This window comes from Heteronotia binoei, chromosome 14, assembly GCF_032191835.1.
Source record: "Heteronotia binoei isolate CCM8104 ecotype False Entrance Well chromosome 14, APGP_CSIRO_Hbin_v1, whole genome shotgun sequence".
In the NCBI taxonomy this organism is placed as follows: Eukaryota; Metazoa; Chordata; class Lepidosauria; order Squamata; family Gekkonidae; genus Heteronotia; species Heteronotia binoei.
This window is the reverse complement of record NC_083236.1, coordinates 52,198,011-52,486,368: the sequence shown is the minus strand read 5'-3', so window position 1 is coordinate 52,486,368 and position 288,358 is coordinate 52,198,011. Positions and strand designations below refer to the sequence as shown.

General features: G+C 45.2%; 5 protein-coding genes and 1 pseudogene across 7 annotated transcripts in view; 4 read left to right on the top strand and 2 right to left on the bottom strand.

Moving 5' to 3' along the window:
* The first annotated feature begins 62,221 nt into the window (after positions 1-62,221).
* Positions 62,222-110,926, top strand: MYLK3 (myosin light chain kinase 3). 2 transcript variants are annotated; one of them, XM_060253599.1, is made up of 13 exons: positions 62,222-62,311; positions 82,678-82,768; positions 85,651-86,020; positions 91,348-91,892; positions 95,734-95,839; positions 97,428-97,521; positions 99,290-99,399; positions 99,888-100,029; positions 101,494-101,564; positions 103,505-103,633; positions 105,258-105,410; positions 107,632-107,764; positions 110,220-110,926. In XM_060253599.1, the coding sequence occupies exons 1-13, from the start codon at positions 62,270-62,272 to the stop codon at positions 110,289-110,291; spliced, it is 2,058 nt and encodes a 685-aa protein (XP_060109582.1). In that variant the 5' UTR covers positions 62,222-62,269; the 3' UTR covers positions 110,292-110,926. The 2 variants fall into 2 exon arrangements, with proteins under 2 accessions (XP_060109582.1, XP_060109581.1); XM_060253598.1 differs by lacking the exon at positions 62,222-62,311 and adding an exon at positions 78,369-78,946.
* Positions 110,927-110,933: 7 nt separating this feature from the next.
* ORC6 (origin recognition complex subunit 6) lies at positions 110,934-125,242 on the bottom strand. 2 transcript variants are annotated; one of them, XM_060253601.1, is made up of 7 exons: positions 124,935-125,242; positions 121,938-122,067; positions 119,463-119,626; positions 117,841-117,930; positions 114,929-115,041; positions 112,872-112,946; positions 110,934-111,779 (listed from the first exon to the last, which is right to left on the bottom strand). In XM_060253601.1, exons 1-7 carry the CDS (start codon positions 124,997-124,999, stop codon positions 111,613-111,615), a joined length of 804 nt encoding a protein of 267 aa, XP_060109584.1. In that variant the 5' UTR covers positions 125,000-125,242; the 3' UTR covers positions 110,934-111,612. The 2 variants fall into 2 exon arrangements, with proteins under 2 accessions (XP_060109584.1, XP_060109583.1); XM_060253600.1 differs by having other exon boundaries at positions 114,929-115,044; positions 124,935-125,206.
* A 131-nt stretch (positions 125,243-125,373) lies between these two features.
* VPS35 (VPS35 retromer complex component) lies at positions 125,374-168,164 on the top strand. The gene is made up of 17 exons (XM_060253908.1): positions 125,374-125,478; positions 132,799-132,897; positions 135,398-135,494; positions 138,767-138,890; positions 141,394-141,576; positions 143,287-143,500; positions 145,033-145,116; positions 146,158-146,267; positions 150,745-150,841; positions 153,858-154,006; positions 155,036-155,243; positions 156,333-156,488; positions 160,433-160,555; positions 162,015-162,194; positions 163,374-163,613; positions 165,566-165,709; positions 167,984-168,164. Exons 1-17 carry the CDS (start codon positions 125,476-125,478, stop codon positions 168,161-168,163), a joined length of 2,391 nt encoding a protein of 796 aa, XP_060109891.1. The 5' UTR covers positions 125,374-125,475; the 3' UTR covers position 168,164.
* An 8,528-nt stretch (positions 168,165-176,692) lies between these two features.
* Positions 176,693-192,643, bottom strand: LOC132582308 (histamine H3 receptor-like). Its single transcript, XM_060253844.1, has 3 exons — positions 192,367-192,643; positions 185,715-185,881; positions 176,693-177,577 (listed from the first exon to the last, which is right to left on the bottom strand). The coding sequence occupies exons 1-3, from the start codon at positions 192,641-192,643 to the stop codon at positions 176,693-176,695; spliced, it is 1,329 nt and encodes a 442-aa protein (XP_060109827.1).
* Positions 192,644-252,509: 59,866 nt separating this feature from the next.
* LOC132582520 (ras-related protein Rab-33A-like) lies at positions 252,510-253,793 on the top strand (annotated as a pseudogene).
* Positions 253,794-271,385: 17,592 nt separating this feature from the next.
* SHCBP1 (SHC binding and spindle associated 1) overlaps positions 271,386-288,358 on the top strand; it is a 39,671-nt gene continuing 22,698 nt past the window's right edge. The window contains exons 1-6 of the mRNA XM_060253842.1: positions 271,386-271,518; positions 272,663-272,845; positions 278,714-278,829; positions 281,689-281,897; positions 283,409-283,501; positions 286,406-286,639. Coding sequence (XP_060109825.1) covers positions 271,386-271,518; positions 272,663-272,845; positions 278,714-278,829; positions 281,689-281,897; positions 283,409-283,501; positions 286,406-286,639 — 968 coding nt within the window. The remainder of the gene's footprint in view (positions 271,519-272,662; positions 272,846-278,713; positions 278,830-281,688; positions 281,898-283,408; positions 283,502-286,405; positions 286,640-288,358) is intronic.

Here is a 288,358-nt window from a genome sequence, read left to right as displayed (position 1 = left end):
ACATAAGTGTGTCCTGAACTCTAACCCTAACCCTAACCTTTACCATATGGACCCATTCATTCTAATGAATCTCATAGGCTATAATGGAGAATGGAAAAACATCCAAAATTTTTTTCAATCAATAGTGTACCATTCAGTGTGATATTAAAAATACATTTTTCCAACCCTAAACCAGACCCCAATTTTAAACCGAACATAAGTGTGTCCTGAACTCTAACCCTAACCCTAACCCTTACCATATGGGCCCATTCATTCTAATGAATCTCATAGGCTATAATGGAGAATGGAAAAACATGTAAAATTTTTTCCATCAATAGTGTACCATTCAGTGTGATATTAAAAATACATTTTATCCAACCCTAAACCAGACCCCAATTTTAAACCGAACATAAGTGTGTCCTGAACTCTAACCCTAACCCTAACCCTTACCATATGGGCCCATTCATTCTAATGAATCTCATAGGCTATAATGGAGAAAGGAAAAACATCCAAAATTTTTCTCCATCAATAGTGTACCATTCAGTGTGATATTAAAAATACATCTTACCCAACCCTAAACCCAACCCCAATATTCACCCAAGCATAAGTGTGTCCTGAACACTAACCCTAACCCTAACCCTTACCATATGGGCCCATTCATTCTAATGAATCTCATAGGCTATAATGGAGAATGGAAAAACATCCAAAAATTTTCCCCATCAAGAGTGTACCATTCAGTGTGATATTAAAAATACATCTTACCCAACCCTAAACCCAACCCCAATTTTAAACGAACATAAGTGTGTCCTGAACTCTAACCCTAACCCTAACCCTTACCATATGGGCCCATTCATTCTAATGAATCTCATAGGCTATAATGGAGAATGGAAAAACATCCAAAATTTTTCCCCATCAAGAGTGTACCATTCAGTGTGATATTAAAAATACATCTTACCCAACCCTAAACCCAACCCCAAACATAAGTGTGTCCTGAACTCTAACCCTAACTCTAACCCTTACCATATGGGCCCATTCATTCTAATGAATCTCATAGGCTATAATGGAGAATGGAAAAACATCCAAAATTTTTCCCCATCAAGAGTGTACCATTCAGTGTGATATTAAAAATACATCTTACCCAACCCTAAACCCAACCCCAATATTCACCCAAACATAAGTGTGTCCTGAACTCTAACCCTAACCCTAACCCTTACCATATGGGCCCATTCATTCTAATGAATCTCATAGGCTATAATGGAGAATGGAAAAACATCCAAAATTTTTCTCCATCAATAGTGTACCATTCAGTGTGATATTAAAAATACATATTATCCAACCCTAAACCAGACCCCAATTTTAAACCGAACATAAGTGTGTCCTGAACTCTAACACTAACCCTAACCCTTACCATATGGGCCCATTCATTCTAATGAATCTCATAGGCTATAATGGAGAATGGAAAAACATCCAAAATTTTTCCCCATCAAGAGTGTACCATTCAGTGTGATATTAAAAATACATCTTACCCAACCCTAAACCCAACCGCAATATTCACCCAAACATAAGTGTGTCCTGAACTCTAACCCTAACCCTAACCCTTACCATATGGGCCCATTCATTCTAATGAATCTCATAGGCTATAATGGAGAATGGAAAAACATCCAAAATTTTTCCCCATCAAGAGTGTACCATTCAGTGTGATATTAAAACTACATCTTACCCAACCCTAAACCAAACTCCAATATTCACCCAAACATAAGTGTGTCCTGAACTCTAACCCTAACCCTAACCTTTACCATATGGACCCATTCATTCTAATGAATCTCATAGGCTATAATGGAGAATGGAAAAACATCCAAAAATTTTTTCCATCAATAGTGTACCATTCAGTGTGATATTAAAAATACATTTTATCCAACCCTAAACCAGACCCCAATTTTAAACCGAACATAAGTGTGTCCTGAACTCTAACCCTAACCCTAACCCTTACCATATGGGCCCATTCATTCTAATGAATCTCATAGGCTATAATGGAGAAAGGAAAAACATCCAAAATTTTTCTCCATCAATAGTGTACCATTCAGTGTGGTATTAAAAATACATCTTACCCAACCCTAAACCCAACCCCAATATTCACCCAAGCATAAGTGTGTCCTGAACACTAACCCTAACCCTAACTCTTACCATATGGGCCCATTCATTCTAATGAATCTCATAGGCTATAATGGAGAATGGAAAAACATCCAAAATTTTTCCCCATCAAGAGTGTACCATTCAGTGTGATATTAAAAATACATCTTACCCAACCCTAAACCCAACCCCAATATTCACCCAAACATAAGTGTGTCCTGAACTCTAACCCTAACCCTAACCCTTACCATATGGGCCCATTCATTCTAATGAATCTCATAGGCTATAATGGAGAATGGAAAAACATCCAAAATTTTTCCCCATCAAGAGTGTACCATTCAGTGTGATATTAAAAATACATCTTACCCAACCCTAAACCCAACCGCGATATTCACCCAAACATAAGTGTGTCCTGAACTCTAACCCTAACCCTAACGCTTACCATATGGGCCCATTCATTCTAATGAATCTCATAGGCTATAATGGAGAATGGAAAAACATCCAAAATTTTTCTCCATCAATAGTGTACCATTCAGTGTGATATTAAAAATACATCTTATCCAACCCTAAACCAGACCCCAATTTTAAACCGAAGATAAGTGTGTCCTGAACTCTAACCCTAACCCTAACCCTTACCATATGGGCCCATTCATTCTAATGAATCTCATAGGCTATAATGGAGAATGGAAAAACATCCAAAATTTTCCCCCATCAAGAGTGTACCATTCAGTGTGATATTGAAAATACATCTTACCCAACCCTAAACCAAACTCCAATATTCACCCAAACATAAGTGTGTCCTGAACTCTAACCCTAACCCTAACCTTTACCATATGGACCCATTCATTCTAATGAATCTCATAGGCTATAATGGAGAATGGAAAAACATCCAAAAATTTTTTCAATCAATAGTGTACCATTCAGTGTGATATTAAAAATACATTTTTCCAACCCTAAACCAGACCCCAATTTTAAACCGAACATAAGTGTGTCCTGAACTCTAACCCTAACCCTAACCCTTACCATATGGGCCCATTCATTCTAATGAATCTCATAGGCTATAACTGATAATGGAAAAACATCCAAAATTTTTCCCCATCAAGAGTGTACCATTCAGTGTGATATTAAAAATACATCTTACCCAACACTAAACCAAACCCCAATATTCACCCAAACATAAGTGTGTCCTGAACTCTAACCCTAACCCTAACCTTTACCATATGGGCCCATTCATTCTAATGAATCTCATAGGCTATAATGGAGAATGGAAAAACATCCAAAAATTTTCCCCATCAAGAGTGTACCATTCAGTGTGATATTAAAAATACATCTTACCCAACCCTAAACCCAACACCAATATTCACCCAAGCATAAGTGTGTCCTGAACACAACCCTAACCCTAACCCTTACCATATGGGCCCATTCATTCTAATGAATCTCATAGGCTATAATGGAGAATGGAAAGACATCCAAAATTTTTCCCCATCAAGAGTGTAGCATTCAGTGTGATATTAAAAATATATCTTACCCAACCCTAAACCCAACCCCAATATTCACCCAAACATAAGTGTGTCCTGAACTCTAACCCTAACCCTAACCCTAACCCTTACCATATGGGCCCATTCATTCTAATGAATCTCATAGGCTATAATGGAGAATGGAAAAACATCCAAAATTTTTCCCCATCAAGAGTGTACCATTCAGTGTGATATTAAAATATATATCTTACCCAACCCTAAACCCAACCCCAATATTCACCCAAACATAAGTGTGTCCTGAACTCTAACCCTAACCCTAACCCTTACCATATGGGCCCATTCATTCTAATGAATCTCATAGGCTATAATGGAGAATGGAAAAACATCCAAAATTTTCCCCCATCAAGAGTGTACCATTCAGTGTGATATTAAAAATACATCTTACCCAACCCTAAACCCAACCCCAATATTCACCCAAACATAAGTGTGTCCTGAACTCTAACCCTAACCCTAACCTTTACCATATGGACCCATTCATTCTAATGAATCTCATAGGCTATAATGGAGAATGGAAAAACATCCAAAATTTTTTTCCATCAATAGTGTACCATTCAGTGTGATATTAAAAATACATTTTTCCAACCCTAAACCAGACCCCAATTTTAAACCGAACATAAGTGTGTCCTGAACGCTAACCCTAACCCTAACCCTTACCATATGGGCCCATTCATTCTAATGAATCTCATAGGCTATAACGGAGAATGGAAAAACATCCAAAATTTTTCCCCATCAAGAGTGTACCATTCAGTGTGATATTAAAAATACATCTTACCCAACACTAAACCAAACCCCAATATTCACCCGAACATAAGTGTGTCCTGAACTCTAACCCTAACCCTAACCTTTACCATATGGGCCCATTCATTCTAATGAATCTCATAGGCTATAATGGAGAATGGAAAAACATCCAAAAATTTTCCCCATCAAGAGTGTACCATTCAGTGTGATATTAAAAATACATCTTACCCAACCCTAAACCCAACCCCAATATTCACCCAAGCATAAGTGTGTCCTGAACACAACCCTAACCCTAACCCTTACCATATGGGCCCATTCATTCTAATGAATCTCATAGGCTATAATGGAGAATGGAAAGACATCCAAAATTTTTCCCCATCAAGAGTGTACCATTCAGTGTGATATTAAAAATACATCTTATCCAACCCTAAACCAGACCCCAATTTTAAACCGAAGATAAGTGTGTCCTGAACTCTAACCCTAACCCTAACCCTTACCATATGGGCCCATTCATTCTAATGAATCTCATAGGCTATAATGGAGAATGGAAAAACATCCAAAAATTTTTTCCATCAATAGTGTACCATTCAGTGTGATATTAAAAATACATTTTATCCAACCCTAAACCAGACCCCAATTTTAAACCGAACATAAGTGTGTCCTGAACTCTAACCCTAACCCTAACCCTTACCATATGGGCCCATTCATTCTAATGAATCTCATAGGCTATAATGGAGAATGGAAAAACATCCAAAATTTTCCCCCATCAAGAGTGTACCATTCAGTGTGATATTGAAAATACATCTTACCCAACCCTAAACCAAACTCCAATATTCACCCAAACATAAGTGTGTCCTGAACTCTAACCCTAACCCTAACCTTTACCATATGGACCCATTCATTCTAATGAATCTCATAGGCTATAATGGAGAATGGAAAAACATCCAAAAATTTTTTCAATCAATAGTGTACCATTCAGTGTGATATTAAAAATACATTTTTCCAACCCTAAACCAGACCCCAATTTTAAACCGAACATAAGTGTGTCCTGAACTCTAACCCTAACCCTAACCCTTACCATATGGGCCCATTCATTCTAATGAATCTCATAGGCTATAACTGATAATGGAAAAACATCCAAAATTTTTCCCCATCAAGAGTGTACCATTCAGTGTGATATTAAAAATACATCTTACCCAACACTAAACCAAACCCCAATATTCACCCAAACATAAGTGTGTCCTGAACTCTAACCCTAACCCTAACCTTTACCATATGGGCCCATTCATTCTAATGAATCTCATAGGCTATAATGGAGAATGGAAAAACATCCAAAAATTTTCCCCATCAAGAGTGTACCATTCAGTGTGATATTAAAAATACATCTTACCCAACCCTAAACCCAACACCAATATTCACCCAAGCATAAGTGTGTCCTGAACACAACCCTAACCCTAACCCTTACCATATGGGCCCATTCATTCTAATGAATCTCATAGGCTATAATGGAGAATGGAAAGACATCCAAAATTTTTCCCCATCAAGAGTGTAGCATTCAGTGTGATATTAAAAATATATCTTACCCAACCCTAAACCCAACCCCAATATTCACCCAAACATAAGTGTGTCCTGAACTCTAACCCTAACCCTAACCCTAACCCTTACCATATGGGCCCATTCATTCTAATGAATCTCATAGGCTATAATGGAGAATGGAAAAACATCCAAAATTTTTCCCCATCAAGAGTGTACCATTCAGTGTGATATTAAAATATATATCTTACCCAACCCTAAACCCAACCCCAATATTCACCCAAACATAAGTGTGTCCTGAACTCTAACCCTAACCCTAACCCTTACCATATGGGCCCATTCATTCTAATGAATCTCATAGGCTATAATGGAGAATGGAAAAACATCCAAAATTTTCCCCCATCAAGAGTGTACCATTCAGTGTGATATTAAAAATACATCTTACCCAACCCTAAACCCAACCCCAATATTCACCCAAACATAAGTGTGTCCTGAACTCTAACCCTAACCCTAACCTTTACCATATGGACCCATTCATTCTAATGAATCTCATAGGCTATAATGGAGAATGGAAAAACATCCAAAATTTTTTTCCATCAATAGTGTACCATTCAGTGTGATATTAAAAATACATTTTTCCAACCCTAAACCAGACCCCAATTTTAAACCGAACATAAGTGTGTCCTGAACGCTAACCCTAACCCTAACCCTTACCATATGGGCCCATTCATTCTAATGAATCTCATAGGCTATAACGGAGAATGGAAAAACATCCAAAATTTTTCCCCATCAAGAGTGTACCATTCAGTGTGATATTAAAAATACATCTTACCCAACACTAAACCAAACCCCAATATTCACCCGAACATAAGTGTGTCCTGAACTCTAACCCTAACCCTAACCTTTACCATATGGGCCCATTCTTTCTAATGAATCTCATAGGCTATAATGGAGAATGGAAAAACATCCAAAAATTTTCCCCATCAAGAGTGTACCATTCAGTGTGATATTAAAAATACATCTTACCCAACCCTAAACCCAACCCCAATAATCACCCAAGCTAAGTGTGTCCTGAACACAACCCTAACCCTAACCCTTACCATATGGGGCCCCATTCATTCTAATGAATCTCATAGGCTATAATGGAGAATGGAAAGACATCCAAAATTTTTCCCCATCAAGAGTGTACCATTCAGTGTGATATTAAAAATACATCTTATCCAACCCTAAACCAGACCCCAATTTTAAACCGAAGATAAGTGTGTCCTGAACTCTAACCCTAACCCTAACCCTTACCATATGGGCCCATTCATTCTAATGAATCTCATAGGCTATAATGGAGAATGGAAAAACATCCAAAAATTTTTTCCATCAATAGTGTACTTTTATCCAACCCTAAACCAGACCCCAATTTTAAACCGAACATAAGTGTGTCCTGAACTCTAACCCTAACCCTAACCCTTACCATATGGGCCCATTCATTCTAATGAATCTCATAGGCTATAATGGAGAAAGGAAAAACATCCAAAATTTTTCTCCATCAATAGTGTACCATTCAGTGTGATATTAAAAATACATCTTACCCAACCCTAAACCCAACCCCAATATTCACCCAAGCATAAGTGTGTCCTGAACACTAACCCTAACCCTAACTCTTACCATATGGGCCCATTCATTCTAATGAATCTCATAGGCTATAATGGAGAATGGAAAAACATCCAAAATTTTTCCCCATCAAGAGTGTACCAATTCAGTGTGATATTAAAAATACATCTTACCCAACCCTAAACCCAACCCCAATATTCACCCCAAACATAAGTGTGTCCTGAACTCTAACCCTAACCCTAACCCTAACCCTTACCATATGGGCCCATTCATTCTAATGAATCTCATAGGCTATAATGGAGAATGGAAAAACATCCAAAATTTTTCCCCATCAAGAGTGTACCATTCAGTGTGATATTAAAAAATACATCTTACCCAACCCCTAAACCCAACCGCGATATTCACACCAAACATAAGTGTGTCCTGAACTCTAACCCTAACCCTAACGCTTACCATATGGGCCCATTCATTCTAATGAATCTCATAGGCTATAATGGAGAATGGAAAAACATCCAAAATTTTTCCTCCATCAATAGTGTACCATTCAGTGTGATATTAAAAATACATCTTATCCAACCCTAAACCAGACCCCCAATTTTAAACCGAAGATAAGTGTGTCCTGAACTCTAACCCTAACCCTAACCCTTACCATATGGGCCCATTCATTCTAATGAATCTCATAGGCTATAATGGAGAATGGAAAAACATCCAAAATTTTTCCCCCATCAAGAGTGTACCATTCAGTGTGATATTTAAAATACATCTTACCCAACCCTAAACCAAACTCCAATATTCACCCAAACATAAGTGTGTCCTGAACTCTAACCCTAACCCTAACCTTTACCATATGGACCCATTCATTCTAATGAATCTCATAGGCTATAATGGAGAATGGAAAAACATCCAAAAATTTTTTCAATCAATAGTGTACCATTCAGTGTGATATTAAAAATACATTTTTCCAACCCTAAACCAGACCCCAATTTTAAAACCGAACATAAGTGTGTCCTGAACTCTAACCCTAACCCTAACCCTTACCATAATGGGCCCATTCATTCTAATGAATCTCATAGGCTATAACTGATAATGGAAAAACATCCAAAATTTTTCCCCATCAAGAGTGTACCATTCAGTGTGATATTAAAAATACATCTTACCCAACACTAAACCAAACCCCAATATTCACCCAAACATAAGTGTGTCCTGAACTCTAACCCTAACCCTAACCTTTACCATATGGGCCCATTCATTCTAATGAATCTCATAGGCTATAATGGAGAATGGAAAAACATCCAAAAATTTTCCCCATCAAGAGTGTACCATTCAGTGTGATATTAAAAATACATCTTACCCAACCCTAAACCCAACACCAATATTCACCCAAGCATAAGTGTGTCCTGAACACAACCCTAACCCTAACCCTTACCATATGGGCCCATTCATTCTAATGAATCTCATAGGCTATAATGGAGAATGGAAAAGACATCCAAAATTTTTCCCCATCAAGAGTGTACCATTCAGTGTGATATTAAAAATATATCTTACCCAACCCTAAACCCAACCCCAATATTCACCCAAACATAAGTGTGTCCCTGAACTCTAACCCTAACCCTAACCCTAACCCTTACCATATGGGCCCATTCATTCTAATGAATCTCATAGGCTATAATGGAGAATGGAAAAACATCCAAAATTTTTCCCCATCAAGAGTGTACCATTCAGTGTGATATTAAAATATATATCTTACCCAACCCTAAACCCAACCCCAATATTCACCCAAACATAAGTGTGTCCTGAACTCTAACCCTAACCCTAACCCTTACCATATGGGCCCATTCATTCTAATGAATCTCATAGGCTATAATGGAGAATGGAAAAACATCCAAAATTTTCCCCCCATCAAGAGTGTACCATTCAGTGTGATATTAAAAATACATCTTACCCAACCCTAAACCCAACCCCAATATTCACCCAAACATAAGTGTGTCCTGAACTCTAACCCTAACCCTAACCTTTACCATATGGACCCATTCATTCTAATGAATCTCATAGGCTATAATGGAGAATGGAAAAAACATCCAAAATTTTTTTTCCATCAATAGTGTACCATTCAGTGTGATATTAAAAATACATTTTTCCAACCCTAAACCAGACCCCAATTTTAAACCGAACATAAGTGTGTCCTGAACGCTAACCCTAACCCTAACCCTTACCATATGGGCCCATTCATTCTAATGAATCTCATAGGCTATAACGGAGAATGGAAAAACATCCAAAATTTTTCCCCATCAAGAGTGTACCATTCAGTGTGATATTAAAAATACATCTTACCCAACACTAAACCAAACCCCAATATTCACCCGAACATAAGTGTGTCCTGAACTCTAACCCTAACCCTAACCTTTACCATATGGGCCCATTCATTCTAATGAATCTCATAGGCTATAATGGAGAATGGAAAAACATCCAAAAATTTTCCCCATCAAGAGTGTACCATTCAGTGTGATATTAAAAATACATCTTACCCAACCCTAAACCCAACCCCAATATTCACCCAAGCATAAGTGTGTCCTGAACACAACCCTAACCCTAACCCTTACCATATGGGCCCATTCATTCTAATGAATCTCATAGGCTATAATGGAGAATGGAAAGACATCCAAAATTTTTCCCCATCAAGAGTGTACCATTCAGTGCGATATTAAAAATATATCTTACCCAACCCTAAACCCAACCCCAATATTCACCCAAACATAAGTGTGTCCTGAACTCTAACCCTAACCCTAACCCTAACCCTTACCATATGGGCCCATTCATTCTAATGAATCTCATAGGCTATAATGGAGAATGGAAAAACATCCAAAATTTTTCCCCATCAAGAGTGTACCATTCAGTGTGATATTAAAAATACATCTTACCCAACCCTAAACCCAACCGCAATATTCACCCAAACATAAGTGTGTCCTGAACTCTAACCCTAACCCTAACGCTTACCATATGGGCCCATTCACTCTAATGAATCTCATAGGCTATAATGGAGAATGGAAAAACATCCAAAATTTTTCTCCATCAATAGTGTACCATTCAGTGTGATATTAAAAATACATCTTATCCAACCCTAAACCAGACCCCCAATTTTAAACCGAAGATAAGTGTGTCCTGAACTCTAACCCTAACCCTAACCCTTACCATATGGGCCCCATTCATTCTAATGAATCTCATAGGCTATAATGGAGAGTGGAAAAAACATCCAAAATTTTCCCCCATCAAGAGTGTACCATTCAGTGTGATATTTAAAATACATCTTACCCAACCCTAAACCAAACTCCAATATTCACCCAAACATAAGTGTGTCCTGAACTCTAACCCTAACCCTAACCTTTACCATATGGACCCATTCATTCTAATGAATCTCATAGGCTATAATGGAGAATGGAAAAACATCCAAAAATTTTTTCCATCAATAGTGTACCATTCAGTGTGATATTAAAAATACATTTTTCCAACCCTAAACCAGACCCCAATTTTAAACCGAACATAAGTGTGTCCTGAACTCTAACCCTAACCCTAACCCTTACCATATGGGCCCATTCATTCTAATGAATCTCATAGGCTATAACGGAGAATGGAAAAACATCCAAAATTTTTCCCCATCAAGAGTGTACCATTCAGTGTGATATTAAAAATACATCTTACCCAACCCTAAACCCAACCCCAATATTCACCCAAACATAAGTGTGTCCTGAACTCTAACCCTAACCCTAACCCTTACCATATGGGCCCATTCATTCTAATGAATCTCATAGGCTATAATGGAGAATGGAAAAACATCCAAAATTTTTCTCCATCAATAGTGTACCATTCAGTGTGATATTAAAAATACATATTATCCAACCCTAAACCAGACCCCAATTTTAAACCGAACATAAGTGTGTCCTGAACTCTAACACTAACCCTAACCCTTACCATATGGGCCCATTCATTCTAATGAATCTCATAGGCTATAATGGAGAATGGAAAAACATCCAAAATTTTTCCCCATCAAGAGTGTACCATTCAGTGTGATATTAAAAATACATCTTACCCAACCCTAAACCCAACCGCAATATTCACCCAAACATAAGTGTGTCCAGAACTCTAACCCTAACCCTAACCCTTACCATATGGGCCCATTCATTCTAATGAATCTCATAGGCTATAATGGAGAATGGAAAAACATCCAAAATTTTTCCCCATCAAGAGTGTACCATTCAGTGTGATATTAAAACTACATCTTACCCAACACTAAACCAAACTCCAATATTCACCCAAACATAAGTGTGTCCTGAACTCTAACCCTAACCCTAACCTTTACCATATGGACCCATTCATTCTAATGAATCTCATAGGCTATAATGGAGAATGGAAAAACATGTAAAATTTTTTCCATCAATAGTGTACCATTCAGTGTGATATTAAAAATACATTTTATCCAACCCTAAACCAGACCCCAATTTTAAACCGAACATAAGTGTGTCCTGAACTCTAACCCTAACCCTAACCCTTACCATATGGGCCCATTCATTCTAATGAATCTCATAGGCTATAATGGAGAAAGGAAAAACATCCAAAATTTTTCTCCATCAATAGTGTACCATTCAGTGTGATATTAAAAATACATCTTACCCAACCCTAAACCCAACCCCAATATTCACCCAAGCATAAGTGTGTCCTGAACACTAACCCTAACCCTAACCCTTACCATATGGGCCCATTCATTCTAATGAATCTCATAGGCTATTATGGAGAATGGAAAAACATCCAAAAATTTTCCCCATCAAGAGTGTACCATTCAGTGTGATATTAAAAATACATCTTACCCAACCCTAAACCCAACCCCAATTTTAAACGAACATAAGTGTGTCCTGAACTCTAACCCTAACCCTAACCCTTACCATATGGGCCCATTCATTCTAATGAATCTCATAGGCTATAATGGAGAATGGAAAAACATCCAAAATTTTTCCCCATCAAGAGTGTACCATTCAGTGTGATATTAAAAATACATCTTACCCAACCCTAAACCCAACCCCAAACATAAGTGTGTCCTGAACTCTAACCCTAACTCTAACCCTTACCATATGGGCCCATTCATTCTAATGAATCTCATAGGCTATAGTGGAGAATGGAAAAACATCCAAAATTTTTCCCCATCAAGAGTGTACCATTCAGTGTGATATTAAAAATACATCTTACCCAACCCTAAACCCAACCCCAATATTCACCCAAACATAAGTGTGTCCTGAACTCTAACCCTAACCCTAACCCTTACCATATGGGCCCATTCATTCTAATGAATCTCATAGGCTATAATGGAGAATGGAAAAACATCCAAAATTTTTCTCCATCAATAGTGTACCATTCAGTGTGATATTAAAAATACATATTATCCAACCCTAAACCAGACCCCAATTTTAAACCGAACATAAGTGTGTCCTGAACTCTAACACTAACCCTAACCCTTACCATATGGGCCCATTCATTCTAATGAATCTCATAGGCTATAATGGAGAATGGAAAAACATCCAAAAATTTTCCCCATCAAGAGTGTACCATTCAGTGTGATATTAAAAATACATCTTACCCAACCCTAAACCCAACCGCAATATTCACCCAAACATAAGTGTGTCCTGAACTCTAACCCTAACCCTAACCCTTACCATATGGGCCCATTCATTCTAATGAATCTCATAGGCTATAATGGAGAATGGAAAAACATCCAAAATTTTTCCCCATCAAGAGTGTACCATTCAGTGTGATATTAAAACTACATCTTACCCAACCCTAAACCAAACTCCAATATTCACCCAAACATAAGTGTGTCCTGAACTCTAACCCTAACCCTAACCTTTACCATATGGACCCATTCATTCTAATGAATCTCATAGGCTATAATGGAGAATGGAAAAACATCCAAAAATTTTTTCCATCAATAGTGTACCATTCAGTGTGATATTAAAAATACATTTTATCCAACCCTAAACCAGACCCCAATTTTAAACCGAACATAAGTGTGTCCTGAACTCTAACCCTAACCCTAACCCTTACCATATGGGCCCATTCATTCTAATGAATCTCATAGGCTATAATGGAGAAAGGAAAAACATCCAAAATTTTTCTCCATCAATAGTGTACCATTCAGTGTGATATTAAAAATACATCTTACCCAACCCTAAACCCAACCCCAATATTCACCCAAGCATAAGTGTGTCCTGAACACTAACCCTAACCCTAACCCTTACCATATGGGCCCATTCATTCTAATGAATCTCATAGGCTATAATGGAGAATGGAAAAACATCCAAAATTTTTCCCCATCAAGAGTGTACCATTCAGTGTGATATTAAAAATACATCTTACCCAACCCTAAACCCAACCCCAATATTCACCCAAACATAAGTGTGTCCTGAACTCTAACCCTAACCCTAACCCTTACCATATGGGCCCATTCATTCTAATGAATCTCATAGGCTATAATGGAGAATGGAAAAACATCCAAAATTTTTCCCCATCAAGAGTGTACCATTCAGTGTGATATTAAAAATACATCTTACCCAACCCTAAACCCAACCGCGATATTCACCCAAACATAAGTGTGCCCTGAACTCTAACCCTAACCCTAACGCTTACCATATGGGCCCATTCATTCTAATGAATCTCATAGGCTATAATGGAGAATGGAAAAACATCCAAAATTTTTCTCCATCAATAGTGTACCATTCAGTGTGATATTAAAAATACATCTTATCCAACCCTAAACCAGACCCCAATTTTAAACCGAAGATAAGTGTGTCCTGAACTCTAACCCTAACCCTAACCCTTACCATATGGGCCCATTCATTCTAATGAATCTCATAGGCTATAATGGAGAATGGAAAAACATCCAAAATTTTCCCCCATCAAGAGTGTACCATTCAGTGTGATATTTAAAATACATCTTACCCAACCCTAAACCAAACTCCAATATTCACCCAAACATAAGTGTGTCCTGAACTCTAACCCTAACCCTAACCTTTACCATATGGACCCATTCATTCTAATGAATCTCATAGGCTATAATGGAGAATGGAAAAACATCCAAAATTTTTTTCAATCAATAGTGTACCATTCAGTGTGATATTAAAAATACATTTTTCCAACCCTAAACCAGACCCCAATTTTAAACCGAACATAAGTGTGTCCTGAACTCTAACCCTAACCCTAACCCTTACCATATGGGCCCATTCATTCTAATGAATCTCATAGGCTATAACTGATAATGGAAAAACATCCAAAATTTTTCCCCATCAAGAGTGTACCATTCAGTGTGATATTAAAAATACATCTTACCCAACACTAAACCAAACCCCAATATTCACCCAAACATAAGTGTGTCCTGAACTCTAACCCTAACCCTAACCTTTACCATATGGGCCCATTCATTCTAATGAATCTCATAGGCTATAATGGAGAATGGAAAAACATCCAAAAATTTTCCCCATCAAGAGTGTACCATTCAGTGTGATATTAAAAATACATCTTACCCAACCCTAAACCCAACACCAATATTCACCCAAGCATAAGTGTGTCCTGAACACAACCCTAACCCTAACCCTTACCATATGGGCCCATTCATTCTAATGAATCTCATAGGCTATAATGGAGAAAGGAAAGACATCCAAAATTTTTCCCCATCAAGAGTGTACCATTCAGTGTGATATTAAAAATATATCTTACCCAACCCTAAACCCAACCCCAATATTCACCCAAACATAAGTGTGTCCTGAACTCTAACCCTAACCCTAACCCTAACCCTTACCATATGGGCCCATTCATTCTAATGAATCTCATAGGCTATAATGGAGAATGGAAAAACATCCAAAATTTTTCCCCATCAAGAGTGTACCATTCAGTGTGATATTAAAATATATATCTTACCCAACCCTAAACCCAACCCCAATTTTAAACCGAACATAAGTGTGTCCTGAACTCTAACCCTAACCCTAACCCTTACCATATGGGCCCATTCATTCTAATGAATCTCATAGGCTATAATGGAGAATGGAAAAACATCCAAAATTTTCCCCCATCAAGAGTGTACCATTCAGTGTGATATTAAAAATACATCTTACCCAACCCTAAACCCAACCCCAATATTCACCCAAACATAAGTGTGTCCTGAACTCTAACCCTAACCCTAACCTTTACCATATGGACCCATTCATTCTAATGAATCTCATAGGCTATAATGGAGAATGGAAAAACATCCAAATTTTTTTTCCATCAATAGTGTACCATTCAGTGTGATATTAAAAATACATTTTTCCAACCCTAAACCAGACCCCAATTTTCAACCGAACATAAGTGTGTCCTGAACGCTAACCCTAACCCTAACCCTTACCATATGGGCCCATTCATTCTAATGAATCTCATAGGCTATAACGGAGAATGGAAAAACATCCAAAATTTTTCCCCATCAAGAGTGTACCATTCAGTGTGATATTAAAAATACATCTTACCCAACACTAAACCAAACCCCAATATTCACCCGAACATAAGTGTGTCCTGAACTCTAACCCTAACCCTAACCTTTACCATATGGGCCCATTCATTCTAATGAATCTCATAGGCTATAATGGAGAATGGAAAAACATCCAAAAATTTTCCCCATCAAGAGTGTACCATTCAGTGTGATATTAAAAATACATCTTACCCAACCCTAAACCCAACCCCAATATTCACCCAAGCATAAGTGTGTCCTGAACACAACCCTAACCCTAACCCTTACCATATGGGCCCATTCATTCTAATGAATCTCATAGGCTATAATGGAGAATGGAAAGACATCCAAAATTTTTCCCCATCAAGAGTGTACCATTCAGTGCGATATTAAAAATATATCTTACCCAACCCTAAACCCAACCCCAATATTCACCCAAACATAAGTGTGTCCTGAACTCTAACCCTAACCCTAACCCTAACCCTTACCATATGGGCCCATTCATTCTAATGAATCTCATAGGCTATAATGGAGAATGGAAAAACATCCAAAATTTTTCCCCATCAAGAGTGTACCATTCAGTGTGATATTAAAATATATATCTTACCCAACCCTAAACCCAACCCCAATTTTAAACCGAACATAAGTGTGTCCTGAACTCTAACCCTAACCCTAACCCTTACCATATGGGCCAATTGATTCTAATGAATCTCATAGGCTATAATGGAGAATGGAAAAACATCCAAAATTTTCCCCCATCAAGAGTGTACCATTCAGTGTGATATTAAAAATACATCTTACCCAACCCTAAACCCAACCCCAATATTCACCCAAACATAAGTGTGTCCTGAACTCTAACCCTAACCCTAACCCTTACCATATGGGCCCATTCATTCTAATGAATCTCATAGGCTATAATGGAGAATGGAAAAACATCCAAAATTTTTCCCCATCAAGAGTGTACCATTCAGTGTGATATTAAAAATACATCTTACCCAACCCTAAACCCAACCCCAATATTCACCCAAACATAAGTGTGTCCTGAACTCTAACCCTAAACCTAACCCTTACCATATGGGCCCATTCATTCTAATGAATCTCATAGGCTATAATGGAGAATGGAAAAACATCCAAAATTTTTCCCCATCAAGAGTGTACCATTCAGTGTGATATTAAAAATACATCTTACCCAACCCTAAACCCAACCCCAATATTCACCCAAACATAAGTGTGTCCTGAACTCTAACCCTAAACCTTACCATATGGGCCCATTCATTCTAATGAATCTCATAGGCTATAATGGAGAATGGAAAAACATCCAAAATTTTTCCCCATCAAGAGTGTACCATTCAGTGTGATATTAAAAATACATCTTACCCAACCCTAAACCCACCTCCAATATTCACCCAAACATAAGTGTGTCCTGAACTCTAACCCTAACCCTAACCCTTACCATATGGGCCCATTCATTCTAATGAATCTCATAGGCTATAATGGAGAATGGAAAAACATCCAAAATTTTTCCCCATCAAGAGTGTACCATTCAGTGTGATATTAAAAATACATCTTACCCAACCCTAAACCCAACCCCAATATTCACCCAAACATAAGTGTGTCCTGAACTCTAACCCTAACCCTAACCCTTACCATATGGGCCCATTCATTCTAATGAATCTCATAGGCTATAACGGAGAATGGGAAAACATCCAAAATTTTTCCCCATCAAGAGTGTACCATTCAGTGTGATATTAAAAATACATCTTACCCAACCCTAAACCCAACCCCAATATTCACCCAAACATAAGTGTGTCCTGAACTCTAACCCTAACCCTAAACCTTACCATATGGGCCCATTCATTCTAATGAATCTCATAGGCTATAATGGAGAATGGAAAAACATCCAAAATTTTTCCCCATCAAGAGTGTACCATTCAGTGTGATATTAAAAATACATCTTATCCAACCCTAAACCAGACCCCAATTTTAAACCGAAGATAAGTGTGTCCTGAACTCTAACCCTAACCCTAACCCTTACCATATGGGCCCATTCATTCTAATGAATCTCATAGGCTATAATGGAGAATGGAAAAACATCCAAAATTTTTCCCCATCAAGAGTGTACCATTCAGTGTGATATTAAAAATACATCTTACCCAACCCTAAACCCAACCCCAATATTCACCCAAACATAAGTGTGTCCTGAACTCTAACCCTAACCCTAACCCTTACCATATGGGCCCATTCATTCGAATGAATCTCATAGGCTATAATGGAGAATGGAAAAACATCCAAAATTTTTCCCCATCAAGAGTGTACCATTCAGTGTGATATTAAAAATACATCTTACCCAACCCTAAACCCACCTCCAATATTCACCCAAACATAAGTGTGTCCTGGACTCTAACCCTAACCCTAACCCTTACCATATGGGCCCATTCATTCTAATGAATCTCATAGGCTATAATGGAGAATGGAAAAACATCCAAAATTTTTCCCCATCAAGAGTGTACCATTCAGTGTGATATTAAAAATACATCTTACCCAACCCTAAACCCAACCCCAATATTCACCCAAACATAAGTGTGTCCTGAACTCTAACCCTAACCCTAACCCTTACCATATGGGCCCATTCATTCTAATGAATCTCATAGGCTATAATGGAGAATGGAAAAACATCCAAAATTTTTCCCCATCAAGAGTGTACCATTCAGTGTGATATTAAAAATACATCTTACCCAACCCTAAACCCAACCCCAATATTCACCCAAACATAAGTGTGTCCTGAACTCTAACCCTAACCCTAAACCTTACCATATGGGCCCATTCATTCTAATGAATCTCATAGGCTATAATGGAGAATGGAAAAACATCCAAAATTTTTCCCCATCAAGAGTGTACCATTCAGTGTGATATTAAAAATACATCTTACCCAACCCTAAACCCAACCGCAATATTCACCCAAACATAAGTGTGTCCTGAACTCTAACCCTAACCCTAACGCTTACCATATGGGCCCATTCATTCTAATGAATCTCATAGGCTATAATGGAGAATGGAAAAACATCCAAAATTTTTCTCCATCAATAGTGTACCATTCAGTGTGATATTAAAAATACATCTTATCCAACCCTAAACCAGACCCCAATTTTAAACCGAAGATAAGTGTGTCCTGAACTCTAACCCTAACCCTAACCCTTACCATATGGGCCCATTCATTCTAATGAATCTCATAGGCTATAATGGAGAGTGGAAAAACATCCAAAATTTTCCCCCATCAAGAGTGTACCATTCAGTGTGATATTTAAAATACATCTTACCCAACCCTAAACCAAACTCCAATATTCACCCAAACATAAGTGTGTCCTGAACTCTAACCCTAACCCTAACCTTTACCATATGGACCCATTCATTCTAATGAATCTCATAGGCTATAATGGAGAATGGAAAAACATCCAAAAATTTTTTCCATCAATAGTGTACCATTCAGTGTGATATTAAAAATACATTTTTCCAACCCTAAACCAGACCCCAATTTTAAACCGAACATAAGTGTGTCCTGAACTCTAACCCTAACCCTAACCCTTACCATATGGGCCCATTCATTCTAATGAATCTCATAGGCTATAACGGAGAATGGAAAAACATCCAAAATTTTTCCCCATCAAGAGTGTACCATTCAGTGTGATATTAAAAATACATCTTACCCAACACTAAACCAAACCCCAATATTCACCCAAACATAAGTGTGTCCTGAACTCTAACCCTAACCCTAACCTTTACCATATGGGCCCATTCATTCTAATGAATCTCATAGGCTATAATGGAGAATGGAAAAACATCCAAAAATTTTCCCCATCAAGAGTGTACCATTCAGTGTGATATTAAAAATACATCTTACCCAACCCTAAACCCAACCCCAATATTCACCCAAGCATAAGTGTGTCCTGAACACAACCCTAACCCTAACCCTTACCATATGGGCCCATTCATTCTAATGAATCTCATAGGCTATAATGGAGAATGGAAAGACATCCAAAATTTTTCCCCATCAAGAGTGTACCATTCAGTGCGATATTAAAAATATATCTTACCCAACCCTAAACCCAACCCCAATATTCACCCAAACATAAGTGTGTCCTGAACTCTAACCCTAACCCTAACCCTAACCCTTACCATATGGGCCCATTCATTCTAATGAATCTCATAGGCTATAATGGAGAATGGAAAAACATCCAAAATTTTTCCCCATCAAGAGTGTACCATTCAGTGTGATATTAAAATATATATCTTACCCAACCCTAAACCCAACCCCAATTTTAAACCGAACATAAGTGTGTCCTGAACTCTAACCCTAACCCTAACCCTTACCATACGGGCCCATTGATTCTAATGAATCTCATAGGCTATAATGGAGAATGGAAAAACATCCAAAATTTTCCCCCATCAAGAGTGTACCATTCAGTGTGATATTAAAAATACATCTTACCCAACCCTAAACCCAACCCCAATATTCACCCAAACATAAGTGTGTCCTGAACTCTAACCCTAACCCTAACCTTTACCATATGGGCCCATTCATTCTAATGAATCTCATAGGCTATAATGGAGAATGGAAAAACATCCAAAAATTTTCTCCATCAATAGTGTACCATTCAGTGTGATATTAAATATACATCTTATTCAACCCTAAACCAGACCCCAATTTTAAACCGAACATAAGTGTGTCCTGAACTCTAACCCTAACCCTAACCCTTACCATATGGGCCCATTCATTCTAATGAATCTCATAGGCTATAATGGAGAATGGAAAAACATCCAAAAATTTTCCCCATTAAGAGTGTACCATTCAGTGTGATATTAAAAATACATCTTACCCAACCCTAAACCCAAACCCAATATTCACCCAAACGTAAGTGAGTCCTGAACTCTAACCCTAACCCTAACCCTTACCATATGGGCCCATTCATTCTAATGAATCTCATAGGCTATAATGGAGAATGGAAAAACATCCAAAATTTTTCCCCATCAAGAGTGTACCATTCAGTGTGATATTAAAAATATATCTTACCCAACCCTAAACCCAACCCCAATATTCACCCAAACATAAGTGTGTCCTGAACTCTAACCCTAACCCTAACCCTTACCATATGGGCCCATTCATTCTAATGAATCTCATAGGCTATAATGGAGAATGGAAAAACATCCAAAATTTTTCTCCATCAATAGTGTACCATTCAGTGTGATATTAAAAATACATCTTATCCAACCCTAAACCAGACCCCAATTTTAAACCGAACATAAGTGTGTCCTGAACTCTAACACTAACCCTAACCCTTACCATATGGGCCCATTCATTCTAATGAATCTCATAGGCTATAACGGAGAATGGAAAAACATCCAAAATTTTTCCCCATCAAGAGTGTACCATTCAGTGTGATATTAAAAATACATCTTACCCAACACTAAACCAAACCCCAATATTCACCCAAACATAAGTGTGTCCTGAACTCTAACCCTAACCCTAACCTTTACCATATGGGCCCATTCATTCTAATGAATCTCATAGGCTATAATGGAGAATGGAAAAACATCCAAAATAATTCTCCATCAATAGTGTACCATTCAGTGTGATATTAAAAATACATCTTATCCAACCCTAAACCAGACCCCAATTTTAAACCGAACATAAGTGTGTCCTGAACTCTAACCCTAACCCTAACCCTTACCATATGGGCCCATTCATTCTAATGAATCTCATAGGCTATAATGGAGAATGGAAAAACATCCAAAAATTTTCCCCATCAAGAGTGTACCATTCAGTGTGATATTAAAAATACATCTTACCCAACCCTAAACCCAACCCCAATATTCACCCAAGCATAAGTGTGTCCTGAACACAACCCTAACCCTAACCCTTACCATATGGGCCCATTCATTCTAATGAATCTCATAGGCTATAATGGAGAATGGAAAGACATCCAAAATTTTTCCCCATCAAGAGTGTACCATTCAGTGTGATATTAAAAATATATCTTACCCAACCCTAAACCCAACCCCAATATTCACCCAAACATAAGTGTGTCCTGAACTCTAACCCTAACCCTAACCCTAACCCTTACCATATGGGCCCATTCATTCTAATGAATCTCATAGGCTATAATGGAGAATGGAAAAACATCCAAAATTTTTCCCCATCAAGAGTGTACCATTCAGTGTGATATTAAAATATATATCTTACCCAACCCTAAACCCAACCCCAATTTTAAACCGAACATAAGTGTGTCCTGAACTCTAACCCTAACCCTAACCCTTACCATATGGGCCCATTCATTCTAATGAATCTCATAGGCTATAATGGAGAATGGAAAAACATCCAAAATTTTCCCCCATCAAGAGTGTACCATTCAGTGTGATATTAAAAATACATCTTACCCAACCCTAAACCCAACCCCAATATTCACCCAAACATAAGTGTGTCCTGAACTCTAACCCTAACCCTAACCTTTACCATATGGGCCCATTCATTCTAATGAATCTCATAGGCTATAATGGAGAATGGAAAAACATCCAAAAATTTTCTCCATCAATAGTGTACCATTCAGTGTGATATTAAAAATACATCTTATCCAACCCTAAACCAGACCCCAATTTTAAACCGAACATAAGTGTGTCCTGAACTCTAACCCTAACCCTAACCCTTACCATATGGGCCCATTCATTCTAATGAATCTCATAGGCTATAACGGAGAATGGAAAAACATCCAAAATTTTAACCCATCAAGAGTGTACCATTCAGTGTGATATTAAAAATACATCTTACCCAACACTAAACCAAACCCCAATATTCACCCAAACATAAGTGTGTCCTGAACTCTAACCCTAACCCTAACCTTTACCATATGGGCCCATTCATTCTAATGAATCTCATAGGCTATAATGGAGAATGGAAAAACATCCAAAATTTTCCCCCATCAAGAGTGTACCATTCAGTGTGATATTAAAAATACATCTTACCCAACCCTAAACCCAACCCCAATATTCACCCAAACATAAGTGTGTCCTGAACTCTAACCCTAACCCTAACCTTTACCATATGGGCCCATTCATTCTAATGAATCTCATAGGCTATAATGGAGAATGGAAAAACATCCAAAAATTTTCTCCATCAATAGTGTACCATTCAGTGTGATATTAAAAATACATCTTATCCAACCCTAAACCAGACCCCAATTTTAAACCGAACATAAGTGTGTCCTGAACTCTAACCCTAACCCTAACCCTTACCATATGGGCCCATTCATTCTAATGAATCTCATAGGCTATAACGGAGAATGGAAAAACATCCAAAATTTTAACCCATCAAGAGTGTACCATTCAGTGTGATATTAAAAATACATCTTACCCAACACTAAACCAAACCCCAATATTCACCCAAACATAAGTGTGTCCTGAACTCTAACCCTAACCCTAACCTTTACCATATGGGCCCATTCATTCTAATGAATCTCATAGGCTATAATGGAGAATGGAAAAACATCCAAAATTTTCCCCCATCAAGAGTGTACCATTCAGTGTGATATTAAAAATACATCTTACCCAACCCTAAACCCAACCCCAATATTCACCCAAACATAAGTGTGTCCTGAACTCTAACCCTAACCCTAACCTTTACCATATGGGCCCATTCATTCTAATGAATCTCATAGGCTATAATGGAGAATGGAAAAACATCCAAAAATTTTCTCCATCAATAGTGTACCATTCAGTGTGATATTAAAAATACATCTTATCCAACCCTAAACCAGACCCCAATTTTAAACCGAACATAAGTGTGTCCTGAACTCTAACCCTAACCCTAACCCTTACCATATGGGCCCATTCATTCTAATGAATCTCATAGGCTATAACGGAGAATGGAAAAACATCCAAAATTTTTCCCCATCAAGAGTGTACCATTCAGTGTGATATTAAAAATACATCTTACCCAACACTAAACCAAACCCCAATATTCACCCAAACATAAGTGTGTCCTGAACTCTAACCCTAACCCTAACCTTTACCATATGGGCCCATTCATTCTAATGAATCTCATAGGCTATAATGGAGAATGGAAAAACATCCAAAATTATTCTCCTTCAATAGTGTACCATTCAGTGTGATATTAAAAATACATCTTATCCAACCCTAAACCAGACCCCAATTTTAAACCGAACATAAGTGTGTCCTGAACTCTAACCCTAACCCTAACCCTTACCATATGGGCCCATTCATTCTAATGAATCTCATAGGCTATAATGGAGAATGGAAAAACATCCAAAAATTTTCCCCATCAAGAGTGTACCATTCAGTGTGATATTAAAAATACATCTTACCCAACCCTAAACCCAACCCCAATTTTAAACCGAACATAAGTGTGTCCTGAACTCTAACCCTAACCCTAACCCTTACCATATGGGCCCATTCATTCTAATGAATCTCATAGGCTATAATGGAGAATGGAAAAACATCCAAAATTTTCCCCCATCAAGAGTGTACCATTCAGTGTGATATTAAAAATACATCTTACCCAACCCTAAACCCAACCCCAATATTCACCCAAACATAAGTGTGTCCTGAACTCTAACCCTAACCCTAACCTTTACCATATGGGCCCGTTCATTCTAATGAATCTCACAGGCTATAATGGAGAATGGAAAAACATCCAAAAATTTTCTCCATCAATATTGTACCATTCAGTGTGATATTAAAAATACATCTTATCCAACCCTAAACCAGACCCCAATTTTAAACCGAACATAAGTGTGTCCTGAACTCTAACCCTAACCCTTACCATATGGGCCCATTCATTCTAATGAATCTCATAGGCTATAATGGAGAATGGAAAAACATCCAAAATTTTTCCCCATTAAGAGTGTACCATTCAGTGTGATATTAAAAATACATCTTACCCAACCCTAAACCCAGACCCAATATTCACCCAAACATAAGTGTGTCCTGAACTCTAACCCTAACCCTAACCCTTACCATATGGGCCAATTCATTCTAATGAATCTCATAGGCTATAATGGAGAATGGAAAAACATCCAAAATTTTTCCCCATCAAGAGTGTACCATTCAGTGTGATATTAAAAATATATCTTACCCAACTCTAAACCCAACCCCAATATTCACCCAAACATAAGTGTGTCCTGAACTCTAACCCTAACCCTAACCCTTACCATATGGGCCCATTCATTCTAATGAATCTCATAGGCTATAATGGAGAATGGAAAAACATCCAAAATTTTTCTCCATCAATAGTGTACCATTCAGTTTGATATTAAAAATACATCTTATCCAACCCTAAACCAGACCCCAATTTTAAACCGAACATAAGTGTGTCCTGAACTCTAACACTAACCCTAACCCTTACCATATGGGCCCATTCATTCTAATGAATCTCATAGGCTATAACGGAGAATGGAAAAACATCCAAAATTTTTCCCCATCAAGAGTGTACCATTCAGTGTGATATTAAAAATACATCTTACCCAACACTAAACCAAACCCCAATATTCACCCAAACATAAGTGTGTCCTGAACTCTAACCCTAACCCTAACCTTTACCATATGGGCCCATTCATTCTAATGAATCTCATAGGCTATAATGGAGAATGGAAAAACATCCAAAATTTTTCCCCATCAAGAGTGTACAATTCAGTGTGATATTAAAAATACATCTTACCCAACCCTAAACACAACCCCAATATTCACCCAAGCATAAGTGTGTCCTGAACACAACCCTAACCCTAACCCTTACCATATGGGCCCATTCATTCTAATGAATCTCATAGGCTATAATGGAGAATGGAAAAACATCCAAAATTTTTCCCCATCAAGAGCGTACCATTCAGTGTGAAATTAAAAATATATCTTACCCAACCCTAAACCCAACCCCAATATTCACCCAAACATAAGTGTGTCCTGAACTCTAACCCTAACCCTAACCCTTACCATATGGGCCCATTCATTCTAATGAATCTCATAGGCTATAATGGAGAATGGAAAAACATCCAAAATTATCCTCCATCAATAGTGTACCATTCAGTGTGATATTAAAAATACATCTTATCCAACCCTAAACCAGACCCCAATTTTAAACCGAACATAAGTGTGTCCTGAACTCTAACACTAACCCTAACCCTTACCATATGGGCCCATTCATTCTAATGAATCTCATAGGCTATAATGGAGAATGGAAAAACATCCAAAATTTTTCCCCATCAAGAGTGTACCATTCAGTGTGATATTAAAAATACATCTTTCCCAACCCTAAACCCAAACCCAATATTCACCCAAACATAAGTGTGTCCTGAACTCTAACCCTAACCCTAACCCTTACCATATGGGCCCATTCATTCTAATGAATCTCATAGGCTATAATGGAGAATGGAAAAACATCCAAAAATTTTCCCCATCAAGAGTGTACCATTCAGTGTGATATTAAAAATATATCTTACCCAAACCTAAACCCAACCCCAATATTCACCCAAACATAAGTGTGTCCTGAACTCTAACCCTAACCCTAACCCTTACCATATGGGCCCATTCATTCTAATGAATCTCATAGGCTATAATGGAGAATGGAAAAACATCCAAAATTTTCCCCCATCAAGAGTGTACCATTCAGTGTCATATTAAAAATACATCTTACCCAACCCTAAACCCAACCCCAATATTCACCCAAACATAAGTGTGTCCTGAACTCTAACCCTAACCCTAACCTTTACCATATCGGCCCATTCATTCTAATGAATCTCATAGGCTATAATGCAGAATGGAAAAACATCCAAAAATTTTCTCCATCAATAGTGTACCATTCAGTGTGATATTAAAAATACATCTTATCCAACCCTAAACCAGACCCCAATTTTAAACCGAACATAAGTGTGTCCTGAACTCTAACCCTAACCCTAACCCTTACCATATGGGCCCATTCATTCTAATGAATCTCATAGGCTATAATGGAGAATGGAAAAACATCCAAAATTTTTCCCCATCAAGAGTGTACCATTCAGTGTGATATTAAAAATACATCTTACCCAACCCTAAACCCAAACCCAATATTCACCCAAACATAAGTGTGTCCTGAACTCTAACCCTAACCCTAACCCATACCATATGGGCCCATTCATTCTTAAGAATCTCATAGGCTATAATGGAGAATGGAAAAACATCCAAAATTTTTCCCCATCAAGAGTGTACCATTCACTGTGATATTAAAAATATATCTTACCCAACCCTAAACCCAACCCCAATATTCACCCAAACATAAGTGTGTCCTGAACTCTAACCCTAACCCTAACCCTTACCATATGGGCCCATTCATTCTAATGAATCTCATAGGCTATAATGGAGAATGGAAAAACATCCAAAAATTTTCCCCATCAAGAGTGTACCATTCAGTGTGATATTAAAAATACATCTTACCCAACCCTAAACCCAACCCCAATATTCACCCAAGCATAAGTGTGTCCTGAACACAACCCTAACCCTAACCCTTACCATATGGGCCCATTCATTCTAATGAATCTCATAGGCTATAATGGAGAATGGAAAAACATCCAAAATTTTTCCCCATCAAGAGTGTACCATTCAGTGTGATATTAAAAATATATCTTACCCAACCCTAAACCCAACCCCAATATTCACCCAAACATAAGTGTGTCCTGAACTCTAACCCTAACCCTAACCCTAACCCTTACCATATGGGCCCATTCATTCTAATGAATCTCATAGGCTATAATGGAGAATGGAAAAACATCCAAAATTTTTCCCCATCAAGAGTGTACCATTCAGTGTTATATTAAAATATATATCTTACCCAACCCTAAACCCAACCCCAATTTTAAACCGAACATAAGTGTGTCCTGAACTCTAACCCTAACCCTAACCCTTACCATATGGGCCCATTCATTCTAATGAATCTCATAGGCTATAATGGAGAATGGAAAAACATCCAAAATTTTCCCCCATCATGAGTGTACCATTCAGTGTGATATTAAAAATACATCTTACTCAACCCTAAACCCAACCCCAATATTCACCCAAACATAAGTGTGTCCTGAACTCTAACCCTAACCCTAACCTTTACCATATGGGCCCATTCATTCTAATGAATCTCATAGGCTATAATGGAGAATGGAAAAACATCCAAAATTTTTCCCCATCAAGAGTGTACCATTCAGTGTTATATTAAAATATATATCTTACCCAACCCTAAACCCAACCCCAATTTTAAACCGAACATAAGTGTGTCCTGAACTCTAACCCTAACCCTAACCCTTACCATATGGGCCCATTCATTCTAATGAATCTCATAGGCTATAATGGAGAATGGAAAAACATCCAAAATTTTCCCCCATCATGAGTGTACCATTCAGTGTGATATTAAAAATACATCTTACCCAACCCTAAACCCAACCCCAATATTCACCCAAACATAAGTGTGTCCTGAACTCTAACCCTAACCCTAACCTTTACCATATGGGCCCATTCATTCTAATGAATCTCATAGGCTATAATGGAGAATGGAAAAACATCCAAAATTTTTCCCCATCAAGAGTGTACCATTCAGTGTGATATTAAAAATACATCTTACCCAACCCTAAACCCAAACCCAATATTCACCCAAACATAAGTGTGTCCTGAACTCTAACCCTAACCCTAACCCATACCATATGGGCCCATTCATTCTAATGAATCTCATAGGCTATAATGGAGAATGGAAAAACATCCAAAATTTTTCCCCATCAAGAGTGTACCATTCAGTGTGATATTAAAAATATATCTTACCCAACCCTAAACCCAACCCCAATATTCACCCAAACATAAGTGTGTCCTGAACTCTAACCCTAACCCTAACCCTTACCATATGGGCCCATTCATTCTAATGAATCTCATAGGCTATAATGGAGAATGGAAAAACATCCAAAATTATCCTCCATCAATAGTGTACCATTCAGTGTGATATTAAAAATACATCTTATCCAACCCTAAACCAGACCCCAATTTTAAACCGAACATAAGTGTGTCCTGAACTCTAACACTAACCCTAACCCTTACCATATGGGTCCATTCATTCTAATGAATCTCATAGGCTATAATGGAGAATGGAAAAACATCCAAAATTTTTCCCCATCAAGAGTGTACCATTCAGTGTGATATTAAAAATACATCTTTCCCAACCCTAAACCCAAACCCAATATTCACCCAAACATAAGTGTGTCCTGAACTCTAACCCTAACCCTAACCCTTACCATATGGGCCCATTCATTCTAATGAATCTCATAGGCTATAATGGAGAATGGAAAAACATCCAAAAATTTTCCCCATCAAGAGTGTACCATTCAGTGTGATATTAAAAATATATCTTACCCAAACCTAAACCCAACCCCAATATTCACCCAAACATAAGTGTGTCCTGAACTCTAACCCTAACCCTAACCCTTACCATATGGGCCCATTCATTCTAATGAATCTCATAGGCTATAATGGAGAATGGAAAAACATCCAAAATTTTCCCCCATCAAGAGTGTACCATTCAGTGTCATATTAAAAATACATCTTACCCAACCCTAAACCCAACCCCAATATTCACCCAAACACAAGTGTGTCCTGAACTCTAACCCTAACCCTAACCTTTACCATATGGGCCCATTCATTCTAATGAATCTCATAGGCTATAATGGAGAATGGAAAAACATCCAAAAATTTTCTCCATCAATAGTGTACCATTCAGTGTGATATTAAAAATACATCTTATCCAACCCTAAACCAGACCCCAATTTTAAACCGAACATAAGTGTGTCCTGAACTCTAACCCTAACCCTAACCCTTACCATATGGGCCCATTCATTCTAATGAATCTCATAGGCTATAATGGAGAATGGAAAAACATCCAAAATTTTTCCCCATCAAGAGTGTACCATTCAGTGTGATATTAAAAATACATCTTACCCAACCCTAAACCCAAACCCAATATTCACCCAAACATAAGTGTGTCCTGAACTCTAACCCTAACCCTAACCCATACCATATGGGCCCATTCATTCTAATGAATCTCATAGGCTATAATGGAGAATGGAAAAACATCCAAAATTTTTCCCCATCAAGAGTGTACCATTCAGTGTGATATTAAAAATATATCTTACCCAACCCTAAACCCAACCCCAATATTCACCCAAACATAAGTGTGTCCTGAACTCTAACCCTAACCCTAACCCTTACCATATGGGCCCATTCATTCTAATGAATCTCATAGGCTATAATGGAGAATGGAAAAACATCCAAAAATTTTCCCCATCAAGAGTGTACCATTCAGTGTGATATTAAAAATACATCTTACCCAACCCTAAACCCAACCCCAATATTCACCCAAGCATAAGTGTGTCCTGAACACAACCCTAACCCTAACCCTTACCATATGGGCCCATTCATTCTAATGAATCTCATAGGCTATAATGGAGAATGGAAAAACATCCAAAATTTTTCCCCATCAAGAGTGTACCATTCAGTGTGATATTAAAAATATATCTTACCCAACCCTAAACCCAACCCCAATATTCACCCAAACATAAGTGTGTCCTGAACTCTAACCCTAACCCTAACCCTTACCATATGGGCCCATTCATTCTAATGAATCTCATAGACTATAATGGAGAATGGAAAAACATCCAAAATTTTTCCCCATCAAGAGTGTACCATTCAGTGTTATATTAAAATATATATCTTACCCAACCCTAAACCCAACCCCAATTTTAAACCGAACATAAGTGTGTCCTGAACTCTAACCCTAACCCTAACCCTTACCATATGGGCCCATTCATTCTAATGAATCTCATAGGCTATAATGGAGAATGGAAAAACATCCAAAATTTTCCCCCATCATGAGTGTACCATTCAGTGTGATATTAAAAATACATCTTACCCAACCCTAAACCCAACCCCAATATTCACCCAAACATAAGTGTGTCCTGAACTCTAACCCTAACCCTAACCTTTACCATATGGGCCCATTCATTCTAATGAATCTCATAGGCTATAATGGAGAATGGAAAAACATCCAAAATTTTTCCCCATCAAGAGTGTACCATTCAGTGTTATATTAAAATATATATCTTACCCAACCCTAAACCCAACCCCAATTTTAAACCGAACATAAGTGTGTCCTGAACTCTAACCTTAACCCTAACCCTTACCATATGGGCCCATTCATTCTAATGAATCTCATAGGCTATAATGGAGAATGGAAAAACATCCAAAATTTTCCCCCATCATGAGTGTACCATTCAGTGTGATATTAAAAATACATCTTACCCAACCCTAAACCCAACCCCAATATTCACCCAAACATAAGTGTGTCCTGAACTCTAACCCTAACCCTAACCTTTACCATATGGGCCCATTCATTCTAATGAATCTCATAGGCTATAATGGAGAATGGAAAAACATCCAAAATTTTTCCCCATCAAGAGTGTACCATTCAGTGTGATATTAAAAATACATCTTACCCAACCCTAAACCCAAACCCAATATTCACCCAAACATAAGTGTGTCCTGAACTCTAACCCTAACCCTAACCCATACCATATGGGCCCATTCATTCTAATGAATCTCATAGGCTATAATGGAGAATGGAAAAACATCCAAAATTTTTCCCCATCAAGAGTGTACCATTCAGTGTGATATTAAAAATATATCTTACCCAACCCTAAACCCAACCCCAATATTCACCCAAACATAAGTGTGTCCTGAACTCTAACCCTAACCCTAACCCTTACCATATGGGCCCATTCATTCTAATGAATCTCATAGGCTATAATGGAGAATGGAAAAACATCCAAAAATTTTCCCCATCAAGAGTGTACCATTCAGTGTGATATTAAAAATACATCTTACCCAACCCTAAACCCAACCCCAATATTCACCCAAGCATAAGTGTGTCCTGAACACAACCCTAACCCTAACCCTTACCATATGGGCCCATTCATTCTAATGAATCTCATAGGCTATAATGGAGAATGGAAAAACATCCAAAATTTTTCCCCATCAAGAGTGTACCATTCAGTGTGATATTAAAAATATATCTTACCCAACCCTAAACCCAACCCCAATATTCACCCAAACATAAGTGTGTCCTGAACTCTAACCCTAACCCTAACCCTAACCCTAACCCTTACCATATGGGCCCATTCATTCTAATGAATCTCATAGGCTATAATGGAGAATGGAAAAACATCCAAAATTTTTCCCCATCAAGAGTGTACCATTCAGTGTTATATTAAAATATATATCTTACCCAACCCTAAACCCAACCCCAATTTTAAACCGAACATAAGTGTGTCCTGAACTCTAACCCTAACCCTAACCCTTACCATATGGGCCCATTCATTCTAATGAATCTCATAGGCTATAATGGAGAATGGAAAAACATCCAAAATTTTCCCCCATCATGAGTGTACCATTCAGTGTGATATTAAAAATACATCTTACCCAACCCTAAACCCAACCCCAATATTCACCCAAACATAAGTGTGTCCTGAACTCTAACCCTAACCCTAACCTTTACCATATGGGCCCATTCATTCTAATGAATCTCATAGGCTATAATGGAGAATGGAAAAACATCCAAAATTTTTCCCCATCAAGAGTGTACCATTCAGTGTTATATTAAAATATATATCTTACCCAACCCTAAACCCAACCCCAATTTTAAACCGAACATAAGTGTGTCCTGAACTCTAACCCTAACCCTAACCCTTACCATATGGGCCCATTCATTCTAATGAATCTCATAGGCTATAATGGAGAATGGAAAAACATCCAAAATTTTTCCCCATCAAGAGTGTACCATTCAGTGTTATATTAAAATATATATCTTACCCAACCCTAAACCCAACCCCAATTTTAAACCGAACATAAGTGTGTCCTGAACTCTAACCTTAACCCTAACCCTTACCATATGGGCCCATTCATTCTAATGAATCTCATAGGCTATAATGGAGAATGGAAAAACATCCAAAATTTTCCCCCATCATGAGTGTACCATTCAGTGTGATATTAAAAATACATCTTACCCAACCCTAAACCCAACCCCAATATTCACCCAAACATAAGTGTGTCCTGAACTCTAACCCTAACCCTAACCTTTACCATATGGGCCCATTCATTCTAATGAATCTCATAGGCTATAATGGAGAATGGAAAAACATCCAAAATTTTTCCCCATCAAGAGTGTACCATTCAGTGTGATATTAAAAATACATCTTACCCAACCCTAAACCCAAACCCAATATTCACCCAAACATAAGTGTGTCCTGAACTCTAACCCTAACCCTAACCCATACCATATGGGCCCATTCATTCTAATGAATCTCATAGGCTATAATGGAGAATGGAAAAACATCCAAAATTTTTCCCCATCAAGAGTGTACCATTCAGTGTGATATTAAAAATACATCTTACCCAACCCTAAACCCAAACCCAATATTCACCCAAACATAAGTGTGTCCTGAACTCTAACCCTAACCCTAACCCATACCATATGGGCCCATTCATTCTAATGAATCTCATAGGCTATAATGGAGAATGGAAAAACATCCAAAATTTTTCCCCATCAAGAGTGTACCATTCAGTGTGATATTAAAAATATATCTTACCCAACCCTAAACCCAACCCCAATATTCACCCAAACATAAGTGTGTCCTGAACTCTAACCCTAACCCTAACCCTTACCATATGGGCCCATTCATTCTAATGAATCTCATAGGCTATAATGGAGAATGGAAAAACATCCAAAATTATCCTCCATCAATAGTGTACCATTCAGTGTGATATTAAAAATACATCTTATCCAACCCTAAACCAGACCCCAATTTTAAACCGAACATAAGTGTGTCCTGAACTCTAACACTAACCCTAACCCTTACCATATGGGTCCATTCATTCTAATGAATCTCATAGGCTATAATGGAGAATGGAAAAACATCCAAAATTTTTCCCCATCAAGAGTGTACCATTCAGTGTGATATTAAAAATACATCTTTCCCAACCCTAAACCCAAACCCAATATTCACCCAAACATAAGTGTGTCCTGAACTCTAACCCTAACCCTAACCCTTACCATATGGGCCCATTCATTCTAATGAATCTCATAGGCTATAATGGAGAATGGAAAAACATCCAAAAATTTTCCCCATCAAGAGTGTACCATTCAGTGTGATATTAAAAATATATCTTACCCAAACCTAAACCCAACCCCAATATTCACCCAAACATAAGTGTGTCCTGAACTCTAACCCTAACCCTAACCCTTACCATATGGGCCCATTCATTCTAATGAATCTCATAGGCTATAATGGAGAATGGAAAAACATCCAAAATTTTCCCCCATCAAGAGTGTACCATTCAGTGTCATATTAAAAATACATCTTACCCAACCCTAAACCCAACCCCAATATTCACCCAAACACAAGTGTGTCCTGAACTCTAACCCTAACCCTAACCTTTACCATATGGGCCCATTCATTCTAATGAATCTCATAGGCTATAATGGAGAATGGAAAAACATCCAAAAATTTTCTCCATCAATAGTGTACCATTCAGTGTGATATTAAAAATACATCTTATCCAACCCTAAACCAGACCCCAATTTTAAACCGAACATAAGTGTGTCCTGAACTCTAACCCTAACCCTAACCCTTACCATATGGGCCCATTCATTCTAATGAATCTCATAGGCTATAATGGAGAATGGAAAAACATCCAAAATTTTTCCCCATCAAGAGTGTACCATTCAGTGTGATATTAAAAATACATCTTACCCAACCCTAAACCCAAACCCAATATTCACCCAAACATAAGTGTGTCCTGAACTCTAACCCTAACCCTAACCCATACCATATGGGCCCATTCATTCTAATGAATCTCATAGGCTATAATGGAGAATGGAAAAACATCCAAAATTTTTCCCCATCAAGAGTGTACCATTCAGTGTGATATTAAAAATATATCTTACCCAACCCTAAACCCAACCCCAATATTCACCCAAACATAAGTGTGTCCTGAACTCTAACCCTAACCCTAACCCTTACCATATGGGCCCATTCATTCTAATGAATCTCATAGGCTATAATGGAGAATGGAAAAACATCCAAAAATTTTCCCCATCAAGAGTGTACCATTCAGTGTGATATTAAAAATACATCTTACCCAACCCTAAACCCAACCCCAATATTCACCCAAGCATAAGTGTGTCCTGAACACAACCCTAACCCTAACCCTTACCATATGGGCCCATTCATTCTAATGAATCTCATAGGCTATAATGGAGAATGGAAAAACATCCAAAATTTTTCCCCATCAAGAGTGTACCATTCAGTGTGATATTAAAAATATATCTTACCCAACCCTAAACCCAACCCCAATATTCACCCAAACATAAGTGTGTCCTGAACTCTAACCCTAACCCTAACCCTTACCATATGGGCCCATTCATTCTAATGAATCTCATAGACTATAATGGAGAATGGAAAAACATCCAAAATTTTTCCCCATCAAGAGTGTACCATTCAGTGTTATATTAAAATATATATCTTACCCAACCCTAAACCCAACCCCAATTTTAAACCGAACATAAGTGTGTCCTGAACTCTAACCCTAACCCTAACCCTTACCATATGGGCCCATTCATTCTAATGAATCTCATAGGCTATAATGGAGAATGGAAAAACATCCAAAATTTTCCCCCATCATGAGTGTACCATTCAGTGTGATATTAAAAATACATCTTACCCAACCCTAAACCCAACCCCAATATTCACCCAAACATAAGTGTGTCCTGAACTCTAACCCTAACCCTAACCTTTACCATATGGGCCCATTCATTCTAATGAATCTCATAGGCTATAATGGAGAATGGAAAAACATCCAAAATTTTTCCCCATCAAGAGTGTACCATTCAGTGTTATATTAAAATATATATCTTACCCAACCCTAAACCCAACCCCAATTTTAAACCGAACATAAGTGTGTCCTGAACTCTAACCTTAACCCTAACCCTTACCATATGGGCCCATTCATTCTAATGAATCTCATAGGCTATAATGGAGAATGGAAAAACATCCAAAATTTTCCCCCATCATGAGTGTACCATTCAGTGTGATATTAAAAATACATCTTACCCAACCCTAAACCCAACCCCAATATTCACCCAAACATAAGTGTGTCCTGAACTCTAACCCTAACCCTAACCTTTACCATATGGGCCCATTCATTCTAATGAATCTCATAGGCTATAATGGAGAATGGAAAAACATCCAAAATTTTTCCCCATCAAGAGTGTACCATTCAGTGTGATATTAAAAATACATCTTACCCAACCCTAAACCCAAACCCAATATTCACCCAAACATAAGTGTGTCCTGAACTCTAACCCTAACCCTAACCCATACCATATGGGCCCATTCATTCTAATGAATCTCATAGGCTATAATGGAGAATGGAAAAACATCCAAAATTTTTCCCCATCAAGAGTGTACCATTCAGTGTGATATTAAAAATATATCTTACCCAACCCTAAACCCAACCCCAATATTCACCCAAACATAAGTGTGTCCTGAACTCTAACCCTAACCCTAACCCTTACCATATGGGCCCATTCATTCTAATGAATCTCATAGGCTATAATGGAGAATGGAAAAACATCCAAAAATTTTCCCCATCAAGAGTGTACCATTCAGTGTGATATTAAAAATACATCTTACCCAACCCTAAACCCAACCCCAATATTCACCCAAGCATAAGTGTGTCCTGAACACAACCCTAACCCTAACCCTTACCATATGGGCCCATTCATTCTAATGAATCTCATAGGCTATAATGGAGAATGGAAAAACATCCAAAATTTTTCCCCATCAAGAGTGTACCATTCAGTGTGATATTAAAAATATATCTTACCCAACCCTAAACCCAACCCCAATATTCACCCAAACATAAGTGTGTCCTGAACTCTAACCCTAACCCTAACCCTAACCCTAACCCTTACCATATGGGCCCATTCATTCTAATGAATCTCATAGGCTATAATGGAGAATGGAAAAACATCCAAAATTTTTCCCCATCAAGAGTGTACCATTCAGTGTTATATTAAAATATATATCTTACCCAACCCTAAACCCAACCCCAATTTTAAACCGAACATAAGTGTGTCCTGAACTCTAACCCTAACCCTAACCCTTACCATATGGGCCCATTCATTCTAATGAATCTCATAGGCTATAATGGAGAATGGAAAAACATCCAAAATTTTCCCCCATCATGAGTGTACCATTCAGTGTGATATTAAAAATACATCTTACCCAACCCTAAACCCAACCCCAATATTCACCCAAACATAAGTGTGTCCTGAACTCTAACCCTAACCCTAACCTTTACCATATGGGCCCATTCATTCTAATGAATCTCATAGGCTATAATGGAGAATGGAAAAACATCCAAAATTTTTCCCCATCAAGAGTGTACCATTCAGTGTTATATTAAAATATATATCTTACCCAACCCTAAACCCAACCCCAATTTTAAACCGAACATAAGTGTGTCCTGAACTCTAACCCTAACCCTAACCCTTACCATATGGGCCCATTCATTCTAATGAATCTCATAGGCTATAATGGAGAATGGAAAAACATCCAAAATTTTTCCCCATCAAGAGTGTACCATTCAGTGTTATATTAAAATATATATCTTACCCAACCCTAAACCCAACCCCAATTTTAAACCGAACATAAGTGTGTCCTGAACTCTAACCTTAACCCTAACCCTTACCATATGGGCCCATTCATTCTAATGAATCTCATAGGCTATAATGGAGAATGGAAAAACATCCAAAATTTTCCCCCATCATGAGTGTACCATTCAGTGTGATATTAAAAATACATCTTACCCAACCCTAAACCCAACCCCAATATTCACCCAAACATAAGTGTGTCCTGAACTCTAACCCTAACCCTAACCTTTACCATATGGGCCCATTCATTCTAATGAATCTCATAGGCTATAATGGAGAATGGAAAAACATCCAAAATTTTTCCCCATCAAGAGTGTACCATTCAGTGTGATATTAAAAATACATCTTACCCAACCCTAAACCCAAACCCAATATTCACCCAAACATAAGTGTGTCCTGAACTCTAACCCTAACCCTAACCCATACCATATGGGCCCATTCATTCTAATGAATCTCATAGGCTATAATGGAGAATGGAAAAACATCCAAAATTTTTCCCCATCAAGAGTGTACCATTCAGTGTGATATTAAAAATATATCTTACCCAACCCTAAACCCAACCCCAATATTCACCCAAACATAAGTGTGTCCTGAACTCTAACCCTAACCCTAACCCTTACCATATGGGCCCATTCATTCTAATGAATCTCATAGGCTATAATGGAGAATGGAAAAACATCCAAAAATTTTCCCCATCAAGAGTGTACCATTCAGTGTGATATTAAAAATACATCTTACCCAACCCTAAACCCAACCCCAATATTCACCCAAGCATAAGTGTGTCCTGAACACAACCCTAACCCTAACCCTTACCATATGGGCCCATTCATTCTAATGAATCTCATAGGCTATAATGGAGAATGGAAAAACATCCAAAATTTTTCCCCATCAAGAGTGTACCATTCAGTGTGATATTAAAAATATATCTTACCCAACCCTAAACCCAACCCCAATATTCACCCAAACATAAGTGTGTCCTGAACTCTAACCCTAACCCTAACCCTAACCCTAACCCTTACCATATGGGCCCATTCATTCTAATGAATCTCATAGGCTATAATGGAGAATGGAAAAACATCCAAAATTTTTCCCCATCAAGAGTGTACCATTCAGTGTTATATTAAAATATATATCTTACCCAACCCTAAACCCAACCCCAATTTTAAACCGAACATAAGTGTGTCCTGAACTCTAACCCTAACCCTAACCCTTACCATATGGGCCCATTCATTCTAATGAATCTCATAGGCTATAATGGAGAATGGAAAAACATCCAAAATTTTCCCCCATCATGAGTGTACCATTCAGTGTGATATTAAAAATACATCTTACCCAACCCTAAACCCAACCCCAATATTCACCCAAACATAAGTGTGTCCTGAACTCTAACCCTAACCCTAACCTTTACCATATGGGCCCATTCATTCTAATGAATCTCATAGGCTATAATGGAGAATGGAAAAACATCCAAAATTTTTCCCCATCAAGAGTGTACCATTCAGTGTTATATTAAAATATATATCTTACCCAACCCTAAACCCAACCCCAATTTTAAACCGAACATAAGTGTGTCCTGAACTCTAACCCTAACCCTAACCCTTACCATATGGGCCCATTCATTCTAATGAATCTCATAGGCTATAATGGAGAATGGAAAAACATCCAAAATTTTCCCCCATCATGAGTGTACCATTCAGTGTGATATTAAAAATACATCTTACCCAACCCTAAACCCAACCCCAATATTCACCCAAACATAAGTGTGTCCTGAACTCTAACCCTAACCCTAACCTTTACCATATGGGCCCATTCATTCTAATGAAACTCATAGGCTATAATGGAGAATGGAAAAACATCCAAAATTTTTCCCCATCAAGAGTGTACCATTCAGTGTGATATTAAAAATACATCTTACCCAACCCTAAACCCAAACCCAATATTCACCCAAACATAAGTGTGTCCTGAACTCTAACCCTAACCCTAACCCATACCATATGGGCCCATTCATTCTAATGAATCTCATAGGCTATAATGGAGAATGGAAAAACATCCAAAATTTTTCCCCATCAAGAGTGTACCATTCAGTGTGATATTAAAAATATATCTTACCCAACCCTAAACCCAACCCCAATATTCACCCAAACATAAGTGTGTCCTGAACTCTAACCCTAACCCTAACCCTTACCATATGGGCCCATTCATTCTAATGAATCTCATAGGCTATAATGGAGAATGGAAAAACATCCAAAAATTTTCCCCATCAAGAGTGTACCATTCAGTGTGATATTAAAAATACATCTTACCCAACCCTAAACCCAACCCCAATATTCACCCAAGCATAAGTGTGTCCTGAACACAACCCTAACCCTAACCTTTACCATATGGGCCCATTCATTCTAATGAATCTCATAGGCTATAATGGAGAATGGAAAAACATCCAAAATTTTTCCCCATCAAGAGTGTACCATTCAGTGTGATATTAAAAATATATCTTACCCAACCCTAAACCCAACCCCAATATTCACCCAAACATAAGTGTGTCCTGAACTCTAACCCTAACCCTAACCCTAACCCTTACCATATGGGCCCATTCATTCTAATGAATCTCATAGGCTATAATGGAGAATGGAAAAACATCCAAAATTTTTCCCCATCAAGAGTGTACCATTCAGTGTTATATTAAAATATATATCTTACCCAACCCTAAACCCAACCCCAATTTTAAACCGAACATAAGTGTGTCCTGAACTCTAACCCTAACCCTTACCATATGGGCCCATTCATTCTAATGAATCTCATAGGCTATAATGGAGAATGGAAAAACATCCAAAATTTTCCCCCATCATGAGTGTACCATTCAGTGTGATATTAAAAATACATCTTACCCAACCCTAAACCCAACCCCAATATTCACCCAAACATAAGTGTGTCCTGAACTCTAACCCTAACCCTAACCTTTACCATATGGGCCCATTCATTCTAATGAATCTCATAGGCTATAATGGAGAATGGAAAAACATCCAAAATTTTTCCCCATCAAGAGTGTACCATTCAGTGTTATATTAAAATATATATCTTACCCAACCCTAAACCCAACCCCAATTTTAAACCGAACATAAGTGTGTCCTGAACTCTAACCCTAACCCTAACCCTTACCATATGGGCCCATTCATTCTAATGAATCTCATAGGCTATAATGGAGAATGGAAAAACATCCAAAATTTTCCCCCATCATGAGTGTACCATTCAGTGTGATATTAAAAATACATCTTACCCAACCCTAAACCCAACCCCAATATTCACCCAAACATAAGTGTGTCCTGAACTCTAACCCTAACCCTAACCTTTACCATATGGGCCCATTCATTCTAATGAATCTCATAGGCTATAATGGAGAATGGAAAAACATCCAAAAATTTTCCCCATCAATAGTGTACCATTCAGTGTGATATTAAAAATACATCTTATCCAACCCTAAACCAGACCCCAATTTTAAACCGAACATAAGTGTGTCCTGAGCTCTAACCCTAACCCTAACCCTTACCATATGGGCCCATTCATTCTAATGAATCTCATAGGCTATAATGGAGAATGGAAAAACATCCAAAATTTTTCCCCATCAAGAGTGTACCATTCAGTGTGATATTAAAAATACATCTTACCCAACCCTAAACCCAAACCCAATATTCACCCAAACATAAGTGTGTCCTGAACTCTAACCCTAACCCTAACCCTTACCATATGGGTCCATTCATTCTAATGAATCTCATAGGCTATAATGGAGAATGGAAAAACATCCAAAATTTTTCCCCATCAAGAGTGTACCATTCAGTGTGATATTAAAAATATATCTTACCCAACCCTAAACCCAACCCCAATATTCACCCAAACATAAGTGTGTCCTGAACTCTAACCCTAACCCTAACCCTTACCATATGGGCCCATTCATTCTAATGAATCTCATAGGCTATAATGGAGAATGGAAAAACATCCAAAAATTTTCTCCATCAATAGTGTACCATTCAGTGTGATATTAAAAATACATCTTATCCAACCCTAAACCAGACCCCAATTTTAAACCGAACATAAGTGTGTCCTGAACTCTAACACTAACCCTAACCCTTACCATATGGGCCCATTCATTCTAATGAATCTCATAGGCTATAACGGAGACTGGGAAAACATCCAAAATTTTTCCCCATCAAGAGTGTACCATTCAGTGTGATATTAAAAATACATCTTACCCAACAATAAACCAAACCCCAATATTCACCCAAACATAAGTGTGTCCTGAACTCTAACCCTAACCCTAACCTTTACCATATGGGCCCATTCATTCTAATGAATCTCATAGGCTATAATGGAGAATGGAAAAACATCCAAAATTTTTCCCCATCAAGAGTGTACCATTCAGTGTGATATTAAAAATACATCTTACCCAACCCTAAACCCAACCCCAATATTCACCCAAGCATAAGTGTGTCCTGAACACAACCCTAACCCTAACCCTTACCATATGGGCCCATTCATTCTAATGAATCTCATAGGCTATAATGGAGAATGGAAAAACATCCAAAATTTTTCCCCATCAAGAGTGTACCATTCAGTGTGATATTAAAAATATATCTTACCCAACCCTAAACCCAACCCCAATATTCACCCAAACATAAGTGTGTCCTGAACTCTAACCCTAACCCTAACCCTTACCATATGGGCCCATTCATTCTAATGAATCTCATAGGCTATAACGGAGAATGGAAAAACATCCAAAATTTTTCCCCATCAAGAGTGTACCATTCAGTGTGATATTAAAAATACATCTTACCCAACACTAAACCAAACCCCAATATTCACCCAAACATAAGTGTGTCCTGAACTCTAACCCTAACCCTAACCTTTACCATATGGGCCCATTCATTCTAATGAATCTCATAGGCTATAATGGAGAATGGAAAAACATCCAAAATTTTTCTCCATCAATAGTGTACCATTCAGTGTGATATTAAAAATACATCTTATCCAACCCTAAACCAGACCCCAATTTTAAACCGAACATAAGTGTGTCCTGAGCTCTAACCCTAACCCTAACCCTTACCATATGGGCCCATTCATTCTAATGAATCTCATAGGCTATAATGGAGAAAGGAAAAACATCCAAAAATTTTCCCCATCAATAGTGTACCATTCAGTGTGATATTAAAAATACATCTTATCCAACCCTAAACCAGACCCCAATTTTAAACCGAACATAAGTGTGTCCTGAGCTCTAACCCTAACCCTAACCCTTACCATATGGGCCCATTCATTCTAATGAATCTCATAGGCTATAATGGAGAATGGAAAAACATCCAAAATTTTTCCCCATCAAGAGTGTACCATTCAGTGTGATATTAAAAATATATCTTACCCAACCCTAAACCCAACCCCAATATTCACCCAAACATAAGTGTGTCCTGAACTCTAACCCTAACCCTAACCCTTACCATATGGGCCCATTCATTCTAATGAATCTCATAGGCTATAATGGAGAATGGAAAAACATCCAAAATTTTCCCCCATCATGAGTGTACCATTCAGTGTGATATTAAAAATACATCTTACCCAACCCTAAACCCAACCCCAATATTCACCCAAACATAAGTGTGTCCTGAACTCTAACCCTAACCCTAACCTTTACCATATGGGCCCATTCATTCTAATGAAACTCATAGGCTATAATGGAGAATGGAAAAACATCCAAAATTTTTCCCCATCAAGAGTGTACCATTCAGTGTGATATTAAAAATACATCTTACCCAACCCTAAACCCAAACCCAATATTCACCCAAACATAAGTGTGTCCTGAACTCTAACCCTAACCCTAACCCATACCATATGGGCCCATTCATTCTAATGAATCTCATAGGCTATAATGGAGAATGGAAAAACATCCAAAATTTTTCCCCATCAAGAGTGTACCATTCAGTGTGATATTAAAAATATATCTTACCCAACCCTAAACCCAACCCCAATATTCACCCAAACATAAGTGTGTCCTGAACTCTAACCCTAACCCTAACCCTTACCATATGGGCCCATTCATTCTAATGAATCTCATAGGCTATAATGGAGAATGGAAAAACATCCAAAAATTTTCCCCATCAAGAGTGTACCATTCAGTGTGATATTAAAAATACATCTTACCCAACCCTAAACCCAACCCCAATATTCACCCAAGCATAAGTGTGTCCTGAACACAACCCTAACCCTAACCTTTACCATATGGGCCCATTCATTCTAATGAATCTCATAGGCTATAATGGAGAATGGAAAAACATCCAAAATTTTTCCCCATCAAGAGTGTACCATTCAGTGTGATATTAAAAATATATCTTACCCAACCCTAAACCCAACCCCAATATTCACCCAAACATAAGTGTGTCCTGAACTCTAACCCTAACCCTAACCCTAACCCTTACCATATGGGCCCATTCATTCTAATGAATCTCATAGGCTATAATGGAGAATGGAAAAACATCCAAAATTTTTCCCCATCAAGAGTGTACCATTCAGTGTTATATTAAAATATATATCTTACCCAACCCTAAACCCAACCCCAATTTTAAACCGAACATAAGTGTGTCCTGAACTCTAACCCTAACCCTTACCATATGGGCCCATTCATTCTAATGAATCTCATAGGCTATAATGGAGAATGGAAAAACATCCAAAATTTTCCCCCATCATGAGTGTACCATTCAGTGTGATATTAAAAATACATCTTACCCAACCCTAAACCCAACCCCAATATTCACCCAAACATAAGTGTGTCCTGAACTCTAACCCTAACCCTAACCTTTACCATATGGGCCCATTCATTCTAATGAATCTCATAGGCTATAATGGAGAATGGAAAAACATCCAAAATTTTTCCCCATCAAGAGTGTACCATTCAGTGTTATATTAAAATATATATCTTACCCAACCCTAAACCCAACCCCAATTTTAAACCGAACATAAGTGTGTCCTGAACTCTAACCCTAACCCTAACCCTTACCATATGGGCCCATTCATTCTAATGAGTCTCATAGGCTATAATGGAGAATGGAAAAACATCCAAAATTTTCCCCCATCATGAGTGTACCATTCAGTGTGATATTAAAAATACATCTTACCCAACCCTAAACCCAACCCCAATATTCACCCAAACATAAGTGTGTCCTGAACTCTAACCCTAACCCTAACCTTTACCATATGGGCCCATTCATTCTAATGAATCTCATAGGCTATAATGGAGAATGGAAAAACATCCAAAAATTCTCCCCATCAATAGTGTACCATTCAGTGTGATATTAAAAATACATCTTATCCAACCCTAAACCAGACCCCAATTTTAAACCGAACATAAGTGTGTCCTGAGCTCTAACCCTAACCCTAACCCTTACCATATGGGCCCATTCATTCTAATGAATCTCATAGGCTATAATGGAGAATGGAAAAACATCCAAAATTTTTCCCCATCAAGAGTGTACCATTCAGTGTGATATTAAAAATACATCTTACCCAACCCTAAACCCAAACCCAATATTCACCCAAACATAAGTGTGTCCTGAACTCTAACCCTAACCCTAACCCTTACCATATGGGTCCATTCATTCTAATGAATCTCATAGGCTATAATGGAGAATGGAAAAACATCCAAAATTTTTCCCCATCAAGAGTGTACCATTCAGTGTGATATTAAAAATATATCTTACCCAACCCTAAACCCAACCCCAATATTCACCCAAACATAAGTGTGTCCTGAACTCTAACCCTAACCCTAACCCTTACCATATGGGCCCATTCATTCTAATGAATCTCATAGGCTATAATGGAGAATGGAAAAACATCCAAAAATTTTCTCCATCAATAGTGTACCATTCAGTGTGATATTAAAAATACATCTTATCCAACCCTAAACCAGACCCCAATTTTAAACCGAACATAAGTGTGTCCTGAACTCTAACACTAACCCTAACCCTTACCATATGGGCCCATTCATTCTAATGAATCTCATAGGCTATAACGGAGACTGGGAAAACATCCAAAATTTTTCCCCATCAAGAGTGTACCATTCAGTGTGATATTAAAAATACATCTTACCCAACAATAAACCAAACCCCAATATTCACCCAAACATAAGTGTGTCCTGAACTCTAACCCTAACCCTAACCTTTACCATATGGGCCCATTCATTCTAATGAATCTCATAGGCTATAATGGAGAATGGAAAAACATCCAAAATTTTTCCCCATCAAGAGTGTACCATTCAGTGTGATATTAAAAATACATCTTACCCAACCCTAAACCCAACCCCAATATTCACCCAAGCATAAGTGTGTCCTGAACACAACCCTAACCCTAACCCTTACCATATGGGCCCATTCATTCTAATGAATCTCATAGGCTATAATGGAGAATGGAAAAACATCCAAAATTTTTCCCCATCAAGAGTGTACCATTCAGTGTGATATTAAAAATATATCTTACCCAACCCTAAACCCAACCCCAATATTCACCCAAACATAAGTGTGTCCTGAACTCTAACCCTAACCCTAACCCTTACCATATGGGCCCATTCATTCTAATGAATCTCATAGGCTATAACGGAGAATGGAAAAACATCCAAAATTTTTCCCCATCAAGAGTGTACCATTCAGTGTGATATTAAAAATACATCTTACCCAACACTAAACCAAACCCCAATATTCACCCAAACATAAGTGTGTCCTGAACTCTAACCCTAACCCTAACCTTTACCATATGGGCCCATTCATTCTAATGAATCTCATAGGCTATAATGGAGAATGGAAAAACATCCAAAATTTTTCTCCATCAATAGTGTACCATTCAGTGTGATATTAAAAAAACATCTTATCCAACCCTAAACCAGACCCCAATTTTAAACCGAACATAAGTGTGTCCTGAGCTCTAACCCTAACCCTAACCCTTACCATATGGGCCCATTCATTCTAATGAATCTCATAGGCTATAATGGAGAATGGAAAAACATCCAAAAATTTTCCCCATCAAGAGTGTACCATTCAGTGTGATATTAAAAATACATCTTACCCAACCCTAAACCAGACCCCAATTTTAAACCGAACATATGTGTGTCCTGAACTCTAACCCTAACCCTAACCCTTACCATATGGGCCCATTCATTCTAATGAATCTCATAGGCTATAATGGAGAATGGAAAAACATCCAAAATTTTTCGCCATCAAGAGTGTACCATTCAGAGTGTACCAGACCCCAATTTTAAACCGAACATATGTGTTTCCTGAACTCTAACCCTAACCCTAACCCTTACCATATGGGCCCATTCATTCTAATGAATCTCATAGGCTATAATGAAGAATGGAAAAACATCCAAAAAATTTTTCCCATCAAGAGTGTACCATTCAGTGTGATATTAAAAATACATCTTATCCAACCCTAAACCCAACCCCAATATTCACCCCAAAAATTGTGTCCTGAACTCTAACCCTAACCCTAACCCTTACCATAGGGGCCCATTCATTCTAATGAATCACATAGGCTATAATGGAGAATGGAAAAACATCCAAAAATTTCTCCCATCAAGAGTATACCATTCAGTGTCACCACTGCTGTTAGCTAAGATAAAAGAATACGGAGAACTAGCAGGATTATACATAAATAAGGAGAAATCGAAATTCCTCTGTAAAAACATGCAACCAAATAAAACAAACGAACTACAAAAGGTGACAGGTTGTGAAGTCACAACCAAAGTTAGGTACCTTGGAATAGAGATAACAATGAAGAACATTGATTTATACAAAAACAATTATGAAAAACTGTGGTGTAAGATGGACAAAGATTTGATGAAATGGAATAAACTCAACTTGTCCTTACTGGGCAGGATAGCTGCAATCAAAATGAATATTTTGCCAAGGATAATGTATTTGTTTCAAACCATCCCGATTGTAAAAGAAGCAAAACAATTCAACAAATGGCAAAGGAAAATCTCTGATTTCATTTGGGCCGGAAAGAAACCAAGGATAAAGATGAAGATCTTAACGGATGCCAAAGAGAGAGGAGGTTTTCAACTTCCCGATCTAAGACTATACCACGATGCAGTTTGTTTGACATGGATAAAAGATTGGATAATGCTGTTAGATAAAAAACCTTTGTGGTTAGAAGCTCACGGAAATAGATTCGGCTGGCATGCATACATGTACTATGGGAAGAATAAAATGGATGGTTTTTTCTCTCACCACTATGTCAGAAATACATTACTAAATACTTGGATAAAATACAAGAAATACGGGGACGAGAGAAAACCATTATGGATAGTGCCAGCAGAAGTAATAAAAATAACAGCTGATTCTGAAGAAAAAAGAGAAATGTCATATAACCAACTGCTTAAGATTCAAGGAGACAAAATTGAATTAAAAACCTCAGAAGAGCTAAATAACAATTATGATTGGTTTCAAATGCAACAAATTAAAAGTTTGATGGAAAATGACATAAAATCAGAGGGGATTAGACGAGAACAAACAGAACTGGAAAGAGTCCTGTTAGGTGACAATGAAAAATTGATATCAAAAGTATAAGAGTATACCATTCAGTGGGATATTAAAAATACATCTTACCCAACCCTAAACCCAACCCCAATATTAACCCAAACATAAGTGTGTCCTGAACTCTAACCCTAACCCTAACCATATGGGCCAATTAATTGCAGTAAATCTCATAGGCTATAATGAGAATGGAAAAACATCCAAAATTTTTCGCCATTAATAGTGTACCATTCAGTGTGATATTAAAAATACATCTTACCCAACCCTAAACCAGACCCCAATTTTAAACCGAACATATGTGTGTCCTAAACTCTAACCCTAACCCTAACCCTTACCATATCGGCCCATTCATTCTAATGAATCTCATAGGCTATAATGTAGAATGGAAAAACATCCAAAACATTTTCCCATCAAGAGTATACCATTCAGTGTCATGTTAAAAATACATCTTACCCAACCCTAAATCCATCCCCAATATTAACCCAAACATAAGTGTGTCCTGAACTCTAACCCTAACCCTAACCATATCGGCCAATTAATTGCAATAAATCTCTTAGGCTATAATGGAGAATGGAAAAACATCCAAAATTTTTCGCCATCAATAGTGTACCATTCAGTGTGATATTAAAAATACATCTTACCCAACCCTAAACCCAACCCCAATTTTAAACCGAACATAAGTGTGTCCTGAACTCTAACCCTAATCCTAACCCTTACCATATGGGCCCATTCATTCTAATGAATCTCATAGGCTATAATGGAGAATGGAAAAACATCCAAAATTTTTCCCCATCAAGAGTGTACCATTCAGTGCGATATTAAAATATATATCTTACCCAACACTAAACCAAACCCCAATATTCACCCAAACATAAGTGTGTCCTGAACTCTAACCCTAACCCTAACCTTTACCATATGGGCCCATTCATTCTAATGAATCTCATAGGCTATAATGGAGAATGGAAAAACATCCAAAATTTTTCTCCATCAATAGTGTACCATTCAGTGTGATATTAAAAAAACATCTTATCCAACCCTAAACCAGACCCCAATTTTAAACCGAACATAAGTGTGTCCTGAGCTCTAACCCTAACCCTAACCCTTACCATATGGGCCCATTCATTCTAATGAATCTCATAGGCTATAATGGAGAATGGAAAAACATCCAAAAATTTTCCCCATCAAGAGTGTACCATTCAGTGTGATATTAAAAATACATCTTACCCAACCCTAAACCAGACCCCAATTTTAAACCGAACATATGTGTGTCCTGAACTCTAACCCTAACCCTAACCCTTACCATATGGGCCCATTCATTCTAATGAATCTCATAGGCTATAATGGAGAATGGAAAAACATCCAAAATTTTTCGCCATCAAGAGTGTACCATTCAGAGTGTACCAGACCCCAATTTTAAACCGAACATATGTGTTTCCTGAACTCTAACCCTAACCCTAACCCTTACCATATGGGCCCATTCATTCTAATGAATCTCATAGGCTATAATGAAGAATGGAAAAACATCCAAAAAATTTTTCCCATCAAGAGTGTACCATTCAGTGTGATATTAAAAATACATCTTATCCAACCCTAAACCCAACCCCAATATTCACCCCAAAAATTGTGTCCTGAACTCTAACCCTAACCCTAACCCTTACCATAGGGGCCCATTCATTCTAATGAATCACATAGGCTATAATGGAGAATGGAAAAACATCCAAAAATTTCTCCCATCAAGAGTATACCATTCAGTGTCACCACTGCTGTTAGCTAAGATAAAAGAATACGGAGAACTAGCAGGATTATACATAAATAAGGAGAAATCGAAATTCCTCTGTAAAAACATGCAACCAAATAAAACAAACGAACTACAAAAGGTGACAGGTTGTGAAGTCACAACCAAAGTTAGGTACCTTGGAATAGAGATAACAATGAAGAACATTGATTTATACAAAAACAATTATGAAAAACTGTGGTGTAAGATGGACAAAGATTTGATGAAATGGAATAAACTCAACTTGTCCTTACTGGGCAGGATAGCTGCAATCAAAATGAATATTTTGCCAAGGATAATGTATTTGTTTCAAACCATCCCGATTGTAAAAGAAGCAAAACAATTCAACAAATGGCAAAGGAAAATCTCTGATTTCATTTGGGCCGGAAAGAAACCAAGGATAAAGATGAAGATCTTAACGGATGCCAAAGAGAGAGGAGGTTTTCAACTTCCCGATCTAAGACTATACCACGATGCAGTTTGTTTGACATGGATAAAAGATTGGATAATGCTGTTAGATAAAAAACCTTTGTGGTTAGAAGCTCACGGAAATAGATTCGGCTGGCATGCATACATGTACTATGGGAAGAATAAAATGGATGGTTTTTTCTCTCACCACTATGTCAGAAATACATTACTAAATACTTGGATAAAATACAAGAAATACGGGGACGAGAGAAAACCATTATGGATAGTGCCAGCAGAAGTAATAAAAATAACAGCTGATTCTGAAGAAAAAAGAGAAATGTCATATAACCAACTGCTTAAGATTCAAGGAGACAAAATTGAATTAAAAACCTCAGAAGAGCTAAATAACAATTATGATTGGTTTCAAATGCAACAAATTAAAAGTTTGATGGAAAATGACATAAAATCAGAGGGGATTAGACGAGAACAAACAGAACTGGAAAGAGTCCTGTTAGGTGACAATGAAAAATTGATATCAAAAGTATAAGAGTATACCATTCAGTGGGATATTAAAAATACATCTTACCCAACCCTAAACCCAACCCCAATATTAACCCAAACATAAGTGTGTCCTGAACTCTAACCCTAACCCTAACCATATGGGCCAATTAATTGCAGTAAATCTCATAGGCTATAATGAGAATGGAAAAACATCCAAAATTTTTCGCCATTAATAGTGTACCATTCAGTGTGATATTAAAAATACATCTTACCCAACCCTAAACCAGACCCCAATTTTAAACCGAACATATGTGTGTCCTAAACTCTAACCCTAACCCTAACCCTTACCATATCGGCCCATTCATTCTAATGAATCTCATAGGCTATAATGTAGAATGGAAAAACATCCAAAACATTTTCCCATCAAGAGTATACCATTCAGTGTCATGTTAAAAATACATCTTACCCAACCCTAAATCCATCCCCAATATTAACCCAAACATAAGTGTGTCCTGAACTCTAACCCTAACCCTAACCATATCGGCCAATTAATTGCAATAAATCTCTTAGGCTATAATGGAGAATGGAAAAACATCCAAAATTTTTCGCCATCAATAGTGTACCATTCAGTGTGATATTAAAAATACATCTTACCCAACCCTAAACCCAACCCCAATTTTAAACCGAACATAAGTGTGTCCTGAACTCTAACCCTAATCCTAACCCTTACCATATGGGCCCATTCATTCTAATGAATCTCATAGGCTATAATGGAGAATGGAAAAACATCCAAAATTTTCCCCCATCAAGAGTGTACCATTCAGTGCGATATTAAAATATATATCTTACCCAACCCTAAACCCAACCCCAATTTTAAACCGAACATAAGTGTGTCCTGAACTCTAACTCTAACTCTAACCCTTACCATATGGGCCCATTCATTCTAATGAATCTCATAGGCTATAATGGAGAATGGAAAAACATCCAAAATCTTCCCCCATCAAGAGTGTACCATTCAGTGTGATATTAAAAATACATCTTACCCAACCCTAAACCCAACCCCAATATTCACCCAAACATAAGTGTGTCCTGAACTCTAACCCTAACCCTAACCTTTACCATATGGGCCCATTCATTCTAATGAATCTCATAGGCTATAATGGAGAATGGAAAAACATCCAAAAATTTTCTCCATCAATAGTGTACCATTCAGTGTGATATTAAAAATACATCTTATCCAACCCTAAACCAGACCCCAATTTTAAACCGAACATAAGTGTGTCCTGAACTCTAACCCTAACCATAACCCTTACCATATGGGGCCATTCATTCTAATGAATCTCATAGGCTATAATGGAGAATGGAAAAACATCCAAAATTTTTCCCCATCAAGAGTGTACCATTCAGTGTGATATTAAAAATACATCTTACCCAACCCTAAACCCAAACCCAATATTCACCCAAACATAAGTGTGTCCTGAACTCTAACCCTAACCCTAACCCTTACCATATGGGCCCATTCATTCTAATGAATCTCATAGGCTATAATGGAGAATGGAAAAACATCAAAATTTTTCCCCATCAAGAGTGTACCATTCAGTGTGATATTAAAAATATATCTTACCCAACCCTAAACCCAACCCCAATATTCACCCAAACATAAGTGTGTCCTGAACTCTAACCCTAACCCTAACCCTTACCATATGGGCCCATTCATTCTAATGAATCTCATAGGCTATAATGGAGAATGGAAAAACATCCAAAATTTTTCTCCATCAATAGTGTACCATTCAGTGTGATATTAAAAATACATCTTACCCCACCCTAAACCAGACCCCAATTTTAAACCGAACATAAGTGTGTCCTGAACTCTAACCCTAACCCTAACCCTTACCATATGGGCCCATTCATTCTAATGAATCTCATAGGCTATAATGGAGAATGGAAAAACATCCAAAATTTTTCCCCGTCAAGAGTTTACCATTCAGTGTGATATTAAAAATACATCTTACCCAACCCTAAACCCAACCCCAATATTCACCCAAACATAAGTGTGTCCTGAACTCTAACCCTAACCCTAACCCTTACCATATGGGCCCATTAATTGCAGTAAATCTCATAGGCTATAATGAAGAATGGAAAAACATCCAAAATTTTTTCCCATCAAGAGTATACCATTCAGTGGGATATTAAAAATACATCTTACCCAACCCTAAACCCAACCCCAATATTAACCCAAACATAAGTGTGTCCTGAACTCTAACCCTAACCCTTACCATATGGGCCCATTAATTGCAGTATATCTCATAGGCTATAATGGAGAATGGAAAAACATCCAAAATTTTTCGCCATCAATAGTGTACCATTCAGTGTGATATTAAAAATACATCTTACCCAACCCTAAACCAGACCCCAATTTTAAACCGAACATTATAGCCTATGAGAATCATTATAGTGAATGGTCTCATATGGTAAGGGTTAGGGTTAGGGTTAGAGTTCAGGACACACTTATGTTTGGGTGAATATTGGGCTTGGGTTTAGGGTTGGGTAAAATTTATTTTTAATATCACACTGAATGGTATACTCTTGATGGGAAAAATTTTTGGATAGTTAAGGGCACACATATGTTTGGTTTAAAATTGGGGTCTACTTTTGGGTTGGGTATGATGTATTTTTAATATCACACTGAATGGTACACTATTGATGGCGAAAAATTTTGGATGTTTTTCCATTATAGCCTTTCAGATTCATTACAGTGAATGGTCCCATAGGGTTAGGGTTAGGGTTAGCGTTCAGGACACACTTATGTTCGTGTGAATATTGGGGTTTGGTTTAGGTTTGGGTAAGATGTATTTTTAATATAGCCAATGAGATTCATTATAGTGAATGGTCCCATAGGGTTAGGGTTAGGGTTAGGGTTAGGGTTCAGGACACACTTATGTTCGGGTGAATATTGTGCTTGGGTTTAGGGTTGGGTAAGATTTTTTTTTTAATATAACACTGAATGGTATACTCTTGATGGGAAAATTTTTTGGATGTTTTTCCATTCTCCATTTTAGCCAATTAGATTCATTAGAATGAATGGCCCCATAGGGTAAGGGTTAGGGTTAGGGTTAGAGTTCAGGACACACATATGTTCAGTTTAAAATTGGGGTCTGGTTTAGGGTTGGGTAAGATGTATTTTTAATATCACACTGAATGGTGCACTATTGATGGCGAAAAATTTTGGATGTTTTTCCATTCTCCATTATAGCCTATGAGATTCATTCGAATGAATGGGCTCATAAGGTAAGGGTTAGGGTTAGGGTTAGAGTTCAGTACACACTTATGTTTGGGTGAATATTGGGGTTGGGTTTAGGGTTGGGTAAGAAGTATTTTTAATATCACACTGAATGGTATACTCTTGATGGGAAAATTTTTTGGATGTTTTTCCATTCTCCATTATAGCCTATGAGATTCATTAGAATGAATGGGCCCATATTGTAAGGGTTAGGGTTAGGGTTAGAGTTCAGGACACACTTATGTTTGGGTGAATATTGGGGTTGGGTTTAAGGTTGGGTAGGATGTATTTTTAATATCACACTGAATGGTACAGTCTTGATGGGGAAAAATTTTGGATGTTTTTCCTTTCTCCATTATAGCCGTGGAGTTTCATTCGAATGAATGGGCCCATATGGTAAGGGTTAGGGTTAGAGTTCAGGACACACATATGTTCGATTTAAAATTGGGGTCTGGTTTAGGGTTGGATAAGATGTATTTTTAATATCACACTGAATGGTGCACTATTGATGGCGAAAAATTTTGGATGTTTTTCCATTCTCCATTATAGCCTATGAGATTCATTATAGTGAATGGTCCCATAGGGTAAGTGTTAGGGTTAGGGTTAGAGTTCAGGACACACATATGTTCAGTTTAAAATTGGGGTCTGGTTTAGGGTTGGGTAAGATGTATTTTTAATATCACACTGAATGGTGCACTATTGATGGCGAAAAATTGTGGATGTTTTTCCATTATTGCCTTTGAGATTCATTACAGTGAATGGTCCCATAGGGTTAGGGTTAGGGTTTGAGTTCAGGACACACTTATGTTTGGGTTAATATTGGGGTTGGGTTTAGGGTTGGGTAAGATGTATTTTTAACATCACACTGAATGGTATACTCTTGATGGGAAAATGTTTTGGATGTTTTTCCATTCTCCATTATAGCCTATGAGATTCATTAGAATGAATGGGCCCATATGGTAAGGGTTAGGGTTAGGGTTAGAGTTCAGGACACACATATGTTCGGTTTAAAATTGGGGTCTGGTTTAGGGTGGGGTAAGATGTATTTTTAATATCACACTGAATGGTACACTATTGATATTAAAAATACATCTTACCCAACCCTAAACGGGGGGAATTCCTTAGAGCAGAGGTGGAAAGAAAGCATTTTCACTTTATCAGCTATAACACTTAGCGAGAAAGAAAATGGATTTAAGCATCTCACTGGGACCGCAGAGCTGTGGAAATGCGCGGATGGTCTTTGAAATGACTTCCAGCAAAGGGAAGTGACTTCCTGGCTGGGCAAGTCCCCGGAGGAACGAAGTAATTGCCTTTTTGTTCTCCTACCGGTGGGGCTTGTAATGTGATAGGAATGCCAACTGGCATTTCCTCTTTGGGTCCGTTGAACTCTTTCAAAAAAACCCGTTTTCTCATTACCCGGCACTCCGAATTGTGCCTTTTTGTCTCTAGATCCCAGATCGAACTATAAATAGATCAGCGGCTTAACCTAGTTGGAGAGGAATTCTTTTTATACGAAGACCAGTTAGAGGACATGCTTATATCCATGGGTCGTTTTTGTAGAAAAATAGGTGGTGGAGCTCATCCAGGGATTGTTATGCAGCTGCACCTACTATTCAATGGGCAAGGTAGATAGGTCGGGAGGAGGAGGGGGAGGCCATCAGAAAGGTTCAGGAGCTGCACTCCTGTGAGCTCCTGCTGAATTCAAGGCCTGCTTATATCCTCATCAATCTACATTACAAGTAGTTCAGGTTAGATGATGGACTGGCAGTGGGAAGACTTGAGTTCAAATGTCCCCCTTCCCTCTGCAGCTACGGAGCTCACTGGCTGACTTTGGGCCAGCCACTTACCTCTCAGCCTAACCTACCTTGCAGGGCTGATGTGAGGCTCAAGTGGATTTTAATAATCCCACTCTATGGAACAGCTTCCTAAGGAGGCAAAGCATTCGAAAGCCAGTTCGGTATCGTGGTTAAGAGCAGCAGACTCTCATCTGGAAACCCGAGTTTGATTCCCCACTCCTCCACATGAAGCCAGGTGGGTGACCTTGGGCCGGTCCCGATTCTCTCAGAGCTCTCTCAGCCTCACCTACTTCACAGGGTGTCTGTTGTGGGGAGAGGAAGGGAAGAGGATTGTAAGCTGCTCTGAGACTCCACACGAAGGGTGGGGTTTAAATCCAATCTCCTCCTCTTCCTCCTCCTTCATGGACACTATGAAGTTGCTTGATTCACCAGAGTTTTGGTGGAGGGCAGGCATGCGCATTCTCTTGCATTTTATTAAGTCGGGGGTGGGGTGGGTGGGAAGTTAGGGTGGGATTGGTTGGGGGTTTTTTTGCATTCTCTTTTTTAAATTAAACTTTTTAAAATGATATACAAGTGCAGTCAAATATTCACAAAATCTTAACCCTTTAATCCCCCCTCCCCCCCAGACAAAAACCTATAACAACACATCTATACCAGGAGTCCCTAGCCCCTGGTCCCTGGACCGGTACTGGTCCGCGGCCTGTTAGCAACTGGGCCGTGAGTTATATAATTATTTCATTATATATTACAGTGTAGCAATAATAATAATAATAATAATAATAATACACTGGATTTATATCCTGCCCTCCACTCTGAATCTCAGAGTGGTTCACCATCTCTTTTATCTTCCTCCCCCACAACAAACACCCTGTGGGGCAGATGGGGCTGAGAGAGCTCATACAGAAGCTACCATTTCAAGGACAGCTCTGCGAAAGCTATGGCTAACCCAAGGCCATTTCAGCACCTGCAAGTGGAAGAGTGGGGAATCAAACCTGGTTCGCCCAGATAAGACTCCACACACTTAACCACCACACCAAAATAAAGTGCACAATTGTATCATCCCAAAACCATCAACCCCGCCCCTCCAGTCTGTGGAAAAAAATGTCTTCCACAAAAACCTGAATCTCTGCCTTGTGGCTACCAACTCTGACTGATCTAGATAGTTTGTGCAGACTTCTCTGAAAACCACTCCGTGGCACGGTTCAGATGGAACAATAAACCAGAGATTACTGTTAGCTGCGCAGGCCTAGAGAAATTCTTTACTCCTGTCAACTTGAATCCCACCTAAAATTCCTGCAGCTGCAATGATTTCCCTCTGCAGAGGCACAACTTCCCCTCCTGCTTTGCATTGCCAACTCCCAGTTGGGAAATTCCTAGAGATTTGGGAGTAAAGCCCGGAAAGGGAGGGGTTTGGGTAGGGGACAGACCTCAGTGGGGTTTCATGCCATGAGTCCATCTTCTAGTTCTGAAGCTGCCAATTTCTCTGGGAGAAACTGATCTCTGCGGTAGATCAGTTGTAATTCCGGGAAATCTCCAGCCCTGCCTCCTCAGATAGCAACCGTACCCCTGCTACAGCCCTAAATTCACCTGGAAGGCCAGGGGACACTTAAGAATACCTGGGAGGGGGGAGTGGTTTCAAGTGAATATCATACCCATGAACACCCATGAACAGTGCTGGATTAAACCCTGCAGAGGCCCCTGGGCAAAGTCTTGGGGGCCCCCTTGCAAAATATCTCTGTCTGAGTGTCCACCCCACCACCCATGGCCCCTGCTGCAGCCTGCAAGCATCTTCTTAAAAGCCCCTATTACTAAGCTGTGGAGGAGAGGCAGAGAGATCCAAACTTGGCGACAACTCCAGCAGCTGCATCAGACAAGTTGGGCAAAAAGTGGCTCAGTTTCTGGCTGTGCATGCAGTCAGGGAGGGCTGCAAGCAGGGGGAAAACTGTGTGTGTGGGGGAGCTGGCCTGGTGCCCCTAAAAGTGTGGGGGCCCGTAGGCCAGTGCCTACTTGGTCTAATTGTTAATCCAGCCCTGCCCATGAAGCTGCTTTGTATTGAATTAGACCAGGGGTGGCCAACGGTAGCTCTCCGGATGTTTTTTGCCTACAACTCCCATCAGCCCCAGCCGCTGGCCATGCTGGCTGGGGCTGATGGGAGCTGTAGGCAAAAAACATCTGGAGAGCTACCGTTGGCCACCCCTGAATTAGACTATTGGTCCCTCAATGGAATTAAAAGATGCCTGCTCCTTGGGAGGAAAGCTATGGCAAACCTACGCAGCATAATAAAAAGTAGAGGCATCACACTGCTAACAAAAGTCCATATAGTCAAAGCAATGGTATTCCCAGTAGTAACGTATGACTGTGAGAGTTGAACCATAAGGAAGGCCGAGTGCAGAAGAATAGATTCTTTTGAGCTGTGGTGCTGGAAAAGAATCTTGAGAGTCCCTTGGAGTGCAAGATGATCCAATCAGTCAGTCCTAAGGGAAATCAACCCATACTGTTGCCTGGATGGTCAGACGCTGAAGCTGAAGCTCAAATACTTTGGCCACCAAAGGAGAAGGGAGCACTCACTGGAGAAGACCCTGATGCTGGGGAAGATGGGTGGTAAAAGAAGGAAATGGCAAAGGATAAAATGGTTAGACTGTATTATCAATGCAACAAACATGAATTTGAGCTAACTTAGGATGGTAGAGGACAGAAGGGCCTGGTGTGATGTGGTCCATGGGGTGGTGAAGAGTCGGGCTTGACTGTGCAACTGAACAACAACATTGATCCCTCAAAGTCAGTATTGTCTGCTCAGACTGGTGAACATATGCTCTGTTCTTTCAGATATGGGAGGGGAAACTGTCCTAAAGACCCCTTCCAGATACTCCTTGCAGACACAGCAGGTAGCAGGGGGAAAAAAAATCAATTTCTGGTGTAAAAATTATCCGGCCAAGGAGGGAATTGTCCTGCCTTTCGGTGGTTCGTTGCCCTCTTTCTCTTGAAACCGAACCAGCCTGTCTGGGTATGATGTCACCTTTCTGGCACAAAAGCCTGAGGAAGGTTTAAACACGGACACTTATTTTGGCCCTGGCAGACTTCCTCCTTGTGAGTAAGACAAGCAGGAGATAAAAGTAACTATCAATTAGCGATGGGGAGGGTGTGGGAGGGAGGGGAACCATGACCTTTCGGTTTAATCCACAGCAAGGGAAGCCCCTCTAGAAATATGTTTGCGCTGACGCAGAGAGATCAGAGAATCACCACTGACTTAGAGGATGCTGGTTGTGCAGGAGATGGGGACAGATCCCTAGGTAATTGTGTATTCTGCTTTCTCCCTTCAGATTGCAACCCTGCCCTGGCCTTTTCCTGTTTGCATCAAGGATTTTTACATGCTTCTGTTTTCCTTCCAGGGCTGCAGTTGCTGCCTCATTTTCTGTCTGTTGGTGGCAGGCCAAGGAATTGCTATATATGCTGGTTTCCAGATCGACATTGGCACGCGGATGGAATGAATGGGTAGGTACCAGTGGAATGAGCTGGGGTTTCATGGGTGTCTGTGGGACTTTCTTCAGGGAACGCCTTGCAGAAGTTGCAGACATTTTGTGGCAGCTTTTGAGGAACCAAGAATGCGGTTAGCGGTGCAACCCCCTAAGCAGGGCTGTATCTTTTAGAGCCACTGAATTAAATCTTTTTAGGAGGGTGGAATGGATTGCACCATAAATTATTTTTAGCAGAGATGGGGAAAGAGAGCACTAGGAAAGAATCCTACCTTGTTATATTCTGCCCCCCCTCCCCTTTTGCATCAAATGAAAGGGGAGACCACAGGTCATCAATGACAGAGACGACGAGCAAAATTAATTTGGGATAGGTGTTGATGAAAAGAGCAAACAACTGTTAAAGACGTAAGCATTTTAAACACTGGAAGCGGGGCTGGCCCTAGACTGCCTGGCAGCCTAGGCAAGGCTTAACTTCTGGTGCCCCCCAATAACATCACCAAGTGACATGGGGGGCACCCAATTCAGCACACCCAGAAGGCCAGCGCCCTACGCAATCACCTAGTTTCCCTAGTGGCAGAGCTGGCCTTCACTGGAAGTCATCAAGATGCTGGGTTCATTTAGCCAAGTAGATGATGGTCGATCCATTCTGAGAAGTTGAACTAAAGGGTACTTGTTGGCCATTGTTTTTTTTGAAAGCTGGCACACACTGAAAGCTGGATACACATAATCTGAACTGTCAGAGGGGGAAGAGGAGAGGGGGAGAGAGAGAGGGAGGGAGGGAGGAAGGGTATGGAATACTAACTGGGGCTCAGAGCGGCTCACAATCTCCTCTACCTTCCTCCCCCACAACAGACACCCTGTGAGGTAGATTAAGATATTGGATTTATATCCCGCCCTCCACTCCGAAGAGTCTCAGAGCGGCTCACAATCTACCTTCCTCCCCTACAACAGACACCCTGTGAGGTAGATTAAGATATTGGATTTATATCCCACCCTCCACTCCAAAGAGTCTCAGAGCGGCTCACAATCTCCTCTCCCTTCCTCCCCCACAACAGACACCCTGTGAGGTAGATTAAGATATTGGATTTATATCCCGCCCTCCACTCCGAAGAGTCTCAGAACGGCTCACAATCTCCTTTCCCTTCCTCCCCTACAACAGACACCCTGTGAGGTAGATTAAGATATTGGATTTATATCCCGCCCTCCACTCCGAAGAGTCTCAGAGCGGCTCACAATCTCCTCTACCTTCCTCCCCCACAACAGACACCCTGTGAGGTGGGTGGGGCTGAGAGGGCTCTCACAGCAGCTGCCCTTTCAAGGACAACCTCTGCCAGAGCTCTGGCTGACCCAAGGCCATGCTAGTAGGTGCAAGTGGAGGAGTGGGGAATCAAACCCGGTTCTCCCAGATAAGAGTCTGCACACTTAACCACTACACCAAACTGGCTCTCCTTGCCACTGCTTGCCTCTGCACAACAACCCTGGACTTCCTTGGTGGTCTCCCATCCAAGTACTAACTGGGGCCAACCCTGCTTAGCTTCCAAGGTTTAATGAGATCAGGTCAGGGCTCCCTGTAAACTGGTGAGGCTTTATTCTTTACCCACACAGCTCTTTCCCAATCTCCAACATCCCTCCCTCTCCTCTTTGCCCAGCAAACCTGGCAAGCCCAGCAAACCTGGGGCCCAACCAGTGTTTCCTTTAAGCTGAGTTAGTGTGAGCTAGCTCACAGTTTTTTAGCCTCTGGCTCACCCAGGAAGGATGTCCCCAGAACAAACTAATTTAGGCAGTAGCTCGCAACTTTAAGGCCAGTAGCTCTAGAAGTAGAACTTGTGCTCGCAAGACTACACAGCTTGGAGCATTGGACCCAACACAATATAGCAGGGGTGGCCAACGATAGCTCTCCAGATTTTTTTTTTGCCTACAGCTCCCATCAGCCCCAGTCATTGGCCATGCTGGCTGGGGCTGATGGGAGTTGTAGGCAAAAAACATCAGGAGAGCTACCGTTGGCCACCCCTGCAATACAGGAATGACAACAGATGCTGTACACCAGAAAGGAGAAATCACACACGTTCTTGAAATGCTCCTCCCACCCTACTTACATGGTTCTGGGGTGGAGGGGGGAGTGAAGGGTTAGATGGGCAGGGACTTACCTACCCTGCTGGTATTTAATCCATATTCTGGCTACTGGGCCGGACCAATTGTTTCCTCATGGAAGCAAAACTCCTGCCACCGTTTCTTTTCTGGGCTCAATAACTGAGCTACCGAGAGAGAGGTGGACAACCAAGGAGGTCTCTCTCGAGACTTCCAGACATTTCAGCAGGTTCAATTTGCAAGGCAGCCTTTATCTGCCATTCAGGAAGTGAGCTGCAGGGATACAGATAGAAGCCGGGGAGGTGGAGAGATAAGCAAGTGCCTGGGACGTGGGGGTCTCATTGCAGATAAGGTGGCATGCCTATTCTGGCAGGATCCATGAGGCTGTGGTCTGGAATTCAATCCACCGCGTCTGCAGGAGGCCCCGGCGGCGTGCCCAGCTAGGGGAAGGGCTTGAGGAGAAAACATGGGGACATTGTATCAAGGTTCAACTCTGCACAGGTCACTCCGTTTGAGCATGGGAGGATCCTGTGTCTCCGACTACGTCAAGAAATTTGCGGTAAGGGGGATCCAGTTTCTTTTTTCAAGGCTTCAGTATTGAAATTTGTACTAATAATATTTGGGCTCAAACGTCAGAGGTGCAATCGGAGCTGGATGAGACCTGTGTGAGTGTGTCCAGAGCAGTGGCCCCTCTAAGCTGAGTTAGTGTGAGCAAGCTTACTGTTTTGTAGCCTCCGGCTCACACATTTTTGTCTTCGCTCAGGGCAAATGGCCCCAGAGCAAACTAATGTATGCAGTAGCTCACCACTTTAATGCCAGTAGCTCACAAAGAAGAATTTTTGCTCATAAGACTCCCCAGCTCAGAGGGAGTATTGGGCCGGAGTAGGTTCTTGTTTGCGTGATGTTTAGGGTTTTTTTTGCAGGGGGGGAACTTTTTTTTTTTTTTTTAAAAATAGATATTTCCATTACACAGTTAGACAGATTAAAATATATAGGCAACAGCTACAGCATTATCCAAATAAAAGTATTAACAATTAAAAATTGGAAACTTTAAAAACTATGAGCAAAATCTAGAACATAGTATAGGTAACCCATCACTTTTAATAAAATTGCATAAGTTCAAAATATTTATGATTTCTAAAGGAGCTTGTTTCCTGTGTGGTTCGGTCTAATTTCTCTATTACGGGTGACCATTTGGGGGGGGGGGTGGGATCTAAATACGCAACTTTACTGTTGCCTCCTGTCAGTGTCCTTTTGATAGACTGGTTCCTATTGTTAGAGTAGGGTTGCCAATCCCCTGGTGGGGGCAGGGGATCCCCCAGTTTGGAGGCCCTCCCCCCGCTTCAGGGTCGTCAGAAAGTGGGGGGAGGGGAGGGAAATGTCTGCTGGGAACTCTGTTATTCCCTAGGGAGATTTATTCCCATAGAAAATCATGGAGAATTGATCCGCGGGTATCTGGGGCTCTGGGGGGGCTGTTTTTTAGAGTAGAGGCACCAAATTTTCAGTATAGCATCTAGTGCCTCTCCTCAAAATACCCCCCAAGTTTCAAAACTATTGGACCAGGGGGTCCAATTCTATGAGCCCCAAAAGAAGGTGACCCTATCCTTCATTATTTCCCATGGAAGGAAGGAATTGAAAAGGTGTGCCGTCCCTTTAAATGCGATGGCCAGAACTCCCTTTGGAGTTCAATGATGCTTGTCACAGCCTTGATCTTGTCTCCACCCCTAATGTCTCCTGGCTCCACCCCCAAAGTCTCCTGGCTCCACCCCCAAAGTCCCCAGATATTTCTTGAATTGGACTTGGCAAACCTATGTTGGAGTGCTTTAATATCACCTCCACATGGGTGCCATTGGTGCACTTTGACTGCTTGTTGACCCAGTGCTATCTATGGACACCGCCGCTTAGCATCTATATACCATTTTTAGCGTCTGAAGCACTGATATGTTATCGTAATCCTTATAACTGCCCTGCAAGGAGGCCAGCCTGAGATGGTGAAGCTAAGAGGGAGATTGGCTTCCCTAAAGCAGAAGTGATTCGAACCTGGGACCCCTTCCTACCATGCTTGTCCTTGTTAAGCTGTAGTGGCTCCCAGCTACGGCTGTGATATCCCTGTCTCCAATGCCTCCCTACGTGGATGTGATCTCATGGACTGCATGATCCAATGCATTCCTGACTGTACATTGAGATCTATGGATGCCGTTTTTTAGTCCCAGCCTGCAGTCCTAAGCTCTGCTCATGACCTGAGTTCGATCCCTGGTGGAAGCTAGGGTTTTCAGGTAGCCGGCTCGAGGTTGACTCAGCCTTCCATCCTTCCGAGGTCGATAAAAGGAGTACCCAGCTTGCTGGGGGGAAAGTGTAGATGACTGGGGAAGGCAATGGCAAACCACCCCGTAAAAAGTCTGCTGTGAAAATGTTGTGAAAGCAACGTCACCCCAGAGTCAGAAATGACTGGTGCTTGCATAGGGGACCTTTCCTTTCCCCCACAGCAGAGGGGGGGGCGCTTTTGGTGATGAACATCCTTTAGATCAGGATGCCAAACTGGCTCGGGAGCCACATGTGGCTCTTTCACACATATTGTGTGGCTCTCGAGGCCCCCATTACCCTGGAGAAGGCAATTTTCTTTTTAAATCACTTCTCCAAGCCAAGCCAGCAGGCAGCTTGGAGAATGCATTTAAATAATAATAATAATAATAATAACTTTTATTTCTATCCCGCCCTCCCCGCCTAGGCGGCTCAGGGCGGCTAACAACAACTTACACATTAACATAAATAATAAAACTTTAAATTTAACAATTAAAATTAAACATAAAAACCAGTCAGTTAAATTAAAATACATGATTTTCATTAGACTAAATATATATGAGTATATCTGGCAGCGATAGAGCTGTTATGGCGCTGGTTCTGCCAGTTTAGGCAGTTCTGCCAGTTCTGCCAGTAAAGTTGCTTTCTTTCCACCTCTCCCCATCTATTTACAGCTCTTAAACACCTGACGTTCACGCCTTGCGGCTCTCAAACATCTGACATTTATTCTATATGGCTCTTACATTAAGCAAGTTTGGCCACCCTTGCTTTAGATGTCCAGACTCCTTCCCTGGCTTTATTTGACAAGTGCCTGGCAATTTTTTCTTAACCTGGGGGAGCCATTCCAAAATTTGGTTTGGTTGAGGTGGTGGACACTACACCATCTGGCCTCCCTGCGCTAAACAACCCCACTTTCTGCCCAAAGGACTATTATTAACTTCAGGGGTGGAATTCTAGCAGGATCTCCTTTGCCTGTTAGGCCCACACCCCTGATGTAGCCAATCCTCCAAGAGCTTACAAGGGTCTTGGGGTGTGGCCAAATATGCAAAGGAGCTCCTGCTAGAATTCCACCCCTGAAACATTATGCAGAAGTGACTCCATCTGGTCTGCCTTTTCCAGCTGTGGGGCCTCATGTGGGATAATAGTTTGTCGCCATCTTGCTCATTTTCATTGGTAATTTAAACTTATACTTTAATTGATGCTTTAATTTTCCATTGTTATACGGCTCGTGATGTCTTTGATTGTTTTATGCTACTTGCTGTTACCCGCTTTGAGTCCATTTGTGGGGAGGGAGGGCTAGAAATCGAAGATAGAAAAAAATAAAATATGATCCTCCACCTGCAGTCTGGGGGGTGGGTCATCTGTTTGGCTCCCTCATCCTTCTACCACTTCATTTCCTTACATGCAGGGCATTTTTTGTAGAAAACCCCCCAGCAGGAACTCATATGCATATTAGGCCACACCCCCTGACCCCAAGCCAGCCGGAACCTGTGCGTTCCTGATCAAACAAAGGCCCTGCTTACATGCATGAACCAACCCGAGAGCTGGTATAACCTGGTTAAGTCACCTGTCGGAGAATAATTGCATGGTTTACTCGATGGGGACTAGGCGGCTGACCTCCGGGGGGGGGGCATAGAGTTCTCCAGGAATGGAAGCTGATCATCAGCCAATCGGAAACTAAATGACATTAGCACCAAAACTGTTTTAATTGTTTATGCTGTTGATCTGACAAATTGTTTAAATGCTTAATTGACTGAATTGTATTGTTACTATGATCTATTGTGTTATTGTTGTGAGCCACCCTGCGCCTGCTTCGGCGGAGAGGACAGCGTGTAAATCTAATAAATCAAATCACCAGACTACTGAGATTGGTTCACCTGGAGAAAATGGACTGCTTTGGAGAGTGGACTCTGTGGGATTATACCTGGTTAAGATCCCTCAGTTCCCCAAGATCTCCAGGAATTTCCCAACCAACAACTGACAACCCTAGATGAGGTGGTTGTTCTAGCAAAGGGATGTGTTTGTGCGTGAAGGGCTTTGGTCACTCCAAAAGGGCTACAGAAATGCAACTTCTTATTATGGCTCAGTCTTGCATAAACTTTTGACTTATCCCGTCAAGTTTTTCCTGCAGCCCAGCAAATAGGGTTGCTAACCTCCATCTGCGAGCTGGAGATCTCTCAGGATTACAACTGACTGCCTAGATGGTTTATTTATTTGTTTATTCCACATTTCTGGAGAAAACGGCTGCTTTGGAAGGTGGTCTGCGGGGCATTATACCCAGGCCTCATTTTGGGCTGGAGCTCATCGGAGCAGAGCTCTGGAACCTCTACATTTTTATTGTGCTTTTTTTTTCTCCCCCCTCCCCCCCAAAAAATACTTGCTTCTGGGTTCCATTATTCAAACCCCCTGTGAGAATTTTGCTGAACTCTATGCTGGGTTCAGGTAGCCGGCTCAAGGTTGACTCAGCCTTCCATCCTTCTAAGCTGAGGTCCGTAAAATGAGTACCCAGTTTGCTGAGGGTAAAGTGTAGATGACTGGGGAAGGCAATGGCAAACCACCCCGTAAAAAGTCTGCTGTGAAAATGTCGTGATGCAATTTCACCCCAGAGTCAGAAACGACTGGTGCTTGCACAGGGGATTACCTTTACCTTTAAAATTTGACAGATTTCCTAAAATTTTCCCCCACACAAAATGGGAAATAACCAAAGCATAGAAACCAGACAAATGGAGATCTTCATCATGCTACTGTGGCCGCAGAGGAGAAAGTAATTTAACAAGTATGATGGGAGTAAGGTTTGATTATGACAATTATAATTCAAGAAACATTTTAAGGTAGATGCTGAGCTGATATAATTTAGTACACCTTCTGGTGATGTCAGGGGGTTTGTGGCATATGCAAATGAGTTCCGGCATCTCTTTTTCTATGAAATGACCCCTGATTATACCCTACCGAGGTCCCTCCTCTCCCTAAGCCCCACCCCCCAGGCCCCACCCCCAAATCTCCAGGTAGTTCCGAATCCGGAGTTGGGAAGCCTACCAGCTAGCCATTATTTATGGAGTGCTCAGACTCGCCTTCCACTGGCTGTTTTTCCAAGCCGATAAATTATTCTCGTATGTGTGAATGACGTCAAATGAAAATGTCACGGAGATCTAGAATGGCAGATGAGCATGCCGGAGATTATTATTGTGGGAGACCAAGTGTCAAAGGGACACTGACTTGGCAAGATTGTTTGGGGGGCTGCTCCCAGTGTTGAGGGTTGTGTGTCTGGAACTGGGCACGGCTGTGTGCAACACGTTCCGGTTGGTACTCAGGCGAACAATCAAGAGGTATGAAAGGGATACAGGGACGGAGAGATGTGGAATGCACAGGCCGGATTAACCCTGCAGCATTCCAGGGCAGCTGCCTCGGGGCGGGCGGGGGGTGGGGTGGGCTGGAATCACCGCTTTGCTTTCCCCTGTAGGCGCTGCTCGTTCAGCTTTGGCAATTGGGAAATTCCGTCCAGCTTTTGCAACCATTGCTCTTCAAACATTTAAATATTTTTTTGCATAATTTATTTGGCAGTGATTGGCATTTCTAGGCATGGGGAGGGGCAAGGAAAAGTTGTAACTGGATGCAGCTGGCTCAAGCCTGTTGGTGCAGAAAACTGGGAACAGCGCTGGCTTACCTATCTCTGCAGTTTTAAAAACTTGATGTCAAAACAAAAGCTTAGGTGATTTTTTTGTTAGGAGGCAGACTTTGGTGTCTAGTACAAATGTTATGCTTTTTTGCTGCTGCATGTTCAAAATTACATCATATGTGCATATCTGGGGCTGGAATTTAAGGATGCCAGGCTCCAGGTATGACCTGGGGATCCCCCAGAATTACAGTTCATCTCCAGATTACAGAGATCAGTTCCCCTGGAGAAAAAGGATTCTTTGGAGGGTGGATATTGGCTTTTCACCCCCAACTGAGGTCCCTGTTCTCCTCAGGCTCCATCCTCATATCCAGGGCTTTTTTGGTAGGAAAAGCCCAGCAGGAACTCATTTGCATATTAGGCCAAACCCCTTGACACCACCATTGTTTCACACAGGGCTTTTTTGTTGTTGTAGAAAAGGCCCAGCATATGAGGCCACACCTCCTGACACCAGTTTGGTGTAGTGGTTAAGTGTGCAGACTCTTATCTGGAAGAACCGGGTTTGATTCCCCACTTCTCCACTTGCACCTGCTGGAATTTATTTATTTATTCTATGACTTATATCCCGCCCTTCCCATAAAATGGCTCAGGGCTGCTCACAACAAATGAATGGCCTTGGGTCAGCCATATCTCTGGCAGAGGTTGTCCTTGAAAGGGAAGCTGCTGTGGGAGCCCTCTCAGCCCCACCCACTGCACAGGGTGTCTGTTGTGGGGGGAGGAGATATAGGAGATTGTAAGCCGCTCTGAGATTCGGAGTGGAGGGTGGGATATAAATCCAATATTATCACCATCATAATCAAGTCAGCTGGAACTGCGTTCCTGTGCATTCCTGCTCAAAAAAAGCCCTGTTCATATCTCCAGGAGTTTCCCTACCTGGAGCTGGCCACCCAACCCGCCCATCCCCTTCCTGTGGCCAGGGGGGACTTGACCCTAGACTGGATCCAGATTCAATTTCCCGTCAACAGAAGTGCCTTTCACCAGCAGAAAAGAACTTCCTGTTTCCCCTCCTCCTTGCTGCAGCCCATTGATGTCCCCAAAATGCTCCTGCTGGGTGACACAAGGGACCCCCAGGAAAGGCATGAGAGGCAAATCAGGGGTCTGTAGCAGGAAAGGGGAATGGATGGAACTTACCGTTAGCAGAAAACTTAGGCTGAATCCAGCCTCTTACAACCAGGGAATTGCTGGATTTTCATAACTGCTATATGAACTTGTATACTGACCTGGATAGCCCAGGCTAGCCCGGTCTCGTCAAATCTCAGAAGCTAAGAAGGGTCAGTCCAGGCTAGTATTTCTAGAATCATAGAATCACAGAGCTGGAAGGGTGGAAGCTGGGTTCAGATAGCCAGCTCAAGGTTGACTCAGCCTTCCATCCTTCTGAGGTTGGTAAAATTACCCAGCTTGCTGGGGGGAAAGTGTAGTTGACTGGGGAAGGCAATGGCAAACCACCCCATAACAAAAAGTGTGCTGTGAAAACGTCCTAATGCGACGTCACCCCAGAGTTGGGAACGACTGGTGCTTGCACAGGGGACTACCCGGGGTCATCTGGTCCAACCCCCAGCATAGGCTTCCCAATCCCCAGGTCCCAGCGGGGGATCCCCCGGTTTTACAGCCTTCCCCCCTCCCCCAGCCAGCTGGCTGGTGGGGGAAGCCCCACCCCCACAGCCATTATGCACCTCCAGGAACGATTCCCATAGGGAATGATGGGGAATTGATCTGTGGGTATTGGGGGCTCTGGGGGGGCTGTTTTTTGAGGTAGAGGCGCCAAATTTTCAGTATAGCATCTAGTGCCTCTCCCCAAAATACCTCCCAAGTTTCAAAAAGTTTGGACCCGGGGGTCCAATTCTATGAGCCCCCTTATCCTTCCTTATTTTCTATGGAAGGAAGGCATTTTAAAAGGTGTGCTGTCTCTTTAAATGTGATGGCCAGAACTCCCTTGGAGTTCAATTATGCTTGTCACACCCTTGCTCCTGGCCCCACCCCCATGTCTCCTGGCCCCACCCCCAAAGTCTCCTGGCCCCACCCCCAAAGTCCCCAGATATTTCTTGAGTTGGACTTGGCAACCCTACCCCAGCACAATGCAGGAAAACCACAAGTACTGTCCCCTGCCCTCCTTCTCATGATCTGCCTAAGTTCATATTTGGATGGGAGACCCCCAAGGAATACCAGGGTTGGGATGTAGAGGCAGGCAGTGGCCAACCACCTCTGAATGTCTCTTGCCTTGAAAACCCTACAGGGTGGCCAAGGTCCGCTGCAACTTGATGGCACTTTCCACCACCGTGCATAAGCTTGTGGTAGAAGTAGAGTGTTCACTATTCAGTAGGCTTAGCTGTGCTCCTTTTACTCCTGTGGTTTTTCCATTATGGATCTTCTCAGCCTTGAGCTCTTCTCGAATGTGCCACCTGTGCATTTTAGCCGTGTCTTTGTTCAATTAGGGTTTCCAACTTTGGGTTGGGGAATACCTGGAGATTTGGGGGTGGAGCCTGGGGAAGGCGGGGTTTGGGGAGGGGAGGGACCTCAACAGGGTATGATGCCACAGACTCCACCCTGCAAAGCAGCCATTTTCTCCAGGGGAACTGATCGTGGTCATCTGGAGATCGGTTGGAATAGCGGGAGATCGCCTGGTGCCACTGGAGGTTGGCAACCGCACGCAATGCAGAGCCTCCAAGTCAATCCACGCACCATTTGCTGCTGTTTTGCTGCTGGGTATATGATAAAAGTCTGAGCTCTGGCCTGGGTAGCCCAGGCAAGCCCGATCTTGTCAGATCTCGGAAGCTAAGCAGAGATAACTCTGACAAGTACTTGGACGGGAGACCTCCTTGGCATACCAGCAGTCAGGAGGCAGGGGCAGGTTTTATTCAGCCACCTCCCTGAATATCCTCCAGGCCCCTAATAGGGGTCAGACACTAGAGGTTGCCATGGCTTCCAGGTGCACATGCACACACCCACACACACTCACATTCACATACAAATACAAGAATACAAAAAAAAAAAAGATGGTAAGTCTGTACAGGCTGCTTATAGGTCTATGTAGGACTTTTTATAGGGTTGCTAAGTCCCCTGTACCATAGAGTTTTCCCTCCCAAATAGCTAGAGCATCCAGGAAAACCATAGAGAAATGCCTAAAGTGGCTGCCGTGTGACATTGCCTCTGTGATGACATCACTTCTGGGTGACATGGCTACATCAGGGGTGTGTGGCCTAATATGCAAAGGAGCTCCTGCTAGAATTCTACCCATGCCAGTGTGACCAATAGCATTTTGAGACCTTTCCTCCACAGATCTATCTGCAGACCTGCTCACTGACTCCTTAATTGGAAAATGGACACTGTCTTCGGCCTCCGATGATTGGTGATGCAGGGAAAGGTTCCGGCAGGTTGGGGACATCCCAGGTGGGAGAATCCCCACCCGGACCAGGGGCTTGGAAGCCTTATTTTTGTAGCAGGAACTCCTTTGCATATTAGACCACACACCTTTGATGTAGCCAATCCTCTTGGAGCTTACAGGACTTCTATTACAGGGCCTACTATAAGCCCTTGGAGGATTGGCTGCATCAGGGGTGTGTGCTCTAATATACAAAGAAGTTCCTGCTACAAAAAAGCCCTGGGTCTACATTTAGGAACAGCATAGTAGTGTCCGCACTAGGCAGTCCAGGGCATTACCTGTTTTGAAGGTAATGTGTAGTCCTCTCCCCACACTTAGCGAGCATGTCCAAAACAGTTTGGGCAGTTACCCTCCCACAGACTAGAATAGATAACTGGCCCTTTGTGGCCCGGGGAATCCTTTGGGAAAAAAATTAGTCCAGTGATTCCCTGCTCAGCCAAGAAGGATTGGAAGGTTGTTTGTGGAACAGATGCGTCACCCTTGGAACAAGCAATCATCGGAGGCTGATAATAAAGTGGAAGGAAGACAGTGTCCATTTTCCAATTAAGGAGTCAGTGAGCAGGTCCGCAGATAGATCTGTGGAGGAAAGGTCTCTGAAATGCTATCGGTCACGCTGGCATAGGTGGAATTCTAGCAGGAGCTGCTTTGCATATTAGGCCATTCACCCCTGATGTAGCCAATCCTCCAAAAGCTTTCAAAAAGGTGTCTGGTAAGCTCTTGGAGGGTTGGCTACATCAGGGGTGTGCAGCCTGATAGGCAAAGGAGCTCCTGCTAGAATTCCACCCCTGCCACTGTCTAATTGGAACTTCCATGTTTAGGGGCAGTGTATCTCTGAATGCCAGAGGCTTCCCTAGGCTTCCCAAATCTCCCGCTCTGGCGGGAGACTTCTGGTTTCACAGCCTCACCTCCCGCTTTTCAAAACTCTGGAAGCGGGGGTGGGGGGTGGAGGGGTGGGAGAACATACCTTTAGGCTTCATGTTGTAGAGCTCCTGAGCCGTTTGCAAAATGTCTGCCCCTTTAAGGCTGGGCAGGAAGCTGGAAGCAGGAAGGGCTTTTGAGAACGGCCCCTCCCTTTCTTTGCTTTCGTTTTCACAGGAAGTAGAGTTGTCCGGAGGAAGATCTGGTAAGTGTGTGTGTGTGTGAGAGAGGGAGGGGGCAGGGGATTCCCTAGTTTGGAGGCCCTCCCCCCCTTTAGAAAGCGTGGGGGGGGAGGGAAATGTCTACTAGGCACTCTATTATTCCCTATGGAGAACGATTCCCATAGGGAATAATAGGAAATTGATCTGTGGGTATTGGGGGCTCTGGGGGGCTATTTTTTGAGGTAGAGGCACCAAATTTTTAGTATAGCATCTAGTGCCTCTCCCCAAAATACCCCCCAAGTTTCAAAACGATTGGACCAGAGGGTCCAATTCTATGAGCCCCAAAATATGGTGCCCCTATCCTTAATTATTTCCTGTGGAAGAAAGGCATTTTAAAAGGTGTGCTGTCTCTTTAAATGTGATGGCAAGAACTCCCTTGGAGTTCAATTATGCTTGTCACATCCTTGTTCTTGGCTCCACCCCCAATGTCTCCTGGCTCCACCCCCAAAGTCCCCAGATTTTTCTTTAATTGGACTTGGCAACCCTACTTCCGACTGGCCTTTAGGACAAGAAAGAAGACAAAGATAGCAAGACAAAGTGTAGATCCCTGTAAAATTTACTCCTGTGGCTCCGAATAAGGATTTAAGTCATTATAAAATGCTGAGAAAGTTGTACCGAAACCGCCTGTTACCAGAAGTGATTTGTGGAAGTGACTTCCCTGTTGAATGGATATTATCAGTTCTTACGGATTGTTTGATGGCTTGGAAAAGTTCGCTGTGGGAGCAGGAAAGAGTGGATGCTAAAAGCTCCAACACGGAGAATGAGAGAGGAGGGACTGTCACTCTTTTCACTTTTTTCAAGAAGAGGAAGTGAGGATTTCTCATGGGACTGTGTTCAATTATTGTTAGGGTTGCCAATCCCCAGGTGGGGGCAGGGATCCCCCGGTTTGGAGGCCCTCCCCCCACTTCAGGGTCATCAGAAGCAGGGGTGGGGGGAAGGAAATGTCTGCTGGGCACTCCATTATTCCCTATGGGGACCAATTCCCATTGGGTATAATGGAGAATTGATCCACAGGTACCTGGGGGGGAGGCTGTATTTTGAGGTAGAGGCACCAAATTTTCCGCATATCATCCAACGCCTCTCCCCAAAATACCCTCCAAGTTCCAAGGATTGCTCCAGAGGGTCCAATTCTATGAGCCCCCAAAGAAAACGCCCCTATCCTTCATTATTTCTAATTGAGGGAAAGCATTTAAAAGGTGTGTGGTCCCTTTAAATGTGATGGCCAGAACTCCCTTTGGAGTCAATTATGCTTATCAAAACCTTGCTCCTGCCCCCCCCCCCCAATTGGCAACCCTAATTATTGTATGGATGTGAATAATGGTCAAATAAATATTGTTACTCTATGTTATAGGTTACGAAGTGTGTAAAAGGTTTGTGTAATATTTGGGAACTCATTGTGCTCCTATATTTCAGCGGTTGTATTTCTTAGTCTCAATTGATGCTGAAACCCTATTTTGCATTGGTAAAATAGGGTTTCAGGTGGGGCCTGGAGATCTCTTGCTATTACAACTGATCTCCAGATGGCATCAGTTGCCTGGAAGAAAACGGTTGCTTTGGAGGGTGGGTGGGTTGTATGGCATTGTACCCGGATGAGCACCTCCCAGACCCATAGCCATGAGGGGGCCTGCAGGGGCATAGCCCCCGACTTCAGACTTGGTCCCCCTGAATTGGGCCCCCCCCCACTGGCTTGAGGGCTGCAGGGGTCCTTCCCTGGCTCCCCAGCCTCCTCCTCCCTCCCTCCTGCACCATTTCAATGCCCAGGAAGGGGTGGTGGAGCAGCCACGGCTTCCTGGGCTATTTAAAGCCCTCCCCTTCTGCCACTGCCACCGTCTCCTCCCCCCTTCCTTCCTGGATCGTGTGGAAAGGAAGGGGGAGGAGACGCCAGGGCCGGTGCGTGGGAGTAGGCAAAGTAGGCAGTCGCCTAGGGGCCACCTGGCCTAGGGGGCACCGCTGGACACCCCCTCCTCGACACATGACTCTGGCTCCTGGCCACTGTAGCCTTGTCCTCTCCCATCACCAAGCAGCCCTCAGCAAAGCAAAGCCACCTCCTCTCCCTGATGTGCGTCTTGGCCTTCCACCTCATCCTATTCCACCACCCTCCTTCCTGGCGTGGCCGGGAAGCACTTCTTCTCACAATTTTTTAAATAACTTATCACTTTTAAGGATCAGTAAATTAAAAATGTGAAAAGTTTCAAGTTTGGCACTCTTCATTTCCCCTATATTTTTTAATAATGGGGGGGGGGGGGCGTGCTAGTGGGTGATTCGCCTAGGGTGCCAGAAAGCCTAGCGCCGGCCCTGACAGCGGCAGTGGCTGTGGCCGATCTTTCAGCAGCTTGTCCTTCCCGCTGCTGCCCCCTCACCCCGCACTGATAGCAATCATGCTGGTGGGCTGGCATACGAGCTGCGAGCCTCTGGAGCCCTTTTACCCGCTGATCAGCTGATCGACGGGGGGGGGGGGGTAAATAGCCTGGGAAGCCACGGCCACTCCACCACCCCTTCCCGAGCATTGAAATGGGGAGGGAGGGAGAAGGAGACTGGGTCGCGCAGCCCTCAAGCCAGCTGTAGTGGTGGTGGTGGTGGGGAGCTTGAATGCCCTCTCAAAAATCCCAAGGCCCCCCGACTCCCCAAATCCTGCTTACGGCCCTGGCCCCTCCCTTCCCTAAACATTGCCCTCCCCGGGCTCTGCTCTCAAAACCTCCAAGTATTTCACCACCCAGAGCTAGCAACTTTAATACTGAGATCAGACCCTAGGGTTGTCAATCCCCAGGTGGGGGCAGGGGATCCACCATTTTGGAGGCCCTCCCCCCGCTTCAGGGTCATCAGAAAGCGGGGGGAGGGGAGGGAAATGTCTGCTGGGAATTCTGTTATTCCCTATGGAGACTTATTCCCAGAGGAAATAATGGAGAATTGATCTGCAGGTATCTGGGGCTCTGGGGGGGCTGGAATTTGAGGTAGAGGCACCAAATTTTCAGTTTCGCATTCAGTGCCTGTCCCCAAAATATCCCCCAAGTTTCAAAACGATTGGACCAAGGGGTCCAGTTCTATGCACCCCAAATGAAGGTGCCCCTATTCTTCATTATTTCCTACGGAAGGAGGGCATTTAACAGGTGTGCAGTTTCTTTAAATTACGGTATATGGCCAGGACTCCCTTTGGAGTTCAATTACGTTTGTGACACCCTTGCTCCTGGCTACACCCCCAAAGTCTCCTGGCTGCTCCCCCAAAGTCTCCTGGCTCCAACCCCAAAGTCCCCAGATATTTCTTGAATTGGACTTGGCAACCCTATCAGACCCATCCACACACACCCGCAGCTGCATTTTAGGTTCCAGTAGGGCTTTTTTTGTGCAGGAATGTACAGGAACGCCCTTCCAGCTGGCTTGGTGTCAGGGGGTTTGGCCTAATATGCAAATAAGTCCATAGTGACATCAGGGGGCGTGGCCTAATATGCAAATGAGTTCCTGCTGGGCTTTTTCTACCAAAAAAGCCCTCGGTTTCAGTTGCTGGAGTTCACAGAAATTTAGCTTCATATGTGGCCACATTAGTTTTTCTGCAGACCAGATTGGTGCATTTTCCAAGCTGCAATGTGAGAGGTTATTTTTTTTGCCGGAGGGGGGTGGGCAGCTATAACTCAGCCTTTGGAAAGGCAAGAACATACTTTCCATTTAGAATACACTGCCTCTTGTATCTGTCACACGTTGTCATTTGGAGATGGCCAGCTCACAGCGTGTTGTGATGTTTTTTTCAACAAAGGTGTTGAAGGGTTTTTGAACATGTCTGCCTTGTGGAGTTCAGCTTGCCAAAAAACAAATGTCAAATAAAAAAGAGCTGCTGAAGATTTTTTTTTTAAAAAAACCACAATGTAGAGACAGTTCTCTGCTTTAAGGTACTTAAATTTTTATAACAGGGACTCAGAAGAGGGACAGAAGGGGTACAGAAAATAGAAAGATAAGTAGAAAGGAGGGGTAGAGTTAATCTGAGCAGGACTTCAGCATAATTTTTCTCTGCATCAGGACTTTTGTTGCTCTTGATCATAAACCAAATTTTTAGTGGGGCAGGTGGGAACTCAGGTACTAAAGGAAAACGTATAATTTGGACTCTTAAAAACTGGGTCTCACTTTTGATAGAAGCTTTTTAAAAAGTTTATCCCAGATTAATGTTATTGGTTTCAATATCTATTTTATGGGGTGAGAGCTTTTCTGTATCATCTTTCAGCACACACTTTCCAGGTAGGGTTGGTTGCCAACCACCAGGTAGTAGCTGGAGATCTCCTGCTATTACAACTGATCTCCAGGTGAGAGAGATCAATTCGCTTGGAGAAAAGGACCATTTCGGAAGTTGGACTCTGTGGCATTATACCCCACTGAAGTCCCTTTCCTCCGTAAACCCCACCATCCTCAGGTTTCCTCCCCAAAATTGCTAGCCATTCCTCAACCCGGAACTGACATGCCTATTTCCAGGCGGTTCTCAGTTTCAAATACTAAAAGAGAACAAACTGCACATACTCCCACCCCCCCCACAGATGCAACTTTTGGGGTTGTTCTCTAAAGAGATGGAGGCATAGATTCTTAGAAATGGGTTTCTAGCCTTTCACTCAGAGTATACTTGGAAGAAGTGCTCCATTCAAACACATCCCGTACTGTGATTCTAAATACATGTGGTCATGATCCAGATACTGTCTGCTAGTGAGGAGAAGTTCTGTTGGGAGCAAAAAAACCCTAAAAAAGCTTCTCTGTTTCCAAATACAGGGACCTCTGTCTCTGTGGTTAGCTATCTGCACTGAAGTAAATTAAATAATATTTTAACTGAGTCAGCTGGTTCTAGTTAAGTCCTAACTGAAACTGACAGACACAATTAATTGTAACTCTTCAATTGACCTCTTTTTATGATGGATCGGTTCCTCAGCATTTCTAGGGAAATGTTCTTTCTGTGTAAGTCTGCCCTGAAGGATACTGCTCCCAAAGTCACCTCCACAAATGATTTCCCTCCTGTAACGTTTGGAAGCTACTGATTCACCTGTTTGGAAATGTGGATAATTCCCAATATTGAGCCCCCCCCACCCCCGACGTTGTGATTTAAGTACCTCAAAACATGACAGAGGGCTGTGTGATTTGTTGGAGGCCATTTCTGGTTGCCATCTTGTGGTTAAAAAAAATGCATGTGTTATAGTCTTTTATGAGATCCTCTAAATGGGGGGAAAGGGAGAAATGTCTTCCTTCATATTTCATACATGGTACAGAACCAGTGTCTTTTTGAATAATCTCCTGGGAAGTACTGAAGACACGTTACCTGCTTGGTTCATGTGAACAAAGGTTCAATTCCCACCCACCCCAGTAAATATCATTAGCCCTGATGCCCTTCAGAAATAACTGGTGGGAGAACCCCAGTGTCTGAACAGCAAATCCTTTTTTGAAGAGGGCAAGATTAATTATTTTGCTGTTAATTGTGGAAACAATTTTGATATGTCATCTTGTGGAGTTGTTTTTAAAAAAACAATGGGGACTCTCTTGGCACCGAAGAAGAATTTCGTTTGAGTTGTTTCAGTTGACAAAGGCATGCTGGTGCTAGATATGTACATCGTATCACTGTCATTATGCTCTATTTTTAAATCCCAACCGCCGGCCAACCTGGAGCACAACAAGTGAGTGTCTGTGTGTGAGGGGAGAAAAAATTGTGTATGCATTTGTGTGTGACAACAGCAGTCTCCTTTCAGGCCTCCTTATGTTCTATCAAACTGAATTTTTATTCGTTTCCCAAGGAACAGTTGGTAGCATTTTATGTGGTGGTCATTTTTGGTCATCGCTACTGAGTAGAAAACATGATCAATACGCTACATTTTCCCTCTTCCCTGCAGCCTTTGCCAATTCTTAAGATGCTTGGTTTTCATCAGCCTCTTAAGAAAAGAATTTTAAATGGTTCTGTGACGTCAAGGAGGACGGTGGGGAAAGGGGTGAAAAAAAACCCCTCTTCAAACCCACTGCTAAGTCACCACTGCCATTATAAGCACACTGTAAGAAAACAAGATAATACATAACCACTAAACCACATACTGGCATTCCACAGAGTGGCTAATCAACGACACCCTCCCAGAATGTTCTAGAGTTGTCTTTTCATTCCAAAGGGACTCAGGGAGATGGACTTTTCAGAGAGCTGTCCTGCCATGTAACAGGGACATCACATCATCTTTCCTGCGCAAAATGTCTGAAGGCAATTTGGTGTCAGAAGAAGATTTTGTAGTTAGGCCTCAGGCTGCGGGAGGAAAGGGTTTAAGCACGATGGACAAAAAACTGAACCTTCTGAATGAAAAAGTCGACAAATTGTTACATTTCCAAGAAGACGTGACGGGAAAACTGCAGAGGGTCGATCGAGGGCTTGACAACTTGGGGAAAGGTCTTCATAAGCTCACTGCGTCACGAGCATGTGCCGATCCGATCGGTGGGGCAGAACAGGGTGTGAAAATTGAGGATGGAGCTCCATTGATGGATACCCAAAATATGTGCTCCGAGGTTTTAAAACTGATGAAAGCAGTGCATCAAGATGATGTAAAGTACAGGGAGAGGCTCGAAAAGGTGGAGAGGTTGGTGGACTCGGTGGACAAAGTTGTGAAATATTTGGCAGAATTGCTAAAGAATTCTAAAGTGATAGATTTCATTCTGAAGGGTGGTGTTCCTTGGAAGAAAGGGACCCTGGTTGAAATCCTAGAGGAGGTTAGTGGCTTATTATTTTATTGATTATTTATTTTATTTACTTCGTTAGTAAACTCCCTTTCTCCCTCAGTGGACACCCAAAGTGGCTTACATTGTTCTCCTGTCCTCTATTGTATCCTTACAACAACCCTGTGAGGTAGGGCAGGCTGAGACTGTGTGACTGGCTCCAGGTCACGAAGCAAGTTTCCATGGCAGAATTAGAGATTCGAACCTGGGTCTCCCAGACACTACATGACACTGGCTGTTGTTTGTTTTGCCATAACAGTAAATTCCTCCATTTTATCTTTCCGGTCTTCAAGATTTGGGCAAGCCTCAGCTTTCCTTTTTGGTTGCAAATACTATTCATGCCGCTTTTAATGTATATCGGAACAATTCATGTATTGCTGTTTCAATATGTGAGGGGGAAATTCCCAATAACATAATCTCTAGTTGCATGGCAAATTTTATATTCAACATTTTATGAATTTCAGCATGTATTTCTTCCCGGTATTTACCGGTATTTTTACAAGATCAACACATATGATAGAAAGTACCTTCAATCATCATCATCATTAGTTTATTTATATTCCGCCCATTTTCCCGTAGGGGCTCAGGGCAGAGTACATCAATGAATCACAATAAATTAGAATAAAATCAGTTACAATAGCCAGTTAGTAGTACAGCAAGATGGTCCAACAAAATAATGTAGTGGTGTGGTAGCACAGTGTGATATCACAGGAGAGGCCAACTGATCTAACAAACAGATGCCCGCCGCCTCATCCAAAAGCCTGGTGGAACAGCTCCATTTTACAGGCTCTACGGAAGGCTAACAAGCCAGGTAGGGCCCGGATCTCCATAGGGAGCTGATTCCACCAGGTTGGGGCCAGGACCGAAAAGGTCCTGGCCCTGGTAGAGGCAAGACAGGCATCTCTTGTTTTACATTTCCAACAGTTTCCAAAATAATTGCTATCTATTCTCTCTCTATCTTTCAGCAAAAAAGAACCTTGTATGAGTAAGAAATGTGCTTATTTAAATGTGATGCTTTAACCCACATTGCAGACAAACTCTCCATAATGCTGAACTCATCAAAATCCAATATTAATTGCTCTACTACTGAATTGTTACATTGTGTTGTGTCTAGGGATGCCAACTCCAATTGGGATATTCCTGGAGATTGGAGGGGGTGCCTAGATGGGAGGGGAGGGACCACAGTAGAGTATAATGCCATGGAGTCCACCCTCCAAAGCAGCCATTTTGCTCCAGGGGACCTGATTGTGTGTGGTCTGGAGACCAGCTGTAATTCTGGGAAACCTCCAGGCCCTACCTGAAACCCTAGTTTGGTCTCTGGTTTTGCACGAGAGTGTGGAACAATGGCTTTACGGCTCATTGCCGCAGCACTTTTGGGACGTCAAGTACTCTGAAATATACTGTGAAGTTCAGAGTCAACCACCTGAAGTTACTATGCTACCATTCTCAACACAGTAGATCAGGAGTGGCCAACCGTTGCTCTCCAGATGTTTTTTGCCTACAACTCCCATCAGCCCCAGCCATTGGCCATGCTGGCTGGGGCTGATGGGAGTTGTAGGCAAAAACATCTGGAGAGCTACCGTTGGCCACCCCTGCAGTAGATCATTCCCGTCTACAATGTAGAAGAAAACTGTGGTATATGAACAGGTTGCACGACTACTGAATAACACGGGCTGGAGTCAGCGGTTGTCTTCTGTTGGCAGTAAAGTTGCCAACCTCCAGGTGGTATTGGGAGAATCCAGGAATTACAACAGATCTCCAGATCACTGAGGTCACTTCATCTGGAGGACAATGGCTGCTATGGAGGGAGGGTTCTATGGCAATATTCCTCACTGATCCTTCCCCTCCCCAAACCTTGCCTTTCCTTAGGATCCACCCCAGCTCTCCAGGATTTTCCTAGCCCATAGTTGGCAACCCTAGAAAGGGTCCATACTTTTTGAAGACTCTTTGTGTTTAACTTAGGGTTACCAGGTCTGGGTTGGAAAATACCTGGAGACTTTGGGGGTGGATCCAGGAGAGGGCAGGGTTTAGGGGAGGGGCCTCAGCATGGTACAATGCCACAGAGTCCACCCTCCAAAGCAGCCATTTTCTCCAGGGGAGCTGATCTCTGCCGGCTGGAGATCAGTTGTGAAAGGGGGGAGATCTCCAGGCCCCACCTGGAGGCTGGCAACCCTAGTTGAAATATAGGAACCATCAGGGCTTGTTTTTGTATCAGAAACTCCTTTGCATATTCAGCCACGCACCCCTGATGTAGCCGATCCTCCAAGAGCTTACAGGGCTCTTAGTTCAGGGCCTACTGTAAGCTCCAGGAGGACTTGCTATATTGAGAGGGTGTGACCGAATATGCAAAGGAGCTCCTCTGCAAAAAAAAAGCCCTGGGAACCACCCTTCTGCCAATAGCAGATCCAGTGAAAATGTTTAGGCAGTTCTCTCTTTTCCCCTCCCACTTCCCCCTCCTATTTCATTGTTGACTGGATATACTATACTGCAATTTTATTGCACTGCTTATTGCCTAGCAGTATTGTCCAACTTTATTACAATATTATGTGCATTATGCTGTTTTTTACTGCATTATCCCTCTAATTACAGTTCCTCCAAATGCAGACAATAAGTTGAGTCAAGAAATTAACCCACCAATACCCATTTTACGTTTTGGTTTTGTTTTGTTTTTCTGAATGGCGATCTCTGAAACAGGTCCAAATATTGCCTGCTTGCTTTTAAAGGAAATAAACAGGACATTTTGACAAACTGAGGTAAAAGGGTTTAGAAGAGCCTTCACTCTGGCAAGGTGCTCTGCCTTCCTTTCTGCTTAGGGTGCCACGTTCAATTGAAGAAATATCTGGGAATTCTGGGGGTGGAGCCAGGAGACATTTGGGGGGTAGAGCCAGGAGCAAGGTTGTGACAAGCATAATTGAACTCCAAAGGGAGTTCTGGTCAACACAATTAAAGGGACTGCACACCATTGGAAATAATGAAGGATGGGGTATCTTCTTTTGGGGCTCATAGAATTGGACCCCCCCCCCCCCCGACCAATCCTTTTGAAAATTGGAGGGTGCTTTGAGGAGAGGCATTGGATACTATGCTAAAAAATTGGTGCTTCTACCTAAAAAAAACAGCCCCCAAGCCCCAGATAACTGCTGATCAATTCTCCATTATACCCTATGGGAATAATCTACATAGGGAATAATGAAGTGCCCAGCAGACATCCCCCCCCACTTTCTGATGACCCTGAAGTGGGGGATCCCCTGCCCCCAGCTGGGGATTGGCAAACCTATTTCTGCTGTACTTGAAGAGAAATATAAGAATATTCCTTTCACAGAAAGGCTCTGTTCCTGCCCATTAAGGGAGGCTGAGACTACAGAGCGCACGTTTTTCATGTTATAAGACGGCATATAAGGCAACCATCAACCCGCTGATTGGAAAAAGTTTGGGCCTTCCAGAAGAAGCTAAACTTGAGTCTCTTCTATCTGATAGATACCCCAAGATTACCTACCAAGGAGCCAGTTTCTGCATGGCGATACTCAGGTTACAGAAATTGCATGGTAGTTAAATAGTAAGCGGTTAGGGTACCTAGATATTAGGCAGAATTTTAAACTTCTAAATGTTTTTTTAAAAGCTTGGAACCTTGTATATTTGTATTTTCCTTCCTTACGACTCGTCTAGGAACCGCTATCATGATAAACAGACTAACGGAGCTGAATTTTCCTTTTGATTCTGTTTCTTAGACGAAAGATAAAGCAGAGGAGAAAGCTTCTAAAGGAAAGCATGTTCCCCTCAAGAAAGGAATCCAAGCCGAAGGCAAAAATTCCTCAGAAGGTACAGTTTAGCGTTCTGACATTTAAGGGCACATTTGGGAAGGCAGATATAGCTTGATTAATGCTGAGGTCTGGTTCCAGAACAGGGTGTACTTCTTACAGAGGGGAGGGCGGGAACCCCTTTCACCTTTGAGAAAGAAGAGACTGGTTGCAACTGGCAAAAGGAAACGAAAGAATTGTCAAGTAATTCCTTTGGTCAATGCCCGCTGGGGGCAGGGGTTCTCCTGATTTTTGGGCCCCCAACCTGCTGGCACAGGATTGGCTGGCAGGGAGTCCCACCCCCGAAGAGCTCCGTTGGTTCCCAACATGCCTGACATGATGATGTCGCTCAGAAGCAACGTTATCGCACGGGGTGCTCTAGCATTTTGGTTAAAAACTCTATGATGCCATAGAGTTTTTAAAACTGAAATACTAGAGCGTTCCCGTGTGATGAGCTTGACACAATTACATCATTTCTGTGTGACATCATCGCACCGCACGCATGAGGGAAGTCCTCCCCCCCGCTGGCAGCCAGGTGAGACCTGGCAACCCGGGTACAGGAACAAAACTGCAGCCAAGACACCACATAGGGTTGCTGGGTTGGGAAGTTCCTGGAGAGCTGAGGGGGGTGGAGCCTGGAGAGGGGAGGGACCTCAGCAGAGTCCACCCTCCAAAGCAGCCATTTTCTCCATGGGAACTGATCTCGGTTGTCTGGACATCAATAGTAATAGCAGATCTCTGGGAAGAACCTGGAGGCTGGCAACCCTAGACTGAAAAATGAAAAAAAGGGAGGACTTAACCCAAAACAGAACTGAACCTGAAGGTTATGGAGATCTGAATGTATAGCTCAATAATTCCGTTAGTCAAATTTATCTTGAGACGCAGATAAGGGTATTCCTTATAAGGAAAGAGAATGCTGCTGCCTTTTTAAGGAACCTGATTCTGTACAACATATTCTTTTCCACTGCTCTCATTACTCCTCTCTGTGCCACTACTGGATTCATCCTCTTCTCCCCTTTTCAAGACCTTTGACCAACAATACCTTAGCCTTTTTGTTATCTGACAAGCCCCCCAAAATCACTGCATTAGTGATTGAGTTTGTGTATGGAAGTTAAGTACTAGAGAATACAATATAGAGATCCAGGCCTCAGATTTAACAGGAGCTCACAGGAGTGGCGCAGAGTGTTAAAGCTGCGGTACTGCAGTCTTAAGCTCTGCTAATGACGTGAATTCGATCCCCGGCGGAAGCTGGGTTTTCAGGCAGCTGGCTCCAGGTTGACTCAGCCTTTCATCCTTCCGAGGTCGGTCAAATGAGTACCAAGCTTGCTGGGGGGAACGTGTGGATGACTGGGGAAGGCAATGGCAAAACCACCCTGTAAAAAGTCCGCCATGAAAACGTGAAAGCAACGTCACCCTGGAGTCGGAAACGACTGTTGCTTGCACAGGGGACCTTTCCTTTCCTTTCCACAGGAGTGCAGCTCCTGAACCTTTCTGATGGTTCCCCTTCTTCCTCCCCACCTATCTTGTCCATTGAATAGTAGATGCAGCTGCATAACAATCCCTGGATTAGGAGAGCAGGCGGGCAGCCAGCCACCAGGGGCTTTGCCACACCCCCAGCAGCCCTCATTAACCCCTGGAGAACACCGCACCACCCTTTCTCCACTTCTTATGTGATTTGGGGCAGCAGGTGGCTTGCTGGCCTTTTGACTGGGGGGCGGTGACCAAGGAGAGCCCCAGGTGAGCGAAGCCTGCTTGGGCTGGCTGGATCTCTAGCCAGTCCAAACAGGCCTCACTTGCCTGGGCTCTCCTTTCTTGCATCGGGTTGCTTTTGGTTGGGGGGGGGGCTGCATATGCTAATGAGTTATGCTAATGAGCTCCACCACCTGTTTTTTGTACAAAATGACCCCTGCCTACCTGCTCTGCCTTTTTAACTTCAGTGGGTTCTGGTCGGTTGCGGCGACCCTCTTTACATGTTTAGGTGTCTAGTTCTTGGGATTGTTTATCCCTGTTTTATTGTACTATTATGCTATTAAAGGTTCGTTCGATTGATTAGTCAAATTTCAAACATTAAATATTGACAGATATTGACCTTGCTGATAGCCTTAATTAAGAATTAAATTGTACAGTGACAACCAAAAATGACCATTATTTGACCCTGAGCAGAGCGCATTCTATTCTCAAGGTGCAGGTACAGAGAAGGCCCTTTCTCTCATGGTCTCTAGAGTCTGGAGTTCTAGTTAAGAGGAGAAGAGTGACCAACTAGGGTTGCCAACCTTCAGGCTATGAAGATCAGTTCCCCTTGGAGAAAATGGCAACCTTGAAGGATGAACTCTAGGGCACTGTACCCCACTGAGGCCCCTCCCCTCCCCACAATCCTGCCCTCCCCATATTCCACCCCCAGATCTCCAGGAATTTCCCAACCTGTTGCTGGCAATGCTAGACCACTAGAGACAGGGCTTTCTCTGAGAGCCTGGTTGGTGTAGTGGTTAAGTGTGTGGACTCTTATCTGAGAGAACTGGGTTTGATTCCCCACTTCTCCATTTGCAGCTTCTGGAATGGCTTTGAATCAGCATTAGCTCTTGCAAGAGTTGTCCTTGAAAGGGCAGCTGCTGAGAGAGCCCTCTCAGCCCCACCCACCTCACAGGGTGTCTGTTGTGGGGGGAGAAGATATAGGAGATTGTAAGCTGCTCTCTGAGTCTCTGATTTAGAGAGAAGGGTGGGGTATAAATCTGCCGTCTTCTTCTTCTTCTTAATTATGCATTGGTACAAATTCATCTCTGGCCCCAGACAACAGGAAGAAATAATGCAGGGCAGCGTATAACAAAATACTTTCACAATTTGTGCATCTTCTGGCTACTGGGCATGCTAACATTCTTCCTGTTCCTCATAACATTCTCACCTCAGACAGCAAAAGCAATAAAAAGTCAGATGAACCTGGTGGAGTGTGTGAAAAGGTGAACTCGGCTGGTGACTCTGGTCCATGTGGGAAAGAAAGGATGGCTCAGTTTGAAACTACAGACGCTTTGGGTTGCCAGCAACAAAAAGATCCGTGCGTTGGTGCCCTGGTCCAAAATGACGGTCTTTGTTGCATCATTGGAAGCAATCCACTGGGATCGGAGAACAGAGATAAAGCTCTAGGCCTGGAAAAACCTCCAACAAAGACTGTCAGTCCAAAGCCCAAGGAGAGGGGAAAAGAGACTTCTCAAAACATTTCTCCAACTTGTGAAGCTGTGCCTTCCGCTTCCAAGCCCAGCGGTGAAGTTATACGGACAAGGTATTGGCATGTCTTTTTTGGTTTTCAAAGCTGGGAAGGAAGGCGTGAGGTCTTTTGAGGGGGGTGGAGGCAGCAATCTGTCATTTGGCAGGGTTTGGGATGAGCAGAAAAGCAGCGCTCAAAGATTTTTGTGTTTGGATGCTGGATTGAAGAAACAGCAGGAACCAAGTAGGAGTCCAGTGGCACCTTTAAGACCAACAAAGTCTTATTCAGAATGTAAGCTTTCGTATGCATGCATACTTCTTCAGATGAGGGGATAGGGTATAGTGGACTGAAATACATGTTGCAGAATAAAATTACCTTAAGGGTACAGTGGGCTGAAATACATGTAGTTCGTGGGTTAAGAGATAAGCATGCGTACGAAAGCTTACATTCTGAATAAAACTTTGCTGGTCTTAAAGGTGATACTTGGCTCCTACTTTGTTCTATTGCTTCAGACCAACACGGCTGCCCACTTGGATCTATCCTACCAGCAGGAACCAAATTTGGCTGGACTAGTTTTGATTTCGCATACGTCCAGCAGAGGGAGCAAAAGCCCGTAGGAATACGATTCTGCTGAATTGGATGATTTGGTTTTCCAAACATGTTGGGGACCTTCATTGACAGGCGTGGGAACCAAGATTGGATCCAGACTGCTCCATCCAGTAGGTGCGGCTGTCTGTTCTGATTCCTTCTCTGACTGCTTCGGTTCAAGAGGCCCATGACAGACTTATTGTCTCCTTATCCAAAGTCAGTAGTTTGCAGGTTTGTGCTGTGAGAAATATGAGATATGTGGGTCCTTTGGACTCTTATCTGAGTCCAAAGGACCCACATTTCCAAAGATGATGAAGAAGATATTGGATTTATATCCTGCCCTCCACTCTGAAGAGTCTCAGGGTGGCTCACAATCTACTTTACCTTCCTCCCCCACAACAGACACCCTGTGAGGTGGATGGGGCTGAGAGGGCTCTCACAGCAACTGCCCTTTTCAGGACAACCTCTGCCAGAGCTATGGCTGACCCAAGGCCATTCCAGCAGGTGCAAGTGGAGGAGTGGGGAATCAAACCCGGTTCTCCCAGATAAGAGTCCGCGCACTTAACCACCACACCATACTGGCTCTCCAAAGGAGGTTCACTGTTGCCTCCCTGCTTGATCAGTTGCATGGCTCCTTCATTCCATAGAGGGAAGTAGGGGCATGCTGATATCAGCCCAGTTCCCATATCAAAGATTATTGCCCTTGTGTCTTCTCAAGGTATGGTTGAAGTCCAAAACAAAATAAGGTCTTGGCTACAATAAATGTCAGGAAAACATCATTTAACAGTTAGCTTCAAATCAAGTCGCACCTTAGAAGCCAACAAGAGTTGCCAGCTTCGGGTTGAAGATACCTGGAGATTTTGGGGGTGGAGCCTGATGAGGGCGGGGTTTGGCGGGACCTCAGCGTGGTACCATGCCATAGAGCCCTCCTTCTAAAGTGGCCATTTTCCCCAGATGAGCTGGTCTCTGTCATCTGGAGGTCAGTTGTAACAGCACAGGGGTGACCAAACTGTGGCTTGGGAGCCACATGTGGCTCTTTCACACATATTGTGCGGCTCCTGGAGGTTGAGGTTTACTCTTGAGCAGTGTTCCCTCTGAGCTGAGTTAAAGCTGAGTTACTGGAGAGCCAGTATGGTGTAGTGGTTAAGTGCGCGGACTCTTATCTGGGAGAACCGGGTTTGATTCCCCACTCCTCCACTTGCAGCTGCCGGAATGGCCTTGGGTCAGCCATAGCTCTGGCAGAGGTTGTCCTTGAAAGGGCAGCTGCTGTGAGAGCCCTCTCCAGCCCCACCCACCTCTGTTGTTTGGGAGGAAGGTAAAGGAGATTGTGAGCTGCTCTGAGACTCTTTGGAGTGGAGGGCGGGGTATAAATCCAATATCTTCTTAATCTTCATCTTCAATGTGAGCTCGCTCACAGTTTTTAAGCCTCTGGCTTACCCATTTTTGTATTTGTTCTGGGGCCATATTTCCTGAGCAAATTTATGCAGTCACTCACAACTTTAAAGTCAGTAGCTCACAAAGTAGAATTTTTGCTCACAAGACTCCACAGCTTAGAGGGAGCATTGCTCTTGAGTAAGTGTGCATAGTGTTGGGAACTCAGTCAGCCTCTGAGTGCTGACCCACCGGCTATTTCCACTATGTGTGAAGTGTGGAAAGAGGGGGAAATAGGCAGGCTTGCAAGCTCTTCTCTTCCACCACAGAGGTCACCCAGAGACCTAGTACAGGGAAAGAGAGTGCAAGAGCCAAGGGAGAAAAGTGAGCATATAAGGTGTGTGGTGCAGAGTGGTAAAGCTGCAGTACTGCCGTCGGAGCACTCTGCTCACGACCTGAGTTCGATCCCAGCAGAAGCTGGGCTCAGGTAGCTGGCTCCAGGTTGACTCAGCCTTCCATCCTTCTGAGGTCGGTAAAATGAGTACCCAGGTTGCTGGAGGGAAAGCATAGATGACTGGGGAAGGCGATGGCAAACCACCCCGTAAAAAAAGTCTGCCGTGAAAACGTTGTGAAAACGACGTCACCCCAGAGTCGAAAACAACTGGTGCTTGCACAGGGGCCTACCTTTACCTTTTTTAGTATTTGTTCATGTCTTGTGGCTCTCAGACACCTGACGTTTATTCTTTGTGGCTCTGACATTAAGCAAGTTTGGCCACCCGTGTAATAGCGGGAGATCTCCAGCCACCACCTGGGGGTTGGCAACCCCCAATAAGCTTCCATGAGTCAACGCTCTCTCTGTTAGACTGAAATGCTTACTGGAGTCTAAGGTGCCCTGGCCTGTTTTACTGTTGACCAGCGCAGTTAACCTCTGAAACCATCTTCATCATTTAAATGTCTCAAGAACAGTGGCTTGTCTTATGCGGGCGAGGCTGAGGATAGTCGCATGCTGCCTCTCCGATACACGGTGGTTTAATTGAAGACTGCCGCTTTTATGAGAAACCGTCACTTGTCACGATGTGCGAACAATGAAGTGTGAGATTGGATTCTGAGAGCCACTGTGGTGTGGGGCTTAGAGCACTGGACTAGTGTAGGGGTGGACAAACTGTGGCTTGGGAGCCACATGTGGTTCTTGCACACATATCTGCAGCCCTCGACGCCCCCACTGCCCAATTGGCTGATTTGGAGAAGGCATTCCTCTATTTAATTCACTTCTCCAAGCCAAGTCATCTGGAGGCTTGGAGAATGCATTTTAAGTTAACATTCCTTTCCATCCCTCCTTCCTCTCCATCTTCCTTCCTTCCTCCCTCTCCATCTTCCTTCCTTCCTTCCTTCCTTCCTTCCTTCCTTCCTTCCTTCCTTCCTTCCTTCCTTCCTTCCTTCCTTCCTTCCTCTCCATCTTCCTTCCTTCCTTCCTCTCCATCTTCCTTCCTTCCTTCCTTCCTTCCTTCCTTCCTTCCTTCCTTCCTTCCTTCCTTCCTTCCTTCCTTCCTCCCTCCCTCCCTTCCTTCCTCTCCATCTTCCTTCCTTCCTTCCTCCCTCCCTCCCTTCCTTCCTCCCTCTCCATCTTCCTTCCTTCCTTCCTCCCTCTCCATCTTCCTTCCTTCCTTCCTCCCTCCCTTCCTTCCTCTCCATCTTCCTTCCTTCCTTCCTTCCTTCCTTCCTTCCTTCCTTCCTTCCTTCCTTCCTTCCTTCCTTCCTCCCTCCCTCCCTCCCTCCGACATTCATGTCTTGTGACTCTCAAAAATCTGACGTTTGTTTTATGTGGCTCTTACACTAAGCAGGTTTGGCCACCATCTGGGAGATCCAGGTTTGAAACCCCACTCTGCTAGGGAAGCTTGCTGGGGTGACCCTGGGCTTGTCACACCCTCTCAGCCAAGCATGGTGTTTTTGAGGATAATAAGCAAGTGAGGTGTGCAATGATGTAAGCTGCATTGGGGATAAAGATGGGCTACATAAGAAACGAGTAAATATTACTGGGGAAGGCAATGGCAAACCACCCCATAAAAAGTCTGCCGTGAAAACGTCATGATGCGACATCACCCCAGAGTCGGAAACGACTGGTGCTTGCACGAGGGACTACTTTTACCTTTACAGCTTTCCCTCCTGTGAAAGGAGCATCTGCTGGCGGAATGGATTGATGAGATCCAACACAATAGCTGGCTTGCTTCTCTTTGAACCAAAGCTGGATTCCTCACTGGTAGTAGTATTTTACTGGTGGGAATTGCCTCTTTGCAATTTAAACTCGTGCTGAACTGCTTCTAAATCCCACCCCTGCATTGCTGTAATTAATAGGAGACCAGTAAACACCAGATATCTCCCTTGAGAGCTGGTTTGGTGTAGTGGTTAAGTGTGCGGACTCTTATCTGGGAGAACCGGGTTTGATTCCCCACTCCTCCACTTGCACCTGCTAGCATGGCCTTGGATCAGCCATAGCCCTGGCAGAGGTTGTCCTTGAAAGGGCAGCTGCTGTGAGAGCCCTCTCCAGCCCCACCCACCTCACAGGGTGTCTGTTGTGGGGGAGAAAGGTAAAGGAGATTGTGAGCCGCTCTGAGACTCTTCGGAGTGGAGGGCGGGATATAAATCCAATATCTTCTTCTTGTATAATGAAAACAATGTACTAATATCTCCAGCACAAAAAACAGTAGTATTACTTATGAGAAAAATTCAAAATGTTGTCACACACACACACACACACACTGTTGCCAATAAATACAATATCCAGAATAACATAAACCAAACCACCAAGTCCCATTACAGCTCCAGGCTTCCAAGGAATATGAATAACTTAAGCCTTTACTCGGAGGCTCTCGATGCTTCTACCTTGTTGTTTGTTTACTTTTATACTCTTAGGTTATTCATATGTGCATCTCTTGACAAAGATGCTAATGGAAATGGGAAACATAACAATCAAAATTCCATCGAGAACATATTTTATGCACAGTTGGAGAATATATTTATATCACCTTTGAGTGCTGTACAAGTCTTTACATATTCCTTGGAAGCCTGAAACTGTCATGGAACTTGGCATGTTTGATTTATGTTATTCTGGATATTGTATTTCTTGGCAACGATTTGTGTGTTACAACATTTTGAATTTTTCTCATACGTAACACTAGTGTTTTGTGTTGGAGATATTAGTACATTGTTTTCATTATACAAGGGAGATAGCTGATGTTTTCTGGTGGTTTAGTCTTTCTCCCCGTCCCTGTTTTTTCATTGCAATTAATAGGCATGCTGCACAACTGGAAAGGGTGCAAAGCAGGGTGTGTGTTGTGTGTGTGTGTGTGAAACATCTGGATGCTGCTGCAGTGCTCCAGATTCCTGGGGGAACATTTGGACTTCAGCCTGGTGACTTGGAGCTGAGATGTATGTTTGCTTTGCAGGATTTCCATCAACATGCAGATGAGCAATACTCAAGAGAAGCCTCTGAAGAGCCAAGAAGGAAATGTCGGAGGAGGCCAGGCTGGTAAAAGCGCCAGTGTACCCCTTCCTCAGTCTCCCTCTCCGGCAAACGAAGGAGCCAAGCGTTGCCCAGACTCTTGTAAAGGGAAGCAGGCGGCTAAGAGCAGCAGGACCGACCCCCCTCCAGGCGGCAAAGGGGTCAAGCTTTCCGGTAAGCAAGGTGAGCAGACGCACAAGCTGACAGATCGAAAGCCACTCACAAAGGCCGAAGAGAAAGGAGAGCTAACAGGCAAGACGGTGAGCTCCGTTGCAAAGGATTCTGGGAAGGATCCAGGGGCCACAACAAAGAGACCCAAAGAAGCATCGGCGATGAGGAAAGACTCTATAAAAGATGGCAAACTGGGGATTCTAGAATCTGGGGGCACACCTCCAGCCAGCCAGGAAAGCGGATCTGGTCCGCATGTGGGGAAACCATCCGAAAACGCTGTTTTGGTAGGAGCTGGCAAAAAGGAAGAAGTGATCATTGGTAAGTAACTGGCAAGAATATGTATTTGCATAGCTATTGCTCATTTGAAATTGGTTTCGTTGACAGTGTTTTCTCCCCACTCCCCTCCACACACACGCCTAGGGTTGCCAAGTCCCCTGCAAGCCCCGGCGGGGGACTTGCAATGATGTCATCCAGAAGTGACATCATCGCACCGGCAACGTTGCACACGGCCACTCTGGGCGTTTCCGGGAAAACTCTATGGTTTTCCCGGACGCTCTAGCCATTTGGGAGGGGGAAACTCTATGGTACCTATTGCACCATAGAGTTTTCCCCTCCCAAATGGCTAGAGCGTCCAGAAAAACCATAACGTTTTCCCGGAAACACCTAGAATGACATAATTGCGCTGGCGATGTAGGGGGAGGTTCCCCCTGCCGGCCCAATGTGGAACTCCCACCCAGACCGGGGGCTTGGCAGACCTACACACACCAGAAAACCCTAGGGACTAGTTACTAAGTGGTAGCTCTGTTTTTGGACTGTACCAGCTCAGGCTGCAGCTGGCGGGCATATGTGACTGAACATCTTCTCTAAAAGAAAAAATGCCTTGCAGTTAGAAAGCTAGCATGTCAGGGAAAGGGCTAGACCAGGAGTGGCCAAGCTTGCTTAATGTAAGAGCCACACAGAATAAATGCCAGATGTCTGAGAGCCTCAGGACATGAATGTCAGATGTTTGAGAGCTGCAAGGAAGGAAGGACGGAAGGAAGGAAGCCAAATAGATGGGGGAGAGAGAGGTGGAAAGGCCACCAGCTGGAGAAGTGATTTAAAGAGAGCTTTGAGAGTCACACAATATGTGTGAAAGAGCCACGTGGCTCCCGAGCCACAGTTTGGCCACCCCTGGGCTAGACTCATGCCCTTCTCCCTAGCTTTCCACATGTGGGGCTTTTGGGCACATAAAGGCCTACTCCTTTATCGGAACAAATCCCTCCTTCCTGCTTTAGCCAATGGCAAGTGATTTGCTAGCTGACAATGAAATTAATTTCAGTTAAGCAGGTGGGGGGCACCTTTACCTGGGATCTAAAATCCTTTTTAAGGCATGTTTTCAGATGCTAAGTTTCTGTTTGTCTCATAGGGTCAGGGTGGCTCAGTAGCAGAGCATATACTTTGCATGCAGGAGGTCCCGGGCCTGGTTTCCAGGTGAAAAAGATCAGGTAGCAAGCGAAGTGAAAGACTTATCCTTGTGACCCTAAAGAGCTGCTGCCAGCTTGAATAGAGAGTGCTGACTTTGATGGGCCCAGAGTCTGAGTCAACACAGAGCGGTTTCATCGGTGTTTAAGAGGAACCCTGGTGAACATGAGTGCAGCTAATGCATCTATGCTGAGAAACTGCACATTTGTTAAGAACATAAGAGAGGCCATGTTGGATCAGGCCAATGGCCCATCCAGTCTGATACTCTTTGGGTGCCATCACACTGGGAAATTGAGGCGACAGTATCTCACGGTGAAAAAACCCGATTCAGGTCTGTTTTAGTGGGATCGGTTGAAGCAGCAGGATCCTGGTTGTGCATTCACACTGCTAGAGTGGCTCACGTACTACTGCTGCGGAAAGGGATTTTTTTTTTTTAAAGTTCCTCGTGTGTGCGCTCACACAGAGAAGTGCACAAGCGCACCTCAGAGAGGGGTTAGGGGAAAAAAAATCCTGGTGGTGCTGGAAATGGCTTGGCGCCATCACACAGCTCTTCTGCTCATGAGTCGTGCCGGGGCATTCAGACAGCAGCTGATTACGCAACCTACATCCGAATCAACAGGAAGCTACCTGGAAGATCCAGGTGGCTTTTTAATGCATCTGGGGATGGGGTGGGAACGGGTGCGGCTCGGAGGGTAGATGTGCCTGTGTGATCATGCGCTTTTGATCTGAATGGGCTAGGTCGGGCCAAATCTCAAGCCTTTGTCACACAGTGGCCAAAAAGCCAGGTGCCATCAGGAGGTCCACCAGTGGGGCCAGGACACTAGAAGCCCTCTTATGAAGAAAGGTTGAAGGAGCTGGGCATGTTTAGCCTGGAGAAGAGGTGGCTGAGAGGTGATATGATCACCATCTTCAAGTACTTGAAGGGCTGTCCTAGAGAGAATGGTGTGGAATTGTTTTCTGTGGCTCCGGAAGGTAGGACCAGAACCAATGAGTTGAAATTAAATCAAAAGAGTTTCCGGCTCAGCATTAGAAAGAACTTCCTGACCGTTAGAGTGGTTCCTCAGGAGGTGGTGGGCTCTCCTTCCTTGGAGGTTTTTAAACAGAGGCTAGATAGCCATCTGACAGCAATGAAGATCCTGTGAATTTGGGGGGAGGTGTTTGTGAGTTTCCTGCATTGTGTAGAGGGTTGGAATAGATGTCCCTAGAGGTCCCTTCCAACTCTATGATTCTATGGTTGCCTCCCTCCCCCACCCCCCAAGTACCAAGAATACAGAGCATCATTTCTGGGACCTTCTGTATGCCAAGCATGTGCCTCCCTCTCTTGTACTTCATCTTTCAAGGTCAATGTTCTCTATTCTGACTGGCAGCTGCTCTCCAAGGTCTCAGAATTAGGAATGCCAGCCTCCAGGTGGGACCTGGGGTTCCCCTGGAATGACAGCTCATCTCCAGACCACAGAGATCAGCTCCCCTGGAGAAAATGGATGCTTTGGAGGGCGGACTCTGTGGCATTGAACCCCACCGAGGTCCCTGTCTTCCCTAGACTCAATCCCAAAATCTCCAGGAGTTTCCCAACCTGGATTTGGTAGCCCTAGCCCTCATCACCCACCACTGGCTGGGGGGGGGGGGGGTAGGACTTGGCAACCAGTGTTCTCTCTAAGCTGCAGAGTCTTGTGAGCAAAAATTCTACTTTGTGGTGAGCAGTAACGTGGTGAGCTACTGCATTAATTATTGTGCTCTGGGGTCATCCTTCCTGAGCTAAGACAAAAATGGGTGATCCGGAGGCTAAAAATCGGTGAGCTAGCTCACGCTAACTCAGCTAAGAGGGAATATTGCTGGCAACCCTATCCCATATCAGTGTCTCAGGCTGTGATCCCACCTGCTAAATAATGCCCTCTCAATCCACTTTCAATGCACTTTCCAATTGGATTTTATGGTATGAATGGGCAAAATCCATTTGGGAAGTGCACTGAAAGTGGCTTGAAAGTGCATTATTCAGTTTGTGCGATCGCAGCCTCACACATTTTTTTTTTAAAACCAGAAAGGCCAGGGATTGAACCTGGGACCTTCAAAATGCAAAGCAAATGCTCTTTCCTCTGAGCCACAGTGCTCTGAAGGGTATAGGTCCAAAGTATGAAGGATCATGTCTCACAAGGGTGAAATTATAGACAGTGAGATTATAGATGGTGCTTGGTCGTCATCTGGATCTTGGAAAGATTGTCTCCTTTGGATAATTTTCAAAATTTACTTTCTTCTGCATTCCCCGTGGGTGGGGGTGGAGGTGGGACTCCTGAATATGCAGAGACCCCGACCTTTTCAGCTGCTTTCCCAGTTTTGCTGTTTTCCTGCAGGGCAGGATTTTGGATTCAAGAACTTCACTGCTCTCCTGGTTCCAGGTGACTAATTGGTTTAATACTGTGAAAGGAGCGTTCCAAAGCGCTTTTAAACTGCTCAGCGGCGTTATGATGATGATTATTACATTTGCATGCATTTGCGGAGAGGCAGGCCTCTCTGGGTTTCCTTTCCTTAGGGAAATTGTGTAGCCACCGGAAAAGCCTGCGTCTCCTCCTGTGTTTGTATTTAGTTAATGTGTTTAGCTGCATCCCCCCTGCAACGGGTGGGCGAAACGGAGCAAACCACACGTGGGCGGGCTCTTTGTTGCCCCAGCAAATGAACGAAACGGCTGTTTCTTCTTTTCCAGACGACAGCCCTCCGCCCCCTGCCCCGTTTGAGCATCGCATCGTTAGCGTCAAGCAAGCCGAGGTGTCTGCAGGCTATATGATTTGCCATCATGAAGTCTTGGGAGGGTAAGTCTGGCTGCGATGGTTTCATAAAATGATTTCCTGCATCCAAAATATTTAAAAGAAAGCACAGCTTGTTTTTGAACATTCCCTTCAAGTATCTGCAAGCATGGGGATCATAGTGGTTTTGCTAGGGTTGCCAGGTCCGACAACAGAACCACCTGGGGACTTTGGGGGTGGAGCCAGGAGCACGGTTGTGACAAGCACAATTGAACTCCGAAGGGAGTTCTGGCCATCACATTTAAAGGGACCGTACACCTTTTAAATGCCTTCCCTCCATTTACAAATAATGGCGGATAGAGGCACCTTCTTATCTTTTTATAGGTATATATTGGTATTAACATGACACCTTAAGTGCAACTGAAATGACGTAATAGGATCCTAAGAGTCCAAGTAAGCATGAACCAGTTGTCTCCCATATTTTGAAACTAGTCCAGTTTATTCAAAAGAGTAAGGCGATTATTTTATCTTGTGGAGGACTAGCTTTAGAAAAAATTTAACGTTAGAATAAAGATCCATGTGGGTTCTGTTGCTAAGATGAGTGGAGGCACAGAGTCAAGAATATCATCTCCTGCTCTTAGCATTCTAATTCGTTTTATGTATAATGTTTCTATTCCGCATTCCCAACGATAAGTTTTGGTAGGCCAAAACAAGGATTCTGCCTTTAATATCTACAAGGATTTCTGCATTGTCTTTAGCCTCTGAGCTGTATCCGTAAGTCCCTATCTGACGCTGGTACCCTCCACAGATTTATACAGTCTTTGCCCCCAGTTTTCAACTCCCAAAATAGCAATTCTCTTTAAAAAGTCAGATTTAAATATAAGAAAACCAAATACAAACTTGTCTAAACTCTGTAACCTAGCTAGACGGCAGAGGCAACATTCCAGAATCTGGAACATTTCATGTGGAAACAGAATGAACCTGAAGCTGATTCCCAGTTCTGCAAAATGGGTACTGGGAATCAACTTCAGCCTTGTAGAAATGGAGAGCCGCCTCCTTGTTGGCTTTTATGTTATTTAGAAAATGACAAGTTCATCCACCCCCCAGATATCTGCACGGCTGTAGCTTTGGTTAATGCAGGGGTGGAATTCTAGCAGGAGCTCCTTTGCATATTAGGCCACACACCCCTGATGTAGCCAATCCTCCAAAAGCTTACAAGGTTCTTTTTTGTAAGCTCTTGGAGGATTGGCTAAATAATGAGGGTGTGGCCTAATATGCAAAGGAGCTCCTGCTGGAATTCCACTCTTGGGTTAATGTGTTGCCGAAGGACAGCAGGGGAGGAGTGTAGTTACGGTCTCAACGAGGACAAGCATTAGGGTGTCTTTCCATTGTAAAATGGGGAAGGAACAAGCAGGAGGGTAATATTTTAACATAATCATTGAACAACTGGCTGGAAAGATCAAGATTAATCCTCCCTAAGCTGGGAGAAAGAGGAGCTCCCATCCTCCTGACCTCCCGTTTCTGTTCGCTTTGTACCAGGTTATTTTTAATCGACGATAAGAATAGTTCCCCTCCAGAGGCGCCTGCAGAGCGCTCTCCCCCTAAGCCGTTTTCCCTTTGGGCTTCATTATGCGTCTTCTCCATCCATCAACAGGGGGCGTTTTGGTGAAGTTCACAAATGCACCGAAAAGTCAACCGGGCTCTGTCTGGCGGCCAAGATCATCAAAGTCAAAGCAGCAAAAGAAAGGGTAAGGAGCTGCCCTCGAACCAAATAAAGGAAGGTGCGGGTTGCTTTCAGAGTATTGTGAAAATAGCACAATGGTACTTTCCAGGGCTTTTTTTGTAGCAGGAACTCCTTTGTGTAAGAGGCCACCAGGGCCGGCCCTAGGCTATCTGGCACCCTAGGCAAAGCTAACTTCTGGCGCCCCCCTCCCCGCACTGATAACCAGTTTGCAAAAATTAGCGGTAGCGGTAGGGCCAGCTCTGTAGGCCACACTCCTTTTATGTAGCCAATCCTCCTGGAGCTTACAGTAGGCCCTGTACTAAGAGCCCTGTAAGTTCTTGGAGGATTGGCTACATATGAGGGGTGTGGCCTAATAGGCAAAGGCGTTCCTGCTACAAAAAAAGCCCTGGTCATTTCTGTGCAGAACTATACAGTGGTTTGGATCCAGTGGTTTGGATTTTGGGGAGGAATGGTGGCTCAGTGGTAGAGCATCTGCTTGGTAAGCAGAAGGTCCCAGGTTCAATCCCCAGCATCTCCAACTAAAAAGGGTCCAGGCAAATAGGTGTGAAAAACCTCAGCTTGAGAGCCACTGCCAATCTGAGTAGACAATACTGACTTTGCTGGACCAAGGGTCTGATTCAGTATAAGGCAGCTTCATATGTTCAGACTCAATTGGCAGTTTCTGCATATTCCTCCTTCCTGCTGCAAACCCCCTCAAACTACCCTCCGGAGCAGCTTTTCCTGCAGATCAGTGGGCCAGAGTGGAAAGCTGGAGCCAGGAAAACTCTGATCTGCCCTTGAAAAATATAGCTGGATCCCAGCCCAGTATTTAGAAACAACATAAGCTCTCTATGGTCAGACTGAAAAGCAAATGCTCATCTTTACCCTGATGGGTGAAATCTCGCCAGGCTGCAAGCAAGCTTGTGGCTCTGCTGAGCCATGGTCAGGGGTGGAATTCTAGCAGGAGCTCCTTTGCATATTAGGCCACACACCTCTCATGTAGCCAATCCTTCAAGAGCTTACAAGGCTCTTTTTTGTAAGCTCTTGGAGGATTGGCTACATCAGGAAGGGTGTGGCCTAATATGCAAAGGTGCTCCTGCTAGAATTCCACCCCTGAAACTGCCTCCTCCCATATTCTCTGGTCATCTTTGGAGGCCCTGTTTTGGTTGCTCCCACCAAATCTCCAGTAGGGTTTCCAAGTAGGACTTGGGGATCCCCTCAGAATTGCAGCTCATCCTCAGATTACAGAGATCAGTTCCCTTGGGGAAAGTCATGGAGGGTGGATTTTATGGCATTGTGCCCCGCTGAGATCTCTGCCCCCCCCCCCAAAGATTCATCCCCCAAATGCCTAGGAGTTTCCCAACCTGGATCTGGCAACTGCAATGCTTAGTCCTCAGCAGAGCATTATTTGGTTTGCTTTTGGTTGATGTCAAAGTTTTATATAGAGCTCCCTGAGTATATAGAGGGAACTGGATAAATGTATGGAGCAGAGCTCCATCAGTGGCTATTAACCACAGGCTATTAACCATAGAATAAATGTCAGATGTTTGAGAGGGAACCTGGGTTTTTTGGCCACTGTGGGACAGTGTTGGACTGGATGGGCCACTGGCCTAATCCAACATGGCTTCTCTTATGTAAAGCTGTACCTGGTCTGTATGTTGCCAGGGTTTGATATATTTGTGTGGTAATAGGGGCAGCTGCTTTCATTATTGCATATAGTGGCAACAGGGATAAGGAGAAAGCCTGCCTGTTGTTCCTAGATCTAACAATATTCTCGATTTCTTCCATTTCAGGAAGAAGTGAAAAACGAAATCAACATAATGAACCAGCTCAATCACGTCAACTTGATCCAGCTTTACGATGCTTTCGAGGGCAAGAACAACCTCACCTTAATCATGGAATAGTGAGTTCTAAATGCCCCCTGGGGTGCTCTAACCACTAGGTCATGTTGTATTACTGTTATTTTCATTTATGTGTTGTTTGGGTATATTTCCAAGAGATGTGGAAAGGCGGAAGGTGCCGTCAAGTCGCAGCAGACTTATGGCGACTCCGTAGGGTTATCAAGGCAAGAGATGGTGATAGTGTAGTGGTTAAGTGCACGGGCTCCTATCTGATTCCCCACTTCTCCACTTGCAGCTGCTGGAATGGCCTTGGGTCAGCCATAGCTGCTGCTTCTTCATTGCCTACCTTTGTGTAGCAACTTCCTTGGTGGCCTCCCATCCATGCACTAACCAGGCCCAATCCTACTTAGCTTCCTGGTTCTGTCAAGATCAGGCTAGCCTGGGCTATCCAGGTCAAGGTTTCCAAGAAATACAAAGTGGGAAAAGAAGAAATCAGCTGAGCTCTTGTGAAAACGCTTATTCCCCTGCCTGCTTTCTGTCGCTGTGTTAGCGTTGATGGCGGTGAACTCTTCGACCGGATCACAGACGAAAACTACCACTTAACCGAACTGGATGCGATCCTGTTTACCAAGCAAATATGCGAAGGAATCCACTACCTCCATCAACAGTACATTCTTCATCTTGACCTCAAGGTGATGGGTGTTTTTAGCTTCTTGCTCAGATATCGAAATCTGTCATGGTTCAACTCACCAGCAGCTCCTGATGCAATCTATAGGGAAAAGGCTGGAGAGTTTGGTGGGGGCTGGAGGGCTCAGCTCCTAATCGGACCTTTCGCAGATAACATTCTTCCTGTTATTAAAAATAAAATCCCTACCCCATCCAATGAAACTGCAGGTAGCCAGAGTGAAAGTAATTCACGTTTCTTACTTATCTGGACAGGGCTGGCCATACCACTAGGCAAACTAGATGATTGCCTAGGGTGCTGGTCTTCTGGGGGAGCCATGGGTGCCCCCATGTGACTCAGTGACATCACCAGGGCTTTTTTTTAGCAGGAATGCACAGGAACGCAGTTCTGGCTGGTTTGGCATCATGGGGTGTGGTCTGATATGCAAATGAGTTCTTGCTGGGCTTTTTCTACAAATAAAGCCCCGCGTGAAACAATGGTGATGTCAGGGGGGTATTGCCTAATATGCAAATGAGTTCATTTGCATATTAAGATATTACCAATGGAGGAGGGTGTGCCAGAAGTTAGCCTTGCCCAGGGGGCCATACAGCCTAGGGCTGCCCCTGGATCTGGATATACATATCAAGTTAAGAAACAAATAAGCACCATTTCCTTTTTTAGGTTTGGGACGTGGCTTTTCTTTTACAGAAAGAGAAGGACTGCAGAGAGGAGGGGGAAAAGAGGAGAAAGGCAGGCTCTGAATGCAGTAGCACATTAGAGACCAACATTATTTCCAGGATATAAGCTGTTGATGTTCCCTCTAAGCTGTGGAGTCTTGGGAGCAAAAATTCTACTATGCGAGGTACTGGCATTCAAGTTGTGAGCTATTGCAGGGGTGGCCAACAGTAGCTCTCTAGATGTTTTTTGCCTACAACTCCCATCAGCCCCAGCCATTGGCCATGCTGGCTGGGGCTGAGGGAGTTGTAGGCTCTGGGGTCATTTTTCCTGAGCAAAGGAAAAAATGTGTGAGCCCAGAGGTGAAAAAACTGTGAGCTAGCTCACATTAACTCAGCTTTGTCAGTATCTAACAAAGGGACTTTGACAAACACCTAGAAATTCTTGTTGGTCTTTAAGGTGCTGTTGGGCTCAAATCCTGCTCGTCTGCTGGAGAACCAGGGATGGAATTCTAGCAGGAGCTGCTTTGCATATTAGGCCACATCCCTCTGATGCAGCCAATCCTCCAAGAGCTTACAAGGCTCTTTTTTGTAAGCTCTTGGAGGATTGGCTACACCAGGGGAGAGCGGCCTAATAGGCAAAAGAGCTCCTGCTAGAATTTCACTCCTGGCTGAAACTATTTTTGGAGAAAAGCAACATCTGTTAATCTGTCAAATATTAGTGATCTGTAGCAGGGCAGGGATTATAACAGGTTCCCGGTCTGGAGAAGATGAAGGAAAAGGTTCTCCATCATTTCACTATGTTCCTTTCTTTGCAGCCTGAGAATATCCTCTGTGTGAATCGCACTGGGAACCAGATTAAAATAATTGATTTTGGACTAGCAAGAAGGTAAAACTCTTCAGTTTTTGGCTGCTCTCTGCTACATTTTTTTCCATCACAGGTTCTGCAGGCTTGTATAGAAACTGACAAATCCAGTGCAGAGTCACAGATGAATCATACAGCTGTGCTACGTGGCTGGCATTCAGGGGTGGAATTCTAGCAGGAGCTCCAGGGTGGTGTGGTAGTTGGAGACCGAAGGTTGGATCCCGTGCAAAATTTCCACTTGTGCCTCAGCTCTTGTGCAAGTGGAAAGGCAAGGAAAAGATGCCGTTGCTGCTTGTGTCAAGTTAGCCTTGCATCCCCACTTGTGTTTCTGCTTGTGCAAGATCTTGTGCAACCAAATTCTGGGCACTATAACAGAAAAGTAACAAAGCACTAGGTGTTGTGGAAGATCTTGAGCCAGCAGAACTGTGTGGAGTTTGTTAATGTATCCTGGCATTGCTGGTGGCAGAAGAAAAACAAAGGAGGGAAAGAAACTTAACCCAAAAACTGGAGTAAGAAACCTAAAAGGTTCATATGCAATTAAAGGGCCAAACGTTAAAAACAAAGTGTAAAAAAATCATAAATCAACAAGCATGTATTTATTGTTGAAAGCTAAAACCATTTAAGGGCCCATTATAAGCCTCTATCCTATGTAAAATCATAAAACCTCAATGGGAACCCACTCAACTTGACCTGATGCGTTTCGACCTAAATTGGTCTTCTTCAGAGGTCAGAAAGGTAAGTACACATATTGGCTCAGAACTGAATAAAACAATAGAACAATGCTGGACCACAAGGAAATTTAATGAATTGAAAAAGGCTTAGAGATATTCTTGAGGCCTCTTGTTCTATAGCCTTGTCTTAATCAAGAGCATACCTATAGTATTCAGTGTTTTTTTGTATGCCATGTGGTCCAGAATTGATCAAGTAAAGTCAGAGCCTATGTGCCAAGAGTTGTGTGGCATATAGACTCTGACTTTATGTATGTTGATTTATGATTTTTTTACATTTTGTTTTTAATGTTTGGCCCTTTAATTGCATATTAACCTTTTAGGTTTCTTATTGCTGGTGGCAGGCCAAAGAGGTGATCTGGGTTCAAATGGAACCACGAAGTTTGTTGGATGACTTTTAAGCCAGTCAACCTCTGTCAGCCTAACCTACCTCACAGTGTTGTTGTGAAGATACAACGGGGAGTGTTCTGTGTGCTGTTCTCAGCTGGAAGAAGAACAAGGAGATAAATAGATGCAGTGCGATAGATTTGATCCTGATAGCTTTTCTGCTAGCGAAAAAAGTTGGAGGCGGCCAGCTAAAAAGCTGTGCTAGTGATTCAGGGATAAAATCTATGTGGGGTCGGGGCTGCAGATGTCTAAGGAAGCATGCATGCACACAAAAGCTCATATCTTGAAAAAAATGTTGTTGGTCTTAAGGGAATCAAACTTTGTTATAGAAATGAGTCATAATTCTAGAACAGGGGTGGCCAAACTTGCTAAATGTAGGAGCCACATAGAATAAATGTCAGATGTCTGAGAGCCGGAAGGAAGGAAAACAGAGGGGGGAGGGGGAGGAAGAGAGAGGTGAAAAGAAAGCAAGTTTAATTTTAAATGCATTCTTCAAGTCACCGGCTGGCTTGCCTGGAGAAGTAATTTAAAGAGACAAATGCCTTCTCCAAGCAGGCCGATGGGGCAGTGGGGGCTTCAAGAGCCATACAATGTGTGTGAAAGAGCCATATTTGGCTCCCAAGCAGCAGTTTGGCCACTCATGTTCTAGAAGATCTCTGGGCCCTGCACGCTGTTTCCCCTCTCCTCCCTCAAAGATCAAAAATTTACTTAAACGGCATCACCTACGTGGGTTTCACTTTTCCTTTTGGCGCAGAATTCTGAGGATTTTTGAAAAGCCTTGGGCATAGCCAATGTTCCCTTCAGGAGGAATACTCTACTGAGGTCACCTTTCCCTCATTTCTGCTCCAGGTACAAGCCCCGTGAGAAGCTGAAAGTTAATTTTGGCACCCCGGAATTCTTGGCTCCTGAAGTGGTGAACTACGATTTCGTGTCCTTCCCCACTGACATGTGGAGCGTGGGCGTCATTGCTTACATGCTGTGAGTAAACTTTCCCTGAGAGCAAGGGCGCCGTCATGACAACAGAGCCTCTGTAAGATAATACTTCATACAGCCAGGCTGCTGGAAATTACTCCAGAATCACATCTGGACTGCTGGGGAGCAAATAATCGGGGGTGGGGGTGGGGAGGGAATGATGGGTTTACATGTTATAAGAAAGCTACATTTATCACCACGTTCTCATCTGCAAGCTAGCAACCCCATGCATAAAGAAAAGTAGCCTGTCAGTAAAAGTCTGGCATTTCCAGGGATTTTTTTATAGCAGGAAATCCTTTGCATATTAGGCCACACACCCTTGATGTAGTCAATCCTCCTGGAGCTTACAGTAGGCCCTGTACTAAGAGCCCTGTAGGCTCTTGGAGGATTGGTTACATCAGTGGTGTGTGGCCTAATATGCAAAAGAGTTCCTGCTACAAAAAAAGCCCTGGGCATTTCTATGTGGCTGGGGGGCATTTGGGGTTCCTGCCCAAAGGAGGGGGGATTAACAATGCAGGTGGAGTTTAGATAGCTGTCATTTTCTGAAGACCCCTCCTTTATAAAACCAGAAACATTCTTGTGCTTAAAAACAAGTTCTCATTGGTTAAAAACAAAGTTGCAAGGACACATTTTTAAAATTCCACTTATATCCCACCCTCTCCGGCACGCACACTCGGGGCCACTCATAAGAAAATCAGCAGTATAACATTTAAAACGATAAAGTGATAATCAAATTAGAACCCCCCCATAACTGAACCACAAGATAGCAGAACTAATCCTCAAAGTTCCCAGGAGCTATGGCGTGTATGGCTGGTGGAAGAGGTATTTGGGGATTAGTTGAGAAGCACCGTTAGTAAGATGCAGGGCTTTTTTTTGTAGCAGGAACTCCTTTGGATATTAGGCCATACCCCCCTGATGTAGCTAATTCTCCTGGAGCTTGCAGTAGGCCCTGTAAGCTCTTGGGGGATGGGCTACATCAGGGGTGTGTGGCTTAATATGCAAAGGAGTTCTTGCTACAAAAAAAGCCCTGCAGGGCAGACAGACAGAAAGGTTTATTGTATACAGACAAAGGCCATCACAATAAAAGATTAAAAACATGATGATAAAAATAGCCTTAACAAAACTAAAGCAACATGTAAAAGAATTCAGTATAAAATACCAGAGCAAATTAAGATTAAATTACAGAAATAGATGGGAGTAGGGGTGGAATTCTAGGAGCTCCTTTGCATATTAGGCCACACTCCTGAAGTAGCCAATCCTCCAACAGCTTACAAAAAAGAGCCTGGTAAGCTCTTGGAGGATTGGCTACATTGGGGATGTGGCCTAATATGCAAAGGAGCTACTGCTAGAATTCCACCCTTGGATGTGAGGGCAATCGGGCTACAACATCTGTCAACCCCACTGATCGCCAGGGTTGATTCGGCTGATCCAGCTGGCTAGGCAGGTGTGCCCTCCCTCCCTCATTACTTCATGTGCGTTTGGTGGAAGAGGACAGCCATCCCAGATAGGATGCACTGTTCTTCGGTCAAGGGTATACAATAGCTGTGCTCCCTTCCTAGAACCTCCAAACAAGCTCAAGGTCCATTTGTAGGAGAATGTTGGGTACAGGTTCTTCTTTGTACGGTTTCAGGCTCAGTGGCTTATCGCCTTTCCTCGGTGAAACGGACACAGAGACGATGAATTACATTGTGAACTGTAGCTGGGATTTTGATGCAGAAGCGTTTGAGCAGGTGTCAGAAGACGCAAAGGACTTTGTGTCGAGACTCCTGGTGAAGGAAAAGAGGTACGGAGCGTCTTCTTCAAAATGATGTTCAAAACAGGTGTTCCTTGCCCCCTCCCCTGTGAGATACTATCAGTGGCCCCTTCTATAAAGTCCTGGTTGAATTATTTAAGCCTTGTGCTGTCTTTTCTAACCATATTTTGCTCTGTTGCCATGCTATTTTTTTTAAGCAAAGTGCATTGCAGCAGTTTTGCAGCACTTTGAACCAGCAGGATATGCATTGCTTTCAGGCGGAGCCAGTTGCTCTTTTTCAGGGCTTTTTTTGAGCAGGAACGCACAGGGACACAGTTCCAGCTGGCTTGGCCAGGGCTCCAGTTCTAAAAAAAGTCTCTGGCAGAGGGAAGGCACTAGGCAGCCACACACTCCCAGACCATGCGCTCTGTCCTCTCTGCTGCCTCCAGCCTCCAACGGGCTTGCAAAGAAAGTGAGAGATGTGGAACCGCCTACGAGTGCCCCCTCCTGGGAGAAGCTGAGTCTGCTCCACCACGTGGCTCTCTCTCTCTCCAGCTGTGTTGGTGGGAAGAAACAAGGTCCTTCATTGGGCTGTGTGAGAACACGCATCCATGAGATACAGCTGATGGCGCTGTACTGTTCTGTGTCAATATGCAGAAAGTAACCTACTGAATGGGTGATGCCACTTCTGGTGAATTCAGGGGGTGTGGCCTAATATGCAAATGAACTGCTGGGCTTTTTCTACCAAAGGTAAACAGAGTCCTGCTCTTCCCATGACACAATGGACTCCCAGGTAGGTTCCATGAAATCGGAATGCATTTCTTGGGGCAAAGGTGATAATAGTCCCTCACGGGGCTTTTTTTGTAGCAGGAATTCCTTTGCATATTAGGCTACACTCCGCTGATGTAGCCAGTCCTCCTCGAGCTTACAGTAAGCCCTGTAAGCTCTTGGAGGACTGGCTACATCAGGGGTGTGTGGCCTAATATGCAAAGGAGTTCCTACTACAAAAAAACCCCTGGTCCTTCAACTTTTAAAGGTTGGACTAGAGTTTTAGCGTCCTTCCTAGATCCCACCTGACATAAGGGTAAGATCTTGCTTTCGAGATCTTTCTGTCCAGGGATTCCCAACCTTGTCATATTTCTCCCTTGCAATGTGCTTACATATGCACAGACCCCAAGTGATTTCTCTGTGCATTCTTCAAGCCTGGCTCCTGACTCCGCAAATGGACTCTACTAGAAGTCTGCTGCGTCTGAAGTGATATGAAAGCAGTTTGGGAGTTCCCCGGTGTGTTACAACAGACACCAACGCTCCGAGTTTTGGAGTCTTGTGAGCTACAATTCTACTTTGTGAGCAATTGACATTAAAGTTGTCAGCTACTGGGGCCATTTTTCCTGAGCGAAGACAAAAATGTATGAGCTGGAGGCCAAAAACCAGTGAGCTAACTCACACTAACTCAACGTAGAGGGAACACTGCTGGTCAGATGTGTGAATCAAGTCATGGTGTACGGCAGGTGGCAGGAAAATCCAGTTCCTCGAGCAGGTAGCCCCAAAACCATCTCTTCCCATCTGTCTTTACGGGTGTTTTTACATGCAATTTGATCCAGAGTTTTAGAGTCTTCAAATCGCCTGCCACTGTTCCGCTTTAATTATTTTCCCTTTTACATTTAAGCATTTCAGTTGGGGTGTGTGTGTGTGTCTGATCAGAGGCCAGCTGGAATACCAGTGCTTAGTTAAATGTATATGACTGCTTGGAAATTGTGTCAACACTGCAAAAACAATACAAATTTAAATTACTAGATGAGGCAAGCAATGATATGTAAAAATTTGAAGTGCTGTCAGTTCTCATGCAAATTACTGCACCTTGTGGTGGCTTTTGGAGTCTTTTAAAATGCATGAAAACTTCTGCAAGTTTGAAACGCCTGTAGAGAAAAGACCAGATCAAAACTAGTGTGGAGAAAAGCATTGCAGCAGCAGCTCTGAAACTCATCTCACTGAAACAAATGTAGATGCTTTGGGCAGCAACGATGCAAAACAGTGAGAACGTTAGGTAATGTAAAAGGTGAGTTTCCAATGTGGTGATAGAGAGTCACAAACTCAGTGTAAAAAACACCCAGAATCTCATCGGCATTTCATTGGGTTCCAAAACAAGCAGATCGGTTAGCAGAAAATGACTGCTATTTCTTTCCAAAGACTCAACCCAGTGCAAAGAAGCAGCAATGATTGTGTTCCAGGCTGCACATTCACCAATCCTCTCCCTTCCTCGTCTTCACAGTGGCAGGATAAGCGCAGCAAATTGCCTGAAACATGAATGGCTGACGGACCTTTCAGGCAAAGCCCAGAAATCCAAGGTCCGCTTGAAGTCTCAGCTGCTGCTGCAGAGTTATATGACTCACAAAAAATGGAAGGTAAAGCTGACATTGGCTTCTTGATTTTAGTACATTCCGGCTTGGGGAATTCCTGGAGTTTTGGGGTGAGGGGAGGGCAGTAGGACTAATAGCTTCCAGGTTCGGGGCTAAAGATCCCCTGGGATTAGAACTGATCTCCGGAGTATTTTGATCAGGGGTGTCAAACAAGCAGCCCGGGGGCTGAATCAGGCCCCTGGAGGGCTCCTACAGCCCCCTGAGAAACTGGCTGTTGTTTGCTTCCTTCTCCCTCTCTCTTGCTTCCTTCTGTATCTCAGCTTGCTTTGCCAGGCTTGCTCAATTGCACAGGCACTACAGAGCAAAGCCTCTATTTTCTCCATTGGTTGAGGCTCCTCCCTTGGGGAGGAAGTGGGGGTTGGGAGAGCTTGCTTTGCCAGGCTCTCTCAATCGCACAGCAGAGCTACTCTAAGCCATGTGCAGCCTGGGAGCTGAGAGCCTGCCTTCTGTGCAAACTGGTCTTCTCCCAGGTCACTGCTATTATTTCTTGGGGTTTCAGCTGCCCTAGAGTAACCCCAGGAAGGAGTGTTGGCAAACCAAGGAATTTACTCTATAAAGAAAGAAATGTCACGATTTCCCGTGGGAGGACTGAAGTACCACTTGTCACGGTCAGAGTAACAAAGGCCAAACAGCTGCTGTTTTGTCTCTTGATCATGTCAACACCCTGAATCCTCAAAAGGTTGTAGCGGACCATAGGGCAGCTCCACTTAAGCGGATGACACACTGGGTCTTGGACAGAGTTCCTGGCCAGCACAAGATGTGATTATAAAGCCTCCTCCAGGGCTGAAAGATGGGATCCAACTGTACAAATAAAGAAAGCTAGATTCCTTCACACAAAGGGAATCTGCATGGCTCAGAATAGCCCAAGTCCACTTCCCTGAGTGGAGCTGCAGATTGTTTTTTGCTTGTGGAACTGCAAAAGCCTTTTCTCCTTGTGATTTGGCAGGAATCAGCTAATGCTTTGCTTATTTAGATAGTTATACCTCAGATCTAGAGACCCAGCATGAGGTTATGGTTAAGAACGATAAGACTTTAATCTGGAAAACCAGGTTCGATTCTGCAGTCCTCCACATGAAGCCAGCTGGGTGATCTGGTCAGTCACAGCTTTTTCGGTGCTCTCTCAGCCCCAAAGAAACAACTCTAGCTCACCACCTAGTGGTGCATGACTCTAAAGAACTAGAACAGGATGCCAGACAATCTTAGGATCTGCCGGTTATACTACATACAATGCCATGCAATTATTATTATTAATTACCCCATGAGTTCTTCCCAATGGAGATTCAAAGCAGCTTATTCTTTTCTCCTTTGTTTCATCCACACATAAACCCTGTGAGGTAGATGAGGCAGGGTGCGTGTGACTGTCCCAAGGTCACCCAGCAAGCAGCAGCGGCAGGGTGAGCTCTCTCAGCTCCTAGTCCGATGCTCTCACCACTGCACCCTACTAGCTCTGAGGTGGAGCCAGCGCCAGCTCCTCAGGGATCAATTTTGTTTGTTGTCAAGTTGCATCCAACTTATGGCCGCCCTATGGAGTTTTCAAGGCAACAGATGTTCAGAAGTGGTTTGCCATGGCCTGCTTCTACCAGGGATTGATAGGGATAGCATCATTTCCCAAAGATTCCAAAATTAAAGCCTGTAAGACCGTAAGAGAAGCCATGTTGGATCCAGCCAATGGCCCATCCAGTTCAACACTGTGTCACAGTGGCCAAAACCCAAGGGCCACTAGGTCAACCAAGCAGATCCAGAACTTCTGAAGCCCTTCCACTGTTGCTTCCCCCCACCCCACCGGCACTAAGATTACAGAGCATCACTACCCCATAGTATTCCACCTATACTGGGGTGGCCAAATTAAGAGCTATGTAGACGTTTGAGAGCCACAATAGATGAACATCAGACGTTTGAGTGCTGGAAGGAAGGCAAGTAGATGGGGGGAGGGAGAAGTGGAATGGGCCAAAAGATTCTCAGCTGGTTCCCCCCAGAGCTAGAGCCTTTTCGGTAGCAGCCCCTGCCTTGTGGAACGCTCTCCCCAAAAATAACAGGGCCCTGCGGGACTTCCCACAATTCGGCAGGCCTGTAATACAGACTAATACTGACGCCGTATTGGATTTCAGGAGTGTAACTGTAAATGTATTATATATGTATGAAATGATTTTTAATGATGTTACTGTATGCTATTTTAACATTATGGATTTTAACTGTCATTAGCTGCCCTGAGCCCGATAGGGGAGGGCGGGATATAAATATAATAAATAAAGCACTTCACACGCAGGATCCCCCCCGCCAGCCAGTTCTGTGCTGGTGGGTTGGGGGCCCCAAAACTGGGGGAACCCATGCCACCAGCGGGAGACTGGGAACTCTAGCAGAGCCTGACCTTGGAGTCAACCACTATTTATGCCACTCTAGCTCACAATAGCAACACCCCACCGTCTCTCTTCTTTTGCAGAAGCATTTCTACGTGGTTGCTGCCGCCAATCGACTACGGAGGTTCCCAAGCCAGTCCGATAACCCCTCGTAACCTGCATCGGGAGAATCATAGAGTTGGAAGGGACCTCCAGGGTCATCTAGTCCAATCCCAATAACCAATAGAAGACCAATAGACTTGATCGATTTTAGCAGAAGGTCCCATTCTTCTCCACTTGGCAATAAGTCCTTTTTTCCCTCCATCTCATTAGCCACAAGCATGCTCAAATTGCCTTCAGACCTAACAGGATAGAATGGGACTTTGCCTCGCTTGAAGGGAATCGGCTCCACTTGGCAAACTATCACAGGAAAAGATACTTGGAGTATGCCAAATATACCGTTTCTCTAATTATACATTTAGCACACGGTGGGAAGGTATCCTTGAAAAATGGAAGACAATTCCTGTTGTGATTTTGGTAGGATGCTGTCAAATATTCACCACATAGGATACAGATCTGCTCTTCCAGGCACCCTTTTGTTGCCAGGTACTACTGATTTGTCCCTGCTTTTATCTGCTCACGCTGACCCCAATACACTGCGGCAGGGCCCCCCCGCTCTATTGAGCTTGTAGTACTGTAATTCCAGTTGCACAAAGCTTTTTTTTTTTTAAACTATTTGGGAAGTGTTAACATTGTGGACTAGCAGCATGAAAGCAGAATTAAACACTGACCCCTGATATTTGCAAAAAAACTTGGAATGAAAATGTACATTTTTTTTAATTATTGTTTCTCTAGAAGAGGCAACTGTACTGCTAAGACAAAGCTAAAAACACACCCGGAAGATTTAAGACGATGCACCATGTTTAAAATGCAGTCCATTGTTGTTCAAAGGCTAAAAGCGTATGCTTGAAAATTCTCTAGCATCCAGTGTCACTCTCCATTTAGACCTCTGAAGTCTTTGGAGAGCTAGACAGAATGCTTACTTGGTGACCGGTTCTTGCATTCACGTTCGAAGCAAAATACAATACCAAGTTCTGATTCTAAGTCTTTGCTTCTGCACCAGCATAGTTAGAACCGTGACACAGCACTTGCTTTCTTTAGCAGAGATGGGTAAAGTTAATTTAATAGCACCACATCCTAAATCTGGCAATGTACCGTACTGTGGGCTGAATACTGAGCATTGGGTCCCATGGGAAGTGGTTCACTTAAAACAGAAACTTGAGGTACTTTGAGAAGTGTCTGTGAGGGTTTCAGCAATAAAATACGGTGGTTTGCAGTTCTAGTCTTCATAACAGACTAAGAGCTATGCATCTTCCCTGACGAGACAATATCTGAAATCCTAGTGGTGTGGGGACAGCACCCGTCTGAGGAAGCTTATAAGAAACCAATGGCTTAACAAGTCTTTAAAAATAGGCAACATAAAAATGTATCCAGCGTTTAAACCCCAGAAGCTGGCTGCGTTCTGACGCACTCAGATCCAACGTCTTCCTGTTGCGATTTAGCGGCATTTTCCAGGATCCTCCGTTTCCATTCTTCATAATCGTCCTCCGCTGCAGCTGTGCTTTTTGGACGCTTGCAAGGCATCCTGACTTCGGCTCCGACAGCTGTTATGGAAAATAAAAAATGCTGAAAAGATGCTCTTACGCAGGTGCAGTCTTAAGAGCAAACCACCGTGATCTAGCTGCCATGACCAACCGAGAACATCCTTCACCTGCTTGGACATTCTGTCCTGTCCGTAGGGTGGAAGAGCTCAGCTCATGCAATTTGGGTGCTGTGTGGGTCTCTGCTATTGGAGGAGGTTGGTTTGGTGTGTTGTAAAGATTACTGACTGGGATGAGCAGAGAAAGCTTAGCTGCATACTGATGGAGAAGGTGGGTTTTAATTTATGCCTTGGGCCTAATGAGGCTTCGGCTGGGAATTTTCAGCCCTTGGGGTAAATCAGAGGACCCAGCAGAGCTTAGAGCAGGGGTGTCAAACTCATTTCTTCCTTCCCCAGGGGACTGGAGCAGGGGAGAAGAGCCTCAGCCAATAGAAGGAAGAGAGCCTTGGCTTAGTAGCTTTGCTGTACGATTGAGAGAGCCTAGAAAAACAAGCTCTTCCTTCTCCCCCCTTCCTCCCCAAGCCTCAGCCAATGGAGAAAATAGAGGTTTTGCTCCATAGCTCCTGTGCAATTGAGCAAGCCTTGCAAAGCAAGCAGTTACGCAGAAGGAAGCAAGATACAGGGAGAAGGAAGCAGATGACAGCCAGTTGCTCGGAGGCCTTATAGGAGCCCTCCAGGGGCCTGATTCGGCCCTTGGACTGCATGTTTGACACCCCTGGCTTAGAGCTTCTTTCTTGGCAGCCTGGCTCCCAGGATAGCCTGCCTTACCATGTGAAGAAGAAACGACTGGATTTATACCCTGCCTTTTGCAAGCCAAAGGCGCCTCAGAGCGGTTTACAATCTTTCCCTTCCCCTCCCCATGCCAGGGTTCTGTCAGACAGAACCCTGTGAGGTGGGTGGGGCTGAGAGAGCTCTGACAGAAACTGCTCTTGAGCAGAACAGCCTTGAGAGAACTTGTGGCTGACCCAAGGTCACATCAGCAGGTGTATGTGGAAGAGAGGGGAATCAAACCCAGTTCTCCCAGATAAGAGTCTGTGCACTGAACCACGACACCAAAGTGTAACACAAGCAGACAAGTCAAGCCGTGGACACTTACCGCCTTCTTTTTCAAGGTGTTCCTGCAAAGTCTTCTGGGGTTTTGTTTCCTCAGCTGCCAGCTGAACGTCTTCTCCTTCAGAGAGAAAGGGGGCAAACTCCTTACTGGGTTTTATGATTACCAAACTTCCAAACAACAGCTCACTCTGCAGCAACCCTGTTTGAAAGGTCTTGTGCCAATTGTTACGAACAGTTTAATTAGAGAGTCATACGGTTAAAATTTAAAAAGCCGTGTCTCGTCTTGATGGATCTTTATGGCATATTGAAGAAATGAAGCAACCTCTTGTTATATGCCAGGAAAAACATCATTCAAAACATACTGGACCTTACTATGATCAGATAATCCCATCTTATTTTCAAGAATAGGGTCAAGATACTTAAAATCAGGGCTTTTTTTGTAGCAGGAACTCCTTTGTATATTAGGGTACACCCCCCTGATGTAGCCAATCCTCCTGGAGCTTACAGGAGGCCCTGTAGTAAAAGCCCTGTAAGCTTTTGGAGGATCGGCTACATCAGGGGGTGTGTGGCCTAATATGCAAAGGAGTTCCTGCTACAAAAAAAGCTCTGCTTAAAATGAATGTTAACATAAAAAGGGCAACAAAAGAGGATGCGTGGGATAAAGCTATAAAGATCAGAACTATAATGCACTTGCAACCAATATTAAACAGTTAAAAGCCATGCCCTTTTTTCTCCACCTTGGAGAAATGCTGGTCCATCCAAGAAGGCAATATGGAGATAAAGGGTCACTAGTGGGCTTTGGCATATGGCAGCTTCAGATGTAGCATTTGAAAACAGCCTCTAAACAATCCCACTGGCTTTCAGGGCAGCTGCCTCACCCTCCGTGTACACTACCGCCAAGGTAAAGTCTTCTCCTCCAGTTGCAGCTGCCGGAATGGCCTTGGGTTGGCCATAGCTCTCGCAGAGTTGTCCTTGAAAGGGCAGCTGCTGTAAGAGCTCTCTCAGCCCCACCTACCTCACAGGGTTTCTGTTGTGTGTGTGTGTGTGGGGGAAGATAAAGGAGATTGTGAGCCACTCTGAGATTAAGAGTATAGGGCGGGATATAAATCCAATATCTTCTTCTTCTCCTCCTATGAAAGCCCTCCCCCCATTTGTGATCACTTTCAGGATTAGGCGTTTACTTGGAAATAAGGCTTCGGTTCGATTTTTACTTGGGTACTTTGTTATATGTTTAGTCAATGAGTTGATTTTTAAGTGTTTCTGATGAATTGGGCAGCAACTGCTTTTAATACAAATCATTTAAATCTAACTGCTTAAAAATATCTGTGGTGGCAGACACATTCTTGAAACACACAATCCTCCTTCCATCTCACTTTGGAGGAAATATTTCTTCTGACAACGTGTCAATCTGTCATCTAACCCCTCCAAAATACACCGATTTCCCTTGAAACACTCATGGAAATCTATGCAGATGTAACTCCTATTACGATTATTTGCCTACGATTTACTGCATCGAACAACGGCCCTGCTTATAAGATTTCACCCCCTCTGAAGCTACATGTTGTTGCTACACACAGCCAGGCCTCGGATTCAGCAGCAGCTTACAGAGGCACAGCTCCTGAACCTTTCTGAGGGTTCCCCCTCCTCCTCCCCACCTACCTTGTCCACTGAATAGTAGGTGCAGCTGCATAACAATCCCTGGATTAGGAGAGAGGGCAGCCACCCAGCCACCAGGAGCTTTGCCACACCCCAGCAGCCCTCATTAACCCCTGGAGAGGCCCACGCTACCATTTCTCCACTTCCTATGTGATTTTGGGCAGTGCATGGCTTGCTGCCCTTTTGACCGGGGGGGGGGGGGGGGCGGCCCAGGAGAGCCCCAGGTGAGCGAGGCCTGCTTGGGCTGGCTGGATCTCTAGCCAGCCCAAGCAGGCCTTACTCACCCGGGGCTCTCCTTTTTTGCATTGGGTTGCTTTTGGCTGGGTGGTGGTGATGGGGTGGCATATGCTAATGAGTTTTGCTAATGAGCTCCACCACCCGTTTTTCTACAAAATGACCCCTGCACAAAGCAGAAAGTGGGGCTGGGACGCATGAAATACATACGGCTGATTTGCTGGCTGATCTTCTCCAGTTGGCTGCAAAGGCGGTCGAATATGGCTTTCTTCACCCCAGACATGGCCACCATTTTGTTCTTATCCACCTTCAGCTTCAAGCATCTGCTGACAAAAAACAAGGTGGTTATTTTTTTAAAGGGGAAGGACAGTGGCTCAGTGGTAGAGCATCTGCTTGGGAAGCAGAAGGTCCCAGGTTCAATCCCTGGCATCTCCAAAAAAGGGTCCAGGCAAATAGGTGTGAAAAACCTCAGCTTGAGACCCTGGAGAGCCGCTGCCAGTCTGAGAAGACAATACTGACTTTGATGGACCAAAGGTCTGATTCAGTATAAGGCAGCTTCATATGTTCAAGGGTACAATTCTCTTAGACCATTTTAGCCACATGTGCTACAGAACTGGAGATGGCAGCATGCTTGTAGCACCCATGCTTTGTACATGGAACATCCCAGGTTCAATCTCCAGCATCTCCACTTAAAAAAAGGGATCCCAGGAGTTAGGAAAGACCTATTGCTAATTTGGTGTAGTGGTCAGGTGAGAGCTAGTTTGGTATGGTGGTTAAGTGCGCGGACTCTTTTCTGGGAGAACCGGGTTTGATTCCCCACTCCTCCACTTGCAGCTGCTGGAATGGCCTTGAGTCAGTCACAGCTCTTGCAGAGCTGTCCTTGAAAGGGCAGCTTCTTTGAGAGCTCTCTCAGCCCCACCTACTTCACAGGGTGTCTATTGTGGGGGAGGAAGGTAAAGGAGATTGTGAGCCGCTCTGAGATTCAGAATGAAGGGCGGAGTATAAATTCAATATCTTCTGCTGCTGCTTGCAGACCTGCAACTGCTGCCAGGGCGGACAACCACAGCTAGATGCGCGCAAAGGTGGCAGCTGCAGGTGTGCCTGAATGCCTGTCCTCGTGAGAGAGAAAAAGCAACAATGGATCCCGATTGTCAAGCACCAGGAAACTGGGCTGGGATTCAATGGCAGCAGCTCCATTTTCATTTTTAAAAAATATACCCGATCAGAACTGGAGTAATATTCGAGTCCGGTAGCACCTTAAAAAACAAGATTTCCAGGATATACGCTTTTGAAATTCTAAGCTCCCAAGAGCTTTGACTCTTGAAAGCTTATACAAGAGACAAGATACAACCAAAACACAAATGATCTAAAGATATGATGTACAATGAGAATGAAGAAACAAATGGCAAATATGGTAATTCTGCGGTGGTAAGCCAGTAAACAAAAATGACTACAGCTTAGTACTCTGGAAAATTTAATAGTTTTTAGGGTGCTATTAGACTTGAATCTTGTTGCTGGTGACCAGCCTGGCTACCCACCTGAAAGTAAGACCAGAACTTGTTTCTACACCTAGCTTAAGCAGTGTAAAACTTGGCAACCGGGCAGGGCTTTTTTTTGTAGCGTGAACTCCTTTGCATTTTAGGCCATGCCCCCTGGTGTAGCTTGTTAAATCTTTGTATCATAAACACAAGACAGAACACCATAAAGAATACATGGGAAAACCAAGGAAGATGGGAAAGCTCGCCCTGAAGATCCTTTCTGGGGTGCAAAGAAGCATCGGAAACTTTCCTTTCCTTCTGTCTCCAGTTTCGGGAAAAGACTCCCCCATGTGGTGAGACTGAAACTCTCAAACAGTGTTACAAGAGAGGGGGTGGTTTGGTGGGGGAGCTTTTGAGGTTCTAAGGTCGATGAAAAAACAGTGCAGAATTGAGACTCAGCGCCAGTCTGGGACAACGGTCAGTGTTGGACTATAACCGGAGAGACCCAGGTTCAAATCCCTGCTCAGCCTCTGGGTATTTTTGGATGAATTGCTCTGATTATAACTGACTGGATAGGGCCTTACAGGAAGACCTTATGAAATTTGGTAACAGGGATACAGACAGAGACAGGATTCTATGTAACTGCAGCTAGAATAATTTTTGCTAAACACTGGAAAAAGAGAGAAGTACCAACTATAGAAGAATTGACACAGAAAATACTAAAACGGCTGAAAAGGACACGTTGACAGACATTTGAAATGATAAACCTAAGCAAGAAGTGTTGGAGAGATGGACTCCTTTCTATGACTGGATAAAGAAGTAATGAAAATGGGACTTTTCCATAGGGTTTTAAGATGCTGAAATGTTATTCTTATACCTAGTTTTGAAGTCTACCAGCTATGGGTTTAAAGAGAGTGAAGACTTTTATTGTATCAAGTACAAGGTGGAGCTCATCTAGGGATTGATATGCAGCTGCACATACTATTCAATGTGCGGACTCTTATCTGGGAGAACTTGGTTTGATTCCCCACTCCTCCACTTGCACCTGCTGGAATGGCCTAGAGTCAGCCACAGCTCTGGCAGAGGTTGTCCTTGAAAGGGCAGCTGCTGTGAGAGTCCTCTCAGCTCCACCCACCTCACAGGGTGTTTGTTGTGGGAGAGGGAGATAAAGGAGAGCCGCTCTGAGACTCTGAGATTTGGAGTGGAGGGCGAGATATAAATCCAATATCTTCTTCAACAGACAAGGAGGTGGAACTCTCAGAAAGGTTCAGGAGCTGTGCTCCTGTGAGCTCCCACTGAATCTGAAACCTGCTAGGAGGGATGGAAATGCAGGAAGCACATCCTGGTCTTATGGTAGCAAGACAGAGAAGAAGAAAAGCGTTAGCCAGAAGAAAGGAAGATTAATGGAAAGGACTGATCTACACATCACAAGGACAGCAGCAAAGCACCAGAAAGGAAAAGATGTACAGGTCCTGACTTATCTATTCCATCGACTCTCTACAGTTCCCCTCCGAAGTCAGTGGCTAAGAGACAGCTCAAAGTCCTTCACTTTCAACAGATCCCATAACCAGCCTGTTCAACACAAATGAGTACAAAGAGAAACCCCTGGTGTCAATTCCAATAGGGACAGGTGGTCAACTTTACCTGCAAGCCGTTAACAGCGCGGCTGTTGTGAATAAGGGCTTGGACAAGTCGAGATCAGTTTGCTGAGATCCAGGCAGACTGCATTCATACCTGAAACGAGAAACCTGCATTCTGAGACTGCACCATTTGGACGTGTCTTCAGCAGACTAAACTAAATACACTTGGAAACCAAAGCTTTCTTGCTGACCCAGATTTTAGCTGAAGATCACAAAAGCTAAGCTTAGTATCATACATCTTGAATTCTGAGCTCTCTTGATAGACAACGATTCACTTCTCTGCACACAGCCAAACAGGCAAGAGAACATATAGAACCTGCCACAGCATCTCACTTAGTCTGTTATTCAGCCAAACTAGGGATCCATTTTTTAAACGAGACTAGTGCAATGCATGGCTTTTAGCCCTCCATCCATTTCAATGAATTCAGTTTTTAATCTTTGTAAATAGGCAGAAAACACTATTCCAAGTTGTTGTTCCATATGATTTCCCAGTGCGATTTTCTATCACGTATCCATCTGACAAAGTGTGCTGCGACTGACTCACAAAAACCCATATCGAAATCAATGTTGTCAGTCTTGGAAATGCCGGTGGACTTATTTATTTCAGTGAAAACCTCACTTCCATCTACAGCTGCATCCCTTCCTTTAAAGAAGACAGCGGTAGAAAAGCCCAAGAATCCAGTAGCACTTTAAAGATTAACAGAATTTGTGGCAGGAGAGCAGTTTTCATAAGTCACTGGGCATGAGCTTTCGTGAGCAACTCAGGAAAACTCCTCTGCTGCCACAAATTTTGTTACATCTTTATTGTTCTACCGAACTCTTGCTCTTTTTTACCGCTACAGACAGACTAACACACCTACCTGTCTTGATTTAAGGAAGACAGGAGGAATAGAGATTCCAAGGCAGAGAGCAAGATTCTTGCATAGGCTTCAGTCCTAGAATCTTTCCACCAGAAGTTAAAACACTATCCCTACTTCCACTGAGCAAATGGGGAGAACATAATCCCAAAGTTTGCAACTTCTGCAATGCCGCTCCCTTACGACTCCCTTATGACAGCATAGATCATACGCTAGTACTTCATATCTGATTGCTCTCATCAATGGTGGAATTCTAGCAGGAGCTCCTTTGCATATTAAGTCGGAAAATGCCTTTTGGGGATACAAAGTCATACTCAGATTGAATTCAAATAATCAAGTGTTTCTTTGATGAGCTGAGAATGGTCACTCAGTGCATGAGTACCAGGGGTGGAATTCTAGCAGGAGCTCCTTTGCATATTACCCCTTGTAAGCTCTTAGAGGACTGGCTGCGTCAGGGGTGTGTGGCCTAATATGCAAAGGAGCTCCAGCTAGAATTCCACCCCTGGTATTTGTGCACTGAGTGACCATTCTCAGCTCATCAAAGAAACACTTGATTATTTGAATTCAATCTGAGTATGACTTTGTATCCCCAAAAGGCATTTTCTGACTTCTCCATTGTCTTGACTCTTCATAAAGTTCAATTTAAGCAATGCATTAAAAAAACAAAGAAACAAACCAGTGATCCAACACCTCCTACCCGAATTTAAGAAGGATACATGGCTCTTAACAGCAAAGTCTATTCAACACAACTTTCTTCAACGTCTCTTACCTCTGCAATATTTTGGAGGCCACGTTCACGGCCTCCGTGCAGCCAAACTGAACAGCCAAGTCTCGGATGCCAACAGTGGAGTGCACGCCGAGCAAGCTTTCGAACGATCTCAAGAGGCTCTGGTAGGCAGCCTTGTTCAAACCAGAGAGTTTCACCACGTAGCTCTTCAGACAAAAGGAAAGCAAAGAAATGAATGCTTAGGTTGCTTCTAGGGTTGCGAATGGCAGCTAGCTTGGTCAACTAGGGTGAATCGTAATCTCCTCCAGGTGATCAGATGATTAAATTTAACAAAAGGTGGTTTATTTCTCCCCATCTGGGGCCCCTTGACAATACTTCCTCTAAGCCAGGGGTTGCCAAACTGAGGCTTGTGACTCTTTCACACATACTGTGTGGCTCTCAAAGTTCCCACTGCCAGCTTGGGGAAGGTATTTATCTCTTTAAATCACTTCTTCAAGCCAGTCAGCGGCTTGGAGAATCAATTTAAAGCTGCTTTCTTTTCACTTCTCCCTCCCTCCCTCTATTTTCCTTCTTTCAGACTCTCAAACATCTGACAATCATGTCTTGCGGCTCTCAAACAGCTAATGCTCATTCCATGTGGCTCTTACGTTAAACAAGTTTGGTCACCCCTGCTCTAAACATTGGAGTCTTGTGAGCAAAAATTCTACTTTGTGAACTACTGGCTTTAAAGTTGTAAGCTACTGAATAGATTAGTTTGCTCTGGGGCCATTCTTCCAAAGCAAAGACAAAAACGTGTGAGCCAGAGGCTAAAAAATTGCGAGCTAGCTCACACTTAACTCAGCTTAGAGAGAACACTGGCTGAGATTACGGTATTCCTACGAGCCAAGCAGTTTAATAACTATTTTGTGTAGGCTATCGATCCGCATGAGAGCGGTTTTCTCCCAAGTCAATGATTTATTGCAGGCTGGTTCTTTACAGCAGTATGCCATTCCTGAAACCAGGTTTGGCAATTTTTTGCTTTAGAGCAGGGGTGTCAAACTCATTTGTCAGATTGATACATGAGGGTCGGGCTGACATAAATGAGACATTGTTGGGCTGGGCCCCTTCGAGCTGGGCCATGCGTGTACCTATTTAAGATTAGATAGCAGAGAGATAAACTTTATAAAGGACACAAACACAATTAAAGATTTTTTTTTAAAAAAAAACATGCTTAAAACAGCACTCATTGGTCTTAAAGGTGCTCTCTTTGTATTTTTCCCATGGGATCCAGGGAACTGGGCAAAGGAATCTCTGGCTCTTTCCTTCCTTCCCCAGGGGACCAAGAGGGGGAGGAGCCTCAGCCAATAGAAAGAAGAGAGGCTTGGCTCAGTAGCTCTGCTGTGTGATTGAGAGAGCTTGGCAAAGTTCTGCCTTCCTCCTTTCCTCAAGGGAGGAGCTTCAGCCAATAGAGAAAATAAAGGTTTTGCTCTGAGGCTCCTGTGTGATTGAGGAAGCCTTGCAAAGCAAGCTGTGATGCAGAAGGAAGCGAGAGAAAGAGAGAGAAGGAAACAGATGACAGCCAGTTGCTCAGGGGCCTGATAGGAGCCCTCTGGGGGTCTAATTCAGCCCACAGGCTGCATGTTTGACACCCCTGCTTTAGAGTGAGTAAGCAGGACGCATCAGTTCCATAGCTCACTTATACGCATTCAGCATATAAACGTGGTTGCCACCAAGACAGTCTCATCAATTCTTCCACTATCCAAGCCGTAGTGATTCTTTTCATGCTAAGAGCAACATAAGAACATAAAAGAAACCATGCTGGATCAGGCCAATGACCCATCCAATCCAACACTCTGTGTCAGACAGTGGCCAAAAAAACCAAGTGCCACCTGGAGGTCTACCAGTGGGGCTAGAAGCCCTCCCACTGTGCCCCCCAAGCACCAAGAATACAGAGCATCACTGCCCCAGACAGAGTTCCAACAATACGTTGTGGCTAACAGTCACTGATGGACCACTGCTCCATATGCTTATCCAATCCCCTCTTGAAGCTGGTTATGCTTGTAGCTGCCACCACCTCCTATGGCAGTGAATTCCATGTGTTAATCACCCTTTGGGTAAAGAAGACTTCCTTTTATCTGTTCTAACCCGACTGCTCAGCAATTTCATTGAATGTCCACAAGTTGTCGTATTGTGAGAAAGGGGTTAAAGTACTTTTCTCTACCTTCTCCATCCCATGCATAATCTTGTAAACCTCTATCATGTCACCCCTCAGTCGATGTTTCTCCAAGCTAAAGAGCCCTAAATGTTTTAACCTTCCTTCGTAGGGAAAGTGAATACACAGAATACACCCATTCACTTGAGAAAACAGTCTGCTTCGTGTTAAAGGGCTCCTAGTGTCTACAGAGAAGGCGAGGAAACAAACACAGTTCTGGGAAAGGTGCCTGGTTTAGCAACTGCCTCAAAGGCTTCTGTTTCCACACAGAAGCAGATTAAATTGGAGCTAAGAAAGGATAAGGATCATTTAAAGGAAAAGCTTACTTTGTCCACAGGGTGTTTCATGAAGCTCGTTGCTAAATCTAGGCAGATCACAGCGTTGCTTGTGGCTGTCATCTGGACCAGCAAGGTGGCGCATTTCACTTGAGAGAGCCGCAGGTATTCCTCAGCTTTCCTGCCAGTGCCCAAAAGAGAAGAGGTTATCAGTCAGCACCAGTTGCTTCCCTGGATAGATAAGAAAATCAAACTTACAATCTGTTGGCTGGTGCATTATGTGCCTTGGGGATCAGTGTCAAAATAGGAGAAAACGAAAAACAAAACCCCACAAAGCTTTCATGGAAATTCCTTGGCTAGTTGATGAGAAGTAATTCGTACTAAAAAAAAGATTATGCTACAAGCCTGCATTTATCCTCTCACGAATATGTAAAATAAAAAACTCTCACAAAAAGTTACGCTGGTCACCGGCTGTGACAACAAATCTCTCTCTCTCAAAGGGAGTTCTGTAGCCAGACCCTTTGAGCATTTTGTTGTTGTTGCTGTCAGGACACAGTCGATTTCTGGGACCCTGTGGTGTTTCCAGACAAGAAGAAGAAGAATTGCAGATTTATACCCCACCCTTCTCTCTGAATGAGAGACTCAGAGTGGCTCACAATCTCCTTTATCTTTTTCTCCCGCAACAGAAGCCCTATGAGGTGGGTGGGGCTCAGAAGGCTCTCACAGCAGCTGCCCTTTCAAGGACAACCTCTGCAAGAGCTATGGCTGACCCAAGACCATTCTAGCAGCTGCAAGCGGAGGAGTGGGGAATCAAACCTGGTTCTCCAGGGAAGAGTCCATGAACTTAACCATTACACCAGATTGGTCACTGCTTGCCTCTGCCTCACGACCCTGGTATTCCTTGGTGGTCTCCCACCCAAATACCAACCAAGGCCAACGCTGCTTAGCTTCCCAGATCTGATGACACTGGGCTAGCATGGACTATCCAGGTCAGGGCCTTTGACCGCTAGTAATGCTAATTATCTGCAAGGTTTCCCCATCCCCCATGTATGGGGGAATACCTGTAGCAAAAAGGATCTTTGTGTGTGTGGGGTGGGGTGGGGTGGCCTGCATTTTGAAAGCTCCCAATGCCTTTGATCCATGCTAAGCAACTGACAGCACAATCCTGTGCAGAATCACTCAAATTACATACAACTGAAATTAAAGGAATAGTTGAAATCAACAGTTTTAGACGGGTGCAGAGACATAAAGATTCCAGAAATGTTGAAACCCGGGTGGGGGGGGGGGGGAGCTTTTCTCCCCCCTGGAAGAAAGCCAACCCCCCTCCCCAGAACATTTGGGAGAAACTGAAATACAGGCAATGAGGGCTTTCTTATGAAGCCTAAACTTATTTTGATTTTTTTAACAGCACAAATGCCTCATGTGTACAACTGTGTTAGCATATATAATACTACTTGGAAATAGTTATATTGAATTAAACTTGCGAATGCCTTAAATAAAATCACAAACCCGTATGCTACTCATCTTTATCACATGTATCTTATTTTTGGTTATATATCAGGTAGGCAAAAATAAATACATTGAAAAGGATTGCACACCTTTAAAATGCCTTTCCTCCAATGGAAATAATGAAGGCCAGGGGCACTTTCTTTGGGGGCTCACAGAATTGGGCTCCCTGGTCCAATCTTTTTGATACTTGGAGGGTGTTTTGGGAAGATGCTATGCTGCAAATTTCAGGCCTCCACCTCAAAAAACAGCCCCCCCCCCCGAGCCCCAGATCAATTCTCAATGACACCCTATGGGAATCGGACTCCATAGGAAACTATGGAGTGCCCAGCAGACTTTACCCTCCCCTCCCCCCTGCTTTCTGATGACCCTGAAGTGGGGGGGGGGGGCTCCAAACCTGGGGTCCCCTGCTCCCACCTGGGGATTGTGAAACCAGAGAGCTCATGGGTATGAGTAAGGTATATAACTTTAAACACTCTGTGAAAGCTTTAACTAATGCATATATTGAAAACAAAGTTTTAAACCAGAGTATTTTTCACATATTAATTTAGAATTATTTTACAGTCCATTTAACAATATACAGTATTTTCTCTTCATTTGTGGGACTTCCTGAAGTCCAATGCAGGGGTGACTGCAGTTCCCAAAACTGGTGTGGCTGCAACTGGACTGCTACTTCCACCCACACTTCTATTTATCCTTGGTTTCTCTTGAAAGGGCCCTTTCAAGAGAAGCCAAGGACAAATAGAAGCGTGGAGCCATGCTTGATCCTGTGAAGGTAGACAGAGCAGTGCCAAACGGAAATTGTATCTCTTGGTGAGCTGCCTGAAAAAGGATTCACTCTGAAAGTGGACGGAAACAGTCCAGTTGCAGCCACTCCAGTTTCGGGAACTGCAAGCACCCCTGCATTGGGCTTCAGGAAGTCCTACAAACAAAGCAAAAAACCCCACTGTATATTATTAAATGGACCGTAAAACAATTCTAAATCAATATGTAAAAAATATTGTGGTTTAAAGCTCTGTGTTCAATCATAGAAGCATAGAGTTGGAAGGGACTTCCAGGGTCATCTAGTCTAACCCCCTGCACAATGCAGGAAACTCACAAACATCTCCCCCTAAATTCACTGGATCCTCATTGCTGTCAGTTGGCCATCTAGCCTCTGTTTAAAAACCTCCAAGGAAGGAGAGCCCACCACCTCCTAAGGAAGCCTGTTCCACTGAGGAACCGCTCTAACGGTCAGGAAGTTCTTCCTAATGTTGAGCCGGAAACTCTTTTGATTTAATTTCAACCCACTGGTTCTGGTCCTACCTTCCGGGGTCACAGAAAACAATTCCACAGCATCCTCTATAGGACAGCCCGTCAAGTACTTGAAGATGGTGACCATATCACCATCTAATATATGCATTAGTTAAACCTCTCACGGAGCGTTCTAAGTTATAGACCCAACTGGGGATTGGCAACCTCACTTCGAGCCCACCCGCAAGACTTGGTATGTATCGATTCTTATTTTTTTCAATGCAGCCTAACGATGGCTTCGCTGCCTACCTGAGAACTCCGGGCGTGGCGACGCCCATGCGGGCCGCCAAGCGCTGCAGCACCGCGCGCTCCATGCCGAGCTTCCCCAGGGCGGCTTCAAAGACTGCAAAAACAGCCGCTTCCCGCGCACCGCATCGAACGTTGCGAACGCTCACTGGTTCCAACCCGGCCGTCAGCCCCGCCTTCTTCGAACGCTGCTTCCTTTAGCCGCGCCCCTTTTTCGAACGCTCAGACTCTTTCCCCCCGTTCTAGAACACAGGAAGGAAAGGGAGGGGCCGGCTGCGTCAGCTGGGGGAGGAGGAGGAAAGAGAGGAAGCAGCCAGTCCTTTCTTCCTCTTCTATTGGCCCAATGGAGGGTCCGTCTCTGCCGTACGGAGCCAATCGAGGCTCAAAACGGCGGCCGGCCAATGAGCGAGGAGGAGGGAGAAAGGAGGAGGCGGGCGTTCGAGGGGGGGTGTCACATGATAGTGGGGGGAGGGCTGAGAAGGCGTCCGTCAAAGGAAGAGGCAGTGGGGATTGCTGCAGGTAGTGCAGGGCGCGACGGGCCATCATGGTGAGTGGGAGCCGGCAGGCGGAGTCTTGGGGGTGCCTTTTTGGGATTGGGGGGGTGGGTGGGGAGAGAATCTTATCCTTCAAGGAAGAATTACGGTAACCTCTGCTGGAACCCTAGTGAGGGGAGGCTCTTGGCCTTGCTGCTGTTGGTGAGAGGACGGGAGGAGAGGAAGAGGTCGCCCCAGGTGTGGCTCCCTTGCTAGCCAAGCGCCCTGAGGGTGAATCCCAGAAAGGAAAGTCCCTTAGGAACATAAGAGAAGCCATGTTGGATCAGGCCAATGGCCCATCCAGTCCCAACACTCTGTGTCACACAGTGGCCAACTCCCCGCCATGCCATTAGTGGGCCAGGACACTAGAAGCCCTCCCACTGTGCCCCCCCCAACACCAAGAATACAGAGCATCACTGCCCCAGACAGAGAGTTCCAACGATAAGCGGTGGCTAATAGCCAGTGACGGACCTCCACTCCAGATGCTTATCCAGTCTCCTCTTGAAGCTGTCTATGCTTGCAGCTGCCAGCACCTCCTGTGGCAGTGAATTCCATGTGTTAATCACCCTTTGGGTGAAGAAGTGCTTCCTTTTATCAGTTCTAACCCGACTGTTCAACAATTTCATTGAATGTCCAGGAGTTCTCGTATTGTGAGAAAGGGAGAAAAGTACTTCTTTCTCTGCCTTCTCTGTCCCATACATAATCTTGTAAACCTCTATCATGTCACCCCTCAGTCGACGTTTCTCCAAGCTAAAGAGCCCCAAGCTCTTAAGACGGATAAAAGGAAGACGGATAAAAGGAAGTACTTCTTCACCCAAAGGGTGATTAACATGTGGAATTCACTGCCACAGGAGGTGGTGGCGGCCACAAGTATAGCCACCTTCAAGAGGGGTTTAGATAAAAATATGGAGCACAGGTCCATCAGTGGCTATTAGCCACAGTGTATGTGTGTATATAACATTTTTTGCCACTGTGTGACACAGAGTGTTGGACTTGATGGGCCGTTGGCCTGATCCAACATGGCTTCTCTTATGTTCTTATGTTCTTAAGCGTTTTAACCTTTCTTCATAGGGAAAGTGTTCCAGCCCTTTAATCATTCTAGTTGCCCTTTTTTGCACTTTTTCCAACGCTATAATATCTTTTTTGAGGTGCGGTGACCAGCATTATACACAGTATTCCAAATGAGGCTGCACCATCGATTTATACAGGGGCATTATGATGGTGGAAGATAGGAGGGCCTGCCGTGACTTTGTCCATGGGGTCGCAAAGAGTCGGACTCGAGTGTGTGACTGAACGACAAAAAATTATAATACTGGTTGATTTGTTTTCAATTCCCTTCCTAATAATTCCCAGCATGGCGTTGGCCTTTTTCATTGCAATCACACACTGTCTCGACATTTTCAGTGAGTTATCTACCATGATAACGTGATACAATAACTTGATACTACCTCAAGTTATCAACTTGTGGGGCTTGTTTGTGAGTGAAGGCATGTGGGATCCAGGCTGCCATCTGTGCTTCTTCCTTCCTTGGAGGTTTTAAACAGAGGCTAGATGGCCATCTGACAGCAATGAAGATCCTGTGAGTTTAGAACAGGGGTCCTCAACCTTTTTAAATTGGGGGCCAGTTCACTGTCCCTCAGACTGTTGGAGGGCCGAACTGCCGTTACTGTACAAGGCCGCGGGCCGTCAGTTCTCCGTCTTCTGCATCTCTCTCCCTTCCCCACACCACACACCCCGGCCTGGGAACTCACCTCACCTCGGTATCGCCTCACACTCTGTCTCTGCCGCCTCAGCCCAGTGCCAGAAGTGTGCGTTGCTAACGCAAGTTTAGGTCGAACGTCACTTCCGGTCTGATTTTGCCATAACCCGGCGGGCCGCATAAACGTCCTCAGCGGGCCGCATCTGGCCCGCGGGCCGTAGGTTGAGGACCCCTGGTTTAGAAGGAGGTGTTTGTGAGTTTCCTGCATTGTGCAGGCAGTTGGACTAGATGATCCTGGAGGTCCCAACTCTATGATTCTTCATTGAATGCGACGTGGGGTTCCCTGATGAAGGACTGAGTGTGTAAGGTCTCATTGATGATTATTTATTCCATTTGTGGCCTGCCTTTCTCCCTGATGTGGATCCAAAATGGCTTACATTTCTTTTATCCTCACAGCCCTGTGAGGTAGGTTGGACTGAGAGTGATGACCCTAGGGGTCACTCAGTGAGCTTCTGGAATAGGAGTGGGGATTCGAACCCAGATCTCCAGATGCTAGTTTGATACTCCTAACCAATGTTCCGTCTAAGCTGCAGAGTCTTGTGAGCAAAAATCCTACTTTGAGAGCTACTGGCATTAAAGTTGTGAGCTGCTGCATAAATTAGTTTGCTCTGGGGCCATTTTACCTGAGCTAAGACAAAAATGTGTGAGCTGGAGGCTAAAAATCTGTGAGCTAGCTCACGCTAACTCTGCTCAGAGGGACCACTGCTCTTAATCACTGCATTGCACTGGCTGTCTCTTGTGTGGTGGTGTAGGGGGTAAGGTTCCAGAAGCTGTAGTCAAGCAATATGGTTCTTTTATTGAGACTGAACAGTATGTTGCAATAATATACAAGCTTTTGAGCTCACTCAGAATGCTGGGCTGGGTGGTGAAGTGTTCTGGGATAACTCAAAAGCCTTTGTGTGTGGTATTTTAGAATGTTCCTTCATTCAGTAGTTCATGCTCACAGAGCAGTGGGTCATAAACAGGCATATTCAGCAATGTTTTGACTGGTTTTAAGGGGGTATGTTGCTAGGATGTTTGGAATTTTTTCCAGGGACCTAACCGGTTTTATACATTTGTTGTTGAAAGACCACTATCTTTGGGCATACAGGCAATATAATAAATCGCAATGGTGGGATTTATTCGTGAGAAGATATGCAGAACTCATGCTGTCAGACTGCATTCCTGTGCATTGTGCTTACAGTGCATTCAGTCTTGATGTACATTGTGTGGCTTTTTTCAGGGTGAATGGGTATAGGTTGTTAAGTCCGGCAGAAATTAGGCTGAAACTTCTGCAAGTTTTTGTTTTAATCTGGGTCTGTCATAAATGATTGACTTGCAATTGTTACTGAAGGGGGCCCTTCATTCAAAAAAAAAGGAAGAGAGGATCTAAATTAGCCAGTCATTTCACAGAGTTCAGAAAGCCCTTCTAAGTGTGCATTTGTATATTCCCAATACCTTGTGATGTATTTTTTTTTGAGAGAGATTTGTTTGGTAAAAACTACATGGGAAACCCATATTGGCTGCACACCATAATAGCTCAATAACAGAATATTTACATATGTACAGGCTTTATCCTGCCTTTTTACCCAGAGGGCAGACAAAGCATCTTACATCATTAAGTTCTCCTCCATTTTATCCCACAACAGCCCTGTGAGGTAGGTTATCTTGAGAGCCTGTGACTGGTGCAAGGTCACCCAGCAAGTTTCCATAGCAGAGTGGAAGAGTTGTTTGGTGTAGTGGTTAAGTGCACGAACTCTTATTTGGGAGAACTGGGTTTGATTCCTCACTCCTCCACTTGCACCTGCTGGAATGGCCTTGGGTCAGCCATAGCTTTTGTAGGAGTTGTCCTTGAAAGTGCAGCTGCTGTAGGAGCTCTCTTAGCCCCACCTATCTCACAGGGTGTCTGTTGTGGAGGGCGGGGGGAGAAAGGTAAAGGAGATTGTGACCACTCTGTGATTCAGAGTATACAGCAGGATATAAATCCAATATCATCATCTTCTTACATGGGTCTCCCAGTTTGACTCTCTGATCACTACACCACATTGGTTCTGTCCCGTTAACACAAAATTGGGGTGTCTTCTATGTTTTATGCATGTAAAGCCAGTTCCTAATATTGGATCACCTTCTGGTGTGACCAGGAAGTGGAGTTTGGAATCTACCTTGGGGAGAGCCTTTATCCCCCGAAGTCAGTAGGGAGGGTCAGACTTCACATCTTCTTGAATGGTGTTCCAGAGTACATGTGCGAGCTTTCTCCTGTGTGACTGGCTGTTTACTCCTATTCACATTGCCTGGGAGGGCATCACTGTGGAGAGAGTGATACTGATTCAGTTCCCTGACCTGTCCCTTGCTAATCAGGATCCTGTAGAGATGGCCGTACACACTCTGTTCACGTACATTCAAAGCGTTGGAATGACCAGTGTTTTGCTAATAAGTAATATTGAGGATACAAGAGCCCCGTGGCGCAGAGTGGTAAGCGGCAATACTGCAGTCCAAGCTCTGCTGACGACTTGAGTTCGGTCCCGGAGGAAGTTGGGTTCAGGTAGGCGGCTCAAGGTTGACTCGGCCTTCCATCCTTCCGAGATCAGTAAAATGAGTACCCCACTTGCTGGGGGGAAAGAAGAAGAAGACTGCAAATTTATACCCTGCCCTTCTCTCTGAATCAGAGACTCAGAGCAGCTTACAATCTCCTATATCTTCTCCCCAACAACAGGCACCCTCTGAGGTGAGTGAGGCTGAGAGAGCTCTCCCAGAAGCTGCCCTTTCAAGGACAACTCTGCCAGAGCTATGGCTGACCCAAGGCCATTCCAGCAGGTGCAAGTGGAGGAGTGAGGAATCAAACCCGGTTCTCCCAGATAAGAGTCAGCACACTTAACCACTACACCAAACTGGAAAGTGTAGATGAGTGGGGAAGGCAAAGGCAAACCATCCCGTAAAAAAGTCTGCTGAGAAAACATCGTGATGTGACATCACCCCATGGGTCAGTAACAACTCCGTGCCTGCCCAGGGGACTAGCTTTAACTTTTTAAAACCTTTTAATATGGAGGATAGAGGCCATGGATATTTTGGCTGGGATTACACAGAATTGCATTTTCTGGAATCCTAAGAATTTACCATGCTGGATTTGGTTAAGGGCAGTGTGCTCACCGAAATATATGTAGTCAGCCTCTCTCTCTCTCACCCCCCCCCCCCATTGTTTGTTCCCAGTATCTGAACAGTCGCTCTGAATGTGACTGTTATATTCTGGAATTTCTTGCCTGGGAGACACAGTCAGGTTAGTCAGGTTTGATTTCCTGTTTCAAGGTACAATATTCCAAGTCTGCTCAGAAATGGTGCAGTCTGAGCATGTGACTGTTGTTCTGGTTTAGTGTTTTAAGTACGTCTGGTGCGATTCTTTGTAGTCTCTTCTTGCAAGAAAGCTTGAGGAGTATTTGCCTGTGTGTCAAATCCCGCTGTTAACATTCTGCATCTCTCGCTGGTAAACTGTTTCCACCACAGTAGTCAAATTTGTGGGATGCAAAACTTGAAAACACATTCAGTTGTAATTCAGGTGTATGGTGAAGTTGTTGCTGGAGCATGCCCAGTTTTCACTGCTTCTAACTTAGAGGCTGCTTCTGTGAGCGCCAGTTGGCTCTTGGCAGCTTTTCCATCTGATCTCACTCGCTTTCCCCTGGCCTCCTGCTTCTGATCAACATGGCTTTTATCAGGTCTCACAGTCCCCGGCATCGCCCTTTTGGTGGTCAGAAACAGCACTGTCAAAGCAACAACATCAATCTTAGAAATCAGACAAAAAACCTTAAAAATTAGGACTTTTTGGTATAGCACACGGAGTCAATTATCTTATTTTATACCACATTTTTCAACGAAATGTTTGAAAAAGTATAATGAAGGATCCTACACTGCTGGATATACTGTCCATTAGTATATCCTTTTTGGGAAAGTATAATAAAAACAATCCAAAACATTACAGGCTATGTAATTGAGATCTCCCCAGAATCATTGTTGTTAAATATATTTGCATCCAATTCGACTCCCAATATAGTGAAAAACTATAGCAATGTTACTTTATGCGCCAAAAGTCACAATTGCACTGCTATGGAAGGATAAAAGAAAACCTACAACAGACCTCTGGTACAAAAAGCTATGGAACCTATACACAATGAGCAAGATAACAGCAAATATAAAATGTTTAACTAAAATTTGAATTCTACACGCTTTGAAGCAATCTGGTTTCCGATATTAGAATATTTCTCGGGGTGAAATTCCAAATTTAGTTAATAAATGGTACTTGTATTGAAGATAATCTAGTTAATTTAAAACGGGCAATTTATCATGACAAGCTATGCCATACAAGGTTAATAGTGAAATTTATGTTATTGTTATTTATTTTCAATTGTACTTATTGTGTTTTTCTGTATCATACTTTTTAATCAATAAACTTTATTAAAAAATTTTTTTAAAAACCAGCCCCTTCCTCTCTTTGTGGAAAAGCTAGTAGAATCCAATATTCTCCAGCTTTAACTCTTGAGGAGAGGGGATTGATGCCTGGCATTTTAATGGTGGTGGAGGAAATTGGTGTGAGGCATTGTGAAGCAATCTGTTGCCACTGGGGAAGGCTTTGACTCAGGAGCAGAGCATCCGCTTGGTGTACAGAAGGTCCCGGGTTCAAACTTCAGGCAAACGAGTCCAGGAGTAGCGTGGTGAAAGGCCTCTACCCGAAACCCTGAAGAGCTGCTGGTAGTCAGGGTAGACAGTACTGGACTTGATAGACCAGGAGTGGTCAAACTTGCTTAATGTAAGAGCCACGTAGAATAAACATCAGATGTTTGAGAGCCACAAAGACGTGTATGTCAGATGTTTGAGAGCCGCAAGACAGGAAAAAAGGAAAGGTAGAAAGAAAGCAAATAGATGGGGGAGGCAGAGGTGGAAAGAAAGCAACTTTAAATGCATTCTCCAAACCGCCAGCTGGCTTGGCAAAGTGATTTAAAGAGAGAAATGCCTTCTCCCAGCTGGCCAGCCGGGTGGTGGAGGCTTTGAGAGCCACTCAATATGTGTGAAAGAGCCACATGTGGCTCTTAAACCTCAGTTTGGCCATCCGTGTGATAACCAAGAGCTGACTCAGGGCTCTTTTTGTAGCAGGAGCTCCTTTGCATATTAGGCCGCACCCTCATGATGTAGCCAATCCTCCAGGAGCTTACAGTAGGCCCTGTAATAAGAGCCTTGTAAGCTCTTGAAGGATTGGCTACATCGGGGGGTGTTGCCTAATATGCAAAGGAGCTCCTGCTACAAAAAGAGCCCTGGACTCAGTACAAAGCAGCTCCACATGTTCATTTTGGAACCGTTTTTATGGCAGACCTCACAACTGAGAAGGATCACTAGCCTTGGCTTATACTGGCTAGGACGGGAAGTATGTTAGAAGAAAGCTTAAAAATCCTTTCCAGGTATCATTTGACAGCCTCTGGAATAAATCCTGGGTGCTGCTGTTGGTTTATGCCTGTATAACTTTGGCTGTGCTGTTGGATTCCTCTCTCGGAGAGGGTAAATGTGGGGTTCTGTGGGCAAGGTCAGCTTTCCTTATTTTCCCTTCTTTCTGCAGCCGACCACACAGCAGTCCCCGCAAGATGAGCAGGAGAAACTTCTGGATGAAGCCATCCAGGCCGTCAAAGTCCAGTCTTTCCAAATGAAACGATGCTTGGTAAGAATTCTGGGGTGGTGTTTTTTGTCTTCCATGTTTCCAGAACCTTTCTGGCCCCCCGGGATGCACCTTGCCAGTTCGTGTGGGTCTTGTTTGAACCTGGACTTCATTGTGCTACTGGCGCTCTTAAGAGTAGGAGCCAGGAAGGCTTTCATTCTGTCGTGCTGGCTTCGTTTTGAGACGTTTCTAACCCACATTTTTTCATGATCAACGTGGCTTTTCTACAGAGGTACTAGGATTGCACTGTGCAAAGTAGTTCACAAAGTGGCTTGGGTAATAAATTAGGGGTTACCGATGGTTGTGAGTAGGATTCTGCTGTGTAAGTTTTAGCGTCATTTAATGTGCCACATTAATGCCTGGGTTTGGTTCTGGTTTCAGATTTCTGGTTGGTTCTAAATTTCTGAAATTCAAATCCTAATTTATTGGATGACCCATCCTGTCAATTGGATTAGAAAAGCGTAAGAGTTCAGGAGCACATTAAAGGCTAACAAAATTTGTGATAAGATAAGAACTTTTGTTTGGCGTAGTGGTTAAGTGTGCGGACTCTTATCTGGGAGAACTGGGTTTGATTCCCCAATCGCCTGCTGGAATGGCCTTGGGTCGGCCATAGCTCTCGCAGGAGTTCCTTGAAAGGGCAGCTGCTGTGAGAGCCCTCTCAGCCCCACTCACCTCACAGGGTGTCTGTTGTGGGGGGAGAAGATATAGGAGATTGAAAGCCGCTCTTGAGTCTGATTCAGGGAGAAGGGCGGGGTATAAATCTGCAGTCGTCGTCGTCTTCTTTGTGAGTTACTTCTCACTTTTTCAGATACAGAAGAAGAGTTGGATTTATACTCCTCCCTTTTCTTGGATTCTCAAAGCAGCTTGCAATTTCCTTCCCTTCCTCTCCCCACAACAGACACCATGTGGGGTAGGTGGGGCCGAGAGAGCTCTGAGCAAACTGTCACCCAGGTCACCCAGCTGGCTTTTATGTGGAGGAGGAGTGGGGAGTCAAACCTGGTTCTCCAGATTAGAGTCCACCGGTCTTAACTGCTGCACCAAACTGGCTCTCCCTTCTTCTCCTTCAGATAGAGCTATTTGTCTTCACCTGTCAGTTGTATTGAATTGGTCTGCATAACTTGCCGCCAGTGTTCCCTCTAAGCTGAGTTAGTGTGAGCTAGCCTTTAGCTCACACATTTTTGTCTCAGCTCAGGAAAGATGGCCCCAGAGCAAACTAACGTATGCAGTCGCTCACAGCTTTAATGCCAGTAGCTCACAAAGTAGAATTTTTGCTCACAAGCCTCTGCAGCTTAGAGGGAACATTGCTTACCGTGTGTCCCGGTGAAAAAGGGGGAGTACAAATAATGTAAACAAACCAGTAGAAATACTAAAATACAGGGGGGGGGGGGGGAAATAAAACAGCATTCCAAGCTTCAGTTCTTGCTCAACCTTACAATGGCCTGATGACAGATAAGTTTTTTTGTCCTCCTGAAACTGAACAATGAAGAATGCTCTAGGGCAGGGGTGTTGAACTCATTTGAGGGATGGATTGGCATAATGAGGGCCGGATCTGACATAAATGAGACCTTGTCAGGCCTGGTCATGTGTGTCATAAAAGGTAATACCATGTAAGGGAGATATAAACTTTATAAAAGACAAAAAACACAATTTTAAGATTTTTTTAAAACTTAAAATATGCTTAAAGGATTAGCTCTCTTGCAATGTTTTGTTTAACCGTTTCTGAGAACTGACACCTCATGCTCCGAATTATTGCATGGAAATCTGGAGACGGGGTCTTTGCTACAGCCATCTTGAGTGTGCTGTTCAGGTGTGTGTGTGTAAGCTGCAAGCCTACTTTTGATTACAGAAATCTCATGGTCAATGCTTTGAGCCTAAGACCCAGGGGAAAACATGAAATGGCTGGGCATTGTGAGCTTTTGTATATGAGTCGCTTCATGTGCTGGTCAGCCAATAGAGAAAACAGAGGCTTTGCTCTGTAGCTCCTGTGCGACAGAGCAAGCCTGGCAAAGCAAGCTGTGATGCAGAAGGAAGCAAATGACAGTGAGACGCTCATGGGCCTGACAGGAGCCTTCTGGGGGTATGATCCTGCTCTCAAGCTCCATGTTTGACACCCCTGCACTAGGGCTACATACATCTTTGACTATGTAGAATATTTGGCTATTAGGAACACTTAAATGTTGAAGTACTTAGTGGTCAAAAGATAATTTTTGACTGGGTTACCAACCCTGGTTTTATGTCTTGTGTTAAGCTGTGTGTGTTTTACTGCTGTAAGTTGCCCCTAAGCACCTCTTTGAAATAGTGGCTTGGACACTTTATTAAATTAAATGGCATGGCACGCTAGAAGGGTTGACAAAGAGGTCATTTGGAAAAAAATGAAGCAGAACCTCCCAAGAGAACGCTCCATAGCGTCTGCTTGAAAGCTGCCAACAGAATGGTGTCTGCCGGGCAGTGGTTGCAGAAATGAAAGCACAGGTGATCTTTTATTCTTTGGTGTCATTTGCAGGATAAAAGCAAGTTAATGGATGCTCTGAAACACGCCTCCAATATGCTGGGTGAGTTACGGACCTCCTTGCTGTCTCCAAAGAGCTATTACGAACTCTGTATCCTCTGGATGCTGGTGGGTACGTGCGGGGGAGTGGGGGGGGGTTGGGCAGAGGAGTGAAGTTTAATATATTTGTTTTAAACTATTTTCCTGCCACCTCTTCATCTGATCAGAGTCCAGAAGGCGGCGAACATAAAAGCCTCAAGACATTTCAGCTATTAAAAATTCAGCTAAGATGATAAAATAATTCAGTTAAAAGCATACAAGCCAACGCTAGGAGGAGGGCCAGTTACTGTTATTGGGGAGTATGCCAGTTTAAACAAGCCCTCCCCTGTTGGTGAAAGACATAGATAGAGGGAGCCAGGCCAATCTCCTTAGGGAGGGAGTTCCAGAGTTTTGGTGCTACCACTGAAAAGGCCCTTTCTCATCTGCTATCCATTTAGCTTTTGATGGTGGATGCAACTGAAGCAGGGCTTCTGTAGAAGGCCCCAGGGTACAGGTAGAGTAATAGGGGAGAAGGTGATCTTTAAGGTGTGTTGGACCCACCTTGACCTGGATAGCCCAGGTAAGCCCAATCTCATTAGATCTCAGAAGCTAAGCAAGTACTTGGATGGGATGGACCAAGGAATACCACAGATGGGAGCCAGTCTGCGAACTGCGAATTCTCTGTGTGAGGAGGTAGGAATGAGGGGCATGCCTGAGCCCAACCCCCAGCTGGAGACATGCACATGTTTGTTCAACTGCTGCTCAGTGGGATGAATGGGTAGACCCAGGAAGCTGTCCCTGGCCTTAACTGGGGTTGAGATGCAGGGGTGGGTGGCTTGAATCTGTTTCTGCAGAATGGCAGGCGGAAGGAACTTTTTTTAGAGGTTTCCTTACAACTTGAGAAAAGGAACCCCAAGGGCCTCCTGCCCAAGTGGGTCTTGCAGGGTCCCATTTTATCTTCCATAGCTCTTGAGTTTCAAAACAACATCCTGGCTGAATAACTATTAGCACTGATGGTGAGAGTTTGACGTGACTCCTACAGATTATTTCTAGTAGCAATGCTGCCAGCCAGTGACTCAGCATGCCTGTTTTCAGATAGATCCAGGGCTTTTTTTGTAGCAGGAACTCCCTTGCATATGAGGCCACACACTCTTGATGTAGCCAATCCTCCTGGAGCTTACAGTAGGCCCTGTACTGAGAGCCCTGTCAGCTCTTGGAGGATTGGCTACATCAGGGGTGCGTGGCCTAATATGCAAAGGAGTTCCTGCTACAAAAAAAGCCCTGGTAGAGCCAAAAATGTTCAGGGCCTAGCCCCTCCCCCCATCTGGTGAGACAGCTGCACGGGGTCCATCTAGGGGTTGGATCCAAATCATGGCATTAGATCAGAAGGTCCTTCCATTCCAACCTATGGTATATTACTTATGCTTTGTTTGCAAGCCTTGTAGTGTAATAAAACTCTTCAACTCATAAGGCAGTTTTTTTTAAAAAGGTTGTTTCTATTTGGTTGGGTCCAAAGTTTGGTTTCCCCTAACAGAAGGGACATTTATCAACAGAACAGGACTTTACTGCCTTTCTCATTCTGATCTGCTGAACTGGTCAAAATGCAGTTTTGGGGACAGCAGGGCTGCGTTAGGCGGTTGATTGTCCTAAAACCACTACCAAAAAGTCACAGATACTCCAGGAGGAGGCCATCTTCCATCAAGCTGAGTTAGTGTGAGCTACCTTACAGCTTTTTAGCCTCTGGCTCACACATTTTGATCTTGGCTCAGGAAAGGTGGCCCCCAAACAAACTAATTTATGCAGTGGCTCACAGCTTTCATGCCAGTAGCTCACAAAGTAGAATTTTTGCTCACAAGACTTCACAGCTTAGAGAGAATGTTGGTGGTAGCCAGTGTTCCCTGTAAGCTGAGTTAGCTTGAGCTAGCTCACAGTTTTTTTTATTTATTTGTTTATTTTTCGTATTTATATCCCACCCTCTCCGCCGAAGCAGGGAGTCTCCAGCTCACACATTTTCTGCCTTAGCTCAGGAAGGATGTCCCCAGAGCACACTCATTGATGCAGTAGCTCACAACTTTAATTCCAGTAGCTCACAAAGTAGAATTTTTGCTCACAAGACTCTGCAGCCTAGAGGGAACATTGGTGGTAGCTACAAGCATAGACAGCTCCAAGAGGGGACTGGATAAACTTATGGAGCAGAAGCCCATCAATGGCTATTAGCCACTGCAAGAATAGAAAGACAGCCAGTATAGTGGTCACTATCAGCCTACTATCTGGGAAGCCTGGGTTCAAAACTGCAGTCTGCACAGGAAAAGTGCTGGACACACACTCTCAGCCTAATCCACCTTGCTGTGGATTGTGGTTATTCCTCATCTAAACTGTGCCCATTGCTTTCCTTTTGAGAAAGGCTGGATCAGGGCATGAATACAGTGAAAAGCAGGAGGGAACCCAGTTGCACCCAGGAGAGCCCTGACAAAACCAGCTTAACAACAGAGAGAAAGAGAGAGACAGAGAATATAGCAAGGCAAAAAGCTCATACCTTGAATAAAACTATCTTAGAGGTATTTTTTGCATTTCTTCAGTGGGATTGAACCAGTTGAGCCAAGCAGCCCCTGCTCTTCCCCTCTTCTTCCTCTTCCCCAAGGGAGGAAAAGCCTCAGTCAATGTGAATTTGTGAATTTAGGGGGAGGTGTTTGTGAGTTTCCTGCATTGTGCAGGGGATTGGGCTAGATGACCCTGGAGGTTCCTTCCAGCTCTGATTCTAATGGAGGGGTTTGGCTCTGTAGCTCTGCTGTTTGATTAAGAGAGCCAGGCTGTATCAGTCGCAAAGCAGAGCTACAAAGCCAAGCCTGTTCATTGACCGAGGCTTCTCTTCCATCCTCCTCCCCTTGGGGAAAAGCCTCGGAGGGGAAAGAAGGAAAGAGCAAGAGGCTGCTTGGCTTGGGAGAAACACAAAAACAGTGACCAAAGGAAGCAGGAGAGGGAGAAGGAAGTAGACTAGTGCCATTTGCTGGCGGGCCTGATTGGAGCCCTCTGGGGGCCGTATAGGCTCGCAGGCCTCACGTTTGACACACCTGGCCGTAGACAATACTGAACTTCATTCTTTTTGCCCTTACCTCTCAGCAGTCTCAATTACAATCAGTCCTGTTATCCCTTTGCCCATAGACCAGATCTTCTCCCAGTGTTCTTTGAAATGTTAGGTTCTTTGTCTGGGTGCAACTGTTCACGTCACCTATTTTGGAATCTCCAGTCTTTTGGGAGGTTTTAATCCCGCTTGGCATCGCTGGGCAGTGATAACACCCCAGGCGTTTCTCTGGGCATGCGTTAATCCTTGACCGAAAGCAACAGATATGGCTATATCTGACGAGCTCCACTACATGGAGGTGTATCTGACGGAAGAGTTTGCCAAGGGGCGGAAAGTGGCCGATCTCTACGAGCTGGTGCAATACGCCGGGAACATCATCCCTCGCCTGTGAGTAAAGCCAAGCTGTCGGTCATGACGGGAGAAAGTGGGTTCATTTTCATGACATTTTCCATTTCCCGCTTGAGAGTCTTCGTAGGGAAAACGTTTGTTGATAGACCAGCAGTGCAATTCTATTGTTTTTTGCTGCCCCAGAAGGCAGATGCAACAGAAATTTAATTCTGAAATTAAATCAGAAGAGTTTCCAGTTCAACATTAGGAAGAATTTCCTGGCCGTTAGAGCGGTTCCTCGGTGGAACAGGCTTCTTCGGGAGGTGGTGGGCTCTCCTTCCTTGGAGGTTATTAAACAGAGGCTGGATGGCCATCTGACAGCAATGCGGATCCTGTGAGTTTAGGGGGAGGTGTTTGTGAATTTCCGGAATTGTGCAGGGGGTTGGACCAGGTGTCCCTGATTGTGAGCTGCTCTGAGGCCCTTCCAACTCTATGATTCCTTCAGTCTGTGCTTTTTTTGTTGTTTTGTTTACTGTGGCAGAAGCTGAGGAAGGTTGAATTTTTTTGAATGGGGCATTGTAACTCCCACCCCGACCCCACTGGGTTAGGGATTGCATCCACATGGGGATGTCCCTATCTGTCATCAGTGTTGTTGAAGATGAGGGATGCAGAGGTTGTTCTTCTGTTGCTTCGCTCAGGGTACTGGATAAACATACAGAGCAGAGGTCTGTCACCTAAGGAACGGAGAGGCTGTCCTTCCATTGCTTTGCTGAGTTCTAATCACCAGTTCCTCAGGTTAATAGTCACCCAGCTGCCTCTGGCCTAGCTTAGGGGTGGCCAAACTGCAGCTCAGGAGCCACATGTAGCTCTTTCATACGTATTGTCTGGCTCTCAAAGCCCCCACCACCCAGCATTTGTCTCTTTAAAACATTTCTCTAAGCTGTTTTCCTTCCTTCCCTCCCGCCTTCGTTCCCGCCTTCGTTCCCGCCTTCCCTCCCTCCCAGCTCTCAAACATCTGAGGTTCATGTCTTGCGGCTCTCAAACATCTGACGTTTATTCTATGTGACTCTTATGTTAAGCAAGTTTGGCCACTCTGGCCTAGCTGGTTTCTTCTGTCTCAATATCCACCTCCCTTCACCCACGTTCTAGGTCTGCTTTCCCAGCTTGGGTCCTTTCCCAGGTCCTGGCAATGCCTCCCTCCAGCTGCAGCTCTCTTCTTGCAGGGGTAATATCAGAGGTGGTTCAGCCTCCCAGAACTGGGACAGGAGAAGTTTCCATCTCTGCAGACCACAGAAAGCTCGGGCCTGGCCACCTGCTCTCCTTCCCTGCTTGTAGCGGGCCCCAGCCGGCTGCGTCCCCCTGCCCTGCAGACCCACAGGACGTCCCCTGCCCCATGGCGATGCCACATGCCGTGCTTAGTTCAGAGGCCCTGTTTCTCCCGCTTCTCCTCCAGGACTGGAGTACCCAGGGGTGTGATGGGGGCTTTGGGGACAGCTGGCTAGGTTGTACAGGACGTTTGTCTCTGTGGGTTCCTGTTGATTTTGTGATTTTTATGGGTTTTTAATATTTTTGTTGCCATTGGCTTTGCATTCATATGAGGAAACAACTCAAAGAGATAGTCTTCTTTATGCTAGTCTTCTTTATGCTGTGGCCTGTGTCGGAAGGAGACTGAGAATCTATTTACAAATGCAAATGGTGGGATTCTAGCAGGAGCTCCTTTGCATATTAGGCCACACCCCCTGATACAGCCAATCTTCCAAGAGCTTACAAGGCTCTTTTTTTGTAAGCTCTTGGAGGATTGGCTACATCAGGGCTGTGTGGCCTAATATGCAAAGGAGCTCCTGCTAGAATTCCACCCCTGAATGCAAAGATCTAGCTTGCTTTTGGGCTTTAAACACAGTTGTGGCTGATAGGACAGTGGAGCCTCCATGCTCAGAGGCAGCGTATCTTTGACTGGTTGCCACCAAGGCAACGATAATGGGAAGCCTTGACCTCTGAGGCCCTGCATTAAGCCTTTCAGAACTGTCCAGGTTTAGCCACTGTGGGGAACTTAGTGGGCTGGGGGGCTGAACTGCATGGCTGCTCTTCTGAAAGCCTATAACTCACTATTATAGAGCCAGTTTGGTGTACTGGTTAAGTGTGCGGACTCTTATCTGGGAGAACCGGGTTTGATTCCCCACTCCTCCACTTGCACCTGCTGGCATGGCCTTGGGTCAGCCATAGCTCTGGCAGAGATTATCCTTGAAAGAGCAGCTGCTGTGAGAGCCCTCTCAGCCCCACCCATCTCACAGGGTGTATGTTGGGGAGGAGGAAGAGAAAGGAGATTGTGAGCCGCTCTGAGACTCTTCGGAGTGGAGGGTGGGATATAAATCTAATATCTTCTTCTTCTTAAAGAGTCCCAGACCAAGCAACTGGAGGATGCTAGATATGGAAAGAATGTTCAGAAGACTCTGGGAGGATTCTCTTGTGTGATTTCACTACTCAGCATTAGCGCGTGGTCTTTTCTGCACTTAGCGGAATAGTCTCATTTTTAAAAAGTCACTCCCTCTTCTCATCTTTCCAGCTATTTACTGATAACGGTTGGGGTCGTCTACGTGAAGTCTTTCCCTCAGTCCAGGAAAGACATTTTAAAAGACTTGGTGGAAATGTGTCGTGGGGTCCAGCATCCACTGCGGGGCCTCTTTCTCCGCAACTACCTCCTTCAGTGCACACGGAATATCTTGCCCGACGATGGAGAGCAAACAGAGTAAGAGCCTGTTTTTTTTAAATGCTTCCTCCCAAGAGCTCCCAGGTCACACAACAGCCCTGTGAGGTAGGCTAGGCTGAGAAGAAACATGGCAGACCCAAGGTCACCAAAGAGCTTTCATGACTGTAAGGAGATTCGAACCCAGGCCCTTGTCCAGCTGTCTCAGCGTGAAACTTATTTGTAAATGAGCTTGTTGGGGAAAGGGGCATGGAAGCGGGAAGCTGGGGAAGAGGGCTCGTCCTTTCTGTCCTGCCCAGGATGGCCCAGGTGAGCCTGCCCAGGATGGCCCAGGTGAGCCATCAGATCTTGGAAGCTAAGTAGGGTCAACCCAGGTGAATACTTGAATGGGAGACCACCAAGGAGGTCCACGGTCCCTTTGGAGAAGTAGGCCATGACAGACCCCTTCTGAACATGTGCCTTGAAAACCTTACAGGTCTCCAGAAATCACTGCTTGGATGGGAGAAAGTGAAGGAAGTCCAGAAATGATAGGCAGAGACGGGCAATGGCAAGCCACCTCTGTCCATCTTTTGCCACGAGGGGTCACCATTGAGTCAGCTGCAACTTGATAGTACCTTTTCCTCCTCCACATCACCAGCCCTTCCTGTCTCCTTCCATGCCAAGGAGCAGTTTTGTGCTTTCTTCCCAGGGAGTGGAAAAATTTGGAGTAAGGAGGTGGCATTCTTGGGTTCATTGCAGGCCCACTGTTTGTCTGTGCACTTTAAAGCCACCTTTTTGATCAAAAAGTCAGTTTTCAGTTCGTTTCTTGGTTTTTTCGCTGTCAAGTCGTAGCCGATTTACGGTGACCCTGCAGGGTTTTCAAGTCCCCAGTCCACAGCTCCACCATCTTGTTCTTCCCCCACCCAAAGCAAAGATTTTATTGAATATAAAGCAGGATACAAATTAGAACCTTAAATATAACATAAGCCACAATAAAAGGGATAAAGCCCAATAATATATCCATCAGAATGATCACAGAACTGGAAAATAAATAAATACATAAACTTTAATAATTAGGTCAGTAAATGACTAAATACCTTTTGACAATCTGTTTTCTGTAACTGCCATGTTCTGTTATATTTGTAGTCTTACAACAGTATTTTATACCTTTTTATGTACAATATTATGGTCATTCAGTTTTAATTTTGTATGATTTTACAGGTTTAAATGCTGGCTTATGCTGTGAATAAACTTTCAACTATTGGGGTTTGTAGAATCTTTCGGGATCAAGTGCCGTGTTCTACTGGAGAAAGTTTTCCTTCCAGACGTTTCGTTCTCAGCTGCGGAGAACATCCTCAGTGGCATTGCAGCCGGAGCAGGAGCTCAGACCTTCGAAACATCTGGAAGGAAAACTTTCTCCATTAGAACACGGCACTTGATCCCGAAAGATTCTACAAACCCTAATGATGTTACCAGCCGTGAAAACCTGAAATCTTTGAAAAATTTCAACTCATAATATATACAGTTTACTACTTGCATAAAGTAAATAATCTGAAACACAGAGCAAAATTAATTAAAATAGTAGCAATAACCAGAAGTATAGTATAGTATAGTATAGTATAGTATAGTATAGTATAGTATAGTATAGTATAGTATAGTATAGTATCAAGAGATCCAAAGTGAAGCTATCACTGATTGTGCAATGGACAGTAATAAGGGAACGGTCTCAGTTCCATCTTGTTCTCACTGCTGCTTTATTCTCTCGGCCCACAGTGAAGAAACCACCGGGGACATCAGCGACTCCATGGACTTCGTGCTGCTGAACTTTGCAGAGATGAACAAGCTCTGGGTGCGAATGCAGCACCAAGGGCACAGTCGGGACCGGGAGAAGAGGGAGCGAGAGAGGCAGGAGCTGAGAATCCTGGTGGGAACCAACTTGGTCCGTCTCAGTCAGCTGGAGGGAGTCAACGTAGAAAGATACAAGCAGGTGAGAAGGGGGGAGCCACCTCCTTCTGCATCTTGGTACCTTCCAAATGGCTGGCTTCATTTTAATATTAAGCAGGGCTTTTTTTGCAGCAGGAATTCTTGTGCATATTACGCCACACACCCCTGATGTAGCCAATCCTCCTGGAGCTTACAGGGCTCTTTAAGGGCCTACTGTAAGCTCTTGGAGGATTGGCTACATCAGGGGGGCATGGCCTAATATGCAAAGGAGTTCCTGCTACAAAAAACCCCTGATATTAAATATCTATGCGTTTAGCTGTAAGCTACTTCAAGCAGGACTCCAGAGAGACAGCATAAAAGCATCCAAAATAATTCAATAAATGTACCATTTACCCAAAAGGAAGTTGACCCTGAATGTAAGATGACATTTCCCCCTCCCCCCCAAAAAGTTATAAACAAACAGGGCTTTTTTTGTAGCAAGAACTCCTTTGCATATTAGGCTGCACTCCCCTGATATAGCCAATCGTCCAAGAGCTTACTGCAGGCCCTGTAATAAGAGCCCTGTAAGCTCTTGGAGGATTGGCTACATCAGGGGTGTGTGGCCTAATATGCAACCGAGTTCCTGTTACAAAAAAGGCCTTGGGTCAGCCATAGCTCTGGCAGAGTTGTCCTTGAAAGGGCAGCTTCTGGGAGAGCTCTCTCAGCCCCACCTACCTCACAGGGTGTCTTTTGTGGGGGAGGAAGGTAAAGGAGATTGGGACCACTCTGAGATTCGGAGTGGAGGGTGGGATATAAATCCAGTATCATCTTCTTCCTATCCTGCTATGTCCAAGACATCCAGCTGCTTCTTCCTTCTCCAGATCTCTTGGTCCATATTCTTTAATGAACAAAGTTGGCTTTCCTTTTCCTTGCAATGTTCCACGTCACTCTGGGTATTCCGACATGTGAACCCTTCTCTCGTTTTAGATCTTGTAGATTGTGAGCCGCTCTGAGACTCTTCGGAGTGGAGGGCGGGATATAAATCCAATATCATCTTCTTCTTGGACCTGTTCGGTTGATATTTCTTTGTAATGTCAGAAGTTATTGGCAATAAGTTGTTACATATCATAAGATGATCTCATGTCCTGTTTTCTCTCCCCACCCCCCGAAAGACAAACAGAAGATAACAAGGTATAGAAAAAAGTAAATCTCTCTTGGATATTTTAATTTTTGAAGGAATAAACAGAACTGAACAGGAAGGAATAAACAAAACTTAGACTCGAAATTTCTCTTGGGTACTTTAATTTTGGAAGGAATAAACAGAACTGAACAGAGAAATCCAATATTTAAGTTCTCATTTTAGTATACATGAAAATAGTTTAGGCTGCCGAATGGTTTTTATGCTGCCTGGTTTTTTTAATTGTGGGGGAAGTTAATGGTTGTAATAACTCCCCACCCCCCTTGTGTTAATTGTGTGAGCCACCTCTTTGAAGATCTACTTAAGGGCTCTGTAAAATGTTTCAAATTAGCAAACGGCTTCCAAGGAAAGGAGAATGGGGGGGAAGCTAATTTGTTTCTTTTCCTTCCTGTTCCCAGATTGTCTTGCCTGGTATATTGGAGCAGGTTGTCAATTGCAGAGATGCGCTAGCTCAAGAATACCTCATGGAGTGTATCATACAGGTAGGCGCCCTGGCAGCAAGTCGTAGCATCTCTCTGCACGTGGATCCTGTTGCTGTGACCGCTGTAGGAAAATTGGAGGTGATCTATGATGGGCGGAATTGCCTTTGGCTTACTGCTAGCTGTAGAAACAAATGTGCCTTAATGCTCTAGTTTGGACCGTATACTGTTTCAGCTGCTCTCTCTGTGGTGGGGAAACTGAGATTGCTTCCTCCCTCCCTCCCTTGCCTGTTATGTCCACAGTTGGGCAGGACATTCCCAGATGTCCACAGGTGGGCAGCACATTTGTACAGAGTTTGTGTACATAATGTTCCATGTGCGTAGGCCTAAATGGCATGGTGGGAGTTCAGGAATCGGGTATCTAGTCTGGGTTTGCCCTCACTGGATTTATTTTGTGTGTCTTACGTTATAGGTTTCCTTCTCTCAAAGTTGTTATAGTTCCATGTCCCTAATGTTTAATAGTTCGTAGCTAAATTACTGTACCATATACGGTTATGCCAATATTATTTCTGTATGCACTTTAATAGTGCTATGATTAAATTTGGGGAAATTAGATAAAACAAAACCAGTCGGTCACGTGTAGGAGAGTGATTGGGCAAATGCCGGCTGATGCAAACCAATCAGATTGTTCTGGACAGGCCACTTCTGGGATAGGCTCTAAAGAGAAAACTGAGAGAGATAAGGGCAATAGCTGCCTCCATGTGCAAGGGTGAACTTAAACCTCTTGAGAAGCACAGAGTCCTGGATTCAAATTTTGCTCAACATAAGTACAGTAAAGGTGGTAATTGCATATTGTCAGTCTGCACTTCTAAGCAGAGGGGACTGGTGTGCATTTTATTTGTGATATTTTACACAATTAAAAGCATCCATGGTATTACTCATTTATCGTGGGAAATGATATATATCTGTGTAGGAGGAAGCAAGAGTTTATGAGGACTGAAGCAAACCTTGACGATCGCTTGTTTGTTTGGCGCTTTGGCTGTGTGTGGGGAAGAAAGGGGGGAGTAGATTCAACCAACAATGGGCTCTTTTTGCTGTCCCCAGGTTTTCCCAGATGAATTTCACCTCCAGACCTTGAATCCTTTCCTCCGAGCATGTGCCGAATTGCACCAAAACGTGAATGTCAAAAACATTATTATTGCATTAATCGACAGGTGGGTGTGTCTTCTGTGTCAAGGAGGGGATGTCTTTGAAGGGTCAGGATAGAGCGAAGGCCTGTACATTCATCCGTGGATGGCAGGGAAATCTGCAAAGAGCTATTTTCACCCCCCCCCCCCAATTAACCTCTTTTTGGAATTTCCGTGTCATTCCCTCACTAGACAGTCTGTTGACTTACCTTAAGACAGAGGTGGCCAAACTCGCTTAATGTAAGAGCCGCACAGAATAAATGTCAGATGTTTGAGAGCCGCAAGACGTTAGTGTCAGATGTTTGAGAAGTGTGGGGGGGGGGAGGAGGAAGGAAGGAAAGCAAATAGATGAGGGAGAGAGAGGTGGAAAGCAAGCAACTTTAACTTTAAATGCATTCTCAAAACTGCTGGCTGGCTCGGTGAAGTGATTTAAAGAGACCAATTCCTTCTCCAAGCCAGCCAACAGGTTGGGGGCAGCTTCAAGAGCCACACAGTATGTGTAAAAGAGCCATATGTGGCTCCTGAGCCACAGTTTCGCCACCCCTGGGTTAGAAACTGGTTTTTCCCCCATTGGTTTTTCACCATTCTGTCATATCACAGAATGCACACTCTTAATTGCTGGTCTTGAAAAAAGTTAATGCATGAAATCAGTATTTACTTATAGAAGATTAATGGATTTGGGAGGAACTCTGCACTGCTTAGAAATAGGAACATAGTGAAACTATAGAATCTTAGCATACAAATGTGTAAATAAAAAAACCGCTAAGAGACACCATAAATTTTAAATGACAAAACAACATGCCTCAAAAGGATATTCCCACAAATCAGTTCAAAAGCAGTTCAACAAACTTTCCAGTCACAAAGGAATATTCATATTCCAGTATTTAGTTCATGGAGCTAAAGGAAGCCCTTCCAAAGACGTCTGTTCTAGATATCAAGACGTTTCATCCGTCTTTCTTCAGTTTGGAAGCTTATCTTTCACTGGAACCCAATCTTTTGCGATACATTCATAGAAGACCAACAAAGTTCAAGGCGTATCTGATAGATTTCCAGGTTCTCAAGCCTGGAAATCTATTGGATATTCCTTTGTGATTGGAAAGTTTGTTGAACTGCCTTTGAACTGATTTTGTGGGAATATCCTTGTGAAGCATGTTTTTGTTCATTTGAAGTTCTGTGTGCAAGCCTGGTCAGAACACCACTGACCTTCACATCACATTGTTTTGTCATTTAAAATGTATGGTGTCTCTTAGTGGTTTTTTATTTACATATAGAAATAGCAACAGGCCAGGATGCTATGCAAGAAGAAACCTGTAACTGACTGCGATTAATTATAAACACCACTGCAGTCAGACCAGCCGGATGCTGTGGAATGGGGTGTGTGTGTGTGTGTGCTGTGGATGAAGACAGTCGTCTTTGATGGCTAGGTTGGGGGGTTGCAGAGGATGGAGGGGAAGCGGAACAAAGGAGAAATGCAGGTTATTGCTGCTTTCTCAGTTACGTGCATTGTATTCCTGCCTTTCCCTCGCTTGTAGTTACTTTTCCTTTAAATCCTTGCTTGATTTCATAAAGAATTCATATGTGGTAGCGGTTGGTTGTATGAAAGACACGCACACAAATTACTTTTCCTAACCTTGCTACCTAGTTCCGTCGACTTTTGCCTGGGGATAGGTTTGGTTTTTTATAAGTGCAGGTTTTTCTTGAAATTGCTTTGCTAAGAGGTTCTGTAATGTGGAGCGACCCTTTCTGGCTTCTTGTAATTTGACACGATCCTTTTGCCGTGTTCTCCTTTAGAATATCCAGTTCTCCCAAGCTGGTTGAAATACCGAGAGACACACATGCGAACAGTGTATCGTATGTAGTTCTGGGTGTGTAACAAGCACTGTGCTTGTCAAGAAGAAGACTGCAGATTTATACCCCACCCTTCTCTCTGAATCAGAGACTCAGAGTGGCTTACAATCTCCTATATCTCCCCCCCACAACAGACACCCTGTAAGGTGGGTGGGGCTGAGAGGGCTCTCACAGCAGTTGCCCTTTCAAGGACAATTCCTCCGATAGCTATGGCTGACCCAAGGCCATTCCAGCAGCTGCAAGTGGAGGAGTGGGGAATCAAACCCGGTTCTCCCAGATAAGAGTCCGCACACTTAACCACTACACCAAACCAGCTCTCAATTCCACCATTCTCCCCTTCCCCACTCTTAAGCCGACATGTCCAGCAAACAGCTCAAAGGCCTAGGCAATATGACCCAAATCGCTGTAATGTGTATGAGAGTCCTTCCAATTATATCCTGGGAGAAACCACCGCTGACCCAAGAGCACTGTTAGAGGGGAAATGTCAGCAGATGGATACTTTTGGTAATGAAACCAAACAGAAAATGTAGCTCGCAAAAATGGGCAATCAGTCTTTCAAAATAGAATCTTTATGCCCCTGAAAGCCTCCTGAAAAGAGATCTGAAGAACCAAATTCTCCAACAACTTCCACTCCGCCTTATAGCTACTTCTGTACTGTAATTATCTACACACCCAAACTCATAGAGTCCGATGCAACCCATCCTGCCCTTGGGTGTACACCTGTAAGAAAAGGGGAATGAGCCATAACAAAAAAGGAGTCCCGGGGGGGGGGGTGATCTGAGGGTCCTGGGGGAGGGTCTTGGGGTCATCAGTAAGCTGTGATGTTCCTGCTTCGCTGTCCTTAATTCCTTAAGAGCTTCAATAGATTTGCAGGCACCTGACACTGAATGGCAGTTTCAGAGGCAGTCGCAGCTCTTTCCTGAAACTGCAAAGCCTTGCATTGCGATGCAGAGCATGCTTCCTTGGGAGAGAGCCCCGACAAGATTGCCTTCCAAGTAAATCTCAGCAAGGCCACTCTGTAAAGGCCCGTTTTGCAAGCTGAGGCTCAAGTATGTGAACTTCAGCATTTGAGAAAACAAAACTTAATATTCTGATCCTGCAGCTTTAAAAACCAGCTGGTACTAGAAGCATTCACGGAAGACCCTGTGGTGCACTGGCTTTAATGAATTTAGCCGGGATTGTTATCTGTACCTGCCTTTCTTCTTGTCTAATCTGTTGACGAGTGACTTTAGCGACTTTTTAAATTGTATTTTAATTGGGTGTTAACGTAAGCTGCTTTGGGGAGATGTGTGCTGAGCCGTGGCATGGCAATAAAATATGAGAAACGCTATTCCCTCAGCCTTGTCTCGGAGTCTAGCTTGATCCATCTTCCTGCGTTGTAAATCTGCCATTTGGCTAATTGGCTCGTAACAGGATGCCTGTCTAAAACCGTCCCATGATAGAGGACAAGTGAAATGAGGGATTCGGTTTTTTAAAAATTGCTGGCAGCTTAGTAAACACCCAGCCTGGCCTAATGTTGTCAGAGCTTGGGAGCTCAGTGGTGTCAGCCGGGGTCATTACCTGACGGGCGATCGGGACCACAGAGGAACTATTACTAACACAACAGAAAACCCCTCTCCGTGCAGAAATACAAAGCAACTAAAAGGGAAAGGTAGTCCCCTGTGCAAGCACCAGTCGTTTTCGACTCTGGGGTGACGTTGCTTTCACAATGTTTTCACGGCAGATTTTTTACGGGGTGGTTTACCATTGCCTTCCCCAGTCATCCCCACTTCCCCCCCCAGCAAGCTGGGGGCTCATTTTACCGACCTCAGAAGAATGGAAGGCTGAATCAACCTTGAACCAGCTATCTGAACCAGCTTCCTCTGGGATCGAATTCAGGTCGTGAGCAGAGGGCTCTGACTGCAGTACTGCAGCTTTATCACTCTGCGCCACGGGGCTCTTCAAAGCAACTAGACCGGTATATATCAACACTCTGTATTCAATATCAAATTCAGAATTCAGTATATATAATTTGTCCATAGAAATGATATGAACAGATATTTCAGCATAACGCATTATGAATGAACGAAAGAAAGGGTGAGTAGATACTGTTGCAGGATGATGTAGTATTTTTATGAATTATTCACAGTGTAATGAGGCACGATAATATTTTACAGCAAAATGAGTTGAGACATACAGAAATATCTGAATGTGTATCAGTACACTGGAAAGAGATGGTCCCTGGAAGAAGAGCTTTAAGCCTCGAAACGACTTAAGGACCAGTTTCTATGAGCGCCGGACTTCAGCTAAAACTATCAATTGTTGTGGGCGTTCACAAAAAAAAAAGTCAGTAGGGATAAGAGTGGTCTGTGATGGATGGTGATTTTTTTGGTATGGTTTCTCATGATTTGTATGGACATATTACTCATATTGAATTCTGAATTTGATATTCAATACAGAGTGTTGATATATACTGGTCTAGTTGCTTTGTATTTCTCCACGGACAGGGGTCATTACTTGGGCAGGAGACCACCGAGGAAGACTTCAGTCTAGGGGGTCTCCCTAAATCAACAGCACACAATTATTATTTCTTTAAAAACAGTAAAACTAAAAGAGGAATTGTAACCTTGCGGCAGATAACCTAGATCTGTGTGGAACTTCCTTTCTCTGGCTTCAGGCTCGCGCTGTTTGCTCATCGAGAGGACGGACCGGGAATCCCTGTGGATATTAAGCTCTTCGACATTTTCTCCCAGCAGGTGGCTACTGTCATACAGGTACGTGCAAATGGGTTCACAGGTTGGTTCACTTCAGTAAGCGTGGCTCAGATCATGGGTTTATCCCAGGTCCCCAAGTGCAGCAGGTTATCTGTGAGCAACTTTCTGCTGGAGTCTGATTGCTAGACTTAGCGTGAAGGTAAACATACCATCACAGAGATTTGTGGCATATGAAGGAGATTCTGGAACCCTCTATGTGGGGCACATTTCAAGGTTTTAGTATTGACTTTTAAAGCCTTATGCGGCCTTGGACCGACACATCTACGGGACCGCGTCTCCCCATATATGCCCCGGAGTCCATTACGGCCTGGCGCACAAACACCTGCTGACTGTCTGTGGCCGAAGGACGGCCATCTTGCCTCAACTAGGACCAGGGCTTTTTCAGCCTTGGCCCCAGCCTGGTGGAATCAGCTCCCCCTTGAGATCTGGGCCCTTCCTGAACTGTTACCTTTTCATAAGGCCTGTAAAATGGAGCTATTCTGCCAGGCCTTTAGTTGAGGCAGCGGGCGTCCTACACCATCGGGCATTCTAGTCCACCGGCCATCCCTATGCTGTAGTACCACCTCTGTCATAATATTAAATTACCTTTGCTGTGTCTGGTTCTTAGAATGTAGGACTGATTTGTAGTCCATACAACGTGCCAACTGATTCTTAGGGCTATACAACATGTGCCAGCTGAGCCGCCATCTAAAACGGTCCATGATTGAATTGTCTTTTATTTTATTCACATGTTTTAATTGTTGTTCATACTGTTTTTGTAAATGTTGTTATCCGCCCTGAGCCCTCCTTGGGATAGGGTAGACTATAAATGATCTAAAATAAATAAAACACGATGTGCTGTATTCTTGGTGCTTGGGGGTCAGCAGTGGGAGGGCTTCTAGTGTCCTGGCCCCACTAGAGGTCTAGTGTCCTGGACCTCCTAATGTCACCTGGGTTTTTTTGGCTACTGTGTGACAGAGCCAACATGGCTTCTCTTATATGTTCTTATTTAGTGCTCCATATAAAAGGTAATTAAACAAATGTCCAGTGGCACCTTAAAGATTAACTTTCATTTCACGGTGGGTTGTCTTTAAGTCGCAGCTCACTTCTTCAGGTAGATATGCATAAGGAAAATCACACTGGGAAAACTGGGGGGTGGAAAGGAGGCATCAAGGTGAATTATACGGTGAGTCTTCAAAGTGCAAATTTTCAGGGTCACGGGGAAAGAGTCTGGGATATAGCACAAGGGTAGAGCAACTTCTTGACGTGCAGAAGGTCCCAGGTTCGATCCCTGGCATCTCCAGTTAAAGGACCAGGCAGTAGGTGATGTGGAAGACTGGCGCCTGAGACCTTGGAGAGCTGGTGCCCATCCAAGCAGACAGTACTGACCCTGATGTGCCAGTGGTCTGATTTAGTAGAAGGCAGCTACACATGAAAGTTTCAGGAGAAGGGGGCATGGCTCAGAGGTAGAGCAACTGCTTGGCATGCCGAACATCCCGGATTCAGTGAAAATGAGCAGGCAGTAGGGGATGTGAAAATCCTCTGCATAAGACCCTAGAAAGCCACTGCCAGTCCAAGTAGACAATACTGAAGCCGTACCTACAGAATCTTTATAAAGGTGACTATAGAAGAGCATTTATTCTTGCGGGAGTGGGTATGCCACCCTCAGTGGTCACAGAGGGCAAATACAAAAAGCGCCCACATGAAGAAAGATTGTGCATCTGTGGGGAGGGGAAGATAGAAGAAGATATTGGATTTATATCCCATAGAATCATAGAGTTGGAAGGTACCTCTAGGGTCATCTAGTCCAACCCCCTGCTCAATGCAGGAAACCCAAAAACACTTCCCCCTAAATTCACAGGATCAAGGTGAATTACACGATGAGTCTTCAAAGCCAGTTTGGTGTAGTGGTTAAGTGCGCGGACTCTTATCTGGGAGAACCGGGTTTGATTCCCCACTCCTCCACTTGCACCTGCTGAGATGGCCTTGGGTCAGCCATAGCTCTGGCAGAGGTTGTCCTTGAAAGGGCAGCTGCTGTGAGAGCCCTCTCAGCCCCACCCACCTCACAGGGTGTCTGTTGTGGGGGAGGAAGGTAAAGGAGATTGTGAGCCGCTCTGAGACTCTTCGGAGTGGAGGGCGGGATATAAATCCAATATCTTCTTCTTCTTCAAAGAGCAAATTTTCAGTGTCACGGGAAACACTGCCCTATACTCTGAATCTCAGAGTGGTCGCAATCTCCTTTACCTCCCCCCCGCCCCCCACAACAGACACCCTGTGAGGTAGGTGGGGCTGAGAGAGCTCTTACAGCAGCTGCCTTTTCAAGGACAACTCCTATGAGAGCTATGACTGACCCAAGGCCATTCCAGCAGCTGCAAGTGGAGGAGTGGGGAATCAGATAAGAGTCTGCGCACTTAACCACCACACCAAACTGGCTCTCAAGGGACAAGGGAACGTGTACGATTCAAGTGCAAACTTTACCAGAATATTTGGATGGCCTATGTATCCCCAGTCTGTAGTCAGCTTCCGGGGAGGAATACCAGATTTTATTTAGATAAGCTTTTAGCTGATAGGGACCTGGAAATTACCTTAAAGGTGGCGACCTTTACTCATCAAGCTATAAGACACCGAATAAGTTGTCAGGCAAAAACATTTAATTAGTTTATCAATTTTAGGTCTGAAGTTTTAGAATTGGAATGTTGGAATTTGTATGTCTAGGTTTTCAATTGCGTCTGCCTTGAATTGTATATTTTGTTACTTGATTATACTGCATATTTTATTCTGTGCTATGTTTTATGCTGTTCGGTCTCTGACTGTATTAAACAGACTAACTGAATACTGACCTTATTGACAGATGGGCTTGGTTCAGTGTAAGACAGTGTTGTGTGTATTCCTAAGGGAGAATAACAAAATGACGTAGAAAGGTTAGGTACAAATCCTGTCATAAATGGACAGATATAGCAGTCTGATCTCTGTATTGCTTTTGGCATTTGTTCTGTCTTCTGACCCTTGTCTCCTTCTCCACTGGTTCACATTTCAGTCCAGGCAAGACATGCCTTCGAAAGATGTGGTGTCCTTGCAGGTGTCTCTCATTAACCTGGCCATGAAGTGCTACCCAGATCGTGTCGACTACGTTGACAAAGTCCTGGAGACGACGGTGGAAATCTTCAATAAGCTTAACCTGGAGCAGTGAGTGGTGGTCGATTTCTGTGGGTTTTATTCTCCCCTGCATTTTAGTCTCACAACTTGATGAGGGAGAGCGGACTGAGAGAAAATGGACTGGTCCATGTGTTCATTCACACCCTGCCCACTGGGGACTCAAAGTGATTTCCCGCTCTTCCATTTTGTCCTCACAGTGACCCCGTGAGGTAGTTAGGTGGAGAGTGTGTGACTTGCCCAAGATCACCTAGCAAGCTTCCATGGCAGAGTGGGGTTTCAAAATTTGAGTTTCTCAGATCCTAGTCTGACCATCTAACCCAGACTTGCTTAACTTAAGAGCCATGCAGAATCAACATCAGATATTTGAGAGCCGCAAGACAGGAAGGGAGAAAAATAGCTAAGGGAGGCAGGTGGAGGTGGAAAGAAAGCAACTTTAACTATAAGTGCATTCTCCAGGCTGCTAGCCAGCTTGGCATGGAATAGTGATTTAAAGAGAGAAATGCCTTTTCCAAGTCAGCTGATGGGGTGGTGGGGGCTTTGAGAGCCACACAATATGTGTGGAAGAGCTGCGTGTGGCTCCTGAGCCACAGTTTGGCCACCGCTGGTCTAACCGCTACACGACACTAGTGAGTGGAAGTCTGAACTTTGATATTTCCATTCCCAGTCTAACCTTACGCCTTATGGGCTCCTGTTTTTGCAGCCTAGAAGGCAATATCTTATAATTGGGGGTGGGTGGGTATCAGTGGGAGCACCTCCAACAAACGCTGCTTTCATCTGAACAGAGGGCCGGTGGTTGTGACTAAGGCATGGTGTGTGTTTTGTGTTATTCCTCCCCCCCCCCCACTTTTGTTGCTTTTAAAATGATTCTCTGATCTTATCAAATAATGAATCACTTTCTGCACCGTTTGACCTTGCCAAGCTGGAGTATCCACGTTGCAGGAACGCTTTTGATATCTACTGTGGATGTTTATCCTGTGCCTCCCCAGAGGTTAACTTCTTACAGGAAGGGAACGGTGTCAGTCCACGATCTCTTTCTGTCTCTCCTGCTTGTGCCTTTAGCATCGCGACAAGCAGCGCAGTTTCGAAGGAGCTGACCCGGCTCTTGAAGATCCCCGTGGACACCTACAACAACGTCCTGACCGTCTTGAAGCTGAAACATTTCCACCCCCTTTTTGAGTACTTTGACTATGAGTCCAGGAAGAGCATGAGCTGTTACGTGCTCAGCAACGTGCTGGATTATAACACGGAAATCGTCTCCCAAGACCAGGTAAGAAAGCAGGGCGAGCCCATGGCCAAATGCTTTGCAGAATCGTAGCGTTAGCAGGAATGATTCCATAGGAAAAGGGCACCTCACCTAGCCTATGGAATCAGCTAAAATTCTTCTCACTGGAGGAATATTTTAACACAGGTTGATTTCTGGTGCATTAAACCAAGAAAATGGGTCTTTGCTGTAGAGCACGCGTAGGATTCCTAGTGCTGTCTCAGCAAATGTGGGGAAATCTGAGGTGGATGTGATGTCACTTCCAGGTGGTGTTCTAGGCTGCCCCTTTTAGTGTCTTTGGTCTTTACCATAGAGAAACTCGGGGAAATTCCTAGTATGTCACTATGTGGAGGCCATTTTTCTTATCTTCAGTTTCTTGGGGTGTGAAATTGGGGCTGGGAGTGAGTAATTCCTTGCCTGGGTTGGGTAAATGGGAGGTCTAACTGTATGTAACGGAGTATATTTGAGGTGGATTAAAAAAAACCCTTTTCCTCCAGTGACCAGTTTTGTGCTCTCACGGAATGGTGAAAAATGTTCAGCTCTAGTTTGTCTGAGCAGCAGCTCAGGTGAGCAGCGGCTACTAGTGCTGGAATTCAGTATTTTTTAGACACCCTCCCCTTCCGAGGTGCTGTTCCTTACTGATATCTTAGCATTTGGGTGTTCATGATGCAGCCAGCTTTTGGAACGTGTTGTCTGGAGTGAGAGGACAACTGGCCAATTGGTTTTCCTTTTGATATCTGTTTTGGGTATGTGGGTTTTGGTGGGGCAAATTTGGCACTTATGGAGTAGTGCAGATTGCATGGCTTGATTTATCCTTACACCTGGCTGTGCCAGATGTGATGGGATGCATATTCTTGGGTGATAACTGATCCTTCCCCGTTTCTGCATCGTATCTCCCTGCAGCCTACCTGCTCTCTCATTCCTAGCCCAGATACTTTTATCATTAAAGAAAGACTTCCAGTACCTTCCTTAACAAGTTCTGTTTCCTGCTCTTAGGCTGCATTTGGAGAGTTCACACCATTGTCTTCTGGGAGCTGTGATGTGACTCAGATATAGTTCTTCAAACCTTGACATTCCCTCCTCTTCCTGCCGTAGGTGGATTCTATCATGAATCTAGTCTCCACGCTGATCCAGGACCAACCCGATCAGCCTGCCGAAGACCCGGATCCCGAGGACTTTGCAGATGAGCAGGGCCTAGTGGGCAGGTTCATTCACCTCCTTCGTTCTGATGACCCTGATCAACAGTATCTGGTAGGGACACTTATTGGCACCTTGGATAATCCCAGTGTCTAATTCTCTGCCAATGTGATCAAGGCTGATAATATAGTCTGTGTGTCCACAGATGGACCAAGCATGAAGAGAACTGGACATTTTGCACAGGATTTACCATCCTGACTTTACACAAAGATCTAACTTGAGGAATTCACTGTCAGAAGATGTAGTGATAGCCACAGGAATAAATAGCTTCAAAAGTGGATTAAACAGATTCATAGAGGAGAGGTTTCAGGGGCTACTAGCCATGGTGACTGAGGGGAACCTCCATGTTCTGAGGCAATAAGCATCTGAATCCTGGACCCAGGAGACAATATCAGGCAAAGGTCTCTATCTCTATGCCCTGTTGTTGGCCATTCAGAGAAACTGGCTACTGTGTGAGACAGGATGCTGGAATAGATGGACCACTGCTCTGATCCAAAAGGCCTCTTTTCAGGTTCTAATGAAGCCCTCAGCCTCTGTGCCCTGTTGTTGCCCCTCCAGAGGAACTGTGTGAGACAGAAGGCTGGACTAGATGGACCACTGGTCTGATCCAGCAGGGCTCTTCTTAAGTTCTAATGAAGGTCTCGGCCTCTATGCCCTGTTGTTGGCTCTCCAGAGGAACTGGTTGGCCGCTGTGTGAGACAGGATGCTGGACTAGATGGACCACTGGTCTGATCCAGCAGGGCTCTTAAGTTCTAATGAAGGCCTAGGCCTGTATGCCCTGTTTTTGGCTCTCCAGAGGAACTGGTTGGCCGCTGTGTGAGATAGGATGCTGGACTAGATGGACCATTGGTCTGATCCGGCAGGGCTCTTCTGATGTTCTTACCTGGAGCATGGTCAGGCAACCTTTGTTTTCCTTCCTTTATTTTGTCTCTCATCTGGAACCCTCTTGCCAGTTTCTCTGCAGCTACATTGTGGCTTCTGGCCGCTATGGCAAGATCAGAGCCAGCTGTAGTTTGGGAAAAGGCACAGAATTTTGTTTTGATTTAAGGTTTTGTTTTGTTTATTTTTTAAATAGCCCCACATATTTTGTAAACTCAGGCATTGGACATAAAATGTACCTTTCTGATCATGAAGACACTGGCAGGGTGTGATTCTAGGCTTCAAATTTCACAGGATAAGAAGTTCAGAAGTTTCATAACTTAGTGAGAGCAGCTAGGTAAGACAGTGCAAGAAAAGGAGCTGGTAAAATATCGAGGCAGTTGAATGGGGGGCACGCCTTCAGAGTGTGGCTGATGGGTCCCAACTTTGCTTCTTCCCATAAACATGTCCAGGCAAATAGAAAGTTAGCAAGCTTGGAGAAAAAAAAATCTATCCATCCTCTTATTGTGCTGGTTTCCTGTTTGGGGGAGCTTTTAACATTAGGGGGGCATTCTGAAACAGGATTCTCCACCCTGAAGTGTTGCAGTTGGTTCCCCCACTGAAATTTGGGGGCAGATGGCGGTCATGGAGAAAGGGACAGTGGGGAAAAAAAATTAATCAGATGTGCTTAGTGGGTTAAGCACTATTTTGCATCATTCAAGTTTTTTCCACATGTGTGACGTGTGTCAAGTTCTGAGAATATAGAGAGCCAGTTTGGTGCAGTGGTTAAATGCTTGCACTCTTATCTGGGAGTACCAGGTTTGATTCCCTACTTGCAGATGCTGGAATGGCCTTGGGTCAGCCATAGCTTTCATAGGAGTTGTCCTTGAAAGAGCAGCTGCTGTAAGAGCTCTCTCAGCCCTACCTACCTCACAGGGTGTCTGTTGTGGGGTGGGGGGAAGGTAAAGAAGATTGTGACCGCAAAAGAGATTGTGACCGCTCTGAGATTCAGAGTATGGGGCGGGATGTAAATCCAATATCTTCGGTACTCTGAGATAGAAAATCTTATTGTGGGATTCAAGGAGGGTGCTAGAGATAAGCAGAGGACAATCTCTTTTTTTATGTGACAGTGATCATCTCTCTCTCATGCGTGTGTTTGCGATTAAAATAATGATAATGGATGGGTCTGTTTTGAAAATTTGTCATCTGGCTCACATTTCCGTATTATGAGTAGACGTATTGGTCTCCAACCCTGATTCACAGTTGGTAATTCTATAAGCGGGTCTTTAGAGAGCTGTTAACGTCACTAATCTTATTTCCCAATCCCTCAATAGCTGGGCCTTCTCCCCCCCCCCCACCCTTTTTGTGGGTTGAATAGAGTTTCTTTTGTATGCCGGACTCTAGCCGCAGCTTCCAAATTTAGAACTATATTGTAATACTTCCTCGGTATCATGTATTTCACAAAATAATTAAAAAAAACAATAGTGGGTAAACAAACACAATATTATCTGAAACAATATTTGTGTCCGTGTTTCCAACGTGAAACATCTCCTTGGGCACTGTGTCCAGTAGCACCCATGGATTACAGTGAATTATTAATTTCGGAGCTTTAATTTTTCTCTCTTCTCTTCTGCAAATCTTGCACAGCCATCCAGAAGTGATCTCTGGTCTCTGAAAACACAGCCATTGTTTTGTTTTTAATTTATTATTTAATTTCTATCCTGCCCTCCCCGCTGAAGCGGGCTCAGGGCGGGTTACTACATAAGGGTTTTTGCAATAAACCATGTATAAAAATTCTAAAATACATCAGTTTAAAACCATAGTGACAATGATGAGATTGCGTCCTAAAATCATATTATAGAAAAGGTTTGTGCCACTTCTCCAGGGAACCTGCTGAAGGTGACTTACAAAATGTTTTCTGTTTAAATTTTTTCCAAAAACTCTTCTAAAGCTTGTGGGTTTTAGGTACTGGCATAGGCTGCTTTATGAGTGCATTGTTAGTAATGTTGTGATTAGTATAAGACTAGGATCTGGAAGACCTGGGTTCGAATCCCTACTTTGTCATGAAGTGTGGTGGGTGATCTTGAGTTGGTCACTTTCTGTCTCTTTCAACCTATTCAACCTCACAAGATTGTTGGTGAGGTTAAAAAAAAAAGGGAGAAACATGTATACCTCCCTTAGCTCTAAAAGCTCATGGGCTTGTATTGGATTATTTATTTTTCGATGGCTTAAATTTCTGTTTTTTAATGTTGAGTCACATGCCGTGTGGGCATGTACTTTTATAAGTTGCCTTAAATAGCCTTTTTGAGGAAGATAAGGGAAGGAGAGAAGAGCGTTGATGAGCATTCGGCTGAAAATGCAGGTTTTTACAAACAAACTCCGTTGGGAGCCTTTGCATCCCCTCTTTCCAGCTGTCTGTGATATTGAATAGAGGAAATGAAGAGGTATAATACGACTTGCTGAACAGTATTGAAGACAGTGAGTCATAAGTGTTTTCTTAAACTGCGAGATGGGCTGAATGCTTTAGCGACTCACTTTTTCTCCCTTGCAAAAGGCTGACTTCATTTAAAAAACAACAAAAACGCCCAGTGATTTTCCGGTTCTCTATGAAGAAATCTGCAGTCTAAGAAATGGAATTGATTGAGAATGGGGCCAGCTCTAGAGCCCCCAAATTGGGGGGGGGGGGCATGCTACAGTTCCCATCCTTTGGTTTTTCCAGAGCCAGTTTGGTGTAGTGGTTAAGTGTGCGGACTCTTATCCGGGAGAACTGGGTTTGATTCCCCACTCCTCCACTTGCACCTGCTGGAATGGCCTTGGGTCAGCCATAGCTCTGGCAGAGTTGTCCTTGAAAGGGCAGCTTCTGGGAGAGCTCTCTCAGCCCCACCTACCTCACAGGGTGTCTTTTGTGGGGGAGGAAGGTAAAGGAGATTGGGACCATTCTGAGATTCGGAGTGGAGGGTGGGATATAAATCCAGTATCATCTTCTTCCTATCCTGCTGTGTCCAAGACATCCAGCTGCTTCTTCCTTCTCTGGATCTCTTGGTCTATATTCTTTAATGAACAAAGTTGGCTTTCCTTTTCCTTGCAGTGTTCCACGTCACTCTGGGTATTCCGACATGTGAACCCTTCTCTCGTTTTAGATCTTAAACACCGCTCGGAAGCACTTTGGTGCAGGGGGGAACCAGCGCATCCGTTTCACACTGCCGCCTTTGGTCTTTGCAGCCTACCAGCTCGCGTTCCGCTATAAGGAGAACTCCAAAGTGGTGAGTGCGTGGGCTGTGCTGCTGATTGGGTGTAGTTTCCCCACGCTGGTCCTGAAGAATCATAGTATCATAAGAGTTGGAAGGAACCAACCCCCTGCGCAATGCAGGAAATTCACAACTACCCCCACCCCAGTGACCCCTGCTCCATGCCCAGAAGATGGCTAAATACCACCAGGGTTCCTGGCAAAACTGGCCTGGAGAAAATTGCTGCCTGACTGTAAAGCGGCAGTCAGCCTGGTGGTGTAAGAAAGGGCCACGAAGCACTGATGGAATCCTTCCTGCCCTCCCTCTCATGATCTGCCTTTCACAGAATCAGCATTGCTGTCAGATGGCCATCTAGCCAGAAGACTTGCCCTGGAGAGAGGAGGCTAGAAATGGCTGAATAAAAAGACCCCCCCCCTCCCAAAAGTGACACGTGTTTCTCTTAGTGGTACTCTGCTTTGCATGCTTTCATGAAACGAATTACGTAAAATGGTTCAAACGTTGCAAAAATGTGAAAGCTAGTTATTAAAAAAAAAAAAAAGGTAGCCCCCGTGCAAGCACCAGTCGTTTTCGACTCTGGGGTGGCGTTGCTTTCACAACGTTTTCACGGCAGACTTTTTACGGGGTGGTTTGCATTGCCTTCCCCAGTCATCTATGCTTTCCCCCCAGCAAGCTGGGTGCTCATTTTACCGACCTCGGAAGGATGGAAGGCTGAGTCAATCTCGAGCCAGCTACCTGAACCAGCTTCCGCTGGGATCGAACTCAGGTCGTGAGCAGAGCTCTCCGACTGCAGTACTGCAGCTATACCACTCTGCGCCACGGGGCTCTTAAAAGCTAGTTATTGGCCAGTGAGTACAAGTGGTCTTGGTGAATGGAACTGGTCTGGTCATGATGTGTACATAGGAGGGTCTCATTTTCTCTCTTTGGAAGCCTTAGCATTTGTAATCTGGAGGGAGGGAAGGAAGCTGTTATCTGCAGCTGCCTGCCTGGGCTGCTGCCGGCGTTCAGCTGCTGCCTGCCTGGGCTGGAAATGGGGTTCCCCCTACCAGTGTTAATGCCCGGACGTGATGTAGTGGTACCCGGCTGCTACTTTCCGTTTGCCTGCCAATTTGAAGTTGGAGGGTGAGGTTAGCCTCCGCCAGAGCTCGGTCCAACTGAGGAGTTCCTGGTTGCTTCCAGACCCATTTCTGTTGTTGCTTGGTGGGGGAAGCCTGACCTAATCAAATATCACTGGTTGCACCAAATAACAAGCACAGTGCACTCGTTGCACCAAATAAGAACATATTTGCATATTTGTTTGCGTGTCTCTCTCCCTCTGTAAATTATTCAGATAAAACATTCAGATTCTCACTGCAGAATGAATCGTGGGGTGTTAATGACCTGCCCCTTCCTACTCAGTTTTGTTTCCCCTCCTCTCTTGCTTTTTGACTCTGCGGCTTTCATTTCAACCTCCTTCCTTCCTTCTTTTTTTGTTTAGGATGACAAGTGGGAGAAGAAATGCCAGAAGATCTTCTCCTTTGCGCACCAGACAATCAGCGCTTTGATCAAAGCTGAGCTGGCCGAGTTGCCCCTGCGGCTCTTCCTCCAGGGGGCGTTGGCTGCCGGGGAAATCGGGTTTGAGAACCACGAGACGGTGGCCTATGAGTTCATGTCCCAGGTGGGGAAGCCTCAGTTTTTCCCTTCTGAAAAAAAACCAAGTCCAAATCTGCCTAAAATGAATTAATTATCCTATGGCAGTGGGTGCAGGCGATCAGTAGATTGAAACTCTAGCTCTTTTTGTGGTGAGCTACGTTTATTTTGGGGACAGAGAACTGTGGCTGGTCCAAGGTCACCCAGCTGGCTTCATGTAGAGGAGCGGGGAATCGAACCCAATTCTCCAGATTGGAGTCTGCCACTCTTAACCACTACACCACGCAGGCTCTCTTTGCCTAAAAATCTTAGTGCAACGGACGGACCATATTCAAATGGGGATGAGGCACATTCAAGTCTCTTGATTTCCACAGTTGGCTGGAATGGAGGTGCCCTTTTGAAGTGTGATTTCTTTCGTTTCTGTTTCTTTGGTGTAAATTGTTTGGGGTTGGATCTTACTAGTTTTTCTGCTCTGTCTCTCATGGTTCACTCCCTCACAATAGGCTTGGATGGGCAGTGCATGAGAAGACACTGAAACAGAATTAGTACGGTGCTGCTTCTATTGGATCTTTGTACAACATCATAAGAACATAAGAGAAGCCATGTTGGATCAGGCCAGTGGCCCATCCAGTCCAACACTCTGTGTCACATAAGAACATAAGAGAAGCCATGTTGGATCAGGCCAGTGGCCCCTCCAGTCCAACACTCTGTGACACATAAGAACATAAGAGAAGCCATGTTGGATCAGGCCAGTGGCCCCTCCAGTCCAACACTCTGTGTCACATAAGAACATAAGAGAAGCCATGTTGGATCAGGCCAGTGGCCCCTCCAGTCCAACACTCTGTGTCACATAAGAACATAAGAGAAGCCATGTTGGATCAGGCCAGTGGCCCCTCCAGTCCAACACTCTGTCACACAGTTGCCAAAGAAACCCCCAAGTGCATCAGTGGGGCCAGGACACTAGAAGTCCTCGCACTGTTGCCCCTCCCAAGCACCAAAATAAGTAAATGAAAAAAATGTGAGCTGACAGACATGTGTGCGCACCGTCTGTTTGGTGGCTTCTTTGACGTTGTGCAAAGAACCTAGAGACTAATTAGCAATAGCTCTTTTTTTTTTGCAGAAGGAAAAGCGGTAATCAAAGCTTTCTACTTAACGCCCTTTCTCTCCCCCACTCCTTTCACTGTCGTTGCTCGCCTGCATCAATCAGGCATTCTCCCTGTATGAGGACGAAATCAGCGATTCCAAAGCCCAGCTGGCCGCCATCACCTTGATCATCGGGACGTTTGAGCGGATGAAGTGCTTCGGCGAGGAGAACCACGAGCCCCTGAGGACGCAGTGCGCCTTGGCAGCCTCCAAGCTGCTGAAGAAGCCGGATCAGTGCCGGGCTGTCAGCACCTGCGCCCATCTCTTCTGGTCCGGGCGGAACACCGACAAGAACAGAGAAGAGGTGGGAGGCGGCTTGAAGAACAAGCCTTTTGGTTTCTCAGTGACCTTTTCTTATGGGGGGTCTGGCTCATTCAGTTGCAAATGGCAACCGCTCGGATTATAATCCTCGGCTCAAATATTTTGAGAAGAAACTTTGTTGAAGGCAGTTGGATTGACTTCCGAGTAAACCTGTTGCTCAAGATGGGTAGCCGTGTTAGCCTCTCTGTAGCAGTAGAAAAGATTCTAGCTGTATCTGAAGAAGTGAGCACTAGCTCACAAAAGCTCATCCCCCGCCACAAATTTTGCTAGTCTTTAGGGTGCTACTAGGTCGGGGTGGCCAAACTGCAACTCAGGAGCCTCATGTGGCTCTTTCAGGCATATCGTGTGGCTCTCAAAGCCCCCACCATCCATCGGCCGACTTGGAAAAGGCATTTCTCTCTTCAAATCACTTTGCCAAGGCAAGCCTGCTGGCAGCTTGAGAACGCATTTAAACTTAAAGTTGATTTCTTTCCACATCCCCTCCCTCTCTCCCTTCTTTCCTTCTCCTGTAAATCTTGGCTCATCCTATTTGGAATTCTGCCTTATTAAGTGAACTAACATATTATCAATGTTATCCAGATCTTCAGTATTTAGATAAATGTATTGAGGCTTGGTCATTGTTCATAACATTTTGGGGCACTGGGATGAGAAAAAAAGTGTTTCTTTTTGTTTTGTGAGCCAACATTCCCTCTAAGCTACAGAGTCTTGTGAGCAAAAATTCTACTTTGCGAGCTACCGGCATTAAAGTTGTGAGCTGCTGCATAAATGAGTGTGCTCTGGGGTCATCCTTTTTGAGCCAACAGAAAAAATGTGTGAGCTGGAGGCTAAAAAACTGTGAGCTAGCTCAACTTAGAGGGAACACTGTTTGTGAGCTGTTAGAAATACCTCTTTGGGCTTTTTTCTATAGTGGGGAGCGTGGCAGAATGGGCACATAGTTGATGGCTGCCTTCTCCAGAGCTCAGTTGAGAATTTTGTCTGCTTGATGGGCTCTGCACCATAGAGAGCTCCTCCTTGCTGCAAGGAGTTTTTATCATATCTGTTTCTCCACTCACTGACCAGATCAGGCCGGGTCAGAGAAGCTCTTCCTGAAGTCTCCCTCATATTTAATTCCTCCAAATCTCTGTTCCCTGTTTGGAGAAGGGGGAGAGCTTGACCCGCCTGTTATTTCTCCTGCTAGATCCGCTAGCATTTGTGTGGAGGTGGGCTGAGGTTATGTCTGGAAAGCAATTGAACTGGCTCTCCCCCTCCTGCTGCTGTCTGCCCATAGAGTGAGAACTTTTAAAACTGTTTAAAAATTGTTTTGCTCATTCCAAACAATCATAGAGTTAAAAGGGACCTCCAGTCCTCATCAAAAATGCATTTCTTCACAGGGAATATGATGTTATGAATTACGTTCTGTCTTTTGTTCATGACATTAAACAAAAAAATCTCACGAGCTGCCCTGACCTGGATAGTCCAGGTGCAAGCCCAGTCTCATCAGATCTTGGAAGCTAAGCAGGGTCAACTGTGACTAGTATTGAATGGGAGACTGTTCTGGAAATACCCAGTCAGGAGGCGGGAGTGGGCTTATTCGGCCGCATCCTGGAATATCTTCCAGGCCCCTAGTAGGGGGTCAGTCACCAGAGCAGGGGTGGCCAAACTTGCTTAATGTAAAAGCCACATAGAATAAAGGCCAGATGTTTTGAGAACCGCAAGACATGAACGTCAGATGTTGGAGAGCCACAAATGGGAGGGAGGATGGAAGGAAGGAAAGTAATTTAAAAGGCCTTCTCCAAGCCATCAGCTGGCTTCGCTAGGAGAAGTGATTTAAAGAGACAAATGCCTTCTCCAAGTCAGCCAATGGGGGCAGTGGGGACTTCAAGTGTTACAGGGAGCTTAGTGAACGTGTTACTATGGAAGCGGAGACCAGCCTGTCTTTCTGTCTCTGTGCTGCAGCTTCATGGTGGGAAGAGAGTCATGGAGTGCTTGAAGAAGGCCTTGAAGATCGCCAACCAGTGCATGGACCCCTCTCTCCAAGTCCAGCTCTTCATCGAGATCCTGAACAGATACATCTACTTCTACGAAAAGGAAAATGACGCGGTAAGCGATGCTGCGCCGAAGAATACCAAAGGAACAAGGAAACCACGGACCGGACTATCAAAATACACTTCAATATCTGTGCAATGAACCCAACTACTGAAGTGACAGGTCATATGTGCTTGGGTTGATTGCACTGAAGAGTACAGCAGTGCTCTGGTTTCTGAGGTTCCAGACTTAGTGTATGTTTATAATTTGAATTTATAAACTGCCCTTCTCTGAGTACCAGGGATGGAATTCTAGCAGGAGCTCCTTTGTATATTAGGCCACACCCCTGTGATGTAGCCAGTCCTCCAAGAGCTTATATAAAAGAGTCCCGTAAGCTCTTGGAGGATCAGCTACATCAGGGGTGTGTGGCCTAATATGCAAAGGAGCTCCTGCTAAAATTTCACCCCTGCTGAGTACATATGAACATATGAAGCTGCCTTATAGTGAATCAGACCCTCGGTCCATCAAACCAGTCTACTCAGACTGGCAGTGGCTCTCCAGGGTCTCAAGCTGAGGTTTTGCACGCCTATTTTTCTGGACCCTTTTTAGTTGGAGATGCCAGGAATTGAACTTGGGACCTTCTGTTTACCAAACAGATGCTCTACCACTGAGCCACCGTCCCTCCCCGGAGTACTCAGAACTCAGAGCAGGGAGCAGCAGTAAAAACATTCGTACATTAATAAAACAACTCCAACAATTAATAAAAATGGCTAAAACGTTCTCAGATGGTGCTGAAACTTCAACTATATTGTTATAACATCATGAATGAGTTAATTTTAGGTAAGTCCAGTAAACACCAAGAAAATGTCATCAGTGTAATGGTAATATTGACAGATCTCTGCATGGAAGGACGTTCGTGTTCAAGTTAAAAAGAAAAACTTTCAGAATTCTCCATAAATAAACAAACATTGCTCGGAGAACAGGGACTGCCCTTACCCGCCCTAAATAACCTGAAGAAAAAATTCTTTTATCACATCTTTTTTTCAGAAGTTAAATCCCAAAGCAAAAAAAAAGCGGGTGGTTGTAGAGTATTGCTACATTGGTCTAAAATGTTTTCCAAACTCAAGCGAGCCTTGTCTTGTGGGATGCGTCAGGTATAAGGTTCCCTCGTCCGTTGCTACGGTGTGGGAATGAAGACTCTCGACACGTGTTGAGGGGAGAATGCGTCTGCCTTGCCCCTTTGAGCAAGGGTTTATTTATTGCTGCCTCAGTAGCGTCAGAAATAAACAGCTTACAGCATCAAACGGACAAAAGCCCTGACGGGAAGTCATCTGTCCATGAGGTCATGTTTTCATAGTCTAGAGGAACTAATACCAGCTCAGCAGTTATCAGGAATAGATTTATCTGAGGACTGCAAAAATGTAGTTTGAACACGGGTGTAAGAATCTTGTGTTCTTGTGTCAGCAAAAGGAAGCAAGAATACGAGTGTAAGATGTCTGCGCCCTTTAGCCTTTCAGTCACGTGGGCGGCTCAGGCCGATATGCCAAATGCGTGATCCACCCATATTTCTGTCTTCAGGTTTTGTGGGGGCTCAAGTGTGTGAGCCCCACACTACGGAAGCAGGGGCAGGCGGTTGAGCAGGTCTTTTCAGTATCTTGAACAAAATGTTTAATTTATTTATTATTTATTATGTTAGATTTGTATCCTGCCCATTCTACAAAGACTCAAGGTGGCTAACGACATACGATAAACAATTGAATAGAATCACAGTGGTGCTGCTACGTCCGTTATAGGCAGGATCAAATAGTATCCCCCTCGCTCCAAAGCTGTCAAATCCTAGGCAGTTGGTACTAATACAAGATAAGTCCAGGTGAGATGGCAGCCCTCTCCCATTTAGATGTCATGTGCCATCTGGAACAATTCAGTCTTGCAGGCCCTGCGGAAATGGGATAAGTCCCGCAGGGCCCTGACGGCGTCTGGAAGGGTGTTCCAGATTATTGGGGCTGCCACTAAGAAGGCTCTGGTTCTGGTGGAATTTAGCCTAGCCTCTTTTAGCCCAGGGACAACCAGAAGATTTTAGGAGCTTGATCCAAAGTGCTCTCTGGGGAACATGTGGGGCAAGGCGGTCCCGTTGATAGATAGGTCCTAGGCCATATAGGGCTTTGAAGGTGAATATCCTTAATGCATGATTTTACGTTACATACAAACGGCTGCAAAAAGGCATCTAGATACAAAATTAATCTCGGCAGATCTGCCAACCCAACCACAGCCTCTTCTCTCTCCCGTTATACTGAAAGCGCTCTTTCTCCGGACTAATCTCTCCTCCATCTTTGCATTCTCCGTCTCTAGGTGACAATTCAAGTTTTGAATCAGCTCATTCAAAAAATCCGAGAAGATCTTCCGAACCTGGAATCGACGGAGGAGACGGAGCAAATCAACAAACACTTTCACAACACGCTGGAGCATTTGCGGTTGCGGAGAGAGTCGCCGGAGTCTGAAGGGCCCATCTATGAAGGGCTGGTCATTTAGGGGGGGAAAAACCCACCGAGAGCCCGCGTGCGCACCGTTCAGCTTACCTTTCTCATTTACACATAGTACATGATTTCCCCCCCCTCCTTATGCTAGAATTCATAGATTGTGCCTTTCTGAAGTGCCAACTTAGGCTCCCTGGTCGCTTTTCTGCCCCTGCTGCCACGCAACTCATTCAACGATGCGCTTCCAAACATTGCTTTTCCGGAACGTTCCAGCCATTTGGACCAGCGACTGGATTGATAACCATCAAAGTTTAGCATGACTGAAGTTCTTCAGTTTAAGACATATAAGGCATTTTCCTTTCTTGTCTTCTGCAGTCTCAATTCTGTCTTCTCCCAGTTTTGTTTTTTTTGCTCTGTTCTCTTTTTCCGCCTCTCTCCTCTAACATCTAATCTGGCTTTCTATTTTCAAGTGTTATAGATGTGTATTTGAGTTATTTTTACGGAGAGTCCCCCACCATCACCCCATTTCCTTGTATGTGGGATTCAGGTTTTTTTCTTTTTTAAAAAACGCAGCTCAAGGTTATGTCCAGGTTTTTTTTTCCCACCCCCACCCTCTCCCGAATATATTAATGCATGTTTTTGGAGTTTCTGCTCCAAACCCAGAAGCTATATTTTGCATATGGAGGCTCTGTGACGTTTGGTGAGAGCCGCTTACATTACACAGTGCATTAATTTATCAAGACGATAACTTTGACTCCCACTTAGTATTAAGAAAAAAGTAAATAGATGAATTGTGGTCTGTATAGTTCTATGTATAACCCTCGTTACTGTAAAATTGGCCGAGGAGGGAAGGGAAGGAATGCATTACACAGTTCTATCATGAATTTGCACCAGTGAAAACATTAAAAGTTGCTATTAACGAGTGACTCGGTCTGTCTTCTGGATATCGCTTGCACTGAATACTTCCATCAGCTACAGAGGAACTGATGAAATAGCTTAATACCAAGACAGGACATTGATGGTATATTTAGCTCAGTGTGGTATGTGATTGACAGCTAGTGGTGTGCAGGTTGAAAAAATTCGTATCAGGAAGCAAGAAATTACTGATATTCCTGGCTTCCAAATACCTGTTTGGTATTTGGATCTGGATTTTCTTTTCCTTTAGAGATTCTGGTATGATTTGACTGCCAGTGCCTGTCCTTTGAGAGCCAGTTTGGTGAAGTGGCATGTGCGAACTCTTATCTGGGAGAACCAGATTTGATTCCCCACTTGTAGCTGCTGGAATGGCCTTGGGTTGGTCCTTGAAAGGGCAGCTTCTGTGAGAGCTCTCTCAGCCCCACCTACCTCACAGGGTGTCTGCTGTGGGGAAGGAAGGTAAGGAGATTGTAAGCCGCTCTGAGACGCTGAGATTCATTGGAGGGTGGGGTTGGCCACAGCTCTTGAAGAGCTGTCCTTGAAAGGGCAGCTTCTGTGAGAGCTCTCTCAGCCCCACCTACCTCACAGGGTGTCTGCTGTGGGGAAGGAAGGTAAGGAGATTGTAAGCCGCTCTGAGACTCTGAGATTCATTGGAAGATGGGGTATAAATTCAATATCTGTTGTGGGGAGGAGATGGGAAAAGGAGATTGTAAGCCACTCTGAGACTCCTTTGGGTAGTGAAGGGCGGGGTATAAATCCAATCTCTTTTTTTCTTGTAAGCACACATTACCAAGTTGGCAGCAGCTTACTCAGAGCAAGTGCAGAGTTTCTTGCATTAACAAGAAGTTGAAGTCCTTAACCCCTATCCAGCTTCCTGTGAACCCACTGAAGACAAGGCAAAATCCCAAATGTCCATACATTTGTGGTAAATGGAGCCTCCTTTCTAGAATGACAAGCCAATGTCTCCGTTCCCTGCAAACCCCCATCTCTGATGTCAGAGATATACTTTTAGAATCAGAGCCATGTACTATATAATCCCACCTCCATCCGACACCTGGAAATGGCTCTGAACTTCCATAGCAAATAGACATTCTGGTCCAAACTAGACTGTTCTTTGTCCTAAGAGGATTAAGTCATTCTCATAGAATCTCCAAAGGTCTAAGATTCCACACAGTTGTGAGCCTTAGCAAATTTTAGGGTCTCTCACACCAGAAAAGTTTTTTTTGGGGGGGGGGGGCAGGGATAAGCTTTTGAAAATCAAAGCTACCTTAGTTAGACACCTGACTTATCTGACAAAGGGAGATTTGACTAGTGTCCTGGCCTCACTGGTGGACCTCCTGATGGCACCTGTTGTTTTTTTGCCACTGTGTGACAGAATGTTGGACTGGATGGCCACTGGCAGGAACTCCAACATGGCTTCTCTTATGTTCTGAAAGCCAATACCGTGAAAATCTGGTTGGTTTCTGAGGAGCTACTGGTCTTGAATCTGCTTCTTCTATTGAAGACCAACATGGTACCCTCTGAAAACTGCCTCTTTTTTGGGGAGGGGGTATTATTGTATTTGTGTGTGCATCCATGTCTGGAAGTCATGGAGACCTCTGGTGACCCCTGCTGCGCATGGAGGACATTTAGAGAAGTTGCTTGTATCGCCTACCTTGGGCCCTTGTATTCCATGGAGGTCTCCCATCCAAATAACTTGCCAGGGTAGGCCCTGCTTAGCTTCTGAAATCTGATGAGATTGGGTTTACCTGGGCTATCCAGGTTAGGGCTGCCTCTGAAACCTCCTTGATCAGTACTACCGCCAACAATGGTGAGTCAGATACCTCCAGGGAGAGTAACCGATTTTGTGAAGAATTCCTGCCTCATCTGCTTGGATCTAACAGGATAATGATCAAGGCCACTCTGAGAGAAGAAGATGATGATACTGGATTTATATTTCGCTTTATATTCTGAATCTCAGAGCGGTCACAATCTCCTTTACCTCCCCCCCCCAAACACACAACAGACACTCTGTGAGGTAGATGGGGCTGAAACAGCACTCCCAAAAGCTGACCTTTCGAGGACAACTCCTATGAGAGCTATGGCTGATCCAAGGCCATTCCAGCAGCTGCAAGTGAAGGAGTGGGGAATCAAACCCGGTTCTCCCAGATAAGAGTCTGCGCACTTAACCACTACACCAAACTGGCTCTCAGTTTTGAAGTGTGGTGACATGTGGTGAAGTGTGGTGGACTCTAATCTGGAGGACTGGGGTTGATTCCCCACTCCTCTCCCACATGCAGCTAACTGGGTGACCTTGGGTCTGCTGCAGTTTTTGAAAGAGCTGGTCTCAAAGCGCTCTCTCTGCCCACCTACCTCACAGGGTGTCCGTTGTGGGGATAGGAAAGGGAAGGAAATTATAAGCCAGGGGTGGCCAACGGTAGCTCTCCAGATTTTTTTTTTGCCTACAACTCCCATCAGCCCCAGCCATTGGCCATGCTGGCTGGGGCTGATGGGAGTTGTAGGCAAAAAAAAAAAATCTGGAGAGCTACCGTTGGTCACCCCTGTTATAAGCCATTCTGAGTGAAGGGTATGATATAAATTCAATCTCCTCCTTTCCCTCCTTTGGAAACCTTCCTTTTCTAAGGTTGTCCAACCTTTCTTAGATGGCCATTTATTCATGTGGGCATAGCTGCTGGCTTTTGCATCGTTGCCATGGAGCAATCGCAGTTTTTTTTTTTTGTGAACAATGTGTGTGTTTGTACTTATTAGCTATTTATATTTCCATTGAATCGCTTAGAGGGGACAATAGCTGCCCTCTTGGACTTGAGTAAATAGCTATAAATTCAATAATTGTTCATTCCTGATGCTTAATGGCTGCAGTTGGAAGACTTAAAAAAATGCTAACAAATAGTGCTTGGTACAAACCAACTTTATTTTAATAACTGTAAAACGTTTCAAAGAGGGTATGTGTGTGTGTGTGTGTGTGTGTGTGGGTGTGGGTGTGGAGCATGCTGATAATGCATATCAGTTTACAGCAGACGTCTTGATTCTGGGGAGTGTGAGAGGCGAGCTGGGTGTTTGTAATTCTACACTGCCCAGAGATCCCTCAAGGTGACCCCAATGAATTGAATTAAGCAATGGAAAGTTCATAAACAGAAGAGGCTGCGGCCTCAATGAGAAATCTCACAATTGTCCAATGCACGGAAGGTGACTTGGCGGTGCTGGAGAGATTATAAAGACTTGGTGCCATGTACATTTCTGCAGGGAAGGAATTCCTGTTTGGTATAGTGGTTAAGTGCATGGATTCTTATCTGGGAGAACCAGGTTTGATTCCCCACTCCTCCACTTGCAGCTGCTGGAATGGCCTCGGGTCAACCATAGCTGTCGCAGAGTTGTCCTTGAAAGGGCAGCTTCTGGGAGAGCTCTCCCAGCCCCACCTACCTCAAGTGGTGTCTGTTGTGGGAGAGGAAGGTAAAGGAGATTGCAAGCTGCGTTCTTCTTCTTCCATACGTGGGCCACCATTACAGAGATGGTCCTAGATCTAGTCACTGCCAGCCTCACCTCAAAAGATGGAGTCATCTGTAATTGGGACCTCCTAGCACAGTCAGATGTGGAAGAAGACAGTTGTTCTACTCCCAAACCACTGAAAGTCTGTAAGCTGCAACTAGCATTTTGAATGTTCAATTTTCAGTGGTTGATGTGGATGTTACCAGTATGAAGAACCAGGAAAGCTCATTATCCAAGAAAGGCAGCAGCTGGTGTACCAGATGAAGGTGCTTGTATGCTACAGAGGTTCTTCTGGGGCTTTAAATTAAGAGTTGGTCTCGGAGCAAGCTGTTGAACTTGGCTCTTGGGCGGGGAAGCAACCCTCTCCGGCCCAAATTTTCCAGGCCCACAAAAACACCCACCAATAGCATTTCCATGTTGCTCAGGTTGAATTTCAGCCTATTCTCACAGCTAGCTTATTACCAACTTGAGGCATGTGTTTTAGAATTTGTTGCTTCTCTTTCTCCCTCTTATATTGCTTGAAAAGCTAAAAATAGAGTCGGGAGGGGTCATCACTATGATTATTCATGTAATTGGAGTACCCCTTTATGCTTCCAAGAGCCCCGTAGCGCAGAGTGGTAAAGCTGCAGCACTGTACTCCTAAGCTCTGCTCATGACCTAAGTTTGATCCCGGCAGAAGCTGGGTTTAGGTAGCTGACTCGAGGTTGACTCAGCGTTCCATCCTTCTGAGGTCAGTAAAATGAATACCCAGCTTGCTGGGGGGAAAGTGTAGAGGACTGGGGAAGGCAATGGCAAGGGAAAGGAAAGGAAAGGTCAAACCACCCTGTAAAAAATCTGCCTTGAAAATGCTGTGAAAGCAACATCACCGCAGAGTCAGAAATGACTGGTGCTTGCACAGGGGACCTTTATAATTTCTTTTTAATGTAACTGGTTTTTATTGTTTTAAAATGTGTGTATTTTATTCTTGTGTTGTACATCGGCCAGAGCCCAACACTAGCCAGGATGGGGGAATCCATTAAGTTGAATAAAATAATAAGAAGAATCAGCCAATAATCGATTACAGTATTCCGAATCTGACCTACCTACCATATCTCCTACCAGGGGCATGATATAATTATCTCAAACTATTTTGTTCTCCGCAGCTGAGAAGGAAACGTTTGGAAGGAAAACTTTCTCCAGTAGAACACGGCACTTGAGCCCGAAAGATTCTACAAACCCTATTTTGTACCAGTTACACCTAAACAGGGTCTTTTTTGTAGAAAAAGCCCAGCAGGATCTCTTTTGCATCTTAGGCCACACCCCCTGGTGTCACTATTGTTTCACATAAGGCTTTTTTTGTAAAAAAAAAAAGCCCTGCAGGAACTCATCTGCATATTAGGCCACATCCCCTGATGCCAAGCCAGATGGAACTGAGTTCCTGTGTTCCTGATTTAAAAAAAGCTCTGCACTTAAGTAACGTATGTTCAATGATTTCGAGTTCCCCAGAGTAAAACTGACACATTAGCTGATGAAAATCGGTCTACAACTGAGTCTGTGGCGAAATTTTGAGTAGCTTGTTGCAGCATCAGGAAAAGTCATTTAATTCTGTATTAATAACTTGGGTGATTGTTTTATCTTTTCTCTCTTCTTTAATTGAATTTTAATATAGTTTTTATGTAATTGATATCCTTACAAGAGACCCATGGATGAATATATTTTTAATGTTGTACTTAATATGCTCCCAGTATTTTCAATTTCTGTAACTGGCTCAATGCCACAATACATTTTGACTGACTGACTAAATAATAACAACAGAGGCAATTAGTCTATCAAGTCATTACTCTTAACTTGGTGGTCTCCCATGCAGGGCTGACCCTGCGTCTCTGAGAAGTAATGAGGTTGCACTAGCCGGAGCCATCCAGGGCTGGACATGCAAGAAGATAAAAAGGTAAAGGTATTCCCCTGTGCAAGCACCGAGTAGTTATCGGCCCATGGGATGACGTCACATCATTATGTTTTCTTGGCAGACTTTTTACGGGGTGGTTTGCCATTGCCTTCCCCAGTCATCTGCACTTTACCCTCAAGCAAACTGGGTACTCATTTTACCGACCTCGGAAAGATGGATGGCTTAGTCAACCTTGAGTTGGCTACCTGAACCCAGCTTCTGCTGGGATCAAACTCTGGTCGTGAGCAGAGCTTGGACTGCAGTACTGCAGCTTTACCATTCTGTGCCGTGGGGCTCTTACTGCAAGAGGATATAGCTACTTAAAACCTGTTGAATTAGACTTCAGGAAGCTAGAACAGGCAGTGCAATGTTGATCTTGCTTCTATCTCATGCTGCATACCAGCCAGCATGGTAGACTGGCAACTCTTGTGCGGAAGTCATCTTATAATGTTATGCTGGTGTTGCAGGTATTATATGATGGTGCACACTTTGGGGAGTGGAGTTTTGGATGCAAAAGGAGGCTATCCTCTGATGACCTGCCTGTATTTCTAGGAAACACAGACTTAACTGGATTTCCAGTAGAGCAAACTGGAGTCAGAGACTTCCTCCATATGCATTGAAGAGTCATGGGTTTCCCCCCATATGCAATGAGACAACTGGCTGAACATTGGCTGTTTTCTTGCCTAGGCTAGACTTTTTCTCCATCTTGCTCCTGGAGGGGAAAGTGTGTAATGGCTGGGCAATCAGGCCCTATCTTTCTTCGGAGAAACTATCCTCTAGGACAGCGGTGTCAAACTCATTTGTTATGAGACCCTAATCTGACATAAGTGAGACCTTGTCAGGCCGGGCCATGTTGGACCGGGCCTTCAATTGCTTCAGACCAACACAGCTGCCCACTTGGATTTATTTAAGATTAGGTAGCGGAGATATAAACTTTATAAAGGACACAGACAAATACAATTAACAATTTTTTTTAAAAAAAACAAACCCTTAAAACATGCTTAAAACATTAGCACTCATTGGTCTTAGAGGTGCTTTCTTTGTAGCTCTCCCATGGGATCCAGGGAACTGGGCAAAGGAAACTCTGGCTCTTTCCTTCCTTCTCCAGGGGATGAGGAAGGGGAGAAGCCTCAGCCAATAGAAGAAAGAGAGGCTTGGCTCAGTAGCTCTGCTGTGCGATTGAGCGAGCCTGGCAAAGCAAGCTATCCCTCCTCCCCTTCCTCCCCAAGGAAGGAGCCTTAGCCAATGGAGAAAATAGAGGCGTTGCTCTGTAGCTCCCGTGCAATTGAGCAAGCCTTGCAAAGCAAGCTGTGATGCAGAAGGAAGCAAGAGAGAGGGAGAAGGAAGCAGATGACAGCCAGTTGCTTGTGGGCCTGATAAGGAGCCCTCCGGGGGCCTGATTTGGCCCTTGGGCCGCATGCTTGACACTCCTGCTCTAGGACTCGTGGCACAGACTGCAAAGGAGACATATAAATATAGTGGGAGCTTCACATTTTGAGTGTGTGTGAAAGTGGAAATTGTGCTGGACTGCATGTGGGGAGCTGTTGCATCAGTAGGCTTGAGCTGTGAAATGGTAGTTTTTGTTACGTAACCCAGTTCTGCATGGTGGAAGGTGAACCGCCACACTGAAAGGAATAGAGAAGTCCTTGGAAACACACTGGAAGTTCGCACATATCCGGAATGCCAAGTAGACGTCCCTTCCGTTCCTAACTTTGTATGCTACAAAGTGGATAGAATGTAGAATTTCCAAATCCTTAAGAGTAATCTTTACAAGAAACCCTGGGGTTTTTTTTTGCAATAATCCCCCTCCAGCAAGGAAATATAGATAAGGCTCATTTGGAAAAGACTGTGCTGACGGTTCTTAAGACTCCTGTTTGGACAACCAAGGAGTTTCTGACAATTCCAAGCTCTGTAAATAGTCTTAGGTTTCCAAACTGAACGGAGCTCAGGAGCTGTCAAAATGAAGACACATTTGGATCTCCTGTGTGGGTCTGGACCACCCAGTTATCAAAGTGTACACTTGCAGTGCCAGGCATAGGTTGCAAAGTCTTGTGTTTTAAAGCAGTGCGGGCGATGCACATTTTTGCAACACAATCTAAAAACTCATGGAAAAGAGTTCTCTGTAGATTTTATATGTTTCAGAGTAGAATGTCTGAAGGCTGCTTTTAACGTGGACAGATCTTCAGTCAGGCTGGAGTCCCTAGCCAGTATTCATTTTGACAAGACTATTGTAAAGCTCACTGTCTCGCTGTATAATTCTCACGTAAACATATTTGGGTGAATTTTAGCCTTCCCAGGGCACAACAGTTTAAAAAAAGCCTTTCTGAAGCTCATGTGGCACAACGGGTACAAGACGGGGTTAATGGCGGAATTCAGCCACAGGAGCCAAAACGACGCCTCGTAGAGAGAGTGGTGGATGCATCGGCCATGGCAAGCCGCTCGGATAATCATCAGGAGTGTGTAGGGTGCCCAACACAAGCCAAAAACGCAGACAATGATGGCTAAGGATTTGGCTACCCTTTTATCCCGGGAAAGTCGGAACCGACTAGCCATGGTGTTAGCAACATCCGTCTTCTTGGTGGCGCTGGAAATGCTCTCGAGAGCTTTGTAGAAACTGTCCCATGGTGACTTTGTCTGGATGTCGACTTGTAAAGGTGGGAGGTCTTGAGTGATGTTAAAGTCTACAGATGGCCTTTCCAAATTGTGCTCATCAAGCCCGGAGACTGCTGGCCTGGCCGGTGAGAGACTGTTGGCCCTCCTCTGGCTTCTTTTCCTGTTTGGTTTCACGAAAAAGACGGTGTGTTCTCGTTTTTTCCCTTGAAAGCGCAGTTCGCCGTCCTTTCGGCCTGGTGGGAGGCTCCCCACTCGGATGGGCGTCCGCTTCCTGATGTTGAAGTAGATGCTCAAGTTGAAGTAGGTGACACTGATGAAGGGGGTGAAGAACTCAATGGTGGAGGCGATCATGAGGAAGTACCAGTTGTAGAAGAACTCTGCGTAGCACTCTTTTTCAGGAAGGATGCTGCGTTGGGCAATGTACTCCCAGCTGATGATGGCAGGGCCATAGAGGAGGAACGCTGCCACCCACACCATCACCATTTTTACCACGGTGTTCCTGGTCATCCCCTTCTGAGCTCGGTAACTGACCTAGAAGAAAAGACAGGGGAAAAAAAAACCTCAGGCATTTGGATAGCAGAGGCCTAAGTTATCCCACAGTGGGCATGCCAAGAGAGGTGCCGTATTGCTTGCCACTCCGGAGACCAACATGGTTATCAGGGTTAAAGCATTTGAAGATCAAAGTTCCCTTCATCAGATGAATGAGACACCAAACTAAAGCAATCAGGCTTACAAGCAACCGTGAAATTAACACCGATAATAGAATGGCACTTACCCAGAAACTTACAGAACAAGACTGGAAAACACTCTTAATGGATATTAAGCAGACATGCTCGCCAATTCATTTAGGGATTCAGTTTTCAGCAAAATTTGAACAACCTTTCTATGTGTTGACTATCCCCAAATTAAGAAGAGCATATATATGATCGCCCATTATAATGCACTTCCAGCTGTGCAGATGAAGGGCCATATCCTGGGTATCCCTGCAACTCAGCACTGTTGATTCTCTTGCATAGGGCTTTTTTTTGTAGCAAGAACTTCTTTGCATATTAGGCCACACCCCTCTGGTGTAGCCAGTCCTCCTGGAGCTTACAGTAGGTCCTGTAATAAGAGCAGGGCTCATTTTCTAGCAGGAGCTCCTCTGCATATTAGGCCATGCTCCCCTGATGTAGTCAATCCTCCAAGAACTTACAAGGCTCTTTTTTGTAAGTTCTTGAAGGATTGGCTACATCAGGGGGGCATGGCCTAATATGCAGAGGAGCTCCTGCTAGAAGAAGAGCCCTGAATAAGAGCCCCACAAGCTCTTGGACGACTGGCTACATCAGGAGGGCGTGGCCTAATATGCAAAGGAGTTCCTGCTGCAAAAAAAGCCCTGCTCTTGCATATATCTTTTTTTATTGCCCTAAATTTAAAACAGGAAGAGAACATTTTCTGACATTATCAAAATGTTCACCCTTTTCTGAACCCACAAGACTGAGACTCTTGTTAAATAGCCTGTCATGACTGTATAGTAGATGTGGCAAATTTCTGTTTTACTGTAATTTTAAATTTGTAATTTTACGGGTGTATGGCTTATGAGATCTTAAACCTAATAAATGGTTGAGTTCCCTTCATTGGACATTATCACGTATGGCAAAGGGAGCTTTCACTCTTGAAAGCTTAGACTTTGATAATATTGTAGGGCTCTAAGCAGGGCCTAGACTGTCCGGCACCCTTGGCAAGGCCAGGGGTGGAATTCTAGCAGGAGCTCTTTTTGCATATTAGGCCACACACCCCTGTTGTAGCCAATCCTCCTGCAGCTTTCAAGGCTCTTTTTTGTAAGCTCTTGGAGGATTGGCCACATCGGGGGGGGGGGGGTGACCTAATATGCAAAGGAGATCCTGCTAGAATTCCACCCCTGGGCAAGGGTAACTTCTGGTGCCCCCCATCACTAAGTCATATGGGGGGGGTGCCCAATTTTGCGCCCTCAGAATGTTGGCGCCCTAGGCAATTGCCTAGTTTGCCCAGCGGCAGGGCCAGCCCTGGCTCTAAGGTGCTCCTGGACTCGAATCTAGGGCTTCTACTGCAGATCGGCACACCTACTCTCTGAAAGTATTTAATCATATTTACGGAAATAATTTTTGCCAATCTTTCTCCTGAAATAGCACAAGGAAGCATATATATATATATGATGAATCACCCCTTTCGGAACTGAAAGGCAACTGAGAGTAGCTGAACCAAAATAGATGATGGCTGACAAATACTAAAAAATAATAAACACTAACAGGCAGCAGCAGGGAAACAAGATTACAGCGTGACACAAATCAATTCAGTTCACTTATCAGTTCGCAGAATAACACTATTTCTGCAGCTCTGCACAAATGAAGGGGCATAATCAGAAGAGCCCTGGGTGGCCCACGCTAGCCTGATCTTTTCAGATCTCGGTAACTAAGAAAGGTTGGCTCTGGATAGGACTGGGATGAAGACAAAGAGTTGGTTTTACTACACTATGTGAAGGAATCTCAGAGTGGCTTACCCTTCCCTTCCTTTTCTCACAACAGACACCTTGTGAGGTTGGTGGGGCTGAGAGAGTTCGGAGAGAACCATGACTGATCTGAGGTTACACAGCTGGATTTATGTGGAGGAGGAGTGGGGAATCAGACCCGGTTAAGAACATAAGAGAAGCCATGTTGGATCAGGCCAATGGCCCATCCAGTCCAACACTCTGTGTCACACAGTGGCCAAAAAAAACAGGGGCCATCAAAAGGTCCATCAGTGAGGCCAGGACACTGTACCCCCCTAAGCACCAAGAATACAGAGCATCACTGCCCAAGACAGAGAGTTCCAACAGTATGCTGTGGCTAACAGCCACTGATGGACCTCTGCTTCATGTGTTTATCCAATCCCCTCTTGAAGCTGCCTATGCCTGTAGCTGTCGCCACCTCCTGTGGCAGTGAATTCCATGTGTTAATCACCCTTTGCCTGAAGAAATACTTCGTTTTATCTAACCCAACTGCTCAGCAATTCCATTGAATGTCCATGAGTTCTTGCATTGTGAGAAAGGGAGAAAAGTTCTTCTTTCTCTACCTTTTCTATCCCATGCATAATCAGTTCTCCAGATTAGAGTCCCCTGCCCTTAACCACTGCACCGAACTGGCTTTCAGTGGAAAACCACCAGGGTTGCTATGTAGGGTTGCTATGCAGAAACAAGCAATGGCAAACACCTCTGAATATCTCTTGCCTTGAAAACCCTACGGGGTTGCCATAAGTTGGCTGACGGCACTTCTCACCACCAATGAGAAGAGCCATGCTGCATCATGCCAGTGAACCATCTAGTCCAGCATCTTGTTTCATGGAGCAACTCCTCAGCAACCTTGGCTGCTGCCTTGTAGAAGGGTATTCAGAGGCTTGCTGACTTCATGTCTAGCAGCCATTAACAGACCTCTTCTCCATGCATCTGTTTCACCTCCTTTTCAAGCCAATGATGCTTGTGGTCATTGCTCCCTCCACTGGCAGTGAAGCGTACACTTTAGTTATGCGTGTGAAGTGCTGTCAAGTCAGAGCTGACTTATGGCAACCCCAGCAAATGGCTTTCAAGGAAAGTGAGAAGCAGAGGGAGCTGGCCATTGCCTTCCTCTGCAGAGCCTTCCTTGATTGTCCCCCATCCAGGAGCTGACCCCTGCAAGGGGCTTTTCAGGGCAAGTGAGAAGAAGCAGAGGTGGTTGGCCATGGCCTCCCTCTGCAGAGTCTTCCTTGGTGGTCTCTCCCATCCAAGAACTGACCCCAGCAAGAGGCTTTCAAGGCAAGTGAAGAACAGAGGTGGTTGGCCATTGCCTCCCTCTGCAGATCACAGGAATGCTGAATTCCTTGATCACAGGAATGCTGAGGCTCTACAAGTCAGTGCATGAGATGGGAATCAGCCCACGAATGCACACATCTTCAATAAATCAGGTTTGTTTCTGCAGCAGCAGATTAACACAGTCACTCCCCACCCCTGCGGAATCTCTAGTCTTGAGTAGCTGAAGGGAGAAAGATAGACTTATTGAGGCTGGCTGGGTATGGCTGGAAGGGTGGAAAAAACCATCACAGGAGGCTTAGAGTAGGAGGCAGCATGGGCTGTTGACAGGTATGGAATGACGACAGGTGTGCTTTGAAAAGTGTGGGCCCAGGAAGTCCCAGCGTTGATGGCAGATGTGTGGAGAGGTGGGTTTCATGCTATGTTTAATTAGCTGCCTGGTTTCTTTAGCCGCAGGTGACAGCTCCGACACATTCAAGCAGGCTCTTGAAAATCCAGCGCATCTCTTCCTTCCTTAAGTGACTTCTTGGAGCTCTCTTTGTGCCCAAACCCTAATTGCGTGTGGGCAACAGCGAAGCACTTAATGGAGTGCCCAGCAACTTTTTGTTCTGATCTGATGCCTCTGTCGTGGAGCCGGTGTCTGTGAATGGGGAGTGTTGACGAATTTCCCCCAGCAATATCAAAGCTGCTCTGCATGTCTCTGGTTATCATAGAGGCTGTGTGCATTGAAAGGGAAAATGGAGCGGCGCTGTGAATCAAAGCACGGGGGGAAAGAAGAGAAATATAATAAAGGAAGCTGCTTTTGTGGAAGACAGCTGAACAAACTTGTCGGCTCAGTAGTCTAAAACGAAGTTGGCATCTGTGGAAACTATTATGGAGACTATTGATCTCATTACCAGAAGTAACTGCCTTTCCCATTCAGGTATTCCATTCAGATTCATCAATAGAAGGAAGTGGTCACACCCAGCTCGAATTGCGCATTCTACCTTTGTCATGACTATTGCAACTGCTTTGCATTATAGGGCACTCAGTTCCTGCATCCCCTCCCCTCCCACCCCTTACCATCTGTATATCTCTGGCCAGTTTCTACATACCCTCCATGCATCTGATGAAGAGAGCTGTGTTTCTTGAAAGCTTATGCTACAATAAAATTCGTTAGTCTTCAAGGTGCTACTGGACAAGGGATGTCAAGTCCAATTCAAGAAACATCTGTGGACTTTCAGGTGGAGCCAGACTTCAGGGGCGGAGCCAGGAGACATTGGGGTGGAGCCAGGAGCAAGGCTGTGACAAGCATAAATGAATTCCAAGGGGAGTTCTGGCCATCGCTTTTAAAGGGACCACACACTTTTTAAATGCCTTCCCTCCATTGGAAATAATGAAGGATAGGGGCACCTTCTTTTGGGGCTCATAGAGTTGGACCCCCTGGTCCAATCCTATTGAAACTTGGAGGGCATCTTGAGGAGAGTCATCGGACACTATGCTGAAAATTTGGTGCCTCTACTTCAAAAAGAGCCCTTCCAGAGCCCCAGATACCCACAGATCAATTCTCTATTATACCCTATGGGAATCGGTCTCCATAGGGAGTAATGTAGTGCCCAGCAGATATTTCCCTCCCCCGCCTCACTTTCTGATAAACCTGAAGCGGAGAGAGGGCCTCCAAACCGGGGGATCCCTTGTCCCCACCTGGGGATTGGCAACCCTGTAGTACTGGACTCTTTACTGTTTTGCAGGAACAGACTAACTCCTGTGGATCTAAGACTGTGGACATTTTGTTTTTCCCTCCTTGGAGTTCCCTAATGGTCATCCAAACCACTTGGGTGCTAATGAAATTGGTGGTGGGGAAGCAATAATTTTGTAATGGTACTGGCAATGGCCCTTGACCTGGATAGCCCAGGCTAACCCGATCTCATCAGATCTCAGAAGCCAGGCACAGTCAATCATGGTTAGCAGGGGGTTTTTTTTGTAGCACGGACTCCTTTGCATATGAGGCCACATACTCCCTGATGTAGCCAATCCTCCAAGAGCTTACAGGGCTCTCAGTACAGGGCCTACTGTAAACTCCAGGAGGATTGGCTACATCAGGGGAGGGTGCGCCTAATATGCAAAGGAGTCCCTGCTACAAAAAAAGCCCTGTTGACCATGATCAACTTTGCCTGGCTTCTGAGATCGGGTTAGCCTGGGCTATCCAGGTCAAGGGCCATCAGCCCCCACTCTGTGGAATGCCCTCCCCAAAAACATCAGGAACTGAGACCTGCCACAGTTCCGCAGGGCCTGTAAGACTGAATTATTCAAACTCGCCTTCAACGGTAAGGGGGAGGTGGCTATTACCTTACAGCACTGACAATCTCATTGAATGAATAGAGTGGAAACGATAAACTTGCCATCTTGGACTTTTAACGAACGGATTGATGATTGTTCATATATATGGAAACGTTTTATTATATATTTTATTTTTTTAATATGCCATGTTTGTTAATTGTTAATGTTTCTTAATGGTTGTTAGCTGCCCTGAGCCAGTTAGGGGAGGGTGGGATATAAATCTGAAAAACAAATCAATAAAGAGCCCTGCTGGTTAGTATTTGGGATGGGAGACTAAGAAAGAACTCCGGGGTTGTGATGCAGGGGCAGGCAATGGGAAGCTACCTCTGAAGTGTCTCTTGCCTTGAAAACCCCACAGGGTTGCCTTGGGTCAGCTATGACTTGATAAAGGTCAAGGTAGTCCCCTGTGCAATCACCAGTCATTTTCAACCCTGGGGTAATAATAATAATAATTTCTTATTTCTATCCCGCCCTCCCCGCCGGAGCAGGCTCAGGGCGGCTCACAATATAAAATACACATTACATCAATTATACTTATAAAAACATAGTTAAAACAATTACAAATGATTAAAATTAGCATAACAATAAGGCGTTAACAATAAAGCGTTATAAACAGGTTATCAGTGAGTTTCAAAGAATAAAAGCATTTTTCAGCAGCCTCTAGCTTTGTCACTAGTTTTGTCACTAGTTGAAGGCCATCTTGAAAAGGTGGGTCTTACAGGCCCTACGGAATCCATCTAAACATCGTAGGGCCCTCACCTCCTCAGGGAGTTGATTCCACAGTAGTGGAGCGGTGATAGAGAAGGCCCGGTCCCGGGTGGCCTTCAGTCTGGCCTCCCTTGGCCCAGGGACATTCAACTGGTTTTTCCTGGATGACCTCAGTGCCCTCTGGGGCTCATATGGGGAAAGACGGTCCCTCAGGTAGGTAGGTCCTCGGCCATATAGGGCTTTAAAGGTGATAACCAGCACCTTGTAGCGAACTCGGTATGCCACTGGCAGCCAGTGCAGCCCGCGCAGCCCCGGCTGTATGTGCTCCCACCTTGGGAGCCCCAACAACAGCCTAGCCGCCGCGTTCTGCACCAGCTGCAGCCGCCGAATTCGGCACAAGGGCAGCCCCATGTAGAGGGCGTTGCAGTAGTCCAGTCTCGAGGTGACCATAGCATGGATCACCATTGCTAGGTCACGGTGCTCCAGGAAGGGGGCCAACTGCTTCGCCCGTCGAAGATGAAAGAACGCGGACTTGGCAGCGGCCGCTATCTGTGCCTCCATCGATAATGAAGGCTCCAGAAGAACCCCCAGGCTCTTGACCTTGTGTGCCGCTTTAAGCTGCACACCGTCGAGGACCGGCAAGGGGATTTCCCTTCCCAGGGCACCACGACCCAGGCACAGGACCTCTGTCTTCGTTGGATTCAACTTCAGCCCGCTTAGTCTGAGCCAACCTGCCACGGCTTGCAATGCTAGGTCCAGGCTTTCTGGGACGAAGCCAGGCCGGCCATCCATTAGTAGATAGAGCTGGGTGTCATCGGCGTATTGATGGCACCCAAGCCCAAACCTCCGGACAATCTGGGCAAGGGGGCGCATATAGATGTTAAATAACATCGGGTGACGTTTATCGTTTTCAGACACAGCTAACCTCGCAGTCACAATCCTGTTCCCTCCGCAGCGTCCGTTCAGATTTCGCACCATCTGCACCGGAGTTACAGGAAGTGCTGCAGCTTTTGCGTAGCAAACATAAACCGCTAAAACCCAGTTTACGTTTGCTATGCAGAAGCTGCGGCACTTCCTGTAACTCCAGCGCAGATGGTGGGAAATCCGACTGGACACTGTGGAGGAAACAGGATTGTGACTGCGAGGTAAGCTGTGTGCGAAAATGGTAGTTGCTTTCACAATGTTTTCATGGCAGACTTTTTACAGGGTGGTTTGCCATTGCCTTCCCCAGTCATCTACACTTTCCCCCCAGCAAGCTGGGGACTCATTTTACCGACCTCGGAAGGATGGAAGACTGAGTCAACCTGAAGCCGGCTACCTGAACCCAGCTTCCACTGAGATCGAACTCAGGTCGTGAGCAGAGGGCTCCGACTGCAGTACTGCAGCTTTACCACTCTGCGCCATGGGGCTTGATAGCAAAACTTTAAAAAGGCCATGGACTCTTGACCTGGGTAGTCCAGGCAAGCCTGATCTCTTTGGATCTTGGAGGCTGAGTGCTGTTTACCCTAGTCAGTATTTGGATGGGAGACCTCCAAGGAAGTCCAGAGTTGCTACACAGGGCAGGCAATGGCAAACCCTGCTGTGTTCATCTCTTGCCTGGAAAACTCTACAAAATCAGTGGAGATCTGATAGAATTAAAAGAAAATAGGCGACAGTCCGAGGATCCACAGAATGTTAATAATTGGATGAATGATACAGCGTTGGCATCAATGAAGAAGAAAACATATGCCGGGTATTCTCTTAGTAGCCATGCAATGGATGGATGCCTGCTGCCCTTTCATTGAACACATGATCAGACCTTGCTGGAAATCGTGTAAGAGGCCTTGGTGTCAGACGTATGGTTCAACAGGCAGTAAATTCTCTTACCGCTTTCGTGACCGAGATGAACCTGTCGAAGCTGATCAAGACAATGTTGAAGACCGAAGCCGTGCACACCAGGTAATCCACCACCAGCCAGAGCTTGCACAAGCCTTTCCCAAACTTCCATTCCCCCGTCAGGATGTAAGGGATGTAGAGGGGAATGCAAAATCCACCTGTAGACACAGAACAGACCAATTGCCATCAGTCCAGCTGTCCCAACCCTCTGCCTGGTTTGGATAATGAAGGCATTTTCATGCATGCCATTTCTCTTCTACAGACACAAGCTCAGGGTTCTTATAGTTTCGTGTCCTCTGCCAAAATGTGCACAAATGTTTAATCTAAACCATGCCCTGTGAACTGGGATAGATACCTCAAGGAGTGCCAGTTTGGTGCAGTGGTTAAGTGCGCGGACTCTTATCTGGGAGAACCGGATTTGATTCCCCACTCCTCCACTTGCAGCTGCTGGAATGGCCTTGGGTCAACCATAACTCTCACAAGAGTTGTCCTTGAGAGGGCAGCTTCTGGGAGAGCTCTCTCAGCCCCACCTACCTCACAGGGTGTCTGTTGTGGGGGAGGAAGGTCAAGGAGATTGTAAGCCACTTTGGGACTGATTCAGAGAGAAGGGTGGGGTATAAATCTACGGTCTTCTTTAAACTCATATCTGAGCTAGAGCGAGGAATTTAGCAAGTGGAGCTGCTCTTGTTAAAAGACAGGGTAAAAAAAATCCACCAAAATTAAAATAGAAACCGCTCTATGGTGCTCTTTGTATATGGCTTCTTCATTTATATGACAGTCCCAATCTTTGGGGGGGAAGGGAAAGTCCCTAAAACAGGATACATATAAACATTATGTGTGCGTGCGTGCATGCATGCAGGGCTTTTTTTGTAGCAGGAACTCCTTTGAATATTAGGCCACACCCCTGGATGTAGCCAATCCTCCAAGAGCTTACAGGGTTCTTGTTCAAAAGACCCTCAAAAGACCATCTAGATCAGGAGTGTCAAACATGCAGCCTAAGGGCCAAATCCGTCCCCCAGAGGGCTCCTATCAGGCCGCTGAGCAACTCGCTCTTGTCTGCTTCCTTCTGCCTCTCTCTTGCTTCCTTCTGCATCTCAGCTTGCTTTGCAAGGCTCGCTCAATCGCACTGGAGCTACAGAGCAAAACTTCAATTTTCTCCATTGGTTGAGGCTCCTCCCCCTTCTGGTCCTCTGGGGAGGAAGGGAAAGAGCCAGAGCTTCCTATGCCCAGTTCTCTGGATCCCATGGGAGAGATGCAAAGAAAGCACCTTTAAGACCAACAAGTGCTAATGTTTTAAGCATGTTTTATTTTAAGGTTTTTAAAAAATCTTTAGTCATGTTTATGTCCATTAGAAAGTTTATATCTCTGCTACCTATTCTTAAATAGGTACACACATGGCCTGGCCTGACACGACTCAGCCCAGCCCGACAAAGTCTCATTTGTGTCAGATCCGGTCCTCATAATAAATGAGTTTGACACCCCTGGTTAGATTTCAGGCCAGTAGCCCTTCCGGAAATCGACAGGTTTTCCTGACTTTAAAGCATCAGAGCTCCCTTCGTCTGAGTCAAGCGGGAACGGTGATTTTGTTGGCCTTCGAAGGCGCTGCTGGGATCGACTCTAGCCGTTCTTCTGCAGAACAACACGGCTGCCTGCTGAAACGACCCCAGGGAGCCTCTCTCACCCCAGGATTTCATATTACGTTTGCTCAGATGCCGCAACCAGCTGGAGGCTTTCACGTTTTGCCCAGAAGGTGAGCGACCAGCTCCAGGCTGAGCAAACCCGAACGGCAGAAGGCCTTCCTGCGCCCGGATATTGCAATCCATTTAGATTGCCAGAGAAAACACAAGGCAGCTTTTAAGCACTTTGTCATCCGCCTGAAGCCATTTAAGCTTAACATTGTCACCCACCGAGGGTGCCCGCGGACATGAATAATATTTTCTGCTGTTGATCATTTATATAATATTCTCCCCCCTCCCCCAATGCTTCTCCCTCTTATTTGTCCTCACAATACTCTGGTGAGGGAAGGCACTATTCATGAGGAAGTGATGCTGAATGAGATAAGCCCCCTTGAAATACCATCTCTGCCTCAACTAGCTTTCCAGCGCAACTATTACTTTATAAGGGCTTTCTTCCCCGGTGTGGCCACAAAGTAGCTGACGTTGTTCTCCTCACCTTTGTTGTTCTCCTCACATATGAACATATGAAGCTGCCTTATACTGAATCAGACCTTTGGTCCATCAAAGTCAGTATTGCCAGTCTGAGAAGACAATACTGACTTTGATGGACCAAAGGTCTGATGCAGTATAAGGCAGCTTCATATGTTCATATGTTCACCTCTGTTTTTTCTTCACGACAACCCTGTGAAGCAGGTTAGACTGAGAATGCATGACTGGCTTACAGTCACCCAGCGAGCTTCTATGGCAGAGCAGGGATTCAAACCTGGATTTCCTGGATCCTAGTCTGATGCTTTCACCACTACACTGTGCTGGCTCTTCACACTAGCTTGGATAGGATGTCCATTTGAAGACATGATGCTGCCTTATACTCAGGGCTCTTTTTGTAGCAGGAACTCCTTTGCATATTAGGCCACACGCCCCTGACGTAGCCAATCCTCCTGGAGATTACTGTAGGCCCTGCACTAAGAGCCCTGTAAGCTCTTGGAGGATTGGCTACATCAGGAGTCTGTGGCCTAATATGCAAAGGAGTTCCTGCTAAAAGGAAAAAGCCCTGGGTTCTGTTTAGAAGAGACTTCCTTCCTGCATGTGGCAGGAAGAGGAATGCCACTTCTAAGACAGGACCTCACCACCCATCAACTTCCAAAAATAATTAAACCTTTAAAAAAATCTATCAACCCATGAAAATATTCCCATCAATTAATTGGCTAAATGTTGAATCCTAATTAAGGTCAATGACACTGGTCTAAAGTCATATGATCAGGGCTTTTTTTGGTAGCAGGAACTCCTTTGCATATTAGGTCACACATCTCTGATGTAGCCAATCTTCCAAGGCTTACAGGCAGGGGTGGCCCGAAGCCCCATGGTGCCCTAGGCAGACTTGCTGCCTAGCACCCCCCCCCCCCCCCCGGCAGGTCACTTTCAATGCCGGAACCGGCTCTAGTGCCACGTTCTGGCTCTCCAAAGCCCTCCCCTCCCCAGCCAAACACTTGAATCGTGGGTAAAACCGCATCGTGTCACGTTCTCCGGGTGCAGGCAGGCAGGAGTCCAAAGCCAGTCCAAGGTCAAAGTCCAGGAAGTCAAGCAGGAGCCAAGTCACCAATGCAGACTCACAAACTGGAATCAGAAGTCAATGTCCAAAAGCCAAAAGGTCAGAGTGCCAAGGAAATCAAGCAGGTCAGGATCAGGAATCAGGAAGGAGAGTGGATGCAAGCCAGAGAAAAGACTTGTTGCTTCCACAAGGTTACCAGGTCCTGAGTGGGAGCTATATAGAAGTCTCAGTCAGCCTGCTCCCTGGGTGGCAGTGACTCAGCTAGAACTCAGGGCTGAGAGATCTGAAGCATCAGCGTGCCTCATGTCTTTGCTCTGAAAGTTCTTTCTGGTACCTGTTTCGAACTCTTGAGATGGGAGGAGGAGAGTTTGGAGGAGATTGATCATCAACAGCTGACACTGGTGCCTGGAGAGTGATTGATGGGTCAGCTGCTGTTTGTTCAGCTGAGGAACTGGCTGGCTACTCTTCCAGGTCTGTTAACCCTTCCAGCTCCTCCTCGTCAGGGCTCATGACACGCCGTGGGGCCAGGACGCGCTCAATGTATCTCAGGAACAGCGTCCTGACAGGGCGACCCCCACTGCCCCTGACTCCTCCCCTCCCCACTTCCTGGATGGGAGAGGAGGCAGCGGGGGTTGCCCTTTCAGAACACTGTTCCTGAGAAATGGTGAGTGCGTCCCAGCTCCGCGTTGCGGTTTTACCCATGATTCAAGTGTTTGGCCGGGGAGGGGAGGGCTTTAGAGAGCCGGTACATGGCACTAGAGCTAGTGGGAAAGGGTTCAAAGGGAGGGAGGAGGAGGAGGGGGGAGGCTTGAGGGTGCACAGCCGCGGGGGTGATAGGCGAAGGGAGGGAAGGGAATGGAGGGGTGGGCAGTGGTGGCGGTGGGGGGCAAGGGAGGCAGGCAAACTAGGTGCTTGCCTGGGGCACCAGGAGGGGGTGTGTGCAGAGCCCGATTTGGCGACCCCACCCTCCTGGTGCCCTAAGCAACCACCTAGTTTGCCTAGCAGGAGAGCCGGTCCTGCTTACAGGGCTCTTAGTACAGGACCTACTGTATGCTCCAGGAGGATTGGCTACATCAAAGGGTGTGGCTTAATATGCAAAGGAATTCCTGCTACAAAAAAAGCCCTGCATATGGTAGAACTGTGGAAGATGCCCAGTTCATTCTTGGGCATGTCCAATGAAAAGCATGTCACATAGTATGTAAGTGGGAGAAGATTTCTCTGCCTGAGACTGTGGAAGGGTCTTCCAGCCAGAGTAGACTTCAGGGCTAGATGGACCGGCAGTCTGGCTTGCTATGAGATATATTTCCTTATACATGTATAAAGCCTCTGTTTTGTTTGCAGAAAGTTTGGGGTTCTATCTCTTGTATCTTCAGTAGTACATATGAAGCTGCCTTTTATAATGAATCCAATTATTGGTTTATTCAAGGTAAGTATTGTCCACTCTACTCTGACAGGCAGTAGCTCTTCACGGTCTTAAGCAGAGATCTTTCATACAGCCTGCTACCTGATCTTTTTAACTGGGCACATATACAAGAAGCTGCCTTATACTGAATCAAGCAGTTGGTCATCAAGTTCATTAATGTGTACTCAGACTGACAAAGGCTCTCCAGGGTCTCAGGCAGGGTCTTTCAGATCATCTACTATCTGTTCCGTTGAACTGAAGATGCTGGGAATCAAACCAGGGGCCTTTGACTGAGCCATAGCCCCTTCTCCTGAAGTTTGAACCTGGGACCTTTGGCATACAAGACACGCCCCCCCCCCCTCAGCACTCAGCAAATAATGCAGATGTGTGTTTGTCAGGAAACCCATGTTGCTAACTTACATTAAGTCTGATCATTAATCAAGATCAATATTGTCTGCTCTGACTTCTCTGTTGTCTGCTCTAGGATCTCAGGTGTGGGAGCTCAAATCTGGGAGCTCGAATCTGGGACTCTCTGCATGCAAGGCATATGCTCCACCATGGGCCCACCGTAAATGACACTCAGCAAAGAGGACCAATACTTGTTTTATAGAAAATGCATGGATCCTATATTGAGCCAGAAAACTGTCAAAACCAGTCTGCTGTACTCTGACCAGCGGTGGCACTCTGGAGTCTCAGACAGACGTCTTCTGCACCTCTTATTTATTTACTTATTTGTCAGTCTGTTTATTTTCATTTATATCCTGTCCTCCCTGCAAGCGGGCTCATTTTACAAAGCCATTAAAAACATCTAGCCCAAATCAATAGTTAAAACAAATTAAAAGGTGGGCACTGTGGTCAGTAAGTTTTAACAATCCCAAATAGCTGGAAGCAACTACTATCATCTACTATCAGAATTTTTAAAGTGGAGATGCCAGGGATTGAACTGGGAGCTTTCTGGCTGCCAAGCAAACGGTTTACCACAAAGCCACAGCCTGTCCCCTTTCAGGTTGCTGGTCATAAGAATATAAGAGGAGCCCTGCTGGATCAATCCATCTAGCCCCACATCTTGTTTTCTGCAGTAGCCCACCAGTTGCTCTGGAGAGGCTGTGGCTCATTGGTTGAGCATCTGCTTTACATACAGAATGTCCCCAGGTTCAAATCCCAGCATCTCCAGTTAAAAGTACCAGGTGGTAGGTGATGTGAAAGATCTTGCCTGAGACACTGAAGAGTAAACAATACTGAGCTAGCTCACAGATTTTTAGACTCCAGTTCATGCATTTCTGACTTAGCTCAGGAAGGATGACCCCAGAGCACACTAATTTAAGCAGTAGCTCACAACTTCAATGTCAGCAGCTCACCAAGTAGAATTTTTGCTCACACGACTCTGCAGCTTAGAGGGAACGTTCTGGATGGACCAGTGGTCTGATTAAATAGAAGACAGCTCCACGCATTGTTCTATTGTTGTTATATCACCCCACTTTTAAATGGCATATTTAAATTGTCATTTCATTATGAAGTTATCTGCCCTGAGCCCATTCCTGGGAAAGGGCGGGATACAAATTGACTAAACAAACAAACAAATAAACGCATTCAAACAGATCTCCAGAAAACCCTCTTCTCTGCCAGAAACCCTGGCCGGCTGCGGCCGGCTAGATTGGACAACTGCTGAGCTAGAGGAAAGATCCTCTTCTATGAGCTTCGAGCCTCTGCTCTTCTGGCAGTAGCTCCCCTACTCTGTTTCCCCACCAGTGTCCCCTTGAAGCTGAGTTAGCGTGAGCTAGCTCAAAGATTTGTAGCCTCCGGCTCACCCATTTTTGTCTTAGCTCAGGAAGGACGGCCCCGGAGCACACTAAGTCATGCAGCAGCTCACAACTTGAATGCCAGGAGCTCCCCAAGTCAAATCTTTGCTCGCAAGACTCTGCAGCTTAGAGGGAACCTCGCTCCCGACCCAAGTCGCGTCCCAAGGGAAGCGAGGTCTACCCGAATTCCTGGCGCCCCTGGGCAGTGCGGACTCACCCACAAGCAGATCCGCGAGGGCCAAGTTGAGGAAGAAGAAGTTGCCTTGCGTCCGCAGACTTTTGTCCACCACGAAGGCCAAGATGACCAAGGCGTTGCCCAGCACCGTGGACAGCACCACCAGCCCCATCAGCGCCGCCAGCAAGACCGAGACGGGCGCTGAGAACTGTCCGTGGTGCTGAAAGTGCTGCTCTTCGCCCGCCGCCGCGCAGTCGTTGCCCAGGAAGGCTGAAGTCCGGCTGGAGACATTGAAGCCCACCTCCAGCTCCTCGGACATCGCGGCAGGGACTGAGGAAGGGGCTCGGCGTCCAAGAGGTGTATGTTAGAGGAAGCGGAGGGTTTCTTAAAGAGGGTTTCTTTTATACAGGCTTCTCCATCCTTTCGCTGAGAACGGCCGGCGAAAGCCAAGCTGAGCTGTTGGGGAGTCGAGCTGCTGAAATGAGTCACCCCCCAGCCCCAGTCCCTGAACAACCTCCGCTCTCCTCTTGAGTAGGGGAGGGCAGGCTTTGGGGGGACCGGAGTGGGATCCAAAAGGGAGAGGGAGCCAGCGAGATCGACGGGAGAGAAAAATCACCCGGAGAAGACCCGGAGAGCTCTCCGTGCGGCATCCCCCTGCTCCCGGGAAGGGGGGAGGGGGGTGGGACTTGGTCCAACCCCTGGAGAGGTGTCCCGTTCCCCCAGAGGAACCGGCTTTCGGTCTCGATCCTTCTCGGAGCTCGCAAGCACGGCTTCCTGTAAAAGCTTTTTTTGTTGCCCAGCTTCTGAGAAATATATAGATATAGATATATATTTTCTGCCAGGTGCAAAAGTGATTCAGATTGTCCACTGAGAAAACGCCCCCAAATGTACCAGGAGGAACCATGCTGCTTTCTCAGTCAGCTGCTGGGGGTGGATGGAGAAAGAGGTGTGTTTGTGGAGGGTGTTGTTTCTGTGAAGTCTTTTGAAATGGGAAGGGGTGCGCTGTAGTGGTTAGGGGGAGGACGGAGAAAGCGTGGAGGTCTCCGAACACTCTTCTTGCTTTGAAGCCAGTGTGGTGTCTTATCAAGGAGAACCGGGTTTGATTCCCCACTCCTCCACTTGCAACTGCTGGAATGGCCTAGGGTCAGTTATAGCTCTTGCAGAGCTGTCCTTGAAAGGGTAGCTTTTGGGAGAGCTCTCTCAGCCCCCCCTACCTCACAGGGTGTCTGTTGTGTGTGTGTGGGGGGGAGGAAGGTGAAGGAGATTGTGAGCCGCTCTGAGACTCTAAGATTCAGATTGAAGAGCAGGGTATAAATCCAATATCATAATCTTCATCATCATCTCAGCCCAGCAGACACCACAAGATTGTTGTGAGGATAAAATGGAGGGGGCGGTGGTGGTTTTGGATGAAGAGCCCATGTGTGCTCCCGAAAGGTCCCTGGAGGAAGGAGGAGATAAAAATGTAATTAAAGAATCAAAAGCAGCTGTGTGAATAGCCTAATGGGAGATGTGCCTAGTATGTTAAGAAGGTAGACGGGGGTCCCTCTTGCATCTCAAGGCCAAACAACAGCAAACATAGATAAAAACCTATCCCTCTTTCAAGATGCCAAAAGACTGCTGCTTGTTCTTTTACATGGCATAGGAGATCTGTGATTGGATCTCCAAGCATTTTTTTTCTGCTTTACTGGGGGGTGGGGGAACCAACTATGTGGGAAGCGTTTAATCCACCCCCCTCTATTTATATTGACATTCCCCCCCCCCCGCTTTTGTTAGCCCCGTGGAGGGAAAATACATGGGGAGGGAATTTCCCCCTGGAGTGAAAACACATCGCAAAGGAGGGTGGGAAAAAACACAGCTGATTGAGATGAGTCAGTCTCTCTTGGTAAACATAAAGACATTTATTCCGCCCCCCCCCCCAAAAAAAACGTACGTTTTAACATGGAGTATTTGAAGAAGGCAGAGTGGATTCTACCCCTGTGCTACCACTCTGCTGAGTAAAGTTTATGGATCAATTGAAATATTTGCACCCCAGGGCTTTTGTTGTAGCAGGAACTCCTTTGCATATTAGGCCACACCCCCTGGATGTAGCCAATCCTCCAAGAGCGTACAGGGCTCTTAGTACAGGGCCTGCTGTAAGCTCCAGGAGGATTGGCTACATCAGGGGTGTGTGGCCTAATAGGCAAAGGAGTTCCTGCTACAAAAAAAGCCCTGGCTGAATCCACTCCACTTTCATCTTTAGTCTTCTCATGTAGGTTGATTGTTTGTTAGCCCACTAGGTATCTGAGGAAGTGAGCTTAGGCTAGAATGGATGTTGTTAATAATGTAGAAAATGATTTTCAGTGCTTGTGGGCTTGAGGCAATGTTGTCTTTTCAGGGCTTTTTTTGTAGCAGGAACTCCTTTGCATATTAGGCCACATACCCCCTGATGTAGCCAATCCTCCTGGAGTTTATAGTAGGCTCTGTATGAAGAGCCCTGTAAGCTCTTGGAGAACTGGCTACCTCAGGGCCTGATACGCAAAGGAGGTCCTGCTACAGAAAAGCCCTGAGTCTTTTGCACCAATACACCAGGATTTTCACCATGAAAATCATAGCCCAGGCTAGCTCAGTCTCGTCAAATCTTAGAAGATAAGCAGGGTCAGCCCTGGTTAGTGCTTGGATGGGGGACCCCAAGGAAGTCAAGGGTCTCTACACACAGGCAGGTTCTTTGTTCATTTCTTGCCTTGAAAACTCTGTGGCAGGGGTGGCCTAACTGTGGCTCAGGAGCCACATGTGGATCTTTCACACATATTGTGTGGCTCTCAGAGTCCGCACTGCCCCCTCAACTGGCTTAGAAAAGGCATTTCTCTCTTTAAATCACTTCACCAAGCCAGCTGGTGGACTGGAGAATGCATTTAAAGTTAAATCTGCTTTCTTTCCACCTCCCTCCTCCTCCAATCTTCCTTCCTTCCTTCCTTCCTTCCTTCCTTCCTTCCTTCCTTCCTTCCTTCCTTCCTTCCTTCCTTCCTTCCTTCCTTCCTTCTCTTGTGGCTCTCAAACATCTGAAGTTCGTGTCTTGTGGCTCTCAAACATCTGGCATTTATTCTATGTGGCTCTTACATTAAGCAAGTTTGGCCACTCCTGCTCTATGGTGATTCCATAATTTGGTGGTGCCTGAATGACACTTTCCTCCACACCCGGGATCTTCACTTGTACAGACACCATTTGAAGTTAACGTGCACAAAGAGCATAATGCTTCATCTCCCATTTATTTCAATGGGGCTTGACAGAAGTGCAGATTGGTTGTGTCATCTCACCACCGCTTGATGTTGTGACGTTGTGCTTTTTTCTGGAAAGAAGTCAAGCTTGAAGTCTGACGTACCTAATGGAATTAACTGAAATGCAAGTAAAAAAAATAATTGGGGGATATTTGTGAGTGACTCATATACTTTTGTCCTGCACTTCTTACATTTTGTGGCTTTGGGCCCACTTTGTTTTTCACATCTCCTATATAAAATGTCTGTGAGGGAAGGCATCATAGTATAGCCTGATATTGTCAGGTCTCAAAACTAAGCAGGTTTGGTACTTGGAAGGGAGACCACCAAGGAAGACTCTGCAGAGGAAGGCAATGACCAACCACCTCTGCTTCTCCCTTGCCTTGAAAACCCCTTGTTGGGGTCAGTTCTTGGATGGGAGACCACCAAGGAAGACTCTGCAGAGGAAGGTAATGGCCAACCCCCTCTGCTTCACATTTGCCTTGAAAGCCCATTGGTGGGGTCCATAAGTTCCCTGCAAGTTGACAGATGTCTGTATATTTTGTTGCACCTGAAGAGGTGGTCTGTAGCCCATGGGCATTTGTGCTATATTTTAAAAATGGTTACTGCTCAAGAATTCACGTATTGGTACTTGTATGTTTTCTCAATGTCTTGACCTAGATGGCCCAGGCTATAGCAATCTCATTGGATCTCAGAAGCTAAGCAGGGTTGACCCTGGTTAGTACTTGGATGGGAGACCACCATGAAAGTCCAGTGTTGCTACACAGAGGCAGGCCACGGAAACCCACCTCAGAACATTTCTTGCTTTGAAAATTCCATGAAAGGTTGCCATGAGTTGCGTGTGGCTTGATGGTACTTTCCACCAATGCCATGTTCCCCAGAATGGCAAACTTTGACTTCCCAGGGCTGTTTCAGACTGGGGAACTGATGGTGATGGAACAAGCTTGGTGTAGTGGTTAAGTATGCAGACTCTTATCTGGGAGAACCAGGCTTGATTCCCCACTCCTCCATTTGCAGCAGCTGGAATGGCCTTGGGTCAGTCATAGCTCTCACAAGAGTTGTCCTTGAAAAGGCAGCTTTTATCAGTGCCCTCTTGGTCCCACCCACCTCACAGGGTGTCTGCTGTGGGGAAAGAAGATAAAGGGAATTGTAGTCTGCTCTGAGACTCTGATTCAGAGAGAAGGGTGGGGTATAAATCTTCAGTCTTCTTCTTCTTCATGATAAGAATTGGACCTCCACACACCTGAATATCCAAGGTAAAAAATGCTAGGAGTTCAATTCGAGGAATTCTCAGCATCTCACACAATTGAAACCCAAGAGTTGATATAATGAAGGAGAGAATGACAGCATGAACCACTTTGGGTTCCCACTGGAAAAAAAAGGTGGGGTATAAATATGGAAATAAATACATATCTGCATTTGGTTGCTTTCCTTTTCCTGGTCTCCTTTCCTTTTTGCTTTGTGCATATTGCAGGCAATTGTTATGAAATTATAAACTACCTGAAATGCAATGGTAGAAAGTAGGTATATACATTTATATAATAATAATAATAATAATAATAATAATAATAATAATAATAATAATAATAATAATAATAATAATAATAATAATAATAATAATAATAATAATAATAATAACTTTTATTTCTATCCCGCCCTCCCCGCCTAGGCGGCTCAGGGCGGCTAACAACAACTTAGACATTAACATAAATGATAAAACTTTAAATTTAACAATTAAAATTAAGCATAAAAACCAGTCAGTTAAGTTAAAATACATGATTTCGTTAGCCTAGATATATATGAGTGTATCTGGCAGCGATTGAGCTGTTATGGCGCTGGTTCTGCCAGTTTAGGTAGTCTTATAGATGGCGGTTCTTACACCAGGCAACTCAGCAGTCAGTGTCGTTATAAGCTTGCCTAAAAAGGGCGGTCTTGCAGGCCCTGCGGAACTGGCCGAGGTCCCGCAGGGCCCGCACCTCCTCCGGAAGCTGGTTCCACAATGCCGGTGCAGCCGCTGAAAAGGCCCGTACTCTAGTATGTTGGAGTTTGACCTCTCTCGGCCCAGGGATGGTCATTTTGTTTTTACCCACTGACCTCAGTGCCCTCTGGGGTTCATATGGGGAGAGACGGTCCCTTAGGTAGGCTGGTCCTCGGCCATATAGGGCTTTAAAGGTGATAACCAACACTTTGTACTGGACTCGGTAGATAATTGGTAGCCAGTGCAGTCCGCGCAGCCCCGGCCGTATGTGCTCCCATTTCGAGAGCCCTAACAGTAGCCTGGCCGACGCGTTCTGCACCAGCTGTAGCTTCCGAGTCCGGCACAGAGGTAGCCCCAAGTAGAGGGCATTACAGTAGTCCAATCTTGAGGTGACCGTTGCATGGATCACTGTTGCGAGGTCCCGGCGCTCCAGGAAGGGGGCCAACTTTTTACCAACCAACCAACCAACCAACCAACCAACCAACCAACCAACCAATCGATGTCAAGAAGCAGCAACAAAAAAGGCTAATGAGATCTTGGGGTGCATCAGAAGAGGCATAACATCCAAACAGCAAGATGTTATAGTCCTGCTGTATACTTCATTAGTCAGGCTGCACCTGAAGTCTTGCGTGCAGTTCTGGAGGCCTCACTACAAAAAGGATGTGGACGGAATGGAGCGGGTGCAGTGGAGAGCGACGAGGATGATCAGGGGCCTGGAGACCAAGCCCTGTGAGGAAAGACTGAGGGACTTGGGAAGGTTCAGTCTGAAGAAGATGAGGTTGAGGGGGGACATTATGGCTTTCTTGAAGTATTTGAAGGGCTGTCGCTTAGAGAAGGGCAGGGAGCTGTTCCTGTTGGCAGCAGAGGAGAGGACTTGGAAAAATGGGTTTAAATTAAGGGCAGGAAGGTACAGGCTGGATATTAGGAAAAACTCCCTCCACCCACCAGTTGTTCGTGGAATCAGCTTCCAAGGGAGGTGGCAGACTCCCCTTGACTGGCAGGCTTTAAGCACTTGTCAGGGATGCTCTAGGCCAGGGGTGTCGAACTCATTTGCTATGAGGGCCAAATCAGACATAAACGAGACCTTGTCAGGCCGGACCATGTTGGGCTGGGCCATGTCAGACTGGGCCATGTATGTACCTATTTAAGATTAGGTAGCAGAGATATAAACTTTATAAAAGGCACAGACAAATGCAATTAAAGATTTTTTTAAAAAACTTAAAATAAAACATGCTTAAAACACTAGCACGCTTTGGTCTTAAAGGTGTTTTCTTTGTGTTTCTCCCATGGGGTTCAGGGAAGTGGGCAAAGGAAGCTGTGGCTCTTTCCTACCTTCCCCAGGTGATGAGGAGGGGGAGAAGCCTCAGCCAATAGAAGGAAGAGAGGCTTGGCTCAGTAGCTGTACTGTGCAATTGAGAGAGCCTGGCAAAGCAAGCTATCCCTCCTCCCTTTCCTCCCCAAGGGAGGAGCCTCAGCCAATGGAGAAAATAGAGGTTTTTCTCTGAAGCTCCTGTGCGATTGAGCAAGCCTGGCAAAGCAAGCCTTGATGCAGAAGGAAGCAAGAGAGAGGGAGAAGGAAGCAGATGACAGCCAGTTACTCGGGGGCCTGATAGGAGCCCTCCAGGAACCTGATTTGGCCCCCAGGCCGCATGTTTGACACCCCTGCGTAGGCTGATCCTGCACTGAGCAGGGGGTTGGACTAGATGGCCTGGAGGACCCTTCCAGTTCTGTGATTCTATGTTTCTGAGTGCCTCATGGATGAACCGCAGCTCAATTCTCTGCATCTCTATTTAGAAATATCTCCCTCTCTTCAGTAGGGCTCTCTCCCAGGTGAAGGCAGGACAGGATGATCTGTCTCTCTATCATGTGTCTCTTCTCATAGCCTCAGTTGCCCTTACAGGTCAGGTCTTGCAGGAGGGAAGGAGGGGTTGCGCCAGCCCATCTGTCTCCCATCACATCATGGGGGCAGCTGCTCTTAAAAGCAAACCGTATCATTTCAGATCAAGTCCTGGCTGTTTTGTGGACTCCGGCTTCCGAATAACACCCCAGTTCCAATTGCAAACATTAAGCCCTCCTCTCGTGCTGTCTCCCACTTGTTACAGACAACTCTGGCCAAGTGATTTGTCCTCAGATGTAGTGTTTTCAACGGATCCCGAAACACCATCCTTGCCGCTTCAAATTGTTCATCTCGCTTCGACAAGCACGGCTGCCAAACTCATGTCTGAGTGACATCTCGGCAACGGGTTGTTCTTAGCATTTTTGGCACCCACCCCTCAAAGCCAGCGATTCTGAGAACTGTGCTTTGTAATAAAACTGCTGGGGTTGCCACCAGGGATAATTAAACGGTGGAGGAGTCGTGGGAGTCCAAAGCTCAAATTAACTCAGGTAAATGTCCTCTGCTGAGATTAAATGTTTCTGGTCAGTCTGCGCATCAGAGGTGAGTGGACCAGTTAATTGCTTTTGTTGCCGAGAACTGCTGGAATTGCCCACCCTTGGAGGAGTCTGCTCCTTGTTTCTCTGCATGAATCACTGCAGCAGTCTTTCCTTCTGCCTGTCAGTCTCTGCTGGAGCCTGGGCTGATCTGCTGTATCCCTGCTTTGGGCATGATTGGATCATTTTGCTGTTCCTGATGCAAAGGGGCTGCACAATTTCCCTTCACCATAGGGCTCTGCCTGTCGTAGCTCTGTCTGAGTCACTGCTCGTGTTCTCCTCATCAGCATCCGCTATGGCTGCAATCACACACACACTAAATAATGCACTTTCAGTCCTCTTTCAATGCACTTTCCAACTGGAGTCTGCCAGTTCACAGAGCACTTTAACAAACGCGAAATAATGCACTTTCCATTCACTTCAGCCACCGTTTTCAAGTGGCTTTTGCCGTTTCACACAGTCAAATCCAGTTGCAAAGTGCACTGGAAGTGGATTGAAAGTGCATTGTTGGCACTTTCACGCATGCTAAATCCACTCCAGCGACTGTTTGCAAGTGGCATTTCGAACAGCAAAATCCAGCTGAAACATGGATTGAAAGTGCATTATTTAGCGTGTGTGAAAGCAGTCAAATCCAGTTCGAAAGTGCACAAAAATGGATTGAAAGTGCATTCTTTAGTGATGATGATGATGATATTGTATTTATATCCCGCCCTATACTCTGAATCTCAGAGTCTCAGAGCAATCACAATCTCCTTTACCATCTCTCCCTCCCACAACAGACACTCTGTGAGGTGGGTGAGGCTGAGAGAGCTCTTGCAGCAGCTGCCCTTTCAAGGACAATTCCTATGAGAGCTATGGATTGCCCAAGACCACTCTAGCAGCTGCAAGTGGACGAGTGGGGAATCAAACCCGGTTCTCCCAGATAAGAATTTGTGCACTTCACCACTATAACAAACTGTGTGTGATCACAGCCTCAGAGCGAGTCATTTCTGCTACATATTGGAATTAGAGTGCCCTGCGAATTAGAACCGGAATTAGAATTAGAGTGCCCGTGGCGCAGAGTGGCAAAGCTGCAGTACTGCAGTCGGAGCCCTCTACTCACGACCTGAGTTCGATCCCAGTGGAAGCTGGTTTCAGGTAGTCGGCTCGAGGTTGACTCAGCCTTCCATCCTTCCGAGGTTGGTAAAATGAGTCCCCAGCTTGCTGGGTGGAAAGTGTAGATGACTGGGGAAGGCAATGGCAAACCACCCTGTAAAAAGTCTGCCTTGAAAACATCGTGAAAGCAACGTCACCCCAGAGTTGGAAACGACTGGTGCTTGCACGGGGGACCTTTCCTTTCAATTCCTGGATGGCTCAGTCACACACAACACAAAGATGCAGGCATCTCTGCATGATTCACTGTTATGCACTTGTCTTCTTCCAAGCAGGAGGCACATCCAGAACAGGGACTCATGCAAAGCATCTGCTGAGAGGTTTCGTAGAGGGTGGCCAGTTCTTATCCCCTCTACAAGTTATTATTATTATTATTATTATGTGCTGGGTATAATAGACTAGTGTATCTCCAATTTCAATTCAGGGAAGCGAGTGGCTCGTCTTTCAGAACTACCGCTTTAAACGATGCACGGCTTTATGTCTCTGCTGTTCCATATTCAGTGCCATTTAAAAGTACAATCTCCTTTGCAAAGACTTTTGTGTGGCTGGCAATTGAGCAGTGTAAGGTTTGGGTGTATGGCTGGAGCGGGAACCGCTCAGAGAAAGGAGGCTGGCACAAAATGTATAGCTTCAGCCGCTCACCGGCGGAACGACGTATTGTTGTTGCTATTTGCAAAACACGCTCCAGGCTGCAAAAAGGCAAATCATTTTTGGCATGTGACTGAAAAGGGGGGGGGGAACCTTGCCAGGATGAGATGAATGCTCAAACACGCACACGCAGAGCACACGTCCTAAACTGAGCTTCTCTAAGTGGTTAAGTACACAGCCGTGGTGCAGACAGCAGGATTTCCTTCTCTCTGAAGGGAAGAGGGAAAAAACGAACCCACAAAGAGATTGCAGGGAATTAGAGAGTGCACCTAGCAGGGTGGGAATTGCAAGAATTAATGGAAGGCAACACTCCAGTAGCTTTAGCAAGGCAGGGGCTTGTATTGGATCCAGAGCCTGGAGGAAGTGTGGCTCAGTGGCAGAGGCTCCACTTTGCACACAGAATGTTGTGGGTTTGATCCCGGGTAGCAAGAAGAAGGAGAGTTGGTTTTATACTCCGCTGTTCACTCGGAGTCTAAGAGCATCTTACAATCTCCTTCCCTACCTCTCCCCACAACAGACACCCTTTGAGGTAGGTGGGGCTGGGAGAGCTCTGAGAGAACTGCTCTTGAGAACAGCTCGGAGAGAACTGGGACTGACCCAAGGTCACCCAGCTGGCTGCACGTGGCAGAGTGGGGAATCAAACCTGGTTCTCCCAGATTAGAGTCTGCACTCTAATCATGTTGGGCTCTCCTGGCAACTGCAAGGATCACCTTTTCTCTTGCCTGAGTGAGATCACAGAGTGTTGCTTCTCACTACAGTAGGCGGAACTGAATTGGATGGACCAGTGACCTGATAAGGAGTGGGGAGAAGGTGCAGGGAAGGGCTGTGGCTCAGTTGGTAGAGCATCTGCTTGGCTTGCAGAAGATCCCAGGTTCAGTGCCTAGAATCAGCAGTGAGAATGATCAAATAGCAGGTGACGGGAAAGAAGAAGAAGACGACGACATTGGATTTATATCCAATCTCAGAGTCTTAGAGTGGCTCACAATCTCCTTTATCTTCCTCCCCCACAACAGACACCCTGTGAGATGGGTGGAGCTGAGAGAGTTCTGACAGAAACTGCCCTTTCAAGGACAGCTATGGCTGACCCAAGGCCATTCCAGCAGGTGCAAGTGGAGGAGTGGAGAGTCAAACCCGGTTCTCCCAGATAAGAGTCCGCACACTTAACCACTTCACCAAACTGGGCTTTTGAAGAGCTGGTGCCAGTCTGAATAGACAACAGTGTCCTTGACGGACCAGTGATCTGATTCAGCACAAGGCAGCTTCGTGTGCTCCTATGTGTATAGGGTCTGAGTTCAAATCATCCTCAGCCATGAAACTCAATGGATGACTTCCAGTGCCAACCAAAGCAGACGTACAACTGACCAAGCCTGTTCACTTCAACAGACTTGGAAGGGGGTGTAACTCTGTTTAAGATGGCACTGTCTGGGTCAGTCAGTCTAGCCTACCTCACAGGGCTGTTGTGAATAGGGGAGGCATACAGCACACAGGGGTTAGAGGGTTGGGCAGGGATCTTGGGATACTTGGGTTTGAAAACCCACCATGCCGTGAAAATTTGCCAGGCGACTCCAGGCCAGCCCTGCACGCTCAGACTTGCCTACTTCACAGAGTTGTTATGAGAATAAAATGGAGGAGGGGAGGACAAGATAGGACGCCATGGGGGGGGGGGGGAGAAAAACAGTGTACAAAGGAAATAAGGAAACAAATCTATAAAATAGGAGCTCCTAAGATGTAGGGCAGGAAATATTCTTGGAACAGCCAGCTGTGGTGTAGTGGTTAAAGAGCAGCAGACTGTAATCTGGGAGAACTGGGTTTGGTTTCCCCACTCCTCCTCCACATGCAGCCAGCTGGGTGACCTTGGGTCAGTTACAGTTCTCTCAGAGCTCTCTCAGCCCCACCTGCCTCACAGAGTGTCTGTTGGGGAGAGGAAGGGAAGGAGATTGTAAGCCGCTCTGAGAATTCTTTGGGTGGTGAAAGGTGGGGTATAAAACCAGCATCAGCACCACCACCTCCTCTTCCCTCTCCTCTTCTTCTTTTTCTCCTCCTTCTTCTCTCCTCCTCTTCTCTTTCCTCCACCTCTTCCTCTTCTTCCCCTCCTCCTGCTCTCCTTCTCTTCCTTCCCTTCACCTCCTCCTCTTCCCCTCCTCTTCTTTTCCTCCTCCTCTCCTCCTCCTCCTCTCTCTGCAACCAGAAAGTGAGGCATCTGGGAACTGTTTGCCCCCATTTCGCAAGTAGTTTGAACGACTGTAGCCTTCAATAATGCCTAGGGCTGGGTTTTGACTCTGCTGGAGAAAGTGCTTCAATCCATACAAGCGAGAGGCTGGTCATTGGAAAGCTTTTCATGGCAGGCCGCCTGACAGATTCAGCTCAATGATTCATCAGCCGGAGAAATTAAAAGCTTTTATCAGAGACGACTAAATTTAATTAAGTGCCTGCAGAAAAATCTATTGGGCTCATTTCCTATCTGCTTATTGGCTGGTGCTTGAGGAATTAACATTTCGTTTCCACATGGGTTTATTTGTCGCTGGAGCATCTCTGCTCCTCTTGGGTCATCTCCAGGCAAACAATCTGAACTCCGTTTGTTTGCTAGTGAGGTCCTTCCTTCAGGTCCTTCCTACACCCCTGATGTAGCCAGTCCTTCATGAGCTTACAGTAGGTCCTGTACAAAGAGCCCTGTAAACTCTTGGAGGACTGGCTACATCAGGGTGTGTTTGGCCTAATATGCAAAGGAGCTCCTGCTACAAAAAAGCCCTGCCCTTCTTCATGCATGATAAAGTTAAGCCAGTAGGATATAGTGATCAGAGTGTTGGGCCAGGAAGACCCAGGCTCAAATCCCCACTGAGCTACAGAAGAAGAAGACTGCAGATTATACCCTGCCCTTCTCTCTGAATCAGAGACTCAGAGCGGCTTACAATCTCCTGTATCTTCTCCCCCCACAACAGACACCCTGTGAGGTAGATGAAGAAGTCTGCAGATTTATACCCTGCCCTTTTCTCTGAATCAGAGACTCAGAGCAGCTTACAATCTCCTTTATCTTCTTCCCCTACGACAGACACCCTGTGAGGTAGATGAAGAAGACTGCAGATTTATAACCCGCCCTTCTCTCTGAATAAGAGACTCAGAGTGGGGCTGAGAGAGCTCTTATAGCAGCTGCTTTTTCAAGGACAATTCTGTGAGAGCTATGGCTGACCCAAGGCCATTCCAGCAGCTGTAAGTGGGGGAGCGGGGAATCAAACCCAGTTTTCCCAGACAAGAGTCTGCCCACTTAATCACTACTCCAAACTGGCTCTCAAGCTTGCTGGGAAACTTGCTGGGTGACCCTGGGCTAGTCACTCACTCTCAGCCTGATGTACCATGCAGTGTTGTTGTGAGGATCTGATGGTGCTCCTTTGGGTCCCTCTTGGAGAGAAAAGGTGGGAAATAAATGAAGTAAATAAAAAAGGTCTTCTTCTACTTGGCAATGATGGGGACATTTAATGTGATGCTTTAGAAAGTAAAGCAAGCACCTTTGTAGTGGCTCGGTGGTAGAGCATCTGCTTGGCATTCAGAAGGTTCTCAGTTCAATCCTTGCCATCTCCAGTTAAAATTATCCTTAGCCTCCAAACCAGGGACTCCAACACTTTTTTTGAGCCTGCGAGCACTGCTGGAATCCCAAGATGGGAAACAAAAACAAAATGGCTGCCGCAGGAGGTGGACCCAACCGCAGAATGTCTTGTACTAATTCTTCAACGTTTAAAGTAGAAGCTCTGTTTAACAGGAGGCCTTTTTGATCTGCACAGCCAATCCGATCTCCAGTGGACAATCCAAGGCCCTGCTGGAAGCCCCACCTGGCCTAGCCCTCCCTGCCCCCTTTGTTATTTTTGTATTTTTTCCCCATGTGTGTGTCTGCACTGGGAAGTCATGTCAACCCATGGTGACTGACCCCCTACTGAGGGCCTGGAGGATATTCAGAGAGGTGGCTGAATAAGCTTGCCCCTGTCTTCCGACTGGGTATTCCAAGGAGGTCTCCCATCCAAGTACTAACCACAATGAACCCTGCTTAGCTTCAGAGATCTGACGAGATCTGGCTATCCAGGTCAGGGCTCCCCACCCACTTTCTATAAACACTTGGTGAGCACCAGGGGTCATTTTGTAGAAACATAGGTGGTGGAGCTCATTAACATAACTCATTAGCTTATGCTGCTCCCCCTTCAGCCAAAAGCAACCCAATGTGAAAAAGGAGAGCCCCCGGCAAGGGAGGCCTGCTTGGGCTGGCTAGATATCCAGCCAGCCCAAGCAGGCTTCACTCACCTGGGGCTCTCCTGGGCTGCCCACCCCAGTCAAAAGGTCAGCAAGCCACCCGCCACCCAAAATTACAAAAGTGGAGAAAGGATGGCATGGGCTTCTCCAGGGGTTAATAAGGGCTTCAGAAGAAGAAGACTGCAGATTTATACCTGCCCTTCTCTCTGAATCAGAGACTCAGAAGGGCTTACAATCTCCTATATCTTCTCCCCCCACAACAGACACCCTGTGAGGTGGGTGGGGCTGAGGGAGCTCTCCCAGAAGCTGCCCTTTCAAGGACAACTCCTGTGATAACTATGGCTAACCCAAGGCTATTCCAGCAGGTGCAAGTGGAGGAGTGGGGAATCAAACCCGGTTCTCCCAGATAAGAGTCCACACACTTAACCACTACACCAAACTGGAAGTGGCTGAATAAGCCTGCCCTTGTCTCCCAACTGGGTATTCCAAGGAGGTCTCCCATCCAAGTACTAACCATAGTCGACCCTGCTTAGCTTCCGAGATCTGCTGAGATGGGGCTTGCCTGGCCTATCAAGGCCAGGGCTTCCAGCCCACTTTCTATAAACACTTACTGGGCACTAGGAAGCGTGTCAGGGGGCATTATGGTGCTGGTGGGCCGCAAGCTGGGGACCCTTGCTCCAAACTATACAATGCTTTTTCAGCTGCTAATATAGAAATATATTCAAGGCTTTTTTGGTCGAAAAGACCCAGCTGGAACTCATTTGCATATTAAGCCACACCCCCTGATGCCAAACCGGCCGGGACTGCGTTCCTTTGCGTTCCTGCTAAAAAAAGAAAAAGCCCTGAATATATTTATTCTGCCTTCCCCTGTCCTCCCTTCTTGGGAGAATGTGCTGCAAAAAACCCCTCTTGAAGTCCTTGACAACTGTTGTTGCATAACCTACCCACTTGGAGCCAGACCTGGGGTGGGTGGGGGATGTGCTCTTTGCAGCAGCATGTTCGGAGACTAACTATGTCAGGAATTCTCACCCAAATGGCTGCAGGCTGACGTCAGCAGGCTTGGTTTTTTTGGCAGGCGAACGCCCTGGCCCATATGTTCCAGCGAGAGGAACAAGTTTGAAGCCAAACGGACGGGTGGCCAAGAGGGGAATATATATATATATTTAAAGAGGGATCCGAGAAGTTGCATCGTCGAAGGCAAACCTGTGATGGGAGAGGGCTCCTTGGTTGCTAAGCGATGCAGTGGATAGCTGCACCCTTGCTACATTAGCACGCACACGCATTAAAGATGATTATTGCATTAACCGACACACGTAAGCTCTGGTTTTGTGTTCTATGGTTAAGATGTTCTATCATTAAGATGAAAGCTTCCAATTGTCTGGGGCTTTTTAGCTTAGCGGGGAAGAAAAGAGACGATGGGTGGCATCTGAGAGAGATTTTGGAAACGATGCGCGGCAATAAGAAAGGAGAGAAAGAGAACCTCTTCCTTCCTGTCCTCCAAACTGGTGGTGGAAAGTGCTGTCAAGCTGTAGCTGACTTATGGCAACCCTTGAGGGTTTTCAAGCCAAGAGACAAACAGAGGTGGTTGGCCATTGCCTGCCTCTGCACAGCGATCTTGGATTTCCTTGGTGGTCTCCCAACCAAGTACTAACCAAGGACGACCCTGCTGAGCTTTCAAGATCTGACAAGATCAGGCTAGCCTGGTCCATCCTGATCAAGGCAAGAGACGAACAGAGGTGGTTTGCCATTGTCTGCCTCTGCATAGCAACCTTGGACTTCCTTGGTGGTCTCCCATCTAAGTACTAACCAGGGGTGACCCTTCTTAGCTTTTGTCATGATCCTGAGCCTAGTGAGGCCTCTCTTTCGGCTTGACTTCGCGAACGAAGATTTAAGAAAGGTGCAGTAGTCCACGTCTGCTGCAGGCTCGCTGGTGGCTGACAAGACCAATGCGGGACAGGCAGGTCCGGCCACAGTGGCTGCAGGGAAAAGTCTGATTTGGGGTTGGTGCTGTTGCAGTGCGATTCTTCCTCAGTCTCCTTTTGTCCTCAAAACCAGCTATGCGTGCGTTCTCAAAGGAAGAGACAGCCTGGTGGATGGTGTGCCTCCATGCTTTGCGATCTAAGGCTAGGTCAGACCACTGGTGATGGTTGATGCAACAGGTACCAAGGGATTTCTTCAAGGAGTCCTTGTACCTCTTCTTTGGTGCCCCTCTATTTCGATGGCCGATGGAAAGTTCGCCATACAGGGCAATCTTGGGAAGGCGGTGGTTTTCCATCCTAGAAATATGGAAAATATGGAGCCTAGTGAGGCCTACAAGCTCCATAAAAGCCCACTGATTGGGTGGCAAGGTTTTGGAGGGAAACTAGCCTAGAGAGGCATGGGACCTGGGAGGAGAGCATAAAAGGACCAAGCACAGACCGGGTGTGTTCTTTCCTGGAGAGGCTGCAGGCAGCAAGGTTCTCTATCTAGAGAGGCTACAGATAGAAAAGGAGTGCTCTCTGGAACAGGCAGTGGAAAGATCCCTCACTCAAGGGAGGTGGTGAGTTTTGGTATTAGAGTAGGGACTGTATAGCTAAACGCGTCAGGGCTTTTGTATATTTGCACCAAGCTTTACTGTTTCATATTCACTATAGCACTAAATCTTTATCACACACTTATTGTTTTTAGAGCACTAATAATAAACTTCTTTTGGTGTTATACTGGCAATCTGGGCAAGAGGGCGCATAAAGATATTAAACAGCATTGGGGAGAGAACTGCCCCCTGCGGGACCCCACAATTAAGTAGGTGTCTCCGGGACATCTCTCCTCCAACCGCCACCCTTTGTCCCCGACCTTCAAGGAAGGAGGAGAGCCACTGTAAGGCCAACCCCTGAATTCCTGCGTCGGCGAGACGGCGGGTCAGCAGCTGATGATCGACCATATCGAACGCAGCCGATAGGTCTAACAACAGCAATACCGCCGAGCCGCCTCGATCCAGATGTCGCCGGAGATCATCCATGAGGGCGACCAACACCGTCTCCACCCCGTGGCCCGGACGGAAGCCGGACTGATATGGATCCAAGGCGGAAGTGTCATCCAGAAAGTCCTGCAACTGCAACGCCACAGCCCTCTCGATAATTTTGCCCAAAAAGGGCAAATTTGAGACCGGCCGGTACTGGGCCAATTCGGCCGGGTCTGATGTAGCTTTTTTCAGGAGAGGGCGGACCACTGCCTCTTTCAGGGGTGTTGGAAACTGGCCCTCCGAAAGAGATCTATTTATGATGTCCCGTATAGGACATCCTAGCTCCTCCCGGCAGGCCTTAATTAACCAGGAGGGGCAAGGATCCAGATCGCATGTAGTGGGGCGTGCAGTTACCAGGATTCTGTCAACCTCATCCAAGCTGAGTGGGCCGAAACAGTCCAGGATCGAATTAGAAGACACGCACGGAGCCTCGAGTTTGCTCACTGTATCTAATATGGCTGGGCAGTCATGGCGGAGTGATTGGACCTTGTCTGCAAAAAATTTCACAAAAGCCTCGCAGCCTGTTTCCAATTCCTTAACATTTGGCTTGCCTTGTGGCAGTGTAGTGAGGTTCCGAATTATCTTAAACAATTGAGCTGGGCGCGAATTTGCAGACGCAATCTTGGTTGCAAAGTATGTTTTCTTTGCAGCCTTGATTGCCATCTCATAGGACCTCATAAACGTCCTATAAGATGTTCTAGTCACTTCGTCGCGGGTGCGTCGCCATTGCCTCTCTAGCCGTCTGAGGCCTTGTTTCAGCTGGCGCAGCTCCGGGGTATACCACGGAGCCAGCCTACTCCGAGGCCGTAGAGGGCGTCGAGGTGCGATCTCGTCGATGGCCCCAGATAGTTGAGCGTTCCATATCTCAACCAGGCCATTGAGGGAATCGCCAGAGGGCCAGGGATCCTGCAGGGCCGATTGGAACCGTTCCGGGTCCATCTGGCTCCACGGGCGAGCCATAATAGGCTCATCGCCTAAACAGGTTCGGGGTGGCATATCTATACGAGCCTTAAGGGCGAGGTGGTCCGACCACGGCACCACTTTAGTGGTTATATCGTCCACCATAACCCCGGCCGCAAAGACCAGGTCTAACATGTGACCAGCCTGGTGAGTGGGGGCTGTAACAAACTGAGAGAGTCCTAGTGTTGCCATGGATGACACCAGGACCGTCGCCTGACTAGAGGTCGGATCATCAGCATGGACATTGAAGTCACCCAGGATCACCAGCCTTGGGTGCTCCAATGCCCAGCCCGTCGCCGCCTCGAGTAGGGACGGTAAGGCGCCGGCTGGTGCGTTAGGCGTACGGTATACCAGCCAGATCGCCAATCCCTCTCCAGCCTCCAGTGCCAAGCCAGCACATTCAATGCCTTCGATCTTTGGAGCCGGAAGCGCCCTGAAGGAGTAAGCCTCACGTACAAATAGTGCCACTCCTCCCCCCCGCCCGCTAGTCCGCGATTGGTGAAAGACCGAATAACCTGGTGGAGCTGTTTGCGAGAGGGCTAATGTATCTCCCTCTCGGATCCAGGTTTCGGTCACGCATGCCAGGTCCATGTCCTGTTCGATTAGGAACTCTCGGAGGACAGAAGTTTTGTTATTAATGGACCTGGTATTGCATAACACCAATGACGGAGGCGAGTTATTCTTCCTGGCCCTACTCCCTGTCACCATTGGGATGGGACACAGATTGGAGGGGGAGCGAGCACTGACTTGTCTCGGTCCTCCTCCCTTATATCGTCTGCTCCCACCGCCATATGTATTAATTGTATTTTAAAACTGTTTTATAAATCATGGTATACCATGTCGTGTTAGCCGCCCTGAGCCTGCTCCGGCGGGAAGGGCGGGATATAAATAAAAGTTTATTATTATTATTATTATTACTGCCTGGGTTCTCACGTCTCCTTGGTCACAGTTCAGAGGTATTGATTAAGAAGGAAGTCGAGGGTGGTTGGGTGCTCTGAGTCTTCCCATGCAGACCCTTACCAGAGTGGTGGCAGCCGGTAGAAGGCCCTGCTAAGCCCCTGCTGTATGACAGCTTCCAAGATATGACAAGATCAGGTTAGCCTGAACAATTCTGATCAAGGCAAGAGATGAACAGAGGTGGTTTGTCATTGCCTGCCACTGCATAGCGACCTTGGACTTCCTTGGAGGTCCCCCATCCAAGTACTAATCAGGGTTGACCCTTCTTAGTTTCCAAGATCTGACAAGATCGGGCTATACTGGGCCACGCAGGTCTGGGTCTTCTCGAAATGGCTAGAACTCAAAGGCAACTAATGCAGTTGTTGGGTTGTCAACTCAGGACAGACAACAGGAAGTTTGTGCAAGGCATATTTGGTGTAGTGGTTAAGTGAGCCAGTTTGGTGTAGTGATTAAGTGCATGGACTCTTATCTGGGAGAACCAGGTTTGATTCCCCACTCCTTCACTTGCAGCTGCTGGGATGGTCTTGGGTCAGCCATAGCTTTCACAGAGTTGTCCTTGAAAGAGCAGCTTTTGTCAGAGTTCTCTCAGCCCCACCTACCTCACAAGGTGTCTGTTGTGGAGAAGGAGATAAAGGAAATTGTAAGCCGATCTACTACTCTGATTCAGAGAGAAGGGCGGGGTATAAATCTATGGTCTTCTTCTTCATATTTAGGGTTGCCAGCTCTGGCTTGGGAAATTCCTGAAGATTTCATATTGGTGTCTGGGGAAGACAAAGGTTGGGGATGGGACAGAGCAACAGTGCCTAGACCAGAAACTGGGGAGAAGGCCAAAATCTCAAATCAGTCTTTTGGGCCCACATGGACTGCTGTAACATCCATTTTGAAGAAGGCAGACTGGTTCTAGTGACACATAAGTGACTTGTCCAATGTTACAAACTGAGGACAATGAAGAGGGACAGAGTTTGGGGATGGGATGGAGCTTAGTGTGGAATGTGATGCCTGTCTAGGGCTTCTGTTTCTCCTGGACTCTATGGTACACCATAGACTCAACCTTCTAAATCTGCCATTTCCTCCAGGAGAATTGAACTTTGCTGCCTGGAGAAGGGTTTTAATTCTAAGAGAACTCCTGGAGGCTGGTAATCCTTGGCATGATATGGAATCCACAGCCACAAGATGAGAGAGTGCCAACATGGCTCCAAAAAGCGACTCAAGAATGGAAGACAGATTCATCGACGGCTGTCATCCACACTGTCTGAATGAAACCTCCATATCTGGAGGAAGTATGCTGCTGAAAACCAGTTGCTGGACAAGGGAAATATTTGCTCAGTCCGTAGATACTCGACTAGATGGATCTTGGTCTGATCCAGCTGGGCTCTTCTTATGTTCTTACAAAGCACGGGGAAGAAAAACATATATTTGGATGGGCGACCTTCAAAGAATACCAGGGTTGCAACACATGAGGCAGGCAATAGCAAACCACCTCTGAATCTTGTCTTAAAAACAAGTCTAGCTTGCCACCTAGTGGTGCATAATGCTAAAATAGCTAGAACTTCTGGCTGCCAGACAATCTTAGGATTTCCTGGCTAGCCTTCACACAATGCCAGATGATGATGATGATCATCATTGTCAACATTATTGAATCAAAGCGCTTACATTTATAGCTGCTTCCATGTGGCAACGATTCTCTGTGTACATCTAATTGCTGTTGAGACTATAGAGGCATTTCCATTGGCAATGGAACTTCCAGATGGTAGTTTCCTCTTGCATTTTTCTCGCCTCAGCCCACCCTAGCAGCTGCCACTCATCCCTCTGCTCACCACAGGAGGACTTTATTTTTAAAATCTGCTATTTCTACCTTGCCGCAGCAAGAGCTGACCCTAGATTGTCTGGCCCCCTAGGCAGGGCTGGAATCATAGCAGGAGCTCCTTTGCATATTAGGTCACCCCCCCCCCCGTAGTCAATTCTCCAAGAGCTTACAAAAAAGAGCCTTGTAAGCTCTTGGAGGATTGGCTACATCAGGGGTGTGTGGCCTAATATGCAAAGGAGCTCCTGCTAGAATTCCACCCCTGCCCCTAGGTAAGGCTAACTTCTGGCACCCCTCCCTTCACTGATAATGTCACTGAGTTACATGGGGGGGCATCCAATTTGGTGCCCCCAGAAGGCCAGCGCCCTAGGCAATTGCCTTAGTTTGCAAAGGAGCTCCTGCTAGAATTCCACTCCTGAGTCTACCACATATGAAAAAAGGTCCCATCTATATCTTGGCATTTCCAGCATCTTCCTTTATAGTTTTTATCAGCTATTCCTTTGGTGTTATATACCACCTGAAAAAACATTTTATACCAATTTTCTCTTAACGTCTGCCTGGCTGTAAATCTGATATCTTTTCCCTTGTAGTCATTCCCATTGTTGCATGGATATCTGATCTTTGAAATTTTCCATTCATTTAATCATACATTTTTTCACTTGTTCTTCTGTTTCTAGCTGGAGTAAGATCATATCTATCCATCATAGTTAATGCTCTTTTTGTTTCATAATCAACTGTTGAAATCCAATCTCATCTCTTAGCCTTCGGTGCTTACGAACTTCTTTAATCTTGGGGCTGATTGATAATATAGCAACATTTTTTTTTAAAAAAACAGATTTTATAGTTTTTAAAAAACATATATATCTAAATGTTTCTTGGGAAAGGCAATGGCAAACCACTCCATAAAAAGTCTGCTGTGAAGAAGAAGATATTGAATTTATATCCCACCCTCCACTCCGAAGAGTCTCAGAGCGGCTAACAATCTCCTTTACCTTCCTCCCCCACAACAGACACCCTGTGAGGCGGGTGGGGCTGGAGAGGGCTCTCACAGCAGCTGCCCTTTCAAGGACAACCTCTGCCAGAGCTATGGTGCAAGTGGAGGAGTGGGGAATCAAACCCGGTTCTCCCAGATAAGAGTCCGCACACTTAACCACTACACCAAACTGGCTCACCAAACATTGCGATGCGACGTCAGCCCAGAGTTGGAAACGATTGGCACTTGCACAGGGGACTACCTTTACCTTTTTAAAAAATGTTGAAAGGTTTTTCCTATAAATACAGAGCCTTTGCAGATGATGTGATGTTTATTAATGAGAACCCAGTACAAGTGATGCCTTTGTTGTTAAAGAAAATTAAAGAGTATGGTGAGATAGCTGGCTTTTATATTAATAAAGAAAAATTGAAAATCCTTACTAAGAATCTGACACTAAACAAACAGAAAGAATTACAAAATGCCACTGGATGTGAAGTTGCTTCCAAAGTAAAATATTTAGGTGCGGAGATGACGATGAAAAACATTGACTTATATAAGAACAATTATGAAAAGCTGTGGCATAAAATAGAAGGTGATATGTTAAAATGGAATAAACTAAACATATCTATGCTGGGGAGGATATCTGCAGTTAAAATGAATGTTCTACCAAGGATGATGTTTTTATTTCAAACTATCCCAATAGTGAAAGATCAGAAACAATTTAACCTGTGGCAAAGAAAGATTTCAGAGTTTATTTGGGCGGGCAAGAAACCAAGAATCAAAATGAAAATCTTAACAGATGCGAAAGAAAGAGGCGGCTTCCAACTACCTGATTTAACGCTATATCATGATGCAGTTTGTTTGGTATGGATTAAGGAATGGATGACTTTGATCAACAAAAAATTATTGGTGCTAGAAGGCATGGAAATATCTTTGGCTGGTATGCGTATATGTATTACGGGAAAGAGAAGATGGATGGTTTTTTTTCACATCACTATATAAGGAGGAGTTTGCTGAATACTTGGAAAAAATATAGTAAGTATGGAGATGAGAGGAAACCACTTTGGATTGTGCCAACAAAGTAATAAGTATGCCGCAAAGTGTAAGGGAAGGGAAATGGGTATCATATGAACAACTGCTAAAGTTCAAGGGGGGCAAAGTTGAAATGAAATCGGCTGAAGAACTGCAGGACAAATTTGATTGGTTTCAGCTGTTACAAATTAAAAGCTTGATAGAGAGAGACATTAAGAGCACAGTTATAAGACGAGAGAAAACAGAAATGGAGAAAATGCTGTTGGGCGAGAATGAAAAATTGATCTCAAGGATGTATAAACTGTTATTGAAATGGTCTACAGAAGAGGAGCTAGTGAAGCCTCAAATGATTAAATGGGCGATTAACTTTAATAAAGAAATATAGATGGAGACGTGGGAACACCTATGGAAGAATTCAATGAAAATATCAACGTGCTATAACATAAAAGAGAACTGTTTCAAAATGCTGTACAGATGGTACATGACACCTAAAAAGCTAACAAAAATGAGTAATCAAGCTTCAGATAGGTGTTGGAAATGTAAAAAACATGAAGGTTCTTTCTACCACATGTGGTGGACTTGTGAAAAGGTGAAACAATTTTGGACAATGATTCAACAGGAGATCTCAAAAATCTTGGGTTATAATATTAGGAGAGCACCAGATGTCTTTCTGGTGGGATTACAAATGGAAAGCTTTCCGAAGCAAGACAGAACATCATTGTGGTATTTGCTTTCAGCTGCGAGAACATTGTATGCGCAAATGTGGAAGCAAGACAGAATACCTGAAAAATGGGACTGGGTCTTAAAGGTTCTTAACTGGAGTGAAATGGACAAACTTACTAGAATCTTAAAAGACAACAATTTGGAGAAGTTTAAAGAAGACTGGAGTAAATTCCAAAGTTACGTGGAAATACAATGGAGGGTGAAGAGTCATTTAGTAGTTTATGACAACATTAATTGAACTTTAAAAGATAAAGAAGAATCGTGATTATTGAGTTAGTAGGATATAGTTACATGGTAATTATACATATATGAGTTGATAAGATTAAGACAGCTGGAATTCCGGAGTTGATTTTATAACTATGAGTTTTGTGTTTAATAAATACTAAGTGAATTATAGAGAAAGGGTTATTGAAAGATAATTCTTTGTGTAAAAATTTTATAATGGTGAAAAGATATTTAGTAGTGTATGACAACATTAACTGAACTTTTAATGATAAAGAGGAATTGCGATATTGTGATAAAAGCATTAGTAGAACATAGTTATTTGGTAAATAAATATATATGAGAGTTAAGATAAGACTAAGATAGGGGGAACTCTGGAACTGAATTAATAATTATGAGCGTTGTGCTTAATAAATGCTAAGTGATTATTAGAGAAAAGGTTAGTGAATGATAATTTTGTTTCTAAAATTTTATAACTGTGAATTTACCTTTAATATGCTTTTAATTTGTTATAAGTACAGGCGGAGGTCATGAATAAGAGTGGGGGGGGAGGAAAATATGTAATGTATTGGAGAAGTATATTTGAATTTGAATAGATGAATTTATTTCAATATATTGCAAAATAAAAAGTTTGGTCACAGAAAAAAAAATGTATCTACATTGTAAGCCACCTTGAACTCTGTATAGCAGGGGTGGCCAACAGTAGCTCTCCGGATGTTTTTTGCCTACAACTCCCATCAGCCCCAGCCAGCATGGCCAATGGGACGGAGCTGATGAGAGTTGTAGGCAAAAACATCTGGAGAGCTACCGTTGGCCACCCCTGCTGTATAGAATAAACATTTTAAATAGATAAATAAATAAAACCCCAGCCTCAAAGCTCTGAAAGTCACCTCCTCATCTTTGGAGATTTTAACTGGTGCTGCTCAGCCACTAGTGAATCTGACCATGGTGTCTTTGGGGTGTTTGTGTGCCTTAATCCCCAACACATTTTTTTTTTTTTTTTAGATTTTGGATTTTTCTGCAAATCTGAGCCTTTTCTCAGATTTGCAGAAAGATCTGCCTTTCCTGTTCATGACACCAGTCCTGGGAGATTTCTAGCTCTCTGGCTCAAGAGCCTGTGGGAGCTTAGAAAAGCTGAGGGGGAGGCAGTGGTGTGTGTGTGTGAAGAAACACAGTTTTGAAGGGTGGGACAGATGGAGGGAAAGGCAGACTGAGAGCTGGCTGTTGAAACGCCTTGGGGTTCCATGTCTCTGGAGATCTGAAGTGGTAGCTCTGCCATTTTGCAAAGGGACTTCTATTGGTGCTCTACTGAAAAAGGCAAATAGTCCCCAATTCCCTGCGCTCTCTCCTCCAAAGGGAAGCAGTCTAATTATGCTGCCTCGAAATGTCTCACCCCTTGGAAAAATTGGGTATAACAGCATTTTAATGTACATATTCTCCTGGGTTGGAAGCGAGCAGTTACTTTCTCTTGAAGGCGTCTGCCACGACTTATCGTTGCTGCAAACAAAATGAAACATAACCGATTGCCTGGATACGTCTTTCTCAGGAGTTGTTTGCATCTGCAATAAAACGCTTTAATTTTTGTTTTTTTAATCTGCAGACCCCTGAGAGATTTGTAGCTGGAGGATAATCCATATTTTTTTTAAAGTCTGTCTTCTGTAGCCCCTCGAGCGTTTCTTCCCTTCCTTTCAAAGTGTTGATTTTTAAAAGGTACTCCCCCCCACACGCTTTGAAACAGGCCAACATTATTTATGATTGGGAACCCACTGATTACTCATGAAGCCTTTCAATAATCAACAAGGGACACGAGGGTGCAAGGTTTCTTATGGAGCAGAGAGTTGTTGTCGTTCTGCATCCTCGACAATGTGGGTTATCCATAACTTGTCCTTGTTCTTGCTAATGCGCTTTTGAAAAGCGCGTGATTTAGGATGTCATGATCAAGTGGGGCAGGGGCTGAAACAGAAAGCGAGACAGGCTGGCAAGATAATTGCCACCCCAAACAATGGAGCGCTAAATATAAAAGTGAAGTTGACGCCAGCTTTTATGGCAAGAGCAAGGGAACGTTCACCCCCCCTTTGAAATGTAATGTTTAAGAGACAGCTGTCCTGGCCCAAGTTTTGGATCCCAGCAAGAAAAGCAACCTCTCCTCTCCTTCCTCCTCCCCAGTTTCAGCTGTCAAACAAGAGGATGTTTGTTAGATCAAAGCTGAACGCGTTAAACACATTTATTAACATCTTTACTTCTTATCTCGCCCCTATCCTGGTTCAAGGTGGCTTATAGGAACAGTAAATAGCTGAGGTTATGCATCTTCTTCAAATCATTATAATAGATAAGTAATAAATATTCATAATCTGGTTATACGTTGCTTTGTAGCGTAATGTGAGAAAGATAAGGAAACTGTTGCTCTTATTTTATTTTATCAGCATAAAGCCAAGACTCTTAGTGTTAGAAAGTTTAACTCGGAAGCAGTCCAATCCAGTCACAAAAATCTGCATATGGAAGCAAGTTTCTGTGTATACAGCACATGCAGGACCACATCTGGGGCACAGCTGTATTGCAATGCTTATCTGCTCATTGATTAAGAGAAGGGGCCATGGCTAAATGGTGGAGCACCTGCTTGGCATGAAGAAGGTCCCAGATTCAATCCCTGGCATCTCCAGTTAGAAGGATCAGGTAGGAGAGGATGTGGAAGACATCTACTGACCTTAGTGGACCATTGGTCTGATGAACAGTGTTCCCTCTAAGTTGAGTTAGTGTGAGCTAGCTCAAAGATTTTTGGCCTTTGGCTCACACCCTTTTGTCTTAGCTCAGGAAAAAATGGCCCCAGAGCAAACTAATTTATGCATCATTAAAGCTCATCACTTTAGTGCCAGGGGCTGACTATGTAGAATTTTTGCTCACAAGACTCCATGGCTTAGAGCAGGGGTGTCAAATTATTCCTCCCCCCTTCCTACCCAAGAGGGGGAGCCTCAGCCAATGAAGAAAGTAGAGGTTTTGCTCTGTAGCTCCTGTGCAATTGAGCAAACCTTGCAACGCAAGCTGTGATGCAGAAGGAAGCAAGAGAGACGGAGAAGAAAGCAGATGACAGCCAGTTGCTGGAGGGCCTGATAGGAGCCCTCCAGGGGCCTGATTAGGCCCCTGAACTGCATGTTTGACACCCCTGGCTTAGAGGGAGTGTTGCTGACGAAATATAAGACATCTTCATATATTCAAGCACTGGTTCTGGTAACCCTTTCTGCTTTTGGTTGGCGATGGGTTTTGCGAGCGTGCCAAGTTGCCTGCTACTACCAACGAAGTGCAAGACTGGTGTTTGTACAGTTGTACAGCTTTTTTTTTTTTTAAATGTGTGCTTTTTGCTATGACTTTTGTTTCTTACAGCACAATCCTGTGCAGGGTTCGTCCAATCGAAGCCTCTTGTTTTCAATGGAATCGGATGCCTGTGACCCAGACGAGCCTGCCAGTTCTGAGAGTGTGGCGTAAACCCAACAAGCCGCAACCAAACCACAATATGCTGCAGGTTTATCATTTGCCATGTAATTTATTGCAAAGGTTTCCTTTTGTTCTGTTGCATGTGTACAAAGCCATCAATAGAAGCCCTAAGCAATTTGCCTTATGGGAATGTAATACCCGAGTCTCCATGGTAATGTGACCCTCTATCTCCTGGCTCACAGAGTACTGGGCAATTGACATAATTATGACACCATGCTGAAATGCATGTCCCGCTTGTCTGGTTTTTTTTTTTTTTTAGTTTTAAGAGCTTTCCTATTCAGCCAGGGATGATGTTTTGCTTAATTTTTGCCTCTGATTTTGCTCGGTTGATTACGCTTTTAGACTCCATCCAGCCCAGAAGAACCTACAGTGCAATCAGAAAAGCATATATTCGAGAAGTCTCCGGGAGTTTGATGAGACTTCCTCCGTCCAAAATCATATTTAGAATTGCAACATCAGAAGTGCTTTACACAATATAAAAATCCACACAGAGTTGTTTTTACGGTGGTGGCTGCAGGCACAGATGGCTTTAAAATGAGACTCGATAGATTTATGGAGTAGAACAGGGGTGGGGAACATCCATCCTGAGGGCCGTTTATGGCCCTCAAGTTCACTTGGTCTGGCCCACAGGGATTGCTGGGCCAAGCCAAGCCATGTGGCGGCCTTTACAAAAAAAGCCTTGGACCTAGGCAGTTTCATCGGGTGGCGGGCCAGGTGTGTGTGCCAAATTAGGCTCTCCGTACATGACTTCAAATCGAAAAACAACGATTTATTAATTTTGCCAGCCTGAATCATTCTCCCTCGGCACAGCACTGTTTTTTAAGTTGATAATTTTGTATGGCCCGCGAATGATGTTATAAATATCCAAATGGCCCTTGGCAGAAAAAAGGTTTCCCATCCCTGGAGTAGAAGTTTATCAGCAGGCCCGGTGCATGGGGCTCTGTTGCCCGAAGCAGAACCCCAATGAGCATCCCCCCAGTAGGTGATGTCATCATACCGGGAGCTCAGCATGTCCCCTCTGCAGTGCTCAGCAGGCGCTGGAGAGTGGAAGTCCCATTTTTTCGGCTTTAAGAGGTCAGGGGAGCTCCCTGGACCCCTTAAAGCTAAGAAAAAACACTCTGCACTTCCCCTCCGCAGCACTCACTGAGTTCAGCGGGCGCTGCAGATGCGAAGCAAGTCTGAACTTGGGGACAGTGCGAGCGGGGACGGGGCGCCCACCCCTGCAGGGAGCTGGCATCCTAGGCATTTGCCTACTCCCATGCACTGGCCCTGTTTATCAGTGGCTACTAGTCATAGTGACTGAAGGGAACCTCTACATTCAAAGGCAATAAACCTCTGAGTACCAATGCCAGGAGGCAGGGTTGTTGTTTTTTTTTAGCAGGAGCTCTTTTGCATATTAGGCCACACACCCCTGATGTAGCCAATCTCCCTGGAGCGTACAGTACTAAGAATCCTATACGTTCTTGGAGGATCGGCTACATCAGGGGTGTGTGGCCTGATATGCAAAGGAGCTCCTGCTACAAAAAAAAAAAAGCCCTGCCAAGAAGTATCATCAGGGAAAGGGCGTGTGGTTTTTTTTGTTACATTGTGGACAAGATTGGCCACTGTCCCCACCCCCTTTGGGTCACCACCACTGCATTGGATAACATCCCGACCCCCCCACCACCTCACCAGTGTGGTTGCCTGAAGCCAGCCTTGCAAGGGGATCATTCCAAGGGAATCATGTTAGGAGCCAGGCGGGTGGACAAGGACTCTCAAGTTAAATAAGACCGGGGGTGGCCAAATTTGCTTTATGTAAGAACCACATGGGATAAATGTCAGAGGTTTGAGAGCTGCAAGACTGGAAGGAAGAGAGGGAGGGAGGGAAATAGATAGGAGAGGGATGGAGAGGTGGAAAAAAGCAACTTTAACTTTAAATGCATTCTCCAAGCTGCTGGCTGGCTTGGCTTAAAGAGACAAATGCTTTTTCCAAGTCAACTGATGGGGCAGTGGGGGCTTCGAGAGTCACATACAAGGCTTTTTTTTGTAGGAGGAACTCCTTTGCATATTAGGTCACAACCCCCTGATGTAGCCAATCCTCCCGGAGCTTACAGGACTCTTAGTGCAGGGCCTACTGTAAGCTCTTGTAGGATTGGCTACATTAATGGGGTGTGGCCTAATATGCACAGGAGTTCCTGCTGCAAAAAAGGCCCCGGCCACACAATATTTGTGAAAGAGCCACATGTGGCTCCCAAGTTGCAGTTTGACCACGCCAAATAAGACTTTATTTCTTCAAGGCACAAGGTATTTCAAAGGTCAGGATCTAGCAGGGCTTTTTTTTGTAGCAGGAACTCCTTTGCATATTAGGCCACACCCCCTGATGTAGCCAATCCTCCTGGAGCTTACAGTAGGCTCTGTACTAAAAGGCCTGTAAACTCTGGGAGAATTGGGTACATCAGTGGTGTGTGGCCTATTATGCAAAGGAGTTCCTGCTACAAATAAAGCTTTGGGACTTAGGCACACCAAGGAAGAGAAAGCAAGAGACAGATTCTGACTAAAGTACGTAATCTAGGTTGCATGTTATGGAGAACTCACCCTCTTCTCTCCCTCACATGCAGATTTTCCCCTCTGTTTTTCCTTCCTTTCTGGCTGAGCAGCTCCTTTTATCACCTTTCTTTTCATTTGAAGGTTTGTGGCTGTTTCATCCTGTCACATTATTACATTTTGATGCTGGCTCACCCCAGGGACTTGAGGGGAGAGACAAGATCACCTCTTTAACCTATACTTCTGAAAATGTCACATGAGAGGCTTTTGAAAGCTCAAAGATAATCAAAATATTTTATTCAATGTAGAGGGAGAAAGGTCCAGAGAAATCAGAAGTAGAATGTCTGAGGTGAATCAATAATAACTCTGAGGTAACAGTATTTTTACAAACTCCAATTAATATGCTGGTTTGGGCTGATGGGAGTTGTAGGCAAAAAACATCTGGAGAGCTACCGTTGGCCACCCCTGACATATGTGATCTGGGTAAATGTAGCATGCCCCCCCTCCATTGCATTTGCATCCCCTTTCATGTCATTCCAGCTCTGTCATCCAGTTTGATGTAGTGGTTAAGTGTGCAGACTCTTATTTGGGAGAACCAGGTTTGATTCCCCACTTGCAGCTGCTGGAATGAACTTGGGTCAGCCATAGCTCTTGCAGAGTTGTCCTTGAAAGGGTAGCTTCTGGGAGAGCTCTCTCAGCCTCAGTCACAGGATGTCTGTTGTGGGGAAAGAAGATAAAAGAGATTGCAAACCACTCTGAGACTCTGATTCAGAGAGAAGGGCGGGGTATAAATCTACAGTCTTCTTCAGCTGAAGAAAAGGAAAATATACAAGTTGTGATGGATGGACTGATAGCTATCAAAATGACTCATGTTTGCAAAGTATTTTTGCCTGCTACACATTAATGATTGGTTCTATGGAATGCTGGATACCTTGTAAACTCACCAATTTCAGAGCATTTAGAAAGATGTCAGTAGCACTGCACTGTTGGATTCTTACAGACACTTTCAGGGAGGGAGATCTGTACAGAATGCATTTATTACAAAACTGACTATCTTTACATTCCTCCGGCAGGCTAAATATCATGCCCTTTGCAAACCGATAGGACAGTTCAGCTTGTTAATTAACTGAGATCAAACATTTTAATGTAGAACAGAAGTGAATGTTTACAATTTATGTAATGGGATGGCTGCTCTGTTGTGCATATAAAATAAAACACATGCTTAAGTACTGCTGAAATCAATTAGCCATGGCCAACCTCCTCCGTTGCCTAATTTTTCTTGGGACTTGGTGTGTTCGTGATGGAGAGACCCCCTAACAATGCAGCATCTATTTCTTTGTTATTTTTAGTACGTTTTATTTTCCCAAGAATTCGAGGCAGTAAGCATGCTTCTCCCATTTTTGTTTCATCTTTTCAGCAAGCCTGGAAGGCAGATTAGATTGAAAGAGAGAGTGGGCTGGATCAGACCAGCTTTTGATGTAGTGGTTAAGTGTGCGAACTCTTATCTGGGGGAACTGGGTTTGATTCCCCACTCTTCCACTTGCTGGAATGGCCTTGGGTCAGCAATAGCTCTTGCAGAGTTGTCCTTGAAAGGGCAGCTGCTGTGAGAGCCCTCTCCAGCCCCACCCACCTCACAGGGTGTCTGTTGTGGGGGGAGAAGATATAGGAGATTGTCAGCTGCTCTGAGACTCTGAGATTTGGAGTGGAGGGTGGGATATAAATCCAGTATCATCATCGTCTTCTTCTTCATCATCTTTTCTCTTATTGAAAAAGATTGAAAGGATCTCCTTGGAGCACTCAACAAGGCTATGCTGGGATCTATGTGGCACAAGGACCAAAGCAGAGGGCTGAGGGCTGCAGAAAGGAGGGAACGGAATAAGATTGATTGGAAAATGTTTGCTGGATCCCACCCAGATGCAAGACAAAAAAGACTGCCCACCTCCAGGTAGGCCTGGAGATCACCCAGAATCACAAGTGATTTCCAAACTACAGAGACCAGTTCTCCTGGAGAAAATGGCAACGTTGGAGGGTGGAGACTCATATCCCTGATGAGCTCCACTCCCCAACCTTTGCCCTCCACTGGCTCCATCCTCAAATCTCCAGGAATTTCCCAACCTGGAGTTGGCAACTCTAATTTAGACAACCAAGTGAGCTTCATGGCACACGGGCCATTTGAATCTGGGTCTCTCAACCCAACTCTCTGACCATTGGCTTTTCCCATGCTGGCCCCTGCTACTTCAGATGCTTGAGTGTTGCAGGATGGGAGGGAGGGAGGGAGGGAGGAAGGAAGGAAGGAAGGAAGGAAGCAAGGAAGGAAGGAAGGAAGGAAGGAAGGAAGGAAGGAAGGAAGGAAGGAAGGAAGGAAGGAAGGAGAGCGGGAGAAAAAGAGGTAGACAGACAGACAGACGGACGGACGGATGGATGGATGGGAGGGAGGATGGAGGAGAGGTGGAACGATAGCAACTTTAACATTAAATTCATTCTTCAAGCCACTGGCTGACTTAGCTTGGAGAAATAATTTAAAGAGAGAAATGTCTTCTCCTAACGAGCCGACAAGGTGGTGGGGTCTTCAAGAGCCAAACAATACATGTGAAAGAGCCATGTGTGGCTCCCAAGCTGCAGTTTGGCCACCCGTGAGCTAGTCGCACCTACATGTACAACAGTTGCAGAGCGTACTTCATCTGTTACAGGATTACAATAAAGCAGATTGGGCCCAGCCAGTTTTTTCACTCCATCCAGCCCTCATTCCCATTTCTACAGCCACCGTTCCAAATGGCTTTTGTCCACTCAGTTCCCATAGTCACTGACTGATAGCTGGTAGCATTTTTTTTTTGGGGGGGGGGAATGTGACAGGGGTGGCTTTCACATAGCATTGTTTACTTCAGCTTGGGAAATTTCTGTAGATTTTGGAGAGCTTTAGAGATGTCAGCATCCTTCTATGATGTCAGCCTCCCTTTCATCTGTTGCCCACTGCCGCCTCAAAGGCCACTAGGAGAAAAATTGGGGGCGGGGGGGGATGGGGTTAGGGCAATATTGTTTCTGACACAAACCAGAACTGATATCATGATGCCACAGAGTTTTGGCCAACCCAAGAAAGGGGTGGACTAACTGCAGCTTGCGAATGGTTTTTACATAGCTTGGAGAATGCATTTAAAGTTAAATATGCTTTCTTTCCACCTCTCCCTCTCCATCTACCTACTTCCATCCTTCCTTCCTTCCTGTTTGGTGTAGTGGTTAAGTGTGCGGACTCTTATCTGAGAGAACCGGGTTTGATTTCCCACTCCTCCACCTGCACTTGCTGGAATGGCCTTGGGTTAGCCATAGCTATCGCAGGAGTTGTCCTTGAAAGGGCAGCTGCTGTGAGAGCCCTCTCAGCTGCACCCACCTCACAGGGTCTCTGTTGTGGGGGGAGAAGATATAGGAGATTGTAAGCCGCTCTGAGTCTCTGATTCAGAGAGAAGGGCGGGGTTTAAATTTGCAGTCTTTCCTTCCTTCCTTCCTTCCTTCCTTCCTTCCTTCCTTCCTTCCTTCCTTCCTTCCTTCCTTCCTTCCTTCCTTCCTTCCTTCCTTCCTTCCTTCCTTCCTTCCTTCCTTCCTTCCTTCCTTCCTTCCTTCCCTAACAGCTCTCAAACATCTGAGGTTCATGTCTTGCAGTTCTCATACATCTGACATTTATTCTGTGTGTCTCTTATGTTAAGCACATTTGGCCACCTCTGCCCTAGAATGTCCCCACCTGACATCATGGCATCATGTCCTGTTTCCCCTGGAAGTGACATCACATGCTGGTCTCCTGTCCTTGCCCCCAGATCGTCTTTGAATGCCAGGCCATGGCATGGTACCGAAGGAGGGTGGAACTGGAAGAGGGCAAAGAACCCAGTAGGGATATGATTCCATAGACTCCACCCTCTGGAGCTGCCATTTCCTTCTGGGAAACTGATCAATATAATTGGGAGACCAGTGATAATTTGGAACTCCAGGCCCCACCTGGAGGTTGGAGAATCACGAACGTGCGCTGGAGAGAACAAAACCTGAAGGTTTCTGTGAAAAATGCTATTTCTCCAAAGATAATAATTACCCCTTTGCATTTATTTGCTTTTAAATATTTTTGAGGGTTAGGTTGCAGTCACACATACTTAATAATGTACTTTCACTCCACTTTCAGTGCGTTTTCCAACTGGATTTTACTATGTGAATGGGCAAAATCCAGTCGGAAAGTGCGCTGGAAGGGGATTGAAAGTGCATTATTTAGTGTGTGTGATCACAGCCTCATTGCCATTGTATCCTTTTTAAAAAAGGTAGTCCCCTGTGCCAGCACCAGTCATTTCCGTCTCTGGGGTGACTTTGCTTTCACAACGTTTTCACAGCAGACTTTTTTATGGGGTGGTTTGCCATTGCCTTCCCCAGTCATCTACACTTTCCCCCCAGCAAGCTGGGGACTCCTTTTACTTACCTCAGAAGAATGGAAGACTGAGTCAGCCTTGAGCCGGCTACCTGAAAACCCAGCTTCCGCCAGGATCGAACTCAGGTCGTGAGTAGAGTTTAGGACTGCAGTACCGCAGCTTTACCACTCTGTGCCACGGGGCTCTTTTTATAGCATCCTTTACTCAAGCAGTTATTATCTTTGGAAAAATTACATGCCAATTTCTATTAATCATAAAAGTTTGGTAATTTGGTTTGAGGTTTATTTTTCCATGAAAACCTTTGGGTTTTGTTCTCCCCAGCCCACCTGGAGGTTGGCAGCCTTGCGATGCATGTTACAGAGGGAATGCCATTGTTTGGGTCTATTCTCTGTGTGGCTTAGTTTGTTCCCTGGGAGGAGGTGATGAGGGTAGCCTTGGGTCCAACTGGCCCAGCTAAGAACTAGTTCTGGAAACCAGGACTTCTCCAAACACTTCAGCATTCCACAGAGTCATCTTCCCTTCCTGGGCACCTCCTACTTGAAGGTGGCCTCAATCAATTTCTTTCTATGGATGTCTAATCAAAAGTGTTTTGCCAGGCGGTCTTGACCTGTAGAAACGGAGGCACATTGGTGCCCCCTGTGCCCCGCTAGCATTCATTTCTTATAAGTCACATAAACCCTTCTCACACAAGGGCCCTGATTCCAAAGCCTTTTACCTGAGAACAGCTCTACCAATGCACATTCCTTTGCACGGCCGTACCTTGAAAAAAACCTACTTTTTCAGACTCAAGGCTGTGTGGGTTCCTTTGTTCCCTTTCAATAGCGGGGGAAACATAACCTGCTCCGAGGCTCTGAGCTGACATTTTGTATTCAGGCTGGCAAGAGCAGGGTGTCCAAGTCTCTTGTCTTTTGTCTCTTTTCTAGGCTGCTGTTTTATATACGGAAGAAAGGAGTCAAACATGATTCACAGCGCCAACGTATATGGTGGCGACAGCACCGAGGACAGAACTTTGTGTTACAGGCTGACACGCCTGACAAAACCTAACAAACTGTTCCTCCAACCGCCAAGTTGCTTCTGACTTCAAGTACTCGAAAGGCTACTATATGGCCGAGGACCTGCTTACGTTAGGGACCGTCTCTCCCTACATGTTCCCCAGGGGGTACTTAGATCAGGAACACAACATTTGTTATCGATCCCTGAGCCGAGGGAGGCAAGACAACGCAAGAAAGAGCCTTCTCAATTGCTGCCCCTCATTGGTGGAACCAACTGCCTGAGGAAGTCAGAGCCTTGCGGGACCTTGCCCAGTCCTGCAAGGCTTGTAAGACGATAAGAACATAAGAGAAGCCATGTTGGATCAGGCCAATGGCCCATCCAGTCCAACACTCTGTGTCACACAATGGCCAACATATATATATACTGTGGCTAATAGCCACTGATGGACTTCTGCTCCATATTTTTATCCAGTCCCCTCTTGACGCTGGCTAGTGGTAGATAACTCACTGAAAATGTCAAGACAGTGTGCGATTGCAATAAAAAAGGCCAACACCATGCTGGGAATTATTAGGAAGGGAATTGAAAACAAATCAGCCAGTATCATAATGCCCCTGTATAAATCAATGGTGTGGTCTCATTTGGAATACTGTGTGCAATTCTGGTCACCGCACCTCAAAAAAGGATATAGCATTGGAAAAAGTGCAGAAAAGGGCAACTAGAATGATTAAAGGTTTGGAACACTTTCCCTATGAAGAAAGGTTAAAACGCTTGGGGCTCTTTAGCTTGGAGAAACGTCGACTGCGGGGTGACATGATAGAGGTTTACAAGATTATGCATGGGATGGAGAAAGTAGAGAAAGAAGTACTTTTCTCCCTTTCGCACAATACAAGAACTCATGGGCATTCAATGAAATTGCTGAGTAGTCGGGTTAGAACAGATAAAAGGAGGTACAGTACTTCTTCACCCAAAGGGTGTTTAACATGTGGAATTCACTGCCACAGGACGTGGTAGCAGCTACAAGCATAGCCAGTTTCAAGAGGGGGTTAGATAAAAATATGGAGCAGAGGTCAATCAGTGGCTATTAGCCACAGTGTGTGTGTGTGTGTGTGTGTATATGTATAAAAAAAATTTTGGCCACTGTGTGACACAGAGTGTTGGACTGGATGGGCCATTGGCCTGATCCAACATGGCTTCTCTTATGTTCTTATGCTTGTAGCTGCCGCCACCTCCTGTGGCAGTGAATTCCACATGTTAATCACCCTTTGGGTGAAGATACTGTTTCAGTTTGCATTTAACTGAAATGCTGACCACCACCACCAAGACGCTAGATCTTATGGATGCTTAAGATCATTGAACGCCATCTTAAATCTGTATTGAAACTAGCACCAAATTATTTTAAACTGTTTCATGCTTTTAATGTAAACGTTTTTATTGTAAGCTCTGTGTAGTGAGCTGCCCTGAGCCTGCTTCGGCAGGGAAGGCGGGATATAAATCCGACAAACAAATATAGAGCAGAGGTGTCAAACATGCAGCCCAGGGGCTGAATCAGGCCCCCGGAGGGCTCCTTTCAGGCCCCTGAGCAACTTGCTCTTGTCTGCTTCCTTCTCCCTCTCTCTTGCTTCCTTCTGCATCACACCTTGCTTTGCCAGGCTTGCTCCATCGCTCAGGAGCTACAGAGCAAAGCTCCTCCCTTGGGGAGGAAGTGGGAGGAAGGATAGCTAGCTTTGACAGGCTCTCTCAATTGCACAGCAGAGCCACTGAGCCAAGCCTCTCTTCCTTCTGTTGGCTGAGGCTCAACGAGCCAGTGAGGTGGATTAAGCTGTGTGTGTGTGTGTATGTGTCCTTTATAAAGTTTATATCCCCCCTGCCTGGCATTATATTTTATGACACACATGGCCCGACCCGACAAGGCGAAGATAACGTAACAAATGAGTTCAACACTCCTGATATAGAGGAAGGTGCAGAGTTGTTTTCTGTTGCCCCAGAAGGTTAGACCAAAACCAACGGATTGAAATTAAACCAGAAGAGTTTCCGGGCCGGCTAAACATTAGGAAGAACTTCCTGACAGAGAGGATAATGGAACAGGCTACCTTGGGAAGTGGTAGGCTCTCCTTCCTTGGAGGTTTTTACACAGATGGCCATCCGACAGCAAGTCTGATTCTGTGAACTAGGCAGATCATGAGGAGGGCAGGAAGGGTTGCATCAGTGCTTAGTTCTTGTGGCCCTTTCTTACATGCCCAAGGAAATGCTGTTTGTCACTTTGGGATCAGGCAGCAATTTTTCTCCAGGCCAGTTTTGGCAGAGATCCTGGAGGTTTTTTTTTTCATTAGGGTTTGTAGAATCTTTCGGGCTCAAGTGCTGTGTTCTACTGGAGAAAGTTTTCCTTCCAGACGTTTCGTTGTCAGCTGCGGAGAACATCCTCAGCCTCAATGAGGCTCTCTGACCTTCTTGGCTGCTGTGCATTGAGTGGGGCCAGGGCTGCTGGAGAGCTGCTATTTCTAGGCTGGAGGGGGTGTGATGAAAGGGCAATTGGTTTGTGGATGTGCCCATTGTTTGGTGGGGCTTCCTGGAAGGGTAGTGATAAGGAAACTGGCTGTTGAATGTGACCATTGTTCTGTGTTAATTGCTGGGAGGGTTGGAAGGGGTGTGAAGATAAGGAAGATGTTTTTTTTTCCTTTTGGTCATCTTCTGGGTGTGGAGCAAGTGTCAATGCATGGGGAGGTACTTGTGAATTTTCTGCATTGGGCAGAGGGTTGGACTAGATGACCCTGGAGGTCCCTTTCAACGCTATGATTCTATGAGATACGGTGACCCTATGAATAAATGGCCTCCAAAACATCCTTTCATTAACAACCTTGATCCAGTTGTGCAAACAGAAGGTCGTGGCTTCCTCGACTGAGTGCATCCGTCTCATGTTGGGTCTTCCTCTTTTTCTACCGCCTTCAGCTTTTCCTAGCATTATCGCCTTTTCCAGAGACTCTTGTCTTCTCATAATGAGACCAAAGTACAATAGCTTCAGTTTGATCTTCTTTTAGTTTCAAGGGGAATTTCAGGCTTGATTTGATCTTGAACTCACTGATCTGTCATTTTTGGCAGTCCGTGGTGTTTGTAAAACTCTCCCTCCGTACAACATTTCCGATGAAATTTGAAATTGCCTGGGAAGGAGAAGAAAATGACATTGGATTTATACCCCACCCTCCACTCTGAATCTCAGAGTCTCAGAGCAGCTTACAATATCTTTTACCTCCCCCCCACAACAGACACCCTCTGCGATGGGTGGGACTGAGAGAGTTCTTTCAAGAACAAGTCTTGTGAGAGCTATGGCTGACCCAAGGCCATTCCAGCAGGTGCAAGTGGAAGAGTGGGGAATCAAACCCAGTTCTCCCAGATAAGAGTCCACACACTTAACCACTACAACAGTGGTCCCCAACCTTTTTGGCACCAGGGACCGGTTTTGTGGAAGACAATTTTTCCAGGGACTGGGGCGGGGACGGGATGGTTTTGGGATGATACAATTATGCACTTTATTTCGATTAGTTTGGCATGGTGGTTAAGTGTGCAGACTCTTATCTGGGAGAACTGGGTTTGATTTCCTACTTCTCCACTTGCAGCTGCTGGAATGGCTTTGGGTCAGCCATTGCTCTCGCAGGAGCTCTCCTTGAAAGGGCAGCTTCTGGGGAGAAGTCTCTCAGCCCCATCTACCTCACAGGGTGTCTGTTGTGGGAGAGGAAGGTAAAGGAGATGGTGAGCTGCTCTGAGGCTCTGAAATTTGGATTGGAGAGCAGAATATAAATCCAATGTCGTCTTCTTCTTCATCATCTCATCATCATCATCACTACATTGTAATATATAATGAAATAATTATACAGCTCACGTCCCAGTTGCTAACCGGAAAGCAGGACATTCCTTTTAGCTGAGGATGCTGGGAATTGAACCTGGGACCTTCTGCATCCAAAGCAGATGCTTTGCCTCTGAGCCACAGCCCTTCCCTTGGCAGGGCCTACAGAATCTTCTGGGCTCAGTACTATGCTTGTATCGAGGGGGGTTTGCGATTGCTGGCCACGTGACAATGCCTCCACCAGGAGGTCTCTCACCTTCCGTGCCCTGTAATTTTAGAGATGCTGAAAAATGATAAAGGGCCCGGAGAGCATCTAAATGACTGGATGGGGGAACTAACCATATGGGCCCCCCACTTTTATCAGCAGTTAATTGCCAGTTTCGGCAGACCCCTGAAGCTTTCCCGAGTTGCCAGGTGCAGGTTCCCTCCCCTTGATCCCCCACTGAGTGGGAAGCGTAACCTTCACATCATCAACATATTCCCTTTGGGCAGACCTGTTTCATCACAGCAGAACAATGGCAGAATTTTTTTTTAAAAAACACACACCCACAATACAAATCACTGCATTCTGCCTTGCCAAGCCTGTCTCTGAATCGTGGGCAAACAATAAAGAAGCAGACCTGCTCGGTATCTTTCCAAACTGCTCCTCTATATTGTTTGACATGGACCTATCGCCTTTCATATTCATTCAGGATGCGACATTCTTGGGTCTCTTTCATCGGCTCTGAGGTGGCTTCAGAGACTGTCCCTGTTCCCCCAGGAGGAAACCCCCTCCCGTCTCCTACAACTCTATCTAGTAAACACAGCTTGGAAGATCCGGGCTGCTTTGTTTTTGCCTCTTTGAAAGCAAGCAGCTTCCTGAGGTCTCAAGGAAGCTGTTTGAAGAATCTTCGTTTGTTCCCGTTTCTTAACTTCAGAAACGAAAGTGGCCGAGGGGGGATTCTTTGGTGTGAGACTGACCTCAATAATTCAGACTACCTACTAGGTACCATTGAAATGAATTGGGGAGATCAGGGCTTTTTTTTGTAGAAAAAGCCCAGGAGGAACTCATTTGCATATTAGGTCACACCCCTGACATCGGCATCGCTTCACACAGAACTTTTTGGGTGGAAAACGCCCAGCAGGAACTCATTTGCATATCAGGCCACACCCCCTGACATCGCCATTGTTTCACACCGGGTTTTGTAGAAAAAGCCCATCAGGAACTCTTTTGCATATTAGGTCACACTCCCCGACATCACCATTGCTTCACACAGGAACTCATTTGCATATTAGGCCACACCCCGGACACCACCAGGATTGGCTACATCAGGCAAATGAACTCCTGTTAGAATTCCACCTCTGCCTTTAGTCACCATGGCTAGTAGTCACTTAGAGTTCTCTCCTTTATGAATCTGTCTAATCCCCTGTGATGGACAGCACTTTTTAAAAGCCTGGAAGTGCTGTACAAGCAGCTCAAAGGCTGTGAAAGGTTAATTCTTCACAGAAACAGAGAGCTTTGAGTGACAGGTCGCTCTAGCCAGTTTGGTGTAGTGGTTAAGTGTGTGGACTCTTATCTAGGAGAACTGGTTTGATTCCCCACTCCTCCACTTGCAGCTGCTGGAATGGCCTTAGGTCAGTCATAGCTTTGGCAGAGGTTGTCCTTGAAAGGCAGTTGCTTTGAGAGCCCTCTCAGCCCCACACACCTTACAGGGTGTCTTTTGTGGGGGAAGAAGATATAGGAGATTGTAAGACATTGTAAGGGTGGGATATAAATCTGCAGTCTTCTTCTTCTCTAAGGAATTGGATTGGTTAGCATCAACTGACCAGTGAAAGACTTGAGAGCTTCATGGGAAGGAGAGAATCAGTCAGATTCCTGCCTTATCTGAGTTGAGTCTGATTTCAGCCCTAGCTGAGAAGAGTTGAGTACTGACAGTTTTGGAAATCAGCCTTAGCTGAGAGCAGTTTAACACAGGAGAACTGGGGGAAAGTTGGCAAGAAAGTTTGGGAAGTAGGTGAAGACTTCAATTTGGATCAAGGAAAGGGAATATATCTTCTAGAGAGAGAAGACAGTTCTCTACTCAGTCAAACAATAAGTTAGCTCTGAAGAGTGCAGAGATCCCTGGTCTGGTGTGGTTAGAAACTGCCTGTAGAAACCTTAAGAGTCAGTTAAAAACCCAAGATGAGTACTGGTGTTTCAAGAGAAGGGGTTTCAGTACTGGAAAAAATGCACCAGCCTCCTGGAAACCAAAGGAGTCAGAGAATACTCAAATAAAGTGTACTGTGGTGCATGCACACTACACTAAAAATGCATTTTGCATCTGGATTTTTGCTATTCTTACACAGTAAAAAATTCGGAAGTAAAACGCATTATTTAGCGTAGTGTGAATGCACCACTGGAATGTTTGGGAAAACTCTGGAACAAAAGAGTCTCAACATAAAAATCTAAGCTTAAGACCCCTTTCATGCTGTCCATGCCTGTGCCCACCACTACATCCTCTGGTAGTGAATTACACATTTGAATCACTCATTATATTAAGATGAATGTCTTTTTGCCTGTCCTGAATCTACTGTCCATTAGCTAGAGAATTATGTGGACACCATCTGGGGACAATCGGTTTCTATGGAGGACACATCTCCAGTCCTTGAAGAACGTGAATGCTCTTTTTGCTCAGCTGCTGGCTTCATCTCTACATTCATTGTGGGTCTGGTGCCGAATGTCTATTGCCAGTTGGCTTGCATTCCTTCCCTCTTTATGCTGGGACCAGCTTTCCTCTCTTGCTTTGGCATTTAAGCAAATAAACAAAGCTTTGGCCATCACAGAAATGAGAGCTCGAGAGCCAACAGAAGAAGCAGGACTGCGCTTAATTCAATCATGGTAAGTGGGATTGAATGGCCATGACCTGAAAGAAAGCCTGTCTTCATCCCAGCACCTAACATGCCATTCATTAATCTCGGGCCCCCAGGTATTAATCTCTGTGCCTTTAGCCTGTAGCAGAGTCTGCCACTATTAGCACGTAGGGTTGCCAGGTCCGACTCAAGAAATATCTGGGGGCTTTGGGGGTGGAGCCAGTAGACTTTGGGGGTGGAGCCAGGAGCAAGGTTGTGACAAGCATGATTGAACTATGAAGGAAGTTCTGGCCGTCACTTTTAAAAGGACCACACTCCTTTTAAAGGGACCACACTCCTATAGAGAGCCAGTTTGGTGTAGTGGTGAAGTGTGCGAACTCTTATCTGGGAGAACCGGGTTTGATTCTCCACTCCTCCACTTGCAGCTGCTGGAATGGCCCTGTGTCAGCCTTAGCTCTGGCAGAGGTTGTCCTTGAAAGGGCAGCTGCTGTGAAAGCTCTCTCAGCCCCACCCACCTCACAGGGTGTCTGTCGTGGGGGAGGAAGATAAAGGAGATTGTGAGCCGCTCTGAGATTTGGAGTGGAGGGCGGGATATAAATCCAATATCTCCTCCTCCTTCTTGCCTTCCTTCCATTTTGAAATAATGAAGGATAGGGGTATCTTTTTCTGGGGCTTGTAGAATTGGACCCCCTGGATCAATCTTTTTGAAATGTGGGAGGTTTTTTGAGGAGAGTAAGTGGATGCTATGTTGAAAATTTGGTGCATCTACCTCAAAAAACAGCCCCCCCCCCAGAGCTCCAGATACCCATGGATCAATTTTCTATTATACCCTGTGGGAATCGGTCCCAATAGGGAATAATGGAGTGCCCAGCTGACATTTCCTCCCCCCCCCCCCCGCTTTCTGATGACCCTGAAGTGGAGGGAGGGCCTCCAAACTGGGGGATCCCCTGCCCCCACTTGGGCATTGGCAGCCCTAATTAGCACGTCTGTCTGTAAATATCTCGTCCATGCCTAAATTGGAGTTAGTCTCTTTTTCATTGCTGCAGTGGTGAGAAGTGCCATTATAGTACAACTGACTCATGGCAACCCTGTAAGGTTTTCAAGATAAAAGACATTCCGAGGCGGCTGGCCACTGCCTTCTTATGTGTAGCTTCCTTGCTGGGCTCTCATATATGTGGGATTCACTGCCGCTGGCGGCTACAAGCACAGAACAAAGTTTGGGTCCACTGGCAACTTTAAGACCAACAGAGTTTAATTCTGGGTATTAGCTTTTGCGTGCATGCACCTTTCTTCAGACTGCTTCAAGAGGGAATTGGATAAATGTATGGAGCAGAGGCCCATCAGGGGCTATTAGCTCCAAAGTCCAGATGGAACACTCTGCCTTGGGCAGCAACACTCTGTATTCTTGGTGCTTGGGGGGCCACAGTGGGAGGGCTTCTGGCCCTGCTGGTGGGTTTCCTGATAGCATCTGGGTTTTGGCCACCGTGTAACACAGTATTGGACTGGATGGGCCATTGACCTGATCCAACATGGCTTCTCTTAAGTTCTTCTGTTCCTCCAAACACTACTTGCTTAACAGCCAAGATCAGATGAGATCAAGTGATTCTGGGCCATTGAGGTCATGGCATTCCCGCTTGTGGGATAGGGCGGGATAAGAACATAAGAGAAGCCATGTTAGATCAGGCCAATGGCCCATCCAGTCCAACACTCTGTCACACAGTGGCCAACCCCGCCCCCCAGTGCCATCAGGAGGTTCACAAGTGGGGCTAGAAGCCCTTCCACTTTGCCCCCCCCCTCCCAAGCACCAAAAATACAGAGCATCACGGCCCCAGACAGAGAGTTACAACAATACGCTGTGGCTAATAGCCACTGATGGACCTCTGCTCCATATGTTCATCCAAACCCCTCTTGAAGCTGGCTATGCTTGTAGCTACCACCACCTCCTGTGGCAGTGAATTCCACAAGTTAATCACTTTTTGGGTGAAGAAGTACTTCCTTTTATCCGTTCTAACCTGACTGCTCAGCAATTTCACCGCATGCCCACGAGTTCTTGTATTGTGAGAAAGGGAGAAAAGTACTTCTTTCTCTCCTTTTTCCATCCCAAGCATAATCTTGTAAACCTCTATCATGTCAACCTGCAGTCAACGTTTCTCCAAGCTAAACAGCCCCAAGCGTTTTAACCTTTCTTCATAGGGAAAGTGTTCCAAACCTTTAATCATTCTAGTTGCCTTTTTCTGGACTTTTCCCAGTGCTATAATATCCTTTTTGAGGTGCGGTGACCAGAATTGTACACAGTATTTCAAATGAGATTGCATCATCGATTTATACAGGGGCATTATGATACTGGCTGATTTGTTTTCAGTTCCCTTCCTAATAAAGATTTAGATATAAATCTAAAAGTTAAATTAAATTAAAATTAAATTCTCTGGTGTTTTTTCATTTGGGGCCATTTAAAATACCTTGACTAAGGGACCAACCAGTAGAATGCAGCACGAAGACCATAGCTTTGGCTTCTTTTGAAACGGCTGAAATATCGTAATGGCTGTATGGTTTTATTGTATTGCCTGAGGTCTCTGAAGAGACACTGGGTTTCCCCCCCTCAATCAGTAAGTCTCCTCCCTGCCCCCCGCCCCGGTGACCTCAATAATTGAAACCCGGACATGGTCCTAGCTGCAAAACCCCACGCCTTCGCCTCTGCGGCCCCATCCACACTCGATCATGACAGTGCCAAACACGGGTATTCAATGAAAGGAAGCAGACTGAGGAAGACTCAGCATGAGTTCTGTAAGGGAAGATCTTGCCTCACTAACCTGTTACATTTCTTTGAGGAGGTGAACAAACATGTGGACAAAGGAGACCCGATAGATGTTGTTTACCTTGACTTCCAGAAAGCTTTTGATAAAGTTCCTCATCAAAGGCTCCTTAGAAAGCTTGAGAGTCATGGAGTAAAAGGACGGGTCCTCTTGTGTAACTGGCTGAGTAATAGGAAGCAGAGAGTGAGTATAAATGGGCAGTCTTCGCAGTGGAAGACGGTAAGCAGTGGGGTGCCGCAGAGCTCGGTACTGGGTCCCATGCTCTTTAACTTGTTTATAAATGATTTAGAGTTGGGAGTGAGCAGTGAAGTGGCCAAGTTTGCGGATGACACTAAATTGTTCAGGGTGGTGAGAACCAGAGAGGATTGTGAGGAACTCCAAAGGGATCTGTTGAGGCTGGGTGAGCGGGCGTCAACGTGACAGATGCGGTTCAATGTGGCCAAGTGCAAAGTAATGCACATTGGGGCCAAGAATCCCAGCTACAAATACAAGTTGATGGGGTGTGAACTGGCAGAGACTGACCAAGAGAGAGATCTTGGGGTCATGGTAGATAACTCACTGAAAATGTCAAGACAGTGTGCGTTTGCAATAAAAAAGGCCAACGCCGTGCTGGGAATTATTAGGAAGGGAATTGAAAACAAATCAGCCAGTATCATAATGCCCCTGTATAAATCGATGGTGCAGTCTCATTTGGAGTACTGTGTGCAGTTCTGGTCGCCGCACCTCAAAAAGGATATTATAGCATTGGAGAAAGTTCAGAAAAGGGCAACTAGAATGATTAAAGGGCTGGAACACTTTCCCTATGAAGAAAGGTTGAAACGCTTGGGACTCTTTAGCTTGGAGAAACGTCGACTGCGGGGTGACATGATAGAGGTTTACAAGATAATGCATGGGATGGAGAAAGTAGAGAAAGAAGTATATTTCTCCCTTTCTCACAATACACGAACTCGGGGGCATTCGATGAAATTGCTGAGCAGACAGGTTAAAACGGATAAAAGGAAGTACTTCTTCACCCAAAGGGTGATTAACATGTGGAATGCACTGCCACAGGAGGTGGTGGCGGCCACAAGCATAGCCACCTTCAAGAGGGGTTTAGATAAAAATATGGAGCAGAGGTCCATCAGTGGCTATTAGCCACAGTGTGTGTGTGTGTGTGTGTGTATATATATATATATAAATTTTTTGCCACTGTGTGACACAGAGTGTTGGACTGGATGGGCCATTGGCCTGATCTAACATGGCTTCTCTTATGTTCTTATGTTCTTGTTTTACTTTCATTCAGGCCTTGCTGGAGGGCCGCTTCATCATGCATAAAAGGGACCATTGTTTATCAGCTTGAATGGGTTCCAGGTTTCTCTTCCTCAATGAAGTGCTTTGATTTGAAGACGACAGCCATTTTCCCACGCTCACACCTGAATGGATGGACGAAGCCTGGTACCTGCAGTCACCAAAAGGGGGAAGGTGCTTCCTATTCAAGCACGGAGAGCCAGTTTGGTGTAATGGTTAAGTGTGCGGACTCTTATCTGGGAGAACCAGGTTTGATTCCCCACTCCTCCACTTGCACCTGCTGGAATGGCCTTGGGTCATCCATAGCTCTGGTAGAGGTTGTCCTTGAAAGGGCAGCTGCTGTGAGAGCCCTCTCCAGCCCCACCCACCTCACAGGGTGTCTGTTGTGGGGGAGGAAGGGAAAGGAGATTGTGAGCCGCTCTGAGACTCTTCGAAGTGGAGGGCGGGATATAAATCCAATATCTTCATCTACCTCACAGGGTGTCTGTTGTGGGGGAGGAAGGGAAAGGAGATTGTGAGCCGCTCTGAGACTCTTCGAAGTGGAGGGCGGGATATAAATCCAATATCATCTTCTTCTATTGGACAGCGCCTGTCCTGTCCTTTCTTGCTTGTGCTGTGGTTATAACCAGTGTTCCCTCTAAACTGAGTTAAGTGTGAGCTAGCTCACAGGTTTTTAGCCGCCAGCTCACACATTTTTGTCTTAGCTCAGGAAGGATGACCCCAGAGCACACTAATCTATGCAGTAGCTCACAACTTTAATGACAGTAGCTCACCAAGTAGAATTTTTGCTCACGAGACTCTGCGGCTTAGAGGGAACACTGGTTGTCATTCAGTACATTTCTAGCAAAGAAGGGATTTGTTTGCAGGAACCTTTGTGGTAATAGCAGTTGAGGGGATGTGGATAAGCAAACCAAGACCGATTCCCCACTAGCCTTATGCCACTCTCATGCTCCTCTTCTCCGTGGGGCTTCGTGCGGCAAGCAGAAACCAGTTTTTAGAGGATTTTGTTTGCTGCAGGGAAGAGGCGGAGTGAGTGGCAGCCCCAGGGCAGATAGTGTGAAATCCAGCTGAAGTCCCATGGAGTGAGAGCAGCATAAGGCTAGTGGGGAATCGGTCCAAGAATCCGATCTTAAGTGTATGGCTTTTTGTGTGTGAGGTCTGATGCATTTCCAATTGGTACTTCAAGTTTTATGATTCGGAGAATGGGATCCAAGGAGTAGCTCAGAAACAATAGCCGTTGTGATGTCCCCATAGTCAGAAATGGTGCGTCCTTGTTGATTTGCGTCCCATAAACTGAAATCTTCTATATCTTTCCGCAAGGAAAAAAAAAATCAACAGGATGTTAAAGAAACTCTCTGTGCGGCAAGGAAATTAGGATGTCAGCAAAGGAAGGCTATAGTGTCAGATTTGATGTACTGTGCCTTGTAATTCCCTGCAAAGCAAATAATGCTTTCCCCTGTTCTTTCCAGATATATGGTCTTACGGCCCGCAGTTGAACAGGAACGGCATCTGTGAGATAACCAATTTCCCAACCCTGTTCGTTCCCCTATATAAATGCAACAAGATTTTCCAGGAGGTGTCTAATAAAGTGTGAACTGAAACGGGCAGCTCTTTCCTATTTTTTTGCATCTCTAGGTTTTATTCAGAGAGATGCTGGGATGCAAAAAAAGCTGCACTGAGAATGGCTGGTTTCTCTCTGTGTTTCTGGAGTATTTTATTCAGGTATTATTGATACATGCCCCAGTGTAGCCTAGTGGTTAGAGTGCTAGGCTAGCATCTGGAAGACTCAGGTCAGAATCCCCACTCTGCCATGGAAGGAACCTTCTACGGCTGGGTCGCCTTCCCTCAGCCTAGCCTACCTCACAGGGTTGTTGTGAGAATAAAATGGAGGGCAGGTGAATGTGATAAACTGCTTACGGTCGCCATGGGAGAAAGGTGTAGTATAAAGGAAGTAAATAATAATAACCAGCAGTTAGGTTTGTTGGGAGGGTTAGAATCAGAGAATCACAGAGTTGGAAGGGGCCCTAGAGGCCATCTACTCCAACCCCTTGATCAATGCAGGATCAGCTTAGAGCACCCCTGACAAGGGTTTGTCCAGTCACTGCTTAAAGTCTGCCAGTGAGGGAGAGATCACCACCTCCTAATTCCACGGCTGAACAACTCGTACAGTAAAAAAGTTTTTCCTAATATTCAGATGGTGCCTTCCTGCCTTTAATTTAGACCAAGGGTGGCCAAACTTGCATAATGTAAGAGCCACATAGAATAAATGTCAGTTGTTTGAGAGCCGCAAGACATGAACAAATATTACACATTTTTATTAAAACTTAATACTTTTTTTCACACAGAAAACTAAAATACATATGTATACACTTTACAACACAACTATTCTAGAAGGAGACTTTTTTTCTTTAAACCCCCCCCCAAAACTGGGAATAACAGTTCCTGTAAAACCAGCATAGGGAGAGGTAAAGGAATTATTTTTTGGCACCAATGAGGAAAGGAAACACACATGTGCCATATAAATCCCTGACCACCGTTTGCATCATTATGACTTGATACCAAGGTCAGTAAATACAGCTCCTACATGAGCTATGAAACCCTGCACCGCTCTCTTTAATTCCATGTCTCCTTCCAGTGGCTTCCTCAGCTCTTCTGTTCTCTTTCCCTGCTCTAGGTCTCTGGGTGACCTCTATGGCGAAGAGCTTGCAAGCCTATTTCCCGCTCCTTCCCTGCTTCACAGAAGGCGGAGATAGTACCCTACCTGTGGGTCTGCACTCAGAGGATGACTGAGCTCTTGATGCTAAGCCCACTTACTTGAGAGTAAGCCTGCACTAAGCTCCTCCTCGACCTCTGGGAGCCACACAATATCTGGGAAAGAGTTGCATGCGGCTCCCGAGCCAAAGTTTGGCCAGCCCTGATTTAGACCCATGACTGCGAGTCCTCTCCTCGGCTGCCAACAGGAACAGCTCCCTGCCCCCCTCTAAGCGACAGCCCTTCAAATACTTCAAGAGAGCAATTCTGTTCCCCGTCTACCTCCTCTTCTCCAGACTGAACATTCCCAGGTCTCTCAGCATTTCCTCATAGGGTTTGGTCCCTTGCTTGGACCAAGAATTTAGGTGCAGGAGGGAGGGCTTTTGCTCCACTTCTCTAAATGTGTTAAGTCTCCTCCTTTGTCACAGGGTTGTGGTCTTGAGAGGCAGTGCAGTATAGTGTTGAACACACCATCAGTGCCAAGAGTTGAGTCCCCAGCCCAATTTAAGAGACTCAACAGCCAGAGGTCTAAGTGAGGTAATTCGGAGATCCTTTTACTGCGTATTGATTGCAAGGAGCAGGCCTTGAATTCAGCAGAAGCTCACAACACAGCTCCTGAACCTTTCTGAGGGTTTCCCCTCTTCCTCCCCACCTACCTTGTCCATTGAATAGCAGCTGCAGCTGCATAGCCACCAGGGGCTTTGCCACACCCCCAGCAGCCCTCATTAACCCCTGGAGAAGCTCGCACCACCCTTTCTCCACTTCTTATGTGATTTTGGGTGGTGGGTGGCTTGCTGGACTTTTGACTGAGGGGTGGTGGTGGTGGTGGACAAGGAGAGCCCCAGGTGGATCTCTAGCCAGCCCAGCTTGGCTTTGCCCACCCAGGGCTCTCCTTGCTTGCGTTGGGTTGCTTTTGGCTGGTGGGGAAGCGGCATATGCTAATGAGCTCCACCACCTATTTTTCTACAGAATGACCCCTGGCAAGGAGGAAAAACAACTCTCATCTCTCTATACCAACCATCCTCCCTAAGTTTTTCCTCAGGTTTCCTTCACAAAACATAACATATTTATACAATTTTGATAACAAAGCAGATCAAGCTGACTGGTCACAAAGTTCTCGCTTCTAGTATTTTGGTACACCTCATGGGTCCAAAAGACCCTTGTCTCTAATTTTAAAGAAGGAAGCTCTCCCAGGATGAAGTAATTCCCTTGGGGCTTCTTTGATCTCTACCTCAAATTTATCTCACTGGCATTAGGATGGAACTTTGTGGTTATGGTGGTCATAGAAGAAGAAGAATACTGCAGATTTATACCCCGCCCTTCTCTGAATCAGAGACTCAGAGCAGCTTACAATCTCGTATATCTTCTGTCCCCACAACAGACACCCTGTGAAGTGGGTGGGGCTGAGAGAGTTCTCCCAGAAGCTGCCCTTTCAAGGACAACTCCTGCCAGAGCAATGGCTTACCCAAGGCTATTCCAGCAGGTGCAAGTGGAGGAGTGGGGAATCGAACTCGGTTCTCCCAGATAGGAATGTGGTATAGCCAAAGATGGTGTTCAGGTTCTTTGTTCAGATTTTTGGCTGGGTTCCAGAGAATGTGTTAGTAAGCAAAGCCTCTACTGTGTGGGGTCGTTCTGACCTCCAAGTCAGGAGGTTTTTCCCCTGTGGTAGGAAAATTGTTTACATTTCAGAGAAGGAACATGACCTTCAGTGAGGGATGGTTATATTTCAGGAGGAATGGAGTCTTCTAACCTCTGTCAATACTGTAAAACACTTTGCAATATACTTTCCGCCGTCCAAGTAGGATAGAATAATGCTGATCCGTGTATGTTAAGGCGGGCTCTAGGGTTAGAATTAGTGCAATACGTTTGGCACTCTGCATGTTCTCGCCCGTTTGTTCTAGCCAGTTTGGTGTAGTGGTTAAGTGTGCGGACTCTTATCTGGGAGAACCGGGTTTGATTCCCCACTCCTCCACTTGCACCTGCTAGCATGGCCTTGGGTCAGCCATAGCTCTGGCAGAGGTTGTCCTTGAAAGGGCAGCTGCTGTGAGAGCCCTCTCCAGCCCCACCCACCTCACAGGGTGTCTGTTGTGGGGGAGGAAGGTAAAGGAGATTGTGAGCCGCTCTGAGACTCTTCGGAGTGGAGGGCGGGATATAAATCCAATATCTTCTCTAGTGCAAATCCAAATCCCCATTCTACAATAGTGTTTAGAGGAGACCCAGGTTTGAATCCCTGCCCTGCCAAGGAGGCCCGCTGGATGACCTTGGGCCACTTACTCACTCACTCTCTCAGCCTAACTACCTCACAGGGTTGTTGTGAAGATAAAATGGAGGAGAGGGGAACCATTGTCAGCCGTTTTGGATCCCCATAGAGGGCAAAGGCTATAAGAACATAAAAGAGAAACCATGTTGGATCAGGCCAAGGGCCCATCCAGTCCAACACTCTGTGTCCCCCAAGTGGCCAAAAAACCCCAACAACTACTCCAGGTGCCATCAGTGGGGCCAGGACACCAGAAGCCCCCACACTGTTGCCCCTTCCAAGCACCAAGAATACAGAGCGTTACTTGCCCCAGACAGAGAGTTCCATCTATACCTTGTGGCTAATAGCCACAGATGGACCTCTGCTCCATATGTTTATCTGATCCCCTCTTGAAGCTGCCTATGCTTGTAGCCGCCACCACCTCCTGTGGCAGTGAAAGGCTGGTAGTAAATGAAGTAAATATATATATATATATTTGTTGCAACTTGGAGGGTCAATGGAAGCTCCATTTTGCCCAGGAGCGGTCCATTTTGTAAGAGCCCCTTCTAAAGAAAACAGTGTCTCGTTCCAAAGATCTGAAGGCAAAACACAGGGTTTCCCTTTCCGCATCCCTGGAGGTGGGCTGATACAGAACATTTGCTATGAAATAGAGGTTATTGGTACATTCCTAGGAACCAGTTTGATCCTCCAAGATTGCAGCTAGGGAAGTGTTAACTCCCACGGATGAGCAAGTGGGTGGTGGGAAGTACTGTCAAGGCGCGGCTGGATTGAGGAGAACCAATTGGGTTCTCAAGGCAAGAGACGCTCAGGAGTGGTTTGCCGTTGCCTTCCTCTCTGTAGTGACTGAGGACTTCCTGGGTGGTCTCCTGCCTGAGTACTAAGCTGGGCTGACCCTGCCTAACTTCTGAGACCTGACAAGGTCAGGATAGGCTGAGCCGTCTAGGTCAGGGTGAAGGATTTTAAACATAGTGTTCTCAAGTAATGGATGAGTTAGGGCAACCTCATAGGGTTTTCAAAGCAAGAGATGTTCAGAGGTGGTTTGCCATTGCCTGCCTCTAAGCCATGACTCTGGACTTCCTTGGAGGTCTCCCATTAAAATGGGCTGCTCCTGCTTAGCTTCCAAGATCTGAAGAGGAGGTGGAGATTGGATTTATACCCTGCACTTCACTCAGAGTCTCAGAGAAGCTTACAATCTCCTTTCCCTTCCCCTCCCCACAACAGAGAGCCAGTTTGGTGTAGTGGTTAAGTGTGCGGACTCTTATCTGGGAGAACCGGGTTTGATTCCCCACTCCTCCACTTACAGGTGCTGGAATGGCCTTGGGTCAGCCAGAGCTATGGTAGAGGTTGTCCTTGAAAAGGCAGCTGCTGTGAGAGCCCTCTCCAGCCCCACCCACCTCACAGGGTGTCTGTTGTGGGGGAGGAAGGTAAAGGAGATTGTGAGCCGCTCTGAGACTCTTCGGAGTGGAGGGCGGGATATAAATCCAATATCTTCTTCTTCTATTTTCAACAGACAGCCTGTGAGGTAGGTGGGGTTGACAGGGCTCTGAGAGAACTGCTCTTTCGAAAACAACTCTGAGGGAACTGTGACTGGCCCAAGGTCACCCAGTAGCTGCATGTGCAGAGTGGGGAATCAAACCTGGTTCTCCAGGTTAGAGTCTGCTGCTCTTAACCACTACACCAAACTGGCTCTGACAAGATTGGGCGATTCTGGGCCATCTAGGTCAGGATACTATTATAAATACTAGTAAAGAACACAATAGCGAGGCACAAAGGTGGAATTCCAGCAGGAGCTCCTTTGCATATTAGGCCACACCCCCTGAGGTAGCCAGTCCTCCAAGAGCTTACAAGGCTCTTTTTTGTAAACTCTTGGAAGACTGGCTACATCAGGGGTGTGTGGCCTAATACGCAAAGGAGCTCCTGCTAGAATTCCACCCCTGGCAAGGCATATAACTGGAAAAGGGAATTGATTTCTGTTAAACCAGATGAACTCCCAGTGTGCTTCAACTAATGGAACAGACGCTTCCATGAGCTGAAGATTCCTTCCATGAGCAGAAGGGTACCTTTTTGTGATTGAGCTAACTTCTCGAAGAGGGAAGGGCTCTGGGGACTGAGAGACGAAGACTTTCTTGATGCTCTCCAGTTTCTCTGCCACACGAAGTAACAGAAATAGCCACAAACGCCAGGCCAAGTACATGGCGTTCTCAATCGACACATACTGTTAAATGGAAAAATAATGGCCCTATTAAAAAGAAAGGCGTTTTCGCAACGGTGGGTTACAATACTGTGTTGTCATGTGACCGTGTTTTGTAAATATTAATAGATCAGCTGAGGGAAAATGCCCTTGAGAACATTAGAATGTTATGAGATTATTATTTTTTTTGTAAATAATGTGCAAGAGTATTTTTGGAACCACTGAAAAGCTTGTTTTCAAATCATTGTCCCAGCAGGTTTCCCAGCAGTGTCTGGATTCTCTGGGGCTACTTGAATAATGGCATTTTTTTTTTAATGGAAGAAAAGCTAAAATGTTTGTTGGTGCCATTGTATCAAACGGGCAACTTTCTGTTGTCAAGTTCTGCCCCATCCTCATTAATAGAAGCTTCTACGCATTTTGCAGAGTGAGTTTATTACATAACAACAGGGAGGTACAGAGCAAGATTCCTCTTGCTGAAACTGAGGCTCGACGCCTCAAGTCCATCCGTTATACATTCAAAATGCCAAAATTTACCAACTGCAGCCCCTACCATCAGTGTTCCCTCTAAGCTGAGTTAGTGTGAGCTAGCTCACAGATATTTAGCCTCCAGCTCACTCATTTTTGTCTTAGCTCAGGAAGGATGACCCTAGAGCTCATTAATTTATGCAGTAGCTCACAAAGTAGAATTTTTGCTCCCAAGATTCTGCAGCTTAGAGGGAACATTGCCTACCATCCCTGGTACAAGCATTCCTATTAGCATCAGTGAGAAGGAAACACAAGTACATTCTCTGTGAGTCAGATAACACAGGCTGACCTTGGTACCATTGTGCTCTCTTTTCCAGGGCAGAACTGGTTACTTTAGAAGAAGAAGAAAAATTGCAGATTTATACCCTACCTTTCTCCCTGAGTCACAGACTCAGAGCGGTTTACAATCTCCTATGTCTTCTCCTATGAGAGCCCTCTCCAGCCCCACCCACCTCACAGGGTGTCTGTTGTGGGGGAGGAAGGTAAAGGAGATTGTGAGCCGCTCTGAGACTCTTTGGAGCGGAGGGTGGGATATAAATCCAGTATCTTCTTCTTCTCCCCCCACAACAGACACCATGTGAGGTGGGTGGGGCTGAGAGGGCTCTCACAGCAGCTGCCCTTTCAGGGACAACTCCTGCGATAGCTATGGCTGACCCAAGGCCATTCCAGCAGGTGCCAGTGGAGGAGTGGGAATCAAACCCAGTTCTCCCGGATAAGAGTCCGCGCACTTAACCACTACACCAAACTGGCTCTCATAACAGACATAACAGGCAAAAGCACGCAGGAATACAATAATGATAACCAGGGCTTTTTTTGGTAGTTGTCCCATCAGCACACCCCATGTACTGAGACCATTGGAGGAGACCTTCCTTAGAATTCTCCCACCTCTGGAAGGAGATGGGTAGCTACTGAACATGATCTCTAAGAAGCCCTTCATGGATGTGGCTTCCTTGGGAAGTTGGATTCAAAAACCAATTCAGACCGAATTTTTTAAAACAAGCTCCGTAGATCAACTTGATGTCTGTCTTCACTTATTGTACAGGTATCATACACTGTTATTTTTGGTTGGATTAGGAACTGAAGTTGCCAGTTCTGGGTTTGGAAATGCCTGGATATTTGAGGGTGGAGCCTGGGGAAGGCGGAGTTTGGGGAAGGGAGGGAGCTCAGTGGGGGATGTGATGTCATTTTCTTAGGGGGTCATTTTGTAAAAAAATAGGTGGCAGAGCTCATTAGCATAACTCATTAGCATATGCCACCCCCCCACCCACCCCAAAGCAACGCAATGCAAGAAAGGAGAACCCCAGGTGAGCGAGGCTTGCTTGGGCTGGCTAGAAATCCAGCCAGCCCAAGCAGACCTTGCTCGCCTGGGGCTCTCCACCCCCCTCCCCCTGAGCAGGGCTGGATCTGGGGGGGCAGACAGGGGTGCTTGCCCTGGGTGCTGACGTGGGGGCGGGGTGCCAAATTGGGCATGGAGTCCATTGTACTCTGTGAGTCCATAAGATAGAATGGGTCCATAAGGGGCATCATTTTTAAATTTTGCCCTCCCTCAAAAAACATGTAGATCCAGTCCTGCCCCTGAGTCAAAAGGCCAGCAAGCCATCCGCTGCCCCAAAATCACATCAGAAGTGGAGAAAGGGTGGTGTGGGCTTCTCCAGGGGTTAATGAGGGCTGCTGGGGATGCAGCAAAGCCCCTGGTGGCTGGCAGGCTGCCCGCTCTCCTAATCCAGGATTGTTATGCAGCTGCACCTACTATTCAATGGACAAGGCAAGTGGGGAAGAAGTGGGGGAACCCTCAGAAAGGTTCAGGAGCTGTGTTCCTGCTGAATCTGAGGCCTGTATAGAGTCCACCCTCCAAAATGGCCATTTCCTCCAGGAAAATGAATCTTTGACATCCGGAGACCAGTTTTAATTCCAGGAGAACCGCTGCTGGCCATCAGACTAGGAACACCTTTGAGAATGCCCTTCACACACACTGGGTTGGATGCAGCTAGCTTTTTTGCACTCTCTCAGCACATTCCTTTCCATACACATGACTTTTGTAAAGTTCTGTAAGGGCAAATTCAGCACATTTTATTTTGGAGTTGGTCAAAGGGGACTCTCTTATCTTCCTTTTTCACTGCTGGAAATCCCATAATCTTATAAGCAGCTCTATAAAGTAAGCTAGAATCACTCTCCGCCATATTGCAGCTAAGAATTGTTTTTATACCGTGCCCTTCACTACCCAAAGGAGTCTCTTACAATCTCCTTCCCTTCTTCTCCCCACAGCAGACACGCTGTGAGGCAGTTGGGGGCTGAAAGAGCTCTGAGAGAACAGCTCGAGGGAACACCTCTGAAGGAGCTGTGACTGGCCCAAGGTCACCCAACCGACTTCATGTGGAGGAGTGGAGAGTCAAACCTGGTTCTCCACATTAGAGTCCACCGCCCTTAACCAAGACACCAGACGTGGGGCAAAGAGAAACAGGACTTGTCTATGGCCTCTAGTGAGTTTCTGGCAAAGGTAAGATTTGCACCAAGGACCTGTCAGAGAATATATAGCTCCTACTACTTAGTTACTATGCTACACCATTTATTGTGTGTGTGAAGTGTCATCAAGTAATGGTAATCCTAGCAAGGATTCTTAAGGTGATGGAGAAGCAGAGGAGGTCAGCCATTGCCTTCCTCTAAAGAGTCTTCCTTGGTGGTTCCCTTATCCAAATACTGACTCTACTTAGCTTCTGAGATCTGAGAAGGTTGGGAAGGGTCATGGCTCAGTGGTGGAGCAACTGAACACCTGCTTTGCATGCAGAAGGTCCAGGTCCCAGGTTCAATCCTCAGCATCTCCGGTTAAAAGGAGCAGGCAGTAGCTGATGTGAAAGACCTTTGCTTGAGACCCTGGAGAGCCGCTGCCAGTCTAAGTGGACAATACCGACCTCGATGGATCAGTAGCAGGGATGTGTTCATGCTACCTTCCCTCCCTGTGCCATTTATTAGGAGGATTATAATTAGCCACTTGGATTGCAGCCACTTCCCTGCATTGTGCAGGGGGTTGGACTAGATGACCCTAGAAGTCCTTTCCAATTCTATGATTCTATGATACTATGATTGCAAGAAGATCAAATTAGTCAGTCCTAAGGGAAATCAACCCTGACTGTTCCCTGGAAGATCAGAAGCTGAAGCTCAAATACTTTGGCCACCAAATGAGAAAGGAGCACTCACTGGAGAAGATCTGGATGCTGGGAAAGACAGAAGGTAAAAGTAGAATGGGGTGGCAAAAGATGAGATGGCCGGACAGCATTACTGATGTAACTAACACGAATTTGAGCAGACTTCAGAGGATGGTGGAAGACAGGAGGGCCTGGCGGGATTTTGTCCATGGGGTCACAAAGAGTTGGACTTGACTGTGTGACTGAACAACAAATAATTAGTCAAAGATTTCAGGTTTTCACGGCTGGCATCATCATTAGGGTTTGTAGAATCTTTCGGGCTCAAGTGCCGTGTTCTACTGGAGAAAGTTTTTCTTCCAGACGTTTCGTTCTCAGCTGCGGAGAACATCCTCAGCTGCAACGCCACTGAGGATGTTCTCCGCAGCTGAGAATGAAACGTCTGGAAGAAAAACTTTCTCCAGTAGAACATGGCACTTGAGCCCGAAAGATTCTACAAACCCTAATAAAATAATTAGCCACGCAGACACTAGGTACAGTTTTCAGCAACTGTCATGTTTGGAGTCCTCTTGCTAGTGCAGCTGTTCTGGCATTGTCCTCAAGCCCTTTCGCTCTCAGCAAAATTCGCATCTAATTTTCTGGATGCGTATTTGAACATTCTGAAGCGAAACAAAGGGGCGCATTGATCAAACCACTGTAGACCTGGACGAGCAGCTGCCTCCTTCCAATTATAAATAAATTTAATTCTGCTTTGTTGATGTCGTGCCAATAGGTGCTATTGTTCCTTAAAAATTACTAGAGCTAGCGGATCTCTTCTGCTTCAGAGGGGAGGGGGGATGCTTTTTTCTCGAAATAATGATGTCTGATGAATCACAGTCTGTTGCCTTGCGTCTTAGCAGTGGCTGAAGATCCGGCATTCTAGAGAAGATACCATTTTTTAGAAAGGCTGCCATCCCGGAAGCATGCACAGCTGGGAAACAGGTAAAGAACCTGAGCATATGACCCATAAATTGCTCAGATGATCTATTGTCAGATTGAAATGATAGGCTTTTTTATTTATTGTCCTTGTTGAAAGCAATTAATTTTTGTGCAGCTGATGGACTTTGGGCATCTGCGGAGAGGCAGCCTACCGGCTGACGAAAAACCACTCGTTAAGGATGCTGCTGACTTGGAGGTATGAAACCTTTCATTCTCGGAAGCCACCGTGTTTTATGAGGACGGTGGCCTTAGCTGACTTGACTCACCACCCGCTAGTGGCTCTGGGAAAGGTTGTATCCCCAGGGGCATCAGAAGTCTCTTCCAGCCAGCTCAGCGTGACCTAATGAGCAGCACAGCGTATTTTGTGTTGCCTCCAGAGACATCAGAATCAGCCCTGCTGGATCAGACCAGTAGTCCATCTAGTCCAGCATCCTGTCTTGCACAGTGGCCAACCAGTTTCTCTGGATGCCCAAAAACTGGTGTGCGTAGATCAAGGGCTGTAAGTCGCAGCTGACATTATGACAACCCTGACTTGTGACTTACGACATACATCCAAGAGTTCTGAAAGAACTCAAAGGTGAACTTGTGGATCTCCTGACAAAAATATGTAATCTTTCAATGAAATCTGCCTCTGTTCCTGAGGACCGGAAGGTAGCAAATGTCACCCTCATCTTTAAAAAGGGTTCCAGAGGAGATCCGGGAAATTACAGGCCAGTCAGTCTGACTTCAATACCGGGAAAGTTGGTAGAAACCATTATCAAAGAGAGAATGAGTAGGCACATCGATGAACACAAATTATTGAAGAAGACTCAGCATGGGTTCTGTAAGGGAAGATCTTGCCTCACTAACCTGTTACAGTTCTTTGAGGAGGTGAACAAACATGTGGACAAAGGGGACCCAATAGATGCTGTTTACCTTGACTTCCAGAAAGTTTTTGATAAAGTTCCTCATCAAAGGCTCCTTCATAAGCTCGAGAGTCATGGAGTAAAAGGACAAGTCCTCTTGTGGATCAAAAACTGGCTGAGTAATAGGAAGCAGAGAGTGAGTATAAATAGGCAATTTTTGCAGTGGAAGATGGTAAGCAATGGGGTGCTGCAGGGCTCAGTACTGGGTCCCATGCTCTTTAACTTGTTCATTAATGATTTGGAGTTGGGAGTAAGCAGTGAAGTGGCCAAGATTGCAGATGACACTAAATTGTTCAGGGTGGTGAAAACCAGAGGATTGTGAGGCACTCCAAAGAGATCTGTTGAGGCTGGGTGAGTGGGCGTCAACATGGCAGATGAGGTTCAATGTGGCCAAGTGCAAAGTAATGCACATTGGGGCCAGAAATCCTCGCTATAAATGCAAATTGATGGAATGTGAACTGGCAGAGACTGACCAAGAGAGAAATCTTGGGGTTGTGGTGGATAACTCACTGAAAATGTCAAGACAGTGTGCGATTGCAATAAAAAAGGCCAACGCCATGCTGGGAATTATTAGGAAGGGAACTGAAAACAAATCAGCCAGTATCATAATGCCCCTGTATAAATCGATGGTGCGGTCTCATTTGGAATACTGTGTACAATTCTGGTCACCGCACCTTAAAAAAGGATATTATAGCACTGGGAAAAGTCCAGAAAAGGGCAACTAGAATGATTAAAGGCTTGGAACACTTTCCCTACGAAGAAAGGTTAAAACGCTCGGGGCTCTTTAGCTTGGAGAAACGTCGACTGCGGGGTGATATGAAAGAGGTTTACAAGATTATGCATGGGACAGAGAAGGTAGAGAAAGAAGTACTTTTCTCCCTTTCTCACGAGACAAGAACTTGTGGGCATTCAATGAAATGCTGAGTTAGAACTGATAAAAAGAGGTAATTCTTCACCCAAAGGGGGATTAACACATGGAATTCACTGCCACAAGAGGTGGCGGCTACAAGCATAGACAGCTTCAAGAGGGGAATGAATAAACATATGGAACAGAGGTCCATCAGTGGCTATTAGAAGAAGAATTGCAGATTTATACCCCGTCCTTCTCTCTGAATCAGAGACTCAGAGCGGTTTACAATCTCCTATATCTTCCTCCCCCACAACAGACACCCTGTGAGGTGGATGGGGCTCTCACAGCTGCTGCCCTTTCAAGGACAGCTCTTGGGGGAGCTATGGCTGACCCAAGGCCATTCCAGTCGCTGCAAGTGGAGGAGTGGGGAATCAAACCCGGTTCTTCCAGATAAGAGTCCATGCATCTAACCACTATACCAAACTGGCCCACTTATTAGCCATAGCGTATTGCTGGAACTCTCTGTCTGGGGCAGTGATGCTCTGTATTCTGGTGCCTGGGAGGGCACAGTGGAAGGGCTTCTAGCCCCACTGGTGGACCTCTTGATGGCACTTGGGTTTTTGGCCACTGTGTGACACAGAGTGTTGGACAGGACGGGCCATTGTCCTGATCCAACGTGGATTCCCTTATGTTCTTAACCCCAGCAAGTGGTTTTCAAGGCAAGTGAGGAACAGAGGTGGTCAGCCATTGCTTTCCTCTGCAGAGCCTTCTTTGGGAGCCTCCCATCCAAGAACTGACCTCAACAGGCAGGTGGGCAGTGCCCTATCCAGTCCACCATGCCGGCCGCCGCCACCACCTCCAGCGTTGCTGCTGCTGCTGAGCCTGGGCGAGGGGCTGGTGGATGTGCCGTGACGTGTGGGCGCCTCCTGTCTCCTGTGCCGGGCGGTGGCCTCGCCTGCCTGCCTTTCCCGCCGCACGCTCCTTGGCTAGCCGAGCTTCGCCATGCGCGCCGACTGCGCCTCCCCTCCTCTTCTTCCCCCTGCACCGGCATGGAGCTGGAAGCCTCACTGGAGCAGTCGGTGGAGATGCACATCTTCAAGATCATCATCATCGGTGACTCCAATGTGGGCAAGTCCTGCCTGATGATGCATTTCTGTGGGAGAGCCTTCCCGGACAGCACTGAGGCCACCATTGGCGTGGATTTCAGGGAGAAGGCGGTGGAGATTGAGGACGAGCACATCAAGGTGCAGGTGTGGGACACAGCCGGACAGGAGAGGTTCCAGAAGAACATGTGGAATTCACTGCCACAGGAGGTGGTGGCGGCTACAAGCATAGACAGCTTCAAGAGGGGGTTAGATAAAAATATGGAGCAGAGGTCCATCAGTGGCTGTTAGCCACAGTGTGTATATATGTGTGTGTGTGTATTTTTTTTTTGGCCACTGTGTGACACAGAGTGTTGGACTGGATGGGCCATTGGCCTGATCCAACATGGCTTCTCTTATGTCCTTCTGTGACACAGAGTGTTGGACTGGATGGGCCATTGCCCTGATCCAGCATGGCTTCTCTTATGTCCTTCTGTGACACAGAGTGTTGGACTGGATGGGCCATTGCCCTGATCCAACATGGCTTCTCTTATGTCCTTTTGTGACACAGAGTGTTGGACTGGATGGGCCATTGGCCTGATCCAACATGGCTTCTCTTATGTCCTTCTGTGACACAGAGTTTTGGACTGGATGGGCCATTGGCCTGATCCAACATGGCTTCTCTTATGTCCTTCTGTGACACAGAGTGTTGGACTGGATGGGCCATTGGCCTGATCCAACATGACTTCTCTTATGTTCTTATGGTAGAGCACTACTACCGCAACGTGCATGCCGTTGTGTTTGTCTACGATGCCACCAAGATGGCATCCTTCCTCAGCTGAAAGACCTGGATTGAGGAGCGCAATGGCCACGCCGTCCCTGCACTTGTCCCAAAGGTGCTTGTTGGAAACAAGTGTGACTTGCGAGACCAGATCCAGGTGCCATCCAGTTTGGCCTTGAAGTCTGCCGACGCTCACAATATGCTTTATTTGAAAACTCTGCCAAGGACCCCAAAGAAAGCCAGAACGTGGAGTCGATTTTCATGTGCCTGGCTTATCAGCTGAAGGCCCAGAAGTCTCTGCTTTATCGAGACATGGAGAGACAGCAAGGGAGGGCCCAGGAAACGCAGCTCCTGCCAGATGCTAGTGGCAAAAATCCCTGTCCTTGCTAAACTGTGGAGGTTTCCACTCCTGACGGTTTAATAAAGCGGGGCAGGTGGTTTTGCGCCTGCACAAATGCAACAAAGCCCTGCTGGTCTCAATCTAAGATAATGTTAATGTCTAAGACCCCAGCAAGGGACTCTAAAGGCAAGTGAGGAGAAGAAGTGGTTTGCTATTGCCTCCCTCTGCAGAGCCTTCCTGGGTGGTCCCCCCATTCAAGAACTGACTCCAGCAAGGAGTTTTCAAGGCCAGTGAGGAGCAGTGGTGGTCAGCCATTACATTCCTCTCCAGATCCTTCCTTGGTGTCCCTTATCCAAGAACTGACCCCAGCAAGGGGTTTTCAAGTGAGGAGCAGAGGTAGTCAGCCCTTGCCTTCCTTTACAGAGCCTTCCTTGGCGGTCCCTCATCCAAGAACTGACCCCAGGAAGGGGTTTTCAAGTGAGGAGCAGAGGTAGTCAGCCCTTGCCTTCCTTTACAGAGCCTTCCTTGGCGGTCCCTCATCCAAGAACTGACCCCAGGAAGGGAATTTCAAGGCAAGTGAGGAGCAGAGGTGGTTTGCCATCGCCTTCTTCCACAGAGCCTTCCTTGGTGGTCTTCCTTCCAAGGTCCAGTGGCCCTGTCTGGCTTCCAAGATCTGAGCAGACTGAGCTCTGTCATGTTGCCTTTCCTCTCGGAATGGTGGCGTACAAAGTGTTCTAAATGGGTACGAAGAGTCCACTTGTAGAAATGACGATGAAATGATATTCAGCAATTACTCAACTTTCTGGGGACAGACATGAACGCTCCTGGCTCACCCCTCCTTGTGGAAGCGGAGGCTGGGAGAAGAGGCCAAGGGACTGCTCCGTCAGCTCATTAAAGTAACACGAGGCTGTGTCAATTCTCCAGTTTCCAGAAGCCAGCAGAAGAGAACACGTGCCCTCGTTCCCAATTTTTATGGCTTGCCATTAATGAGCACGGTTGAGACAGCCATAAGGGACAGAGGGAGCTACATCCCCTAAGGGAGGCACTCACTGTGAAATGAAAATGTTTTAAGTACTTAGTGAATGTGGTGAACCAACGATGGGGGGTGGGAAAAGCTTTTAGGTGGTGTTTTAGGACATTTTCTCACCCAGGCTTTTAACTAAGGGCTTTTATCTTCTCAGAAGTTTTATGGGTTGCACAGTCTCTTTTATGGATATCTTTTTTAGGGTGCCCAGCGGTGATTTTTATGCTGCTTTTAAACATCTTGTCTTGTTTTCATCTGGATAATTTATGCAGTTTTACAGTATCGTTTTTAACTTGTAAGCCACCGTAAACTGGATAGAAATTCCTGAAATAGTAAACACATAAATCTTCAGGAAAAACAACATAAGGACATGTCAGCGCAATCAACATTGTTGTTGTTGCAAGCCCTTTATCACCCACGGTGTGAGTGATAATTTCCAGATGCATTGCGAATATCAATAAATCAATCAGTGAGCGATTAAACATTACCGCTCAGAATCTGTGTCCTGATCTTCATCCGTTGCACCGAACCAGGGCCGTAGCCAGGATTTCAAAAGTCGGGGGGGCTTTTTAAAAAGTCAGGGGGCACCCTTTCCCATCCACTGCGGGGCTTGCCGTTTCTCAGGAGCTTTCTGGGGTGGGGGCAAAAGCTGGAGGCTCTGAAAGTGGCCAAATTGAAGCAGCCAACCCTAAAACTTTGTGGAGTTGAGAAGAGTCCACACCTTGCATGCAAGCAGAGGGTTTTCCTTCCACCTTCCTCTCCTCCACCCTAACACCAGCAGCTCCGTCTGTCCCCCCATCCCCGGCTCATTCCACACAGCTTCCTCTACTTCCCATCCCACTTCTCTGCCTCCCCTCCTCTTTGCCTGCTACTTTTGCTGCTGTAGTGCACTGTGCCCTGCTCAGCTCTCCTAGCTCTGGCTGCCACTGATGGTACTTCAGTGGCTTGGCCATGGCAAAAGAGAGAGCGAGAGAGCAGCCTCCCCTCAGAAAGTCAGGGGGCCCTGCCTGGAAGTCAGGGGGCAGTGCCCCGACAGGCCCCCTGTGGCTACAGGCCTACACCTAACGCAGGAACGTGATGTGAAAGACCTCTGACTGTGACCTTGGAGAACCTCTGCCAGGCAGGCTGAGTAGACCATACTGACCTTGATGGACCAAGGTCTGAGTCCGTATAGACAGGGCTTTTTTTTTGCAGCAGGAACTCCTTTGCCTATTAGGCCACACCTCCCTGATGTAGCCAATCCTCCAAAAACTTGCAGGGCTTTTATTATAGGGCCTACTGTAAGCTCCAGGAGGATTGGCTACATCAGGGGTATGTGGCCTAATAGGCAAAGGAGTTCCTGCTACAAAAAAAGCCCTGTGTGTAAGGCAGCTTCATGTGTTTTGTGTGTATGGATGCTTTACACTGAATTAGACCTTTGGGTCCATCAAGGGCTGTATTGTCTACTCAGACTGGCAGTAGCTCTCCGGGGTCTCAGGCTGAGGTCTTCCACATCACCTAATACCAGATCTTTTTAAATGGAGATGCTGGGGGGTTGAACCTGAGACCTTCTGCTTGCCAAGCAGATGTTCTACCCCGAAGCCATGGTCCCTCCCATAAAAGCACACGGAGATGTCCATTCATCCACATGAATACATGAAGCTGCCTTATACTGAATCAGACCATCGGTTCATCAAAGTCCGTATTATCTACTCAGACTGGCAGAGCCTCTCTAGGGTCTCCTGGTCTATCTTACTACGCAATCATTTTAACTTGAGATGCTCTGGAGCAGGAGCGGCCAAACTTGCTTAATGTAAGAGTCACACAGAGTAAATGTAAGATGTTTGAGAGCCACAAGACAGGAAGGAAGGAAGGAAGGAAGGAAGGAAGGAAGGAAGGAAGGAAGGAAGGAAGGAAGGAAGGAAGGAAGGAAGGAAGGAAGGAAGGAAGGAAGGAAGGAAGGAAGATGGGGAGAGGAGGGAGGGACGTGGAAAGAAAGCAACTTCAACTTTAAATACATTCCCTAAGTTGCTGGCTGGCTTGGCTTGAAGAAGTGATTCGGGGAGACAAATGCCTTCTTGAAGCTTGCTGACAGGGCAGTGGGGGCTTCGAGACACACAATATGTGTGAAAGAGCCACGTGGCTGCCGAGCCACAGTTTGGCCACCCCTGCTTTGGACTGAACCTGGGACCTTCTGCATGCCAAGCAGACATTTTCCCACTGAATCACAGCCCTTCCCCAATGTCTAAAAGAGCACTGCTCCTTCTAGAATCTGGCGCAAGAGCTCTCAGAGATGTCTTTCAGTGTGACTCAGTGCCACTCAGAGAAAGGATGGCTGACACGTGGAATTAGTCCCTCTCTGTCCTCTTCAACCGTTTGCTTGAAAACAAGGAGCAGATTCCCAGACATCAATCACTCCCACGGAGAACGTCAGGCATGCTACAAGTGGCTGAACTCTGTGTTTGGGGATTGGGGGGGGGGGGAATGGTTTTGTGTACTCTCTGTTCTCAACCTTAGGGTGCATAATACTGCATCTGCTTGGGAGCTTACTGAGCAGACAAGGGGGAAGGAAAAGAAAAAAACACCCAATTTTGACTCAAGCCCACGGTTCAGACACGATATGTTAAAATAATTAGACAAACAGGCAGCTTCGATAAGAAAAGGATTTTGTCATGAATATCTACATTTGGTAGCTATTCCACCCAGAAACCTAGATTCGAGTCCAGGGACCCCTTCATAAGAACGTAAGAAGAGCCATGTTGGATCAGGGCAATGGCCCATCCAGTTCAACCCACCCTGTGTCACACCGTGGCCAAAAAACCCAAGTGCCATCAGGAGATCCATCAGTGGGGTCAGGACACTAGAAGCCCTCCCACTGTGCTCCCCCCCCAAAAAAAAAAAATTAGCACCAAGAATACAGAGCATCACTGCCCCGGACAGAGAGTTCCAACAATATGCTGTGGCTAATAGCTACTGATGGACCTCTGCTCCATGTGTTTATCCAATCCCCTGTTTGTGCTAATAAAACATAGAAAGAGACCTGCACTGCTGTGCATAAACGTATTTTTTTTCACATTCATATTACAGACTTACCTCACTGCCCTTACCTCACTGGCCCATGCTAGCCTGATCTCATCAGAACTCTGGAAACTAAGCAGGGTTAGGCCTGGTTAGTAGTTGGGTAAGAGACCTCCAAGGAAGTCCTGGGTTGCTATGCAGAAGCAGGCAATGGCAAACGACCTCTGTTCATCACTTGCTTCGAAAACCCTACAGGGTCACCGTAAGTTGGTTGCAACTTGACTGCATGTTGCGTTGTTGTGTGCCAATAAATGCTAACCCACCAACCGACCAAGTAATTGAACTTGACTGCACTTTCGAGAATGATTAAAGGGCTGGAACACTTTTCCTATGAAGAAAGGTTGAAACGCTTGGGACTCTTTAGCTTGGAGAAACGTCGACTGCGGGGTGACATGATAGAGGTTTACAAGATTATGCATGGGATGGAGAAAGTAGAGAAAGAAGTAGTTTTCTCCCTTTCTCACAATACGAGAACTCGTGGGCATTCAATGAAACTGCTGAGCAGACAGGTTAAAACGGATAAAAGGAAGTACTTCTTCACCCAAAGGGTGATTAACATGTGGAATTCACTGCCACAGGAGGTGGTGGCAGCTACAAGCATAGCCAGCTTCAAGAGGGGATTGGATAAAAATATGGAGCAGAGGTCCATCAGTGGCTATTAGCCACAGTGTGTGTGTATGTATAAAATTTTTTGCCACTGTGTGACACATAGTGTTGGACTGGATGGGCCATTGGCCTGATCCAACATGGCTTCTCTTATGTTCTTTCTGTCACTGAGCTCTCTCTCTGACAGGCTTAAATTTCTATGACAAGGACTTGAAAGGAGAAAGAGACCAAGATCGATTTCCCACTCGCCTTACCTTGCTCTCACTCTCCTCTTCTCAGTGGGATTTTGCACCAGCTACCCCAAGGCTGCGACTCGCTCTGCCTCTTTCATGCAACAAACAAGATCCTCTAAAAACCAGTTTCTGTTTGCCAAGCAAAAAAGGTGAAGCTAGTTGCAGCCTTGGGGCAGATAGTGTGAAATCTGATGGAAGCCCCATGGAGAAGAGGAGCGCGAGAGCGGCATAATGCAAGGGGGAAATCGGTCAGAGAGTCAAATGCTTGAATAATGGCGCAATTCAGGGAGAAAAGGTAAAGGTAGTCCCCTGTGCAAGCACCGAGTTGTTACCCACCTATGATGATTTCATGGCAGACTTTTTACGGGGTGGTTTGCCATTACCTTCCCCAGTCATCTACATTTTACCCCCCAGCAAGTTGATTACTCATTTTACTGACCTTGGAAGGATGGAAGGCTGAGTCGACCTCGAGCCGGCTACCTGAACCCAGCTTCTGCCAGGATTGAACTCAGGTTATGCACAGAGCTGTACTGGAGCTTACTCACTCTGTGCCACAGGGATTCCTAATCCAGGGACAAAACCCTGCTAAATCCATTGACTTCAGTGGTCTTAGAAGGATATAACTCTGCCTAAGATTACATTATAAGTAAGATCCATGATTGGATATCCTGGCATTTTTTTTTTAACCTTGAAAAGGTGTCTAAATTTGTTGCTGTAATTTGGATCAATGCCGAAGTGCTGTAAGGAAGAACATTAATTTTTTACACCCCGTTGCTTCCTGGTAGAAATCAGGAAGGTTGAGCTAAAAGAGCTCTGCCCTGGATCTTGAGTGGGAGACCACCAAGGAGGTCCAGGGTGGCTATGCAGAGGCAGGCAATGGCAAACCAGCTCTGTTCATCTCTTGCCTTGAAAACCCTATGGAGTCATCATAAGTCAGCTGCAACTTGATGGCACTTTCCACTTTCATCAGTACTTGTGGCAGGCCTTATAGCCTTGTCTAGCTTGACCTCATCAGCGCTTGGAAGCTAAGCAAGGTTGTCCATGGTTGATACCTGGATGGAAGACCACTGCAGCTTGCTCCGCCTTTTTCACGCAGCAAGCAAGGTTGTCCATGGTCGATACCTGGATGGGAGACCACCAAGGAAGTCCAGGGGTATTTCTATATTTATATGTGCATTTGTGTACATGTGCGTGTGTGCACCTGGAAGTCATGGCAATCTCTGGTGGTCTACTGAGGGTCTGGGGGATATTCAGGGAGGTGGCTGAATAAAGCCTGCCCTCCAGACTCCTGGTATTCCAAGGACGTCTCCCATCCAAGTACTTGCTAGAATCGACTCTGCTTAGCTTCTGAGATCAGATGAAACTGGGCTTGCCTGGGCTATCCAGGTCAGAGAAATAAGTTGGCTGCAACTTGATGGCTCTTTACACACACACACACACACACTCACAAGTTGTTACAAGTAGCCGTGATAGGGAAAAAAGACAGGCCACAACAGAGAAAAAAGACAGGCATCTCTTTCATATGGCAAAGCAATCTCTCCTTTCCCCCTAACTCCCCAAGGAGGAGCCTCAGTTTGGTGTAGTGGTTAAGTGTGCAGACTCTTATCTGGGAGAACCAGGTTTGATTCCCCACTCTTCCACTTGCACCTGCTGGAATGGCCTTGGGTCAACCATAGCTTTCACAGGAGTTGTCCTTGAAAGGGCAGCTGCTGTAAAAAGCTCTCTCAGCCCCACTCACCTCACAGGGTGTCTGTTGTGGGGGCGGGGAAGGTAGAGGAGATTGGGACCGCTCTGAGACTCTGAGATTCAGAGTATGGGGCGGGATATGAATCCAATACCATTAACATACCAGTCCCTACCTCAAGCTGATCAGGAATTTCTATTTAGGAAATAGCACAAGAAGCAGAACTTATTCTTCTGTGTCCAAGCCCTGCAGCTCAGGTCTAAAGATCAATGTCTCCATTGGGAGACTAGATCACAATTCCACAGCGTTATACATAGCTTGGCTTTGAGAGGGTGGTGTACGGTGCACAGAAGACACACCTTATGTTCAGCTCACAAAAATACCCTTCCATCTGTCCACCGAGTAACCACCTATCGTTAAACCCCTATGGATCCTTGGGCGCCTACTGTCAGCTAATAAAGAGGCCTCTTCATCAACAGCAGGTCGCCGTTGCCTGTTCTGTGGGAGTCTTGTTTGCTCTTCCAAAAACAGTTCTTGGCATGCTGGGAAGTGTGACAATCCCTCCCTCCCATCAGTAGCTGAGCCATCGGGTCCACTGGGGATAGGGGAAGACTTATTATTTTTCAGACCAAACATATAGCATCAGAAGGCAGCTTTGACCTGGATGGCCCAGGCTAGCCCACTCTCCCATCCAAGCAGGGCTTTTGTTTGCAGCAGGAACTCCTTTGCATATTAGGCCACACCCCCTGATGTAGCCAGTCCTCCTGGAGCTGACAGTGAGCCCTGTGCTAAGAGCCTTGATTCTTTTGAATTTTATAATTTTTTTATTGGTTTAAACTACAAAAGAGAAAAGCAATGCAGAGGATACATAAAAAAGGGGGAAAGGGGCATTGACAGGGGGAAAGGAGCCTTGATTCTTGCTCATGAAGTGCCTTATTAGGATCAGGACCCTAGTGCACATGGAGAAAAGCCTTCAACCTGTTGGAAGAGAGCCAGTTTGGTGTAGTGGTTAAGTGTGCAGACTCTTATCTGGGAGAACCGGGTTTGATTCTTTGCTCTTCCACTTACAGCTGCTGGAATGGCCTTGGTTCACTCATAGCTCTCACAGGAGTTGTCCTTGAAAGGGCAGCTGCTGTGAGAGCTCTCTCAGTCCCACCTGCTTCACAGGGTGTCTGTTGTGGGGGAGGAGGGGAAAGGAGATTGTAGGCTGCTCTAAGACTGTCCTTGAAAGGGCAGCTTCTGGGAAAGCTTTCTCAGCCCCACCTGCCTCACGGGGTGTCTGTTGTGGGGGAGGAAGGGAAAGAAGATTATAGGCCACTCTGAGACTCTGTTCTTGAAAGGGCAGCTTCTGGGAGAGCCCTCTCAGCCCCACCCACCTCACATTGTGTCTGTTGTGAGGGAAGAAGATAAAGAAGATTGTAAGCTGCTCTGAGTTCAGAGAGAAGGGCAGGGTATAAAGCTGCAGTCTTCTTCTTTCTGTCAAGGACATTAGAGATTTATACCTCATCCTTCTCTCTGAATCAGAGTGGCTTACAATCTCCTTTATCTTCTTCCCCCACAACAAACACCCTGTGAGGTGGGTGGGGCGGACAGAGCTCTCAAAGAAGCTGCACTTTCAAGGACAACTCTGCGAGAGATGTGACAGGCTCAAGTCCATTCCAGCAGCTGCAACTGGAGGAGTGGGGAATCAAACCCAGTTCTCCCAGATAAGAGTCCGCGCACTTAACCATCACACCAAATTGGCTCTCATGTTTTTTTTCCTATCCCACTATGGAAGTATTTAACAATAAAAGGCATCTGTTTCTTTTCTAAAGCAAAATGCCTTGCGTGGAGTTTATTCTTAAAAGCAGCAGCCCCCTTCTGCTGTTAAACCAGCTCTGAGGGTATCATAAAACTTTCCCCCCTCCACCACCTCCCCAAAATGATATAGTCCTAGAGGCTCTTTCACACATAGTGCGCAGCTCTCAAAGCCCCTTCCATCACAGTGGCCAGCTTGGAGAAGGCATTTCTCTCTTGAAATCACTCTCCCAAACCGATCCAGCCAGAGCTTGGAAAGTGCATTTAAAATTGCTTTCTTTCTACCTCTTCTCCCCCCATTTATTTTCCTTCCTTCCTTTCCTCCCTCTCTCAAACATCTGATGCTCATGTTTTGTTGCTCTCAAACATCTAATGTTTATTCTGTCTGGCTCTTACATTAAGTGAGTTTGGCCACCCCTATATTGGAGGAAATCCATGTATATTCTGGGAAATGTGACTTTCCCCAACAGATGAAGGAACGAAGGAAAAAAATCAGAGAGAACAGTACGAACAACGGGAGAGGAAAGGGACATATTCCTCTTTATTCCCTCTTTCTTTCCTTTTTTTCTTGTGTATTTATTTTAAAGAAATAGCCTAGCCCTAGATCGTTACTGGATTCTATGTACAGCCGCTGACTTAGGTTCCTGCTAAAAACCCAGCTAGTTGTCTGTTACAAGAAACTCTGACTCAAGCAAGAGGGCATTTACGTCAACAACAAAAGTTGGGATTTTTGCTTTTGCAGGCTACCTAGCCAATAAGCCAGACTCCGTCACCCCAGCTTTAATCATGGCTATTACAGAGTCAAAATGGCCTTCGATTTCGGAAGCCATTTAAAAGAGACTGCCAGAGGTGCTCCGTTGTAATTGCTGCTGAACGGCATTTGCGTATATAAGACGCTTAAATCATGTTTGTTGACTTGGAACGGGGGGGAAAAAACCTTACAAAAGAGATTTGTCATTAAAATAAAAACACAAAGCCTTGAAAGAACAAGGCCTAGATGATTGAAAACCAGAAAGCCAATCTTGATGGCTTCCACCTTTGGAATTATTATTTTTTTTTTTTATGGCTGAATCATTTGAATGATGTGCCTTTCCAAGTCTGCCTTAATGAGACATTCATTCTGTTCTGAGAATTGCAGAGAGAGAACCGTTTTTTTTGGCAGTCTTTTATGATGAAAGTTCTTCATTGGGGAAAAAAACACAACATATCGTCAAACAGGAACCTGACCATATAAACATGCTGCTTGAAATAGCATCATTAACGAAAGACGTCTTTTTTTGTTAGATGCTGCATTGATAAGGAAAGCCCATCTAGGGAAGAAGACGGCATCTACACAGCATCATTCAAACTTGGTAGACTCCATTTGCTCCTCACATGGTGGGATTGTCCCACACATCTCCTTGAAGATGCAGCAATGTCTCGCATCTTCATATCCTCGGAATAGAGTCTAGTTCCCAGGGGTGGAATTCTAGCAGGAGCTCCTTTGCATATTAGGCCGCACCCCCTGATGCAGCCAATCCTCCAAGAGCTTGCAAAAAAGAGCCTTGTAATCTCTTAGAGGATTGGCTACCTCAGGGGTGTGTGGCCTAATATGCAAAGGAGCTCCTGTTAGAATCCCAGCCCTTCTAGTTCCCCTCCTGGGCACCTGTGGCAAGTCAGAAGCTTCTCTAGGAAAACATGCCGGGAAGAATGACTTATAAAGAAGGGAAATACAAAAAGGAAACAGTTTTACGCAGAGAGGGATTAAAATGTGGACTTCCCTGCCAGAGGATGTCGTGAGGGCCACAGGAATGAACAGCTTTCAAAGGGGATTAGAGAAGATTCATGGAGGAGAAGTCTATCAATGGCTACTAGCTGTGGTAACTGAGGGGAACCTCCCCATTCGGAAGCACTAGGCCTCTGAATCCCAGAGCCAGGAGGCAACATCAGGCCTCTCTGCCCTGTTGTTGGCCCTCCAGAGGAAGTGGTTGGCCACTGTGTGAGACAGGATGCTGGACTTGATGGACCACTGGTCTGATCCAGCAGGGCTGTTGTGTTCTTGAAATAGGTTGACATCCAAGACAGCCCCATGCGTTCACTGAATGCATGGGAAGGGAGATTAGGTATGAGTGCACTGGTCCCACTGCCTGCCTCTTTCTCCATGTGGCAGGTGCCCACTTGCTCCCCACTCCCTGGCAGATAGTCATGTGATCATATGGAGGTGAGGGGCGGAGCTAGAGAACCTGTTTCTGTTCTTGTTCTCTGTGTGTTTAGTGAATTTGTCGGGCTGCTTTGTGAACGGGGCTACTGTTTTGAGGCACTACCACAGCTATGTTTCGAGAGATAAATAGCAAAATCTAAAACATTTAAAGACATTGGGGGATATTATCACAACCTGATATCTTAGGCTGATTTTACTGTTTGCTGCTGTTGGCAAAAAGGACAATGTTCTTGTTTCTTAGCCTTCGGTGGCTTGTAGTCAGTTTTCCCCTGAACTGGACGGCCCAGGCTAGCCTGATCGCATTGGATCTTGGAAGCTAAGCAGGGTCAGCCTTGGTTGCTGTTTGGATGGGAGCAGGGCTTTTTGTATAGGACTCATTTGCATATTTGGCCACACCCCTGACATCACCATTCTGTCACCAGCAGGAATTTATTTGCATATTAGGCCACACACCCCTGATGCCAAGGCAGCAGGAACTGCGTTCCTGGGCATTCCTGCTCAAAAAAAGCCCTGGATGGGAGACCGCCAAGAAAGTCAAAGGCCCCTACTCAGAGGCAGGAAACAGCAAACCACCTTGGAATGTCTCTTGCCTTCAAAACCTTATGGGGTTGCCAGATGTCAGTTGAGACTTGTCAGGAAGTGAAAAAAGATGGTTTATGCAAATATTTTTGAACTGTTAAGCATGAATCCACATCAAGAGAGCCAGTTTGATGTAGTGGTTAAGTGCACGGTCTCTTATCTGGGAGAACCGGGTTTGATTCCCCACTCCTTCATTTGCACCTGCTAGCATGGCCTTGGGTCAGCCATAGCTCTGGCAGCGGTTGTCCTTGAAAGGGCAGCTGCTGTGAGAGCCCTCTCCAGCCCCACCCACCTCACAGGGTGTTTGTTGGGGGGGGGGGAGGTAAAAGGGGATTGGGATTGTGACCACTCTGAGATAGGGTGGGATATAAATCCAATATCATCACCACCAACTTCTTCTACTTCTTCATTGCAGTTGTGGGTTACAGTTGGTTAAAATTTGAAGAAGTATGGTTTAGTAACTTTGTTGACATTTGCTAGAGTGAGATTGCTTTTCCTCTCTTGCTTCCTTCAAATCTAGTTTAGGAACCACTAATTTAACAAGTCAACCATAGTTTTACCCTGTCTGTCTGTCTGCGGCCTATCCACATTTCTTTTTGTCGGGTCTGCAAAATGGGGGAAAGCAGCCTAATGGTACAGTGATGTGTGATGTAACTCTGTGCATCTACCAACCTCTTGAGCCAAGGATTTTGCATAGTCATTTCCCCGCATTGAAGAGAAGCCAGGGCAGAAGGCATAGCCACTGAATTGGCTGGTAGATTTTCAGGGATCATTGGGAATGTTACATTGCCCCCTTGTGGCAAAACTGCTTAAACCACATTGCTCAGTCTTCCTGTTTTAACAAAAAAAAAAGCCCAGTGGCATCTTTAAAAACCAGTAACACTTATTCCACCATCAGCTTCTGCGCAAGTCAGAATTCACATCTTCTCCGGCTCATGCTGGAATAAAAGTTGTTAGTCTTTAAGCTGCCACAGGACTTCTGTTTATTTGCTACAGTTGATGGACACAGCTCCCTTTCTTGAATTTTTCTTTACAGCTAGTGATTCAGAAACTTGTCAAAGGCCTGGTGTAGATATGCCACAGAATGGGGAGCTAATGGGGTGATGAAGCTTTGAGGCACCAGAACGGGCAGTGCTGCTTTGGATTAAAAACATCGGACTAGATTACAGGAGTGGCCAAACTGTGGCTCTTTCACACATATTGTGTGGCTCTTGAAACCACCCCCACCCCCATCAGCCAGCTTGAAGACATTTATCTCTTTTATAAATCACTTCTCCACGACAAGCCAGCTGGTAGCTTGGGAAATGCATTTAAAGTTGCTTTCTTTCCACCTCTCCCTCACATCTATTTGCCTTCCTTCCTTCCTTCCAACATCTGACATTCATGTCTTGCAGCTCTCACACATCTGATGTTTATTCTGCGGCTCTTAAGCAAGTTTGGCCAGCCCTGGACTAGAATCTGGAATCCAGCTCAGAATCTCCACACTGCCGTGGAAGCTTGCAGGGCGATCTTGGGGCAGTCACGCTTTCTCAACCTGGCCTGCCTCAAAGGGTGGTTGTGAGGTTAAAACAGAGCACAGAATGATCTAAGCTGCTTTGGTCCCCATTCGGGAGAAAGGTGGGGTATAACAAAATAAAATGAAAACAGCCTTCCCCTGTGAAAAAAGATGTAGAAATTAAGGAACAGTTCAAATGTTAATTCCTTGGTGTGTGAAGCCCAAGGGGCGGCCAAATTGCGGCTCAGGAGCCACATGTGGCTCACATATAGTGTGTGGCTCTCAAAGCCCCCACTGCCCTAGCAGCTGGCTTGGAAAGAGCATTTGTGTCTTTAAGCCAAGCCAGCTGGCTGCTTGGAGAATGCATTTAAAGTTGCTTACTTTCCACCTCTCCATCACTCCCATCTATTTTCCTTCCTTCCTTTCTTCTCTCAAGCATCTGATGTTCACGTCTTGTGACTCTCAAAACATCTGACATTTATTCTCTGTGACTTTTACATTAAGGGGGTTTGGCCACCCCTGGTGTGGCCTGATTTGAACTGGGGCTGTAGAATCGAGAGAGGTCCTGTCCCAACCTGTACTCTCAGATTGTATGTTAATGTTCCCCAGTGGGGTATGCAGTTGGTTCCCTGGAGGCCTTTTCCAGTCCTGAAGATGACACTGAGGGACAGAGGCTGAAGGGCCGTCTCCCCACCTGCTTTGCTTCCGTCCGGTTCAATGCGTACCTGGAAAGCCAAAACTCTCAGAATGTGTCTGTTGACCCAACCCAGGAAAAGTGTAATGTGGAGGTACGACTGGATCAGGTAGAGGCCTTTCTTGTTACCGACTTCCGCATCCTTTTTTAAAAACTGGAGATGCCGGGGATTGAACCTGGGACCGTCTGCATGCAAAGCAGATGCTCTTCTGGCGCGTCACAACGCTGTGGTAACTTCATTGTTTGGCATCTGCTTCTAGAACTCTGGATGTTGCGCTGTGTCGGTCTGCAGTAGAAAAGCAAGATTTGAGTTCAGGGGCGCCTAGAGATCAACAAGTTTTCCTCATAGAAGCTTTTGAGAGCCAAAGCCCTGATGAAGATCTGGCAAAAGGATCTTGGGCTCAGAAACACGATTTCCAGGGGATACGCTTCTGAGAGTCAAAACTCCCTCTGCCAGACTCTCTTGACAGCTTAAAAAAGGTAAAGGTGCAAGCACCAGTCGTTTCCGACACTGGGGTGACGTTGCTTTCACAATGTTTTCAAGGCAGACTTTTTACAGGGTGTTTGCCATTGCATTCCCCAGGCATCTATACTTTCTCCCCAGCAAGGTTACTCATTTTACTGATCTCGGAAGGATGGAAGGCTGAGTCAACCTAGAGCCGGCTACCTGAACCAGCTTCCACTGGGATCGAACGCAGGTCGTGAGCAGAGGGTTTCGACTGCAGTACTGCAGCTTTACCACGCTGCACCACGGGGGTCTTACCTATGCACTAAAAGGTAAAGGTAGTCCCCTGTGCAAGCACCAGTCCTTTTCGACTCTGGGGTGACGTTGCTTTCACAACATTTTCACGGCAGACTTTTTACGGGGTGGTTTGCTATTGCCTTCTCCAGTCCTCTACACTTTCCCCCCAGCAAGCTGGGTACTCATTTTACCAACCTCGGAAGGATGGAAGGTTGAGTCAACCTCGAGCCGGCTGCCAGAATCCAGCTTCCGCCGGGATCGAACTCAGGTTGTGAGCAGAGCTTAGGACTGCAGTACTGCAGCTTTGCCACTCTGCGCCACGAGGCTGCTCAACAGCTTACCCCCGGAAATCTTGTTGCTCTTTGCGGTACTGCTGAACTCACATCTTGGTTCTTTGATTCTGCAGCACAATCCAGGGCCTTTTAGACTAGGGGTGTCAAACGCATTTGTTATGAGGGCTGGATCTGATGTAAATGAGATCTTGCCGGGTCAGGCCATGCGTGTCATAAAACATAATACCAGGTAGCAGAGATATTTATAAAGGACACAGACAAACACTATTTTTTTTTAAACTTAAAACATGCTTAAAACGTTTGCACTTTGTGTTCTTAAAGGTGCTTTCTTTGTATCTTTCCCATTCAATCCAGGCTCTTTCAATCGCTCAGCAAAGCTACTGAGCCAAGCCTCTCTTCCTTCTATTGGCCGAGGATCCTCCCCCTCCTGCCCCCCCCAGGGAAGTAAGGAAAGAGCCAGAGCTTCCTTTGAAGCAAGCGCTCCCTCCTCCCCCTTCCTCCTCAAGGGAGGAGCTTCAGCCAATGGAGAAAATAGAGGATTTGCTCTGTAGCTCCTGTGCGATTGATCAAACCTGGCAAAACAAGCTGTGATGCAGAAGGAAGCAGATTACAGCCAATTGCTTGGGGCCTGACAGAAACCCTCCGTGGGCCTGATTTGGCCCCCGGGCCACATGTTTGACACCCATTTTAGTCTTTCCAGGACTGGATAGTGGCTCATTTCCAGTTCGGGGAAGTAAAGCCATTACTCCCCAAATACTACATTGGGCAACCCTCTTCTGTTCTCCTGATTCAAACATTGCCTCTGGAAAGGACCACAAAATGCTTTCCTTTTTTAATGAGTGCCGAAAACACTCTCTAGAGAGCTCTCAGTGCTAAATGCCTTGCTGTGTCTCAACAAATCCCAAGAAAGCTCATGCTGCGACAGATACCGAGATAAATAAAATAAACGCATTAGTGCTGATTCTTCATTTGTTTCTCAGTATTATATAACAGCTGCCACTAACCCATCCTCATGTTTGTGTTTTGGTACTTACTGGCTTTCTTCTTCCATTTGTGAGCTCTGGGAATCGAATCTCCACACCCGCTTTTAAATATATGTTGTCTATACTGGGAGAGGATTTAAACTAGAACCAACTGGGGGGAGGGGGTGCCACTGTTCATGTTTTAGGGTTGCCAGCTTCCCGGTGGGGAGAAGGATGGGGATCTCATGTAATCGGGGGTCATTTTGTAGAAAAATAGGTGGTGGAGCTCATTAGCATAACTCATTAGCATATGCCACCTCCCCCCCCAGCCAAAAGCAACCCGATGCAAGAAAGGAGAGCCCCGGTTGAGGGAGACCTGCTTGGGCTGGCTAGAGATTCAGCCAGCTCAAGCAGGCTTCACTCACCTGGGGCTCTCCTGGGCTGCCACCCCCCAGTCAAAAGACCAGCAAGCCACCTACTACCCAAAATCACATAAGAAGTGGATAAAGGGTGGCATGGGCTTCTCCAGGGGTTAATGAGGGCTGCTGGGGGCATGGAAAAGCCCCTGGTAGCTGGCTGGCTGCCTGCTCTCCTAATCCAGGGATTGTTATACAGCTGCACCTACTATTCAATGGACAAGGGGAGGAAGAGGGGGAACTGTCAGAAAGGTTCAGGAACTGTGCTCCTATGAGCTCCTGCTGAATCCTATGAGCGCCTGCCTGTAATGACAATAGACCTCCAGACTACATTGATAGCTTACTTATTATTATTATTTAAATCACTTCTCCTGGAGAATGTGGCAGCTTTGGAAGGTGGACTGTATGACATTGTACCTTCCAGAGGTCCCTCCTTTCATAGAATGATAGAGTTGGAAGGGACCTCCAGGACATCTAGTCCAGGTCATGCATTGATTTGCTTGAAGAGACTTGTATTGTTGTGGTGTTTACACCCTTGTATCTGAAATGGATTTCTGAAGCTTGAAGAAGCAATAGTTAAACAAGGCATTAGTACATCCTTGTTGCAATGACTGGACTGCTGTCTGCCTTATGAATTTAAAGTTGGACTAAACGTGACATCAGTCTTCATCAATCTTCTCAGGATATCATCGGATTTTTTGGCTAAGAATACACCATTGGACTGCTCTAAAGTTGGACTTTATATTCTATGGTTGTTTGGTGATGTTCCAATTTGTATACTTTTTTGCATTGATTTTGTTTATAGTCTGGTTCACAATATAGTAGTTTTGATAATATTGTTATTTGTGGCATTTGATTGAGGCTGAAAGCTTCGTGCTTATTTCTTTGCTACCTCTTACCGTGATTCTCTTGTGTAGCTGCTTAATCGCCAGGTGGGGGCTGGGGATCCCCCAGTTTGGAGGCCCTCCCCCCGCTTCAGGGTCATCAGAAAGTGTGTGTGGGGGGAGAGAAAATGCCCGCTGGCTACTCAGTTATATCCTCTGGAGATCGATTCCCATAGAGTATCATAAATAATTGATCCGCGGGTATCTGGGGCTCCAGAGGGGCTGTTTTGTGAGGTAGAAGCACCAACATTTCAGCATAGCATCTGGTGCCTCTCCTCAAAACACCCCCCAGGTTTCAAAAAGATTGGACCAGGGGGTCCAATTCCATGAGCCCCAAAAGAAGGTGCCCCTATCCTCCATTATTTCCTATGGAAGGAAGGCATTTAAAAGGTGAGTAGTCCCTTTAAATGTGATGGCCAGAGCTCCCTTTGGAGTTCATCACAACCAGGGGTCATTTTGTAGAAAAAATAGGTGGTGGAGCTCATCCAGGGATTGTTATGCAGCTGCACTTACTATTCGGTGAACAAGGAGGTGGAACTCTCAGAAAGGTTCAGGAGCCGCGTTCCTCTGAGCTCCCACTGAATCTGAGACCTGATCACAACCATGCTTCTGGCTCCACCCCAAAGTCCCCTGGCTCCACCCCCAAAGCCACCAGCTATTTCTTGAATTGGACTTGGCAACCCTACCTTCATTCCTCCTCTCGACCTCCTCCAGCCGCTGTTGAGTCCGCATTCATTCATCATTCTTATCCACGCTATTCATTCATCTCCGCGTTGTAGAACTCCCGCTGCGCGCCTGCCGATTGGTTCCCTCGACGTTCGCTGTCCCCGCTGACGACCAATCAGGACGCTCCCTCGCGTGGCGTCGAGGAAGCGCCGTTCGCTTGCCCGGGAAGGTTTGAAAGTTGCAACAGAAGGCGGGCGGGCGGACTGTTGGGGCGCGGCCGGGGACTGAATGGAGCTGGAGGAGCCCGGATCGCCGCCGCCGGGAGAGGACGAGGCGAGGGAAGCGGCCACGGAGGATGAGAGCCGTCCGGAGGAAGATCCGGAGGCCGCCATGGCGGTGGAGGAAGAGAAGGAGGACGAAGGGGAGAAATGGGACCCTGGGCGGGGAGGCGAGCTCCTGCAGCCTGAGCTGGGCGCGGGTGGCTTTCAGCCCCAGGAAGACGCAGACGCCGTGATGAGCCTAGGTAGGAAAGAATGGGCGCCCCCCTTTCCCCAAATCCCTGTTGATCTGGCCCGTTGCCAACCTCCAGGGGGTAGCTCCCCTCATGACAGCAGATCTCCAGGCGACAGATCAGTTCACCAGGAGAAAAATGACTGTTTTGAAGGTGGGCTCTGTGGTATTTTGCCCCACTGAGGTTCCACCCCAAACCCATCTCTCTTTAGGCTTCCCCCCCCCCCCCGCCCCCCAAAAAACACACCTATGTATTTTGGAAGCTGGTGTTGGGAGCCTTACTTCTAGCTGGTTCCCCCTCCCTTAAGAATGATATTATATATTATAGGGGCTGCCACTCTGGGTTCAGGTTCTCTAAGTTGTCCAAAGCAAATAGGACTTTTATGGTCTGTCTGAGGGTATTTATTCCCAATAAATGTTTTTGTGAGTTAGAGCTGATCTCAATCAGAGTGTGAAGAAGAGAGAATTTACAGTCTCTGGCTAATACATATTTTGGGTGGATGAAATGGCCTCAGTTTAAATGCTGCTCCTTGTCATTTGCTGCTCTTAACTAGTGGACATCATCATCCCCTAGTTAACAGCAGCAAAAGACAAAGAACAAGGATAGAGTTTTTGTTGGCTGAACAGTGTCCCTCGGTTTCTGAGCAGGTTGCAGAATTTCTGGCCCTAGCAGTGAATGAGAAAGAAATTAAAAATGGAGTCAGGTTAGGGGAATACCTCGCTCCACTTTTCTTAGGTAAGTTTTGTTTGTAACCTTGTATTCCCATGCTGGTTGTGCTTGCAAATTACTGTGGTTTGTATGTCCCGTTTTGTAGTTTCTTTGGATCTTGTATTTCTTTTCTGTTACGCCCATAAAGGTTATGTCTGTCTGTCTGTCAAACTAGTGTGGCTGCCTGTCTGGAATAAGCCTTACTTGTATTTGAGCTCTCATTCACAAAACAAAGCTTGTTCTTTGGTCTTTAAGGTGCCCCAGATTACTGCTTTTGGGGAATTTGTTTGTAGACTCTCTTATTGTTCTGCCTAAAATAACTAACTCAAATCAAGACTGAAGTCTTGGGGTGGGGGTGAGAATCAGTTGCAAACTCCAGTAGACCTTTTTACATGAAGGGAAATCAATGGGGAAGGTAACTTTTCCCGTCTCTCTTTGACTACCCCAGACGAAGGCAGTGAAAGCGATGACAGCGGAGGGGGCAGCTGCAGCGATTATGGGGATCACGACAAGCCGGGAACGGCCCTGCAACGGCTGGTGCCAGAAGGGAACGTGCTTTTCCCAGATACCTTCCAGACAAACAATCTCCTGTTCTATGAGCGATTCAAAGCCTACCAAGACTACATGTTGGGTGAGTCATCTTTGCTTCTCATTCTGTGTTCTTGAAATCAGTCTCTGTCCAGTTCTCTTGGGTCATCAACCTGGATGGCCCAGTCTCATCTGATTTTGGAAGCTAAGCAAGTTTAGTATTTGGATGGGCGACCGTAAAGACATACCACAGTTGCTACGCGGAGGCAGGCAATGAGAAACCACTTCTCCTCTTTCCCTCCCTCCCTCCCTCCTTTCCTTCCTTCTTTCTTCTCCTCTTCCTCCTCCTCCTTGTTCTTTCTTCTCTTTTCTTCTTTTTTTGGGTTTTATTTTTTTTGTATTTTTGTGGGGGGGTGTGCATGCATGCCCGGAAGTCATGGCGACTTTTGGTGACCCCTACTGGGGCATGGAGGACGTTCAGAGATGTGGTTTGCTATAGCCTGCCCCTGCCTCCTGTCTCTGGTGTTCCAAGGAGGTTTCCCATCCATATACTTGCCAGGGTCAGCCTAATCTTAGTTTAGGCGATCTAATGAGATTGGGCTTGCCTGGGCTATCCAGATGAGGGCAGCAAAACACTACTGAATGTCTCTTGCCTTGAAAACCCTACAACAGGGGTGGGCAACATATGGACATATGAAGCTGCCTTATACTGAATCAGACCCCTGGTCCATCAAAGTCAGTATTGTCTACTCAGACTGGCAGCGGCTCTCCAGGGTCTCAAGCTGAGGTTTTTCCCACCTACTTGCCTGGACCCTTTTTAGTTGGAGATGCCAGGGATTGAACCTGGGACCTTCTGCTTACCACGCGGATGCTCTTCCACTGAGCCACTGTCCCTCCCCATGGCCATGCTGGCTGGGGCTGATGGGAGTTGTAGGCAAAAAACTTCTGGAGAGCTACCGTTGCCCACCCCTGCCCTACAAGATTGCCCTAAGTCAGCCACAACTTGATAGCTCTATAAGTCAGCTACGATTTGATGGCGCTCTCCACCACCCCTGATTAAAGTTGATACACATCCTTAGGGTCAGGGCTTACTTTATGGCAGAAGTTGCTTTGTATATTAGGCCACACACCCCTGACATAGCCAATCCTCCAAGAGCTTACAGGGCTCTTCTTAAAGGGCCTCCTGTCTTGGAGGATTGGGTACATCAGGAGGGTGTGGCCTGTTATGCAAAGGAGCTCTTGCTACAGAGTGAGCCCTGCTTGGGGTTGATTTGGCCACAACGGTGTCAGCATAACTCGTGTGCCGCTTTGCGTGGGAATAAAGCAATCTGTGGCCATACTTCTTGGCCTTTGTGTGGGTTGGTTTGCCCGTGTGCATGTCATGTGATGACCCTCTGCTTGACGGACAAGTGAACCAGCTCAGTTCATTGGAGTGGGCGTTGGGCCGCATGGGAGTTCTGTCTGGTGATTAACCTGTGACCAGTTGCTCACGCATGACCGTAGCATGTGATGCCGCAGTCGGCAGGCAGTGAGAGTTTTTAGGGAGGCTGCCTGCCTTGTGTTACAAGCGAATGCAGATCTGAGTGATGTTTTGAGTTTAGTACCTTGTTTTATTAGTAGGGAAGCAGAGGTGCGGATAGTTCTTTTTAAAAACTTTGTTAAAAATCCAATTACACTGTTAGGCGGATTAAAATATATAGACAATGATGGCATTATAAAAATAAAAATTGTATTAACTATTTAAAAAAGGAAACGTTAAAAACTATGTGCAAGATCTATAACATTGTACAGATAACCCATTGCTTTTTTTTAAAAAAAAAAAAGGGCAAACATTCAAAATAATTATGATTTCTAAAGGATCTTGTACCCTGGGTAGTTTGGTCTGATTTTTCTATTATGGATGACCATTTTGTTATAAATCTAAGGTATTCCTGATACGGGTATGCTTGAAAGATACCTACAGTAATCTTATCCATAATGTAGTGGTCCCAAATAATTGAGTACTATTGAATAATACTAAGGGAATCTGTAGATTTCCATTTTTCTGCTCTGCATGTTTTGGCAGTGGTCAGCAGGGCTTTTTTTGTAGCAGGGACTCCTTTGCATATTAGGCCACACACCCCTCATGTAGCAAATCCTCCAAGAGCTTACAGGGCCTACTATAAGCCCCAGGAGGATTGGCTACATCAGGGGTGTGTGGCCTAATATGCAAAGGAGTTCCTGCTACAAAAAAAGTCCTGGTAGTTAGTAATATTACAACCAAGTCTTTCCGGATATGAGGGATATTGATATATTGTCAGTTATTTAATAAAAATGTATCTGGGTTGTCTGGAATTGTATATCCTGTCAGTTTTTAAATTTCCTGTAGAATTTGGCTCCAGAAGCTTGATTTGGTATGGATGGTTCTTGTGCTGGCAGCTGAACCAACAAATGGAACATCAGATTTGAGTCTCAAATCAGACTGTTTTCCCCTTTTGTGCTCTGCAACTACTCCTTTTTATGTGAGCCAGGGGGCCTTCAAGTATAGTCTTAATGCTACATCATTGTGGTGAAATGGTTAGTGCGTCAGATTGGGATTTGGGAGACTCAAGTTTGAATCCCCGATCTACCATGGAAACGTGTTGGGCTGGTCACGTGCTCTCCCTAACCTACGTCACAGGGTTGTTGTGCAGCTAAAAAAGGAGGAGGAGAAAACTATGTAAGCCATTTAGGGTGCTCATGGGAGAGAAAGGTTAGGTATAAATTTCTCCCCCACCTGTGCTATTTTCTAAGTGTACTTAGATCTTTGTTTCTTCCTGTGATTTATTTTTAAAAAACCAAATAATCTACTGCTTCTCATTGACATACCATGGTATTAGCACAGTATTTTATTTTCAGGAAGAGACATGTGTGATCCTGTTTTTCTTGCTTTGTGTTCTGCTTTTAAAATTCTGTTTTCCCCATTGTTTGACAAAACACACCTGATACTTTTTGCTTTGTTTCAAATCTTTGTAATCCCGATCTTACTGCGTTGCCGACTAGGTGGCCCATCCTACTGATTGCATTGATTTGCGGTGTGTAATCCTTCTTAATTCTTTGTGAGCAAGTTGAGCTATCCATTAAATTAGAATAGATTTTGCATGCTCGGAAATAGCACATTGATCTCAGTGGGCTTAGATTGAAGTAACTCTACATAGGATTTGCTATAGCAGGGGTGGCCAAACTTGCTCAACGTAGGAGCCACATAGAATAAATGTCAGATGTTTGAGAGTCGCAAGACATGAACATCAGATGTTTGAGGGAAGGAAAGTAGATGGGGGGAAGGAGAGGTGGAAAGAAAGCAACTTTAACTACAATCCTAGAAGCTCAGATAAAATATATACCACAAGTTAGGAAAGGCACAAACAGGTATAAGAAAAGGCATGCATGGTTAACAAACAAAGTAATGGAAGCTGTAAAAGGTAAGAAGGACTCCTTCAAGCGGTGGAAAGCCAGTCCAAGTGAGATTAATATAAGGGAACACAGGCTGTGGCAAATCAAATGCAAGACTGTGATCAGACAGGCAAAAAGGGACTATGAGGAGCATATTGCAAAAAACATAAAGACCAACAATAAAAATTTCTTCAAATATATTAGAAGCAGGAAACCAGCCAGGGAGGCAGTGGGGCCCTTGGATGACCAAGGGGTAAAAGGATTACTGAAGGAGGATAGGGAAATGGCTGAGAAGCTGAATGCATTTTTTGCCTCAGTCTTCACTGTGGAAGATGAGAAGTGTTTGCCTGCTCCAGAACCACTTATTTTGGAAGGGGTGTTGAAAGACCTGAGTCAGATTGAGGTGACAAGAGAGGAGGTCCTACAACTGATAGACAAATTAAAACTAATAAGTCACCAGGTCCGGATGGCATACATCCGAGAGTTCTGAAAGAAATCGAAGTTGAACTTATGGATCTTCTGACAAAAATTTGTAATCTTTCATTGAAATCTGCCTCCATTCCTGAGGAATAGAAGGTAGCAAATGTCACCCCCATCTTTAAAAAGGGTTCCAGAGGAGATCCGGGAAATTACAGGCCAGTCAGTCTGATTTCAATACCAGGAAAGTTGGTAGAAAGCATTCTCAAGGACAGAATGAGTAGGCACATTGATGAACACGAGTTATTGAGGAAGACTCAGCATGGGTTCTGTAAGGGAAGATCTTGCCTCACTAACCTGTTACATTTCTTTGAGAGGGTGAACAAACATGTGGACAAAGGAGACCCAATAGATGTTGTTTACCTTGACTTCCAGAAAGCTTTTGATAAAGTTCCTCATCAAAGGCTCCTTAGTAAGCTCGAGAGTCATGGAGTAAAAGGACAGGTCCTCTTGTGGATCAAAAACTGGCTAATTAATAGGAAGCAGAGAGTGAGTATAAATGGGCAGTCTTCGCAGTGGAGGACGGTAAGCAGTGGGGTGCCGCAGGGCTCAGTACTGGGTCCCTCTTTAACTTGTTCATAAATGATTTGGAGTTGGGAGTGAGCCGTGAAGTGGCCAAGTTTGCAGATGACACTAAATTGTACAGGGTGGTGAGAACCAGAGAGGATTGTGAGGCACTCCAAAGGGATCTGTTGAGGCTGGGTGAGTGGGCGTCATCATGGCAGATGAGGTTCAATGTGGCCAAGTGCAAAGTAATGCATATTGGGGCCAAAAATCCCAGCTACAAATACAAGTTGATGGGGTGTGAACTGGCAGAGATCTTGGGGTCTTGGTGGATAACTCACTGAAAATGTCAAGACGGTGTGCAATTGTAATAAAAATGGCCAACGCCATGCTGGGAATTATTAGGAAGCGAATTGAAAACGAATCAGCCAGTATCATAATGCCCCTATAATGTAATGTAACAGGTTAGTGAGGCAAGGTCTTCCCTTACAGAACCCATGCTGAGTCTTCCTCAGTAACTCGTGTTCATCAATGTGCCTACTCATTCTGTCCTTAATGCCCCTGTATAAATCGATGGTGCGGTCTCATTTGCAATACTGTGTACAGTTCTGGTCACCGCACCTCAAAGAGGATATAGCATTGGAAAAAGTCCAGAAAAGGGCAACTAGAATGATTAAAGGTTTGGAACACTTTCCCTATGAAGAAAGGTTAAAAATATATAATTTTTTTGGCCACTGTGTGACACAGAGTGTTGGACTGGATGGGCCATTGGCCTGATCCAACATGGCTTCTCTTATGTTCTGAACTTTAAATGCCTTCTCCAAGGCAGCCAGCAAGCCAGTGGGGGCCACACTATATGTGTGAAAGAGCCACATGTGGCTCCCAAGCCACAGTTTGGCTACCTCTGTGTTATAGAGTTCTTAACTCAACTTTCTGAATACAACCTCGGCAGTTACTAGCTCACAAGAGAGCCAGTTTGGTGTAGTGGTTAAGTGCGCGGACTCTCATCTGGGAGAACCGGGTTTGATTCCCCACTCCTCCACTTACAGCTGCTGGAATGGCCTTGGGTCAGCCATAGCTCTGGCAGAGGTTGTCCTTGAAAGGGCAGCTTCTGGTAGAGCTCTCTCAGCCCCACCCACCTCACAGGGTGTCTGTTGCGGGGGGGGGGAGATATAGGAGATTGTAAGCCGCTTTGAGTCTTGATTCAGAGAGAAGGGCAGGGTATAAATCTGCAGTCGTCTTCTTTCTAGCCTGTCCATCCATACGCAAGCAGGCTATGTGTTGTGACCTAAAAGGAAACAATGACCAATTTCTGTACATTTTTTCTCCTACCCACCTGGATGCAGTTTGTGCTCGCCACAGGCGAGTAGGCAGCAGGCTAGTAAGGTCCCTGTGCCCTTCTGTAGGCTGCTATCTATTTATTTCCTTTAGTTCTCAGTCCTGCCTGAGGCCTGGAAGGTGCAAACTTCCAGCAGCAGTCACTTTCTCGTTTGCTTTCTGCGTGGAAGCTGGTGCGGCTTGCTGTTTAGCTGCGTGAGACGTGATTCAATGTGTTTCTTTCTTTCTTTTTTTTTTTAAGCTGACTGTAAAGCCTCCGAGGTGAAAGAATTCACAGCTGAGTACTTGGAGAAGGTCCTCGAGCCATCCGGATGGCGGGCAATCTGGCGCACCAACGCTTTCGAGGTTCTGGTGGAGGTAAACGCTCCTGGGTTCTCTAGTTGTTTGACTCTGCTTACAAGCCCTGAGCAAGTGGTTTCATTTTAGGGAAGCCAGAGCTGAGCAGACCCTGGCGGCAAGCCGATGTGCTGTCTGCAAGCGGAAAGGGTGCCATTTGTAGCAGAGGGAGGTGGAAAGAAAGCAACTTTACATGCATTCTCCTGAGCTGCTGGATGCCTTGGCTTGGCTTGGAGAAGTGTTTTCTGCGTGGAAGCTGGCGCGGCTTGCTGTTAAGCCGTGTGAGATGTGATTCAGGGTATAAATCTGCACACGTGACTCTGCACAAGTGCTTTCTCCAAGCTGGCCAGTGGGGGTTTCGAGAGCCGCATACTATGTGTGAAAGAGCCACATGTGGCTCCCAAGCCACAGTTTGGCTACCCGTGCCCTAGGAGGTAGGGTTAGACTGAAACAGTAGGAGCGGCCCAAGGTTGCCTAGTGAGCTTCCATGGCAGAATTGGGAATTTGAACCTGGGTCTACCAGATTCTTGTCCAACACTCTAACCCCTGCACTGCACTGGCTGGATTGATGAGACCCAGGGCCTTTTTTGTAGCAGGAACTCCTTTGCATATTAGGCTGCACCCCCGCGATGTAGCCAATCCTCCTGGAGCTTACAGTAGGCCCTGTACAAAGAGCCCTGGAAGCTCTTGGAGGATTGGCTACATCGGGGGTGCGACCTAATATGCAAAGGAGTTGCTTCTGCAAAAAAAAAAAGCCCTGATGAGACCTTCTGGGCTGAAAAAGTCTAAAACTTTGGGAACATGTGACTCTGCAGTTTAGCCACATTGGCATCTATTCTAGAGCCAAAATACAAATTGCTGATAAAGAACCATGCTTTAAACAAACAATTCTCTTAAGTGTATGCATTCATTCCATGAAAAGCAAATTCTAAAAAGCAATTCAGGTAACATATTGTGTGATTTCAAGTAATTTATGTGTATATATATTAAGGAAAGGAAAGGTCCCCTGTGCAAGCACCAGTCATTTCTGACTCTGGGGTGACGTTACTTTCACAGCATTTCCACAGCAGACTTTTTACGGGGTGGTTTGCCATTGCCTTTCCCAGTCATCTACACTTTCCCCCCAGCAAGCTGGGTATTCATTTTACCGACCTCGGAAGGATGGAAGGCTGAGTCAACCTTGAGCCGGCTTCCTGAAAACCCAGCTTCCTCCAGGGATCGAACTCAGGTCGTGAGCAGAGCTTAGAACTGCAGTACTGCAGCTTTAACACTCTTCGCCATGGGATGCACATGCTATAACAGTAACTATATGTTATAAAAACTATTTATATAATACATACAAACGTACATGCATATATACGTATATGCAGCACATGCTATAACAGTAACTATATATAAAACTATATGTTTTAAATATGTATCTGCAGACTTTACAGGAGTTTGGTATTCATCCTGTTTTGGTAACTTCCTTCCTCAGATGAATGCAGAAACAAAAATGGTGAATTGCTTTCCTGCATCACTCTAAGAGAAGCCCTGCTTTTAAGTTCATCAGCTCAGTCCCTTAGCTTAAAGTCTCTAGAACTGGAATTCCTTTTTCACGCTCAAACCAGTGTGGGGAATTCTTCCTACTGCAGCTGATCCATTTAACATCTGATGTGTATCTGCAACATATGTCTGTGTAATTTGTGTTAAAACATCTGCCAGTGTATACTTATTGGAATCATGTGCTGTGTTATCTGAATTGCATTCTGGAGTTTGCTTTTGATGCAATGGATTTATCAGTTTAAGAGTCCTTTTTATCTACTTACAGCGTAACGCTTTATTAGTGAATTGTACTTTGCCTTTTATTACACTGTGTCCATCCAGAAGAAGAAGAGTTGGTTTTTATACCCAAAGCAGTCTCAGAGTGGCTTGCAGTCGCCTTCCCTCCCTCCCCCCACAACAGACACCCCGTGAGGTAGATGGGCTGAGAGAATTCTGAGGGCTGTGACTGACCCAAAGTCACCCAGTTGGTTTCATGCAGAGGAGGAATGGGGAATCAAACCCAGTTCTCTAGAGTCCACCTCTCTTAACCACAACACCATACTGGTAAGATGGATGATACTCAACCAATATAAGATTGAGGAGTCCTATGAACTGAAAGTTGCTGAACCCTGTAAGATGCGAGACTTTTGGTCATGAATGCATCTGCGAGTCCAGTCCTGAATAGCTCTATTCCTTGCCGGCCCAGCATGGCCAGTGGCTGGGGCTGATGGGAATTGTAGACAAAAAACATCTGGAGAGCTACCGTTCTGTGCACATGTACTTCCTTTTGTCTGTTCTGCATCTACTAGCTAACTGCATTGAGTAACCCTGAATTCTTGTGCTCAAATTCTCATATTCGAATTCGAGGGCTCCCGACTCCTCCACTTGCAGCTGCTGGAATGGCCTTGGGTCAGCCATAGCTCTTGAAGAGTTGTCCTTGAAAAGGCAGCTTCTGGGAGAGCTCTCTCAGCCCCACCTACCTCACAGGGTGTCTGTTGTGAGAGAAGAAGATAAAGGAGATTGTTAGCCACTCTGAGACTCTGATTCAGAGAGAAGGGAGGGTATAAATCTACGGTAGGGGTGGCCAACAGTAGCTCTCCAGATGTTTTTTGCCTACAACTCCCATCAGCCCCAGCCACTGGCCATGCTGGCTGGGGCTGATGGGAGTTGTAGGCAAAAAACATCTGGAGAGCTACCGTTGGCCACCTCTGATCTATGGTCTTCTTTTAACTCTGCTGGAAACCACCGAGAGCTCTTAAAAAAAGATGTGTGGAGCTTTTTTAAAAACAGCTGTAATTCTGACGGAAGATGGCTCCAGCTTAGCAGAGAAATAAAGATGGCTTCTTCTCTCCCCAGGTGGTCGACATGGAGTACTCTTCTCTGAAGGCCGTGGTGCGCCTCGGTGACCCTTTCTTGTGCGAGTCCAAAGGGGGCGCCTTCACTCCAGAGCGCATGCAGGAATTGCTGGCCCTCAAGCGACATCAGCTGCCTTTGCAGGAGTTGTGGGTCGTGTTCAATGTATCGGGGGAGTTTGACCAGACGGCCTTGGCTGTGGAGCATGTCAGGTGGGTCGATCTTTTCCGGCATTCGTTCCAGCGATGCCTGACGGTGGCTCTCTAAGGATGTCTTTTCAGCCCTGCCGCTTTAGACGTTCCAACTTGGAAGTGCCAAGGATGGTGCGCCTTTTGCGTTACTTAGTATTATTTACTTCTTTATCCCCAGCCTTTCCTCCCAAGAATGGCTGGCAACATTCCCCTCTGCCCCCATTTGAATTCTCACAACGACCCCTTGAGGTAGGTTACGATGAGAGCGCGATTGGCCCTACTAAGGTCACCCAGCGACTTTCTGTGACAGAATGGGGATTCGAACTTGGATCCTCCTAGATCAGGAGTGGCCAAACTTGCTTAACATAAGAGCCACATAGAATAAATGTCTGCAAGATCTGAACGTCAGGTGTTTGAGAGCCAGAAGGAGGAAAGGAAGGAAAAGAGATGGGGGAGGGAGAGGTGGAAAGAAAACAGCTTTAATTTTAATGCATTCTCCAAGCTGCCAGCTGCCTTGGCTTGGAGAAGTGATTTAAAGAGAGAAATGCCATCTCCAAACTGGCTAATGGGGCTGTAGGAGCGTCAAGAGCCACATAATATCTGTGAAAGAGCCACATGCCCTAGGTCTTTGTCCAGCACTCTAGCCAGGTAGGGTTTGTGCTCAGCCATTGAGTTATGAGCCCTTTCGCTCACATCTTGGGGGTGGCTGAAAAGCTCTCTAGCCTGAGGCTGTCTTTGGCTGAGATGCCGGGAACACCAAGCCCAAAGTTGGAAGCTCCAAATAAGTCACCATATTTTACCTTTTATCCTGCTGTAAATCTTGATAATACAATATATTTCTATTTTATATAAACAAACATTTAAAAAACCAGACATAGAAAAAGGTAAGATAAAATAGAAATACCACAGTGGTTCATTTATACATAAACAATGATATTTTGGCCAACAGGAACGTGAAAATCAATAAGTGAGAGAAGCCATCAATATTATCTAATCAACTGTAACTAATAACATTTTTCTTCTATCTATAAAATTACTGAACAGATCTTACATTGTTAAGTGCAAGTTGCTTATATACTTTTGATTTTGGTCTGTATTTATTTCTACATATAAATACATTTACATTCCTAACATTCTTGACAGTTCTGATGTTTCTGATGTTAAAAAAGGTCAAGGTAGCCCCCTGTGCAAGCATCAATCTGACTCTGGAGTGACGGTGCACCACGATGTTTTCACGGCAGGCTTTTTACGGGGTGGTTTGCCACGCCTTCCCCAGTCATCTACACTTTCCCCCCAGCAAGCTGGGGACTCATTTGACCGACCTCAGAAGGATGGAAGGCTGAGTCAACCTGCAGCTGGCTACCTGAATCCAGCTCAGGTCATGAGCAGAGAGCTCGGACTGCAGTAGTGCAGTTTTACCACTCAGCGCCATGGGGCTCCTCCTGTTTCTGATGTTAGATCGCTGTAAATCTCGACCTCCGTGAGCAATCATCAAATGAGCCACTCCTTAACTTCCTCTCTTTCTTTCAAAGGTTTTTCTACCAGCACATTTGGCGGAGCTGGGACGAAGAGGACGACGATGACTTTGATTACTTCGTTAGATGCGTCGAACCTCGCCTCCGACTGTAAGTGCCTCTTGAAATGTCATTGTGCCATAGGTCAGGCCCCTTCCGGATCACTTCTGTTGCAAACACTAAGTCTTGTGTTGTATTTGTGATGGTGTCAGGGGCCTAGGAGGGCCTTCTGCTGGCTGCCACCGCTCTGGTAAGGGTCCACATTCGAGGGCCCAGAGCACCCAACCACTCCTGTATCTTCCTTCTTAGTAAATACCTCTTAACTGTGACCGAGGAGACCCAAGCGGCTATAACAACTACAGTTTATTTACATGGCTCAAATAATAAGTGGGTAAAAACAGAGTGGCACAGAGTGGTAAAGCTGCAGTATTGCAGTCGGAGCCCTCTGCTCATGACCTGAGTTCGATCCCAGCGGAAGCTGGATTCACGTAGCCGGCTCGAGGTTGACTCAGCCTTCCATCCTTCCGAGGTCGGTAAAATGAGTACCCAGCTTGCTGGGGGGAAAATGTAAGGACCGGGGAAGGCAATGGCAAACCACCCCGTAAAAAGTCTGCCGTGAAAACGTTGTGAAAGCAATGTCGCTCCAGAGTCGGAAACAACTGGTGCTTGCACAGGGGACTACCTTTACCTTTTTTAAAAACAGTGAAATATATATCTATATATATACAGTAAAGGTGGTGCAAAACAAAAAGAAAAACCCTATTGCGACTTGCTAAACGTTCCCTGTTCTAATACCAAACTCACCCCTTGGGTAAGGGATCTCTCCTTCTGCCTGCTCTCCTGCAGCCTTTCCCAGAGAGAACACACCCTGTCTGCGCTTGGCCCTTTTATCCTCTCCTCCCAGGTTCCACCTCTCTCTGGACTAGTTTCCCTCCAAAACCTTGCCGCCCAATCAGCGGGGATCCTGGGAGATGTAGGCTTTCTGCAGTAATTCCTAGGCAGGCTTCTCTGGAGCCTGTAGGCCTCACTAGGCCCAGAATCATGACAGGTGGAGTGCTGAGCTGATGTGCCGGCTTGGAATGTTCAGTTCCAAAGTGAACAAACCCACCTGCAGTCCTGTTTCTGTGAGGGAAGGGAAAGCCGTCTGTGTGGCTGGGGTTAAAACCACAAGGAATAGATGGAACTCTGTCTGGGGCAGTGATGCTCTGTATTCTTGGGACGCAACAGTGGGAGGGCTTCTGGAGTTCTTGCTATGCTGGTGGACCTCCTGATGGCACCTGGGTTCGGGCCTTTGATACAGTTTGGTGAACTGGATGGGCCATTGGCCTGATCCAATATGTCTTCTCTTATGTTCTGATCTTATCCAGGTCTGAGAACTGGAGCAGGAGCGAGGGATACCAGAGGAGATAGGCTGAAAACTAGGGGGAAAGAAGGAAGCGTGTGGAGTAGGCAATGGCCACTGTAGTGCAGGGGTTAGGCTGGGGTGTGGGAGACCCATGTTCAAATTTGTGATCTGCCATGGAAGATTCAAACCTGGATCTCAGATCCTAGTTGACAATCAAACCACTGCACGGCACGAATTGATTTTCCCTCATCTTTTTCCTGCGGACATTTTTTGTAGATGAAGTATAGTTAATTCCATTTCAGCATTGCCTCAGTTGATCTCTAGATGGCACTGCAGAACTGGTTGTGGAAGTTTGCAAGAAGTATTTTTAATTCAAGCAATTCACGCTCCGCTAGCCATAAGCTCAAATGCTAGGAGTCCCCCTGTTCTTGCTCCAGGAACTATCAACCCGTGTCATGTTTTCATTCCATCCTTCTTTTGTGGATTTCCAAGGCTGCGTATATCAGTCTCCCTTTCCCCGTTTTGTGCTCATAACAACCCTGTGAGGCAGCTCAGGCAGTGTGTCTGTGAGAGAGATTAGCGTAAGATCACCTTAGGAAGGGATAGACATTTGAACCTGGAGCTCTGGATTGGATTCCTGAGCCTCTTAATTGTATACTACCCTGGGTTTCAGAAACTGAACACGACAAGGTGTTCTGAGGTCATCTTGTAATTCCCCCGACTTCCCTGGGGCACAATACCCAGCTGGTCTTTAGATTAACATATGCTTTTGGTTGTAGGTGAGATTTCATTCTCTGGGCAACTTGCCGCTACAGTTATGGTCAGGGCTTTTTTTGTAGCAGGAACTCCCTGATGTAGCCAATCCTCCTGGAGCTTACAGTAGGCCCTGTACTAAGAGCCCTGTAAACTTTTGGAGGATTGGCTACATCAGGGGTGTGTGACCTAATATGCAAAGACTGCTGATTTATACCCCGCCCTCCTCTCTGGATCAGAGATTCAGAGCGGCTTACAATCTCCTATATCTTCTCCCCCCACAACAGACACCCTGTGAGGTGGGTGGGGCTGAGAGGACTCTCACAGCAGCTGCCCTTTCAAGGACAACTCCTATGAGAGCTATGGCTGACCCAAGGCCATTCCAGCAGCTGCAAGTGGAGGAGTGGGGAATCAAACCCGGTTCTCCCAGATAAGAGTCCACGCACTTAACCACTACACCAAAGGAGTTCCTGCTACAAAAGAAGCCCTGGTTGTAGTACTGCACATGCTGCTAAAATATGGTAGTCTTGCAAAATTCAAAATATTCCAGTTGGAGCTGTTATTATTAATTTTGGGGGGGGGTATTTTTGGTATTTTTGTGTGTGTTTGTCTGCACCTGGAAGTCATGACAACCTCTGCTGAGAGCATGCAGGATATTCAGAGAGGTGGCTGAATAAAACCTGCTCCTGCCCCCTGGCTCTGGTATTTGAAGGAGGTCTCCTATCCAAGTATTTGCCGGAGTTGACCCTGTTTACTTTCGGAGATCTGATGAGAGCGGGCTTGCCTGGGCTATCCAGGTCAGAGCTTACCGTCAGAGCTATTGATAGCAATTGAACTTTGGACCAAGGTTTGAGCCTGTTTGGGGATGGGATCCGCTCAGCCATCCCGCCAGCAGCTTTTGCAACTCTGAATTTCAGGTACTACGACATCTTGGAAGACCGTGTCCCTTCTGTGCTTGTCGGAGACTACCACAGCCTTCTGTCCCAGTGCGAGGAGATTTACCGCGCATTCCTGGACCTCCGGAACAGCCTCTCGGGCAGCGATTCCGACACCGAAGCTGAAAACGTTGCCGTGGTGGAAGGAGTGAAGCTCTATGACAGGATAGAACACTTGAAACAAAAGCTGAAGGTCATTGAAAATCCCCTCCTGAGGTAAAGCCAGCCCCTGTGAGCGTCTCTCTGCGGTTTTGGGCCAACTGAACTAGAACTGGGGTGGGAGATTCAGGACTGGCACAAGGAAGTGCTGCTTCACTTGGGGCTATTTCATTGGCCTGATCCAGCATGGCTTCTCTTATGTTCTTATTAAGAGGGGATTGGATAAAAATATGGAGCAGAGGTCCATCAGTGGCTATTAGCCACAGTATGTATATATATGTCTGTGTGTATACACACACACATATTGGCCACTGTGTGACACAGAGTGTTGGACTGGATGGGCCATTGGCCTGATCCAACATGGCTTCTCTTATGTTATGTTCTTATGTTCACAATAGTTCATAGTTAAATTGTGGAAATTGCTGCCCCAAGATGTCATGATGGCTGGCGACTTGGAAAAAAGGGAAGTGGACAAATTCACAGAGGACGGAGCCAGTTTGGTGTAGTGGTTAGAGCAGCGGGCTCTAATTTGGGAGAACCATGTTTGATCCCCCAACTCTTCCACATGCAGCTGCTGGGTGACCTTGGGTCAGTTGCAGTTCTCTCGGAGCTCTCTCAGCCCCACCGGTCTCACAGGGTGTCTGATGTGGGGAGATGAAGGGAAGGAGATAGTAAGCCGCTTGAGATGCTGAGTGAAGGGTGGGGTATAAAAACCAACTTTTCTTCTTCCTTTTCCTCCTCCTCTTCTATCTCTTCTTCTTCTCCCTCTTCCCCTCCCCTTCTTCCCCCTGTCCTTCTTCCTCTCCTTTCTTCTCCTAGATTAATACGTGCTCTCTCCATTATCAGAGACAGTATGCCTCTTTGCATCCCTTGCTGTAGAGCAGAGGTGGCCAAAGTTGCTTAATGGAAAAGCCACATAGAATAATTGTCAGATGTTTGAGAGCCGCAAGATACGAACGTCTTATGTTTGAGGGAAGGAAGGAAGATAGATGTGGGGAGGGAGGGAGACATGGAAAGAAAGCAACTTTAACTCTTCAGCTGGCTTGGCTGGGAGAAGTGATTTTAAAGAGACAAATACTTTTTCCAATCTGGCCGACAGGGTGGTGGGGGCTTTGAGAGCCACACGATATGTATAAAAGAGCCACAGATGGCTCCCGAGCCACAGTTTGGCCACCCCTGCTGTAGAGTACAGGCAGGCAGGTCCTGTTGCAGTCTTCCTGCTTGCAGGCTTCCTAGACACGACAGGTTGGCCCCTGTGTGAACAGAATGCTGGATTTGATGGGCCTTTGGTCTGATCCAACAAGGCTCTAATTATGTTCTTATATTCTTATGCTGTCTACCAGTTGGCTTCTGTGCATCCCTCCCCACCCCCAATCCCTCCCCCACCAACCTGTGTCCTTGTTTCTTATGCAACACAGTGGATACAGAGCAATTTAAAGCATTTGTTGGGTCAGTGTGCAGAGCTGCTTAATCTTTCCCTACTGTGCATCCTTCCCCCCCCACACCAATTGGAGAGCCAGTTTGGTGTAGCGGTTAAGTGTGTGGACTCTTATCTGGGAGAACCGGGTTTGATTCCCCTCTCCACTTGCACCTGCTAGCATGGCCTTGGGTCAGCCATAGCTCTGGCAGAGGTTGTCCTTGAAAGGGCAGCTGCTGTGAGAGTCCTCTCAGCCCCACCCACCTCACAGGGTGTCTGTTGTGGGGGAGGGAGATAAAGGAGATTGTGAGCCACTCTGAGACTCTTCAGAGTGGAGGGTGGGATATAAATCCAATATC

Bases quoted from the DNA above. Each gene is read 5' to 3' on its own strand.
- MYLK3 (XM_060253598.1), top strand. From the start codon at position 78,437: ATGTCTGAAGGCAATTTGGTGTCAGAAGAAGATTTTGTAGTTAGGCCT. The intron at 82,769-85,650 runs GTACAGTTTAGC...TTCTCACCTCAG, and splicing joins AGGCAAAAATTCCTCAGAAG to ACAGCAAAAGCAATAAAAAG. The intron at 97,522-99,289 runs GTAAGGAGCTGC...CTTCCATTTCAG, and splicing joins TCAAAGCAGCAAAAGAAAGG to GAAGAAGTGAAAAACGAAAT.
- VPS35 (XM_060253908.1), top strand. The intron at 145,117-146,157 runs GTAGGCGCCCTG...TGCTGTCCCCAG, and splicing joins TCATGGAGTGTATCATACAG to GTTTTCCCAGATGAATTTCA. The intron at 163,614-165,565 runs GTGGGAGGCGGC...TCTGTGCTGCAG, and splicing joins CCGACAAGAACAGAGAAGAG to CTTCATGGTGGGAAGAGAGT.
- LOC132582308 (XM_060253844.1), bottom strand. From the start codon at position 192,643: ATGTCCGAGGAGCTGGAGGTGGGCTTCAATGTCTCCAGCCGGACTTCA. The intron at 185,882-192,366 runs GTGAGTCCGCAC...CTGTGTCTACAG, and splicing joins CCTCGCGGATCTGCTTGTGG to GTGGATTTTGCATTCCCCTC. The intron at 177,578-185,714 runs GTAAGAGAATTT...CTTTTCTTCTAG, and splicing joins TCATCTCGGTCACGAAAGCG to GTCAGTTACCGAGCTCAGAA.
- ORC6 (XM_060253600.1), bottom strand. From the start codon at position 124,999: ATGGAGCGCGCGGTGCTGCAGCGCTTGGCGGCCCGCATGGGCGTCGCC. The intron at 119,627-121,937 runs GTAAGCTTTTCC...TTTTGTCTGAAG, and splicing joins TGAAACACCCTGTGGACAAA to AGCTACGTGGTGAAACTCTC. The intron at 115,045-117,840 runs GTAAAGTTGACC...GTTTTTTGTCAG, and splicing joins GCGCTGTTAACGGCTTGCAG to CAGATGCTTGAAGCTGAAGG.